The following is a 279,670-nucleotide window of genomic DNA, read 5'->3' on the forward strand; positions in this document are numbered from 1 at the left end:
TTCTTATTTATAAAGTAAAATTGAAACGCTGTTATTGTCAAAGCCATTTACCTATTTTCTATTCGTAACCTACATTTATTGATTTTTTTTATTAGCAATAACGAATATGATATTTTATGTCTATTATTGTTTGTGATTTTATGTTATAATACTATTTTTATTGTGGTTTATTTTAACTGCATAATTATAATAATATTTTGAACGAAAAATCGAAGACAGTGAAAAAGAATTAATGCTAATATTTATAAATATATTTTTTATTTGAAAGTTTTAATATTGTTTTTGACAATTATTATGCTACGTATATTATTTTTGAAAATAACCTAAGCAAATATTTGTGCATACATAACACACAATTATTTCATATGCTCATTCGTTAAGATGAAAATATGTTTAATGAATAAAACTTCAATTTTTAGTGAAGAACTGCTTAACTTTGGCTTAATAAAAAAAAAAAGTGTTTTCTTTGATCAGCACGTGCACATTATGCAGGCTTTATTTAAATAAATTATTATTTCATATGCTTATTCGTTAAGATAAGTTCCGATAAATAATAGTTAAGAACTGCTTAACTTTGGCTTAAGCAAAAAGATTGGTTTTCTTTGTTGAGCAGCACATGCATATTATGCAGGCTTTATTTAAATAAAATTATTTCCAGGTGTTGCTCTCACTTCCGAAAATTTATTATAAATGCATCGAACGTTAACGTTTTGAGAATGTATTAAATGTATCTTTCTAATTACAGGTAGTGTTGAAACACAAGAATCGGATCTAACGTTTTGTAACATAACAGTAACCGGTTCATCCGGGTTTGTAACAAGTCCTAACTACCCACAACCACACCCAAATGACGTCACCTGCTCAACAAAAATCATCGTCCTTCCTGGACACCGAGTGCTCCTGGAATTTCAACATTTTATTCTGGAAAATCAAAGAAATTGTTTATATGATTTTGTGCAAATAAGTGATAATACAAATAACAGTAAAGTGTATTGTGGCAATTACACGGGGAAAGAAAAATTATTAACTTTCGTTTCGGAGACAAATTTTGTTGATATTAGATTCGTTTCAGACGAATGGGTGAATTTTAGTGGATTCAACGTTAGTTATTCATCACAAGAAGGTAAGTAGAATAATATCTTATTTTATTCCATTCTGCACCTAGATCAATCAAACAGCGTAATATGCCAATAAATACTCACTCAAATGCTATATTAATGGTTTCATTATTATTGTTTCTAATTGATTACTACACAGTAAACCCTCCACTTAATAGAGGCTTCCCCTGAATAGTTGTGTCGAAACAAATATTAGTTGATATTTTGGTTAATTTTAGTTACCTACAAGTGTGACGACCCTGAATGGATTCCAATACAGGGGAAATGTGTAAAAATTGTGGACACTCCTCAATTAGACTGGGAAGCAGCCGCGCTGGCGTGCTATAACATTGGACATAAGGGTACCCTAGCATCTATTGAAAACCGGGAACTACAGGAATTCCTCCAAGACAAACTTGCACAAGACACACAACTAACAACAACTACGCACTATTGGTTATCTGGTACGGATCGTGAAAATGAAGGTGTATGGAAATGGAAACTAGGGGACCATTCCACTGACGTAACATACACAAGTAGGTATACTTATTGTAAATACAAGTTCTTGTCACTAACGGCTAAAATCGATGGACCAATTCACAGCTAAAATCATTGTAAACAAACTTTTCTTTGTAGGCCTATACGCTCAGTTACCCGAACCCCCTCATTACTGATCACTATGAGCATCAAACACAACCTCTTTGCTCCTAAAGCTTATATAATAATTACTTATTAGACTCCTTTCTTAGTCGTTCAAGATATTCTGTTTATTCACTAATTTATTCTTCTTTTTATTTAATATTATAATATCAATGTTAAAACATACACACATCTTGCTTCAATAAAACACTCCGGTTGGTAACGTGGCAATATATATGCATATTATATTTAGTTAACTGTCCTAAATGAAAACATACGTATTGTGAGATTTCTATAGGTAATTAGTAAGTGATCAATAAGCAAAGAATATACAGTATATCAGATATTTTAAAATCCAAGGATACATTGCTGAAAAACGATCATTTTTAGGGTATTAATGGATCTCAATATGGAAACACATGAAATAAGCAAAAAGATCAAACCAATAAAGTAAAATAGCCAGAAAAAAAGTGTCGAGCTTTTCGGATAACACTAATCCTTCGTCAAGGCAAATGAGAGCCAATAAGAAGGCAGACGGAAGCTGCCTGAATGGATTATATAGAATAAAACTAAAATAGTGGCTAGAGAGAATAATAAAAAGACAATACTTGGATATTAACAATTTATATTTTGATGTATATTCTTTGATACAAGGCCAGTCTTTATTATACGAATGATGCTGACAATATAGATGTGCACATAGATCATTTTACTGAACATCGGTTATGGAAATTAGTAACAAATTTCATTGAATGATAAACTACTCAGTCCATTGATTTCCACATATACGAGCATCGTAAAGATACTAAATTATTGTTGGGCTTTGTATGATCAGTATGAAATAAGTAGTACCAAGGCAATCTAACGACAGAATTTTGAGCTCTGGAGATAATTGGTTTATCTGTGGCTGCGACACGATCAGTTCCACGCACGATCGTGCGCCGCGGAGAATGTGCATACAGTACCGTTGTTATTTGTCGCAGCCAGACATAAGATCAAAGGACTGTTACGAGTTCCTATCTTAGTATCTTGGCAAGGCGAGCTCAGTGTCCTGTTGTTCACGATGTTTGTGGTATATTATAAATAGTAAATTATTCCCCATAAAGTTTAGTATATTTCATTTATCTATCGACTGCCGACATTCTATCCCTCAAATGCACTTTGCATCGTTATAGAGCTTTCGATTTTCGACGACCGAGGACCTATAGTAAGTACACAATTAAATACGTCATTTCAATTCACTCTGCTTTTGTTATGATGTTGGGACGTGTTTGCCCGTTGCCCATCATGTGTTGGTACATTTCGGCCCATGCAATGGCATACCCCACAATGCATAGAATAGGTTGTTTTTTGTTTGTTTTATTTTTCACTCAGCAAATGTGGAAATTGCTTGCAAAATTCCAGATCAAAAAAAGCTCTATCCCATTAGAAACATTTCATCTACAAATTATTTTTGCTTCTCCAGCCTTGTAATATCATTAATTTGTTAATGGCATGTCTTACCCATACTCCTTCACACACATCAAGCATAATACCGACATTTGCGGTCCATAATAAAACATAATGCTTCCCACGATACAATTATTGAATATGCATGTGGTATTAGTATCTACAGTAAAGTGGTTTCATTTAAAATCACCACCCGCGTTATTTACAGTGAAACCCAGTGGCTCATTACCGTATAGCATTACTTAAATGTATTGCTGCTTGGTACATAACCATTATTGGAGTACACTTGCACGCGCAATGCGTACCAAATGTATATATCGTTTTTACAACGCACTATGGTGCACTTTTAGGTTCAAGTACTACACAGGCGATACAATAGTACAATATCTAACAAATTCATCAATATTTTGATAGAAATATAAATTCCCAGCTGTTTTTAACGAAGTTATTGAAATTGAAAAGTGTCAATTGCGTCACAAGTGACGTAGGTGCTTATTTTAAAAACTAAATATTAAATCGTTTCTCAATAATATTTTGAAAATGTAAGACAAGAGTGAAAGAACGAATCGTTAATCTTCCTGCGGTATCACGTCACATGGAGTAGACGCGCACGCACAATCCGTGCAATTATGGATTGTCAAGAAATGACAAATTTGTCAATGGTCATGAGATTACGCGATATATGGCTATATATAGCAATATTATCACATAAAGAACGAATATAAAAAATCCACATTTGAGGCATTCAGTTGTTTTTTTGTGATTAAAAATGATCGACTTTTATGCCATCTCGATGTGGACACATGTCACGCGTTATTCTTCGTAGTCGTGTCGAAATATCTTAACATCACTTTCTTCGGTTAAAAGCCATAGTTTCTTCACATAAATTAAAAACATTTTCATATTTAGCTCTTTTAATGGATTATGATAATATTAATTAACCTTCGAGATTGTTCACTCTATTATTATCGGATTGGTTCCAAGGTTGTAATGATTTCAGTATCTATAACCAAGTAACTTTAGCAATCTAATTACAGTGTTTAAAATAGGCGCCTCAGCCTCCTATGATTTATATTATGGAATAACTATTTTTAAACATTCTTAAAAGGTTATATTAAATACAAGTTTGGGTTGAACATAATTATTACAGTCAATTTGGACAAACATTTTTTTTCCACGAAGCATGATGGACTTTTAGAATGATCTTGTTGATGGAGATGTTGTCAGACAAGAGGAAGAGGAGGGGAGACAAAAAGGTTACATTTTCCGCACTTATTGCGGCGCTGCACGAGCATTTCCACAGACGCCACTTTAAATGAAAAACTAGCTTTTTCTTCAATTGCGTTGTTTCAACAAGAAGGAGTTGAAGGACAGCGTGGGTTTCTCCAATGTCAGGGTTACTGATCGATAGCTCGTCTTTGTGTAGCTGACTTAATCGAGCGCCCCTAGATAACACTGTAATTATCTATAGAGGTCTAATGGAAAAGAATATAAATGTCTCTATTGTTGTTTTGTTTAGATTGGTTCCAGGGTTCTAGTGATTCACGTGCTCAACCTAGCAACGTCATCAATGAAGATTGTATGATAATGACAACTTCTTTAGTCAACAACAGCTTTGAATCATATTGGGCTGATGAGCTTTGTAGAGTGGAAGCCGGCTATATTTGTCAACAGAATGCTGCAGGTAGGATTTTATAACCACCTGATTCTAATGTGGTCTAGAGAAACTAAAGTGCGGGGGCTGTTTCAGCCGCAGTCTCATCTATAATCATTTTGTGTAGGCCTAACCTACTAATATGTGCTATCGTAACACGTACACGTCGAGTATGGTAACCAGTTTTCTCAAAACAAACTTAGCCGTGCAAACACGAGTTAACCTGTCCATCTTAAGTTATGGCTACAATGTCAGCAACATAATATAACGGCGTTGTTTTTTAAATGACGCAAATACACTTAAATTTAGAAATTAATAATCCATTAACGATACTATATTAATAATGGATAAGACTTAAGTATTTTAGTGTTACATAAAGCCAAGGAAATCCACAGTAATTTATTTAAGAAAAAACGAATTACTGGGAATAATCTATCTACCAGACGAAAAAGTAACAAATATATTCAGTACATTAGATTGATTAGAGTAATTATAAAATGTCTGTCTCCATATTATTTTAATGTCTATCTTTGGTTGCTTTTTGTGACGATTAAGCAAAGGAAAAATTAGTAATTTTCTCTATAGCAACTTATGATGAATGAATTAAAATTGTTATGAAGAGTGATTGTGATAATGTTGTGCTTGAGGAATGCAGATGATGTAAATGATTGATGAAAGAGAAAAACTTTTTTTCTCTGGATATCTGATCCTATTCAAGGCTCTTACTCGACTCTTCCATCGATGCTTTATAGAAATGAAAAGTTATTTTTGCTGGAATCATTCGTAGAAAATTCTATTTTTAGTGACAACCACGAACAATTTTTTTTTCAATTATTGACGAAGTCAATTACGTATGACTAACCTCATACTTTCCTCATTTGGTAGACGGACACCATGCATCTATTTACTCCAATCTATTTTATATAATATGATGGACATAACATATAGCTTGCTGACGCCGTTATAATGGATTGTCTTCGCAGCTTCGCGGCTACAATATCAATAATTCGTGTTCGCATAATGGCGATATTAATTTCAGTAATTCATCCATAATTGTGTGTTTGATCGATTTCTCAACAGAAGACAATTATAATTAGCTATGTTAGTTGTTGTTAAAAACAAACATAATTTATTGTCCAGAAACCGACCTAGTTTTCCCAGTTTTTGCTGAATTCCCTGATTTTATGTTGCCAAAAGAAACCAGTTCTGTATATTAAATATTATTAAAATATTAGAATCTTGAAGACTTTGTTTGATAAGCGAGAATTGTTTACTTTTAAATATGATAAGATAGAAAGTCATTTTAGTAATTAGTCGAAACTCAGTTTTATATCGGACATGGTACAATATGTTCACCCGATTCTGTATCTGTCATTAGACAGAGTGTAGCAGACTATTGCAAGTCTACTAGTTACAGTCAGACATGTATTTAGTATACTTGCCAACAGTCTGTTACACACTCTGTAATAGTGACAGCTTCAGAATCGGGTGAAATTTCGGCACGACGTCCACACAATTTTCCAAAATTGACGCACCATAAAAACTTAGCACCAATCCACAACTTGATTTTCGATATACTTTTAATGAAAAATAAAATATATATGTATGTTTTATTTTCAGAAATAGAGGAAAAATTATCGTATCCAACTGACATTTTTATAGAAGATGAATACGGAGTATTAACGAGTCCGGATTTTCCAGAAAACTATTTGAATAACATGAATATTACATGGATTTTTGTGACGGAACCTGGCAATCAAATCGTACTTTTATTTGATACATTTGATATTGAGAAGCAGTCGGAGTGTTTATACGATTATATTTTACTAAGTGACTCTGTTGAGAAAACAAAGCATTGTGGTAACAAGGCTGCAAATACTTATCGATACAATTCTAAAGACAATATTTTGAATATAACTTTTTATTCGGATTATTCCATTTCTTTAAGGGGGTTTTCACTTTCCTATCAAATTGTTCCCGTGTGTCAAGACACACTTTATACATCCGAAGACGGCTCATTTCGAAGTCCACAAACCTTTGGAAACTATCTCAACAATGTTGATTGCTGGGTAAATATTAGCGTACCTTTAGACAAACGCGTGGTGCTAGAATTTGATGCATTTGATTTAAATTTTGATACAAACTGTCAGAATGATTTTATAGAAATATTTTTATCTTCCGAATATTCTGATCGAATTTGTGGAAATAGGACTAGTGAACTGTGGAAATTAAATTATGTATCCTATGCAAATGACATGTTAATCAGATTTCGGACTGACCAATCGGAAACTTCTAAAGGATTCCGTGCAAGATATTCATCAGGTAAGTCTACAGTTAAAAGTCTCTGTAAGACAAAACTACTAAAATATAGTAAATAATAAGACAGTACAATCCTCTTGGGAAACACCTATTCAAAGGACATCTTATTTAGGGGACGCTTTCCCGTTAAACAAAATGGTCATAATATGCTTTGATAATACAACATCTATTTATATTTTAATTCGAAAATATCAGCAGTGATAGTTGATACTATACCAAACCTGTTCCATAAGTTACAGCTAGTAAATAGTATGTGCATAACAAATTTCTGTTTGGTACTTACTTTGGTTACAGATGAAAACAATCCTACTGTTCACATTCTTAAATTTATTTTATTTTTCTCAACAGTTAGTGTATCTGGCCAGGTAATTTATTATGCAGAGGTGGCACCGAATGTGACTAATATAACCAGCCTGGACTATCCAAACCCCTTTCCTTCTCTAACATTCCAAGAGACGTCGTTATTAGCACCAACTGGATTCCACGCTACTCTCAACTTTACGGAAATTGATTTCGGTAGAGGCGCAACAAGTACCAGTGGGTAAGTAAACCTGTCCATGTCTCTCCCAATGAATATAGCACTCGAACCTTTATTGAAGATTATAGGCCTACGGATTATCAGGTTTGGTTTTTTCCAAACAATTATTTTGAATGACGTAAAAGGCAATCTCTGTAAATGATACTAATTATATCACGCCTGGTAATTTATCCCCACCTTCACCACTAACATATAATAGAGGTACCGTAATAATTTGCCTTTACGATTAATATGTTTGGTTTACCAGTATGTAAATGTAAAGTTTTTGCTTTCATTTAACTTGTAAAGGTGTTCAACGGACGTTGTTTCAATCATTGACTTTGAACAATATGGCCAAGAGAGAGTTTTAGCAACTATATGCGATGGCCTTATTACAAATTTGAAAAACTTCAGTTTTACGTCAACGTATCATAAACTTGCAGTACGGGTATTATCCGGAAGTGTAAATGAACCACTCAATGCTGGTGTCAAAGCATCTTTCAGGATCATCAAATGTAAGTACTTTACTTTACTGTCATCTGTTTACTTATCAAAATATGGAAACAATCAATGTCGGATGCTGTTACATTGCGGAAGTCGGGGTTAAAGAATCACACAATTTCCCGGTGATTACTTTTTCTGCTTTGGACTCGGCACTTGCTTCTTTTATGGTTTTTTGTTTCTTTTTGTTTTGTTTTTTGTTTTTTTTGCTGAAAGGAATACATTTAGTGTTTCGTTTGCCTATACTTACGTGATACTTGATAGCTTGATCCTTTATTCCCGGGGAAGGGTCCTCAGTCTTCTTATGCCACTGATGATGCAGAGACAACTTCAGGCTTTAGTAAATTCCAATTTAACTGTTTGATATTTTCTGAGACTAATTCTACTCATGCATGACGTCACTAATGCTACATATTTAAAATCATTTACTTAAAGTTTTAATCTACTAATTTAAACAGAATAATGTTCCGGTAGGTAGGGTGCGGTGTTCAACAAAACCAGGATTGTAAAATATTATAAAATAATATGGGAAAAAAATGAATGGTAGAAACATTAAATGTTGTTTTGATGCCTATATAGAACTAGTCGAGATCTGCAAAGATTCAATACACTCTCATATATTAAAGATACATAATCATTAAGCATTGTTTAATTGGGTGATAGAGTTTATAGTATTGTAAATAGGCCAAGTATTAACAACAAAAATCGTATTACTAAGAAAAGGTTGATATTAATACTATACTGTACTAAGAAGTAATGCTACTGTACAACCAGTAATGAATGATTGTTTTCCTTAGCCAACGAAGTATGGGATCCAGGAATTTTGGACCCTATGGTCGTGAAAACAGCATGCGATGCAAGCCCATGCAAAAATGGAGCCGAATGTATTGTTGATAAATCCAGCTACGTTTGCATTTGCACTGAAGATTTTACAGGTAAATATAAATGATATATTACACCTTTCTCCAACAAGATCACTCAAAGAAGACTTCAAAATGTCATATTTATCAAGCCTATTTAATGAAAATAGAAACTGTTGGATTGTCGATACTTAAATTCAACCAATACCCACAGATTCTTAAATAATAGGTACTGTTTACTCACACAACCTGAGCCATGTACAAGAAAATGATAATGTTTAATATATACTTTTATTATAGGAATTCAATGCACAGAGCAGAAGATTTCCTACATCTTAACAGAGCCACTATGGTCCGGAACACTGGCAATTATTGGTCTACTGTTTTTAATGTTAATCGCATTTAGGTTGAAAAAACGATGCAACAGGATTTGCAACTGTGGCATAGAGAAAGAGGTGGAATCTCCATTCAAAAATTATGAAGGTGGAATATATTTACATTTTATATTATTCTAAAAACAAATATTAATGTGTAATGTAACTACTTTTGAATTTATTATTTTAAGAATAAAAAACAGTATAATTGCGATGGCGATAGTTACTCTTCGCTAACGTAATATATGCAATTTCGACGTGTTCCTATCGTTCATTGTGATTCAAGTGAATCTGTATAGCATAGGCCTATATTCCACTAGACGAATATTCGCGCGAATCGAACCATCCTGAATTGGTTTCATTAAGGTATGTGAAATAATAAATAATACGCATGCGCCCTAGTTTTCCAGGCTAAAAACAGACCATCGTGTTTGTAAAGTTAAATAATAACATGAAAATCTGCGATCGTTAATAATGTCGACCCAACGGAGATAGTTGTGATATATAATGTAGTTAATGATTTAATAATGTAAACTATTATTATTTATTTTGTTCTTATTTATCAATAGATAATGAACCGTCCGCTATATTTGCTAAATACGCCGCCGATAATGACCCAACAGCCGATGCCTTTAGTTCTTTAATACAAAGACTCAAAGCTGGTGCTACGGCCCAGGCAAAATCGGATTCGTCGGAAATCGTAAAGAAACCAGCATCACCACCTGTTACCACAGAATCAGCGCCTGTTACCAAAGTGCAACAACAAGTACCAAACGGCCTAGTACTACCTGTACCGAACGGGAAATTAATAGAAACCACCTCACAGAGACCAAACGGATCGGTTACAAGTAACGGAGGTGTAGTGGGTGGGCCATGGACAACGAAGACAAGTGGCTTATTGAAAGTTACGGCAGACATAAATATTCCATTCAGAGCTGCAACAAATAATTCAAGTAGGAAAGCAAAGATTAACCTGGCCACACTAAAGAAGAAACCCAGTTTCTCAAGTATTATTGTTAAAGATGAAATGTAAGTTACAGTGTTGATGTCTTTACAGAAACTTATGTCAACTTTTTTTGTTTACCCCTAAATACTAATTAATATACATGAGTCAAATATGACACCTATTAAATATAAACATTTGTGAAGTATTTAACCTGTTTAATAACAGTCCTCCCTCCTAGACTCCAGCATTATTGTTATCAATATAACGTGTATTAAGTGTAGGCCTACTCATTTGATTCTTGAATCTGATTGATTTTGATTTTCACAGGGACATTATACAAGAAGACGCTTTATAGGAGTGAAGAAGTAAGTGATCTCTGTAATTTCCTACCATATACCGTGAATCTGTGTGTTTCAACTGAAATAACTAAACAGGCAATTCGATGTCAGAAAGTGGAATGTAACTGATTCTGTTTAATGGTGTACACCAAGGAAGAGTTCACTCTTCCCTGGTGTGAACGGCATAAGACTTCAATAATGATTGAATATATCATCTTTATAAATAAAATGTGTTGACCAAAATACAGCCATTAGTATGCTGATTGTTACTGACATTCTCCGGGCTAACTGAATGATTCAGTCCGGCAGGTCTTACTTTAGGCCAACTGGTTATATCAAACTATTGACATGCATAGGCCTACAACTAGATTAATTTATGATTCAAACAGTGGCGCGCGTAACAGGCCATATGGCCTAAACAACCCGATGAAAATACAGCCACTAATTCAAAATAATGTCTAAATAAACGTGCATAACACATACATTTAGACCAAATAAGTCATATTTATGTATAACAGTGCAAGTTTAAACAAAAATAGATATTTCATAATCACGATAAATCATTATAAGAGATATGTTTATATGATTGAAAATTGTTTGTCAAAATAGAATTTTAAAATAAGATATGTTTATACTCAGCTCATTTAGGCATTAATATCCAAAATGACTTGGAGATAAAACCCACAAAAACTACAAATGTAATTTTACATACCTTGTGTAATAAGATATATTTTTGCTAAAAATGTATAAGCACTTTGTATTTTAATATTTTATAGAAATTTGGAATTTTATTTATCTGGTATTACAGTATATTGTTATTATCCCCTTGCTATTTTACCAATGCCCCTTTTATTGCCTGTGCGTGTGTACAGAGTTTTTGCTAGGCGGTGCGAAAGTTACTATTGTGTGTCAAATTGTGTACATTCTACTGTTCTCAATGTTTCTACTATATAATTGTTTTTGATTTTATTACAAATTGCAAGTGAAGTTCTGCAAACAGATTTCGAAAAAGTGTAGCTACAAAAATACATGTATATCTCCATATTTGGAAATACAAAACATTCTTCACACAATAATTAAATAATAATTGTAATAAATGATAAATATGAATAATGTTAAAATAAAGACTAATAAAATGTGTGTTGGAATTACGCTACGCATTGCATACATTAATAAATAGTTTGAGCATATACCTTAACTTTTAAATGCAAATGACAGTATTGTATACAATTTTACTGTTACATTTCAAAATCATATAATTTACTAAGATGAACATTATGTAATCACCCAATTATCCGATAAAGTACCTAGGCCTGTACGATTTTTAAAAATAACACCTAAACCTAACAGCTATAGGCCTACAGTAGGAACAATTAGACGATTAATTTACACCTTTCTCAATATTCATTTTCAAACCTGTTTTGATAAATTTGTAAATACAATTTTTATTTTAAGGGTTTCATTTCTGAGCGCCTTGCTTTTCATATGCAAATGTTAATATCTTTTGTAAAGATTCTATGCACTTTTCGTACAATGATTTAGCACTTTCAATAAAACCTCCATTAATGCATACAGTGTATTCTGTTTTCTGAAAATTATTTTCTTTATAAAATAAGTGCAAGAAAATCAAATCTAAAGCCCTGCCTACACTATCAAACTTATTTGACAAAAAAGCGCGATGTGCCCAAATTAATAGTAATATGCCCAAATATGGTAGTGATATGACATCATCATGCCCATCATTTTGTTTTCATAAAGTTTGATAGTGTAGACTGAGCTTTAGAAGCAAATAGATATTGCACGACGTTAAGTTTATTGATTTTGCCAAAGTGTGTTGGCGTATGTAGACCAGTTGACAAACTTCGGCAAACTGCAGGCAGAAAGTTTGCAGAAGTTAGACTGTGTACCTTCTTGACAAATGAATTAGTTTAGATTCAAGTCTTTGAAGTCATGTGATTCTGCAAGTTTACAAAATGGATGCATCACTCGAAATCATACACAGTGAGGTGACCTGTATTCAAATTGTTTTCACTGCCATTTATAGTAGTTGACTTTTGACCTGCAGTAGGCCTGCTGCTGAATTCGTGGTGTACCTTATTGTTGCAGATCTTCTTAACTGCATGTCTTACCTTACATTAAAAGACAAATTTTAATTAATTATAATCAAGGAAAACATAACCTTAATATGTTTCTTTAGGATGATATTTTTAACATTGGATCATTTTTACGGTAACAATAGTTATCCCGTCTGAAATAAAATGTTCCTACCTGAAGACGTCTACAATAAAAAGCTCGATAATCACCTCATTGCTATAGAAGCATTGTGATAGCCATATGAAGAATCCCTGCATGCTATTCAACATGACGAATATGTATTGTATTGTCTCTGAATCATCAAAGATGACAATAATGCCAAAAATCCAGGGAAGTCCAACGACCGGAGTAAGCTGCAATAAACCTCTTAAGGTGGTCCTGGTAATTAAACATTATTTGATTATTAAAAATAGTGTTAAGAATCTTTATTCGATTGGATGGAACCATTATGTGAGTAATCAACTCTTCCCTGGTTGAACTATGTCGTTGAACTTAAAATAATGTTTATCATTTGTACAGTTATTGTATTATAATATATACATTTTTTATCGACCTTGTTTGTAAAAAAAAGAATAAGGAAAGAGTGAGATATCTCAGTCCTCCCTGAATAATGTAATGATAAATTTTAAACTGAGCGAAATAGTTGGTAAAATGCAACATAACGACAGAGGGCGTGCTATTTTTATTTCGGCCCTATGTTAAAGATCCAGAGATAACTCGATATTTTAATAATCGACCATACCTTCAAAGTGACGGACGTTATTGTTTAAACAAACTAATATACAAAACTAACAGTGAGTGATATAGCTTTGTATGTATTTTGTAATAAGTAAAACGATAAACTAATATTTTACCTCAGACGTATCAGCCTGTTAGTTTCATCGTTGTTTTGATTCGGGAGTTTAGCCTTCTTGTAAATTAAAAAGCCAACTACAATCATTTGTACAAGAACGATCTACAAAGAAAATATTACTTAATTCAGTTCTGTTAACTTATATTGGTTTATGTTTGGTCAAAGGGGTGGGGGGGGGGGCGGGGGAGGTGGTGCGGGAGACAAGGACGTAATATCAAAGCAAGTGATTTAACCAATCACAAACGATTGATTTTTTGAATTGTCGTTTATTGGGCAAGTCGATTGAGTTGCATCTACATCCCTGCGTTGCGTCTCAACACTCGATCTAGTTAAAGCTTGATTTATTTTTTTTATTATTATTCTTGTTACCGTGTTAAAGTCCACCTTCTATAAAATGTATGTTATAGTACATTAAATACCTATATTGTAAACTATTTACCAGGATTGCAATGCAGACAAACGCCGTGAACGACCAAATTGCGCCCGATTCAATCTCTAACCAGCACCTGCAATGTTATAAAGCAATGCTGATATATTAAATACATTAAATCGTGTAAACTACAGCTTCGAGGTACTTATACAAGGACAATACAACATTTTATTACATTGTAATAATAATTATTATTAGATATAGGTTGGAGTCTTTGAACGACTTGATGCAAATATGCATCAAGAGATAGAGTTCTTTGAAAAAGTTTAAGATAGTGAAAACAAATGTGAGACGACTGAACTGGCTTTTATTTTTTTTTATTTGTGGAAGTTAATTTTTTGTTTTTATTATTGTTCTGATTTATGAAAGAAGGTCTTTGTTTTGCCCAAAAGGTCCAAAAGCAATAATAATAATTAGATATAGGCATTTGTAAATAAGCTGTTTGATGTACTATGCTGTTTATTCAACTTTGCAATTTAAAATACCCTTTTTTAAATTTACATTTTATTTTCCAGTAGTGTTTTCCTACACTTGAACCTTAAGTTTTAAGTTTTTATCCAAAACTTCTTGTTTTATGCGCAGTTAAGTTTTATAGACTGCAAACTACAGCACTTTTTAATTGATTTTTAAAATACCAGCAAAGTTGCTGTTGAAGTTGAGCTGAGCAAAATTTGAAAAATGATTTACTTATCCGACGCGTAGTGTTCTCTTGTCACACACGCAGTTATCAACACAACAAGACCGGGTATTATCCAGCCGATGTAACGACAGTAAACAAATCGCTTTTCATGATCCATAAATGAGTGATTAATCTTTATGTAGATATCTGTTGACATGATCAACATCCAGAAGAACACTACCGTTAGACTGTAGTGCAGACTTCCAGCAATGAATTCACATGCCAATCTACTACGGATCTTTAAAAAAGATACCAAGTTCACTGTTTGTTATATTATTTATTTATAGTTTATTAAGCTAGCAAAAAAATGTGATGTGCCCATATAATATGAACATGATGATGACATATCACTACCATATTTAAGCATATTACAACACTTTTTTGTCAGACTAGACAAAGCTTAGAACATTGTTTTTATCGTTATCTATATGTTTTCCAATAACCTTGTTGATGCGTTATGTACCACAACATTTTAAATATTAAAATGAAATCCCCGTGTGGATCTGGATCTGGATAAATACTGACGAAGGACCACATGGGTATATGCGCCAGGGGTGCGTCTTTCGGTGTGCAAACATCATACTTAACTGAATTTGTTTTATAATTTATTTTTTTTTTAATTTATTAATTTCACAAATTCACAAAACTGACCAAACAATTACGAAAAAACAAACAAACCAACATCCATACATCAATATACATAAATCGATTGCTTGTGTCTCGCATAATTAAAATAAAATCAACTGTTAACTATATATAACACCCCCTTTGACTGGGGAAAAATAGTCGGTCCTCTAAATTAAAAAGCAATTACTGTATATAATTTGCTACCATTCTAGATCAGTTAAATAACATTCAAACACTTTGAACTTAACTTAATTTTCGGAAAAGAAAGTATTACAGAACTTACATTCATTTGTAAGAAAGAAAAGAAGAAATTCACTATAAGTAAAGCAGTTACCAGGTGCCGTAAATAATGAAAGATAATATACTAATAATTATAGGCCTAATAATATAAAAATTAGAAAATTATTTCGTTTTGAAGTTTACTTTATAAGAAACTGAAATATTCCAAATCCTTTACCAAATATAGTAGTGATATACCAAAATGTGGTAGTGATATGACATCATCATGTCCATATATGGGCACATCACATTTTGTTGTCAAACTATAGTTGTAGTGTAGACAGCATTATAAACATTTTCGTTACAGTTGACACAACTTTTAAGATATCATTATATTTTATCAATAAACATACACATAACGGGTTTTATGTATCATTATAAGAAGGCAACACGGTGCAGTATAATGTCTAGCGACGAGAGAGCATGCAGTAGTCCATGTGGCGACGTTTTTCGTCAGAAGACACGATACTGTATGCTGTTTATTGTCACTATAGGTGTAGACATGATAACAAAGTGTATCGGGGCTGTTACTTTCTAAAACGTGCAAAACATCGTCACCTGTTATAGATGAAATAAAGCTTGGTTCCTATTAGTAGGCCTATAGGACGAAACGCAAGTATCTTGACGAATCACAAGAGATGTATTATAAACTATCACTTCTTGGTCAACTCGCTTGCGTTGCGCTTATGTGGTACTTGCGGTAGGTTCTAGTGGGAACTAAACTTACTTGATAATGGTTATTGTTATAATGGTTACGATCAGGAACAAACTGGATATTCCTAGTGCGAGGTTTGTAAGAACAGATAGAACTCGCTCCTCGTTGGTCTTCTAAATAACAAAATAAAAACAGAAATGTAATAATAGTATGACATTCTGAATGAGTGAATTTTGTGTTCAATTGATTTTTTTTTAATCGATTTCAAAAGTACAATTTTTGTATTCATTACACTGTCAATGAATATATCAATTTAAGTTGCCATGTTCTAAGTTTAGCTTGGTTCGCACAGGGACGCAACGGAAGGACGACGCAACACTCGTAATTGAACAATCACAAGAGACAGTTCGAACAATGCCTTGTGATTGGTCAAATCACTTACGTTGCGCTTACGTATTGCGTTGCGCCACGTCTCTATTGGAACTTGACAACACATGGCAGTGCTGTATTGGTATGTATTCTCACATAATTCGGCTTCATGAGTATCACAAATGACGTCAGATGATTGCATTTACAGGTCACGTCACTAATGGTGTGATCGTCGTTCTCATATAACGTTAAACAGCCTTCCGCTGACCATAACCTAAAATAGACCTCAAGTATTTATTTATAACGTGACAGTTTTCTACCACAACATAGTGTGTCTCCCTAAGCCAATAATGGTATAATCCTTTTTCTAATACTTACAGTATTACAAACTATGATAAAGTAGTGCGTACAGTAAGTTCATCATTTTCGTGTTTTTGAGACTATTTTGTTGATTTTATAGAAATAGTTTAGATATTTTAAACAAATAGTTTAGTTTAGGAAGTTGAATGGCAATGACAGATTTATAAGGTGATTATTTAAGAAATGCAGTTCAGCGCGGATGAATAAAATGAAGATAAAATTACGTGACGGGCTGCTGGTGGTGGGGCCGGGGGAAGGGGAGCAATGCCGGGATTACTGTACGTTCTTGTTAGAGCGACCAGGAGGAAAGAATTACAGGTGGTCAAGGTATGTAAATAATTAATGTATTGGTTTTGTATATCAGAAGGATGTTATGATTCTTAATTGTTAATATAAACTGTGGGCTAGGCCACAGTGTGTTTGAGATAATTGAACATGGCGCTTCGCCTTTGCAACACTTAAAATATAGGCCCGGCCCTAGGGCCTAGAGTACCTTCTTAGCAGGCCCAGGCTTAAGTCTGTTGCGAACCAGGCATAGGATTCCGTAGTTGTCGAATTACAGGTGGTCAATGTATTTCAAATGATTTTTTGTTAGAGTTTGTTGTTGTATATCAGAAGGATATTATGATTCTAATTAATTGTTAATGTAAAACTGTTGAGATAATTGAACATGATGGCGCTTCGCCTGTGCAACACTTACACACTTAGCAGGCCTAGGCCTAAGTCTGTTGCAAACCAGGCCTATGATTTCGTAGTAGTCGGGTTGTTTTACAGTAGGCCTATGTGTATGTTATTTAGAACACATATTACTGCATTGGAATAAATAGGTTATGACATATTTAATACTACTGTAACTTAGAAAAGTTAGAGCCAGCTGGATAACACCGGGAAGCATTAAGGTCAAAGTTCGCATACTATCAATATTTTTTTTATTTAACATTAACAGTGATTTTTTTTTTTGATATTTGTTTTTAAAATGAGAAATGACTTACATAGTTTTCCATTTAGTATTTTCGGCTACATCGACCAATTTTGCAACAAGTTTGTATGGTCCGTCTATAAATTGATTATTATAATAACATAGCATACGGTACAATAATGGTTTTCTATTAGGCCTACCATTAATGCTTAATCATGTATTATACTGTGCATTTTATTATTTCTTTCTTTATTTATTTTTTATTTTCACTGTGATACTTAAAGACTGATATGTTATGGTTGTAATTCTATTATTTTAGGCCTACTGCACTTACTGACCTTTGACATTGTCTCTAGCGGTAGTAGAAAGGGTGACGACAGCTTTTTCAGAAGTAATACTAATAGAATTAAAATCCGGTGTTTCAGATTCGTGATAAACTGAAATAAACAATAGGTTGGCGCTTATTTTTTCCCCATCTCAACACAAAAATGTTAAATGATACCTTTTTATAGACAGAGAATTACTGAAATTTGCATCATTATTATTACAGTATTAGAACCATACCAACGTTTCTAAAGGCAATCCATATTTTATAGTACATTACCTGACACAATCTCTTCAAATAACGGGGTGGTGGTGGTGGTGGTGGTGGTGATGTTGTTGTTGTTGTTGTCGTCACTTGAGGTTTCTGTATTGCTGCGATTTGGTAGTGTTGCAGTACTGAGACAACCACAAAATAAGCAAAACAGCTTTTTACAACTACTGTAGTGGTGCCCATTACCTGACACAGTCCCTTCAAATGACGGGATGGTGATGTTGTTGTCGTCACTTGATGTTTCTGTATTGCTGATGTTAGGGAGGATTCGATTTGCTAGTGTTGCAGTAATGTTCTGTTCGTCTGAAATCATTAAGTCAGATTCAGGAAATAATATATGGTTGCATATATACGAAAGTATACTATGTTGGCTATCAATATCACTGTCATCATTGACAAATATACACCCGCACCAGATCAGTCAATTTCCCCAACTCTTCTCCCCACCCAGGTGGTTTTCAAATGTGATCTTCTCATGGGTTCAATTCTGTTTAATAAGTAGTGTTAAGTAATGTCCATTAAATTTATAACATACTGTATTAAAATTGAGAAGAAATGAAACAGGGACAACCACAAAATAAGCAAAACAGCTTTTTACAACTACTCTAGTGGTGCCCATTACCTGACACAGTCCCTTCAAATGACGGGATGGTGATGTTGTTGTCGTCACTTGATGTTTCTGTATTGCTGATGTTAGGGAGGATTCGATTTGCTAGTGTTGCAGTACTGTTCTGTTCGTCTGAAATCATTAAGTCAGATTCAGGCAATTATATATGGTCGCATATATACAAAGTATACTGTTATCTATGTATCTAATATCATTTATCATCTAACATTGACCCAGAGCGGGAAATTCACCAAACTCTCCTCCCCCATCCAAAGTGGTTCTAAAATGTAATTTAAAATCTTCCCACGGGTACAATTGTCATTGTGATACCCCATTACTCCTCCATAACTCCAACCCGCTGATAGTGGCTGATGTGGCGCAACAGACTGCTGGAGTCGGTCGATACGTGAGGCTTGGAGATTGAATTGTAAATGACAGAACAAAAGTCTACATTTGGTTGGAAAAAGGTGAACCTTGGAAGAATTATCAAGACATTTTCATTGCGCCAAGCATGAGTTTATTGCACTTTATAAGTTAAGTGAGCTATCTAAAATAATACCAAGATCACGATGTTGATGCACCTTATTAACAGGTTTGTCGTCGACGAAGTGTACATATAACATTTTATTTTACTAATTAACCATTATCCTTTGTAGACACAGACTTGAATTTCAAACGTCAATGTCAAATGGCCTACACATTATTTACACACACAAAAAAGGAAGAAAAACGTCATGTTTGTTCGTCTGTATAACAGCTGTGTAATTTTTAATTCTTTTCAAATTTGATGCTAATAATTACTTATATAGCATTATTATTACCGTATTATCATAACAATTCTAAAGGCAATTCATATTTTACATTAGGCCTACATTGATATTGATGTTTATTTTATTTCAAGCACGACACAATAAAGTAAATTTGTAACATAGTAAAACTGAGAAGAACAACCACAGAACAAAAACAACAAACTAAACAAGCAAAACAGCTTTTTACATTACCTGACAGAATCCCTTCAAATGACGGGGTGGTGGTGGTGGTGGTGATGTTGTCGTCACTTGATGTTTCTGTCTGTTTGTCTGAAATCATTAAGTCAGATTCAGGCAATAATATATGGTTGCATAGCCTATATACGAAACTATACTATGTTGGCTATCAATATCACTGTCATCATTGATAACAAAAACCTCGCACCAGAGCGGTCAATTCTTCCAACTCTTCTCCCCCATCCAGGCGGTTTTCATGGGTTCAATTCTGTTCATTTTGATACCCCATTAGGCTACTCCTTCATCATAACCCCAACCCGCTCCCTATAACTTATAACCTTCCTACATTATAGTAGCTGACCTATGTATGCTGATGTTGAACTGGCCTGTTACTGTACACGGTGTGTAGGCCTACTAGTTAGGAAAATATCCGATATATGACATCCTTACTCCCTTTCAGACACACTGTACACAGCCTGTACTGTACGTACTGTACGTCTACGATCCACATTGCAACTTACCACAAGGTTTCTCATGCGCTTCATGCCTACAATCGTGAAGACCGTCACATACATAGTAGTCTGAGATGCACTGTGTAATTACGAAGATGAGTGCCCACTTCAACACTTCAACCATTTTATACAGTAACTTCACAATTGTGAAAAGAATGAAACTCCAATACACAGTAAAAAGTTAGTAAGTAATTAGTATAACAAAGAATATGCATTGTTAAATGAAAATATGTTTGCATAGACAAATCCAAAGAAAATAAAATGCGACAAACCCATAGGATGGATTTATTAAACATAAAAGTATTATAATTGTTTGAAATAAATATGCATGTAGATGAAAAAAACAAAAACAACTATGTAAGAAAAAAATAAGCTTGTTAATGAAAATGTGTTATAGATAATATGTATAAAAAGAGGAAACTATGTAATCAATGTGATAATATGTAAACAAATGAACAAAACTCTTTAAAAAAGTGTATGTAAACAGATGATGAAACAAACATTGTTAATATAATAATATTTATAGTGTATAGTGTATAGTGAAAAATATATGTAAAGAGAACATTTGTATGGAAATAAAAGTGGGATGAACCCACATAAGATAAAAAAAAAACTCCAATACACAGTTTTCTTTTTATTGTTGTTACTAAACTATAATATGAATAGTAATACGCGATTACTATCTACGATCCCCGAAATATGAATTATTCTTATCATTAATATATATGTAAATAAACAGAGACTACTTTTGGTGATAGCTTTAAATGCGTGTGCCTGTTGTGGTGGATGTATGAGTGACAGCATAATATTAATACTGCACCATCACATAGAATAGTGAAGAAATAACCAAGAAAATCAATACATTCAAACTATCACGTACTCGTTGATAAGAAAGTATTTATTTAGTTAGTTAATTTTAGAAGCCGAAACAATCATCATTAAGTATTGGAAAAAAATATAGCTAAATTGCAAGCTCAAACAATTGTTCGCAACAACAAACAATAAAAGCCAATCTTCAAGACTCAATTATTATCCTAATAGCACTGAAAACCCCCATCATTTTATTCATTTTAATCTATGGGTTTCTTTCTAGAAAAAATAACATCAATTGATGACAACTCATTCATCATAGGTGTTTTCCTAGATCTGTCGAACGCTTTCGATACGATCGATCATAGAATACTAAAAATTTAATATTGACCTCGTATAATTAATATATTATGGGGTCAATTGACCTCGTGGACCCTTCCAGCTCCTAATGCCAGGTATACAATTCCATAGACTTACCCACAGTCAGATTGCTGAAAGCACCAGATCAACGATACACACTGGACGAAGATGATGAAGTAGGCCTTATGTAGGAATTACACTTATTGAAAAAGATAAGATTTTCCACGGCGAGATGTTTTCAATGTTAATGTGAAAAAGTTTAAACAGTAATTCTATTCGTCGTTCGTTGAGGAGAAATAAGTTCTTCCGTGCCGTGGTGTGCTCACCAGTACCAATAATGAAAACAATAATCTATTGCTGACACAAAATAACAAACCTATACAAACGTTTAATGAGAAACTTAAAATATCAATCCAAAGATTGATATTGTCATATGGGCGGTGCGCAGTACAACAACTGCACAGAATGTCTACGAATGCTCGAAATCAATAGGCCTAAGACTATCGAAATAACAAATAAATAAATATAAAATAATAAGGTAAAGCAGAGTATCTATCACAGATGAATACAGTAATCAACTGAATAATGGGTAAGCAGTCCAGAAGGTGATAATTCTTTTCGTACATAAGTTGGGACCCCTCATGAAACGTCACAAAATAAACATGAATATTCATTAGTCATATCCATAAGGTGTGACGTAAGAATTGAGTTAACTACAATTCGCTAATGAAAACTCTTTCCGTCGAGACGTCTGTGTAGTCTAGTGCATTAGACTATGGACTTTACATGTCGATGTATGTATGGTATCCCATGAGCAACTTCTTTATGCTTTATAGTGAGAGACAAGATTATTCAGAGGGTTATGTTTAGTTAAAGAAGTAGTTTGGCTGTCTTTCACAAAAGGGGGTCCCTAACTTACGTACGAAAAATAAAATCGCGTCCAGGAGAGGGCTACACTAGTGTTGGTACAAGCTAGTGGACAACGTCGTCATTTATCAGAAAACAATAGAAATGTATTTTACTGGGTTTTTTACCACATTGATAATCTTAATTAACTAATTATATTCTATATATTTTTTAAATAGAAATCATTCGGAGATCTGTAGAAATGGCAAATAGTTATAGAGCAGATAAATCTTATTTAATTATCTGCTGCCCTCTGTAACTAGCCTATTTGACATTTCCACTGATTTCTATCTTTCAACACAGTTTGTAAGTTTTTGAACTCTACTTACTCAAAGCCAAAAGCTGATCATTTTTTTTACCGGCAATGTCATTTCTTTAGGCAATTATAAGCTGTAATCGTTTTTTTTTTTAAACATAGAATTGTATCTATTATATTGTTGTATTGATCATTTTTAAAATTATTGTTTCAGTCTGCTGCCCTCTAGAATTGTTAGTATCGGATCCCACTATATTTAAATGTATATACATAGTTAACAAATACTACTTATTATACAAAAATGTAATGATCAGAATGTGGTTTTAAGTTGAAATATGATACATGATTACGTAATGTAGGCTATACGCTGTCGGTGGGGTGTGTTCCCATCGTTCATTGCTCTACCGTAGGATTGGTATGCTATGCTCAGTTGTAACATGGAGTAAAGATGGTTGTAACTAGCGCCATCACAATTCAACTTATCAAATTATACTGTCATTTACAGAAAGCAGTGCAAGTTATTAAAGACAATTCTCAAGAGGATGTGTGAACAACGGTAAGTAATAGTTTACAGTTATTGCAGACATCACTACATTGCAGAACAGTAATGAAAGTCTTTGCAAGTGTTGAAATGAAATAAATGAATTTATGATGCTGCAGTAATATAATATTGCAACCAATTACAAACAAGCCTTCAATTAGTATAGTGAGTTGTAGTTTGGTGATAAGTGGCTCGTGATCATGGGTTCAAATCCCGTCAGATGGCAGGATATTTTTATCAAAAAAACACTACCTCCAATAGATTTATGTTAATTAATGTAAGAGCATCTTGCGTTTATATGTGCCTGTGGACAGTGGGTGAATTCGCTTATGGCTATATCCATGGAAATATGCATGAAATACATTAACAACTAGAGAGTACTCCGAGAGATACAAACCTCCGCCTACTGTAAAATTCCCCTACATAAAATATCCCCGGAAAATATATATATTTTAAAAAAAAATGTTTATTAGTTCTAAGTGTAAATAGGCTAACTGCACACTACAAAGTTGTGGATGAGAGTTTGGTTTAATGGTTATGCATCCAGCCTCTCACACTTGAGATCGCTGGTTCAAGTCCCACTGAGGTTTTTTTTTTTATTATTATTTTTTTATTTTTTTTTTTTTTTGTGGACCTTGATCTTTGATCCTGACCCTTCAAAATTTAACCACAATTATATGATGAGTTTTGAATTGATCATTGTGGCTAAGTTTGGTGAGAATCGGATAAAAACGGTGGTCTCTGGGCAGTAAAATAGTTTTTTGTTAGTTGACCTATGACCCTTTCCCCTCAAATTCGAACTCGTCCGAGCTTTTGGGGCATAGATCATAACCTCCTTGGCGGAGGTAATAAAAGCCCAAGTGTTCTAATGGTCTATTTTAGTGTCTCTTATATTTAGGATCTCTAATGCGTTGTAATTATTATTCCCTAACTACCACCAGCGGGGATTTTGATGTGTGCCAACATTGTTTTCTTTTTACAAAAGGCGAAAGTGGCCCGGTCTAACCCAGGCAGTTGTTTGATTGCCTTGGTCTAACCTAGGCTGAGTAGTGGACTGCACATCAATATTCATTTTCTTCACTCATTTCAGTAGTAATTACGATTGCCGTTAGGTTAGGCCTGCCTACCTTTTGTTTTGACTGGGAATCGTTAGATAGAGAAATCAATCGTATATCAATTCAAGAATTCTGCAGACAAATTGTATGCGGAGGAATGCAGTGATCATTAAAAAAACAATCACTGAGCCTAATCAATCTAATGAAAAAAAAAACAATAAAAACGAAAGCCTACGAGGCAATATTTAACCAGCAGAGAAGGATTAATAAACATGGTGTTCGTTTGCCAATATGAAATAATTATCAAATTAGTTTTAAACTCATCTGCGTAGCATAAAATAGAAAAAGGTAGGCCTACAGTATAATTATTTAAACTCTTCGGCAGTAGTCAGCATTTTTATGTGAACCGTTTAGTGACTGATAACCTCCATGACTCGGGTAGGCTACTTCTTCATATTAGGCCTGAGGAAACCGTTCGTAACAGCACTACCCCTATCAGTCTTAGCTTCCGTTCAGATACCTTTGGTACACACTGATATTAACTACTGGTATATTAGGCCTCCGCTACTTCAAATTAACAAATAAAAAAATATTATTTTGTTGATAATGCGCGGTGAAATTTAAACCTGATAGGCCTAATGAAAAATAAACATTTGAATTATACCAATATTATGTGGAGTTGTGGTTTGGTGGTTATGATGCTTGACTACCACTCCAAAGGTCCTGGGTTCAAGTCCCGTCATATGCAGGATTTCTTTGGACAAAATTACAACTCTCTTCCCAAAGACTTGTAATAAGACTTTGTTTATGCAGAGCATCTTGTGTATATGTTTGTCTTGTGAACCTATGAGGGTCCCTAATGATCAGCAATGGATGGATCACCCTCATTAAATATGGTAAACAAAAAAAATGTATTAGTATTATTATTGATAATATTGTAAATATTTGTTTTAGATAAAATTCTTGATATTGCTGTTTATTATGGCCTAATTGTAACAGTATCTATAATGTGTATATACAATTTTTATATTCTAAAGATAGTGTTTATAGAAAGTGCTTTTAACATCATTAATCACTAATTTTAATGCAGTTTTAGACACTTTACTTCAGTATCATAACAAACCAACTTCCTCACAAATGATTACGACGTCATGAAGTGGAAGAAATAAGATAGTAAAACACAACATAACATATAACAGATTTCAATTGAAACATTTAATGATAATGACATTTCGATTACAATTGTTTTCATTAAAAATAGTACACTTACAAAACTAAAATGCCGATAACAATAATGTAAACTCCATACTGCTTCGTCAAGCAAGCACCGGCAACCGCTTATCTGAACATTGAAAACTGAAATTATTTCTATATCATTAAAACTAATATAAATATTAATTTTGTGTCATCGTGTATTGTGCACTGTTTCATTATAAAAATAGGCTTAAAAATAACGTTTTTGTTTTTACAATGTTTAGCATACTAGATGATTTTTAAAAATTAATATAATATGAATACAGTACAAAATGTTACATGAAAACAGTAAATAGTATGCGCAACTAACTTTACTTTAATTTATTTTGATATTGTTCAAATAAAAACAAGCTTAGTAATTGTTTTCAGGTATTACGAAAATACATCGTCAGTGATATAAAAAAATAAATATGTTGGGTTACATAATATTCAAGACCATGTATACACACGTTTAATACAACAACTTTATATTATAATAATAATTTGTGTTAATTTTAACAATTCATCTGCAAAGCTTTCCATCTTTATTCACAGTTCCTTGTTATCCCATAATAATTTCCACGATGGTTTATAATATCTTCTATACAGACCCCGATAACGTCATTGCTGCTAGTGATGGTGGTTCTAACACTTTGAAAGTACAGGCAGAAGGACTGTCTAAATTGACGTCTTCTTCTTGTACCTTCGATCGGGAATCTAAAAGTTTATATTGACCTTTAAGTTCATCCAATGTGGAGCATCCTAAACTGTTTCGCCTAGGCCTGGGATAAAATGTTTCCACCGCGAGCAATGGTTTCGATTCCATTGAAACTGGTGAGGAGTTGCTTCGTACGCGATATTGAAACTCGGAGAACGTTCCCTGTGGTTGATCCGCGCTGCTCTTTCGCCGTTGTCGGTTAAGATTTGGTGATAGACTAGCAGCTCTAACAGTCGCTTGTATGTCTTCTTCACTGAAAAGTCCCTCTTTGATTGGTTCTAGAATAGCCGGACACGATCCTCTTCGGAGTCGTACATTTGAAGGTCGTGAAAGGAAGTTCTTACTTGTAGTCGGTGTTGGTGGTCTATTGATGTCATCTGCAAAAAGTAAAGGTTTCCACAACTTTGTTTCTATTGGAGATTCTTGAATACTGGTAAGAGACGGAGCACTTTTACGTCGGATTCGTGTCGTGGCTCCAACATCTAAATTTAAAAACACTTTCTGTTGGTTTGTGGGATTGTTAGATACCGATTGTTCGATCTCACCGGATTCAGGAACTTCTGAAACATTAACGCTGATTTGGTTCGTAGAAATAATTACGTTCGCGCTATTATAATCCATTGTGGCAGAAACCGATGTATTTAATATATTTTCCAGATACACTCTTAAATAATAATGCTTGCAGATTAGGTTGGCATTTTCAGCCTGACCGCATCAACTCCCAATAATAGATATTCAGAAAGTCATTTCAACTGACAATTAGAAAAGAAATGTTATACGATCTACAATAATATACAGAATACATGAAAATGATACACGCCCAGAGAGTTGATCTTACTATTAATGTCAATTATAACAAAATCGTATAAAATTGACTTTGATATTGAACAAAGTTCATACAAGCGAAGCGAAGACGTGTATATATATAACAGAACTCCAGCGTGATCACTCTTATTCTGCCGTTACAATATCAAACAGGTTGTAACGGTAATAAATATAATATCGGCCGGTTCGTAACAATTTATGCATATATAAAAAGAGTAATTCCGTAAATTGCTAGCCAAATTATTTTCCTCATCAGTGTTACTGGCTAGTTGTCTTTAGTAAAGCACATTTATGTGAGAAAGGTGAATCTGTGTAAATCCAATAATAGGTAACAGGATATAAAAATACAGACACTGAACCATTCCTTGATTCTTGTAACGCATATCATCAGCAACTGTCAAAGGTAGTAGGATCAACCTGAAATAAATAACAGTGAAACTAAATAGTAGTGTGCTGTTACAGTAGTACGACAGGTGTTGTTAAGTCGATACAGTTATCACATGCATAATTATTCAGCATCATATTATCGAAGGCTAATACCGTAGGTTATATATGTAATAATATTATCCAATCGGGTTTGAACTATACCATGAAAGCCACAGTGGTCTAATGGTTAGGGCATCTGCATATTAAGCAGGTTCGAATCTCGGTTGAGATTTCCTCATCTTATCAGTTTCAAATTAATTAATTAAATTTCAGTATATCACCGGGCGGTTTAGAATTAATTTCTATGCCTATTATATTTAATAATATAATATTATACAGAAACAATTATGTTATCTCATCAATTTATTCATATATACTCCCAAGATGGAAAGGAGAAACTATTAAATTTAGGCCTAAAAAAATGTTTTTCTATATAATTCTATAATAAAACATTAGCAATAACATTTCAATTTGAGAAAAAAGATAGGATTTAACATATTCAATAGGCAGAAATTGAAAACGTAGAGTAAAACCTAATCAGTTATTCATGCTCAGTAAAGATTAAAAACAAATTTGTGACTATTATATATTTTGTATTGTTCAAATATCATGTTTTGCACTAATCACAAGTGACGTTATCAAGTAGCAATTTCGAAATAAGACATTGTTGGTAGAAGACACTAATGTACAGTCAATGCAAGACCGTGAAAAGACTACAGATCTTCGGGAATATGTCTCAGATTGGAATTACAGTAAACAATATTGTTTAGATGTATGTAAACGATAAGCATAAAAGATTGTTCGCCAAAAACTAAACTTGTGTGTTCCATTTGACCTTGAGGTACTGTATATGGTATGTTCAAATCTTGAATGTGGCATCATCTTTAGCGCGAATACACAACATTCACTGCACTACTTTATATTTATACAGTACATGTGTGTACATTCAGACACCTTAGATGACTTGCGATGGCCAGTCAGACTCTATCTAGTGACAGCTGCAGAACCGGCTGATTATAGGCTACATATTATGTTTTTTAAATGTTTTTTTTTTTTACAAACTTGTAAATCGCTTTACATGGTTAATTGTGCTATTAAATATTATATAACTCTCAATAGCGTATTACTGTGAAACAAGGACATATTAAATATAACAGATCATTGATCTGCTGCTTGAAAGCTGCTTATAATTACCACTGATTCGTACCTAATCGTGTGAGGTAAACATTCTTTCTTAAATTAATTGATCTAACGAGATTTTCGCTTTGGTCGGTGAATACCCAAGAGATAGTATGATGATTATTCTGAGCGTATTGCATTCATTATAACTAGAATAAAAAGATATTAATATCAATTGCAACGGGCTTTGCAAACATGGAGATGGTGCTATGCTATAAATTATTCGACAATATTGTTTGGATAACGAGTAACATCCATCGAAACATGCATAATAAATTAGATAAGCACTGAGAAGAAAGGTGTGCTCATCGCAAACACGGAGTAGCCATGTCGTGTACGACCTTTTACAAGATGCAGGCCTCTTGTACTCAGTCGAATTTACATTTTATACGTGTAACTATGAGTAAGATGTGAGACATAATATACAGTAGGCCTACTTAAATTGTAATAATTTTCAAATGCTTAAATTTACTATTAAATGAATAAATGCAGGAAATGAAAAGATAGGTGTCTGGATGTGTTTAGAGAAGGTAAATATGTTTGTATGAATTGGGAAGATCGATAACCGAAACATACCTATACGGGCTTGCATGGCAATGACGTAGATTTTAACCTGTAAAATGAATATTTATGACTGAGATTATCGTAATGCTAATCATAATTATTTATCCATATCGCACGTGAATCCCATTCATCATTGTAGCGAGAAAAAAAATCGCTCTGAATTTAAATTATATATTCTCCCTAACTAATCTATTAAATTGCAAAGATGAAAAGCTTTTGCTGTTTTTTTTTGACAAAATGATTTTATTATTTTCATTGATTAAGCTGATGAACGATAACGGTATATTTTTCCATAAGAACGCGCTTATAATTTGACCTGATAATACTGTAAATTATCAACCCTACTTTAGTTATTAGTGCTCTAGTAATACCGTGCCCAACGCCATGGCCAACGCCGTATCAATGGAGCCACTTATATCTACCGGGATTAGATTAATTATAATTTAATTGTTTTGTTTTGTGAAATAATGACTATGTTTTGCACTATCTGCTGTATATCATATTTCAAATTGTCCCCTTCTAGGCAATTCCTGTTCTACTTTTTAACGTAGCAAGATAATCGACATAAATTAAATCTCCTCAAGATACTCCGAAGGAATCCATAAGTTGTTCTTATCACATTTTAATTTCCCACTCTTGTAAGGGGCATGATAACCAACATAAAAGCAAACTTATTATTATTTTTAATATTTTATATATACGTAATTTTTACTTTCTATGAACCAGAGATCCCGAAATAAAAGATTGAATGAATTAATTAATTGAATGAATTATTTTAAATGGTATTTACACACAATAACAACAATGAAATTATTACTGTCTGTCCACGTCATCACAATTGTAATATGATTAAAATGATAGATAGATATGATTAAATATTAGTTGAAAATTGTATGATGGTGAATTCAAATACCTATCTAGACATAGGGAAGTTACATGTATAGAGAAGGTGCGGTACGGTAGTGAACACAAATACGAATTTCTTATCATTATTCATCTTCTAGAACTGTATAGATACGTATGTTTTGATGCAAACTGATGTTACGTAAAAACATTTTGACAATGATCTCATCAACTTATCATGAGTAATACCTAATGTTATTTAGTAGGTCGTTCAATGGTCTTTATTGTCTTTAAATCACTCTGTAACTTACAATAAAACAATATTCACCTGCTCGGTTTTCCATAAAAAAAATATATATATATTTCTCCTTGTGCTTAATGATCTTATTTGCTCTTGTTTTCTCAAATTCCTTTCTTTAACTATTCGAAAAAATTCTATGCTTCATTTCCTCCTCTCAACACATGACCAATCATCCCTTCCTTTGTCGTTCAATCATATTTAATAAACTGTTTTCTTTTTTTCTCTGAAACTTCCTCATTTATCCTTCCTCCTTCCTTATTTATGATAGATATGTTTTTAATGTTGCGATTGACGTTCAACGCTATAATCACATAAAGTTATATTTAGTATTCTAGATGACGTCAGTAACAAAGAATGATAAATGTCAGATGCCGATAGGAATATAATGATATTATTAAACGAACGTTTGACTTCTATAATTAGTATATAACGACATTACTGTATTAATAATAATCCTGGCGAAATTACACCTATTTGTTTATTAAACATAGCTACTAAGAGTTATAATTGGTAAAAATACCAATTAAAACAGAAAACTGGTATGTTGGTCTATCTCTATGGCCTTTTTGACAACATGGAAAGAAAGAATCTGAAGATCTCACTCTATTTCTCTATATGACACAAAAATGACTGTATCTGATGAATGACTTCTGATAGATCATCAGAACAAAAGATTCTATTCCACTGTTTCTGATGAATGACTTTTGACAGATCATCAGAACAGGACATTCTATTTCATTTCTGATGAATGACTTTTGACAGATCATCAGAACAGGACATTCTATTTCACTGTATCTGATGAATGACTTCTGACAGGTCATCAGAACATTCTATTCCACTGTTGCTGACAAATGACTTCTGGTAGATCATCAAAACAGAACATTCTATTCCACTGTTGGTAAAGAATGATTTCAGACAGATCATCAGAACAGAACATTCTATTCCACTGTTGCTGACAAATGACTTCTGGCAGATCATCAAAACAGAACATTCTATTCCACTGTTGCTGACAAATGACTCCTGGCAGATCATCAGAACAGTCTATTCCACTGTTGCTGACATGCTGATATCTATCAGATCATCAGAAAAGAACATCCTTTTCCACTTGACAAATGACTTCTGACAGATACAGACTTTAGGACAGATCATTCTATTATTCTAAATGTTGTTGACAAATGACTATTTACGAGAGATGCACACTTCAGGACATGTAAGCAATTGTCGTTTTGTTAGAGCCTTTAGCATTACCGAAAATCATAGATTAGTCAGAATATCCATGTCAAATGACCAAATTGAAGATGTCTGGAAGGCAGCATAGAGTTAGTGGGAGGTTAATAACTAGAGCAACATGATTTGTATAAACTGTAGCTTATTAGGCGTAATACAAGCTGGATTCTCACGATGGTAACACTGCGCAGTTTTTGCCAAATAACAGGAATGGAAAATCTTACACAAAATTGAACGGAACAAGCTTAAGCTGTAGAATGCCAGATATTACTTTGGGGATGCTTTTTTTACAGGATAGTTTAGTCAGTTGTCTGTAAATTGGGAGGTCTTCGCATCGCCGTCTTTTTGAAAAATCTCAGACAATTTTCTTTATCATTATGGTTGTCTATTTAAACGTATCGATTAAATTTTATCGACTGCTTATTATACACATTCTGCGCATGCGCACAGTAGTTGTCCGATCCAGTCCGACAGTCAAATATTAAAATGTGCAAATAATTTATATTGGCTATTTATATTCTTAGTGTATGTTGTAATTGCATGAGTGTCTTCCTTAACCTTGGATTGTGCCGGCTGTCATTGAAAACACACACGCAATGATTCTATTTAAAGATTAGTTTTTTCTTATGATTCTTTTATCTACAGTAATACTACTACTTATCGATTTGCCCTTAGGTACACGATGAATATGCCAACACAACAACAAGGTAATTTATCTTCAGTCGGATCCAATTATAAATTATTTATCAAGCAATCTATTTATTTAATTGAATCGTTTATAAGGCCTATTTTATGTAAATAATATATCCCATTTTTTGGATTATCATTGGGGGTCTAAATTGTAATATTGTTGTAGAGATAGAAAATCTCATAAATGAAACATTTTTTTGGAGCACAATATTTTAAAAGCGGTGCATTTTAGTACAATATGCAGACTTTTCCAGAAATCAAAATGATCGTAGCGAAGGAAACTTTTATCATACGTTTTTATTACCGATTAAGCCTATAAAATGAAACAAATTTTATAGCAGCCATTAGAAATTACATCTTCAAATTGGTTGGCGTACGGAATCGTTTGTGCTTAATAATCGTGATGAAACGTGTTTTTGTTGAGAAATTCAGTTATTAAAGGCTTTCGGAAATTTAGTGTAATCTTGCTTCGAAATTGTATATACATTATATTTTCCATTAACCATATTATCTATGTCTCTTTGATATATATTTTTTTGTTATTGTAAATATATTGAGAAAAATGTGACACGGTTTATGTACGTTCGGCTACTGTTTTATCTCAAGGGAATGTTAATGTTGCAACACGTTGATGTTATTATTCGCTCTGGGACAAATATAAATGACAGTAGCATTTATGAAACGAAGTCTATATAATTATCCGCTATAATCTACGTGATACTAACACATTACTAAAACATTTTTGTGCCTATCGTAAATTTAAAAAAAGCTTTCTATACAAATAGGGCGGTTACATTTTCAAATAAAAGGAAAGAGTAATACGGAGAAATTATTTTTAAAATCTAATTCTTCTATGATTTCTGTAATCAAGGAAACGAAACAAATAATGTATCCGATGACCGTTTGAGATATAGTTACAAGCGCGTCCTATCAAAATCCTATTAAATAGAAACATTTTAATTTCGATCGAATACCGTATCCTTTATACTGTCGTTCTAAGAGACAAATGGGACTATCGTATAATACCGAATAAATGTTATCAAATTATCTACCTATAGCGGATGAGTAACCCAAACGCTTGCACCAACTGTTTTTTTTTTTTTGCATTGTGTCCGTCTATCTCCGTTAACCCTTTTAGAACCTGAATAAACTGTCTCCTTGATAGGGATGTCCCCTGAATATGGAAGTCTCCCACAGAAGTGCAGGGGTGCGGTGGGGTTAAGGATCTAACTGTATCCCAATGATAGTGGCTGTATCGGGCGCAGCTTTTCACACAGTCAACCGGAGTACACACTGTCACGTGATTGATAGTCCGTGAACCTTTTTTTACATCATAATCCTAAATTAGTATCGATTTTCATTTAAATTTACGTAATATTTTGTTTCAGTCCATGCCATTAAACGCAGTCAATTCCGCTACAGACTGATATGTCTGAACTTGCTTGAACTTGAAAACGATTTTGACAATAGGAGGGGAATTGAGTGCCGTATTAAATATTTAATATCATATTACCTTAAGCTTGTTTCCGACTGGCGACGCAACGTAACGCAACGCAACGACATATTGACGTAAAAAACTTTATTGCGTAATCACAAGTGGGAACCGACGACGCGCAGTGCTGCAATCATCGCATGTTTGATTTCAAGCAGTAGGGGGAAATACAATTATTGAAAGGGCGTTTTCTTACGTTGCGTCTAGGTTGCGTTACGTTGCGTCGCTAGTGGGAACCAAGCTTTATAGTCCTACTATCATACTATTATTATAGTATTTTCCATTATTTAACAAAACGGCATCGTGTGAATCTAGTTTTAATCAAGGACCATCTCAGTACATTTTTTATTGCTTTATCTTACGTCTTCCATATTATAATGCTTGGGTTTTCATAAACGATTTAAAGGCTTTGAATTGACAGCGACTAAAGTGGCGTTTACATTGACATATCCGTATTCTAAATGTTGTGGATTAAACTCAACACTACATACGATCATTGCAAGATTGTTATCGGATTTTCATCAATACCATGGCTAATCGGCTACGTTTCCTCCGATTTGATATTTTATATTACGGTTAACTGAAATGAAAAAGTTAAAATATATTGCTTTAAATCCGGGACATTAAGATGGATACAGAATCTCAATTTAATGAATACTAAAGTGGTACTAGAGAGAATCGTAAAGTTTTCTTCTTGCTATGAATGATGGATGTAATATGTATGTATTAGCGCGAAGATTGTGTTACATTTAATGCCAACTATTCGATCAGTGTTTTTTCATCAATTTCGGAGACAGAAGCTCACATTTAACAAAAACATTGGGTATTACATTTTAAAGATCAGATTTAAGACAATTACTGTACTACGGTGTATTTTAGACAGTACGGTATATTAGTGGACTGTGAAATAACGTTTGCGTTTACCACTTTTCTGTTTTATGAATGAACGAATGAATATACAGATGACTGCAACAATCTATTGCTGTGAAGCCTTTGGGCACAACCGTGCATTATCGTATGATGACGTCATGTGTTAACATTATTTGAATGGGAAAAAAACCTCATTCGTTTTATTCATATAAATCACAATTGTGTTATGTTTGAGTAAATAATCCATATCAACAGTGTACTGAGATACAATGACCCTTTGAAACCTCATTCAACTTACGGTATTAAAACAAACCGAGAGTGAGGAATATTATATTTTAAACATTGTAATATTTATATTATTAATGATTTGCCGCTAGCAAAATGCTAAGAAGCGACGGTGCGTCTTTAAAAATATGCTGATTACTTTTTAGAATTCAATTAGCGATAAATCCAACAAACGAGAAAGGGTTTAAATTCATAGGATTAATTATTAGTAGGTAAGGTTTGTATTTATACAAGCGTACGCACAAAAAAAACGAGAAATAATATTGATTCAGATAACGCAGTTGTTAAGCCTGCTTGATATTATTTTGTACATTGTACAGTGATCTTATATATTATAATAAAGACAGTTCTACCTTCACTTATTCGCATTATGCAAGACTCGGTTCATATTGTAGTAGTACAATAAATCATAATATTAAAACGATAACATGTAAACGCCTATTCTTACTTAACTTTACTCATAACGTCACCACTTGCCTTATCAACATATCATGATCAGCATCTCTTTATAACGACACGGGTAATTATGACCAAAATATTCCGTAGCGTTTTAAATTCATTCTCTACTGTATCTATCTATAGGTAATTACTGTATGATGCATGTATCATATTTGATGCTTGTATTATGTTAAGGTTAGGTACTTTACTTAATGGTCTATGATACAGGTGCCACATGTAATACAAAGTGACACGGTATCACAGAATGTGTCTTGATACACAAATGATACAGTAGGTAAATTTACAAATAACCGACTACTATTTATTTGCGACATGATTATGCACACAACGCGTACCATAGACTTTTTGAATTTAAACAATGATTATGTGTGTAGATCTAGTAATATACAACAGTATTTTCAATGGTTATTTTCCAATAAAATTCATACTTAGGCCTAAATATAAAACACTGAATCAAATATCTATCCAAATGATCATTTTTATTTGTTTATATCCTTTTTTATGTAAAAATAAAGATCTGGCCTATCGTATACAAATTTATTTAATGTGGAGTAAATATAAAACCTTTGGAAATTCCTCCAATATTGAACCAATTAAATTATTTCGAATCACTTAATTATCAAAAACATTGCAAAACACGTGGATATTTGAATTGATAGTAAAGTAGTCGTTATGTTCATTCATTGAAAACTAGGCCTATATATCTAAAAATAAAAATGTATAGCTTACATTCATTCTTGTATACTCCATCAGCAACAGTATTCGTAATTCGACGGCGATCAAAAGCATTTGTTTACTTCGAAGCCAAAGTGGTATTAAAGGCGGCAGGCAAAGTACAATTCAATTGTCTGCTCTTTGAAGGTTTGTTTATATTCTATCAATTGTTCTTCACTTCGCAACCTTTATGCCAGCAATTCTCTTCTGACGATTCTGGTTAGTAGCATGATAATTGTGAAATCGCGACAGCAACGTGAAAAAAAGCTCTACGGCGCATGCGTGTACGAATTGATTAAAGGAAGCTGATTCGAATCCTACTCTATTGTGAGCATATTAACTCTGTCGCGGAATCCTTTAATCTAAATTAAATCGGACAAAAATAGCAAGCATGATAATTAATTTAAAAGCTTCTCGACGAAATCGTTGCCCAATGTTTTTAGCTAAATCATTCATGTAACGTGACATAGAAATGAATCCAGCCAAGCATTATAGTGGTTGTACACTGGTTAGCGTTACCAACGGCATATAATATGTTCGCCCAGTATTATTATTATTCACTAATAATAATAATTATACGTAAATTATGTTACAGTCCAAACCAGGGAATTACTTTTGTAATTGTAAATTTAACTCTTCTCTGATTTAACTTCATTTTTTTCAGAATATATCTACGTTCTCATGTATTTTGTTATCCATTAATGCATGGCTGTATACTACCTCCGTGTATTAATGTTATTAATCCAAGACTTTGGATATAGCAACACTACTTTTCCATATTAGGAAGAATTAATTACTTTTTTAACTTGGTAGGCCTCAATCAATTTCTGTCTTTTATTCCTGATTTTATTTACAAATAAATATAAAATAAATATTCGGTTACTTTATTTTGAAAGACCTGTGACGTAAAACACCCATTATGGTTCGAAGTTAATTCCAAACGGTGTGGGTAAAAAAAAAAATCTTGCGCAGGCGTAAAAAACATTTCGAAAGAACGTTCGTGTATCGGGTGCAATAATTACAGAATTAATTAGCGTCCAAATCAATTATTCGGTGTGTAATACAACCAAATCATCATCGGTTAGATTTCCAAATTCTCTCAAAATTACGAATGGCCCCCAGTGAAAATGGCACTTTATATAAATGGGCCATTAAGATGCATTCGGTCTTAGTAATTCATCCGGGTATAAGTTTGTTGGTTACCGTAGCAAATATAGCGAATTGTCCATGAAGCCAACTTAAAAGCTAAATTACTGAGCCTGACTATGTCTCAATATGAGGCTTATGTGGCTGCGCTGTTTTTTCATGAACGAATCTTGAACTCAGGGATATTATATCGGAAATGAGATTTAAAAAACGAATTTCTCTCATGGATACTAGTGCATTAAACAACTAATCATCTTATCAATTTTCATCAAAAACCAGAATGAAAAATTCTATTAAGACTGATTTATTTGTAAAATGCTTTCCAAGAAAATGTTACCAACAAAAATAGAAGTTGTTTAGCTTGGTTTCCGCTGAGACGTAACACAATGACGTAGACGTAACGCAAGTGAGTTGACCAATAACCAATGACGATAATTTATCGCTTGTGATTGGCCAAATTACTTGAGCTTACGTCCCAGTCTTGTGACCAAGGGGTACCACCAAACTTGAACAATTCATTAAAGTTAATAAAAAAAAAACAGATAAACTTTTTCATCAAAACCAGAATGAAAAATTCTATTAAGATTGATTTATTTATAGATATTGTAAAATGCTTTCCCAGAAAATGTGTGCAAAAGGAGAAGCTTTTCGACAGAAGAGGCACAGTACGGTTTATGGTTTTAAAATGTATGTACTTCCATTATATTCTATGTTGAAATGAATAAAAGCCGCTGGCTGAGATTTGCACAAAGTACCGCATACTTCATTATACGCCCACAAGTGAGGAGATAATAACTGATTTATGAACCTTTCCTCATAAATATCAAATTATTAATCTGCAACTCTTCGTGAATAAAGAATTATTTAGAATTCCTTTTAAGTAGATAATACGCTCGCTTCGCTCGCGTACCATCTAAGTCGTGCCCACAGATGGTTCTCGAATACACAGTAATTTCAGCGTAACAAAACTGGCGATTTCAAATGTACGTATCGCAGGACTATAATACATTGTCGTTTACAGAAACGAATAAATAGACCCTTACTTCCGAAAGAGAAACTTGTCACAAAATAAAACAAACCCAATTTGTGTTTTGTATGTAACATTATGGTTGAGGGATGGGGATTGAGGATGGATACAAAGAGGAACAATGTTTTAATATATTCTTTATCCACTCAGTAACGAAATATTTGTTCATGTTTTATAGGCCTATAAGTAATATACCACTAAATACAGTAAAACATTTGCGATTTAATACTTAATTGTTAAAACTGTCACTGTCTAGTCGGTTGAAATAGTAAAGTACATGTAACGATACACCACTAGGACGTTTATATTTTTTGTAATTATTAATTAATACAAACGTACGTTGAGAAGCAACTGTCAGTAATAAAGTTTATTTGTATATTATGTGTTTATATACACTCACAGTAAGAAATTTGCGATTCAAATGGCGACCAAAAATGGTTAATACGTATTTATAGTATTGTCAAAGTATTACAAAACTATCCCCCAAGGACCCATAAATTTACCTTGTCCCTTGAATAGTGGTTTCCCAACGGTTGCATAAGCTGTCCAACATGGCGTTCTCAGTGTATTTCGGTTTTAATATAATTATGTGGTTGTCTAGGTTGTGCATGTTTATGTTAACTTGTGTATAGAATCTTAAATCATAGCATTTGTTGTTGTGGCAATGGGCAGATGCACAAGTGTTATTCATAACACGCACTTCACTGTAATATATTACTCCTTTCAATACGAACATACGATGCGGCGTTACTATTTCGATAAATGGAACAACATTACAATGTACACACGTTGAACTCTTCTCCATTTAATTCCTATATATCGATATGTTTGACTTTACATTATAAAAAAGTAATTTAATTTGTCTATCCAAAGTGCACTTGACAGACCTTCAATATTTTTTTAATAACGTCCTACTGTCCGATCCTACTCAAAATAAATGATCCAATTTATTAGAGGTCTATTGTTAAACTTATTCAGAGTGCCTCTGTAAGTTAATCAATGTATTGATACAAGTTATTAACCATCATGGTCAAATAATACTTTGAGTAATACCAGATTAGTAAGAAGCATCATACTTAAGTTTGTTTCCCACTACTTGGACGCAGCGCAACGACGTAGGCGCTGAGGCTAAAGCTTGGTTCCCACTAGCGACGCAATCTACGCAACATAAGCAAATGCCCTTCTAATAATTGTGTTTGCCCCCGCCTGCGTGAAATCAAACCTGCGATGTTTGCAGGGTTAGGGTTATGGTTAAGGTTAGTAGTCACTTGTGATTACGAAATACAACACTTTGCGTCGATACTGCGTTGGGACCTAGTGGGAATTAACCACGCTTTAGCCGTACGTGAGTTGACCAGTCACAAGCGCCAGGTCGATAGATCCACGCGTCGTGATTGGCCAAATTGCTTGCGTTGCGCTTACGCCCTTCGTTGCGTTCAAGTGGTATCTAAGGTTAAAGAAGACATTAAGTCTTAGTTTGAAGTGAAATAATTATTCTAAATTCAAAGACCGATAATTAATTATTTGTTGCTATACCATGGCAACAAACAAAATTGCTTTCGCGCAATAATAACGAAATAAAGGTTAATTAAAAAGATTCATCAGGTACGTGTGTCATATTAATGATTCATTATTCCCATCATTTGCTGTTCACATAATGCGAATATGGGAGAACAACTGCAAAATAATGAGCAAAATAATTATACAAACTGTCTGTATCTATGCTATAATCTGTACGGTAATATCGCGTGTCATCATACACGTGGGTGGTGCGTCTGTTGTTTGTTACGCGTATGGACTAATTTCATTCAGTTGCGTAATATTTATTCAACCAAGAAGAAAAAAGCATAATAGTACATGAATAAATATTTTAAAAAAATGTTTACCATTTTGAACATAACATGTTTTTTCCATGAGGTGGCACATGTGACACTTTATTACAGAATGTCTTCAACAAGTTTCTACGTTGCGTCCTAGTAGGAACCAAGCTTTATTTTGTCTTGGGACATTTTTAATTCTCGTGGAACTATAATGAGACCGGAAAATATATATTTCGGTCAACCACTGTGTTGAAATTGTTCCCTTTAGCTTGGTTCCCACTAGGACGCAACGCAGCGACGTATCGACGCAAAGTGCCGTATTGCGTAATCACAAGTGGGAACCGACGACGCAACAATGCTGCTGCTGGTTTGATTTCATGCAGGCGGGGGCAAACGCAATGATTAAAAGGGCTTTTTCTTACGTTGCGTAGATTGCGTTAAGTTGCGTCGCTAGTGGGAACCAAGCATTAAGCTTGGTTCCCACTAAGACGGAACGCAAGCGTGGTGACCAATGACAAGCGACAGTTCGAAAAATTAATCGCTTGTGATTAGTCCACTCACTTACGTTGCGTTACGTTCTTGTGTTGCATCTCTAGTGCTTACAGTTTTTGAACTATCATTAACATATAATATTAAGGCCAACAATTTTACGGTTAAAAACATTAATATGTCTGTTAATTGCAAACAAAAGTGATCGTTCGATAGTTTTCTATAAATCCGTTAATGTCAATTGTTATTCTATAGATTATCAGCCCTCCGTTATAACAAAAAAAAAGTATTATCAGTATTAAAAAGTGTGTCGTGTAGATAATTTAGATCTATCGACATTTTCACCATCATTGAGATACTAGACACGGGTTTGGCATCACAAGTTGAATCACCACTTTACCTACAAATGTTAATGCGCAATTAATAACCGTATCAACCAAAACATCAGATGTAACGTCAATAACCGGACCAAAGACTTGATTGGCAGTTAATGATTCCTACGCTTAGCAAATCCATTAGTAGGCATAATAATAATATTCACAGAAACAATGCATTGGCTTGCCGAATTTATTCGCGCGAATCGAAAGTGTGACGTGATCAATTGCACAACCAATCAGAACTAAGTAAAGCGATGTTGATTGACACAATATACGCCGCCTAGTGGAAAACAGGCTTTGTTGAACTACGAATTCGCGCGAAAAATTCCGTGTGATCTAATTGGCGCTTTTCTAGTATCGCAAAATGTTGTGATGTTTTCAATATCGTCAATTGCTCTAAAACACGGATCGTGTTTTTTTTAAAGTATACATTTTCTTTTATAGTGAGTACTGAAAGCATAGCTTGCAAATAAATGATCATTATTGTATAATATATTAATTCTATCAATACATGCGTTAATCACAAAACATTGCTCGTATTCCTATGTGTCCATGCTATCAAACTAGTTGACACAAAAGTGTGCTCAAATATGGTAGTGATATGACATCATCATGTCTATATATGGGCACATCGCATTTTCTTGTCACATAAAGTTTGATAGTGTAGACAGAGCTGCCTTAGAATAATCAAATACTGTATTTTTCCGATTACAGAGACAACCGTATGTAAAAAATAATAATAAACACCATATTTTTTTAGTTGTACAAATTGTTTAATTGAATATCAAATCATAAATGACGATTGTTAAAAACATCATAAAACACATTAAATTGAAATGATATTTATATTGAAATAATAATATTGCACATGACACTTTACCAAACTACGTTAAACTATGACTACTTTTCTATTCCATAAATAATAGGTGTTAAAACCCTAAGTTGGGCCTTGTCTGCTGCAGATAAAAACGTATTAATATTTTGTTTATTATAGAAAGATCTACTATGTTACCTGATAATTACAATAATGTATATAGCGCCCTCTATTTGGGCAACAAAGTTTTTATTAAAAGAAATTAAACTTGTGTTAAATAAGGTGATTGTTTTTTCGTATTTTTCAGTAAAAGATATTTTATTTATCATCACTCTACCATCCACTAAAATATGTGTGATGTTTCTCTAAATTTTCAATGGGTTTTTAAACCAATTTAATTTATTATTTCACCATCAAAATCCCTAAACTCCAAAATGAGTTTTGGAACTTCTGTTAGGAGTAGTTTTTGGCAACTGAAGTATCTGGTTTTAACATGGTTCACAGATAGAATTTTAATTGTTAAAAGCAACTAATATACACTAAATATGACTAAAATAAATACATGTATTATCACCATTGTAAAGCTATGTCTACATTATCAAACTAGTTTGACAAAAAAATGTGATGTGCCTAAAAAAGTAGTGATATGCCGAAATATGGTAGTACTATGGCATCATCATGTCCATATATAGGCAAATCACATTTCTTTGTCAAATTAAGTGTGATAGTGTAGACAGAGCTTTAGGTAATTCAATATTGCATAATATTTTGTGTATGCATACAGTATACATACAGTATACATACAGTAACTAGCAGTTGCCAAATTGACACAACTTCCTCAAGGCATCTTTTGATTCCTTAACACCTTTGCCGGCTGCAAATTCCAGCAACTGCTTTGCTTCTCTGTTAAATAAATAGATTATTATATCACTGTAGTCTATACTATCATTCTTTAAAAAAATGTGATGTGCCCATATATAGACATGATGATGTAATACCACTACTATATTCAATTCAATTCATTTATTTTCCAGAAGACATATAATACAATAAAAAATACAAACACTAAAAAAAAAAAGAAAACAAAAACTGACACCAGTCTGGCGGATTGTAGAAAAGTGACGAAGTGTGAGTACTCTCCTTCTGGTGCAGACAAAAACAACAAGTTAACAGCAAAAGACATTAAATGAGGCAGGGAAAAACTTAGAGGAACCAAAAAAGGCACAAATCAGTCACTTCAATTGGGATGGGCATATCACTACCATATTTGGGCACATCACACTTTTTTTGACAAGAGCGATTTTGAAATTGTAAATATCGGCGTTTACTTATGTACATGAATTAATTGTTGTAACTGTCTGAACACGAAATGAACACGTGAATGAACACGTAAAAGAGAATTGTTGCTAGGCTACTTACTCTTTATCTTTGATGTCTGTTGAGTAACCTTGCAGATGGGCGACAGCAAGGTTGTGAGCAGCATGCGGGTGGTCACGATCCGCAGCATACCTAAAATATACAATATGTACATACCATGATACAGATCACATACATTAGAGCATCACTCCTGCTCATTTTATTTCAAGTAACATTTATTTATAAATAAAAACATTAACATTTGACAAAAATAAAGAATTAAAATAAATAATAAATATACTTCTTCTTCAAAAAATAAGTATATCAAATTTTTTTTTAAATGCTAAAAAGAAGAGGCTAGGGCCCTCATCTAGTCTACTCTAGGTTCTTACAGATGGCAATATTGGTAATTTTGGCATATCATCATATGTATACCTGAGTTGGAATCAACAAATCTGACAAAAATCAAATGAATATTAACAATTTAATACAGACAATAAATAGACTAAGAATTTTAATATATTATATTCTCTAGTATTGCATTGTTTTGTTTTCAAAATTTAGTAAGTTGGTGGGGGGTGGGGGGTAGTCATGATTAGGACACTGCCACAAAAAATGGGGATCAAACTCCTCCAATCAACCCTCCCCCCTCCCCCACAACCATACTATGGGATTGGCACCTCTCCTCCTACATTTTTAAAATGCATTATTGAATTGATGGAAGTTGTACTAAGTACCTAAACCATCTCATGGCCTGGCCGTGATCCTTATCAATTCCGATGCCATCCAAGTAGCGTTGTCCAACCAGATGCATAGCATGGGTGTGGCCGATGTGAGCATAGGCGTGGTTCACATGAAACCTCAGGTTCTCAAAATGATAGTAGGAGTAGTAGACGAACAGGACTAAACCCACAATAACACACATCTGTGAAAATTATATTTTAATTGGTCATTTTGTTATCTTTATTAATAAATTAAAGCTGTATTGTACCTCCCCCCCCCCCCCCCCATTTTTTTTTTGGCTGAATGTGCCATTTTAATGTCACAAAATAGTTATTCACTTTGACCAAAAATTGGATTGAAAAAAAATATATTTAACTGTAATTATAGCAAAAAATAGTCAAATTGGCTGCCAGCCAATGGGTTTTTGGTTGAATTTAAACATTTATTTTGTCATTTTATAAGTGAAAACATTTTTTTTTTCTATGAAAGTGATTCACTTTATTAAAGCTATATATACATATGCTGTATCTAATAATACACTTTTCATTGGCTGATCCATAGGTGGGGAGGGGAATCCCATTATAACCTGAATTTGATTTATCTTTTAAAATTATCAATTTCTTTCAACACTTTTTCAATTAAATGTTATTTTACATCTGATTGATATCTGGCTTAATTTGTTTAATTTCTTGTTTTTCCTGTGTATTAAAGTATACTAATAAAAAATATGCACTGGGCCTGTACTGTAAAAATATTTTTTAACAAAATACTACATCATTTATTTCAATATACCAGCAACTCATGAATATTAATTAAAACTCATGCATATTTATAAACTATTGCTTCTTATTTATTATCGTTGCAATAAATATAACAAAAGGTGCACATAATTTTATTATAGACACACAACACACAAAAGAAACAGCGCTTTTGTGTATTGTTATTGATTGACGTAGCTCCAGCTTCTTGACATTATTAATATTAACATATGAAAAGTTCGTTTTAATGAATAATGGAAGACTAAGTCACCAGTCACAACGTAATTTTCTTTTAAGATTATATGTATATATTTTAATTCAATCAAGAAGTCCAAAATTGGACATTTTAACTGGACTGGTTTTATATTAATTTTCTAGTCAAAAATCATCACGTCCGTTGACCTCGCGCGTAATGAGCGCATACAAAATACATTAAATTAACCAACCTCAATAAAACGGACCAACAGTGTGTCTGGTTTCTTTTTTCTGGCCAGAAAAACTTTTCCTCCATACGGTAAACTTGGGTCATCAAAGTCAGAATCACCTTCATCGTCGGTCCAATGCATTTTGTCTTCTTTTTGTCCAGTACTTGTTGAAGAACGGTGCCGAAGAAGCGTCTCTGTTTCTCCACTTGTCGCCATATTGTTTACCGTTGCGTTTGCGATCGATTTCACAGACGCAGCTAATACGTATGGAACGCTCTGGCTGCCTGCTGTGTGTCGGCTTATATTGTACAGTATAGTATATTCAGTATAAATACTGTACAGTGCCATCGACGTAATATTTAAACATAATTGTTCCCAAAAACATGAAGAATGAAGTATAATAAAATCAGAATAGGCCATTTTGTAGTTTGAACAAAGTTAATCACTTCCGTAGCAAAAAAAAACCCCGAAACTGATGTTTTCACTTTTTTTATTTTATACCTCCATTTCACTACCATCCCATTTAATATTTTTTGCTTTAAATTAGAGTTTTAACACCTATATTGCCATCGATTGTGTGAATAAATAAATAAACATAATAATAGCATACCTAGTTTTACCAGGAAAGAGTGAAATTTCACTCTTCTGTTTTACCATGGACATCCAAACTGTTTTTTAATGAAACCCCCTTTGACTGGTGGTACACCATAGACGTTCTTTAATCGATCGACGTCGTGTCGTCTGCTGATCGATTTTCGATTTCTACATTATAATTTAGAGGGCGCTTCATAAAGTAATGGAAAAATATCGTCACTCAAGCTCTCTCCACCACCAAGATGGCGTTGAACCTACGTGTCGTGTTGGCAATATATATGCTATTTATTTCATTATTTTTAGGCGTACATTCCAAAAATGATAACAATTTCAATATCCGTGATGTAATGAAAGACACGGTATCACGGCAGAAAAGAGAGCTTCCCGCTCAACAACCGGGAGGACAAAATGGTTTGCCTCCTCAGGCTCAGCAACAATTTGGTGGAGGCAACAGAGGAATGCCTCAGATGCAATATGACCAGCAGCAACCAGGGCTTGGGCCTGCTGGCTACCCTCAACAGCCACAGGCTGGATTAGCAAAGTTTCAAAAGGCCCGTGGTGGTATGGCACAGAACGAGTTAGCTCAGCAACAATTGAATGGGAATGTCGGAGTACCTGGTGCAAAGAAATTTGCCAAGAAATTACCAAAAATAGGAAGCAAACAGTTTCGCATTGCAGACCACCCACTCTGTGTCGAAGATGTTCAACTGTTGTGCGGAAAGCACTCAAAAGGAAGCAATTTTGCTGTTCTAGACTGCCTACAAAATGACCGTGTTGTAAGTAAAATCTGTGAATACTTGAGCATTGCTAACTAACTAGCTAGGCTAGGCCTACTATCTATAATCTAGCCTAGCTAGAGAGGCCTATTCCCTAACCCCTATATTATTAATATTACTGTGGAGATTGATAAAAAAGGAAGAATAATATAGCTATATAAAATCTTATGTATAACATGAGGTTTTTTTTAAAACTAAAAACACTGTTTGCCTATTTTTTTTAGCATGTACAACAACCTGTTAGTGTTTGCCACATCATCGTTTTTTTGGTCCAAAGACCCCATTATATAAAGAATAAAAGAATTTAAATGCCAGATTAAATGAACCATGACCAGACTATGATGTTTGTATAAAGTAAGCACCACCCAAATAGCCCAATCGCTGACAAGTGGCTTTGGTGAAGTATTTTAGTACTTTGTGCATTTAATTGATTCGCACAATGTACCTTTTCACTCATGGTTATGACTTTATCCTATACATATAATATAATCTGTTAATAAAGGAGAAAAACACTACATTATGTTGCCTGGCATTGTTACCTGGTACCTGGTTTTATTTCCTTTATTAGGGTGTTATTTCCGGGTGAATTGGTTCACAAGATAGCCCCTTTACCAGGGGGATTACCATCTGATTAATTTACTATTGGTAATTAATTACCATAAAATAAAATACCATAAAATAAAAATTAAATAAAATTGATGTATTAAGTTTTGTTTGTTTTTTTTCTCTTTTTAGGATGATTCACAAATTTCAGAAGGATGTAGCAATGTGAGTGTTCATATGGTTTTGCCAAATTGACTGTGAAATGCCCACTTCCTAGAAAACTAAAAATAAAATGATAAGCTTAGTAATAGATTATTAATAATAATAAAAACATTTATAATCCACCAATATATCCAATCAATGATGGCCCAGTAAATACATGTATAAAACCATTATAAGAAGTAAAACGACTTTTGAAAGCAAGTAAAAATACCATAAAGGTCTACGACATTTAAAACTAGTGATAATAATACAGTATACAGATGGTGGACCAACTAGACATAATTGATTTTTCAATAATACAGTAACTCACAAATGTAATATTATCCAATATGTTTATACTTTAAATTATGTGCTTTATTAATTCTGAATCGAAACATACATGCATATTTATTAATTACACTGTAGGGCCTATATACTACCTATCACTGTATTTTAACAACTTTAATTTATCATCTAAAAGCCTGGAGAAAAATTTACTAATTAAACAAACCGGGTTCACACATTACGTGGAAGATGAATGTACAGTCCATAATTTCTATTAAATCATATTAGCATAATGTGTTGAGAATTATAATTCTTAATATAATAATAACAACAGTGGATAACCATGTTATTCATTCAATAATTTGTCATTTTACTGTAACTGTACTCTACTACAATATACCTATGGTTGAGTGAAATTTGTAATGTTCTAATTGGGAGTGAAAACAAGCATTGTTAAATACAGTTAGCATGTTTTCTCAACTACTGTTTCATATGTTGAATACATTTTATGGCTGAATTATCCATAATTGTTCCTAGATTTATTATAAGAATAGTTTCATGAATGGGCGGTGAGAGAGGGGAATGTGTCAAGAATTCCCAGCACAATTATTAATGTTTACTGTATTAAACACTTAACTTATCCCAAGCTCAACGGAGGAAATTTGGATTACCGTAGGGCTGATCCTCTATAGACCGAAGGCAGCCACAGTGCAGAGCCTACTATGAACCACCGAGACTGATGGTTCTGTACAATGGGGTAACCCAGGCTCTACTGGATTCTTTAAAATGCATGGAACCTGCCATCCTTATCCAAGTTTAATATAATCTCTATTGTATAATAATAATCTAATAATGTAGTATTATTATTACACTGTAGTGACTACGTTATTGATAATATTTAACTGTACATGGATTGATTGTTATAATGTACATTTACTACAGTTTCTGTGGCACTACAAGTACAATTTGACTATGGATGTTAGGTTTGAGTCGGCCGCAACAGAAGTTTGCAAAGATGCTTTAACTAAGGTAACTATAGTAAAACTCCTTGTTTGGGATACCCTATTAAGGTCACAGAGGACAATTTCTTGTGAAACGAGCAAGGGAAAATATATGTTTTAACACTTCAACCAACCCCTATTAAGGAGACACATTGTTTGGATCTGAAGCGGTCTCTTTGTAATATTATTATTTTTTCATTTATCCAGTATGGCGTCCTATCTGCCTTTGCTCACATCCTGATAATTATAACTTGTTTTTTTTTTGTGTGTGTTGGTCCTTCCACAGTATGATGCGTTTATCTTTATTTATTTACATTTATTTGTTTTAGTTTAAAGACTGCAACACTCTTCCACAAGGCAAAGGTCTAGTGTTACCGTGTCTTTTTGAACACCTGGAAAATGTAACAGCACCACAGTGTCTTCAGTACCTTAAACGAATGATGGCAATAACATTCAGTGATTTCAATTTAATTCACGGTTTCTACGAAAGCTGTAAAGATGACATCACTACCAACAATTGTGGAGATGTGTCTCATCCAGTACTTGACAAATCTGCTGTAAGTTGAATTGATTTTTTAATTAAGGGAAATTTAGATATTTTTTTTACCAGGATGTAATGTAAGACTTGTGTTAAATAAAATTTCATAAATAATAAATAACCTTCATCTTTATTGAGGACAATGGTTAGGCCGGCTTTAAATACTTAATACCATCACCTACGTAGCAAAAAGCTATACAAAACAACCTTATTGAGCTACACATTTCTAAAATTGTGTATCAAAAAATACAATACAAAACTATGTTTCTCGACTCAAAAATCAGTTTTATTAGCAATATTGCTGAACAAAATTTTAAAATGAAATTTTTCTCTGTTACCTAGAGGAAAACTTTCACTGTAGCCACTCCCAACAGGAAACGAAATGATATTTTTATGCAATACTTATTTATTTGTTTTTCCTTTTTTAAATTCATATTTTGTTTACTTTTTTGTTTATTTAATTATTTCTACTGTGGCTAGAATTCTCCAAGTTTGTAGTGGAACAAATTTAAGTTCTAGCTATAATCGAAGATACCTAATTCATCTGAATATACGCCCAACAGTGAATTGTTTGGAATAGTTTTTAAGGAGGCCTTTATTCAAGGAAGTTTTTTTTTTGGTGTAATATGGTAACATGTAAGGTATCCTCAAATAAATTTATTCCAAAAGATGTTAAAAGAGGGTGAGGAGTGGGCACATTTATTCAAAGCGGGGCGTTTATTTGAATAAATACAGTAACTATTATTTGACATAGTTACCATGTAGCTTTGTGGAAATTATGACCTTTGTGCTTGTATTATTATGTTGTTTGAATAGATATTTACTGGATGAATAAATCATAATTATTATAATTTACAGTAATTCTTACAAAGGTGGATCTCAGTGTGCTGTATATATTTTACATATAAGTACAGGAAATAGCAAAATTGTAGGCCTAATGGAAAAAGCATGCGTTAACTATAAATAATGATCAATGCTAAAACCTTAAAGCTCAGGTACAGGCCTGAATTTTAAATATAATATTTGGTTAATTGTACATAAATCAAATATTTGTAACAGAAATCAAGACGAAATAACATGAATTTCCCTTAATATGACCAAATACAAAATTTGGCAAAATTCTTCCATAAAAACCAGGAAGACTTTTTTTCAGTAGTTAGGTTAGGTTTAGTTAGTTAGCTAATGTAATAACATGTCTGGTGACTCCCTAGAAGGTGAAAAAAGATGGTGGATATACAGTGGATAATTTTTGCTATAGCATGAAAATAAAAATCTGAAGTTGAATAAAAATACCAGAAATGTAAAATTCAAGTTATATTACCTATATTTAGTCATCTGATAACATTTTTTACCACACCGTTTATTTTTCATAGCTTTTTAAAATGCCTCTCTATTTACAAAATTTGTGTACAAAAGAATAGAGATTTTACTGTGTAATTTTAACTATCCCCCCACTGATAAGAAAGTGCTTATTTTCAACAAGCTCGTGTAACTGTAACACAATTAAAATCCCAAAAATTATGAGACATAGGGGAAACTATAGATCGATAATTATTGGAATGTATGATCAATAGAAATTTTTTGCCCGCACCTGGTCTTTAAAATAATTATTACTGTGATATCCCCTATAATACAGTATAAAATAGAATATCCCTTGTATGTAATTCTACAACAGTTTATAGTATATATGAGTATATATTTCCCTATGTAAATCTAAACAAGGTGTGGTAAATCTAGGTACACAAATGTAAAAAGATTGTCAATACATTAAAAAAGAAACGTGTGCTCAAACCAAATATAACATCATTCAAAGGAAATGGCAATGTCTGCACCCATAGTAGACTGGTACCAGGGCGAGGAGGTCAAATAGAGGTCGTGTCCTTGTTTTATTTCCTTTCATTTCAACTGTAAAAAAATTTTCCTGATTTTTCTCAATTTCTGTTGTCAGTATACATACTGTATACTATTATAAGTTTGTTGCTTGCTTACCACGTTCAGCAGTTAATGCATCATGGGTGCTGATTCCATTACACGGGACCCTTACACTACAGTACACTTATACTCTGTCTACACTAGATCAAACTTAATGTGACAAAAAATGTTATATGCCCATATATGGACATGATGTTGTCATATCACTACTATATTTGGACATATCACTACTATATTTGGGTACAGTATATCGCCACCACATTTGTGCACATCACATTTTTTTGTCCAACTGGTTTGATGTGTAAACATGCTTTCAGATAGGTGCTACTAACAATATGTATTGCAGAAGCATACACGCCTTACAGATGTAATCTAATAACAGTATCAGTATTTCTTTTGATGATGGGATTTATAGCAAGTCTGATATTTTCATATTAGAAACGAAACTGATTTAAAATAACCGGTTAAATTGCGTTTAATCATTGCTTTTTGGAACACTCATTGCCGTGCAATTTTAGCCATAAGATTAACAGATTCGTTAGACCTTGTTGGAATTAAATACACATGGCTCACATTTGTTACTTTTTTTAATGACCACTTGTGTGTATATTTTAGTTCATTAATAATGAGAAATGCATTCTGTTTATATCATATTGTGAATATAAAATAACATTTTGATGATATTTAAAATACTAGCAGGTGCGCTTGCTTCTGTTATTGTGTTAGTGTAACTGTATTATTAAGCATAATTTATAGAACCCCACCCTGCTATTCTAACGGTTTGCTTAGATTAACGACACATGTGAAAACATTATGTGGTAACGATTATAAATGAGAAAATCATAAAAAAACCAATGTGGCATAATAATGGCCTTGTGACGCTACTTCAAGAAAATGACTAATTTTAGAATTACTATTGTTAGAATAGTCTGCTGTTATTAGACTATAAAGTATGGAATTCATGAATGTTCTTCATGTGTTTGTGGGTTAATGCACCTGAAGTACAGTAGCATAGATTCTGTGCTTTACAAAGCTGATTGGATTACAGTGAAACCCTCTATTAAGACACATTTGGGACCCAAAAAATGTGTGAATTAAAGGTTGGCCATGATGATAAAACATTATACACTGTACTGTGCTTCCCTTCGTTCATTTTACGAGAAAGTGACCCCTTAATAAAGGTTTGAATGAATACTGTATGCTTTAGTGTACTGCCAAAACCAAATACAAAGAGAATCAAATGTAAGATAAGATAAGAAAATATTTATCATAAAATATGTTGGAAATTCATTTCACAGCGTACATACAAAAATATATAAACATTAACAATAAGGCATGACTAGTAGATTATACCATTTTCATTCAATTTCATCTTATTGCACACTGATTGTTTTATCACTATGGCCAACCTTCTTTATGTTTAAGTTTACATGCACTGTATGCCTTAAGGAAGGCAACATTTTGTTGAACAGATTTAGAAATATTAATCATAAATCATAAAATGTAAATAACTGGTTACAGTACTGTAGTTTTAATGTGCATTTTTAGTCGCGTGCAAGCGACTCTACAGCTCACTATGTCGGTTGGTCGGTTGGTAAACACTAACTTGAGCATGTGACTGCAGCCATGTATATGGCCTTGTTTGATAACATTTCGATTTAAACATTTATTTATCAATGTATAATTAATATTACAGTAGTGTTCTGTTAGCAAACAATTTTGTTTTGATAATAGGTTTTTATGTTATTCATAATTTACTGTATTTAAATATGTGGAAAAATATTGTTATATTCTCAGAAACGTCCACCTGCGCACACACAGGGAGCTGTCATCAAGTGCTTAGAAACCCACTCTAGCGCGCTACACGATACATGTAAAAAGCAAGTCTTACGAGTTGCGGAACTTGCGGCAAATGACTACCACCTAGATCGACCTTTGTACTTTGCTTGTCGCGACGATCGTGATCGATTTTGTGATGATGTAAATGCAGGGCAAGGAAAAGTCTACAAGTGTCTCATGAAACATAAATTTGAAAAGGAAATGAAGGAAGAGGTAATAAGGATTTTAATAAGTTATTATAATACGTTATTTTCAGTTTTTAATTGATTGTCTAACAAAGAAATCTGTTTACAGTACTACTATTACAGTAAAAATGAAACTGTTTAAAGATGTTTCATTGTTTGGTTCATAAGTAACGAATAAATAATATCTAAAACTATCTATTCAGTTTTTGTCAAATTTATCAATAGTATTTAGGTTTAAGGGGAATATGTTTCATGGTTTTCACAAGCGCCTTGAGCACTTTAGTGGATATGTGCGCTGTATAAATGTTATTATTATTATTATTAAAACAATAAAAAAAATGTATTTATTATTTAATAATAATAATATAATAATAATTTAATAACATCAATCAATCTTTCTTTTTTTGTCAGTGTCGAACTGAGTTAACTAAAAAACAAAAGTTAACAGCACAGGATTATAGAGTAAATGTGAATTTGCAAAGAAAGTGTAAGCCAGAAATCAAGAAATTTCAATGCGATGCCAGGAATTCAAAAGATCATAACATCAAACTATCAGTCATCCTACTGTGTCTAGAACTGAACATTAAGCAAGGTTAGTACAGTTTATAGTTAATGATTATTAAATAGTATACAAATAATGAATTTTTTTTTTTCTACAGAAGTGATTAACTTTATTAAAACTACAAAATAACCTATTCAAAGTCTGATTTAATTAATCTTCATTTTTCATGTTTTGGGGACAACACATCTTTAAATTTTAATATCAATATGATTTTTCCAAATATCATTATACTGTACCAATATTGATAAAACTACACAAAACCTAAAAAAAAACAATTTTAAATTGAAACGAACAACTTAAAGTAGCTTATTTCTTTCTGACTGGCTACTGAGTTCTTAGCTCCAGGCTAAATTTAAAGCACAGTGCTATGTCTAGATGTGTAGTATACAACTACTTTAACTACCCAAGTAGTTAGAATTGTATAAAACGTTTAGCATTATACTTATGATTTACTTATTTGTTAAAACAACAGGTAAGAAGGTTAGTGGAGAGTGTCAAGGAGAGATGTTTGACCAGCGCAAACAGCTCATGGAAGACTACATGATCAACCCACGAATCATTTTAGCCTGCCGGGATAACATCGACAATCAATGCAAAGGACTCCAAAGAGAGGGCAAGACACTACACTGCCTCATGAAATTGGCCAAGGAAAATAAACTGAAGAATGGTAGATGTAAAGCAGCTGTAAGTTATATTTTGGATTTAGTAGAACACCTATTAAGGGACAAAGTGTCAGGCTCTTAATAGGAGTGTCCCTTGAATACGGGTTTAGCAATATTGTTGTTATATTTTGGATTTAGTAAAACCCCTATTAAGGAATCGACAAAGTGTCCTCCTAATAATGGTATCCTTGAATACAGGTTTAACAATAGTGTCATTCATTTCACAGAAAAGTGTCCACTGAGTAGGTGTGTCTCCTGAGTAGGTGTGTCCCCTGAATAGGCGTTTCCCCTGAATAGGCATGTCCCCTGAATAGGCGTGTCCCCCGAATAGGCGCGTCCCCTTAATAGGCATGTCCCAAAGGAGAGGGTCTACAGAGTAGTAGTACCATAGTTTTATTCTGTTCATTCAAATTAAAAAGTATGTATTTATCTACTATAATTCCTGTTTCTTCTACTTGAAGGCACTCTTGGTGTTACATAATTTGTTATCTTTTTCCTCTTTGGTGTACAGTTAGTATGCTTTTCCTGATATTTCAATTCATTTTTATTATTCTGATTTACAAAGACAAAACTAGCCTACAATCATGCTCGTTCGGAGGAATCGAATGGTGAAAAAACATCACTTTTAACAGAAAAAATTTAATAAAAAATTATTAGGGCTATAGTAGTAAAGTAATATGAACGTTGAACTGAAAACACATTTTTTGAATTATTGATTTTTTTTGACAGCACATATCATTTTCTAATAATTTATCTCTATAAAAAAAATTATAACTATATCAAACAATAGCTTTGAATGTGCTCTGTTTAAATAAAGACCTAACATATTCAGTCTCATGAGTACATTGTTCACTACCTGATATTGACAATGGAAATTATAATTTTATTCAGCTTAAGGAACTGGTTAAAGAGACTGACGCTGGGCAAGATGTAAGGATAGACAGTGCTTTACAGAAGGCTTGCAGACCAGTTGAAGAGAGCCTGTGTAAAGGTGTATCTAAGGGAAATGCTCAGTAGGTTTCATCCATTCAATTTGCCAATACAGTAGAACCCCAAGGCCCAACAAACACTTCCCTTAACAGCAGTGTGCACAGTGGCCCCTTGATCAGAAACCCTAAATGGCCCTGCAACACTGGAGGCTTTAGATGTTTTCAGCATTTTTCGATGTATTTTAAAGCCTTTTGTTTCCTATGGGCTCTGCTCAAGGGACCCTATAAGCACCGGGCCCTGGGTTTAGCCAGTGAGCCATTACGCCATTGGGTGTGTACTGAACACAGTTCGGCCATATTGTTAAAACATATATTTCTCCTTGTTAGTTTCATAGAAAAGTGTCCTCTGAATAGGTATGTCTCCTTAAATTGGGGTTTCCCAAAAGAGAGATTGTATTGTACTATAAAAACCATAAAGCTCTGTCTACACTATCAAATTTTATGTGATTATGTGACAAGAAATTGTGATGTGCCCATATATAGACATGATGATGTCATGTCACTACCATATTTAAAAATATCACTACCATATTTGGGCACATCACACTTTTGCTGTCAAACTAGTTTGATAGTGTAGACAGAGCTTAATGTACATACACTATGAATGGATGACTGGTTAAGAGCAGGAAAACAAAATCCCAGACCGTGATGATTTTTATTCAGAAACATCACCTAATACAGATTTATTTGTAATGTGTAATTGTATTTCTTCACAGAGTATTAGCATGTTTAATGGATAATCTTAATGCTCCAGAGATGACGAAAGACTGCGAGACACGTCTGTTGACATTGCAGTATTTCATCACTAGGGATTTTAGGTAATTATTGTTCATTGTTAGCATGGAGTAAAGTTAATTTTGTTGTGTTATATTCTTGGTGCTGTATCTATAATTTGCTCTGTATCATAGGCAAATTCTGCAATACAGTGCCACATGTGTATCACACATTATGCCTCTTATTACGCACAACGGTCAAATAGGTTTTGAATACTAGTCGATTCTCAGTAGGCCTACTGTATCTATTATGTTTACACTATCGTGAGGCAAATTCTGCAAAATGTGATGCCTGTTTTGCAACCTTAGCATAATACAGGTGCCACATGTGATACTATGGAACAATATATTACACAATTTTCCTATAATACACTGGACAGATGCATGCCATATGTGGCGATACAGTACTGGGAATAGAGTGTGGTATGTTGCAACCGACGAATTGAGTAAAGCTCTGTCTACAGAGGCTATCAAACTTTATGCGTCATGGATGATGATGATGATGTCATATCACTACCATATTTGGGCATATCAAAAGCATATTTGGGCACATCATTTTGTCAAATAGTTTGATAGTGTAGACAGAGCTTTATAAGGCAAGTAAAGTTGAGTCAAATATAAAGCAGCATATTCACAAGGTAATAGACTGGCATAAAGTGAACCAAGCCAAACTAGACTCAATTCATACCGAGGAAAAAGAAAGTACAGTAGCCAAAAGATTGTTCATATATATCTCCATTATTAATTTTTTTAAATGTTATTGCCATTGTTTACATGTAGGCTAGACCCACAGCTTTATAAAGCATGCCAACAAAATGCCAAAGAATACTGCGACATTAGAGATTGGGGAGAACAAACTGAAGAAGAAGAAGATAATGACGAGGATGATGGTTTAGTGTTTAGTTGTTTACATGATATGCTCCATCCCAATGAATTTGCTGACGGAACTGTAAGTGCAACAATTGAAAACACTCAGAAACTGAGTGAAGTACTTGGCAAAATATAGCCACAAGGAGCGCATGTTGATATTTCAGCCCATGTTAAAAGAATACACATTTTAAGTTAATAAGGAATCAGTTTTTTTAAATTTCAATCGGCATGGTCTGTAATTTTATACCTATTTACACCGAAAAATTCAGAATAACTTCAAAATTGTGGGCGTTATCGTGCTAACAAATAAAGCAACTTGGGCTGGCCTTTTACATTTGGTTTTCCATCAATTCTGGTATTCCGACTATGTTTCTTGAATGATTAAACCAACACAGGCTTTCCACTCTGAGGACATAAGAAAAGTAAAGAAAACACCCCTACTGTATGTTTGTCTTTGTACTACCACCAGTGGGCATGTGAAACTCAGTGAGGGAAAAACTGAGTCTATTTCATGCCTAGCTTACTTGAAAAAAACAGCATAAGCCACCTCCTGTAAGAGAACACAACTCAAAAGTAGCACAATAAAGCCCTGATTTATACTATACATTGTTTATTGTTAGCAAAATTGTTTCTTTTTTGTAGCTGTCCAGTGAGTGTAAAGTTCAGATGCACCGGGCTCTTCGGCAGCGAGCCATTAGTGTTCATTTGAATCCTAACATTGAAAGAGAATGTAGAAGAGATCTTGGACAATACTGTGCTGATAAACATGAAAAAGGAGAGGTAAGATTTTACTTAAATTTATATTATCCCCCAAAAACATGAAGAATTAAGATTAATAAAATCAGACTTTTAATAGACCATTTTGCAGTTTTAATAAAACTTCCGTAGAGAAAAAAAAAACCCCAAAAATATATTTTTACTTCTAAAATGACAAAATAAATGGTTTCAATTCAACCAAAAATCCATTGGCTGGCAGCCAATCTGACTATTTCTTGCTTTAAATTACATTTTTTTAGGTAAATAATTATTTTTTTCTATCCAGTTTTTGGTCAAAGTGGATAACTATTATGTGATATTAAAATGGCATATTCAACAACAAAATTATTTTTTTCAATACATCTTTAATATTTAACAATAATATTTTGTTCAGGTTACATGCATTTCCTATCCAAACAAGATGAAAGTAAAACTGTTATATATTATTGTTTTGTGTCATAATAGGAGATGGCTTGTCTCCAAGATAACCTTGACAATCTAGAAGAATCCTGTAAAGATCTTGTCGGAAGGTTCACTGGCGAGGAATCTGAAGATATTAAAATGAACAAAATACTTATGAAGGCTTGTTCACCAATGCTGGCCAAGTTTTGTAAGGTGAGTTTTTAAGCTGCATTTTGATAAGGACAGATAAAACAAAAGTATTTTGCTATCACTCATATCGATTCAAAATTGATGCATTCTGTCGCGTATTGGCAACGGAATGACGTGTATGAATTACTGTCTTGTCTTTAATATTATACAAATTGCCATCTTAATTTTATCTCAAATGCAAATGTTTATATTTTTCAATATTATTAACTACAATTTATTTGATAATGGTTGATCTCAATAAGGCTCTATCTTCAGTATCAAACTTTATGTGACAACAAAAAGTGATGTGCCCAAATATGATAATAATACAACATCATCGTTTCCATATATGAGCACATCACATTTTGTTTTCACATAAAGTTTGGTAGTGTAGACAGAGCTTAATAGAAAAGATGAAACTTTTCACTATTCAGTTCAATAACTGAGGCCCTTGCTAGAAGCTCCAATTATTCTAGCGACAACCCCTTGTGAGCAAACATTTATTTTCAACACAATCTGAAGTTGGTTAATGCTTAAAACCATTTCTTAAAACTTGTCTTTGTTCTTATACTGCTGTGATAGTAACAAAACATTTATTTTATCTGGCCAAAAATAATCATCGTACACAATTATGACTCACCATACCACAATATATCCTTCAATACAGCCTTAATCCAGTCATTGATTTTAATTCCTGTGATAATTTTCTTGATCACCTTTTTTACATATACTTCTAATATGTACTATTCTATTTAGTTTTTAATTTCTTTTATTTTGGAAAGGTTTATATCCATAACAAATGTACCTATAACTGAACTATATATTTCCATCTCGATAAGATAAATACATTTCTCAAAATCTATAACTTTTAAACTATATCTGGTTTATAAAAACCATCAAAGCAAATAATTAACTCCTTGATGTTATTGTTTGATGAGGTCATAAGGAGTCATGTGGTATTGTGACATCATCATCATGTACTCTGTATTGTCTATTGTAGAATATCTACACTGTATGATCTAATTTCTTCTGAATTTTTGCACAGTTTTGTAACATCACTAATTGTTTTTAATACATGTGGTAGATTTTTTTTCTAATTGTATCTTGTGCTATAGTTTTTCTTGTACATGGCATTTATTTTTATTTCATACGCATCCAACAGCGAGCACAAACTCCCCAATTACAGGATGGATAAACTATTTATAATTTATCAAAATTATATATCTTAAATTCATACTCATTATAACTAAAATTGATAGTTTTGTTTTTATTAAAAGTGTATGAAATCAAGTTTTATTATTGAAACCATTTTTTTAAAGAACAAAGCTGTTTCAAACACATTAGGTACAGTAATACTGCACAACAATTGTGAATTTACATATTCATTCATCACTGTCGAATACATGTTCATTGAAGTGTGAAATATGTTAAGTAATACTTTCGTTTGTAGTTACAATTCTACTGTTGCTTTTAGTGTATAGAAGCAAGCACACATTTGAACAGTAAATTAGTAGTTAGTGTAGTGGTGTATCCAGGATTCTGAAAAGAAAAAGGAGGAGGGTGCGCCTAGTGCTTAAATATGGTGAAGTGCTGTACTTAACCAAATGTCCTATATAATTTCAAAATTTAGTTTGGGCCAGGCTAGGTCCCCGTAGGATCTGCCTATCATGGTATATGAATTATTCTATAGCAATTGCAACATATAACATTCTGGTATTCTTTTCTGCAATTGTTTCTATTTTCTTATTAGCTAAGGTTTAGCAATTTTCGAACGCTTAACAACTCTATTCTGTGATCTCACGTTATTTATTCACTCTCCTATTCACCTGCTATACTTATTCAGATTTAAAGTAGGACAATCCTTGCTATATAATAATGTATTGCACCACTGCAGTGAGTCTATTGTCTAAATATCCCAACTTGGCACATGTTGTAACACACAGGCATTTCTAGTACTTGTTAATGCCATTATTTTTCACTAAATGAACTGACCAACCTATAGGCATAAAATAACCACAGGCTTTCCTCGACCACAGTTCTGATGGTAAAACCAGTATCCTTGGATACAAAGAGTCCGGTTCGATTCACTCTTATTCTCCTAATTTACTAATAAGTACAGTAACACATTATTTTGGTGATTGATAAATAATTAGTTGGTGAATTATTGTTTCTAACCACATTCTGTTTGTGAACAACATTTAAAATCAAATCCTCAAAATCCAAATACGTTATTTTTATGTACAGGACCAAAAGCCTGCTTCCAAGTATAGGGTGAGTTTAAAATAATTCAAAATAAACCATTTTTTATTTTTATTTATATAAGTGACACAATAGATAATTTAATTGGTCACTTTATAATTATAGTTTTACATTTCTCTTATATTCACTGATAATTTATTATAGTTATATTATAACTATTTTCAGTACCAGCATGGTAAATTAATTGAATACTGTATTAGCTAATCTCTTTTAAATAGCTAATTAAACAGTTAATAATAATTCATAAATATATAATTGCTGACAATAGCAATTTAAATTGTGAATTAAGATTGCTGAAATAGTTTGATTGATTTATATTTTAGAAATAATTAGTAAAATAAGTTTTTCTCATGATTGTAACTATGGCCGTGTTCCCGCAGCCAAAAATTAGGCTATAATTAACCGATAAAGCTCCTGTGGAAACCGGGTTTAACCGATTACGCTCGAGAACAATTAACAGATAACTGTCTCATTCAAATCAGATAATTATCAAATAAATGCGATAATTTGTGATTGGACACTTGATTGTTTGGTAATGTGTGATCATGCGCACTTTATTTTTGTATTAATTATCTGATTGGTTAAAAAATTAACCGATAATTTTGTTATGGCTGCGGAAACATGGCCTAATATGATTTAAAATTGGCGTACGTACGAGGTATTGTCGATATCTGATGTAATTACGAAATGCAGTTTCATCAAGCGAACACCGAGTGGTTGTATTAGGTGTAGGAATCAGACACACATCAAATTAATCACAACACATGTTATACTCACAATTGTTGTTACAAAATTAATGTTTTTATTTTGAGTTTTGTATTACAAAGTAAGTTTAGTGCATGTTGCAGTTATGAATTTTAATTTGATAGTATCATCTAATTCTAATGTTTGTCCTGTAAACTATTTATTTTCTTAACAATCTAGTATGCTTTCTTGAATTTAAATTAATTTTAAAAAATGAATCCAGGAACTGGCATCTTATTTAATTGTTTTCCTTTTTGCTTTAAATCAATACTTGGAAAGCTGCTTACTGCATGAGTTTTTAAGCAATTACCAAACATTGTTTTTTTTTCACCATACACTTCCAAAATGTGCATTCACATTGATGTTAATTCGTTTCGAAACTTTTAAAAATAAATTTTCATACTACAATACTAAAAAATTATTTAAATTTACATTCAATAATAACAGGAAGCTTGTTTTAAGCTCTGTCTACACTATCAATTTAGTTTGACAAAAAAGGTTGATGTGCCCAAATATGGTAGTGATTTGCCACATATGGTAGTGATATGACATCATTATGTCCATATATGGGCACATTGCATTTTTTTGTCACATAAGGTTTGATAGTGTAAACAGAGCTTTAGAACGCTAACATCATTTTATTTTTTATTAGCTGCTAATTGCCTACTTGGTTTTCTTACAAACTGTGCACCTGTCTCCAATAATATGTTGCTGGAATTTTAAATAAATAAATAAATAAAACGGCTTATAAAACTTTATTTCTTATCGTTATTTGCTTTAGATTATTTTCTATCTAAAGCACTGTCTACATTATCAAACTTTATGTGACAAAAAAGTGTGATGTGTCCATATAGTATATCGACGCGATCAACTACCATATTTGAGCATATCACTACCATATTTTTTTTAAACTAGCTTAAAGTTTAAGTGCTTAAAGCACTGTCTACACTATCAAACTTTTTTTATGTGACAAAAAAAATGTGATGTGCCTATATATGGACACGATGATGTCATATCGCTACCTTATTTGAATATATCACTACCATATTTGGGCACAAAAACTAGTGTAGTGTAGACAGAGCTTAATTTTTGTTTTTTTAGGAGCATTTGAAACAACAGCTAAGTGAAGGAGTGTTGATGGATTGTCTAATTCAACATAAAAATGACAATGAGATGGATGAGAAATGTGCTGCCGGTGTTGAACACTTTCAACTGGTAAGATAAACTTAACCTATGACCCCTCAGACAGAATCATACAATGAGGCCTGACAAAAGTCTTGACTTGCCGGTGCTGTCTGAGTTAAATCCCAACAAGACGCGGCCTGACTTGTCGGTGCTGTCTGAGTTGAATCCCGACAAGATGCGGCCTGACTTGTCGGTGCTGTCTGAGTTGAATCCCGACAAGATGCGGCCTGACTTGTCGGTGCTGTCTGAGTTGAATCCCGACAAGATGCGGCCTGACTTGTCGGTGCTGTCTGAGTTGAATCCCGACAAGACGCGGCCTGACTTGTTGGTGCTGTCTGAGTTGAATCCCGACAAGATGCGGCCTGACTTGTCGGTGCTGTCTGAGTTGAATCCCGACAAGATGCGGCCTGACTTGTCGGTGCTGTCTGAGTTGAATCCCGACAAGATGCGGCCTGACTTGTCGGTGCTGTCTGAGTTGAATCCCGACAAGATGCGACCTGACTTGTCGGTGCTGTCTGAGTTGAATCCCGACAAGACACGCCCTGACGAGTCGTTTTGCGATGGCGTCGGCCGTAGTTTTTAGGTCGTCGAGAGAACATTACACATGTTTAATTTTCTCCAGACAAGTCGTGGCTTCGTCGTACGACTCTGTCTGAGTTGGTCTTTAGAAGACGACCCATAGAACTTTGTTGTTTTTTCTCTGCGTTTTTCAAAATAAAGTTGGAATTTCCCAAAAAAAATAAATTGATATAGAATTTTTTCTGTTACTTTAAAAAGACAACCTAGTTATTGTCTTTATTATCTACTAGTATTTGAATTTTGTTTCTTTATTTCAGCTTGAATTGAAAGACTACAAATTTAGCTTCAAATTCAAAGAAGCTTGCCGTTCTGATGTTTCTAGCAACTGTTTCAATGTTAAAGAAAAGTAAGTACGCTATAATGCTCAGTTCACAAATACATTGTGCCCAAAATCATACAATGGAGTGAACATTTAAATATGAATGCTTTGAATACAAAACTTTCACTCTGAATTTACAATTTGAATTCCTTTTAATTTTTTCTATTTCAGTCAGTCATAATTGATTTTTACGAACCAAATAAACGCAAAGAATTGAATAGCGCCCTCATACTGTACTATAGGCTTATCAAAGCACCCATGTGGAAATTCAGGTCCTAATTGTCAACATAATGATTTTAATATTGATTTTAATATTGTATTACTTTTCACGTACTAAAAGTTTTAATTTAAATTTATGATAGGGCTGCTGTGATATCCTGTTTAAGTCAAATAGTCAGAGACGATACTCTAACCGAAAAAAAACATAGAGTTAGCGATGGGTGTAGAAAACAATTGAAATTTGAGGAACTTCAAAAGGTATTTTATTAATTATTCATTAAATATAATTTATTTTTATTGCAATTTTTACAAAGCTTCAGATATCATATTTTATCTATATGTAGCACTCTATAAACTGTTAAATTCTAGGTACTATATTTACACTATATACAGAGAGTGATTAAGTTGTAGCTATCAGTTCAAGTTATTTTTTAAAAAACTTAGTGTTTACAGCCCAGGTATAGTATACATTAGTTAAGTATGGTCAACCACATGAGACAAGAAGGGGTTAACCCCGGTATAGTAGTACATCACAGCCACTGGTCTGTGAGACCAGTCTTTGACTGAAGAGATCACCCAGTATACAAAAAAAAAGTATCAATTCCAGGAAAGTGAGTGATCTGCTATATATATATATACTTTTTAAATTTATGTTACGTTATAAACTCTATATTTTTAGTGCTGAAATAAATATATTGAATTGTATAGTATGATATATGTGTGTAAACTCTGGCATTTGTAAATCATGTTTATGTTGCTATTTTCTCCTACTTGTTAGTCTGAAAACATCAAACTAGATCCTGAACTGAACAAAGCTTGTACTCCTGATATTAAGGCTCACTGTTCCGGAATTAAAGAAGGCAACGCTCGTGTTATAGAATGTTTACGAGATCATCAGAACAAGCTCAGTAATCAGTGTCACATGAAGATCTTTAACAAGCAAAAGAAAGAGTCCCTCAACCCAGAGTTTGATCATACCTTTATGCACGTATGCAAACGCATGATCAAGGTTAGTTTGCTTTAGCTTTGTAGATCCACTATATTAAAACCTGGTTGTATTTAAAAAAAATTTTTTTACCATATTTAATGAGGGTGATCCATCTAGCAATTGCTGATCATTAGGGACCCTCAGAGGTTCACAAGACAAACATACACACAAGATGCTCTACATACATCTTATTACAAGTCTTTGGGAGTAGAGTTGTAATTTTGTCCTTAGAAAAAATCCTGACATGTGACGGGACTTGAACCCAGGACCCTTGGAGTGGTAGCCAAGCATCATAACCACCAAGCCACAACTCCACTCCTTCTTGCAATTTGATTGGTTAATTACGCATCACATGTCATTTGAAATTAGCCGTACCTAATAAAAAATATATATATATCTAATGGTGATAATTAACGCGCTCTAATGCAAGTTCAGATTTCTGTAAACATTTTGAGAATTGTTGTCATTCTACATTGTTGGCTGATGCATTCTGAAAACAACTTGTTTGCGCCGTCTATAGCTGTCCTACTCCGCGTCTAAATTGGAGCACTGCCTTTTTTAATAACCTAGCTTCCCGGCCTAGCATTCAATGATTTACAATGGTGTCGTTAATTTTTCAATATTCTCAGCATCCAAATATTTACCTTATTTGATCAATCCAAATAATTAGAGTATTAAATAATCTTTGCTTTTTCAGCAATTTTGCCAGGGTTCATCACCACAAGAAATATTCAAGTGTCTAAAACAACGGAAAAATGACCCAGCTATGGATGTAAAGTAAGGACCATCAATTTCTTTCAACAAATATATTTACATCAGGGGCGGATCCAGGAGATTTTGGGAGATTTTCCACACCTGATGACCAAACAGTGTCATGTTAGTTCATTGTGCGTTTGTGGAGATATTGGGACGCGTGTGCTTGCTACCAACCTCGACACAGGTTTGATGTTTAATGGTCCAGGCACCAACCAACGACACATTGATTGACCTGACCTAGTCATCGCAAATTGAAAACTCCCTAATGATAATAAAAATAATAATAGTTAATTCTTATATTGCGCATATAAGCAAGCTCTCAAAGCGCTGCACATTATTAGCTCGGTCATTTTTTTAAAAGAAAGGAGATTAGGTCTTTGCTTCATTTAACATTTGATTTTCCTGACACAAATTGCTTGTATTTCTTTTCATAGGTGTAAAGAAGTATTGACAAAGAGACAGATCTCTAAAATGCAAGATTACAGATTAAATCCAATGTTGGCCAAGGCATGTTCCAGGGACATCCCCAAGTTTTGTAAAGATATTGTGGAATCCGAGAAACCAACTGAAATGGAAGGCAAAGTTATTGAATGCTTGAAAGTCCAGCACACTCACAAAGTAAATCAATACAGTGTTTAAACTATTATTTATTTAGGTGAAATTACCAAGATTATTCAATAGAAACAATTTTTTTTTAAAGTATAATCAACTTTTCTTGTGATTGTTTAACAACAAATTTTCACAACAGATAGTTCACACATATTACATTTTGCATAGCAAAGCCCTTTTTTCTAAATTAAAATAGCATAAAATAATGTTTTCTATGCTGGTGTATACCAGTTAAACCGACAAGTATCAATATAAATTTGTGACTGTGAGACATAATTTGGAAATGATGGTTGCCAGAATGGTATGAGGTTAGGGTTTTTTAGTAAATGTTCAGCGTACAAAGTACCAATAGAACGTTGGGGTATGCCTCTCTAAAATAAATTTTATATTTTGCAGAAATTGACCAGAAGTTGTAATGAACGAATGACAGCCATCATGAAGGATGCAGCTCTTGACTTCCGAATGGATCCTCTTCTGGCTAAAGTTTGCCAGGAAACTGCCAAGAAACTCTGTATTGAGGAGTTTGACGATCCAGGCAGTGGACGCATTGAGGAATGTCTTAAGACTAAATTACAGCATAACAAAATCATAGATATGAAATGTAAAATGGTATGTCAAACTATGTACAATAAAATACATATAAATAAATTTTAAAAATAAACAAATTTTAAAAGAATGCAAACTTTACAAAATGTTTTCACCCTTAAAATGATAGTCCGGATCCCCCTTTTAATTGCCTTCTCTTGTCATCCGCAGGCCAATTCAGTTTCCAACTCTTCTTCAATTGTTCTAGCATTCCTACATTCCCCCCACAACCTTCTCCTGTTTTCAGTTTCTAGCTTGTAAATATTTATATATATTTTTTCTGTAGCAAGTGGTTCGTTTATTGACAGAGGCACATGCAGACATTCAAGTTGATCCTTTACTGCATAAATCCTGTGCTTTGGATATCAAACACTATTGTGTAGATATACCACAGGGCGAGGGACGACGTAAGTAAAAACACTCCCAATTTATGGAAAAAATTCGCCATAAGACATTCTCAACTTTACTTTAATTTCCTTTCTAGATGATGTGTTTACCAATGTTGTTACATTTCTTGGATAATAAAGAATAATAATAAATAATAATAGATAACAGTCTCTCCCCCTCCCTCTCACTCTTTACAGCTAAAATAAAATTATGAACTCCTTTTTATATGGTATTATATATTAGTTCCTGGATATGCCCTGTACCTTCTTGAATAAATTAACTGAAAAATTGTCTTCTTCACATAACATTTTTAGATCTTTGACAAAAAAAGTGTACAAAAATATGGTAGCGATATTCCCAAATATGGTAGTGATATGACATCATCATGTCCATAATTATATGGGCACGTCACATTTTTTTGTCGCATAAAGTTAGTAGTGTTGACAGAGCTTTAAAACAGAAAATATAATTTTGAAGGTAATATACCTGTTTTTAATTTTTTTTTTTTCATTAGATATGTCATGTTTGTTAGAAGCTTTAGAAGACAGTACAGTGCGGTTACGGCAAGAATGCAGACGAATGCTGTTAGAGAGGAAAGAGATGTGGGAATATGCAGCTGAAGTACGTTTGTTTTAATTTAATAAAAATTAGCAATTTATTGGTACTGTTCTATAGATTAGTGGTGAATATTCTTTCTTCTCTCACACCTGCTCTGGTCCAGTTGAAGTTTGTGTCAGATTTCATGTACAGCATTAGCGATTTTCACGATATGTCGCGCGGATACATGCATTTGGGTAAATTGGGGCAAGCCTCATTGTGACAATGAAACATTGAGGCGCGATTTTATCTGCCAGAACCAGAGATTGACCCTAGCGCAATGCACTAAATTATAATCCTGACTCCAACACAGACAATACAGTGGCATATTTTGAATCCTCCACAGAAATTATATTTAGTTTAAGAGAATTAAGATAATTTCCAAGGATTTTAAATTTTGTATTGAAAAGTATGAATAAAATGACAAAAATTGCCAAACTGAATCAAATACATGCGCACAATAAATTAGCACAAAGCCATAGGTCTTAAGTCTTAGGTCGTCAAATTTATGGTGGTTTGAATACAGTTAGGAAAAAAATGGCAAAATCAGAACTGTGGTCATGTTACAAGAGTTGTCTAAACAATATAGATTATCTGATAAAACTCCTAGAAATTAGAAAGCCTTTTGCCATTTTTCTTCTGACTGAATACAGCCTTTAATATTTTAAGTTCATCTGGGGAATTAAAAAGTGTTCTATGTTTAGAGGAGTGATATATTGCTGAATCCCATTATTATTATTATTATACCATATTTATTTTTTTCAGAATGCTCCGCCTGAAACAGTGCAAGAGCTTATGATGTCTATACATTCATCTCCATCAAGAAATTATTTTTTCTCTGTATTTATAATATTTTTCGGTTGCCTGTTTATGTTTGGCATGTTTTGCGGCCGAGTGACGAAACATGTAAGAGCAGAAGTTAAAAACAAATGATAAATTTTATTAATAATAGTTTACTGTGTATGTAACTTTTAGGAATTAGAATTTACATTTTTATTAGAATTTTAAAATTCCAACTTATCCAAAAATAATCAGCTTCCTATTTTCTCAAAAAATGGACATATTTACACACAGTAAGGAGAATGTAAATCTTTACCAAAAGTTTTAGTTCGTATATAAATATACAGGACACCCTCCCAATACGGGACTACCCTTCCAATACGGGACACCCTCCCAGTATGGGACACCCTCCCAATATGGGACACCCTCCCAATACGGGATAACACTGGGCTTGCTTAATATATCTTGTTTTTCAGAAATGTTGGTACTTCGATTGTGTTTTTAGTGGTAAAAAAAATATACAACCTTTTGGACTTCCATAGAGTCTGGTTCTGGTTTTTGGGAAATTTTCGATATTGGGAGATTTGAGTGTAATACTATAGTTTAATCAGTTAATGTAATTTGTACCAACTGCAATCTTCATGATCGTTTTATTTTTATAAACTTTGTAAAAATTATGATGGAGTATAAGATAAGGGATTTGCTGTGTGGTTAAGTATCCCCAGATACACTCAATCACGTAAAAAACGCATTGTAACTTTTAGTAACAACATTTTTCGCATAATTTAAGCGCTAAATTGGAGATACTTTTTTTTTTCTTTTTACTCTAGTACTAAAAAAATATTAAAAATCTAATACAAAATATTTTTTAAATGTATTGTAAAAGTATTTTGCCCATAGTGACGTATTAATATCTGGTTACAGATAGTGTCAGCATTTGATGGAGCATAGGCAGACCCACCTGCAATGCAAAGGAAGAGATCAGGTTAAATTCAGAACTTTGTTTGTCACTGAAGAGATTATGTGAAACTCTACTACTTTCTTCTATTTATGTAACCAATGTTTTACAAATTATTAATTATATAATGATGATTATGATTAAGAGATTAGCTTATAATTGAAGCTGATATGTAGGATTGTCTGAATGGAAATTGTAATAAGTATATTTGCACATGGCTGGTTTATTAAGATTTATGTTGTAGCGGGTATGACATTCCTAAGTATGTTTATGAATTGTAGAGAAATCAACAATGCATATAAACCCATTTTGAAAGTTTAAAAACCTCAAATAAAAAAGCTTATTTAAATGATTGTATCAGGACTCTGTAAATAGGTATTTATGTATGAATAATCGTATGTTTACACAGAAATGCAAATTGTACCATATCCGCTTGAGCAAAATAAATACAGTACCTCTTTCATACATACAGAACATAATTATGTTGGTAGAAATAGACACTATTTTTGGCAATCGTTCACCACAATGTTGCTTATAGTTATCCTTGGCAATTTGCCTAAATATACATATATAAAAAATGTATAATGTACTGCATCATCACTCTAGTACTAGGAATTGTTTTGCACTATTGTTCTCCCAGCCTATGGCTTCAGATACGCTTAATCAATGTTTAGGTATCAGAGCCCCTGCTTTCGACACCCCTAATCACAGGGACACTTTCCCATGAAACAAACAAGGGGTAATATATGTTTTAACACTAAGGGTAATCCATATTAAAGGGAGTCTGCTTTGTTAGTCATGAAGGTGTCCCCTTAATATGTCTCCCCTTAATAGGTGTCCCCTTAATAATAGGTGTCCCCTTAATAATAGGTGTCCCCTTAAGCGTGGTTCCCACTAGCAACGCAAGGGCGTAACGCAACGCAAGTGAATTGACCAATCACAAGCGATGGCTTATTCGCTTGTGATTGCTAACTGTCTATAACTTCGCTTGTCATTGGTTAAAACGCTTGCGTTGCGTTTACGTCCTTGCGTTACGTTCTAGTGGGAACCAAGCTTAAATAATAGGTGTCCCCTTAATAGGTGTCCCCTTAATAGGTGTTCTTCTCAAAAGAGAGGTTCTACTGTATTTAATTTATCAAGATGGATAAGTGGACGTGAACGATAAATCAAATGATAATACACAGTGTACACATCTGGATTTTAATACCATAACCTGTGTTTTGTACAAATTAATTTTACTGTAGTTTTTAAATTGCTGGATATATGGTTGTTTGGTTTTTGATATTGTGCTTTAAATTGGATGCAAAATAAATAATTTTAGTTTAATTTTAGAACTGGGAACCAAGGTGATTTAGTATGCAGGTTTTTAGTTTATAGTATTTTGCTTATGTTAACTTTTTATTTTTTTTTATTTGTCAATTTGAATGATTTTGTATTGTTATATTCAACTCATATACATGTAAGTAATGTAGCTTTTTTTCTCCAAATTATTTTACTGTAGTTACTGCAGTAACTATAATTTTTAACATTAAAATTATTTTAGCCAGCTTTTTTGGGCTAATCATACACACGATGCAATCACTGCCTCGTAAACCTCTACATTAAACTAAAATCATTGCTGTTTAAAATTGCCGCAGTAGAGTGTTGGCATTACTAACAATGCTATGGAACAAGATGAGTCACAAATAATATATATATATATGTTAATTGTTATACATATCAATAATTTTTAATGTTTTAATCATGGTTATTAGACTATTTAGTTTTTGCAAAGTGGATCCACAATCTTCTACTTGGTAAATTAATTATGAGGCCATAGTACCTATGTTGCAATATTCACCATTCACGCTTAAGCTAATTGAAACGTCCTTAAAAGTGAATATCTATTTACTTAAGTTAAATACTTAGACAACATTTCACTTAAGTTTGATTGGTGAATATGGCAACAGGATTGTCTCTGAACCATATATAAATTTGCTGACTTGTGGGCTGAAGAAAGTTTTTAGTGGCATCCTGGGTAGACCGCCTAACTTGCTACAATTTCAACAAAGATTGAAAAGGCTCCTTAGGTTGGCCTACCTTGCTAACTTTTTATCTCAACAAGGATTAACCTGTGTAGTTGGACTATCTTTTTATTAAACATATTTAATCATTTTATTTTGTTAAGTGTTTAGTTGGGACTATGTATGTTTGGACATATGTTCAAAGTAAAAAAAAAGATGTATTTTTCTACAGCTGAAATTCAGTATGAAATGAATTTGCTTTGAATGTGTTATTTATTGTATTCTGTATTGTGCACTGTACTACATGTGTATGCATTGTGTATGTTTAATAGGATAAAGCATTGGTGTTTTTTTTTAGTATAGTCAAAATTACAGTTTGCAGAATGAATTATATTTCTGAGTACAGTACACCCCATATTAAAGCTTGGTTCCCACTGACGCAATACAAGGACATGGGCTGCAACGCAATCGAATTGACCAATCAAAAGTGATTGGTCATTTGCATTGAGGCTTGCGTCCTTGAATAGGTGTGTTAGTCCTACTGTATAATTCCCATACCATTGACTGTGGTATGGTCTCTCACTGTCTAAATAATAATAATATTTAATAGTAAAGGGTTGTCTAAAAGTTGGATAAAAATTACTTTTCTGGATGGAATAGATATGATAGAAACTATTTTATAATTCTAAAATATCTGAATTTGTTGAAATAATTTAAATTAAAAGTAATCTGTTACAGATTATAATTCCCAAAATGTAATATATTGAATAATTTACCAATACAAGTACACTATAGCTATTGTTTATGTAATTTATATTTTTTTAGTATGGTCCTACTCTGAAATCATCAATGATGTATAATAGACTCAACTAATGTAGTTTCAAATTATTAACACAATGGTCTCTACTGTATTTGTAATTAATTACTTTTAAATAATAAAAACTAATACTTTTCTCACAATAATTGAAAAAGATTAAAAACTTGCATTTATGATTCAATATTATTTACTCTCATTTTGTATATCTAAAATGTGAGCTTTATATTAAAGTTTGTTTTTAATTAAAACTATTTTCAAGAAGGAATACTATAAGTGAAATGTGTTTTATTGACTCTGTAGCCTATGCATTGTTTTTCCAAATATAACCAATTTCTCAGTGAAATTTTATGGTGTGAAATAATTGACGTCAATATTATGCTTATAAACCCGTTTTAAAAGTTAGATCATCACCTAAAATTTACATTTTTTTATTTAAATTCTAATTTATGAATAATTAATTCAAATACTACTGGAAAGTGGGTGTGGTGGTGGTGGTGGTAGGCGTGGCCTGGCATATGGCACGCGTAATTGATGATGCGCCCTCAATATTGTGGTGCTTTTTCAACACACATTATTTCAAAGCGTGGCACGTGGTATATCATTTGTAAACATATCGGAGACAGCAGGCGAGAGGGATAAACGAAATTTCAAGGTAAGAGAAAGGGAGCAGCAATGGCCGATATGAAGGAATCTAACGGTGCAGAAGTGATACCAATGAAAGAAAGGGTAGCAAATGAAGATGATAGAAGTTCAAACCCAGATGCGGTGGTTCTCCGTCGTCAAGTCGGTTTACTTGAATGTGTTACCATCGTTGTTGGAGTGATCATAGGCTCCGGTATCTTTATCTCGCCGAAGGGCATCCTTGAAAACACCGGGACGGTCGGTGCATCTCTTCTGGTATGGCTGGGTTGTGGTATAATGTCTAGCCTAGGAGCTCTCTGCTATGCTGAGTTGGGTACCACATTCCCAAAATCTGGAGGCGATTATGTGTACATCTTGGAAGCATTCGGACCTTTGGTGGCATTTCTTCGAATTTGGACTTCTCTTTTGGCTATCAAGACGGGTACAATGGCAGTTTTAGCAATAGCATTTGCACAATACTGTGTTGCTGCTTTTTATCCAATATGTGAACCCCCACAGTCGGCTGTCAAACTACTAGCTGCGGCGGTTCTGTGTAAGTTATATTTTAGTTGTTTTAAATATTTTTGTAAAATCACTAAATGTTTGTAGATGAACTAATTTAAATTTGTATATCTCTTTAAAAAATAGAGAAAGTGCATAATTGTTATTTCCAGATCGGATTGTCGAAATAAGTACTTTAAACTTAATCACTACATCATAGACTAAACTATCAATGTCATGTTACTTTAATAATAAGTATTTCACAATCTATAATACTACTGTAGTTTTGTATATAATCTGTTGACTGAATAAGGAAAGATTAAAATACAATGGGTATGTAATTTAAATGTTTATTATTGTGTGATATTTTGAAATATAATCGGTTTGTTGAAACTATCAGGTCCTATCATTTGTAAGGTATGTATTGTACATTGCCATTTACAAAAATGAAATATATATGCAAACTCTGAAATAAAACAAACGATTGGCAAGCAAGGAAACTATCTTGATATTCTGCAGATTTGGTCGACTGATCTCTAAATAAACTAAATTAAAATGCAGAAAATAAAAAAAACTTTTTATATTTTAAAAGGTAATTAATAACTGTTTAAATACCACTATACTTTACTTTATACAATGTTCTTTTTCTTTTATAGTAAATATATTATTTTACTTAGAAGGGAATTTGTGTTTACTGTATATACAGTATGATATATATATATACTGTGTATACTATACATATACCCAGATGTAAACGTGACAATCCCTAGTAAACATTTTCACTGTTCAGTGCCTGTACTGGCAAGCAATATTTTTAAAATATGTGTATAATAGAATTAGTTTAGAAGTTTACTCTTCCCTCGTTTAAGTTTCATTTATTATTAATATTAATATGTTGTACTGCAGTCAACACAGAATCACTTAAATTTGTTTAGTCACCTAAATAAATACGCACCATAGCTGAATGAGTTAGCTACTACTACAAAAACAATGGCTAATCTTTTCTTTTAAAATATCAACATTATCAGATTCTTGTTTCTCTAGCAGGTGTTTTCATTTTAATTTTCACATGATTCTGAATGATGCAAGGTTGATCTTTTCCATGCTTTTTGTAGTAGCTCACACAGTGGACAGTCATAAGCCACTTTTAAAGTAAACTACAAATTACAAAGATGTGTCTTGCAACACCTGGACTATGCTCACATTTGCTGTATCATTTAAATATTATGTGAAGAGTTTTATTGATGTCTACTGCAGTGTTATGCTAATAGTAATTATCAAAAACAAACCAGCTGTCATTGTCAATGGGGTTTTGTGCTTAATCATGATATAAAGTCTCTTAATTATTTTAAACAAAACTAAGGGTATCGCAAGCAATTATCAGTCATATTATAATTAGCGTCGTAACTGAAAAGTGTGGAAAGATTTGCCTAACTAAAGCTTTCGTTTCAAACTGAAGTGTCATCGATTTAGATAAGCATCTGGTATGCAGGAGTAAATTTGATTGGTTGGAGGTCAAAATGATACATGACTTTAGTATCGTATTCGTAAGCGGCGTTCACTAATCTTATACCTTGAGCTGTCGTAACAAACAAAAGATCAGTGTCGTATGAGGTGGCTTCCACTAATCTTTTCCTCGTTCAGACCTATGGAGTTGTACGCCACGTACAATACGAAAGCATAACTCCGTAGGTCTGAACAGGCCCTAAAGTACTGTACCTTTAATAGATAGTTTTCATTAAATTTTGTTTAAAACAGAGTTACTGTACTCTCTGTAAATGCTTAACCACACACACTAATTTTTTTTATGCTAAATGAATTATTGAATTTGTATTAACTGAATAGATGTGACATTTTTGTGTTAATTATACAATATTTTAAAAATATTTTATAACACAGTTCACAGAAATAAAATAACTCTACACTGTGTGTAAGACCATGTCGCATCTAAAAATAAGTCAAACGTTTTTCTTAAGCTCTGTGTACACTATCAAACTAAAACTAGGTTGACAAAAAAAAGTGTGCTGTACCCAAATGTGGTAGTGTTGTGCCCAAATATGGTAGTGATATGGTGTCATCATGTCCATATTTGGGCACATCACATTTTTTTGTCACATAAAGTTTGATAGTGTAGACAGAGCTTTAATTTCCACAAGGTGGTCAGTCAGTCAATATGTATTTTGTGACAGCTGAAACTGTGTAGCCAGTATTTAGCATTGATATAGATTTTACATTTCCTTAATTGAGTTTCTGTTGCCCAAAATAGCTTAGCTAATTAGATTGATTAATGTTAATCAGTTATTTCATGTTGACAATAGATAAAAACTTGCCTTATTGTGATTGTAACAATGCATTTAAATTATTTAATATTAAATACTTCCATATCCAGGCCTTTGCTTGGTTGACATTTAACCCAACTTAACCTATAGCCATATGGCCAAAATCAACCAAAAGTGAAATAATTGTCAACTTTCATCTGTTATCATTCTGTTGTAAAACTCAGTTCACTCAACATAGAACACAAACCCCAGTCGTTCAACTTTTAAAAAATGAAGATTAATTTTAAAAAAGAATATAGGCCATTTCACAGTTTTAATTAAGTTATCACTTTCGTAGAAAAAAAAAAAATGTTTTCACTTATAAAATAAAAGGACAAATTAAATGGTTCAATTCAACCAAAAACTCATTGACTTCCTTTCAGTAAATCAATTTTTCGCTTTAAATTTTGTTTACAGTTTTTTGCAAGTAAATTACTTTTTTTAATCCAATTTTTAGTCAATCAAAGTGAATTTACTATTATGTGACATTAAAATGGCATATTCAACAAAAACAATTATTTATTTTCAGGGGGTCATCAATATCCACGGTAGAGAATGCTTTTCTCACATACATTTTTCACAAACAGATTTAAAAATCAAAGAAAAAATTAGAGTAGAAAATGTTCCTAAAATTGCATTACTCTGGCTTTAATTAATACTATACTGCATGAGTTAAGAATAATAAGAGGATGTACAGTACAGTAAATGCCTACAGAGCTGTAATAGATTTTACTTTTGTTTAAATTAAAACATTATTAATATTTATAGGATGCAGAACATACTGTACTGGGTGAATAATTTACCAATAATCTACCTAACCGAAAATGTGTTGATTGTTAAAATGTGGTATCAGTTTTAACCATAATATGCAAAATGACCTCGGTAATGAAATTAGGTCAACAGTAATTTTTGTTAAATGTGATGCAAGTTCATTATGTCCGACTTGAGACTTTAAGATTAAGTACAAATTATAAACTATTCATTATTAAGAATTTTATTGTATTTTTTAATTTCTTTTTTAAGTAAATTTTGCTTTTTTTATTTCCACTTTTGTCATTCATTTCACTTTTTGGTGAAAACATTGTTTTTTTAACTCTGTTTTTTTGTTTTGGTAATATTTATTTACACTTCCCTTATGATAAATAAATAAAATCCTGGCAAGGAGCCGTAGAATGCAAATTAATCCTTGGTATTTCCTACATTATTTAATGGCAAATACAGTAGTAATACAATATTTCAATTTTCACAACATTACCAACTAAGTCTACCAAGTTGTCTACCGTATTGACTATCCTGGCAAGAAGAACATATCAATCTTTTGACATCTTTTTCTGGTCAAGATTGTCAATCAAATTTAAAGTGGGATTTATGTGATTGCAGTAGAGGATTTAAAATAATTCAAGTGGATTAACTTAATCCATCTCTTAATCCTTAACTACTATTATTATACCTGATTTAATCATGGAGGTATAAAAAATCCATGATTTAATAAAAGCTCTGAGTGGCTTGTGAAGTATACTTAAATAGTCAAATGGTTTAATGTTTAATATGACACTAGTTTTAAATAATTAGTATATATTATGTCATCAGTAACATAAGATCTTATTTCCTGGAAACATGTCTGTTATTGTATTGTAAAAAAATGATAGTATTTGCTATGAGATATGAAAGGTCAAACAAAGTTCAATGCTCTTTTTAATAGTGTACTATGTATACAGGACAGGTTTTTGCATTGCTCCTTTAGGCTGCACAAAAGTTAGAATTCATTTATGATTTATGCTATGTCCAAGTATGAGCTAAAATGTAGGGAGCAAGTGTGGTCTATCTGTACAAAGTGTCTGGTCATCTTTGGTCATCATTTGAGATGCACAGGTGTTTAATTATGGATGTATTGGGGCCCCCCCCCCCCCCCACCCAAAAAATAAACATGGAAAATGAAGATTAATTTAAAATCAGACTTTGAATAGGTTATTTTTATAATTCCATAGAAAAAAACATTTGACTATTTTTTGCTTTCAGTTAGAGTTTTTTCAGGTAAAATCCATGTTGTTTTTTTTTTCGATCTAATTTTTGGTAATTATTATATGACATTAAATTTGCATTTAGAATTATTTTTCAGGGGGACAATACATCTTTAATTTAATCAATTAATCAATTCAACAAACATTTATTTATTTATTTTATCAAATGCCATACAATTAATACAAAGCATAAAATGAGGACCAACCTAGAAGTAAAACTTGTCTCAGTTTGTCAAACAAATCATGCATACATCTAATACTAATAGATTGATGTTTGACATAATAAGATATGGTTTAATAAAGTTGAGTGTACTACTAGTACAGTAGCAGTAATAAGTGGCAATAAAGACATTTCCCATGCTCTGGGCAACGTTTAGTTTTTAGTATGTCTTTGAAATGATTGAATAGCGTTAATGAATTTAATATACTGTAATTTCCTTATTTTTAAAGTACCATAATTGAATGTTCATAAACAATATTTTTTTTTATTCTTTTCAGTCACGATTGATTAAAAAGATCCATAACCAACTGTTTTATGTCAGATTGTGAATCTTGCTTATGTTAATAAAGAGCTTGTGTAGGCAATAATTTCCATGTGTTTTCAATCCGTTCTTAAATTAAAGTTAATATAATTATTGCCTGAGTACTGTATGTAAACTTTTACCTACCATAGACTTTCAGGGGTTTGTAATGTGTATAGGAAAGTGCAGTAAACACGAGTGACTTGGTTGGTCAAGTCACGAAGGGATAAGTGTATTCAAACATGATTGTACTCCTCCACAAGTACCATATTTGCTGGTAGCCATTGACTGTAATGTAATAAGGATAGTAGGGGATGAAAGTTAGATATGAAATGGATTGGTTAAGCCCAATTTATACAGAAGAGCGGTAACGGTAAGCAGAAAACTGTGTAGCTTGTTCAACATATGAATCTGTATCTATCCTGAGCGGAACCATCTGTCCACTCCGTGTAAACAGTGATAAGGAATAACATACAACTGTAGATTCTATATTTTTATTACCGTTACTGTTGTGCTATCTGTGTAAATTGGCCTTTATATGTACTGTAGGCTAACTATAGTCTTAAGTTTAAACCTCTAAAACAGGACCAGCCATACAAATATGTAAATTTTGTAATAAATTTGAAATGCAGTTGTGTATTAATGTTTACTTAAATTGCAATTGGAGTCAGTACTATGATTGTTGTTACTTAGTGGATTTCTAAAAATTATGTCTAGTCACTTTTATTTATTTAATTAAAATGTGCATGTCATGATTTTGTAGTATTTTGAGATTAATAAATTAAAACTGATTCATTATGGTAAGTTACTTTTTAATGTTATTTTCATACAGGAGAGGTTCTGCTGTATAATAAATTTTCAAAAAGTTGAACCCCTATTATTAAGCTCTGTCTACAATATCAAACTAGTTTGACAAAAAAGTGTGATGTGCCCAAATATGGTGGTGATATGACCAAATTTGACAGATTTTTATATATATTTATTACACTTGCACTGATGGCGGGCTAGTGTTGCCCGAAAGCTCTGCTAACTTTTCTGGCTGTTTTACTTTTATCATTTTGAAAGCTTTTCGCTTTTTTTTTTTTTTTGTATCTCCATTGAGATCCAGCCACAGCATTGTCATTTTTTCAGTAATTTGCCTTTGGATTTATATATATTTATTGAAATGCTATATTTTATCTTTATGTGCTGGTAAGAGGATTCACAGGCACTTGTCATAGGGATTTAGTTCCCTTTTGTGTTTCCTGCCACTTACTTTGTAGTTTGTTATTTGTCTTTGTTGTTGATTGGCAATAAAGAATAAGAATAAGAAATATGGTAGTGATATGACATCATCCTGTTGATATTATGGATAGTGTAGACAGGGCTTTAGGTGTGTGGATAGTGTAGACAGGGCTTTAGGTGTGTGGCATGTCCCTTAAATTAAGAGTTCCCACTCAACAACAGTATGTTTACTTTGTGCACGAACCATTATTGTATTGACCACCTGATTGCAATTTATAGATTTCTTTAAGCTCTAATTTTCTCTGCTTCGTCCAAATGATCTTATTTCTTGTTATATCAGTTTAATTAAACACTATTGCATGAGTGATTTTATATCACCTTTTATATTCTATATTTACTCAGTCTATTTCATTTCATGGATCCATGGTTCTTGTCGCACCTGCAGAATATTACAGAACGATTTTATTATTACAGTACATAGTGATATGGAGATTTTGTGTTAAATTGTATACTGCACATGCAACATTTTTTTAAGTTTTCAATTTTATTCTGTGACTCTTTTTTTTCAACCACAGTCAGTATTGTTTATTAGTATTTATATTTCAGTATATTTATTGTAGTTAAGATTTTTGTTTGTGAACTTTTTGTTTTTATGCACAGCCTTGCAGAAAAACAACTTCTAGTTGAGCCAAGTTTTCGTGTTTAAATAGAGCATATTATATATATTATAGTAAAGCACTTTTTAAATTTTTTTTCAAATTTGATAATGTAATTAAAAAAGTAAGAAATTATAATTTGAAAAATAATATTTTAACTGTCCTGAAATTCAAAGATTTGTTAAAATTAAAATTATAATCACTCAATTCTTTAAGCAACACGACAGATTTTATACAGAATATATTACCATATCATTTGTTGACACACTTAATTGCATTGCTACAGCTCTTATTCAAATAAAGATAAGATTCTTACAATCGACAGCACAAATAGAACAAATTACTATTACTGTAGCCTGTCACAAATGTGTGCATAATAGATGGGCGCTATCTCAATTATAGCTACCCTCAATGTAATCATCAACAATTATTTTTGTAACTACTTCCTCTTTATGCATTATATAAATATATTTAAGTAAAATGATGTATCAACTCATGTCAGACAAATATTGCCACAGTATACAGTAATAATTTTTAATTTTTTTTTTGTTTAATCTTTTAACTTTGTAAATTAGCAAGTATCCGTATCCGTCATTTTATGTTAATTGTGTTTAATATGGATGCACCACTTACTGTGTGTGCCACCGATGTAAAGGTGCAATTTCCAAATAAATTGATTGATTGATTGTCTGTACCACATTTTATGCTGTTGTATACAATAATTATTATAGTCCCTCTGTTTATAAAGTTACACCATCGTCAATATATTTTTTTACAAAACAATTTCCTACAATTTTTCTATGTATTTTTCTATATAATTTGTTGCATTTTTGGAACCATTTTTTTTTTTATGGGGGCTTGGTAAAGCAGTACATCACAATATGACAATTCTTTGTGTTACTTTCTTTTCTACTATGTAGTAGAAAAATAGAAAATAAATAATAAAATAATTCTTAATTAACAACATTTTAGTACTGTTTTATAATGCTATGATTTATAATTTCTTTTTTAGGTGGTGTCTTCTACTTGAATTGTGTAAGTGTAACATGGACAACTCGCGTTCAGACTGTGTTAACATTTGTTAAGACAATTGGTCTTGTCATTATCATCATTACTGGATTCGTACTACTTTTTCAAGGTAATTTTATTGTACATTAATTTATTAAAGAACTTCAACTTTGTACAATTCTCAAAACAGACTTTATGTACTCGTAAAGAAAGAAAAAATTCTAATATTATCAATAAAAAATATATTATACTGTATCATTAAACAATTGAATGAAGTAGTCATCTTCTCTCAATTACTTATTCCAATTGCTGGCTCTCTGTGGACTTGATCATTATTTTGACTCTGGCTAATAACTAAATTCCAAGAGGAATATCTTGTCTAATAACCTACTTTTAAAATAATTTTCAGCATTTTGAGTAACACTATCAATACAGTTTTGAATTTAGTACTGTAGAAACAGCCCCAAATATTAGATAATTTATGTATAAAGTTAATTTTATTGCTTGATTTTATTTTGAATATATTCTTTTTCAAGAAACCTGAATTTATTATATAAAAATCAATATTTCCATTGAAGAGAACAATTTGTCACATTTAACATATTTACATATTTATTTTGATTACATTTTCAGTTGATTAATTCTACACCTGCTTTTAATTACAAAGTCTTAGTTTTAATGAATCTTCACTTTATTGTTGTTACGTCTTTTGTTGCGATTATCAAATGAATACAAGAATAAATAATAATGTCATTATTCTGGAGTGATGTGCTTCAAGTATTTTCAATTAAAATTGTTTAATAAACTGTGCAGGTCATAAAATATCTTTTAGATATAATTTTCCTTTATAAATACTTCAATACATTTAGAATACCTCCTTTAAGACATCGCTATTCTGAGCAATATCTGTATGTTTTAGCAAAGACACTCACCCTATTCAGATCACATACCGATTGAAGACAGACACTTCCCGTAAAAACAATTGAAGGGCAATATCTGTTTTAGCACTGTTTTTAGCACCCTATTCAGGCGATACCCCTATTGGGGATACATTATAAAACAAATGGACATAAAAAATTAAGGTGCATGATCAACCTTTTTGACCGCTATACCCAAAGGAAATTAAATTGATGCACAGTCAACTGTGCCGATAGAAAATAGTAATTTCCGCTATGGTCGACCACCTTATAGAAACTTATGTGCCCGATTGACCATGCTGATAGCCTCATCCCTTGAATGGTCAACTTATATTAAACTAGATAATCGGGAGAAAAGGACACCATTCTACTAGCCCATACAGGTATTTCCTGGGTAATGCTAAATCAATCCATGATATGATAGAACGAAAATGATATCATCATGTGTGAAGTAGTTATGATACAGCCCTTGGGATAGGATATACACCTTGACAGTTTACATGTGTCAAAGTTAAGTGTTTTTCAGTTGATTCAATCACAGATATACCGGACAGACGTCTACTACTAGATATCTATATGACGTCATAATGATATTGAAGACGACAACAATCGTGCAAATTACTCTTTAAGGCATATTATATTGATTTGTACACACACCTTTTAGCATTGTGTTATAATGTATTGCAATATTGATATTTTTCAATTACGAGAAGATAAATGCATTGTGATGCCGAATTTTATGTGACAAATTCATGAAAGAACCTTAAAAAACGAATGTTTTGTGGTAGATTAAATACATTATATGTTGCTACAGAAAGGTAGTATGAAATGTACCTGGTGAACTGCCATGTAAGCCGCAAAACTCCATTTTTATTGAAAAATTTGAAATATTGTCTTGAAAAGCCTATATTCATAATGTTCTGTTTTATATTTTAGGCAAAACCACTCATTTAAAAGATGCCTTTACTGGAGCTGAAAATACAGATGTCACAAAAATTCCACTGGCTTTTTATGCAGGCTTATTTGCATATTCAGGATGGTATGTAAATTATTTTTTGAAGGTGTTAAATAACTATAGTATATTATGTGCTCTAACAGTCTGCCAGGCAATTAGTGAGTTTACATTCTTTAACATATTAAATTACTGTATAACATTTTATTATAGTGTGTATTAGTTTTCGAATTAATAAAATGTATGAATCTTCACAGGCAGTATGTTTCACAAATTACAGAAGAAATTGTTAACCCTTCAAGGTAAGGTTGGTTACATACAACTAGTTATAGCTGGATACATACAACTGGTTACATACAACTAGTTACAACTGGTTACATACAACTAGTTACAACTGGTTACATACAACTAGTTACAACTGGTTACATACAACTAGTTACAACTGGTTACATACAACTAGTTACAACTGGTTACATACAACTAGTTACAACTGGTTATATACCTACTTTGATATTTGGGGCATGGTTTGAAGGGCCCCTGTAAATGTTTGGAAATAAAGTGGTTGTTTTTTCTAGACTAAATGCAAGACTAACCCGGCCAATTTGTTTGAGCCATACATTCCTGACATTTGTCGCAAATAGTCTAGGACCTGGGTCAGATTTGTATGCATTTAATTTAGGAGAGAATTTCTCAACTGTTATAGGATAATTTGACCCCAACGAACAACATGGAATGTGTGCCAAATTTGCTATCCGGGACGAACATGCCCAAAATCGGGGTCAAAGGTTAAAAATGTGTGGTTCTTATATCTCGACAACCATTTGTCGTACAGATTTGTTTTTGGTGTCAAATTGTTCGGAATATACATATTTATATTCGGTCTAACACAACCTTTAGCGAAAAAATGACCGGAAATGCTTTTACTGACCTTTGACCCAAAAATGACCAAAAAACACATTTTCAGGTTAAATTATTCTTTAAAATGCCAATGGACAAACTGTATGGTATCCAATGAAAGCATACACAATATGCTACCCATTGCTACCCGAATTGTATTGAAAATTTTTAATTATGAAGCTAATTGTATGGAAAATGTGCATATTTTGATTAATTTTATACAAAAAATGAATATTTGGTAGCGTAATTGTTATGTTTATTTATATAATATTAAATAATTTAAGTGTTTGGAAAAACGATTTGGTATCAAATGAAAGCCCATAAAATATTCTATCCATTGCTACCCAACTTGTATTCAAAATCTGTAATTATGATACTAATTTTGTTAAAAATGTGCATATTTTATCACTTTTTTACTAAAATGAGTATATTAAATAGTGTAAATTTATTTTGGTTTATTTATAATATTAAATAATTCAAGTGTTCTTTTGGTGTCAAAATGTTCAGAATATACATATTTATATTCGGTCTAACACAACTTTTAGCGAAAAAATGACCGGAAATGCTTTTACTGACCTTTGACCCAAAAATGACCAAAAAACACATTTTTGGGTTAAATTATTCTTTAAAATGCCAATGGACAAACTGTATGGTATCAAATGAAAGCATACACAATATGCTACCCATTGCTACCCAAGTTGTATTGACAATTTTTTAATTATGAAGCTAATTGTATGGAAAATGTGCATATTTTGATTATTTTTATACAAAAAATGTTTGGTAGCGTAATTGTTATGTTTATTTATATAATATTAAATAATTTAAATGTTTGGAAAATGTAACATATTGGACAAAGTAACATCCAATATGAATAATATTTTTAGTTAAAATTAATGTCATAGGACCTGTGTCAGATTTGTATGCATTTAATTTAGGAGAGAATATCTCAACTGTTATAGGATAATTTGATTTACCCTCAGCCTAAATATAAAAACACATAATTAATATCTAAAAGTTATAAAACAGTAAAAATGGGTTCAAAATGCTTGGTAAATTAACCAAGATCTTCACTTGAATTATTTAAACCAAAATAAATTTACACTATTTAATATACTCATTTTTGTAAAAAATAATAAAATAATAAAAATAATATAAAAATAAATTTAAAAAAATAAAATAAAATAAACAAAATTAGCATCATAATTACAGATTTTTAATACAAGTTGGGTAGCAATGGATAGAATATTTTATGGGCTTTCATTTAATACCAAATAGTTTTTCCAAACACTTAAATTATTTAATATTATATAAATAAACATAACAATTACGCCACCAAATATTCATTTTTTGTATAAAAATAATCAAAATATGCATATTTTCCATACAATTAGCTTCATAATTAAAAATGTTCAATACAAGTTGGATAGCAATAGGTAGCATATTGTGTATGCTTTAATTTGATACCATACAGTTTGTCCATTGGCATTTTAAAGAATAATTTACCCGAAAATGTGTTTTTTGGTCATTTTTGGGTCAAAGGTCAGTAAAATCATTTTCGGTCGTTTTTTCGCTAAAAGTTGTGTTAGACCGAATATAAATATGTATATTCTGAACAATTTGACAACAAAAGAACACTTGAATTATTTAATATTATAAATAAACCAAAATAAATTTACACTATTTAATATACTCATTTTAGTAAAAAAATAATAAAATATGCACATTTTAAACAAAATTAGCATCATAATTACAGATTTTTAATACAAGTTGGGTAGCAATGGATAGAATACTTTATGGGCTTTCATTTGATACCAAATAGTTTTTCCAAACACTTAAATTATTTAATATTATATAAATAAACATAATAATTACGCTACCAAATATTCATTTTTTGTATAAAAATAATCAAAATATGCACATTTTCCATACAATTAGCTTCATAATTAAACATTTTCAATACAAGTTGGATAGCAATAGGTAGCATATTGTGTATGCTTTCATTTGATACCATACAGTTTGTCCATTGGCATTTTAAAGAATAATTTAACCCAAAAATGTGTTTTTTGGTCATTTTTGGGTCAAAGGTCAGTAAAAGCATTTCCGGTCATTTTTTCGCTAAAGGTTGTGTTAGTACGAATATAAATATGTATATTCTGAACAATGTGACACCAAAAGCAAATCTGTACGACAAGTGGTTGTCGAGATATAAGAACCACACATTTTTAACCTTTGACCCTGATTTTGGGCATGTTCGTCCCGGATAGCGAATTTGGCACACATTCCATGTTGTTCGTTGGGGTCAAATTATCCTATAACAGTTGAGATATTCTCTCCTAAATCAAATGCATACAAATCTGACCCAGGTCCTAGACTAAAAGTATAAATTAGTGACCGCCTGTATAATTCTCTGCATAATAATTTTTTTTTTAAATTGTCCATTTTTTATGAGGCTTCTCGCAAATAATGATTAATATTCTTTCTATTTTCAATAGAAATCTTCCTCTGGGTATCATGATTTCAATGGGCTTGGTAACTGTGATTTACCTGGCAACCAATGTGGCATATTTTGCTCAATTGTCTCCACAAGAACTTCTAAACTCCAATGCAGTAGCTGTCGTAAGTGAAAGGGGGAAAAGTAATTTCAAATAAATTTGTTGAAATACCGTAGTGTTCTGTAGTGTTGTCTATGCAAATTAAATACTTATCAACTTAAGCTTTGTCTACACTATCAAAATTGTGACAAAAAAATGTAATGTGCCCATACAGTATATGGACATGTTGATGTCATATCACTACCATATTTGGGCATATCACTACCATATTTGGGCATATCACTACCATATTTGGGCACATCACACTTTTTTTGACAAACTAGTTTGATAGTATATTGTTTGAAGGTTTGCATGGTGAAATCAAATGTTGATATAAAGTTTGTGGTACACCACGTATGTTAGTTCTGAAAAGAACTGTTGAGTTTCTCTCTAGTTTGATAGTGTAGACAGAGCTTTTAGAGAGTACCAGACAGAGATTATGTTTTTTGGGTCTACTGGCCTCCAGAATAGTGGTGTTGTCTGAACAATAATTAGTTTTATAGGTAAAAATTTAACAATAATTTTTGCATTTAGACTGCTTGGGTTGGAGGCCTTGGTATAATAACTCGCTGCCCATTTACTACTTGATAGAGAAAATGATAAACCACTTGAAATATAAACTTATATTCTTATTGTTAAGAATTATTACAAAAATAAACAAATACAGTAAGTAATAATATTTATTGCTTTCCAAGAACAGTACAATTTATACACCATAAGTATGAATGAAAATACATCGAATAATACAAACATTAAACTTGAGAAATTAAACATGGAAAGCAGAGGATAACCCTTTTCTCCCAAAGGCTTGTTTCCAAAGGAGTCCCCAACAAACACATTGATACAATGAAAATACAAAAATATAGATCTATTATTATTTATCTTATATAACAAATTGATTTTAGTAACAAATTCAACTTATACTAACTTCTGGCAATTATCATTTAAAAAATATATACTATTATTTACAAAAATGCAGTCATTGGTAAGGTATGTAGTTCACCAAAAGTAAATTTGAGAATGAATGTCTCAAATTTTGTTTGTTGTTGATGCAATTTCACAGTCATTTGGTCAAGACTTGTATGGCAAGATGCTGTGGATCGTACCAGTGTTTGTTTCTCTCTCTTGTGCAGGCTCTTTGAACGGATCTTTGTTGAGTGACTCAAGGTAAGCTTTTACAAACTAAATATATTTCAAAGTTGTTTTGTTCTTTTTTCTCCCCAGTCATTTGCATCAGATCTGTATGGGGTAATGCTGTGGATAGTACCGGTTTTTGTGTCGCTTTCTTGTGCAGGCTCCCTCAATGGGTGCCTGTTGAGCGACTCAAGGTACCGTATAATTGCCGTCCATGTCTTTTTTACAAATTTAATTCCCGTAATAATGTCACTTTCCGCATGGTTCTAATCATAATTTTAAAAATTCTGTTTCAGATGCATGATTACAGAAATGTTTTAGGTTACAATAAACCATATTATATGTCCTATTTAGCATTTGAAGTCACATGACACAAAATTAACCAATCAAATGGCAAGGATACACTGACGCAACCCAACTCAAACATTTGACAACAAATAAAAAAAAATATTTCTCTTCCCTTTTTGGATAATTACAAATTATTTTTTTTTTAATTTTAACATTTAAAAAAAATGTTTCAAGACTGCATGATTTATGATTAGAACCATGACATTTCGCAATGTAAGTTTTTTACATTTTATCCTTCCTTTTGCACCATTTAAAATGCAATCCCTCGCTTTTATCTTTCTTACTTTCTATTTCTTCATTTTTTCTGAATGCAGCCCATTCTCTTTCAGTTTATTTAGACATATAGTAGGTTTTGAAACAGTTTTGCAAAATGTCGGTGTTACCTATTCTTTTAAATTTGCTCACAAATATATTCAATTTAGCATGGCAATTTATTTCAATATACTGTATATCTATTTATACAATGCAAACAATAATTACTATATTAGATGCATAGATAGAAGCCATAAGACCAAAATGTATAATGGAGACATATTAGTACAAAACTTCATGCCTGTTTTGTTTAGTTTATTCTACTTTTTTTGCACCTTTTTTGCTTCTTTTCCCTTAAATTATGTTTGTTTCCCTTCATTTTCTTTTTTTTTTCTCTTTTTTTCTTCCTCAATCATTTTTACCATTTTTCTTAATTTGTCTTTCTCATCTACAGCATATTATCATTTTGTAATTTATATCATATTCTGAATTGCTCAGACTCTATTCTTTGCTTCAGTATGCTGTGTAGTATGTCTACATTATTTCTATTTAACATTTAACTATCTTAATAAACATGATGGTGCATTGTCCACAAAAATATGAAATGTAACGATGATTAAAATCTTGAATATGGAAAAGTTATTCACTTTTCCAAAATTTTTTTTAATAATGATTCTGCTTATAAAAAAAGACAAAACAAAAAGTTAAATTTAATCAAAAACCTATTGACTTCCAGACAATGGGCTTTCAGTATATTATTATTTTTCTTTAAATTATGGTTTTCATCAGGTAAGTAATTTTGTTTTTCGATGCAATTTTTGGTGAAAGTGAATTGAACTATTATGTGACATTACAATGACCTATTCAGGTGTTAAGAGGACAGTATATCTGCTGTACCATTTTGTAATATACCCCCCTCAATGTATAAATTAATACAATTCTATATAACATTCGAAGGGTCACAGACAGAAATTTAATAGTTGTTATAAACCATGACTAGGAACAATCCCCATGGAATGAACGACATTTAATATGCCGTAATTGATTATCCATTGATCCATGGACAAAAGTGTAAAATAAACTTTGCTCTGGCAATATATTTAAAAAGTATAATGTAATATAATGCGTTTTTACGAGCGTAATAAATTTGTTTGAAATTGGTGCTGTCAATTTGTTTGAAATTGGTGCTGTCAATTTGTTTGAAATTGGTGCTGTCAATTTGTTTGAAATTGGTGCTGTCAATTTGTTTGAAATTGGTGCTGTCAATTTGTTTGAAATTGGTGCTGTCAATTTGTTTAAAATGCAAAAAGATCAAATCCTTGGGGTGGTGGAGGTTTTGTATACATTTTTAGAAGGTTGAGTTGAGATTCTAGTGAATTGATTTTCATTTTAATCATGAGAAGTGGAAACTGTTTCTTAAAAGAAATTATAATTTGTCGTAGAAAGAGATTTGGAAGAATGAATAGTTTAGCATTAATACGATAATGTTAACTAATCATATCTCAATGTATGAGGTATCTACCTTTTTGTAATAAAACTTTTACTGATGTAGCCACGAGAAAGTGGTCAGTTTTTGCAAGAAAAAGAAACAATCTCTGTTCAAGCCACTGGCTCGTCAAAGGCCTTTCTGAAAAAGTGGTCAGGTTGAAATCTTACCAACCATACTGGTTGCTACGACCTGACTGACTGAAAAGAAGAAGTTGCGAACATTATTGTAGATAGTAGAGATGTATATTTTTTTTTACCTTTAACCTTTGTCTCCAGGGGTGTTTTTGCCGCTGCCAGGGAAGGACACTTCCCAACAGTCATTGCTATGATCGATGTCAAGAGAAGGACGCCAACACCAGCCATCTTGTGTATGGTAATGTTCACATTTTATTTTTTTCACAGCTCTGTAGCAGTAGCTTCTTTTTCCATATGAATTTTGGTGGAAAAACCTTTCCTCTCTATACCTAGCCAGACTTTAGACCTTATAAAATAAAACAATACAAATATCAAAATTGCAATAAAAAAATAAAGTAGATGTCCAGTAAGTTGATGGCAGAGGTCATGAACCTTTCACCCCTACAGACAGAAGTTAAATTTACCTGTTCAGTTTCAGACACATTTTATATTTATTTGCCATATTTTTCTATAAATGTATAAATTTACATCCCAAAGGGAAGCACCCCCTCTCTCAAGAAACTTAATGGACCATGATAACACCTGTCATAGTAATATTTTGTGTAGATACATTAATTTATGGAATTTGTTCCGTCTCCTATTTCTTTCATAGACACAATAACTTCAAAATAAATTTCTATAAATACAAGAGTTGACAGAACTTGAATTTAATAACATTTCAGAAGTCATAACATGTGTGTCTTTATAGCTATATTAAAATGTTTTATGTACTATGGTCAATTTAGTATATGTTCTGACCAATAATGGTATAAACTCATTGACTGCAAAACCATTAAAGAGTGTACAGCTCTAGAGAGCACATTGTGCATATTCAGTGACCCTTGTAAATTCTGTTAAAGGCTTCTTGCGATAACTTAAAAATTTATAATGCATTTCGATTATGTTTGATTGTGTGTTTGTTTTGTCATTTTAATGAGGTTTGATACACTAGTACAATCATATCCTAAATGGTACTGTTACACTACTTTTTATAGAGATATTATAGTTCACTATAACATCTTTATATAACACCTAAATAAATTCCTGTCATTTGATTGGACGAATGTGGGTCACATGGCGTGCAATAGTACGCACTATTAAACGATCGTTTAATAGTACAGTACTTTTTTCCGTGTACGAAAAAAAAATCTTTTCGCATTTGGAAAATATTTTGTTTTATACTATTGCTTTTGAAATTGTCTACTATGGCCGATCATAAAATAAATGTTTGAATTTTTCATCGTTTAGCTTCCAATCTGTTTGCTGATGTTGATGGGTGACAGTGTGTACAGTCTCATCAACTATTTGTCTTTTACTGGCTTCCTGTTTATTGGAATCACTGTAGCTGTTATTCCATATTGGAGATGGAAATTCCCAGAACTTGAACGTCCTTTTTCGGTATGTAAAATCTCATTAATAGGTGGATCCAAGAGCCCCATTTTTAGACCTTCCTATGACCGCCTGAAACCACCTCTCTTCTTGCATCCGTCACTGTTGCATTCCCATTTGACGCATAGTTAACAACAAGATGATAAAATCAGACTTTCAATAGGCCATTTTGTAGTTTTATCAAAGTTAATCACTTCCGTAGAAAAAAAAAATGAAAAAAATGTTTCACTTATAAAATGACAAAATAAACGGTTAAATTCATCCAAAGCCAAAGTGGATAACTATTATGCAACATTAAAATGGCATATTCAACAACAAACAATTTTTTTTCAGGAGGACAATATATTTTTAATAATTACCCCTATGCATAAATGTGTATAAATTGATTCTAATCCTACTGTGTATATATATATTTATATATAAATTAGGACAACTGCATATCAAGTTGTTCGAGTCTCGGTTGGGGCGACTTTTTCTCATTCTCACAGATTTCCTCATCTTTATCGTTTCAAATTGATTAATTAAATTTTAGTATATCACCGGGTGGTTTAGAATTAATGTTCTTTGCCTGATGTGTTTATATATTTCCTGTGATATCAATATGTTGATTATATAAATATATGTTAAAAATCTATTATAATATGACAATGAAAGTGGGACGAGCCCATAAATGACAAATTAAAGCTCTGCTGTTTTCCCTGTGTGATTCGGTAAATATTTATTTTTAAAAAGTCTTTAAACAACAATAGAACTTAAACGTGCTTTAAATAGATTTTATGATTTTTTACTGTATGTTATTATTTGTATAACACCTGTAACACACAGTATTAAGTAGGGACGTATAACAATGAAAGTGGAATGAGCCCATGAAATACAAATAAAATCTCTTCTCCTCGAGTGATTCGGTAAACACCTGGAGGTTATACTGAAAGAAGGTTGACATTTTCCAGCAAAGCTGCTTATTATACAATGACCTTGGGTCACATTCAAAGATTCCTGGCTAACAATGCATAGGTGTACTCTTTTGTTATGCATAACTTATAGTCAACAGTATCTGATTTAAAAGAAGTAAATGTTTTGAAAGGTGAATATAGAAGGTGAATCTTGAATAGAAGATTTTGCCACAGTTTTGATTCAACATTTATTAAAAACAACAATAGAGAAGATACCCTAAATAGACAGAAATTTCTTTTTAACTTTTCTTACTTTTATTTCTTTCTAATATAATTATAAAAGAACAAAAACTTAACTGAACTAAAGAATATCTTCATAATTTTAAAATAAGATCAGTTTATAATCTTTTCTTATGTTAATATAAAATTTCGATTAATATACTTCGGTCATCCTCAGGAGAGAGAAACATAAAGTAAATTCAGCAGTTCTTTTAAGAACCTGTAAGTGGTGTGCTGCAAACATTATATGTTGATTTTGCCGTGCACAATTTCAAACAATATATTACTTTTTTCTTAAAAACATAAAATGACTTGCAGAATATGGGTCATCACCATCTTCTGAAGACTAAGGTGGAACAAAAAGTACAAAATAAGTTACATGAGCCAAAAATGAAGGTTTATTCCTCAAAGCATCCAGTGATATCCTAACGTTCTCTTGTTAGGTACCAATGATAGTACCGATTTCTTTTCTGCTTTGCTGTGTTTTTGTTGTCGGCGTGTCGCTCTACTCCGCCCCTGTGGAATGCTGTATAGGGCTTGTTATCACCTTAGCTGGTATCCCAGTTTACTTTCTGTTTATCTATTGGGAGAACAAGCCACAATGGTTTATTGATTACATGAGTAAGTACTAAACTTTTTTCTTAATGTAGACTCGGTCTAACCAAGGTAATCTAACAACAGGACACTGAGCTCACCTTGCCAAGATAGGAACTCGTAACAATATTCGATCTTATGTCTGGCTGCGACAAATATCAACAGTACAGTACATATTCTTCGTGGAATACAGTGTCTGTATTAAAGGGCGTGGAACTGATCGTTTTACAACCACAGATCTCCAGAGTTCTGCATCCTGTTAGATTTCCTTCGTCTAACCCTGCGTTTACCGAAAAGCAATCAGAATAAGTAGTACAGTACAGTCAATTATTCCCAATACCAAGCACGATGAAAGCGAGCTATCCCAAAATCAGCTTTTCGTGAGGTCCAAAAAGGTCCAAAATTCTTTTTTACCCATTAAAAACACATTTTGGATACCAGAATGTCTCTTAGGCCAGCTCAAGAGTGTCCAGTATTGGAAGAGTCCGAGTCGATATGTACTGTTTGCTGTGGTAACTTGATTTAGTAGTCTCTCAGCACCTGGTTGGCATAATCTTGAAAACAAGTAGAAAATAAAAGATATTAAGTGTACTGTTAAAACCAACGAATGAAACTTATTTGTGTAATTTTGTAAAATGTATTTACACTCATATTAATGTGTATTCCTCTATATTCCTTTCTAACTTATTGATGTGAAGATTTTTCTTCTTCAGATTATTTAAAATAACAATATAACTTCTTTTTTTTCAGGAACATTTACAATCAACTTCCAAAAAACATTCATGGTTGTCTACCAAGAAAAGAAAACTTATTAACAATTAGCAAACGATTTTGAATAGAATAGAATTGACTGACATATATATTGAATCAAGTGTGTCCTATAAATACTGTAGTGTAGTGTGCATCTATTTTAAGATATTGTTTGCATGTACCTTTATTATAAGTTTATATTTTTGCCTATTTAAAAACCATTTTATTCTATACTTATAATATTATTAAAGCCTTGCATTATTATTTTATTCTAGTGACGTCAGACGCGTTATATTACCCTTTCAGGCAATAATGTTTTCGATTTCTTGGATAGGTAGTCATGTGATGCCATTTCGACCAATCACGTTCTCGTATTTACACATATACGCTATTTAATATAGCAGTTTTATTTTTATAAACATGCTTTAAATATATTTTATGATATTTTACTGTATGTTATATTTATTTGTATAACACTTACAGTAAGTAGATCCTTTTCATTTGATTGGAAGATTAGACCCATGTGACATCAAGAGTCCATTTTTCATGAACTTATGTGCGTTCATTCTTGTTATATGAAATACACTTATGTTATATAAAACAAATAACGAATATTTTTTATATTCGTGCAATGAAACAAATATGTTCACCTTTTGTGTACCATTGCACACATAAACCTTAATTATGTGTACAGTACTGTATACTATTTATTTATGTATTTTACAATTTAAACATAGATTTTTGTTCGTCAAATCTGAGCAAAATATGAATATTTCATAAATAAAATAAAATGGTACCACCTTTACAATTTAGAGTCATACTACATATTAGAATTATTTTAATTTAATTTTTTTGTATAATTATTTTAACGTTTAAAAAAAGGAATGTCATGCATGACTGGGTGTAAACTAATTATCTATGTCTGCTGTGGCAGGAATTGATAATTGATAATCGATACAGGTTAGCCTTGTTTAATGAGTCACCTTCATTAAAAAAAGTTTAATAAATTTAAAAAAATGTCTAAATAGAAAGGTAAAATTGAAACTTGAAGGTACAAAATTAAAAAGAAAAAAGTGAAAATAATTTTTCTCTAAAATAAATAAAAAATTAATGTGTCATCGGAAAATGTCGAAGCCTCTTTTGGGGTTTTGTTGGGTCCCAAATTTGTCCCCATAATAGCGCTCTCTATACTATTATTTGTCATAATTGTATAGATAATACAGTAGGCATACAGTACTTAAATCAGGGAGTTGTAAAATAATAATTATTATTATATTATTATTATTTTACAACTCCCTGCTTAAATCAGGGACACTTATATATTTCTGCCCACAGTTACTAATGCGTCAATAGTTCAATTGAAGATGGAAAGAGACATAAATAAATGATTACTGTATGTAATCAGATTTTACTTAACATTAATATGTCAGTGTTATAGATCAGCAATAGCAAAATTACAACATGTGTTTATATAATAATTAACTTTCCGTGCTCATTTATTCTTTCATTTAAAAAAAACGGCCATAATTACCGCCACTAGCGACGCAAGAAAATGCCCTTCCGATAATTGTTTGCCAAGCTAGGTGAAAACAAGCCTTTTCCAGTTTAATTTGCCTTTGAATTGATATTTACACACATGAAATAATAATCAGTATGCTATATTAAAAATGTAAATGATAACATTGTGTTAACGTATGATGTGCATATTATATTGCGGCTTTGTAGAACCCTGTCTGGCTTTGTGTTTGCGCGGACGAGTTCAATCTAGTTAATGTTTAATCAATGTCACAATTACAATTGATTGTAAATGATTTACATCATTTTGTAGTGTACATCGAGACTTTGCCGAGTGAATTGATTGTTTTTGTATGAATACTCCAGAATCCTTATTTTGGGACACCCCTATTCAGTGGACACACCGAAACTTGTTCCTTTTGGAGTTTTTTTAATGAGACCGTGACGTCATTTTGCAAATTTTGTCAATGGAATTGGCCGAAGCACTCAAATTTAATTCGCGGTAAGTTTACGATTTTTAGTTGCTGTTCGCTCGAATATAATAATAATAATAATAATAATAATGATAGGATTGTAATTGTAGTTTTGCGTCAGGGAGTTGATGTTTTGCCCTACTCTGACGTAATTTGTACTTCATACTAAGTACATTTGAGAATACTCATATAGTGTATATTATATTGGGAATAAGTGTGTTATTATTATGTGATATCACTTTGAATCGTGGAATATATAAAATGCGCTTCGTATTCACGTGTCCATTTACGTGGCGCCATTACGCGTTTATCATCCATCCAGCTCAAGTAGGCCTATAGATAAAACATAATGAGTACGCAGGCGCAAACACCAAACAATAGACACAAGCAAATAGTGGTTTCGCTCTTCATGTATGGAAAGCAATTAAAGCAAGAATCTCGGAAGCGGTGATTGGAAGTACAATATAGCACTACTAACGTAAGTTGGGCACAAATGTTTTAATTTCCTCATTGGAGGCCCTAGAATGTTAGATTATAAAAACCGATTTGAGAGCTTGCTATGCGCTATATAAGAATGAACTATTATTATAATACCCATATTCTTGCGTAAAACGCAGTTTAATATCTTCGGCCCATGGAGGAATAACAATTTAGATTGTAGAAATGTAGATGCCTACAATGGTGAATGAGTATTTTATGTAAAAGTAGTGTAATTAGGCCTCCAATTAGAAGGCCAGCTCGCCGTCTCCTTAGCATTATATCTTACAGTATTTAAATCTAGGCCTATGATAAAACATTTTATTTTCCCAGTATGATGAATTACAGTAGTGGTTTGTGGACAAAGAGACTTTTTTCGGTCACGCTTGGAATTTCAGTCATATCTGTAATATATTTATGGTAAGGAGAATTGTTTAATGGCTTATACAAAACATTCTCTTATGTGTGTATGCTTTCGTACACAAAGGGAGGAATAGAGCTATTATTCCATTTAGTAGGCCTATTATGTAGGATTAGTACGGTACAGTGTTAAACCGATACACCACAACGAGTACATTTTGATGAAAGCAGTTTTTTATTCTCACGATATATGCTATAAGCACGAACGACAAAATATGGAAAAAGAGTTCGACTGTCATGGACCTGCCAAACGACAGATGACAAGATCTACAAGAGCATTTGTCAACATCGTCATTTGATTTTAGACTGTTAAAAGTATTTTTTTCATCCAAAATAAATGATTATCCTATTATAGTTGTTCTAGGGTGAACACTTTCTAATTACGAAAACATTGATAAAATATATTTATCTATATCGTTCGTTCGGTATCGTCCTTGTACAAACAGGCCTTCGCACATTATTAGTTAGAAGCCAGTGACGAATTCAATTTCAGTTTGAATTGATTTTAATCAATCGTTTATAATAATTTTAGGTTGAAGATAACAATTTATTCCTACAATAATATGCGTATTCAACATGGCGTGTATTCACTTGAAACAGACAGCCTAGGCGTATTGGTAAAAAATAGGCCTACCAACTTGAGCAGCAATTTACGGACAAGAAATGCAACTATTCGAACGCACGTCAAACTAGAGCACAGGCCTACTGCAGCAGGGTCCATGTGGATGAGCAATGAAAGTAATCGAGACGTGTCATCTATATTCAGGAATCCATGGAAACAAAATGTATCTAATTTAGAGAAAATGAGGTACGTATACGTCAAATCGATTATTACATCTGATTTACTTGTGATCAGAATATTTTAAAGAGACATTTAAAGCGACATCGAATGAGATCGGCTCGAATTGTTACAACAATTTTGATTCGATTAATGTAAGAGGTGATGATATCCCCCAAGAGTCGCCATGGCAAACTTTCGACGAGAGAATATATCTAGGCCTATCCCTATAGCTTGCATAAATTTGTTGCGCCAACGAATACCCTCTTATTAGTATCTCTTCCTTCAATGTTTCTGAACGCTAAAATATAGCATAACCTACAAACTGAAAATAAATATTCTCCAACAACAATTGTTTCATTCAAAGCTTTTGATACCATTTCTTTTCTTCACAATACATTAATTGTTTCGTCGTTCGTGAACAACCAACCGATTTGTTTTTTTTTTTAGATCCTACTACTAGAAATTGTACATACAGAAATGTTTCTGAACCGGAGAAATGTTAAGAAGTCTCAAAAATTCAAGTACATGATACCCGGTGGAAGCCTCACTACAGATCTGCAATTCTACAAATTGATGCAGCAAGTATGTTTCTATGTATAGGCGCGCCTATTCTTGACTTGAACAGCGAGTCTGTCGCAAAATGTCCGTACGCTGGCGAGAAATCTACCAAAGTTAATTAGGCCTACTTTATAATAGTCAATGATCAAATGTATGTATGTTTTAAAAGGAGTTTGGTATGCCTCATGTTAGATAATTGAAAAGTTTGAAATGAAGCACAAAAAAATCTGTAACCCGCTTGCATTATACGATATAAATTGTTTTAATGTAAATGCAAACCAAAAAACGTATCTTTTCAGTATTCTCCCGAACAAACTGTATACAAAAGATGTTCCATTGTGGGTAATGGAGGAATATTGAACGGTAGTAAGTGTGGCAATGAAATAGATAAGGCTGACTTTGTCATAAGGTAAGGCTGATTGTATTTGATTGATTCATACTACATACATACTACGCCCAAGCAAGGACACGCGCTCTTGGCAAGTCATTTGACCAATCACAGCTATTCCATCGCCATTGCAATACGGTCTCATATCATAAGCTTGGTTCCCACTAGCGACGCAATCTACGCAACGTAAATGCCCTTCCAATCATTGTGTTTTCCCCCGGGTGCTTAATATCAAACCTACGATGTTTGCAGCACTATTCCGTCGTCGGTTCCCACTTGTGATTTCACACTTTACGTCGACGCGATACGTCGCTGCGTTGCGTTCTAGTGGGAACGCTTTAGGACGCAACGCAAGGACGTAGACGTAACGCAAGGACGTAAGCTTGGTTCCCACTTAAAATGAATCTGAATTTCCATTTATCAGTCGGTCACGCTTTATGATCTCATGTAGTATGTGAGCGTTTTTTATATAATTTAATTTCTCTTTAGATGCAACGCACCACCAATTATTGGTCAGTTTATAGAAGACGCGGGTGTTAAAAGTAATATAACAACGCTTAACCCTTCAATTGTTATTAAAAGGTGGGTATTTTTAAAATAGAGTAGAATAAAAATATTTGGCACACATGGCGTGTCATACTAACATTAAAAACGAAAAAAAATGCAATAACTCACTAGCTATTCTACATTAAATGATACTACTGTATATACATTATAAAAATAACAGGTTGAGCCTTATTTAGAAAGAGAAAGAGAAACAACGATCTCCGTTTCTCGGATTGATTATCCGTGACACAATCAAGTCATGTGATTGATATTCACATGTGACCGAATGCTTTGTGTATTAATTTAATTACTGTCTGTCATGCGTAATAATAATATTTCCAATGAATAACAATAGTTTATAGGTTTACCAGTTTTTTTTACGATTTTAATATTTGTACAAAATCACCCTTTCAACAATTACCATTTGTACATTGTAAATGTGCATACTGTTATTTTTCGTGAGTAATAGTTAATTAAATTTAAAATAAGAACTGCAGTAACAATATAGCATTGAGGTTTCAAAACGTGTGAAATACAATTATTTGATATATTATTATTTGTGCGATGTCATTGTCAAATTGCCGAGTTGCTTCAAGAATTTTGAAATAGAAACTGGTTGGGTATCCAGGACTTTTTGTTTTTTTCACGTACAGATATATATACACAATTTACAATTAATAATAATAATAACTGGTACTTGATATAGCGCATTATGCTGAAAGCCTCAATGCGCTTTACAAAGACAGAAAATTTAGAAAAATTACAAATTACAATATTTATATAGTATACTAAAGTGAGTGCTAGTCAGTTCGGTAACCATTTAAATGTACGGTACATATACATGCCAGACAACATTCAACAAATGTACATAAAAAAACAACATGGGTGGTGGGGCACTCCCGTGTGGGGAACAGGTGGAATTCCCCTCTACCGTAATAGTGACGCACAAAGCGCTACCACCAATCAAAGTGACCACCACTGGTGATGTATAAAAGGACAAAAACCAGGATGAGCCCCGTTTGCACCCCGGGGCACTATACAGATCATGAGTTCCCCTTGATCCGCCATAATTATGATCCACTATATTTTTTCCTAGATTTGGTAGTTTACGAACTGGAAGTCAGCAATCAAAATTTATAAATAAAATGAAGGAGTACAACAATTACATTTGGTTTCCAAGTTTTTCGTCTGGTCGAGGAATCTACAACTTGGCCATTAAAGTGAACAATTTACTAAATGGTAAATTGAAATCCGTAAAGTTTGTACATGGAAATCCGAACCATTTTCATGAGATAAGAAGCTATTGGTTGAAAAAAGGCCTGAAGAATATGCTATCATCAGGTTAGTATAGTCTGTTTGCAAAATATTTAGTAATAATTATAATAATACTGTATAAATAATATAATTGTAATAAAACCGTTCTTCCCCTAAAGCATGGTTTCCACTAGCAACGTAACGTAACGCGACGTATTGACGCAAAGTGCTGTATTGCGTAATCACAAGTAGGAACCGACGACGCAACAGTGCTGGTAATGATTTCACGCAGGCGGAGGCAAACACAGTTATTGGAAGGGCATTTTCTTACGTTGCGTAGAAACTGTTAACTGCTAATTTCATGTAGCTTTATTTAAATGTATTCAATGTAGTGTATTATTCAATTTTGTGGTTAGTAAGTGTATCCTTGTTTCATTTTATTTCATTGTAATTGTTTTATTATCTGCTTTAGATAGTAATTAAGGTATTTTTACATTTGTTTTTGTTGGTGTTTTCTTTTGAGCACGGTCTTACTTACTTTCAGTTGAGTTAAGTGTCCGTGAATAAATAAAGCTTTACGTAGAGACTGTGTGCATGACTGTTACGTAATACGGAGCTTAATAATAATAATAATATAACAATTTATATAGCGCACATATCCACTAACTTTGCGTTGCGCGTGGGTAGTGAGAACCACGCTTAATAGTCAACCTCACACTCTTAACATAACATATTATACAGTAACCCTTAAAATATTCCCCTAGAGTACTAATTTATTAACGCTGAATGATTTGTTTTTAGGAATTTACGTAACGACGTCTTCAGTCTTATTTTGTGACGAGATTCATCTGTATGGATTTTGGCCGTTCTCAACTGACATACACAATCGTCCGGCGGCCTATCATTACTATGAAGATATGAATAGAACTACATATCATGCGTTTAACCAGGAGTTTGATGAACTCCTAAATTTACATGTTAATGGTGTTTTACAACTTCATGTCAATGATTGCTAAAGCTTGGTTCCTATTTGTACGACGTCACGGCGCAACGCGCAAGTACGGTTGACCAATCACAGGCGTCAGTTTAGATTATCCGTCGCGTCGTGATTGGTGAAACTGCTGACGATTAGTTCCCTGAAATTGATCAAATTGTGGTAATTTTTATGTGTTGTTTTAGTTGATTTCTGTAAAATCAATTGTTTTGAATGCAATGCTTCTTCCTTGTTTAGTTTTGAGACTTATGAAAAATATGGTCATCTACTTTTAGACCAGCACCAGTGATAAACTATTTAAAATTAATAAGTAGTTATCTCAATACTTACTTTTAAAATAATGTTGATGTTAAAAATGTGTGTAGTTGATCGGTTTCTTGTAGATGCTTTATTGTAGAATGTAATTTTTTTTGTTTATTTCTGTGCACTGTTCTGGGTTGACCAACTAGCATAGGTGTTTGGTCTTTCCTTGCTTTACTTTTAGATTCAAACGAATTCCCCCAGTGTTGTTAACAGGCTTTATTGATGATCCAATACAATTCCATGTAGGCCTAATATGACACTACTACCGTAAATCTTCTAATAGTAACCCACACTCTAATAGTAGCCTCTCTCCCCCTCTAATAGTAACCCACCTTATAAGTCAATCTATAATAATAACCCACTACTCTAATAGTAACCCATGAGGGTTACTATTAGAGTCACAAAGACTTCTGACCCCCAACTTTTCCGGTCAGCAACTTATAGCAAAATAATAAAACAGTACGAATAAACAAAACTCAAAAACACTCAATCTTCTCTCCCCCCCCCCCCCCCCCCTCCCTTCCCGGGCATCAACATGCATTATTTCCTCATTTTCAAAATACGGCTGCATCGTGACTCTAATAGTAACCCCCATGGGTTACTATTAGAGTAGTGGGTTATTATTATAGGACTTATAATGTGGGTTACTATTAGAAGGGGGTTATTAAACAACCTTTGCACCATTGGAATTAAGAGAACCAAGCTTAGAGAACGCACAAAGTATGGATGACGTATTTTTTTAAAACAATAATCAAAACCAATATTTATAAGGATCCATGATTTATGGGTATATTTTAAAGTTTAGCAGTACATTGTAAAGTTTAAATTTAGTAGTATTAGTGGCCCCTCAAGGCCTCGGAAAACATCAACAGGCAATTTTTAAACATAATTTAATATTTATATTTTACTGTATTTTTTAGCCTATTGTATTAATATCTGTATTATTTTTAAATAAAAGTACGAATTTTTACGTCGAAAATCAAGTCTGTTTCTAAAAACTCGAGCAGAAATGATCATGTGATTTGTATCATCGAAAATTAGTGGATAGGCTTTCTTTTGAACCACTTTTTTTCGATTGTTTTGATTAAGGCAAAAGTTCGTTTGTGTCTGTTCTGTGTTCTGTTTGGGGCCACATTGAAACTAGTAGCCTAGGCGGCCTAAAGTAACTAACTGAAGATATGGGGTGTGCCCCACCCGCCTGACAAAATATTGAAAAAAGGGTTTGGGGTTTTTTTAATATGCCATTAGGCCTATTTCAATTTTTGTTTTTTGTTTTATTAATCTTCATTTTCCATTGGGGGACATCTTTAATTGTTGTAACAATCCATATTTTCAGGTTCCTTCAAAAAATTGTGAAAACGTAACAGCAGCCAATGCAAAACCAGAAAATGTTGGCGCTTTTTTTAACTACACGTGCTGTCTACTATTTTCTCGCGCCATATTATTTAAAAAGTTTGTTTACGTTTATATTGATAGAGGGCGCACTAAAAATCAGCAGTTTGTGGAACATAATTTGGTGGCAAGACACGAAGTAAGTTGTTGGTATTTTGGCTATGCCTACTAACTATTTAGCTAGGTACTAGGCTAGCCTACTACTATATTTAGCTAGGTACTAGGGCCTACTAAAGTATTAGTTAGGCCTAGGCTAGTATTGGTGAAGTCAAGTGCGCATCTTTATTAAAATTGAATGTTAAAGACAATAATTACAAACACTTACAATACAAATATATTATCATTTATATGTCATTTAATAAAAGTAAAATAATTCTTACATTCTTTGTCAGCATGTTTAATCCTAGCTAGCTAGTATATAGTAGTATAGTAGGCCTAGCTACTAGGCTAGTTAGTCGAGTTATATAGACCTGGCTAGGCCTAGATAGCCTATACTGTACATGTGGTGCTATAAACATTTGTTTCAATTGACAATTTTACATAAGATTGCTGCTGAAGGATCTTACGAGAGGCAGTAGATTGATTGATAATGATAACTATTTCACAGAAAATATTTATTAAGCATCATCACTGAACTAAAACTTTACTTTTATTTATGAAATAGGCTAGGCCTGGACATAGGGCCTAGACATTTTTAGTTCCTTATTACCTACCATTGTACAGTACAGACTGAACATAAATCTCATGTTCGAATGTCTTCCCACCCACTAAACTAATAACAATTTTAGGCTAAAATTGGAGAGAAAGGACTTTGATACATGCAATCAAAGTATAATCCTACCCCTAGTTGTCACCAAATGTCATCCAGCCCCCAGAGACTGTACCACAAATACAGTATAAGTACACATACTTTAAAAACGTGCCGGTGCCAAGTAATTCATAAGATCATTAGGACAGGAAGATTTAGTACGGTGGTGTACATGCAAATGTTCATGTTTAATTACCGTTTGATCAATAGAGGTAGAAGGTCCCTGTTGGGGTGTTTTTATTTGATTGGTTTTATTTGGCTGGTGGCCCGTACTATCGGTTTGACTTGTTGATTGGTATTGAGGACGGTGAACATGGTGCTGACTACTAGATGATGCTGGAGGATGGTGCCTAGGGTGTTGGTCTGATCTTGTAGGCTGGTTGTCATTCCTCTTTGATGTATCCATTGATGATAGTGGTTGTTGATAATCGTAAATTGATGACGGAGGAGCATACGAATGATTTCTAATGTGTTCATAGTTTGTGGAAATCATTGATGCCGTTTGTAACCCAGTCGGCTGAGGCTTTGACGTTGATGCCTGGCTGGATCTTTTTGTTTCTGCACTTGGTCGGAAGATATTATTGATTGCCTGTAGAAATTGTATCTGTCTGGCGTGATTTCTTTCTTCTTGAGCCTGTAATCTTTTCTCTTCTCTTTCTTCTCTCAATTCTTCCCAGTGCATCCTCTCTCTTTCCATCTCCCTCAAATGCTCAAAAAATCTGGTTTCAAACTCCCTGTTCACTTGCCGCATAGCGTTTGCAAAGCTGTTTATCAAGGAATTGTATTTTGGTTTCTTTGAATAGCCTGTAAATTTATATAAATTAAACACATCAGGCAAAGAAGATTAATTCTAAACATCCCGGTGATATACTGAAATTTAATTAATTAAATTAATTAATTTAAAACGATAGAGATGAGGAAATCTGTGAGAATGAGAAAAAGTCGCCCCAACCGAGACTCGAACTCGGACCGTCTGCTTGATATGCAGTTGCCCTAACCATTAGACCACTGGGGCTTTCATGGTATTGTTCAAACTCGATTGGATAGCGACTCTTTAACATTCTCGGCGTGGTACGGCGGACCAGCAGTAGTCCTCAGTTGTACGCACGTGCAACAGAGATCAAATTGATACGCCCTCATCTTTCAGTATTTTTATTCACGAGGTGGGATATATATATGAATTCTCTAACAATATGTACGAGAGATAATTCTGTATTACATGGTAAAACTGATCAGACAAGTAATTAAGTAGGTCTATTTTTGTCGGTGAGCACGGGGCATTTTCAAACCATGAAATAAGAGCTCGTATTGGAAGAGCCAACCACTATACAGTGCCTGTATGTTGAGTTAGTATTTTTAACTTGACTTCTACGGCAGGTTGAAAACTTTTTTATTTGCCATGCCCCTAGACCATACCATTTTTGTTTATCGATATCAGGTTGTTGAATAGTTCATTAGGAGGATTTTGATTTTGGATGACCGATGCCAAAAGTATGTCATGATAATTCATTGTGCACATGCAAGGATATTGGAACAGGTTTCCTCGTTACCTACGACTGATGACACATTGATTGACATGACCTAGCTAGGTCATCGCAAATTGAAAACTACATAATATATTAAATGTAAGTATTGTACTATGCATTGTGTTAATATCCTACATTTTACAATTACGAATAGAAATTAATAACTAATATTTATAATAAGGCTTACCTATAGAATCGGCATAACGTTTTCGTTTCATGTTATTTTTCGCACTTCCTAAAATTTTAAAAATTGCACAAATATTAATTTATAACATTTACAGAATATTTTTTATTATAAATTCTATTTTCCTAGGAACCTTAAGAATAACAAACCTCTTGTCTTTTTTTATGTTAGTCCACTAGTCGATATTTCGATTTTTGTCCGAGTTTACAAGCTCAAGAATGTATGAAACGCCATATGTGACAAAATATTTATCTTTTTGCTAATATTAAGTCAAAACTCTGTCTGGAACCCAGACTATATACAGCTTATTATTGCTTCTTATGAATATGTTTACAATTAGATCTCATTCTTTGGAATTATTGAATATTTACTTTGAGCAGCTGTGTCCACTGTTTCCTCAGTTTGTTGGTTAGTTGAAAGTTCTGAAAACATAACTGTATTAAAATAAAAAGCAAAGTATAAATATCAAGAAGGTATAAGAAAATAACGAGGGAAAATCAGAATAACAACGGAATACATATTGGGAAGTCATAAAATTATTGTATTTGAAGATGAAATGAATAAAAGAGAAAAAAAATAAAATATCAAGAAGGTATCTCATTAGCTTTACTGCTAAACACTTTACTACTTACTTTGAGCTGAAAATTCACTTTCTTCTGTTTGACTAACATCTACAATGACATAATATTAATGACAAATTTATTTAAAAAATATTTAACAGTAAAACACTCCACCATTCAGTAGTTTAAAATCAAATCAAGTATTGAGTTCAGTTTTAAGCAAAGGTTTGGAAAATTGAATATCTGGAAACAGCATAAAAGCACAACCAAACCATAGAGGGTGCTACAGGTATTTATATTATTTTTTATGAATACAACCAAACATAGAGGGTGCTATTTTAAACATTTAATTTGTACACAATAAAAACATTTTTAGTTTTTTTTACCATACGAATACGAATACGAATAGAACTTTATTGCAATCAAACGAAAGATTGAAGTTTAACAAAAGCGTTTCACTCAGAAAAATAAAATGCAATATACAAATATAAAAGACATTCAGAAATGTAGAACATACAATCAAAAAATTAAAACAAAATTACAATTAAAAATAACTTATTATAAAAACAATAAATATAAAATTCAAATTGTTAATGACATAGGCCTGCAGGATAAAAATTTAAAAGTATTAAAAATGTTTACAAATTTAAAAAATGTTAAAAACTTCAAAAATTTTCAATAATATTTACACACAAAGGTACGGAAGGTCGCGGAAACATAACACAAAATGTTTACCATTTTTGGAATAATCCGTGATTAATAATAAACGTTTTTGAACGGTTAGTTTTAACTCTAGGGATACAGAACTCACGGAGTCTTCTAAGATTATAAGCAGCAGAAGGAGCCTCCGGTAACAAATGATTCAATCTGTGACTGGGGTCTTTGATTTTAACAAAAAAATCCTTGCACAGTCGAACACGGCGGTCTTCTAAGGTAGAAAAACCAAGGAAGCTGCGGGCATCGGAATAAGTAGCATGCGGAAAAATACATTTAAAGGCCCTTCTCTGAATTTGTTCAAGTTGTTGATTCTGTTGCTTCGTAATATTTGATCCCCAAACTGGGGCCGCATATTCTAATATTGGTCTAATGATACTAGTATAAAATTGGACAAGTGCGGGGGCATCCAGGCCTGCCCTCCGCACCTGTTTGAGAAAGTACATTCTAGAATTACATTTACTAATCATTTGATCAATATGAGGTTGCCATGACAAATTATGAGAAATAATTACACCAAGAAGTTTAAATTCGTCAACACGTTCCAGATTACAATCTCCAACATGGAGTGGCTCAAAAGCAGTCTTTGACCTTTTACAACTAATTCTCATCTCTTTCGTTTTCTTAATATTAAGGTACATATTGTTATCCTTAGCCCACTGGACAGTTTCGTCAAGAGTGGTTTGGAGTACAGTTGCCCCATCGTTGCCGACGCGTTCATGGATGGAGGTGTCGTCCATGTATTTCATGCACGGCACCCCATCCAGAAGATCGTCGACAAAGATGATAAACAACATGGGCCCCAACCAGGATCCTTGGGGGATACCACCCTTAACGACTGTCCAAGGGGACAATTCATCGCCTAGTTTAACACGTTGTTTTCTATCACATAGAAAAGCATAGATCCAAGAGATTAGATGGTCTTCGACCCCTAAATTATACAACTTATCAATTAATATATTATGGTCAATTAAATCATAAGCCTTTTTGAAATCAAGCAATAATAATCTCATTTCATCTCCTTGGTCAGTAGCATTAAAGCATTCGGTTAACAAAAGTATAAGAGCGTCAGTGGTAGACACACCCTTAGAGCAACCAAATTGATTCAACTTGATTTTATCTTTAATTTGGACCCAAATCATTTCCCCTACGATCCCTTCAATAACTTTCATGGTGGTGGAAGTCAGCGAAATAGGACGCAAGTCATTCTCAAGAACCTTAGGTGGGTTAACCTTTGGAATGGGGATTATATCGGCTGACTTCCAAAGCATGGGGAGAACCCCTTCCCTTAAACTGGAGTTAACTATTGCACTTATTGGCTTGGAAAGGACATTGGCAAAATCACGTAGTACCCACGGAGGGATTCCGTCCGGGCCTGGGGCTTTATTACATTTCACAAGTTTAAGCTTAGACTCAATTGTCTCTGGCGTGATAATTAAATGGGGTGGTACTACAGTGTTACAATCATTGGTTTTTGGTTCAAGAGGTTTGAACTCAGAAGTCAGGGACTGGAAAAAACCACTAATTTTCGTGGTAAGATCGTATACGTTCCCGTTACATAATTCATTAGCCATAGTTTCAAAGTACTTAGTACCCTTTCCGAGATTAAGAAATTGTTTAATACCCCTCCACCAAGATTTAGAATCGGACGAGAATAACTGGGCAATACTATTACGATAAAAATCACCTCTCAAAGATTTAGCCATTCGGTTAGATAAGTTTCTAAGTTTCTTATATTCGGCAGACATGGGGTCAATTGCAAAAGCTGCTTGCCGTCTAGAAACGATACCTTTAAACGCATTATTAACCCATGGCTTATCTTTAAGAAGTCTTTTAATCGTTACTTGGGGGAAGTGTAAATTTAAGAGTTCAGAAATGTTCTTATGATACAGTTCAAACTGGTTACAGCATCCATCCATTCGATATAGATCTTGCCATCTAATGTTATTAATGTCGCGTTCGAAGTTTTCCTTGGCACCCGGTTTACAGCTACGTTTTGTATGGTAAGCGAAGACGTTAGGCGATTTAAATGTTCCTACGATTGGGGTGCATACGATGACGTTGTGATCAGACAGTCCTAAAGGTGATTCTTTAGTAGGTGCATTAAAAACATCGCTCATATTAGTATATATTAAATCAAGTGATGCGCGATCTCTAGTTGAAACTTTAACGATCTGTTTTAAGGGATACTTAACAATAAGGTTGTCTCTCATTCGGTTGAAGTCTCCTGTGACGATTATTCCTGATTCCGGATGTTTACTACAAATATAATCTAAACTCTGTGTAATGTGAGACGCCATTTCCCAATCATTATTTACAGAACTCTCCGGGTGATAGATAAGGCCGTAGGAGATGTTCGAATATTGTCGCGGCAAACGTTTTGGCCGGGTTGTTATCCACACACTTTCCAGTGATTCGTTATTAAGTTCAGACCAAACTCGATAAGATAGGTCTTCACGAACATACATGATGATACCTCCACCGCTGCGATTTTGCCTATCACGTCGCACCATCGAGTATCCCTCTAACTCTATCAACTTGTCAGGAAACGCGGGATTTAAGTGAGTCTCAGTAATTGCAATCACGACAGGTTTAGATTTCCTAACGCGTGTAGCCAGTTCATCCATTTTATTATTTAGAGATCGAGCATTTGTCATAAATAAAGAGGGAAGAGTCCATTTCCCATTAGAGAGTTCAACTAGATTATCTTGCTTAATCGTTCTACATTGACTTTTCGACGATCGGTGTTCCCCGTTTCTAGTTCTACGTGGTGTAATTCTAACCTTTATTTCTCTCTGTTTTCTTTTTCCGGCACGACATCCGCGGGGCTTGGTTGATGCTATTCCAAGCTCATTGATTCTCATAAAAACATCTTTGGTGGGAACTGCTAAGTTCAGTTGTCCAATTCTATAAAACTCGCTTCTAGTGAGACACATGTTGATAAACGCTATGTCGACTCAAAATTCCGTACCACAAATAATATCAATCAACGGAAAAAGACTGCATAAAAGAAGTATACAGGAATTACTGCTTCTTTTTCTTTTTAAAGTAAACAAAATATATACACACCTTCTTTAATTTCCACATCTTTTGATGAGCCAGCACCGTCATCTATTGATAAACAAATTTAAAATGATTGATATTTTTATATATGTAGCTGATAAAAGTCTTACTAAAAATTACTACTGCGCCAACAAAATTGAAAATAAAAGATCCTAGAGAAAATTCCCTGTTGTCTAGGGGCGTGGATTTGATGAAATGTATTCAGACTCACGGCGTAGGCTGTCTGCTGCTATAATAAAGGGCAACTTGTCCCCTTTGGCTACTTAAAAAGGCTACTTAAGCTCACCAACCTGGCTGGTCCTCACGTAGCCTTTTCAGGTAGCCTTTCTAGGTGGTTTAGTAATTACACGAAATCCATTTCTGTTTATACAACACGTCAACGTAGAACCATGTTGATTCAGCGTGTTGTATAAACAGGCCCTTGGACAAAACAGCAGTACTGCGTATTGTGTAGGATTTTAAAATTGGTAATTAAAGTGAAATTAATTAAGGAATTTTGCTGGTTTTTTGTTTTTTTTTATGCAAATTTACCTTGATCTGGCTCGTCATCCAATGAAAAATTAAGTTCTGGAAATGAAACATCTAAAAAAGATCAGAAAGCAAAAATTAATACTGTAATTTTTGTTTTATTATTTCTTACTTATTTTGTGTGATTTTCGCACTCTCCTTTAGGGAGTTATATTCAAGAGAACGGAAGCATTAGGAGACAGTTACCATGCAGTAGCTTATAGTTTACTGCGGCTGAAAAAATGGATATTTGGAACTTGGATTGGGCATGCGCACACCCCAAAGCACGTCTGGGAAAAGAGAGTCTATGAAAACATTTGCTGATAAATATTGAGATGCATGTAGACAGTAGTTATCGTGAGATGAGCGGCATTTTTTGTAAGAAATATTTCTTGTTATAATTGAAATTTATTTGATTAGCAGATTTAAATTACCTATAATAATAAAAACATTTACAAATTCCTTAAACACATATTGTTTCTAAAAAGGTGAAGACTGGAAAATACTCATTTAAAATTATTCCCTATATACTTATAGGTTTTTATGAAATAAAATGTAAGAGTACAGTACTTATAGTTATATATCATGTTTAATTTAATGTTTATTTTATATATTTTATCTGTTCATCTCTATTTATCTTCCTTTGAGAAGTGTCAAATTTCTTTTATTCTTATTAATTTTAACTCCTTTTTAATGGTATGCAAGAGACCTGTAACTTGATTATGATGATGACAAAACCATAAGGAAGAAAGGAGGCTAATCCTTAAGTGACCTTGAGATTCCTGCTTGTGCACTGAAGGTTATGTAATGGCTTTTTGTTTATTATCCCTTGTTATCCAATTACTGATCTCCGGTGTTGTAAAAATGAATTGTTTTGAATACCCAGAGTTGTACAAATATTATAGAAAACAAGTTTTTTAACAAGGTACAGCATTTACTTTGAAATTATAGTGGATTTTATGACTTATCAAGTTAAATTCCTTTTTCCTGTGAGAGGTTTACCATTTACCCATAAAATGAATGTCACAACCGCATTATTACTTGCCCACGTTATGATAAATACATACCACTACATTCTGAAACAGCATCAGTTTCTGTAAAATTACTGCTACCCAATCCAGCTACTGCTGACGAGACTTCAGAATTGGTTGCTGCTGCTGGTGGTGCTACTTTTTTCTTCCTTTCACGCTCTTTACAGAATACAGCATCCATTTTGTTAAAATACAGCCAATGCATTGGCCCGGATCCCGTCTTTTTGTGCTCCTCTTTGATCATATGATACTGTTTACGTAAACTTTTACATTTGTTTATCACTTGTCTAACTTGAAAATGGTAGCCCAATTGTTTCAGTCGGTTTTGAATGGTGGCGTATGTAGATGCATTTCTTCTTGTGCCGTCAAATCCATCCTGGATTTCTGAATCTCCCCATATGCTAATCAATGCAAATGTTGCATCTTCATGCCAGACACTGCAGTTCATTGTAATTTTGAATTTCTGTTCAAGTAAAAGAAAACAAAGAATTTAGCTTCTGACATCAAACCATGAGTGCCACCATGCTTGTGTGTGACATGAGGTCAGCTTGTGATGTTTATTGATATCCTGTTGAGGTCAACTAACTGATAAGTCTGTGATTGGTTACTCAAGCTTCATAGAACCATTGAAGCATGGATTTAGCAGTTGTACTCTATTTATAGTACATACTTGCTTGTTGTTTGAATAGCAGTACAGAGATAGCATGCAGACAGCCACAGTAGTTCAGTTCAACACATGGCTTAGAGAATTATATTACTCTAGACAACACTGCCTGTATTAGTGCTTTCTCTGTGAGTGTGCCACAGTCTATGTAGAATAGTTACTAAATACACACAATGAATGAAGAAGAATTTGGCCAACTCATGACTATTGTCTCTGCTTACTTATTTGATACAAGCAATGACATAGTTAGGAACCGGTTATCTCGTACCCGTGGTAGGAGACCAACACCACTTGGTGATATTGGGAAAGTCGTATTCCTACAGCATATGAAGAAAAAGGAAAAGCTTGTGGTGGATGGCTACCTTCGGTTGTGCACCATTCCAATACCTAAACGGGTGGTTATACCACGAAGCGATGAGTGGTGGGTTAACGTTCTTGAAAATTTCACCGACGAAGATTGGCTGAAACACTTTCGTATGAGACGACAAACATTTGAACATCTTTGTGAAACATTAACGAGGTTGATTCAACGGCAAAACAATCCATTTGGGCGCAACCTGCCTGTCGATAAATGTGTCGCAATCGCTCTGTCAAGATTAGCGACGGGTGAAAACTTACGAGTGCTTTCAAAACTTTTCGGGGTTGCACGGTCTACAGCTTGTAAGAACGTCAATTCAGTTTGCAATGGAATTGTGAATATGTTACGAGAAGAGTATATAACTTGGCCAGAAGGAGACCGTCTTGTAGAGACGATAAGAGGCTTCAGAGAGAATTATGGGATTGTGCAATGTGCCGGTGCTGTAGATGCGAGCCATGTACCCATCGCAACGCCTTATGATCATCCTGATGATTATGAAAATCAAAATCGGTGGCACTCAATTGTATTACAAGCAGTAGCTGACGACAAATTAAGGTAATAATATGTCCATTTGCATTGTGAGAATTCGGGTTTTTTAAGAGAAACATACATATATTTGTTATTATATTTTTCATTGCAGATTCACAAACGTTGACGTAGGATGGCCAGGGAACATAGAAAAAGATGCGGTTCTGAAAAATTCAAGGTTGTACAAAAACGGAGCTAATGAAGAGCTGTTCCCAAAGGTAATCTCTATAATTACTCTGTTTTTATAAAATGTTCTCTTGAGCGGTGCAATAAGAAATGTTCATACAATCAGGCAGGTTAGTCCACTATAACATAGGGCTGTTCAAATGATTTTCTTCATTTCATCTCAGGAAGAACATGGGCTAACTATAGTTCTTGTATTTCTTCTTTATACAGTACTGGGTGACCACTTAGTACAATCAATGACAATGGGTTGTATACAACAATTAAAAAACCAATACACATATTAAAATAAAAGAAGCAACACACCTATATTATCTACTGTACTGCCAACATTCCAAATCTCTGGGGAAGAATGACCGATCTAGTTTAACCATGGATAAATGAGAAAGAAACTTACTTGCAAGAATACTGTGCTTGTTTAATCGAGCTGGAAAGACCAAAATATGAATACATTAGCATACATCACTTAAAATGATGGCGCTATATTATAACCAAAAAACACAGCATCCTCAATAGAGAGCTTTTGATTTTGCAATGACTTATGACATCATTTGGAGGTGCTAATCTCATAGAGTTTGGTTTGCCAATTTTTGTCAAGTCATGAATAGTTTAAAAGGTTGAGTTTTCAAAGTAGCATTAAAGATGTAATTTCCACCAAAATCATAAAAAAATTAAAATTGATAAAATCAGACATTAATAGTTATTCACTTCCATAGAAAAAAGTTCACTTATAAAAATACAAAACAGTTTAACCAAAAAAACATTGACTTCCAGTCAATTTGACTGTTTGCGATAATTTTTTTCAGGTAAAAATAATTCATTTTCAGGGGGACAATACATCTTTAACATCTTGTTCTCAGTTTTATGTGATTTTATACTTTTTATTACTGTTTGTGCGACATTGTTTTAGACAATTTTAAATGTGTGTACTTTCAGCCAAAGTTTCAAGCCATTAATGAGTTTGACAATAAAGTTTATTGAATTGAATTTAATTTAAAAATAAGGGATTGCTGAAGTATAATTTACATACAGTATACAGTGGGTCTTAGGTCATTGGAAATCAAAAGGTACCTATTTAGTTGATTTTACAACTCGCAATGTAACCATGGCTCTCTGTAAAATCTGCAGGTGACTGAAGAATTAAATGGCACAGATATACCACCAGTGACGTTGATAGCAGATTCTGGTTACCCACTTACAAACTGGATGATCACCCCATTTCCAGATACTAATACAGATAAGCAGCAAGAATTCAATGATAAACTCTCTAAAGCAAACACGGTAAAAAGGTCGTTGAAAATGCTACGAGGAAGGTGGCACGTACTAGCAAAACGTAATGAAAATGCTCTGCGTAACGTCGGCCAAATGGTCATCGCTTGCTGTGTGCTTCATAACTTCTGTATCGCTAAGGGTGAACCGTATAGAGACGAATGGGATATGGAAGAATCTTTTGAGCAACCTACGTGTGAGAATTTTACACAACTAGAGAACAAAGGCGGTGAAGAAATTCGAGCACAATATTTTATATAAAACAGTCAGCATTTCTTTTATATATTTGGGAGAATAATAAAATTGGCAATGCTATATTTATCACATAAAAATGTACTTTTACAGTACTCTATGTCAAAACATTTTTTTGCTTTTATTTTTTTGTACAGATAATTTAAAAAAACAAAAAATGTATATGTGATTCTGCGCATGGCAAATTATGTATAAGTAAGCATTTGTGTAAAAAAGGGGGTCAAAATTTACCATGCGCAGACCACATTTTAATATAGTTAAAACAAAACAGATTATACAATAGCCTTGTCGCGTGTTGTTGTACCTCAGCGAAGGTTGCCAGGATGCCGTAAATTTTATTACCCGATTTTCACGAGAATGGTGTTATTTAAAAAAATAACCAATTTTCGATCTTTTTATTTTTAGATAAAACTGGTTACTATAGAACACTTGACATGCGCAGAACCCATTATTCGACTCTACGCATGTTTATTATGCTATCGTAACCATTTATGTCAAAAAATAAAAGGGTCGAAAATTGGCCATTTTTTGAAAATTTCCCTGTACTATAGTACAGGGATTTTTTCCAAAAATGGCCAATTTTCGACCTTTTTATTTTTCGATAAAATTGGTTACTATAGCACACTTGACATGCGCAGAACCCATTATTCGACTCTGCGCATGTTTATTATGCTATAGTAACCATTTATGACAAATAATAAAAGGGTCGAAAAATTGTACAGGGAAATTTTCTACAAATGGCCAATTTTCGACCTTTTTATTTTTCGATATAATTGATTACTATAGCATTATTGACATGCGCAGTACATATTATTCGACTCTGCGCATGTTTATTATGATATAGTAACCATTTATGACAAATAATGAAAGGGTCGAAAAATGGCAATTTTTCGAAAATTTCCCTGTACTATTATAATAGTACAGGGATTTTTTCCAAAAATGGCCAATTTTCGACCTTTTTATTTTTCGATAAAACTGGTTACTATAGCACAATTGACATGCGCAGAACCCATTATTCGACTCTGCGCATGTTTATTATGCTATAGTAACCATTTATGACAAAAAATAAAAGGGTCGAAAATTGGCCATTTTTCGAAAATTTCCCTGTACTATAGTACAGGAATTTTTTCCAAAAATGGCCAATTTTCGACCTTTTTATTTTTCGATAAAACTGGTTACTATAGCACAATTGACATGCTCAGAACCCATTATTCGACTCTGCGCATGTTTATTATGCTATAGTAACCATTTATGTCAAAAAATAAAAGGGTCGAAAATTGGCCATTTTTCGAAAATTTCCCTGTACTATAGTACAGGGATTTTTTCTAAAAATGGCCAATTTTCGACCTTTTTATTTTTCGATCAAACTGGTTACTATAGCACAATTGACATGCGCAGAACCCATTATTCGACTCTGCCCATGTTTATTATGCTATGGTAACCATTTATGACAAATAATAAAAGGGTCGAAAAATGGCAATTTTTCGAAAATTTCCTTGTACTATAGTACAGGGATTTTTTCCAAAAATGGCCAATTTTCGACCTTTTTATTTTTCGATAAAACTGGTTACTATAGCACAATTGACATGCGCAGAACCCATTATTCGACTCTGCGCATGTTTATTATGCTATAGTAACCATTTATGACAAAAAATAAAAGGGTCGAAAATTGGCCATTTTTCGAAAATTTCCCTGTACTATAGTACAGGGATTTTTTCCAAATATGGCCAATTTTCGACCTTTTTATTTTTCGATAAAACTGGTTACTATAGCACAATTGACATGCGCAGAACCCATTATTCGACTCTGCGCATGTTGATTATGCTATAGTAACCATTTATGACAAAAAATAAAAGGGTCGAAAAATGGCAATTTTTCGAAAATTTCCCTGTACTATAGTACAGGGATTTTTTCCAAAAATGGCCAATTTTCGACCTTTTTATTTTTCGATAAAACTGGTTACTATAGCACAATTGACATGCGCAGAACCCATTATTCGACTCTGCGCATGTTTATTATGCTATAGTAACCATTTATGTCAAAAAATAAAAGGGTCGAAAATTGGCCATTTTTCGAAAATTTCCCTGTACTATAGTACAGGGATTTTTTCCAACAATGGCCAATTTTCGACCTTTTTATTTTTCGATAAAACTGGTTACTATAGCACAATTGACATGCGCAGAACCCATTATTCGACTCTGCGCATGTTTATTATGCTATAGTAACCATTTATGACAAAAAATAAAAGGGTCGAAAAATGGCAATTTTTCGAAAATTTCCCTGTACTATAGTACAGGGATTTTTTCCAAAAATTGCCAATTTTCGACCTTTTTATTTTTCGATAAAACTGGTTACTATAGCACAATTGACATGCGCAGAACCCATTATTCGACTCTGCGCATGTTTATTATGCTATAGTAACCATTTATGTCAAAAAATAAAAGGGTCGAAAATTGGCCATTTTTCGAAAATTTCCCTGTACTATAGTACAGGGATTTTTTCCAAAAATGGCCAATTTTCGACCTTTTTATTTTTCGATAAAACTGGTTACTATAGCACAATTGACATGCGCAGAACCCATTATTCGACTCTGCGCATGTTTATTATGCTATAGTAACCATTTATGACAAAAAACAAAAGGGTCGAAAAATGGCAATTTTTCGAAAATTTCCCTGTACTATAGTACAGGGATTTTTTCCAACAATGGCCAATTTTCGACCTTTTTATTTTTCGATAAAACTGGTTACTATAGCACAATTGACATGCGCAGAACCCATTATTCGACTCTGCGCATGTTTATTATGCTATAATAACCATTTATGTCAAAAAATAGAAGGGTCGAAAATTGGCCATTTTTCGAAAAAAATCCCTGTACTATAGTACAGGGATTTTTTCCAAAAATGGCCAATTTTCGACCTTTTTATTTTTCGATAAAACTGGTTACTATAGCACAATTGACATGCGCAGAACCCATTATCCGACTCTGCGCATGTTTATTATGCTATAGTAACCATTTATGTCAAAAAATAGAAGGGTCGAAAAATGGCAATTTTTCGACAATTTCCCTGTACTATAGTACAGGGATTTTTTCCAAAAATGACCAATTTTCGACCTTTTTATTTTTCGATAAAACTGGTTACTATAGCACAATTGACATGCGCAGAACCCATTATCCGACTCTGCGCATGCTTATTATGCTATAGTAACCATTTATGTCAAAAAATAGAAGGGTCGAAAAATGGCAATTTTTCGATAATTTCCCTGTACTATAGTACAGGGATTTTTTCCAAATATGGCCAATTTTCGACCTTTTTATTTTTCGATAAAACTGGTTACTATAGCACAATTGACATGCGCAGAACCCATTATTCGACTCTGCGCATGTTTATTATGCTATAGTAACCATTTATGTCAAAAAATAGAAGGGTCGAAAATTGGCCATTTTTCGACCTTTTTATTTTTCGATAAAACTGGTTACTATAGCACAATTGACGTGCGCAGAACCCATTATTCGACTCTGCGCATGTTTATTATGCTATAGTAACCATTTATGACAAAAAATAAAAGGGTCGAAAATTGGCCATTTTTCGAAAATTTCCCTGTACCATAGTACAGGGATTTTTTCCAAAAATTGCCAATTTTCGACCTTTTTATTTTTCGATAAAACTGGTTACTATAGCACAATATACATGCGCAGAACCCATTATCCGACTCTGCGCATGTTTATTATGATATAGTAACCATTTATGACAAAAAATAAAAGGGTCGAAAAATGGCAATTTTTCGAAAATTTCCCTGTACTATAGTACAGGGATTTTTTCCAAAAATGGCCAATTTTCGACCTTTTTATTTTTCGATAAAACTGGTTACTATAGCACAATTGACATGCGCAGAACCCATTATTCGACTCTGCGCATGTTTATTATGCTATAGTAACCATTTATGACAAAAAATAAAAGGGTCGAAAATTGGCCATTTTTCGAAAATTTCCCTATACTATAGTACAGGGATTTTTTCAAAAAATGGCCAATTTTCGACCTTTTTATTTTTCGATAAAACTGGTTACTATAGCACAATTGACATGCGCAGAACCCATTATTCGACTCTGCGCATGTTTATTATGCTATAGTAACCATTTATGACAAAAAATAAAAGGGTCGAAAATTGGCCATTTTTCGAAAATTTCCCTGTACTATAGTACAGGGATTTTATCCAAAAATGGCCAATTTCGACCTTTTTATTTTTCGATAAAACTGGTTACTATAGCACAATTGACATGCGCAGAACCCATTATTCGACTCTGCGCATGTTTATTATGCTATAGTAACCATTTATGACAAAAAATAAAAGGGTCGAAAATTGGCCATTTTTCGAAAATTTCCCTGTACTATAGTAGAGGGATTTATCAAAAAATGGCAAAATTTCGACCTTTTTATTTTTCGATAAAACTGGTTACGATAGCACAATTGACATGCGCAGAACCCATTATTCGACTCTGCGCATGTTTATTATGCTAAAGTAACCATTTATGTCAAAAAATAGAAGGGTCGAAAATTGGCCATTTTTCGAAAATTTCCCTTTACTATTATAGTACAGGGATATTTTCGAAAAATGGCCAATTTTCGACCTTTTTATTTTTCGATAAAACTGGTTACAATAGCACAATTGACATGCGCAGAACCCATTATTCCACTCTGCGCATGTTTATTATGATATAGTAACCATTTATGACAAAAAATAAAAGGGTCGAAAAATGGCCATTTTTCGAAAATTTCCCTGTACTATTAGTAGAGGGATTTATCAAAAAATGGCAAAATTTCGACCTTTTTATTTCTCGATAAAACTGGTTACGATAGCACAATTGACATGCGCAGAACCCTTTATTCGACTCTGCGCATGTTTATTATGATATAGTAACCATTTATGACAAAAAATAAAAGGGTCGAAAAATGGCCATTTTTCGAAAATTTCCCTGTACTATAGTAGAGGGATTTATCAAAAAATGGCAAAATTTCGACCTTTTTATTTCTCGATAAAACTGGTTACGATAGCACAATTGACATGCGCAGAACCCATTATTCGACTCTGCGCATGTTTATTATGCTAAAGTAACCATTTATGTCAAAAAATAGAAGGGTCGAAAATTGGCCATTTTTCGAAAATTTCCCTTTACTATTATAGTACAGGGATATTTTCCAAAAATGGCCAATTTTCGACCTTTTTATTTTTCGATAAAACTGGTTACAATAGCACAATTGACATGCGCAGAACCCATTATTCGACTCTGCGCATGTTTATTATGCTATAGTAACCATTTATGTCAAAAAATAAAAGGGTCGAAAATTGGCCATTTTTCGAAAATTTCCCTGTACATAGTACAGGGATTTTTTCAAATAACCAAATTTCAACCTTTTTATTTTTCGATATAATTGATTACTATAGCATTATTGACATGCGCAGTACATATTATTCGACTCTGCGCATGTTTATTATGATATAGTAACCATTTATGACAAATAATAAAAGGGTCGAAAAATGGCAATTTTTCGATAATTTCCCTTTTTTTTCAAATATGGCCAATTTTCGACCTTTTTATTTTTCGATAAAACTGGTTACTATAGCACACTTAACATGCGCAGAACCCATTATTCAACTCTGCGCATGTTTATTATGCTATAGTAACCATTTATGTCAAAAAATAAAAGGGTCGAAAAATGGCAATTTTTCGAAAAATTTCCCTGCTCATTTTATTAAAAAGTAAAAGGGTAGAAATTTGACCATTTTCAAAAATTTCCCATTTTGACATAACTTCGACTGTATTTTAAACATCAAATAAAACAAGTTCTAGAAATAATATGTAATAATTTAGCTGATATCAGCCTTTCATTGATAAAGTATATATTTGTATCAAAAATATTGGCACTCATTTCATATAATAGTTTAGCACCAAATATATCTATAGCTTAAATTGCACATAAAAAATATATAAAAAGTTTTGTCTGTATTAAAATAATCATATATAAAAAAATAAAGTAGTATTAAAAAGTTGTTTAACATCTTGAGGGTTACGTATCCATCGTTCTGGTACGGTGTCACATGGGTGGCAACCATTCACCGAGAAGTCAAATACAATTATTGCACAATTAGCCTTTTGTCGTTAAGCTTCTGCTAGAAACTAGTATCTCCAAGTCTTGACGACAACGAATGATTTGAGTTGTAATGAGTTGTTCCGGTAAGGCTGCCAAGATCTAAAGCTGGCACTACTGGACGTGATTTAGTCGGTAACTGTCTGTAGTACTTGCTTTGGGTCATTTGACCGTATAAAAATGGATCCACATTGTTCTGATATCCTGGGTTATTATACCCATTATTCCATGAATAGCTAAAGTTTTGTTGGTTTTGCCATACATTTGCATAGCTGGCCGAGTCAAATGAGTTTGCTAGGCCACTCGAGTTCTCCAACGGTATTTCATGCAGGGACTCGGCTGTGTCCGAGTCATAGTCTGCCGCTGGACCTACGGGTGTTATGCTAATGTTGCTGGCATGAAGTGGCCTGGAGATTGTCATTGGAAAATGAGTAGAATGTACAGCAGAATTTTTTCTTGTCACTGGGAAATCAAATATTAATACAAAATATGATGACAGTGCAAAGTTTTAAAAGACAGCACATAGTTAAAAAATATACCATTATGTGAATACTGACAAGTTTTAAATTTAATTTTAGTGATTCCCTTACCTGGTACATGTAATGGTATTTGCCTGTGCATTGCATTTGCTGGAAACCTCTGCACAATATGCTGTTCTAAGTACGTTTCTGGAAGACTTTGGGATAAGCCTACTGGCGAAATATAATGCTGCTCCACTGAAAACTGTGGTTGCGGTGGTAACAACTGAGGTTGCAATGGTAAAAATTGTGCGGATGGATATAAGATATCTGAATCGTTATCTGTCTGCACTCTGTTTTTTGGGGGGAATTTTCTCTGAAATTATTATAATAATAATTGTTACCTTAGTAAAGTAAAATTTGTAATAACATTTTCAGATTGTAAACATAATTTTGTATGAAAAAGAAATATATATTACATAAATGCACTACTGGAAATGTGTAATGTATTAAAAAATGTTTACAGTACTAACCTTTTTTTTCCTGTTGCGTTTAGACATAGATTTGTCACTTGTCACACTACGTTTGCTGTTTGATGTTGCACTGCTCGTTGAGTTGCCATTAGTCACACTATTCTTGTAGTCTGATGTTTCACTGTCAATTAATTTGTCATTTTTGCCATTTGATGTTGCCCTGTTTTTGTCGCTTTGTTTTCTTAGTTTAGTTGCTTCATTATTATTGTTATGTATTATTACTTCACATTTGTTGGGAGGAAGAAGATCAGGATGTTCCATTAAATCATTTTCTGAGTTGTTTTCAAAATTATTTTTTTTATTCCTAAAAAAAAAAAAAAACAAATGTACTGAAAAATAAAATGCCACCAGAACAAGATAGGACACTAGTGTAAGTTTAGCACTAAATTTCACCATTTTTAGGCCCTCAAGCCCTTATTTCAAAATCACTATTATATACACATGCTTGCCAACAAATGTAGAGTGGCGAACACAACTGAGACATGCAACGACAATTAGCGTTTCAGATGATGATTATAAATGTTGCAGTTATTGCCATTATGATTACAATAATTACACAGAAAAAAACAATGAACTACCTATTATAAAGTACAACGAAACATATAGCAAAGTATTTTTGAAGATGATTTCAGATGTTGACAGTAGGTAAACCAAATGAGATTTTGGTACTACAGAATCTAAACAAAAAGAGCAATGTAAGTAACATAACAATGATAAACAAAATCTACTCATGCAAGTACTATAAAGCCAATCAAAATTTGGACGAGGGGTTATGGTTATACCCTATTTCACATCGCCTAGTTAAATGCTAGAGTTTACACACACCGGGGCGCACACCATACAAAATGTCAGTGTTGATGCTCTGGTGTTGATGCTCTGGTGTTGATGCTCTGGTGTTGATGCTCTGGTGTTGACGCTCTGGTGTTGACGCTCTGGTGTTGACGCTCTGGTGTTGACGCTCTGGTGTTGGCGCTCTGGTGTTGACGCTCTGGTGTTGATGCTTTGGTGTTGATGCTCTTGTGTTGATGCTCTGGTGTTGATGTTCTTGTGTTGATGCTCTTGTGTTGACGCTCTTGTGTTGATGCTCTGGTGTGTGTAAACTCCAGAGTTTGTTCGGCACCATGAGAGGGATATTTGATGACAAACTAAATTTCGGTATATAATGAGCTAAAGCCAGAACTGTCCAAACTACGCTGCTTATTTTACCAATATTTGTTTTCTATTCAATTTATTACGTACATGCATGAGTATAACATTAGAAAATGAATTACATATGCAAACAGTTCTTACAAAACTAAACTACAATAGTTCTAGATAGTACAGTATGTGTGAGAAGAATATTATTAAACAAAAATTTGTTTAAATAAAGAACATCAAGATGAGATGATGCATTTAATCCATAGAATTTTTTTGAAATCCTATCACACTAAATCTAATACTCACTTTGATTTCGTTTCCATTTCGAGTTCTTCTTCATCATCATTAACTGGTGAAACTTTATTTTTCTGTAAAACATTAAAATAACATTTTGACAATTATACACCTGATGATTTTTACAGGGAAATAATGTTCTTATCTGAAATGGTCTGTTGGCTCTAGTCAAGTTTGTATCGTTGGTCTATCTTGTAAAGTTAGCCTTAATCAGTGCAGTATCCGCCCAATTGCAAAAGTGTATTTATGTTAACAATGTTAATACTATAAATAAGTATTATTTTGCACATTTTTTTGTACATATTTCTGGTTTTTTTTCTTCTTCTTTTTGTCATTTTATGTATATTTTTCCTCTATAAATTTAGGAATAATTATGAATAAATCTAATTGAATATAACTTTACTTTTTGTTTTTTTTTCTTTGGACTTTCTTCTTCTTCTTGCACTGATTGACCCTGTGACTCTATGTCCATTTGTTTCTTCAACTTAAGCTCACGCTTAAGTATAATGTATTCATAGGTACTTAGCTTTCTGGAAACTAACAAACGATAATAGAAATTATAAATATAAGCCAGTATATAAATATGTAAATATAAAACACAATATTCTATTTAGTAAGGCAGAAGAAGGTCCAGTACAGGACTTACTGTACAATGCATTGAACAAACAATGGGGTTTTTTTTTTAAGGAAAGTGGTAAAAAGTTGTACATTTTTTACCATAGAATATATAAAAGAATATTTTAGGCAATAAACTAATTTTATTAATGAAAATTATAACAATTATGTTCATAAATTGAGTACCTGGTTTGATTTTCATAATTTATAACCAAATCTTAATTTATATTGATGTTGATGCCAATTTAAAAAATGCCAATGAAAAAAAAGAATCTATATCTATAAAAGTATGTATATAGTTTTAAAGTTAATAAATAATAATGTATTTTTTAAACTTACTGAGGTAGATGTGAAAGCCCAACAGATGGCCTAACAGACAAACAGTAAGTAGTAATAATGCAACCATGATGCATATGAGTACAAAAAATGCAGTTCCAGTAACGGAATGTCCAAACATTTCAAACCCATCATGGTAATTAGGAGTAACAGTGGAAGACATTGCGATGCTATCGTCATCTGAAGAAAGTAAAAAATAAAACAAATTGTATTATACTGTACTTCAATTAATTTATATCAATAAATAACAATTAAGGGGGCTATAACTTTGAATATTTAAAAACTTCACTAGTAAATATTAAGTAATTTATTATTTAATGTAAGTGGTTTGCGGTCATGGTAAGGGATCAGAATAATGTGCGAGGCATGGGTTCAATAATGATTATGTTGTAAAGTAAGATGTTTTATTTGACATTGCCTCGTCTTTCGGATAGGAGGCTGTTGGTTCCCTGCACATACAGTGCACCTTTGATGATGAAATTGATTAATTTACCTAGAGCATCTGGGTGAAGTAGTTTTGGATTAACCCAGTATGCCACACCAACGTAGAGGCAGACACATAATACAATGAAACAGGTCACCAAGGCAGATGCCAGACACATGATAAATAGCCTAGAATTTAGAAAGTAAGTAATAAACATTCATTAAACACTAATTAATTTTATACCATTTATCTGCAGTACAGTATGACCAAAGATGCTATGGGTATAGTCAACACCCATGGCACACCATAAAGGGTTTAATGATTGCTCAAATCGATGGAATTAAATCAGAGTTGGTGTAAAAAACAAGATTCATGTTAAAATAAAACAAGGGTAACTTAATAAAGATTAGACACCATGAGATTAAAGAATAATTGGAAGGAACCATTATTAAATACCCACAAACCAACATTGAGTAATGTATATGGAAATTGGAAGGAACCATTATTAAATACCCACAAACCAACATTGAGTAATGTATATGGAAATTGGAAGGAACCATTATTAAATACCCACAAACCAACATTGAGTAATGTATATGGAAACTGGAAGGAACAATTATTAAATACCCACAAACCAACATTGAGTAATGTATATGGAAACTGGAAGGAACAATTATTAAATACCCACAAACCAACACTGAGTAATGTATACAGAAATTGGAAGGAACCATTATTAAATACCCACAAACCAACATTGAGTAATGTATACAGAATTTTGAAGGAACCATTATTAAATACCCACAAACTAACAGTGAGTAATGTATACGGAAACTGGAAGGAACCATTATTAAATACCCACAAACATTCATTACAATCAGGGTCAAACTTCCTACCTGTAGTTTCGTTCACCCACACAGTTGTTGAGCCACTTGCAATGATGATCAAAGTCAGACACACACTTGTTACAAACAGAACAGTGTTTTGATTTAGTACCTCTATAAAAAATGTTACACACAAAAGTCATAAGTTACTTACAGTCAATATTTATAGATTCACTCTACTATGAATATATATATATATATTATAAATATATTGATGAAGGGCTAGTGTTGCCCGAAAGCTCTGCTAACTTTTCTGGTTGTTTACTTTATCGTTTTGATTTAGCTTTTCGCTTTTTTTATTTGTATCTCCATTGAGATCCAGCCACTGATACCTACAGCATTGTCATTTTTTTCAGTAATTTGCCTTTGGATTTATATATTATAAATAATAAACAAAATATTTTTTTGAGGCTAGGACTAAGTGGAGTAGATAGTCATGAGAACTAGGTCAGGATTGAACCAGAGACTTTAGGATTGGAAGTTAAGCAGTGAACATGAAAGCTTAATTTGATGTTCTATCTTTTGCATTACAATTTGCGAAATTTTGGGCCCCCTTTGGATCCGTCCCTGATATGGCCTGAAGAATGAGCAGATGGCCCATACGGTTTTTCTTCCTCCTACGTAAATTGTTAATCTATACTTACACAGGGACTTCGCAGAGATAACAGCGGCAATTCTCAATGACGTGTCTGTGTTCACTCCTGTCAAATGTTTTGACATGTTTCGTTTTCTTTTTACGTACATTTGGATCAGCTGGGTCAAGTACTACACACACGATGTGTATTACTATATGGAAGCTTATGATAACTCCAGGAATCTAATTCAGTCTTAGTCAAGGCAGAATAAATTTACATATATTATAAGTAAAAAAGAAAAGGTTCAGTTACAGCATATTTAAATTATTAAAAATAAAATGAACACCAGAAAATAGTAACAGAAGAACAGCCATACATACACAGTAACATTTAAAAAAATATATTATAAAATAAAAAAAGAACTATAACTTTAAAAAAAATGAATTAAAAATTAATTTAAAACAAATTTGTAAAAAAACCAACATTTATAATATAAAAACTACTGTATTTTATTTGATGGTGTTTCTAGGCCAACAAATAATAATTTTCGAAGGATACAATATGTCCAGCAGGTTGCCAGTGATATGGAAGAACAGGTACAACGATAAAGTGATAAACGACATTGAAAAATATTAGAAAGAACCAGGCAACAAATTGCAGTGGATGCAGAGGCAGACTCAAGCCATTAACTCGTGGCTTTGACCTGTAAGCAGCCTTCTTCTTTGCTGCTGCATCGGTTGCACTACCAGATTCCTTGCTTTCCTCAGTGTTCTTCTTCTTACAATTCATATTTGTCTGAAATAAATCAAAACTATTTATTAATGTGTACAGTATTGGAGGTTGATGACTTAAATAACAAAAGTATGGCCCTACCTAGGGGCCTAGGCCTATGTCTAGACTACACAGACAGTAGAGGAGTAGGCCTGGCCATACATAGCCTACATTACATAGCTAGGCAAAACTAATAATATTAATAATAATAATATTAAAAATCAAAATAATATAGTTATATAATTACAGTATTATGCCTGAAAGTGATCTGAAACGGTTCCTGAACTAGGCCTAGCCAGGCTAGGTAATGGCCCTAAGTATCAGAGCTGCCTACTATGCTCTAGGCCTACCTAGTGTAGGCCTAGCCCTCAAATTTGGGGTACATGCTGCATGCAGTTTGGCTGTGGATGGCAAGTTAGCCCCTCTCCTCTCTGTCCTGACTGTCCTTTTCTTAGTACCGAAAAGAAGTCTAAAATTCAGTAGAAGGAATTCACTTTAAAACAAAAACATCACAGATTTATACTTACATGAGTTGTAAAAACATTATGTTATAAATAGATGAATAATTAAAAGGTATATTGATACTGTATAGAGTTGAATTGTTTGTTTTGATAACATGCACACCCAACAAAAACTATCCTATAAATGATATGTGATGCCCGAGTGGTTTTCTTTTTATTTATTTATGTTTCGCTCCTAGGTGATAAAGATATACGCGCGCGTGTTGAGATTACAAAATAGTTCCTGTGAATTCATATAATTTCCTATTTTAATAATACAAAGTAATAGAATTTATTTGAAGAAACACACCTAATTTATTTGTTTTCAACACGTACACCAAAATTAAAGAGGAATGTTTAACAAATGTTGGTAGTTTTGCGGAGTTATGCGTAGTAAGAAAAGGTGTAATTAGGTTGGTTGTCATAGAATGTCTCCCTCAATGTTACGCGCTAAACATTTATCGTTGGTGGCGTGGTCTGACCAGGAAGCAAAACAATAACAAACCGGTTTTCTCGTATCTTATTTTTTCCCAGATTATTTGTTTTACAGTACTTAATATTTTTGCCGGTAGTATACACTCCAGGTACTAATTATGGCTTCTAGGAAAGTTCACATATTAGAAGATAGTGAAGTACCTTCTGCTGTTTGCAGTTTTATTGCAGAACTTAGTAGAAACGCTGTGCAGGAGAAGGGGAGATTTTGTATTGGAGTGTCAGGGGGTAGTGCTGCAAAAATCTTCTGTAATGGTCTTTCAACTATCGGTGACTTGCAGTGGGACAAATGGCATATATACTTCTGTGACGAACGAGTTGTAGACTTTGACAATGCAGATAGCACATACAAATTCTATAAGGTATTGCGTTAACACATTTTTCAAATAAATTACTTATTTTTATACTAATTTACTTGCACATGTCATTATGTTAATAATTGTTGTTTACATGCAATGCCCAGATCTTAAATGTCCTTACACCTAACATGTAATGCATTCGTGGCCTTCCTCAACTCTCAAAATTTCACTTAAATACAGCTACAATCGGTTAAAATTAGACGTCCTTTTTTTTTTTTTTAGGAAAATCTCCTTGGCAAGGTCAGTTTGCCAGAGTCGCAACTGTATGCAATCGACCCATCTCTACCTTTAGAAGATGTAGCAAAAGATTATGCCAAGAAAATCGATGCTATACAAAAAGGTGAATCCGGACTACCAGTCTTTGATTTGCTTATATTGGGAATGGGACCAGATGGCCACACATGCTCACTGTTCCCAGGTCACAAACTTCTGGATGTAAGTAAAGTTTTTCATCATACGACAGGTTTTCAGTAATACATCAATATATTGTTCAGGAATGAAATGTTATGTAATTTCTATTTCATTTTTTCAGGAAACAAGTTTGACTGTGGCACCAATCAGTGATTCTCCTAAACCACCACCTTGCAGAGTAACTTTAACATTCCCAGTCATTAACGTAGCAAAGAGCGCCCTCTTCATTTCAATGGGTGCCAGCAAAGCGGAGATGTTGGCGGTATGTATTTAATTAAAAATTTGAATTATTATCGCGGGAAACACGAAGCAGTAATTTTACTGTATTAATTATTTCAAACATACTTCTTTAAATAAATTAATCTGTTTTATATTTATTATAGAGAGTATTGGAGGGAAATGAAAGCGAGCCCTTACCAGCGGCCAGGGTACAACTCACAAATGGACTTGTTCATTGGTTTCTAGACAAAGCTGCTGCAACACAGTTAAAGGCAAAATATTAGATACCAAAATAATATAAAAAGCGAACAAAATGGTATTATTTAAAACTCATACAATTTTATATCATAACGATATTAATGGTGGAAAGTTAATATAACTTTGTTTTGAAATAATTTTGAAAAAAAAAAAACACAGAAAAAACTTTATTATTCGTTTTTTAATTTATTTTATTCGCTGATTTTAGTAAATGAAATCTATCAAAGTCTAAATGATTGCAACTGTGCTATGGCTCTATTGAATGTTGTAAAATTATTAAGAATAATATTTAGATAGATAATATTACAACAAGAGTACGTATAATATGAATTATATTTCTAAATTCACAAATGTATGATATAAATTGATATCAAGTTAATTTTTTTACAAATTTACAGGCATATTTCTATTCCTCATAATTGATAAATTACAAAGATTATTGGTACCATAATGCTTCAATAATATAAAGTTTAAACTAAACATTTTTTTATTGCATAAATTTACAATAAGTTTGGTTGATTAAATTGGTTTGGTTTACATTGGTCCTATATCAAGATTATTTTTTAATAATTCATTTTCAAGCAACTAATTTTAAGGCGATATAACCAGGGACTAACTATACATAATAAATGGAAAAGAAGCCATAAAAGATAATTATCATCTATAATAAATCATATTTAATAGTCCCTAAATGAAGCGTTAAAATATCTACTAAGAATAATATATTTTAAAAATATTTTTTTTTATACCGAATTTAGCTACATGATTTATTGCGAATACTGGGGGATTTTTTTTAGCCTAAATCAGCGTTCCACAACCTTTTTTTACCGCGACCCCAATGATCCTATTTTGGGAATTCTCGCAACCCAACATTGCATATTTGAGCTTACAACCCCTATGGTGGGGCCTGTGGCAAAACGAATTGTTAAATGACACCCCTAGATGGCTGGAAATGGTACTCTGGCACGTAAAAATCATGATAAATGGCACCTCTAGTTGGCCGGAAATGACACTAGTTGTAGATTCTACAAAACTGAGAACATTTCACATATAGATTACTGTAGTGTATAATTGATAAAAAGTTTCAGTATCGGAAACAATGACCCAAACATTGGGTCGCGACCCATAGGTTGCGGAACGTCGGCCTAAATGATCACTTGCTTGATTATGTTATTAATATTATGCCTGTCTGATACTACTAAATACCCCCTACCATTAATAATTAACGTAATAATGATGTTTTTTTTTTCTTAGTCAACCTTTATCTTGCTCTGACACAGTCGAGGTGCGTCTACATACTCAAGTCCAAATATGTAGATGAGGCCAAAGGTCAAAGTAGTAGCTATCAACCAGAAGAGAAAGTATGAGATTGCCAAAAAGGTCTCAGCTACAAAAAAAATAAATTAGTACATTACAATATCACATTTCGTAACGATACACCCTGATAACAGAGCTATTTAAAGCTGTCTTGCGGTCTAGACCGGTTTGCGATGATGTTATGTTAATTTATACGTGCATGTGTTATGAGTTTGGTAATTTTTGTTAGATTGGCGCTAATTGTCAGATAAAATTTCATCGATTCCATATTAAATATTACGTATATTCAAAAATCATGTTTAGCAGAATGTCTGCAATAAGACAGAATCAAACATACCTGGAGGCATAAGAACACTTATCAGCGTCATACTGAATGCAATGACACATATAAGGGGTAGCTACAAAAAAAAAACCATATCATTACTCTAGCAAGATAATACATTACAATTTATATTTTTACTGTGTATAAAATACAAGTAAGTATTTTCCTCAAAACCAATTATATATAAAATACATATAAATCACAAAAGTGATAAAACTATTTCTGCCTGTTTTAATGGCAGATTTAAAACCTTGACATTAAATACATACACAGTCAACTCTCCTAATACCCTCTGAAAACAGGAAACTCTCCCAAAAGCAGACTTTTTTTGTTCACTTTTACAATTAAAAACACATTCTGAATACCAGACTTTCCAGAAAACCAGAGATATATTAGGCCAGCCCAATAGTGTCCGGTAATAGAATAAATATACAATTTTAGCAGCACTTACCAGAAGATACTTGACATCCCTCTGTTGTTCTAAGGGTGATGGAAATGTGATTCCCTCATTATCTTCTACAATATAGTTACCAAGAAACAGATCTATTGCATCCTATAATAAACAACAACGATGAAAACACTCAGAAACTGAGTGAAGTACTTGGCAAAATATATCAGGGAAAACTATATTATGAGAGAGAGGGCTCACTAATTGATATTTCAGTCCATGTTAAGAGAATACAGAGGGCGTGCTATATAATATCTTATATGGAAAATGCATGCAAGTTATATTTTAATATAATAACCTTTCGTGACATAACCAATTTTTCTGAAAATCTGTAAGTATATATCTATTAACACTCAAACATTCAGGACGATAACTCAAAAATTGTGGACGCTATTGTGCTAAAAAAACAAAGCAAGTACTATACTTAGCAAAATCCTATTTTTCCAAGTAATAAGTGAATTAGTTTAAAAATTAAACATTATACAATTTTAAAGTGCTACAGTGTGTGTGTAACACACAGTAATAGTATGTATCAAGTAATTAAGCTTTATTAGAATGTTGAATATACAAACCTGCCTAGTTCCGTCGGAGAAGTTATTTTTATAATACCGAATAGCAGAGTTGAAACCATCTTTGAGGAGGCCAAACTTTGTCCTTTTACCAGTACGTGTGAAGTCTGTCTTAAGGGCACCAGTACCTGCATACTGTTTGGAGCATTCATCCGCATTGTCAGCCCAAACTATTAATAAAAAAGAACACTATTTGTTATTCTTGCAACCAACCAACAGAGCAATGTACAAATTACGGGTTGATAATAAAATATACATTAAAAAACACAAAGATAAAATTTATATAATAATATCATTCAAAATACATGTAAGTTGCGAAAGGCTACAGTTATTATAATAGTTAACATATAATTAAGTAGAATACCCAGCTTGCTTTTTCATACTTGACCACATTTAATAATTAGACAACCAAATACAGTAGAACATGCTATCTAGGGGACACCTTTAGGACCCAACAAAGTATTCCCTTAGATGAGGCCAAAGGTCAAAGTAGTAGCTATCAACCAGAAGAGAAAGTATGAGGTTATATCTATACAATACAACAAAGTATTCCCTTAATAGGGGTGAGCCGTAGTGGTAAAACATATATTGCCCTTTATTTGATTCCCTGGAAAGTTTCTCCAATAAAGGTTTTCCTTTGAATGTTTTAATTTTTATTGTATAGCTAATATTCAAATACAGTATACCTTAGTTTTACGTACTCTGATCTTACGTTTCCTAGATTTTATGTACGTATAAAATGCCCGATGAAGTTTTTAGTAATGTAATACATCGCACAACCTGCATACTTTCTAGTAGGCTAGGCCTAGCTAGATATGAGGCCTAGCTTAGTTAGTTAGTGACTGCTGCATGCTTTAAGTAAGTTTATTATACGTATAAACATATACATATTTCAAGCTAAAGAAACATGTTTACTTACCATTATTAAATGTACTATCAAACTGATGTTCTTCTATTCTCTCACCCGGTTTCAATATTCCAAAAAACTAAACAGAATTCATTAAATAGCAGTTATTTTCAAAACCAGACAAGAGTGTGTTCACATGCACTACATTACTCACATCCGAGTTAAAACTGATGCAAGTGCTCTGTACACATGTGTGTCGCAGTGGAACCGTAATATGTAGCTATAATATCAGCAAGGGTTCGAGTTCACTTGCTCCTAGTTCTGGTGGTAGAACAGGTCTTCTCAGATAAGGACTATAAACCGTAATTCCAGTGTATGCAAAATGCTGGTGTGAAGAATCCAGTACATCTTACATCAAGACTAGTAGGGGGTACTCCAGTGTACTAGTTCACACAGCCAGTCACACACAGCCACTACTTAAAGTAGGCCTTCTAATAGGCCTCCTAGTTCATTAATAATCAATATGTTGATTGGGGAGCTTACAACGACGAAGACAAACAATTAGCTCAACATTGTTATGTATTGTGTGTATATAACAATATTGACAAACCTGCATCTGTTCATATAGAGAGCGCCTAGCTAGCAGACTCTGTACCACGTTAGTCCTGTCCAGACAGTCAATACAATTGGTCCTAAATACACCAATTTGATGTTTTAACAATTCATTGCTTGATGACACCATGAAATAACTATAATAAAAACCAAATTTGAAATTAAATTACAAACATAAAATAATCTTGTAAACAAGCTTTTACTCTCACAGATTTTATGCTTTAATTAATTTCTAGTATTCTAATGGTTTAGAATTTCTTCTATGTCTGTTTTATAAAATAATACTATGCATTAGAAGATGGACTACATAAATTCAGTGGTGACCAATTGGTCTTCAAAAGGCACAAAATTTAACATTGCATTTATTATTCATATTTTATATCAATTCAATTTTATTTCCACAATACACAATAACATACAGGATAATAAATACAATGAAGTAATCATGTAGGGGGAGGGTCATATAAGTCAGAAAGACTTTAAGTTTGACCCACCCCAAGATATAACATTAAATACGAATAGTATTGTATAGTATATGAAATTATTGAAAATAAAGTGTTTGTTTATTAAATTTTGTAATTCTTTTTTATAAAACTTGCCCAAACTGTTCTTGTTCTTTCGCCAGCTTTTCAGTCAAGATGGACAGACGGTGCCACTGCATCTTACGACATTCATGATGGAAATCAAATGACTCATACCTGTCAATCACATTAAACCCTTCATTAGCATAATACACATTTGATATATAATAATGATTATAATATTCTGGATTTATATAGCGCCTAATGTTGTGAAATCTCTAAGCGCTGAACATTATTACCGTAGTAATTTTTTGGATCAAACACGTATGGAAACATACTTCCATAATGCAGCTAGTAATCAGCGCAAAGTTGTGTCTGGGTGGAGAGAGGCAAATGTAAGTAAAGTATCTTGCCTAAGGATACAAGCAAAGCAGCAAGAGTTGGGTTCGAACCTCGATCTCAGGATCAGTAGTCGAACGTCTAACACACTGTGCCACACAACCTTATATGCCCTTGTTAGCAAACGTAAGAAAAAGCCTTTAGTGCTTTTATGTAAGTGTAATTACCTAATCTGCTCATTTTTAGAATCATACACGGTCTTTGCAAATCTGTCCTCCAGTAATTTCTCAGCACCTTTATGGTCAATCTGTAAAAATGTTTTAAACACTTAAATAAATTTCTTTTGGCAAGGTATAGTATTTATCATAACATACGCCAGAGGCATATTATTTTTTTTTACTTACCAAATTAATAAGCACATGCATACCGTAGCTGACAACCAAGCTGTCAATATGACGATGAAACGCATCCAGCTGCAATGTTAAAGTTCAAATAAGTATTACATTTTTTGCTTTTTTCTATCTTTCAACTTACTCCCAATACTGTATAAGACACCACTTGAATGATTCACAGGTCCCAACTTGGAAAAATTAACAATCAGGTAACTTTATAAAAACATGGCCACCCCATAGAGGGTGCTATAATTTGCCCAATACATCCAAACATAAAGGGAACTATTTATAAACATGTTTGGCTTCAACATCTATAGTAAACAATGGGTATGCAAGGCACTTTTCAATATATGCAGTTTTGTATTTTTCTTAATTTAACCATTTATTTTGTCATTTTAAAAGTGGAAACTTTTTTTTATTTTTCTACGGAAGTGTTTAACTTTTTTATAATTAATCTTAATTTTTCATGTTTTTGGGGGACAATACATCTTTAATGGTGGAAAATATGTCAGTGAAAACATACAAACATATGGTTTATATTATTGTGTGATTTTTTATACAGTAACACTTACATGGTTTTGGCTTTTGCTGATTTGTGGCGTCGGCTTGTATTTGATGTTTGGACGTTGAGTCCAGAAAAGTGGGATTGAACCACGTGTCTATGGGTAAACAAAACGTTTACATTTAAAAGATTAAATCTTTACTTACTAAATTTTAACAATGTAGATCTCTCCAGTATTTCTCCTGAACTACTTAGCATATATAGCATAAGAAATAAAACAAATTTAACCTAATGTAAAATTATATAAATAGTCTTCACAAACTTACCTGAACAAATGAGGCCAGGTTACCACTATGCTGTATTATTTGCTCCGTCTCAACAAAATTCGCTGCATGGCCTTGGTCATCCAGACCACGCATGTAAAATCGTGTTCCAGCTCGAAAACAACTTCTGCGTGACACCAATATATGCTCAAAGCGTTTGCTGTTGATCAGACCAACTTTTACACTTACAACTGAAGGTTTTGTCAAGTATCAACAATTTTTAAAAATAAAACTGCAATTCAAAATTTTAATTTGAGTGCTCATTTAAAAAATTATGTTGTTATTATTATATGTGTGTGTTGCGAATCGCACTACACCTCAAGGGTATTTTATGAGTGTGTTAGATGAGTGATCGTGCTCCAACACCTCAAAATACAAGGCCTGTAATGGATTTAAAACATTTAATATAAATACAAATTTAAAAATGTTATATTAAAATCAATAAAGGATACAGCCACACATCACTGGCAGGATAAATCGTGAAACCTGAAAAATAAAAAATAATAATTTTACATAATTAATTATTATGTAATCACTAAAATTGTCACATCTATTCTACACACTTGATTTCATCATTGAATGAGTCAAATCGTCCACTTACCTCAGGTTGTGCACTCAACTCACGAAGTAGATGACAGTTCCAAACAAATCTCTGATCAGCCTAGATGACAATAGTAAAATAAAACTAAATCAATATTCTAGGAGCTTGTTCTGCCTTAATCATTTTTGACAATTCATTTTCTTTGTTTTATTTGTTCACGTTTCCACACAATATGAAACTATGGTTTAAGATGTAAATAATCTAATAGTCAACTCTCCCATTACTCTGAAAACCAGAAACTCTCCCAAAACCAGACTTTTCTTGAGGTCCAAAAGACCCCAAATTTCTTTTTACTATTATAAACACATTCTGAATACCTGACTTTCGGGAAAATCAGACAGGCATGCGGTATTAGTTGACTATAGTAATAGAACTTACTCGTTCGTGGAGAGCCATTTGTGAGAATTCTGGACTAGTGTTGTACAGCCTTTGCAGTGTATGGGTCAGGTCATAGGTCGTCGAGAAGTAGTAACAATTCATATCTAACACTTGCTGGATCATGCCCTCATACACTCTATTGTGTCGTTGCTATGATTAGAAAAAGATGATTATGAATTAACTTTAAAAAATCCACTTTATTACCAATAAAAAAAATTCAGGGGACAACCATATTAAGGGACAAAGGGATGTACAGTATATGTTTTAAACTATTCATGGGAATATATGGAGACAATTGTTGGGCCCTGCAGGTGTCCCCCTCTTAAAGGGTCTTTCACACCTGTTCCGACGTCGACAAATCGAACGCCAATGTTTCATTTTCATGATGCTCCACGCAGCTATGCGCATATCGGACCAGAACTGTGCCGGAACGGGTGTGAAAGATACTTTTGTGGTATTGAATTAATTGTTAATTAATTACCTGAATTTCTGATAAATGTAGAAGCGTCTTTCTATATGGAATTATCTCAGTACTAGTAATCTTCCAAATAGTTTCTCCTTTAATCTCTCCAACTTTTCTTTTCTTTGTTATAATTACAAGATAATGACCTAAATATCAATGATATAAAATTAACAGGAATTATGGTAATAATAATATAATAACTAATATAATAGATAGAACAAATAACAGAAAAACTTTCCAGTGTGAAAGAGGCTTAAGTCAAGACATTCAAAACATATTTTATGGATCATCACATCATACTGTACAATAGAATCCCTAATTAAGGGGACATTTTCGGAATCCAAGAGGAATGTACCCTGAATAATTATATGGATTCTTGTAGTGATAATATTGCCTCCTTTTTGTTTCATGTGAAAGTGTCCCTTTATTATAGGAGTGCCTCCTGAATATAGGGATTCTTGTAGTGTTAATAACATAATATTGCCTCCTTTTTGTTTCATGTGAAAGTGTCCCTTTAATATAGGAGTGCCTCCTGAATATAGGGATTCTTGTAGTGTTAATAACAAAATATTGCCTCCATTTTGTTTCATGTGAAAGTGTCCCTTTAATATAGGAGTGCCTCCTGAATATAGGGATTCTTGTAGTGTTAATAACATAATATTGCCTCCATTTTGTTTCATGTGAAAGTGTCCCTTTAATATAGGAGTGCCTCCTGAATATAGGGATTCTTGTAGTGTTAATAACATAATATTGCCTCCATTTTGTTTCATGGAATAGTGTCTCTTTAATATAGGAGTCAGTGTCTACGATAGCTCATTTAATTGATAAAGATTTACCGGCAAGCAGATTGATTGTGCCTATTACACCACATATTGGCTGAACTGCAGTTACTGTTGGTATTTGAATTCCACTGGCTACAAAACAAAGTTATTTTCAATATTTAAATGCAAATAAGGCAGATAAACATACATAATCAGGGAATAGTCAAGATGGGTTTCATGACAAAATAAAGAAAAATCTTTAAATAAATAAATAATTCATCATTATAACATAAAGAAATAAATTATTGTAAATAAAATATATATGACTAAATTAATTTAATTTAGGCAAATTGCCAAGGATTCACTATCCTTCTTAAAGGTGGTATAACATACACAAGATGCTCTACATAAACAAAGTCTTATTACAAGTCTTTGGGAGTGGAGTTGTAAATTGTCATCGTCATTGGTAGCCAAGCATCATAACCACCAACTCCACTCCTGTAACTTAATGAAAATCTTCTTTTCTGAAATATATTAAAGAATAGTCGGTACTTTTGACAAATTATCTGGCAACTATGTCGCTAGAATTGAGAAGATACTTACATTCTAGAACAATTTCTTGACTTAGTCGGTCAATAACCAACACTTCTTTTGTTCCTTGGTCTCTGGCCTCAATGTAAAACTTGTCTTCACCAATATGTCTGAAAAGTTAAAAAATACAAGACTGACACAAATCATCGTTAATAATTTGTTGACGTGGGATCAGCTGACCAATTGTTCTTCGGTCAAGTAAATGAATTATAGTAGGCCTATGTACTAACTAGGCCTACTTACTTTAGTACTACTAGGCCTAGACCTCTACTTATTCTAAATGTTTATATATATTTTTAAAAATCAAATATTAGGGGCCTATATAAAATTATATTATCTTATTATTTTTTTTGTGTATATGTTCTTACTCTTGACAAAGTTTAGGGAAGTATAAATGCATCTAATAATTATAATTAGCCTGAATAAAAAGCCTAGCCTAGGCCTATATCATAATTTTGTTTTGTATCATACAATTATAAAGTACGAGTTGACCAGCAGAGACCTCGATATACTGCCAGTCGGGCTATAATAAATGCCTGGTTGGACTGGTACTGGGGCCTAGCTAGGATGTTATGTTAGTTAGTGTAGAACAAGGTCCGATAGACCTAGCATTTGTTTGCATACAGAAGTACTGACTTACAGAACTAAATTCTCGTGGACAGCCATGTCCAGATATATCAGCTGGTGACCGAATGTTTATACTTCTTTCTTATAATCACTTCAAAATAAAAAGTAAACTTTGGTATCATCCGAACCACACCGATAATCGATCATTTTTCTTCCACAGTACACACACACACACATCATTCGATTCGATCTCATGTCATGCACCAACGACGATGATGGCGCTGCAGTGGTTTGTATTTATGTTTTGCATATTCAGCCAGTTCGTAGTAGAATGTATCTTCTGTACTATTTGTAGAAAAAAACAATTGATCTGCTCTCTCTATTTCATACAGCAGAAATCATGGACATTCTGACTGGAGGTTGATAGTTGTAATTAAGCGCTATTGTTTTTTTCCGGTCAATCGTTTCCATGAAACGTGCGAAACACATGATATCCTCACACAGCAACAAATAGACCTCTATTCACCAAGGTATTTACAAGAAAATAAGCAAAATTTCTATACCGAGGCAATGACTATTCCCCGTAGTAACATACTCTTTATCGAGAACCTCCCGATAAAAAAATATTCGATCTGTTCTAGAGATTTCATATAACAGAAATCATGGTCTTTTTGACCAGTCATACAAGCCGCTTTACTTACTACTTAGTGACCAACTTTTTTTTTAGAAACAGTTAGTTTAGTGCTAAACCCCTCAAACAAAGAATGACCTTTACTAATTATTATAACAATAACAGGAAATTAAACAATAGGAATTATGAAATATACCCTGGGGATATGACATTCCTTTCGGGTCTGGAGTACTCCGGGCCTGTGTATGACACTCGCTCTGCTCTGAAGAAGTGCTAACCCTTACTCACTCGCTGACCAAACTTTTTTTTAAAACAACCATTGATATATAAACGTATAGTATAAGTGGTTTTTTTTTCTTGTTTTTATTGTAACACATTCAAATAACAATGAGATACTGTACTTATAATGTTACATTGTGAGCTATATAATAATTAATATAGAGTATCATCCGTGCTCGCCGACAAGATTTTTGTAATTTTTTACTATGATTAATTAATTTCTTAGCTATTATTACAGTATAAACATCAACACCTGAATAAATTCTTGACAATATAAAAATGCATTATATTATAACAAATTAAGATAAAATATGTTTTTTAAACTTAAATTTAAAAAGGAATTAATATTGGAATGTTTGGAATCTCGATTTCATCAATAATAATCCACAAAAAAAATTCGGAAAACAGTGTGTTTACTTTATTTAATATAAACGTCATCATAGTTTAGTATAAAAAAGGTTGTCATATCTACTGTACTTTAAGACAATTTGGTAATAAATTACTTATAAATAAAATGTACTATGTTACAACACAATTGGTGTTCAATTCAATGTTGTACGGTACTCAGTCCAATCTTTTTTATATTATTTCTCTTGTTTTGGTTCTATCTGCTAATTCATGTTGTTCCAAAGTTTTTATTCGGATACATTGAACAACTTTCCTTAATTCCAAGCATGTTGGCAATGTGATAACTTATGATACAATAAGCTATTTTTTTGTATAAAAACTTAAAGTACATGCTTAGCCAGTTCTGGTATCTCCTGCTGTACACATCCTCCAGCCGTTGGAAGGAATGGCCACTGACGAGAAAAGGGAAATAACAATGACTTTCCAGTCTTACAGCAATCGGAGCATGCAAGAAGAACAGTTAATAGAGAGAGAATCGCATCTCGTACAGATTTTCTGAATCAGTCAAAGAAACAAACAAAAGGCGAGGCAATAAACAATCCCTGTGCATATTCAGTTCGTAGTAGAATGTATCTTCTGTACTCTTTGTCAAGAATAGAGAAAAACAATTTATCTGCTCTCAGGCTATTTCATACAGCAGAAATCATGGACATTCTGACTGGAGGTTGATAGTTGTAATTAAAGCGCTATTAATTGTTTTTTTCCGGTCAATCGTTTCCGTGACACGTGCGAAACACATTTTAGATATCCTCACACAGCAACAAATAGACTCTTAATTAACCAAGGTATTTACAAGAAAATAAGCAAACTGTCTATACCGAGGCAATGAATATTCCCCGTTCATGTAGTAACATACTCTTTATCGATAAGCTCCCAATACAAAATATTCAATTTGTTCTTCTAGAGATTTCATACAACAGAAATCATGGTATTTTTGACTGTCACACCTAAGTTATTTTTTGTATAAAAACTTAAAATGCATGCCTAGCCAGTTCTGGTATCTCCTGTCGTACAGTTCCTCCAGCTGATGAAGGAGGACATACTCGTCACCTGCAGGAATACCGAAACGTTCTTCTTCGTAGTCGTTAATTAATTCAAATCCGGCTTCTTTGGCAACTTGGTAAAATATCTCCGTACTACCTCCTCTTATGTTGTCTCCGAAAATCAAGTAAGCGTGTCGAGGTGCATTACGCAGTATATTTGACAGCTTTTCCTGCATATTTGGCACTCCCGTAACAGCGCTTATAAACTTAAACATCAGTATAACATTCGCTTCAGCAACACATGATTCGACCTCTTCGGTTGCAGGTTCGTTTAAGTCTTGTCGAATGTAATCGAGATGGATCCGATCTTTAGGTTCCAGTTGCATTTTAATGGCATCCCAGGCTTGTCGCCATCCATCAAATCTATCAATCACTTTAGCGTTGATAATCAATTTTCGGTCTATGTTCCGGTTTTGTAGGATCCGTTGCAAGTACATATAAAACCCAAGTACATCTGTTCCCGGACCTCCTCCGATGGAGCAAACATTTAATTTTAAATCTCCTTCTTCGCCATCGCTATGCCAAAATAAAGGTTCTGACAGTCTATCAAGTCCATATCCAACAGAATGACACAGTGCTGAGAAGTATTGGAACATATATGCCGCTTGGTATCTGATATCGTTAAAATCAACTGACCGGCTCGTTGCCAAAGCATAGGAATCGGTGTAAGATTCAGACAAGGCTACTATTCTACGAATGATTTCGTATTTGCTTAATTCACGCTTATTTTGATTTTCAAACTTTCTGATCAAAAATAAATGAGCTTCACCAGCAATTTGTAACACTGACTTCTCCATCTTGTACTACAGTATTGTTCAATAATAAAAAAATTGAATTACGCGCTGTGTTATATAGGGCGTGAAACGACGAGAAGTGCCAAATATCATTAGCCAATCAAAACAACGTAAATTACCGACGATCAGGCAGTATCACATAATTGGCCAATCAAAACATTGATACGACATTCGGATCTTCCTGGTTTATTCTATTTTGCATATGGGGGTTTTTTAATTAACTGTAATATTTTATCTAATCAGTCAAGGAAAATTACACATTAATAAAATACTGCATTACAATAAAAGTAATTATTATACAGTTAAAACTACTCTCTAGACATAATACATTTTATTTCTTTTGGAAAATTGCTTTGTTTTGACTGTTAGGACACCGGCAAGTTTTACAATAGGACATGACGTCACACGTATTGTTCACGACGATAACTTGCTTGCTTGGCGGCAGGACACAGACAAGTTCGGACAAGTAAAGTATGGAGATGAGATGACGTCACAAGTATTGTTCACGATAACTTGCTTGGCGGCATGGACACAGCAGACAAGTTTGAACAATAGACGGAAATTGCTTTGTTTGGCGGGGCAAGTTTTTAGAAAATAGGAGATGACGTCACACGTATTGTTTATGATGAATTTAACCATAATTTTCACCTTGACCAAGGAGGTGCTTTGCACCAAAAACTGAATAAAAAAAAAATTATTTACCAGAAAAAACTGTATTTTAAAGCACAAAAATAGTCAAATTGGCTGCCAGCCAATGGTTTTTGGTTGAATTTAACCGTTTATTTTGTCATCATAAAAACATTTTTTCTGGGTTTTTTTTTTTCTACGGAAGTGATTAACTTTATTGTTTATTTTTCATGTTGTTGGGGGACAATACATCTTTAATCAGAATTTGTTTTGCTTCAGAATAAAAGTTTCCATCAGAGTTTGTTTTCTTAGTTCTAGGTTCTTTAATTGAAATTCCAAATTTTCCATTATTTATAGTTTCATTCATTTATTAACAGTATTTGAGGAAAACTGTCATTGTATTAAATAACTATTCAGCAGTTTTTACCAACAAAATTAATTGCATAAACAATTAAATATCAAAATTAAACATGACGTTAGCATTTAATGACAGCTTGTAGGTGTGAACGCAGTAACACGACAGAGATCACAAAAAGCAATATTTTAATCATCATTAACTTTATTAACCATCAATTTACACGCGTGGAACTGTGGAATTCAGATACATAATATGTTTCATTCAAAAGATACTGCATAAATCAAAATAAAGTAGTTTAATGTCCTACCTATAAATACAAACTACAAACCATGGTGAAGTGAAATATATATGACAGATTTTTACAAATGTATGTTTTCATAGATTTTCATTAGACATCATACCAGTACTTTGCACTCTATCCTTGCGGCACAGTCAACCATAAGCAATTTATTATTTTTCATGTAAAGTGCAAATATACGCAAATAAAAAACAACTAGAAGAATGATGTACCGTTAACCATGCCAAACAGAAGCAAGGACCTACAGAACAGCTTATACGGCACATTAACTATATGCATGGTCAACCATGCTGATAGCAAATACTATATTCATTTAATACACTGATAGCCTTATCTCTACCCTGTGCAAACTTAAAACTATGAGGTAAACACAATTTTCTCTAACTTCATTACTTATTAAATCAATAGCTATTTATAATGTATAGTATAATAGTTTCCATCCTAAATAATCTGTGTTCAAATAAGCACCAACTGTTTATTCAACAAGCAATGCATAGTATCTGTAATTCTTCTTTTTTAATTGAGTAGAAGAACATGTTGTTTAACAGCATTGGTCTCCTCCCTTATAATTGCTGTTAAGCTGTAATTTGCATCTTTACACTGCGATTTTCATCATCTTTACATTTGCCATCATTTTGACTGTTCGATCACAAGTTTTGGTGCTGTATATAGTTCACTAATGACAACCTGCAAAAAAATGGTTTAAAAAATAAAAAAATGAGTTTTTTTTTCTTATTTATGAGGACAGCCCACTTTTATTGCACATGATAAACAATGGATATTTAAATGATATTACACAGTCTGAGGTCAATAGATTATAGAAAATATGTTATGTTATGATATTGTGTTTAAATCTAAATATGATAAAACAATTAAGTATACAGAGAAAATTTATATTACACTTACAGAGCTTAAAACGGTTTTTATTCAGTATTAAAAATTGAGATTCGGTATAATAATGTTAAAATGATATATTGCATATAAGATTGTGATTTATTTAAATATTGTGATAAAATGTAATAGTTTTATTCTGAACATAAATATTACCTTCAAGATTCACATAAATGATATGATTAAATAACAATTGGAAATTTATTTTTCATTGAGATCATACTAAAATAATATATCATAACTGATTTATAGTGATCAGTCTACCATCAATTTACCTGACGTTTTATCATTTTTAGATTTTCATTTCCTTTCCATAGTAACTGTTTTATCTTGACAGGATCGGCCTCATCCTTGTTTTCTTGGAATGCACTTCTTATCCGCCTGATAGCGTAAGTTCTGTAAAATGAAAGAAAGCAAAGTAAATGATAACAATTTTTTATAGTACAATTAACTGTTTATAACAACAACAATTAATAACAATTAACTAATAATAATATTTAATTAATTCAGGCCTGAATGAATTAATTAAACCTTAACTTATTTAATTCCTTCTTTATTTGATGATAAATTTAAATTAGGACCTAGATTTGCATTTTAGATTAGCTCAGCCTAATTAGGCAGGACTCCCTAGCCTACTAATTAGTTGATAGTATAGGACCCGAATGCCTCGTCTGTCTTGTCTAGGTCTAGTGGTAGAAGTATAGTCAAGCTAGAGTGAGCATCCTCCTCAGCCCTCTATCTAGTCTAGTTTGGGAATGGAATGGGGAGCAACCTGGCTGGCCTAGGCACTACTACTAGCCTAGCCGATTTATAACCTGAATAAATTAATATAATGTTTTTATTTAAATGTGTTAGTTAGGCCTACATCATAAATATTTCAAATTACTAACCTGTAATTGTAACTGCTAAATTTCTTTGATTCCCTTAGAAGATGTTTGTATAAAGTTAACACCGATATTCGTGTTGTTGACATGATGATGTTTCTGCATTCTCACACGTGATGAAATATACAACGTAACTTCCTATAAAGAATGTCATGAAATTCGATATTTTTTTCACAATGTTTACAATAGGCGCAATATAAATTATTTAAATGTAAAAGTAAATCTATACTGTTGTAGTTTCTAACTTAACAATACTGTATTGAACAACGAAATATTTAAATATTGTACAGCACACAGTGACCAATATTAATAATAATTTCTAGTGGCTTAGGTAGTCTAAAATGGCAGTGCCCACGTGCCTGGTTCAGTAGTCATTTAATAACACCATTCTCGTTCAGCTGGCTGTAAAGACTTTGTGAAAGTAAAATATGAATGGGAAAAAAAATCTGTCATGTCAGGCCTAGTAGTAGTTTAAATTGCCTAAGCTTACCGTTAAATACTTACTTAGATTAGTTATTTGTTAGGCCTAGGCCTTAATCAATTAAAAGGCCTAGCCTAGGCTAGGCTAGAGTAGAGGCCTAGGCCTATCTATACACTACTGTACTGACACTTTTTCTTTTTCTAGGCCTGTGACAATGATCCAAGCAAGTGGGTAGTAGGTGCTGTACTGCTGAGTGGTCCATGACCTACTATGCTAAATTAAATGCTATTTTAAATTTGAATACCATTTTAATTTATTAAAAAAACAAATAATAATATATTTGCATTTCTATTTACAGAAGATGACTTCATTATGCAGAATGCCTTGTAACGTCTTTACTTTATTTGTGAAGGAACAATCAAAGTACTTTAAAACCAATATAAGAAGGTGTAGTAAACTTTCAACCAATGAAAACGCTTCAACAGTAACAATACAAGGGCAGGTTTTCCAGCGTGATGACATGACAACACTTACACCTAAAATAATTGAAAAAGTTGGCCGCAATCTTCACAACCAAACGAACCATCCATTATACTTGATCAAACAGCAAATTATTAATTTCTTCTATAACAGGTTTAGGCATCTTGGAAGTCCATTGTTTTCAGTTTATGACAACATAAGTCCCATAGTAACAGTTGATGCAAACTTTGACAGTGTTCTTACACCAAAAGATCATGTGAGCAGAAAAAAGGGTGATAATTATTACATTAACAAGGACTATATGCTACGAGCACATACATCAGCTCACCAATCAGAGTTGGTCAAGTCGGGATTGGATGCTTTTCTTCTTGCTGGTGATGTTTACCGTAGAGATCACATTGATGCAAGTCACTATCCAGTGTTCCACCAGATGGAAGGTGTTCGCTTATATTCCAAAAACCAGGTGATGGTATTGTTAATAAATATATATGGTGGAGTTGTTGTTGTCATGAGAAAAAATCCTGACATCTAACATCTACATTGGATTTCAACCAATGACTTACAGATCAGAAGCTGAGCACTTTAACCAACAAGCTACAAGCACTCCTAATGTAATCTACTTGTATAAATAATTAAAATTAAGGCTGAAGAACTTAAAGCTTGTTTATCTTCTTTTTTTTAGCTGTTTGGTGATAATTCCAATAATACACTTATGTTTGAAGATGGTCAGAGAACCGCAGAGAAACAGCAGTTTCATACTTTACAAGCAGCAAAAACATTAGAATTTGAACTTAAAACTACATTAGAAGGATGTGTTCAAGAATTATTTGGGACAGGTACAATCGACATATTGTATGTTAACACTGAATATACTGTATTTAAAAAACTAAATAAAGCTAAAAAAAATTACAAAAAGTCACTACAGTACTAGTACTAGAATTTTATGTACATACAACAAAGATCAAATATGATTTCATATTAGCAGAAGAAAACATTTAACTATGTACTTACAACTATATTATATATATGTAAATTGTTATTTTTTTAGATATTGAGACAAATTGGATAGATGCAGAGTTCCCATTTACGCATCCATCATGGGAGTTGGAAATTAAATTCCAGGGAGAATGGTTGGAAGTTCTTGGCAGTGGAATTATGGAACAAGAGATTATTAGTTCTGGTGAGGTCATATTATCGACCTATATACTATACTGGCTATCCACCAGAACCTCTATTAAGGGGACACCTTCAAGACTAAAAAGTTATGCCCATATATGGACATGATGATTTCATATCACTACCATATTTGGGCACATCACTACCATATTTGGGCACATCACACTTTTTTGTCAAACTAGTTTGACAGTGTAGACAGAACTTGATACTGGTCCCAAAGGAAAGTTCTGTATTTAGTATTAAGTACCTTTAATTTCTTTACAGCTATTAATGGTCAGAAGATAGGCTATGCATTTGGACTTGGTCTGGAAAGATTAGCAATGATTTTATTTGAAATACCGCACATTAAACTTTTTTGGACCGACGATAAACGCTTTCATAATCAGTTTATGGTTGAAGACACAACTAGCGTTAAGTTTCAGGTAATTTGTCCATATGTTTGAATATGTATAGCTGTATTAACAATTTCAAAATTGAGTACAGTAAAACCCATATTAAGCGGATGCATTCAGTACCCGAAAAATAGGGGTGTCCTACTTTATACATTTGCCCAGGTTCTAGACAGCGAGTCTAGCATTTGCCAATTGCCTAAGGTTCTTACATTAGGGCCAATTTACAGATGAGCAGTAATGGTAAAAAATATAGAATCTACGTTATTCCTTATGACCATTTACACACAAGGCGGAGCAGGCGGGCCGCTTCCGCTCAGGATAAATACAGATTCTATGTGGGACAACCTATGCCGTTTTCCGCTGTGTAAATTGGCCTTTTTTACAAATTTTTGTAAACTTAAAAATACTCTTGGAGGAACATAAAGTGTACCATATACGTAAAATTTAATTACCTCATTTGAATTTCAGCCCTACAGCAAGTACCCACTGCTCATAATGGATATTTCATACTGGTGTCCACCTGGCTATGAGGTCAATGATTTTCACGACTTGGTTAGGAACATCGGCGGTGATCTTGTAGAGGAGGTGGCATTGATTGATGAGTTTGTTCACCCAAAGACAAAGATTGTTAGTCACTGTAATAGGATCACATACAGAAGTATGGAGAGAACACTAACAAAAGACGAAGCAAGTCATATTCATTGGAAAATTGCCTCCGAGGCTGAAAAAATACTCAACATTGAAGTAAGGAAAATATAAATGTGGATATGGATGATAAGTGCTGTAGTTAAAAGAGAACTATTGGAAATGTATGAGTTGATATGGTACAGTATTTCAAGAATCAAGAATTTAGCAAATAAATTACTATAAAAAAAAAACCTTTGAAAAAAAGCGTTTGGTTTGGTATATTTTTTTATATCGTTTAATTTAAACTTTTTGTAACAATTGTTAGAAAGCAGTGGTGTAACACAGGGGCAAAGGCCTCTGGTTTAGCACTCCTAAGGGGCCCTCCAACGCTGGGTAGTTGCAATGGGGCTGCTCATGTTCTGGGGCCCCCTAAGCTCTGGAACCCTGGGCTTAGCCAGTGAGCGCTCACACAGCCTTTACGCCACTGTTAGAAAGCAAATATAAAGTTCAGTGATGGAGATGAATAAATTTATGTTCAGAGTGCATAGCCTTGAATTAATAAATAAAACAAATGATGAACTTATTGGTATTTAATTTACTTTACACAATTATGATTTTATATTATAGATCAGTTGGACGGTTAATGTATTACAAAAATCTCTGTATGATAAAAAACATCAATACATTGTCTTACTACAATTAAATATGTTTCATGAAAATACACACAAAATAAATTATATGCACATAAATAAATCTAATTCATAGTTTAGAAACATTAGGACGGATACTATTTTTAAAGCTAATTTTTTAAAGCACTGACTAAACAGTATATTTCTAGTCTGTATATAAACAAAAACTATTTATAGGCGATATTTACAATTTTGGTTTTATACAATGTATTAAATAAATAAATGAACCAAAAACACATTTGTACAATATTAAAATGGAATGAATAAACAATGAATATTAACATTATTTGGTTAAAACAGTAAGTGCCAATGAGTGTTAGTGCTTGCTACCTGAATCAAAGATGTTCACACTTTGTAGCACTGAATCTTGTAAAAACTGTATGGTGGTACTTATCGCACGGTTGACAATGTCTGGTAGAATAGTTGCACAATACATTTGTTTACACTGTACTTGGTGGTCCTCCATACTTATCACTTTGTATGGTTGACCATGTCTGGTAGATTAGTTACACAATACTTTTTCACACTTTGTAGTCGGTGGTCCTCCATACCTGGCGCTTTGTACGGTTGACTATGTCTGGTAGAATAGTTGCACAATACCTTTTTTCACACTGATCTTTGTGGTTCTCCATAGTCTACTTATCGCTTGGCACTGTTGACCATGTCTGGTAGATTAGTTGCACCATACTTTTTCACATTCTGATCTTTGTGGTCCTCTATAGCCTACTTATCGCTTGGCACTGTTGACCATGTCTGGTAGATTAGTTGCACCATACTTTTTCACATTCTGATCTTTGTGGTCCTCTATAGCCTACTTATCGCTTGGCACTGTTGACCATGTCTGGTAGATTAGTTGCACCATACTTTTTCACATTCTGATCTTTGTGGTCCTCTATAGCCTACTTATCGCTTGGCACTGTTGACCATGTCTGGTAGATTAGTTTCAAAATACTTTTTCACATTCTGTACTTTGTGGTCCTCTATAGCCTACTTATTGCTTTGCAAGGTTGACCATGTCTGGTAGAATAGTTGTTCGATATTTTTTTTCCAAAGATTTCATGTACTCCAGGTGCTGTCCAACTTTAAATCCCACAATGCTCTCTTCCTAAATATTACAAAAAATACAGTATATACTTTAATAAAATAATGACTTAAATACAACCAAACTCAAACAAAAATACACACCAAAAAATATGAAAAAAATATTTTTGGTGCAGTATAGTAATGGTCTATTACAGGTGTGATAATACAATTCCCATCAGATTTGCATACCTTAAGGAACACCTGTAAATTCTGCTGTTGTCTATATTGTAAGATTCGTGGCTGCAAGAAGCGTAGAATGGCAACGCACACATACACTTGATAGTCAACACCGAGCAACAAGCACACTAGAGTATAGTGACAAATCTGCGGCCAGTCAAGATAGTTCCAGAACGATTGAGTTAACCAATGCTGACAAATCTGAAAATATTAATATAATTTATTATATAAACATTTTAAATTACCATATTATATGTAATGATAAACATATTGCAATAAAATTTAATAAATTCATCTCCTTCCAAAGATATATTGGAATGAAATTGTTTTTGTTATGTGAAGGAAAAGTGAAAAAACACCGGCTTGACTTCATCGTTGTGAACGGCCGTTGTCAGCAATAACATCGCTGACATTATCAGCAATAACATCGCTGACATTACCTTGAGAAAGTGTGTTGACAACGCACGCAACGTTAGGAGAGTTTTAACGTTTTTTTCACTTTTTCTTCCAATAACAGGAAAAATTTCATTCAAAAAGATTCGGTTTTGGGAAAGTTGACCTAATTCACCAAAAAAACAGCAAACAAACCTGTGAGGGTGTGTAACCAGACATCTTAAAGGCAGAGTATGTATGAGATACTTCCTGTTGCAAGATCAGCTCCACATTGTGACCAGTACATGAAAACACTGGATGTATACTACTTACAGCCTGCTCCAGTGGCAAGTGCACCTGTAAATGAATACATTCAAATAATGCTTAGATTCTTTCATAGAGGGGTGAAGGAAGCCCTCTACATCGCGGCTCTTAAAACGGACTTGAACAAAGACCTTGGTTGCATCACATCACTCAATTACACAGTAAACCGTCTGACAGCTTAGTTACTAAGTTAGTGCTGATAAAGAATCCTCGGATGAGGTTCGAAAATATCACAGATACGTGAAATTGTTTGCTTGTGTGATTCAGTTTAAGTCATCTTATAAGAATGCTTAAAAATGATATCTAAATATAGAAACGTAAAATAACCTTTTGCACATATTATTTTAAGCCGTCAGATGTGGACAGTTGATTTTAAACATGCAGGCATGGATCTTTTGTAGGAAAAAACAACCTTTGAACAATACCGCATACAGTAAAATGAATTATTAAACTCACTACAAACTGTCTCTATATAGAAACGCGAGTTACAACCCTAGCACTAGGTCATGTTTGAACCCTGGTACTAGGTCAGGATTGACCCTGGTACTAGGTCAAGATTGAACCATGGTACTAGGTCAGTATTAATGAACCCTGGTACTAGGTCAGGATTGAACCCTGGTACTAGGTCAAGATTGAACCCTGGCACTAGGTCAGGATTGAACCCTGGTACTAGGTCAAGATTGAACTCTGGACCTTGGGATTGGAAGGCAAGCTTTACTGTACTTACTGAAGCGTAGAGTCTAGGAATCCAAAGGAAACCAGATGCTGCCACTGTTGAGAAGTGATAGAGAAAGTTCCATGTCTTGTCCTTGTTACCCATCATCATAAGGAACACTGACGACGCGAACCAATCATAGCCAACGTAGTCACGCTGTAAGAATCCTGATCAGATATCATTCAGGAAAAATGATATTTATTTAAACTTACCCTACACAAGTTACCAGTTTTGAAATATGAATATTTGGAGGCTTTATAAACGCATTGCCAGCTCATAGAGGGTGCTATAATTTTTACAAAATGCATCCAGACATAGAGGGTTAGGGTTAGGGTTAGTTTCTGATCTAATAGTAAGCAAGGGGTATTTTAGGCACTTCCTAAGAATGGCATATATGATGTGCATTGTGGAAAATGTGTTGCCAATACATTTTTCACCTTTACTTAACCAAAATGGAGCCTAAATGGTATATTTATGTACTAATGGGATGGTTTTTTTAATATCCAAAAACAGTACAGTACATTAAGCATATTATTTTTCAAAACTTGCTTCTTATTTTCTAAAATGTTGCTTTGTACAAAGGATACGTAATTCAGAATCCAGTGTTCGTTGCTGCATTCTAAGGTACTGACGACACTTCTTCAAAAGTGTTGAAAGATTCTCTAAAGCGACGTCATGATTGGACAACAGACGAAGATACATGCCATATCTAAAAGAAACACAAGCAGGACAGATTATTAAAAAACAAATACTGACAAACCAGCTTCTCTTGAACTGATAAGTATTCCAGTATTGGGAGAGTTTCTGGTTTTCAGAGAGTCTGGTGTTGGGAGAGTTTCTGGTTTTCAGAGAGCCCGGTATTGGGAGAGTTGACTGTAATTTGGAAAAACTTGAAATACCTAATGGCATGCTTGACTCCTTTATTCTGCAAAGACGTCAGACTCTGAGTCTTAAGGGTAGCATCATTGATAGTGAATGCTTTAATGGTGAAGAGCTTGTCATCTCCAGTTGTGATCATGGCTGCCATGACAGAATCAAGCAATTCTGGAATCACTGATAAAAAAAAAGTTTGTGTTATGCATCAGTGATTTAGTCATTCTGTTTATTTTATTCAACAGGAAACTAAATATGTATAAAAAGGCTTTCTTTGATTAATAAATACATTTTTCGCAAGACTTACCTCTAGGTGTGATTTGGTCAGGCTTAGTGATCATGACATTGTAAAACGCCTGCCGACATTTGCTTAGCCATTCAGAATTTAGGCTGGAAGGACGCAGACCACTTAGTAGCTTGCTTAACTCATTTTCTACAAAAATTAAAAAAGGACACTGAACATCTAATTGAACAAGTTTAAGTGATAATTTGACAGTTAGAGAGTTACGCTCATAACGAATCATTGATTTCATACATTGTGATGGTGCTCTTACCCTGTTTGATTGCTGATGGTCTTGAACTAAATGTGGTATAGTCTTTTGGGACAGGAAACGTTGAAAATAACGGCCAAGGGTATGGACGTTGGGAGTCTATATCCAGTGTCTTGGGAGGCAGCCTTCGCTCTGAAGGCCCACCAATTGTATAAGACCTCACCAGTATCTGGTTCCTCTCCACAGATAACATATCAATGATAATATCCCTGAAAGATAGTCAATAATTACAATGATATTACCTATTAAGGGTGCATCTTGGGAATTGTCCCCCTTAAAAGGAATGTCCATTGAATGTCCCTAGGGGGTGTCCCTTGACAGGCATGTTTCTACTGTATAATATTTACACAAGCAATCTTAAATGATCAAAATGCATATACTTTAGGGCAATTAAACAGTGTACAGTGAACTTATTCAATGTTATACGAGGTACTGTAATCCATGGATCAAAGCCATTGACTTGGTTTTGGAGGTAGCATGAATTATTATGAAACGAAAATGTATAGCTGTCTATACTATCAAACTAGTTTGCGAAAAAAGTGTGATGTACCCATATTATGGTAGTGATATGCCCAAATATGGTAGTGATGTGACTTAAACATGTCCATATATGGGCACATCACATTTTTTTGTCACAAAGTTTGATAGTGTAGACTTTACCCGTTTTCAGATTTGTTTTCTTGCTGTGCCTTAAGTAATGAACTCCATATAGAATACTGTGAATCGAGTAATAAAAGCGTGTCCAATGAACATACCATTATACTTAATAACCTGAAGAAAAAACAAAATGGTAAAGTTTATATGTATAATAGGGGAAAAAATATAAGGAGAAGCTTACACCAGTTGTGTTAAAATCAAATAAGAAACCTAATACAGTCAACTCTCCTAATACCGGACTCTTTGAAAACCGGAAACTTCCTTCTTGAAGTTCAAACAGTCCCAAATTCTTTTTTACCATTAAAAACACATTCCGAATACCAGACTTTCGGGAAAAGCAGACATATTTGGCCAGCCCAATGTGTCCGGTATTGGGAGAGTTGACTGTATACATATTATACCTTAATCCAAATGTGTGGGACTGTTCAACGTTAAAAAGTGAATGATTCTTGGTTTCCGAGTCAACTAATATTAATCGCTCAATAATATCCTGCAAGAGAAAGAATACTTTTAAAGACACTATACCTTTTTTGGGAAAAATAATGCATATATATATAACTAAAAAACATTAAATCAGGTAATTTCTTGTCTTAAATGTGCGTTCTAATGTTAATTATGATATAAAAGAGAAAACCTATGCACTACCGAAGTAGCTCGCATTGAATGTTCACTCGTAGACGTCTCTAGGCCTAGCTTAGTTAGCTCTAGTTTTGTAGGCCTAGCTGGTAAAGAGCGGTAACGTACAAACATCGTACGCTAGCTATAGGCCTAGTCTGACGTCTCGTTACTGAATTAACTGTCTTTCTTTTTTGGCATAATTTTGATAATTTATTTGCTCACCACAATTGTGTCTGGCATTTCCCTGAATGAGTAAGTCTGACGTTGTCTTAGCGGTTGATCAGCGATCACTTCATAGACAGCCGGAAAAGCAGAAAGGACATTTACAAGACTTGTAAAACTCTACAACAAAACATGATTTTGCTTTTTAATGTTATTGTTAAAGACTTGTTTGGTACGTTAAATTTTAATTCTTTTTTATAGAAAAAAATTGATATTTCACATACCTTAAAAGCTGTTCTATCAATCGGATCAACGGGTGTGGGAGAAGGACGCAGAACCGGCTTATCGTCCCGTCCACATTCTAACACTGTCCATAATTCATTAACAATACGTTTAATAAACCCAGAGCTCTTTAGTGCTACCATCCCAGGTGCAGTAGCAGCAACTTGTGTCACCATCGTGCCATAACCAAATTTCTCAGTCTTGCTCACCTGTAAATGAAGAAGGTATGGTAAGCTCTCTCTTTCTACACTAAAAAAACGTTATGTGACAAAACAAATGTGATGTGCCTATACAGGTATATGAACAAGATGATATCATATCACTACCATATTTGGGCATATCACTACCCTATTTGGGCATATCACTACCCTATTTGGGCATATCACTACCATATTTGAGCATATCACTTCACTGCCCTATTTGGGATCATCACATAGATTTTTAGAAAAATATATGTTTATTTGATATACTTACCTGGAGTTTCTTTTCATATCTAGTATACATATACGTAACACACTCATTCATTGCTCCTGTCTGTTGTAAGAACAACAAACCCTGAAATAAACAACAACAAATTTAATTGATAATGTTTTTTAGAGATTATAGCTGTGTTTTTGTATTTTCAAACTTGGTACATACAGTATAACTTCTCCCTTGGGAAAACCCTATTTAAGGGACGCCCTTATAAGTGCAAACTTTTCGGTGAAACAAAACAGCTACCACCTATTCAGAAGATAAACCTATTAAGGGAAGACTTTGTTGGGTTGGGGGTTATACTTTACTTACTTTAGGTGTGCCTGCAAAATTTAGCAGATTATCAATTAATGTATTTTCCCAAGCTACAGCATCTTCAGAGGTGGGGCTTACAACAGTACCGCCATCGGCTCCAAAGGTAGGCGTCTTTTCTTCGACCTCACGGACAACCTGTACAAAAATACATTCCTATTTTAGCAATATTCTACATAAAAGATTATGAGTTTGAGGTTGGAGGTATAAAGGCAACACAAATGATATTATATAACACCTAAATAAATTCCTGTCATTTGTGGGTCACATGGCATGCAATAGTATGGCTTTGCCTTGTTGAAATGTAACCTCTCATCATTCACCTCATGCCATTATTTGTACCATTACACTTATGAACATTCATTATTTGTATATTATTGTATGTTTGTTTGTACCTCTTTCCAAGCATCCGCAACAATTGTGTGAAGTTTATACGGATGAAGTGCAAGCCTGCCCTCACATGTGTTATACAACTGCCGACAGAGGTAAAGGTAAGCTCCAGCAACTGTACGACTTGGCCCAACACCGAACGTGTTTGAGAAGGTTCCGTTGAGTGCTCTGCACGAAAACTCTGCAATTATATGTACTGCAGCAGACCTATTAAAGCAAGATGAACAGGAGCATAACAAATATAAATAAGGTTATCATAAATTGATATCAAACTAGCAATTTTCTGATCTATGTTATCAGAAGATATCATTGTGCATTTAGGGCACAACAATATTTGCATTTTAATATATAATGCACAAAGAAGACCAATAGACTATGTCAGTAGTACATTTGCTTTAGCTGCATGTATTCATTCAATAAATGAATTTGTTATTTATTTATACTGGGCAACCTCTCCCAGAGGGCCCAGTTATGATCAGTGGCTGTGTGTGTACTAGTACACCAGGGTAACCCCCCACTCGTCTTGAAAGATTCTAGGTCACTGGACCTACAGTTTATAGTTCTTATCCAAGAAGAAATTCCTTATCTACTGCAAACTAAAGTGGAATAATACCGATTTTCTTTGAATTTCTCGCCATTTTCTCCATATAGCAGAATGTGTCTTCCTGCTTCCCATGATGCAATAGCAGACAAGATATCAGCGATGTGCAGAAGTGTTGCCTCTTGCGGAAGCTCGTCATTAGGGTCATCCTAGAAAAATAACAAAATATCTTTTCTTTATTTAAAATATTTAAAATGATTGTATTAACTTTTGTACCTAAGTTAAATTTTGAACGTTACTTACATCTAGCCATTCAAGTACAGGCGTAATCAAGTGACCAATAAACACGTCCGTACAAAAACAGGTTTGACACGCCTGCTTCGATGAGCAAAGCATTTTGAATGTGTTGGTCACCAATACAGCAGGATTCAGCTTGTCTATAAAACAATAAACATTAACAAATCAATAAAACTTCTTTTTCAATACAAATGAATGAATGACTTAATTTTTTATTAATTTTTTTCATTAATTTATTCCTGGTAACACTCACTGATAGTTTTTGTTGTAGATGATTTAGTTTGAGCTGTATCTGCCAGTAATGTTACTAGGGAAACCATTAGATCTTGTATGCTCACTGAAAAAAAAGAAGGCACAAAATAATGCATAATTCTCTTGTGTGTCTACACTATCATACTAGTTTGACAAAAAAGGTGTGATGTGACCAAGTATGGTAGTGATATACCCAAATATGGTAGTGATATGACATTATCATTCCCATATATGGGCACATCACATTTTTTTGTTGTCACATAACGTTTGATAGTGTAGACAAAGCTTAAGAACTCAAATACGACATAAATAGAACATAATACAAGGAATCGATAACAGAAAACCAAATGTTTACCTACCTAGGCCCTCTTTGGAGTTAATTGGGAACAATTTTCGGCCTCCTGCATACATTAAAATACGACCAATCAGAGACAACGAGTGTACAAAATGAACGAATCGCAAGTCTTTCTCAAAGTACATTGGAGAATGCATATCACCTAAAGTAGAACAAACAGACGTAAACAAAGTTTAAAAAATAGTATTGATGATGGCACATTAAAAATAATAATATGAATGTAGTGGAGTAAAAGCCTTTATAACATGGGTTCAAGGACGTAACCAATCAGACTTGCTGAAATGAGTCATGTGTGCGCTCTTTATTTTTTCACTATCATGCACTGGAGTAAAAAAGCATAAAAGCACTGCGTGTAAATCTTATGGCAGAATACTAATCGTGCTAGGCGAGTAGGAACCAGTTGTCTACACTGCAACCCCATTGAAAACAAATACACACCACTTTAATTCTGGTACAATGCTGTTTTGCTAGGCTTAGGCGGTGATTTGGTCTTCGGTATTCACAATATTGTAAATACCCTCGATCACTAACATCATTATAATTATTTGTAAACTAATTCATTAAATAATTTAATGGAAGAGTACCTTACCTATCTTTTGTTTATCAAATGATTCAGTCAAACTACTAACAGAATCAAGTTGAGTGTCAGATTTTGCAATGAACTCCATACATTGACGCAATGCATTCTCAACCTGCAAATTTAAATTCAAAATCACTTAAAGCTCTGTCTACACTATCAAACTTTGAGACAAAAAAATGTGATGATGTGTCCATATATGGACACGATGACATCATATCACTACAATATTTGAAGTGTAGACAGATCTTTAGACCAAACCAATCAATGAAATTATTTTAATTGCCATAAAAAATGTAATTTTAGTTAAATAAAGGTTCTTACCAGTCCCAAATTGGCTGTTAATGCCTTGAGAACAAAAGTTCTGCTGTAATGACCATGCTGCCAATGGAATAAAAAAACATTGTAATTTTAATGATCAACAATATCATACAACACATTAACATTGAACCACACCAACCTCTCTCAAGCGTTTGTTCCAATTAATGTACCAATAGGTGTGCAGGCACAAAGAGGTATCTTCATAAATTTGATAAAAAAAGTCACTGAAAATGTAGATGATGTCGAAGTCATATTGGGTTGTGGGGACCACAACATTTCTAAAATTAGACTCTCAGCTGTCACTATTTAGTCAAGTCATCACGTTGTGTTATTCATTATTCAAAATTATTAATTTTTATTATTGTTATAATTAATGGTATTATCCCAATTTTGAAAGTAGTAGTGTCATATTTACCATCCATTTTTTAAACCACCTAGCCTTTGGATCCAGCAAAGCAATGCAGTGAATAGGGCAAACAATCTCCATTGAGCTCAGCAGGCTGGACGAGTTGATGCCTATTAGTTTTACAGTCTTCTCTAAAACATCTTCAACAAAACTAAAGAAAAATCACGTTGGTTAACGTACTATTTAGTAATTTTATAAATTTGATACACAACCAACAGCAAAAAAGCAGGATGGATAAACGTTGTTAAGTTTGAGGCTTTGGCAATGAAGTGGGAACAATCGTGAGTTACAGTTGAACACTGCACCATAGGATTGGTAGACAAACATTATAAGCTATAGTTCCTCATTTATTACACCAAAAGTAGAATACAGCTCTGTCTAAAATAACGTTTAGTTGACAATAAGGCAAATGCCACAGACACTATTATTAAGCTCTGTCTACACTATCAAACTGTATGTGACAAAAGTGCAAAAATGTGCCCATATATGGACATGATGATGTCATATCACTACCATATTTAAGCATTTGAACCCTATTTAATGAGGGTGATTCATCCAGCAATTGCTGATCATTTGGGACCAAACAAATACACCCAATAAGGTGCATGAACCCTTGACCCTCACATTAAAAGTCTGATGCTCTACCAACTGAGCTAACCGGGCTTCATAAGAGCATATCACTACCATATATGGGCACATCACACTTTTTTAGTCACATAAAGTTTGATAGTGTAGACAGAGCTTAATACATTAAAATACTTTAATAAAATAAAATTTAATTTACCTTTCTGGAAATCTAACCCAGTAGGAAGACACTTCTATTTGAAATTCATTTAATAATCGAAACTATTTTTTTTTTCAAGAAAAAGAAAACACAATAATCATAATTGCCATGACGAATGTAAGTGAATATTCTATCATGTTTATCTAAAAAGCAACTATAAAGCTCTGTCTACACTATCAAACTAGTTTGACCCAAAACGTGTGATGTGCCCAAATATGGTAGTGATATGATATCCATGGGCACGTCACATTTTTTTGTCACATAAAGTTTGATAGTGTAAACAGAGCTTAACATACCTTACGAAGAAGTCGTTTGTTGCTAAGGTTACCAAGATCCAATCCGTCTTTCAAATACATAGTTTTACTCTTTCTTGCTGTAAACTCAGTACAGAGGTAATCAACTGAAAATTTGTAACATTTAAAACATTTTAGCGAGAAGGATTTTATAATTATTTATTTCATACGCATCCAACAGCGAGCAAAACCTCACCAATTACAGGATGGATAAATTATTTTATAATTTATCGTGCTTATGAACTAAGTCTCATTTGAAGCTTAGGGAGTGGAGTTGAAAGATTTGCAAATTATAACCCCGGCACTAGGTCAGGATTGAACCCTGGACCTTGGGATTGGAAGGCAAGCATGTTATTGTTAACCACCAAGCTACAGCTCCACTATGTTAAAAATATAATTAAAGATACTATGAAAATTACCAGAATAAATAAATGTATTCCTTTTAAAAATAGTCAGGGTATATCGTCATTGAAGGGACGCTTTGATGGGGCCCAAAGGTGTACCCCTGATAGGGGATCTACTGTCAAGAAATCCACCATATACTTACCTAAACTGGTATACACCTCTTTGCTGATTGTATGAGATTTTGCAGAAAACATCTTAGCATGGAACAGAAGAGATTTCTCCTAAAATGAGAACATTAAAATGATATCAAAACAATGTTAAAAAAAATTTAGTACCATATTTAATTTTGCTGTCTAGGATTAAAATTTATATTAACTAACCTCCAAATATTGATCTGGATCAGCGAGGGCGCTGGTCAGTCCGGCTCGTAAATGTTCCCATTGGTCACACGCCATAACATCTGATGGCGGAATCTGACAAAGCTTGGTCATAGCATCTTGTCTTGTCTAATTAAAATTATCATTAACATTGATTATATACTGGATATACAATAAACAAAATAATGATTCTAAAATATAGAATATTGAGAGAGGGTTCCCGTAAATTGTACTTGACATACATTAACCTTGTTTGTATACTGAATATACAATAGACCCACTGCAATCATGCAATACATTGTTAAATTGTTCAATAAGGCAGTGATTACTGTATAGCAGAAGAAAACTGGTCTTGATGTTATGCTCTGTCTACACTATCAAACTTTATGTGACAAAAAATTGTGATGTGCCCATATATTGACATGATGATTTCATCACTACCATATTTAAGCATATGACTACCATATTTGGGCACATCACACTTTTTTGTCACATAAAGTTTGATAGTGTAGACAGAGCTTAAAGATTGTTAATCCATTAGTACACATTTTTGTTTGTGCATTATAGTAGGAGACTTACTTTCAAAGATTTTAAAGGCTCAAGATTTTCAGAGATGGCGATAAAGTGCTCCTGATTCATGAACATAAAACCTTGGTTGAAAGAAGAATCAAACGAGGAAGAGCTTCCTTCACTGAATTCAAAGCTAAATCTCTTAGGACTCTCTCTCCTCGTATACTGAGTTGCTTTCATAAGATGCTCACTGTGATCCTCGTCAAAAGTTTGCAACAAACGTGCTACCGAGTTGGTCGTGAGTTGTTTCATATTTTGCATCATGTCAGAATAGCTGAAAGCAAAATTGAAAAAAAATAATATTAATAAGCAATTCATTGTATTTATATGCAAGTTTTATTAACTAGACATTGTTTTTGTATATTTTCTGTTGTTATATTGTGGAAATAAATATAAATTTAATTGATATCACATGCTGTCAAGCATGGTTTACCTGGGACACATCATCACAGAAGATGGTCAATGTGAGAAGGAAGTGCGCAGACGGATTGAAATTGCTCGCGCGGCTTTTGAAGGTTTAAAAGATGTGCTTACTACCAGAAACATAAAAGTAAGCACAAGAAGAAAGTTAGCACAATGTATGGTCCATGTCATTATATGCAGCAGAAACGTGGACTTTAAACACAAATATTATAAACCGGATTCAAGCATTTGAAATGTCGGGTATACAGGCGCATAATGAAGATCACATGGAAAGATAGAATTAGTAATGCAGAGGTGTTGAGAAGAGTGGGAGCTAATAGATGTCTCGTTTATACCATCAAGAAAAGAAAGCTAGAATTTTTTGGTCATATCATAAGGAAGGAAAGTCTTCAAAGGGAACTACTAGATGGTAAAATAGACGAAAAAAGAGGCAGCGGTAGGCCACGTTTTACATGGAAAACCAACATAAAGGAATGGACAAAAATGAGCTATGAGAAGTGTGTGAGAAAGGCGCAGCTGAGGAAAGAATGGAAATTCATGACAGCCAATCTGCTTCGAGCTGAGGACACCGACAGGTGACAGTTTCTAATGTTATTTATAAAATATACACTTCTTTGTAACAACATTAACAAATATTTTTTGACACAACATGTCACCCATACTTACGTTTGAGCATTGACTACATGTTCTGTGACAGCCCTAACGAGGTCCTCCTCTGAGCCTTTAGTGTGCATCTTGTGCCTTTCTTTTTCCATCTGATCTTCAATCAACGGGCCTAACACTTCATCCAAACGTTGGCGAATGTACTTTACATATTCATACCTATATACATAAATTATTTGTTATTGCCATAAAACAATAAGATATACAAAAATGGCAATAAAAGGTTAAAAATATATTTTAGTCTGGTATAATCAACGTCTATTACAATAAACTCTTTCTGTATTGTAATGTATATTCTTGTCTATCTATATTTATTTGCACATGGTAGATTTAAAAAAGGGAAGGTTTTAAAAAATATGTACAGTATGTCTTTTACATGTGACATATTAAAGATATGTTTAAAAAATATTAATGCAGATCATATCAAACAATAATTTATACCACAAATGAAATGAATGTGGGACAAGCCCAAATCAAACCACAAAAAATAAATGTTATTTTGTTCTAACAGTTCTAACCTATGAAAATTTTCATCTGTTGCCTCAAGATGTAGAATTAGCTCCTCGGCAGCTTCCAACGAGTCAGCCGATTGTATAGCGGGTTCTATTTTGGTGATTAACTGCCGAATACTAGGTAACAAGTCAACATCTTCACAGTTGGCCATTGTATTGTATTACTGTCGCTGTGAAAAGTATAAATTAAACATTCATTAGAAAAATAGAAAATATTGAGAGCTGTTTATATGTTCAATTGTGGCGATTTAATGCTTTATTATATAATCTTCTGGAACAATTCTGTTTTATTATCTTACTTTTCTATAATAAACAATTATAGATAGGCCTAGCCTCTAGGCCTTTTCTATTCGATACATTCTACTGTTTTATGTATTATTAAATCATTATTGAAGAAAACAAGGCCTAGGCCTACCCTCTCCAATTTCTAGCTAGGTAGGGTAGGCCTAGTAGTATCTAGCCTATGCCTTCTCTTCTGCCTCCTTCTCATAATCTATAGCAGCTAAGCCTAACAAGTACCTAATACAATATTTTACAAGGCCAGATGGATGAGTAGCAGTCAGACACAAAAGCTGCTACATATTAAATAACATTATTATTATTACAAATGAAATCTTAAAGGAAACCAAAGCTAATCATCATGCAGAAAGAAAAAAAGAGAGTTGTCAACACAACACACAAACAACTCTTGCATGCTCCATTAATTTTAATAGGAGGAGGCCCTCAATCGACAACAAGTCGGTTTTTCCCGCGAAAAAAACCCGGGGTGGCTTGGCATCGAAAAATCCATCCATGCCATGCCATCCCGGGTTTTTAAGAAATGAATTCATTAAGTGTTTATCAAAATGAACAAATTTTAACAAACCAGACGTTTGAATTGCTGTACGTTTATCTAAGACAATATCTAGAATAATAGTTAATACGTAGTAATGAAATATTAATTCTACCTAGCTAGGCCTAGACTAGTTTAGCTAGGCCTAGCCTAGCTAGTTAGTTAGGCCTCTAGCTACTACTATAAGCCAGTAACCACACAGTTAGTGCACCCTGCAGAGCCTGCTACATAATATATTGATAGGCCTACACATATAGGAATGTATTTTGTGTCAAATTAATTTCTTTGCATTGTTTTCTATCAATATTGACTATGAGAATGTTTATAATTATAATTTTGTATTGGGGTGCTGTCAAATAAGCGTATTTCAAAATATAAAAGGGTGCATGAATTTGATTTTCTGACTTTCTATATCATACCCAGGTATTCAGAATTAAGAAATAATAATTGTCTTCCAAAATTAAAGAAGATTTCGAAAACAAGAAAAGCAAAACGTGATCATGCATTCAAAGCTGGACCTCCGTCAACGTCTGAAGCATCCACGTGCAGTGAAAGGTTCTCGGCATCTGGTCTGCAACAAGTTGCTACAAGAAAAGCAAAACATGATCATGCATTTAAAGATGGACCTCCGTCAACGTCGGAAACATCCACGTGCGGTGAAATGTTCTCATCTGGTATGCAGCAAGTTGCTACAAGAAAAGCAAAACGTGATCATGCATTTAAAGATGGACCTCAGTCAACGTCGGAAACATCCATGTGCGGTGAAATGTTCTCATCTGGTATGCAGCAAGTTGCTACAAGAAAAGGACGACTTGTAAAAGATCATGCATTTGACCTTAGACCTCCGTCAGCAACCAAGTGCGGCGAAATGTTCCCATCTAGACCTAGTCCTCTGCATGATATTACCTCTTCAGATTATGGAGTAGCTAAAAACAAACTTACTCCATGGTCAGACAGTTCAACATTCCAAAGTGATACATCAAATGCATATGATGGTTCTATTTCTGAAAGTAGTACAGGTCAACCTGTTGATAGTGAATATCAAGATTTGGGATCACCAAGTGTAAACGGGTCTTTATTAGATACTTTGGAAGTGTCAATCATTGGATATTCAGGTCTTGAATACGACAGTGTAGGGGATTTGTTTATGATGCATAAACCAAGAAGGCATCGATGGTAAGGGACTACCTTTTATTAAAGACCCCTTCCCTGCAATTTTGGACGTTTTTTAGAAAATAATACATATACTGTATATTACTTTAAAAACATTAAACCATGTCATTCCTTGTCTTAAATGTACGTTTTATGGTAAATTATGATAAAAAGTGAGAAACAATGCACTACCTAAGTAGCTCGCGGCGATCGACCTCTCGTGGACGGTCTTAGGCCTAGCCTAGCTAGGCTTAGTTTTGTAGGCCTAGCTGGTAAACATCGGTAACGTACGAACATCGTACGCTAGCTATATACCTAGCCTGACGTTGTATAGTTGCTGCATTAATTGTCTTTCTATTTTTGCCAGACTCCGTTTATACAAATTGGGGAAAACCCGGTATTTTCGCTGAAAAGTTAGGAGTCTTCCATTTGTTTTGGCCTCACGATCGATCGAAAAGTGGGCGAATTACAGGTGAAAAACAAAAATATCAATCCGCGCGCAATGCATTTTGGGATTTATAGCGGGCCGCTATAATTATTAGAATCGACTTATTTTTCACATTTTTAACCGTTTAAAGACGAAAAAAGTTATCGCAATAGGACCATATAGTATTATTTTTACATTAAATATAGTTTGTGATCTTAAATTAGATCTAAAAAACGTAGGGAAGGGGGCTTTAAGCTCTGTCTACACTATAAAACTTTATGCGAGAACAAAAGGTGATGTGCCCATATATGGACATGATGATGTCATATCACTCATCACATATTTACTAGTGTAGACAAAGCTTTATACACTATTGATCAAACTTGAAGTATTAATTGGGTTGTCTTAAGCTCTGTTTACACAGGGAAGAGTTAAATTCCCTGGTTTACACTATCAAACTAGTTTGACAAAAAGTTGTGATGTGCTCAAATATGGTAGTGATGTGACATCATCGTTTTCAATATTATATGATATGGGCACCTCACATTTTTTTGTTGCATAAAGTTTGATAGTGTAGACAGCTCTATTACTTTTGATATTCAAATATCAAAATTCTGACATTGAGATAATTTACGTAAATTAAATAAATGAATATTATTACAATTGCTTTACTTAATTTAATTATAATTATTATTTTTTCAGTCAGTTGAAATCTAAAAAACTAAACTTGAAAAGGTTATGGGCAATAGCGAAATATGTTAAACAATCTCGTAAACCGTCTAAATCAAACATTTTTCTGAAAAGGTAAGGCGACACTGTATACTGTTGCGTATACTAATAAATTATAATTAATTTGTAATTTAAAATTGTTACCACAAAAAATGTACAAATTATCATATAAATAATAATAAATGATATTTTAACTTTTATTTTTTTAGAAACTTGTGTAAAAGAGAATTTTCAGCATATATGAATTCAATGAAAAACAGAGAATTTTCAGCATATTTTAATTCAATGAAAAACAGTTTTAAAAAGGTGAATAAATCATCCAACAAAAAAGGAAAACATACAAGTAACAAAAAGAAAGCAGATTATAAAGACATCGGTCATAAAAAAATAAAGTTGGATATGGAGATGACGGAAGGTGATTATGAAAGTGAAGATGGTATTGATATTGTGAAAATATGGAGAAAGAAAGAGCCACCAGAGAAGGGACAAAAATGGATGGGAAAAGCAACTGAAAAAAGGAATTATTCAAATAAAGACAAGACTAACAGATCTGCTAAAAACAAGAGCAATACAGTTTCAAAGAAATCAGGAAGTGGTTATGAAAGTGAAGATGGTATTGATATTGTAAAAATATGGAGAAAGAACGAGCCACCAGAAAAGGGACAGAGTGATGGACAAAAATGGATGGGAAAAGCAACTGAAAAAAGGAAATATTCAAATAAAGACAAGACTAACAGATCTGCTAAAAACAAGAGCAATAAAGTTTCAAAGAAATCAGGAAGTGGTTATGAAAGTGAAGATGGTATTGATATTGTAAAAATATGGAGAAAGAAAGAGCCACCAGAGAAGGGACAGAGTGATGGACAAAAATGGATGGGAAAAGCAACTGAAAAAAGGAAATATTCAAATAAAGACAAGACTGACAGATCTGCTAAAAACAAGAGCAAAAAAGTTTTAACGAAATCAAGAAGTTTATCTGTCTCCCAAGAAAAGGTTTCCCAAAAATTTCCCGTAAAATCAACAGCTGTTGATGACATCACTGTTGGAACCACGCTTGCGCCAAAGTCGGTTGCCGTTTGTCTGCCAAGGAAAAAAGTTGCTAAATCGGAAAAAGCTTTGGAAGATAATGGTGTTAGTGGTTTATTTAAACCACTTTTTTCGAATCATAATAATAATAATCTGGGAAAACATTATGGTGCGGTGTGGAAAGAAATTGTTAGCGAAGATTCGGAGTAAATGGTGCGGTGTGGAAAGAAGTGAAGATACGGAATAAATATTATATGTAAAGCTGGGTTTTATTTTGGTATTTATATAATAAACTAACTTATATTCATATTGTCCCTCCTATATGAATGTACTCATTTCACTGCTAACAAAAAGATACTAATAAATATAAATGTTTACAATGTTACAACAATACTACTTTTGTGTATCATAGACCATATGTGATAGTGTTTCTAAAGCAACGATTTGGATGATACACATGCCTTGTGCCTTTTTCCCCTGCTCAGTGCTCCTGTAAACTCTGGGCCCTTGTGTTTAGCCAGTGAGTGCTCATAGACGTTACGCCACTTTACATTGCATCATGATTGGTCAAATCACTTGCAGTGAGCTTTGCGTCCAGTGGTAACCAAGCTTAGCCACACAAAAATTCATGCAAGAAGGTGCAATGCCACTTATTCTTCTCATGCAGTTGGTTTTAATGGCAGGTGTGGGTGCCTTATTATTTCTGAAAACGAAACCTTTGAATGCGCTACTCTGCTCATTTCAATCATTTACACATTTCGGTTGTGTTTCGAACACGTTTTCTGGAGAATTTTCTTCGCAAATGAAGATGTTGGATATTCTCAACTCTGCATTGTTAATGAACTTACAGTATGCAACTAGTATTTTTTTGCGACAAGAACCTTTAAATAATATGCAACAATCAACATATAATTTAATGTCTGTTTTATATACATAATGAAAAAATGCAGCTATCTTTTTAAGGCACATGTATAATATATGTAAAAATGTATTTTTAAATGGGCTCTCTTTAAGAAAATATAATATTAAATAAATTTGATTCAATTTTCAATACATGATTACCATAATAGCAATGCATAACAATGGAAGACTAAATGGTGCAGCAAAGTAAAATCTTATAAAGAGATGTTCATTAAGCTCTGTCTACACTATCAAAGTAGTTTGACAAAAAAGTCTGATGTGCCCAAATATGGTAGTGATATGAAATTACCATGTCCATATATGAGCACATCACAGTTTTTGTGACATAAAGTTTGATAATGTAGACTGAGCTTTAGGCATAAAATAAGTATTGAAATTGTGTGAAAAGCTGTCCATTGCAGTATTTCATTGTATGTACATTTTGCACCAGGAAAATGTTGAGATTTTAGGCATTACTGTATTTGTGCTATCAAATACAGATTTAGGCTAATTCTATCAAACCTCTTCATTGTAAAGGAGAAAACGGCATTGGAAGGAGTGCTTTAGAAGTCACATGTTCTGTCATAAACTTCTCAACTGCTGCACCTGAAATAATGTAGATTTATAAAATAAGTTTTTTGTTAAAGATAACACACATCCAAAAGTGAGTAACCAATTACAGAATGTATAAACTATTTTAGAATTTATCATGTTTATTTCATTTGAGGCTTAGGGATTGGCGCTGAAAGAGTCACAGCAAAAGTCAGGATTGACCCCTGGACCTTGGGATTGGAAGGCACAACCAAGCTAACAGCTCCACTACAACTTTATTAAAAGTTGTTTAAATACAGTAAGCACCAAGAAAATGATTCTAGACTGACATAAATCTACATTATATATCAATAAGCCCACTTAGGGGGTGGGATTATACTCCAATTGCATTAGCTGTATCTAAATTTGGGATTATACTTGTATAACAATGTGTTCAACTACCTGTTTCTCTGACCTCTGGTAAACTTTCAATTTCAGCTTTCTGTGCAATGCGGTGATCAAGACTTTCAAAATTCCACAATTGATAAACTAGAAGAAAAAAACATTGGTACAACAGAATAAATGAATCTCATATACAGTACATCAAGTTGTTTAACAATCATTTAGAAAATATGTATCTCCAGCCAGTGACCAGCATACTACATTGTTTGAAATCTAACAAAAAGGAAATATTTTTTATATTACCTTTTTTACATTTTTAATGTAATTTTTGTTATGTATTTTTCATTTCCATATGTCCTTCTTATGATCCTTGTTCACTTTCACATCTCCGATTTCTCTTGCAATGGACCCAATTGGAAATTAATTGACTTGTTGATTTTATAGGTCGTCCTTGCATCCATTCACTTTGGTTTTATTCAATTGTTTGTATTTTTTCTTTGTTATGTATTATAAATGTATTGTTGAATGGATGCTAAATGAATAAATAAATAAAAAAATCTTACATGAAGAAGATTTTCCAAAGTCTCCCATCCAAGCGCCCATGAGTTTACCATAGTTGCGTTTTTCATGAGCAGCTGCTTGGGTCAATACTGACCTCTGCATCACATCACCCCATACATGAGGTCCCACTGGTTTCATTATCATCTCCTTTAACTCATAAATACCTAAAATATATTGTTCAATAATGTATCAGTATACAAATAATGAATGTTTATGAGTGTAATGGTACAAATAATAGCAGAGGTGAACTAAGGTTATATTTCAACGAGGCGAACCAAAAAACAAAATAGGTGGCGCTGTTGTATTTCAAAAGCAATAGTATAACAAAAAATGTCCAAACCCGAAAAGATTTTTTTTCGTACCCAAAAAAGCGTACTATGTGACCCACAATCATCCACTCAAATGATTTATCAAATTTATTTAGGTACTATAATAGTATTTATCTGCATCCATATTCTTAACAAGCAAGCGATATGTGGAGATTCAGTACAGAAAATTGTGTCATTTGCTGGTCTGTTGTTTTGCTGGTTATATGTGAATAAGTTACCGTACCCGCTTCCTTGCGTGGTTGCGATTCTATGGAAGACCAGGGCATCTGTTTCATAGTTGAATTATCTTGGTATGCCAACATTTTTGTCATCTTTGAAGCATAACTATCCAACCAGTTTTGATCGGAAGCTAAATTAGCTCGAACTTTCTTACGATGAGTGAAATTATCTGAAATTGATAAATGTATATAAAAACAGCAAAGAAATCTGTAAGCAGACATATAAAAATTAACCACCAAGGTGCGGAACTAACAAGATTGCTATAATACAGTAGAACCTTAATAATGGGGATAGCTTCTAGACACAACAACAAAAAATCGTCCCCTTGATAGGATTCCCGGATTAGGGGTTGGCCGTATTAATGTTCATTTCACAGGAAGTGTCCCTTTAACAGAGGTGTCCCTTTAATAGGGGTGTCTCCTGATTAGGAAGGTTTCCACTATAGTATATAGGCCTACTTAATTTTGGTATAAAAAAAATGTATCTACACCCTACAAAATGCCTTTCCTGAACATTATTATGACAAAATGATGTCGTACCATATTCCCAGATGTGGACTGCTTGATTTAGAGCACCCAGATCAGCCAGCCAATACCCAATCAGTTTAGAATGAGCAATTCGTAGATGCATCATCTCTTTAGTCAGGCTAACATATTCTGGGAATGCACCCGGCAATACAGCATAGGTTCTTAGCTCATAGCATTTATCAAGTGCAACGGTTGATGCAGAGAAGCTTCTGCTCATTCGCGACAGATGATTGGCCATTGCTATATTCCGCAAAACCTATGAATAAACAAGACAAATTTAAAAGTGAAAATAATGAACACAACAAATAAATTAAAATGTTAACGCAGCATTCAATTATATTTTACATACATTGTATTGACTTGTATTGTATAAGAAAAATCGTAAAATGTTTGAGTGAGGCTGGGTCTAGTAGGGCCTAGCCCTATCTATCTTAAAATAACATGTGATGTGAAAGACAGCATAAATACTGTTACTGTATATTTATAATTCACACTATTCTAGGCCTAGCTACGTCTAGTACTAACAAGTTAACAACGCTTTGATATGGACCAGATCGTCCGCGTGAGTGGGTCTTGATCGTCCGTTTCTCGTGTTACTATTCTAATAAAATACTTCTACTACTACTAGGCCTAGGCTAGGTAGGCCTAGACTGAGTAGCCTAGACTAGATAAGATATAGTCTGGGCTCCAGACGGAGTTTTGTAAAAATATAAATATTTTTGCACATATGGCGTTTCATACGTGTATTACTTGAGTTTGGTTTCAGACAAAAATCGCGGTCGAAATAAAAACAAATAAATTAAAAAAAAGACAATAAATACAGACTTGGGGCAAGTCTAGATAAGATAGAGCTAACACTAACAGCTAGCCTCTATCTAGGAATCTAGACTGGCTAGGCTAGGCCTAGCTAGCATGGAGTCTTATTCTTTACTCCATGGATGGGCTTAGGCCCAACATTAGTATTTTTGTAGCACAATTAACGTCAAAACATAACATTAACAAATGAACAGAAAATGACTTACATATCTAGAAAGCATTATGTTCTTTTTACTTGTGAGATTGAAGCTTTTTTGCAGGAAACGTGTGTGGTGTTAAAGATCAAAACGGATTGTCATCAAGGTCAATGTTCAAACATTTTCCCAGGTACGTAAAAAACAAAGGATATTGAAAATACCAAAAAAAATGACCGCTCTCGCTGCACACGAGGTACTAAAACTCTGCATCTAGCAATAATAGTCTGTTTTTTTGACAGTTTTTTATTTTATTACAATATAGAAAAGAACAAAATCTGATCAAATACAATAAATAAAAACAAACAAATATTTATATTGAAAACACTTTTTATATTTCAATTATTGAATATAATCCACAAAATATTAATTTTAATAAATACAAAGAGTGCATTGCTTATAAAATACATTAATTACAGATAATTATTATTATTCATTTTTTATTCTTAATTTTCACAATTAAATCATACTTATATCTGGAAGGAAATTCCTCATTTGTTTATGATTTCCATTTATTTCCAACTCTTTGTCGTTTACAGTTTGAATCTTCTAAAAATGTTGATATTAAATAAATATTTACATTAATAAAGATATAAAATATTCTATGATGGTCAAATATAAAGTTAACATCAAGATTGTAGATGCTCTGTGATGTCTTTCAGATTCGGTATGTATCCTAAATACTGCAGGATGCCAAGGTATGAAAGTAAAAACCAGTTCTGTACTTGATTTAACCTATGAATAAACAAAACAAACCTGGATTAAAAATCTTAGCATACCAAGAATAGGAATGTATTACTATTAGGCCTACATAGTACAAATACAGTTGTTGACTCTGCTCTTCATACAGAGATATCAAGTAACTTTCAAAGTAATTTACATCCAAAATTATCCACACTATACCAGTTTTACAAAGAAAGTGTGATGTGCCCAAATATGGTAGTGATATGCTTAAATATGGTAGTGATATGACATTAATATTATGTCCATATATGGGCACATCAAATATAGTTTGATAGTTTGATAGTGTAGACAGAGCTTAAGACATGGTTGTTGATACTATACCTCTTTCATATTGCCTAGCAAACTAGAGTTTACACACACAAGGGCGTATGGTGTGCACCCCAGTGCGCATCCCAGTGTACGTGAGTTTTTCTCAACGATGTGAAAAGGGCACAAGACGTAATAAAATAATAACAACTTTTAATAATAAAATAATAATAAATTTACCGTAATTGGAAATCAAACCGGAGTCTGCCATACAATGAGAGAGCATAATTAACAACATGGTTACGTCCCTTCTGTATCGCAACACCTGAGGCAGCGCTAGAATGAAAAAATAGGTTAAGCATATGCAAGGCAAAACGTGTAAGAAATTAAAAAATGCTTTATAAAAGTTATATCGCATAGACAAAACCTTCAAACTGATGACAATTTATCTTTTATTATTTTCTCCTAAAAATAAACATTTTGTAGGTGTTTTTCTGTGCTTAATCTATAGTATCTCTCATTCATACCGATAGTCATTGAAATTTATAAAAAGTATGATGATAAATAAATGATATGAAAACAATTTATAAACTTCAACTAGATTGACAAAAAATGTGTGTGTGCTCAAATATGGTAGTGATATGTTCAAATATGGTAGTGATATGTTCAAATATGGTAGTGATATGACATCATCATGTCCATATATGGGCACATCACATTTTTTGTCACATAAAGTTTGATAGTGTAGACAGGGCTTTACCATTTAGCCATGAGTGTATAGCGATCAACAGGCATTCCCAGCTCCTTGTTTATGGACCTTATTGTGTTTACATTTCTGCAAAATATAAATATAACTGTTCTACACAAAGTACATTTTTTTTTTCAGTTGCATCCAACAGCAAGTAATTCACCAATTACAGGATGGATAAGCTATATTATAATTTATCATGCTTAAAACCAAGTCTCATTTGAGGCTTAGGGAGTGAAATTGAAAGAGTTGTGAGTGCCAACCATGGCACTAGGTCAGGATTGAACCCTGGACCTTGGGATTGGAAGGCAAGCATGTTAATCACCAAGCTACAGCTCCACTCCGTTAACCAGCTAGACAAGGGGTAGATTTCAATATTAAAATAATATAAGTGTATTTGAGTGTTTTCACTCATAAGCCAGAATTCTCAAGAATTGTGTGATTAAAGATACAATAGACAAATTATAATCTAAATGAAATAGAAAAAAAAGGACAAATAAAGCTATTTCCCATTCAGGAGAGACGTCTTAATATTTTACCTAAAAACAAGTAACATAGCCTTCGGTACTTCTTTTAAAACTTGCATGATGGAATCAAATTCTTGGCTCACACTTGTCTGCATATCTTTCATTGCCTTTTCATCTAAGGTTGCACTTATATGCATTCCCGGCCTAGCATGCATATTGATTGGACGTTGAGTAAGAGCTATGGCAAACGTCATATAATCTAAACAAATACAGGTCAAGGTAAAGACAGGTTTAAAAAAAGAGTACAGTATAATTAAAAAGCTTATATAAAAATCAATCAGTCACGTCTATTGGTCCAAAATCCACAAATATCCTAAATTCTATTCAAATGAGGTAACTTATAAACTTTACATCAACCCCTCTCTCCCCTCCTCAATAAGTTCTATCCATACAGTTAACGAAAACTAATAATTTATGATTTTTCTAGATATGGAATAGTATATAGTATGGGTGTGGGTCACATTCGACATCAGTGAATATACGCGACTAAAAGTATAATTCTAAACTAACCTTTGACCCCTAAATCTTTAGCATATTTTTCCATTCCAACAGTATCCTTGAGAACAATTGCTTTCCAGAAATTACATAATGATATACGATCCCTTAAAAACAAACAAAACAGAACATTATCAATGAGCTATTCTATTTAATAGTCTTACCCTCTCTCACATTAAATTAGCCATTCTATTCAATAGTCTTACCCTTCTTCACATTAAATGAGCTATTCTATTTAATAGTCTTACCCTTTCTCACATTAAATTAGCCATTCTATTCAATAGTCTTACCCTTCTTCACATTAAATGAGCCATTCTATTTAATAGTCTTACCCTTTCTCACATTAAATTAGCCATTCTATTTAATATTCTTACCCTCTCTCACATTAAATGAGCTATTCTATTTAATATTCTTACCCTTTCTCACATTAAATGAGCCATTCTATTTAATAATCTTACCCATCATTAAGTTTTTCATAGAGACCATGATCCAACACTACTAACTCTGCCTTACCAGACTGATTCTTTCGCACAAAAACTAAGGATAATAGAAGCATTCAATAACAGTTTAAAGGTGTTGTTTTATTTAGGATTCAATTGTGAATTAGTGCCAGGGTTCAATGGTGACCTAGGGTCACAGTTGTAACTAATCCACTCCCTAAGCCTCAACTGAGACTTGGTTTAAAAGCATGATATAGTTTTGTCATTTCCTGTAACGTGAATAAGAAATATAAAAAAAATTGACTAGTGTAATCTTACCATTCCCAGGATGAGGATCAGCATGTAAGAATCCAGTGTGAAAAATTTGCTTTGAAAACAACCAAATTAATTTTGTATCAATCTGAAATATAGATAATGTTTATTTTAAAATGTGATATATATATTAAACATATTCAAAATTAACATTAAAATCATAATTTGAAAACACTGATAAACCAGCACTATGATTAAATGATTAAATACCGGACTTTATCTCAAACGGTCCAATATTTTTTTTCATTAAAAACACAGTGTTTCTGGAACACTAGACATAAAAAGTTTGGGAGAATTGACTGTGCTACTGAAAAACTTTACTGTATAAACATGCAGTGGTGCAACGGCTATGAGTTTTCACTGGCTAAACCCAGGGGCCCTAGAGCATGAGCAGCCCAATGAAACTACCCAGCGTTGGAGGGTCCCTTAGGAGTGCTAAACCAGGGGCCTTTGGCCTGTGCATTATGCCACTCTTAAAAATAAACTTTATCACTTACGTCTGCTTCCGTTAAGCCCATTTTCTTTATCGCTTCAACATCATTAACTTTACAGCCGTCAATGTATTCTGCAGTCAGCACACGTTTACTTGATAATTTCCAGAAGATCTTTGGAACATAGGCATACGGAAGTTCACGCAAATCATACGCACATTTCTCGCTGTTCAGTCCTTCATTTTCAAAATCTAATTCTTCAGCTAATGTGGATTTCATATCCTATAAAAAAAAAACTATAGCGTCATTAATAACACATTCTTTTCCAGTAAGGTAACTCATTTTGAATTCTCAATGAATAATTTTAACTGTTGCGAATGACAATGTCAATTAGTTTTACATTCATCTGAATGATGGATGAAACTAAGATTCAGGATTCTTTAAGGAACCTTGATTGGTGCTATCATTGATCAAGGGCTTCTCCCTTCCAGTGTCCACCTTGACCAGAGGAAAGGCATGGGCCAATACGTCTGAGGCCGATACTAGATGCAGAGGCTGTCTACAATGCTGATTTCAAATTCCTAATGGGACCTCAGCTCCATATATTCCCAGATGGTCTTCAATCCAAGCCCTAACTAGGCCCAACGTTGCTTAACTTTGGTTATCGGATGAGTGTTTCAACGTGGTGAATAAGTAATTAAACAATATACCTTTAACACCCATCTAAAGTTAAACGATGGATGCATCCAACCAATCAAATCCAAGAGTATCTCCAATGTCCTTATGTCGCCTTTGTATCTATCACGTAAATCAATGTACTGTACCTAAACATTAAAATGCTCCAATATCAATTTTTAAAATTCAAATTCATTAAAGTTCCAGTTTGACAATTTGGGAACACTCACAAAAATAGAGTTAGCAAAGACCTGAATAATTGTTTCTTTATTGTGTGGCATTTATGCTGGAAAATGGGAGTTGTAGTTTGTTGGTCAAGATCCATAGCTAAAGCTCTGTCTACACTATCAAACTAGTCTGACAAAAAAAAGTGTGATGTGCTCAATATGGTAGTGATATGCTCAAATATGATATGACATCATCATGTCCATATATAGGCACATCACATTTTTTTGTCACATAAAGTTTGATAGGGTAGACAGAGCTTAAGTGATTCAAGGTGCTGGGTTCAAATGTTCAAAATGTTTTCTCACAATTTCAAAAAAGCTCTACTCCAAAAGACTTTGTGTAGAGCATCTTGTTCATCTTGTGCCACCTTATAACTATCCTTGGCAATATGTCTACAAATATGATTATCAAAAATTATTAATTAACCCACCTTGACAGCAACTTTTTTTCCGTCGTGAGTAACAGCTCGGTACACCTGGGCTAAACTTGCAGCTGCAATGCATTCACAGTCAAGCTCTGCAAACATTTCATCAGGACTTATGCCAAAATCTTCATTAAATAACTGGTAAATCTGAATTACAGAATTAGAGAGAGAGAGATTTTTATATCTATTACCTCCACCATGACAACAATTTTCACCACCTTAGATAACAAACCTTAGACTAGGAACAATTCATTTCGGAAGTACATGTGTGCCTTTCTTTAGTTATATCTTAGTGCTCATAAACCTCAGGTCATATATCATCATACGAAAACTTTAAAAAAAAATGCATACTACATATATAAAACTGCAATTTCTTTCTGGCTGTTTTACTTTATCGTTTTGACTTCATTTTTTGCTTATTTTATTTGTATCTCCATTGAGATCCAGCCACTGATACCCACAACATTGTCATTTCTTCAGTGCTTTTTTTTTTTAATCACCATTGAGATCCAGCCACTGATACACACAGCATTTTCGTTTTTCAGTATTTGCCGTGATTGTGATTTATATATCATTGTGAATAAAATATTATTAACCTCATTTGATTTCCTTGTTAAAGCCATGTCCTCAAGGTCATGTAATCTTTTCGTATATTCTTCAGGAAGTATATGGTTCATCGCAGCCAAACCCTGGCCTAGCTTAATATACAGGCCACCGTTAGCAATTGCACAATCAACAATTCTATCTGCTGCTCTCGTATGACATTCCTTGATTTTTAAATCGTACATCTCACTGTTCTCAGATAGACCTCTAAATGTCCACCAATAATCAAGTGAAATTGTGATACCAACAGATAATGATCTAAAAAGAAAACAAAGTTAAAGCATGGGTAAAATATAACAAAACAGTTCCGACAATGAAGCTATCTCTATGGCTGGTCTGTGAACAAAAAAGTGTTTAAAAAAACACGCAACAGCATACTTTTGTTATTGGCCATATGTTTATAAAATTTGTTAGCACCATGCGTAGTGCAGTGGCTGGTAAGGAGTACAACCGTCAACATCAGGGCGGTAGCCACCAGTACAGTTGGTAAGGTTTAACCTGACCGCTTTTTCACATAGGACTTTAATAATAATAATAATAATAAACAATATTTATATAGCGCCTAATGGATCACTGACCCCTCTAGGTGCTTTACATTAGACCCTAACTAATGGTAATAAACTATCCCCCGCCGGACACCATTCCGGTATTTCTTAGTCGAGGTTTCGGGGATGGAAACAATCAATAATGTGAAAGAATGTAACTATGCTTAACTAAGGTAAAACTATCCCCGCCGGACACAATCCCGGTATTTCTGAGTCAAGGTTAGGGGCCAGAATTAAGAATAGAGAGTAAATGAAGCATGCACTAACTTAAACTAGGGTTAAACTATCCCCCGCCGGACACCATCGCGGTATTTCTGAGTCAAGGTTTCGGGGAAGGAATGAATGAATAAGTTAATTAATACCAGATGAGAACAGATGGGCTTTCAGTCGTGATTTAAAAATACTGACTGAAGGAGCAAGTCTCATAAAGTGTGGAAGTTTGTTCCATAATGAAGGTGCTATTGCTGCAAAAGACCTTCTACCATAAGCAGTGGATGATTTTGGTAATGTTAGAAGACATTGATCACCAGACCTTAAAGAGTGCGACTCTGTATTCAGATATGAGCTCGCGAATATAATCATGGGCAAGTACATGTAACGCTTTGTAAGTGATCAGCGAGATTTTAAACATTATTCTCTTACACACTGGAGATTGTTCCCTTTTCTTGCAAAAACCGCACCACCTTATTTCTGGTGGCTGCAACACTGAACATGGCAACATATATATTGCCATGTTGACGGCCATATCCAATGATGATGTCAAGCAGGAGATATGTTTATACTTTGATTAACTTTTACTCATTATATACAGTTGTTGTTGTTGATTCTGCTTACCTAATAAATCGACCTACACCTTCTAACATCAATCTTTGCTTTCTTCTTTGGACATCACTGAGTGTCAGAAATGTTACACCGCCAGCTGACAATGGCAAACTGATCAACAGGAACAACCTTAGGGTTTTCCTTGATTTTATAGAGGGAGAATTTGGCTGTGAACTGTTAAAAAGTCGAAAACTGCTTCTTATCCGAAGAGGAGACGACGTGGGTAATCTTGAAGTGTTTAATATTTGAATCGATTTACTTGAAATTAGAAGACAGTTTTGTAATCTTTGTAACATGGCGTCTTCACTTGATCTCCGATTCTGAAAAAAAGATTATTTTGCTTACATAATTAATAATATTATCAAAAACTAAAACAAACAGAATACATTTTCTTATACCTTTAAATTAGGCCTACATACAATTCACATTGTTATTATTAATTGGATGGACATCGACATCCCTGACTACCTTTTTCTATCCTGTTGGCTTTGATGGCTTTTGGTAGGCACAGGTATAAGTTATATTAGCCTAGCCGGCTTAGCTAACCTTCCCAACCCAGCAGGTGGTAGGCCGGCCTAAACAACCAACCACTTCTATACACACCAAGGCTTAATACTAGCTAGTATAGCCTAGCTAGCTTCGTCGTCGTCGTATTACGGCCTAGCCTATAGCTTTATCTATGTATACAGTAGTTAATTTTGGACCTCTGTCCTATTTTTATATTATATTCAAATAACCATTAAATAATATAAAACTATTTTATATTTACCGATTGTTACTCGTTTTTAGAAAACATCAACAACTTTAGAGGTCCCGGTTATACTACTCACTTGTGTGGTGGGTGACACACATGTGTGTTTTCGAAAACAGCCCTCATACTAATATTCAAACAGAGATCGGTGGTGGGTGGTTTGTATATTTTAGAAAAATGGACGTACCCGTATCAGCTAGGCCTAGATCTTATGTAAATGAAGAGTCTCAAGGAGGGTCTTATTTAGTAAATTGTATTTTAAACCTGGAGAAAATAGAAGAGAATATATACAGGTTAGAATAGGCCTATAATAGTATTAAATAATGCCTACAAAAGTTTATGCCTAGCCTATCTGTGCCCTAGACTAGCCTAGGCCAACTCACTCTGGCTGTGTGGCTAGGCAACGCTGGTAGACCGATCGCACTGTCCTCGATCCGGTCGTAAACTACCAGGAGTTGTGCCTAGAAGTTTGGACACCCCCGGCCATAATGGCGGCGGTCCATTGGCAGTGACAGTGACTGGGACAATAATATTAATAAGCCACACATTCATTATTTTTTATTATAATACTATGTTTACTACTAGACTGTGTACTAGGCCTAGGCCTAGTACTGATACTAATAATAATATTTTGACACCTTTTTTCTTTTCAAAAATGTGTTAAACAGAGCACATCATAGTTGGAAATCAAGTAATCTTCAACGTGTTTATGGAGGGCAAGTGGTGGGGCAAGCACAGGTTGCCGCTGGTAATACAGTCAACAGTAATCTATCTGTTCATTCCTTACACTGTTACTTTTTGCGAGCAGGTAATGCAAATTGTTAATACTACAGTATTAATATTACTCTCTGTTCTTACCTTGTAAGTGAATCAGGAGGCAAGTGAGTTAATACTCGTGTTGACTGCCTCCTCTCTTGGATGTGTTAAATGTGTTTGTCATATGATTGTTTGAAATTATTTATACAGTAGTAGAACTGTCTAATGTAGTGCATTCCATATTTGTCTATGATTCTTGTGTAGGGTGCCGGTGCCTAGATATTTTGGCACGTTGTGTGCCTACTACAAAGATCATATTCCCTGCAATAGGAATCTATTTAATTTCAGCTCAGCTGTCATTTATACAATTTTTTTAAATTATTTTTGCAGGTCATCGTAATAAACCAATTGTTTACAAAGTAGAGAATCTACGAGATGGACAGAGCTATGCAACTAGACTTGTTCAAGCTGTGCAGAATGGAAAGTCTATCTTTACCATGATTATATCATTCCATCGTCAAGAGGTATCTCATTTTCAACACCAATGCCAGATGCCAGATGTTCCGCTACCTTCAAATCTGCTCTCAGATGAGCAACTTCTGCACAAACTAGAGGCGTATGTTTGCGATTACTTGAATACACTAAAATACACTATATATACAGTACTGTCTACAGATTGGATACTATATATAGGCTACTGTTATATACATAGTATGTTGTTTTGTGGAGTACTCTTCAGTTCGAAACTGTGAATTTTCGTTGTGAATACTATTAGCATTTTGCAAAGCATGTTCGTTGAATTTGTGCATTTTTTGTGTTCTTATTCAGTGTACCATGTCCCATGTTCTGCGGTACATATCATTTCAAAACCTGACGAGATCTATTAAGATCGAAAGACTGCTGTCTGAAAATTGGATATGTATATATATTTATAAACACATCAGGCAAAGAACATTAATTCTAAACCGCTCGGTGATATACTGAAATTTAATTAATTAATTTGAAACGATAAAGATGAGGAATGTAAACACGCAAATTGAATTATGCTAAATAGCAATATTTGGTTAGTGTAAAAGTTCAATTTTGAACATGAATTAACAAATAATGCTTCACTACAATTGAATGAATTTATTATTTATTAAATAAATTTGTCTTTATTTTTTTATAATCTAGTACTCCGGGTGTACCGCAGGCAATCAAGGATAGAGCACGGTCTCATTTTGAAAATGCAATAACTATGGAATTTCGACGTGTTGATCCAGTCTCGCTCGTTAAACCAACAGACAAAACATCAAAAATCGTGTTATGGGTACGAGCTGTAGGTAACATTGGTAAGAATAACAATTTTAAGGATATAAAAGCTCCTTAGCCTCTGTACTGTATCTCTGCATATGGCATTCCAGTATCATCTGTATGTTGTTAAGATTAGGATTATGATACATGCACATACATCACAATATAATATAGGACAAAATATATAATACTATTTAGTACAATGCAACCATGAAACTAAACACTACTATTTTTAAAAAGAGTTCTCTCGAAGTAAAATACAGAATTATTGTGCAATTCTCTATGAATTATGTGTTTTTGATAGAAAGTCCATGTTGAAGTTCATCAAATACACTGTATATTCTAATTCATGCCAAAGGTGCACTTTTGGAGAAATTAGTAATGTTTGTATTATTTTCATCATCATATCCTTTTCTTTGTAGGTGATGATATGAATATGCACAGGTGTGTAGCAGCCTACATGTCCGACAACTACCTAGCAACGACATGCGTATATGCTAGCAGTATCAAGGTTAAACTGGGAATGTTAACCTCCTTGGATCACACCATTTGGTTCCATGCTCCATTCCGTGCGGATGACTGGTTATTATTCGACTTTGATAGTCACTGGTCAGGTAATATACAAATAATGAATGTTTATGAGTGGAATGGTGCAAATAATGCCATGAGGTGAATTATGAAAGGTTATATTTCCATGAGGTGAAGAAATATTTACTAAAAATTGGATATACCGTAGAACTCCTGCTTTTGGACACTTTTTCATTAAACAAAAAGGGGCAATATATATTTTAATATTATGACCACTATGTTTGGTCCCAAAGGTGTCCCCTTAATAGGGGTTCAGAATATAACAAATACAGGATATATACTTGATGTATATTGTATTTTAAATGTGATTGACAATAGTGAAACAACATTTAATTTAATTAGTATATATGTATATAACTGTATAATAATGTTATATTGCATGATAGTGCATATAACCTACTTACATTAGGTTATATGCACTATCATGCAATATAACCTTATTGATTATTCTATTCAGAAATAAATGACTTTTATACATAGTAATATGTTCTATTTTACAAATGAAGGTAATGGCAGAGGAATGGCTACTGGGAAAATATGGACAGAGGATGGCAGGCTAGTGATGACAGTGTCACAAGAAGTAGTGCTACGTCATAAACTATGAAAGAGTGGTGAAAAAACAACACAAGTGATTATTATTTTAAGATGTATTGTCCACCTGAAAAAAATAATTATTATTATATTATTTAACCAATAAATTATAATTTAAGGGGAAAAAATAGTCAACCAGAAGCTTGTTATCTGGAAGACAATGGGATTCTCGTTAAATATCTATATATTTATTTATAATAATTTGAAACAATAAAGATGAGGAAATCTGTGAGAATGAGAAAAAGTCACCCCAACCGAGACTCGAACTCGGACCGCCTGCTTGACATGCAGATGTCCTAACCATTAGACCACTGGGGCTTTAATGGTATTGTTCAAACTCGACTGGATAGTGACTCTTTAACATTCTCGGCGTGGTACGGCGGAACAGCACTAGTCCTCAGTTGTACGCACGCACACCAGAGATCAAATTGATACGCCCTCATCTTTTAGTATTTTTATTCACGAGGCGGGATCTCCGAAGAGATGCTTCGGAGAAGGCAATGAACATTAATTCTAAACATATATATACTGAAATTTAATTAATTAATTTTTATATTTATTTTTCATATTTTGGGAGACAATACATCTTTTCTATTAAATAGTTAAATTATAGATTATATATATATATTGTGTAATGAAACCATACAAATATTTTGATAATGTGATTAATTTAATTTGATACATCTTGATAGAAATGTTTATTATCAATTACTTTGCTTGGATTATCAAACTAGTTTGACAAAAAAAGTGTGATGTGCCCAAATATGGTAGTGTTATAACCATAAATGGGTACGTCACATTTGTCAAATAAAGTTTGATAGTGTAGACAGAGCTTAATATCTACTACCTCACACTTACTTAAGTTTATATTTACATTTTTAAACAAGCAAAATAGAAATGTTGTAATTAAAAATAATACTTAAAATAAATTATTAAATTATTAGTCTGTACTACATGTGTAGATCAAACAATACAGTTAGGGGGGAAATGGCAAAATCAGCACTCTGGTTGTCAAAACAATATAGATTATTATTTGATCAAACTCCTAGAAAGTAGGAAGCCTTTTGCCATTTTTCCCATGACTGAATAGGCATGTTCACTAACGTTGGTCTAGTGTACATCACTCACCCATTTAATAAACACCGCCACATGATTAAATAAATTCTACTGCATTTTAAACATTGTGTAACAGCGTCATGTTTTCTTCATCTTTTCAAAACTGATAACCTGGTCAACATTGCTTTCTGCTATGTTTCGCATCTGTTGGTCTAGTCCTTTTGAAGACTTTAAATCCTAAGAAAATCAGAATATTAAATTAAACAACCCATTGCAATCATTTTTCTACTGTACTTTGTGTGTGTTGAAAAATTAACAAATTTACATAAAATCACAGCTCAAAAAAGTGATTCACTGTGGATGCAAGAACTCAACAAAATGGCTGCTGCAATGGGCCAATCACATACACCAGTTTAAGGTCATGTCACGTACACAATCACGCACAACCACAAGAACTTATATTTATACTTAAATAATTTCATTGTTTTATAAAAAAAATGTGCTGTATTTCAAAAATGATATATTCTTCATAATATTTGAGGTTATTATTTTTTTTTAACAGACACACAGCAGCCATTTTAAGGAGTTCCTGGATGCGTAAATTTTTTCCCTAAAGACTTTCTCTGAAAAAAAAAAGATAGCCGAACTACTTCCTAAATATAACTAAACCTAACCCTCTAAATAATCTCTCTCACTATAAAGTAAAAAGAAGTTGGTCATGGGATTCGAACCCCATACATCCAACATGCAAAGCCCATAGTTTAATCCGTTTGACTACACAGACGGCTCGACAGAAAGCGTATTAAAAAGTTAATTCAGAGGGCGAACGCAGAGCAGATGAAACATGATGCATATTCATAATAATGCTCCCTAAAATGGGACGCCCTCTCTCGAATTTTCAGAGAAAGTCTTTGGGAAAAATATTTTCGCTCAGCATCACTAGCCTAGTTAGCCCTCTAGTAGGTAAATAGTATCTCTATGATCTAAACAGATTTACCTGTACAAAGCTTTTGGTCAATGTAGTTAACCCTCTAGTAGGTAAATAGTATCTCTATGATCTAAACAGATTTACCTGTACAAAGCTTTTGGTCAATGTAGTTAACCCTCTAGTAGGTAAATAGTATCTCTATGATCTAAACAGATTTACCTGTACAAAGCTTTTGGTCAATGTAGTTAACCCTCTAGTAGGTAAATAGTATCTCTATGATCTAAACAGATTTACCTGTACAAAGCTTTTGGTCAATGTAGTTAACCCTCTAGTAGGTAAATAGTATCTCTATGATCTAAACAGATTTACCTGTACAAAGCTTTTGGTCAATGTAGTTAACCCTCTAGTAGGTAAATAGTATCTCTATGATCTAAACAGATTTACCTGTACAAAGCTTTTGGTCAATGTAGTTAACCCTCTAGTAGGTAAATACTATCTCTATGATCTAAACAGATTTACCTGTACAAAGCTTTTGGTCAATGTAGTTAACCCTCTAGTAGGTAAATACTATCTCTATGATCTAAACAGATTTACCTGTACAAAGCTTTTGGTCAATGTAGTTAACCCTCTAGTATGTAAATAGTATCTCTATGATCTAAACAGATTTACCTGTACAAAGCTTTTGGTCAATGTAGGTAACTCTCTAGTAGGTAAATAGTATCTCTATGATCTAAACAGATTTACCTGTACAAAGCTTTTGGTCAATGTAGTTAACCCTCTAGTAGGTAAATAGTATCTCTATGATCTAAACAGATTTACCTGTACAAAGCTTTTGGTCAATGTAGTTAACCCTCTAGTAGGTAAATAGTATCTCTATGATCTAAACAGATTTACCTGTACAAAGCTTTTGGTCAATGTAGTTAACCCTCTAGTAGGTAAATAGTATCTCTATGATCTAAACAGATTTACCTGTACAAAGCTTTTGGTCAATGTAGTTAACCCTCTAGTAGGTAAATACTATCTCTATGATCTAAACAGATTTACCTGTACAAAGCTTTTGGTCAATGTAGTTAACCCTCTAGTATGTAAATAGTATCTCTATGATCTAAACAGATTTACCTGTACAAAGCTTTTGGTCAATGTAGTTAACCCTCTAGTAGGTAAATAGTATCTATGATTTAAACAGATTTACCTGTACAAAGCTTTTGGTCAATGTAGTTAACCCTCTAGTAGGTAAATAGTATCTATGATCTAAACAGATTTACCTGTACAAAGCTTTTGGTCAATGAAAACAGCCGTTGTGCACATCCTGGATAGCACACATCATTCTTTGCAATTCCTTTAGACTTTAATGTATCGTCAACAATATATTTCAGTTTCTATAAATAGAATAAACATTTTGACCAATACTGTATAAATATGCAAATGACCTTGTGTTTGCACAGTCATGTGATGCAACTGTTAAACCTTATCTACACTATCAAACTTTATGTGACAAAAAAGTGTGATATGCCTGAATATGGTAGGGATATGCCCAAATATGGTAGTGATATGACATCATCATGTCCTTCAACATCACATTTTATGTCACATAAAGTTTGGTAGTGTAGACAGAGCATTATACAAACTGTGATGGTATTTTAGGAAATTGATTTTTTTTTTTCAATCTTTCTATAATACTTGGCATTAACAAGCAAAAACATTACAATATAAAATTATTTACCAATGGGAAATAATTATTTTAAAATTATATTATAATTATATTATTAATTATTATTATTAAATAATATTTTAAAACAACTTACTCTTTTATGTCTTTCTGATCGTGACTGGCCTTTTTTAACTTGAGCAGTCTTCTCAGATTGTTGACTTTTCTTTTCTACTGTAGCCACCGCTTGTGAAGGTGCGATCACTTCCTCTGTTTTCGCAACACTTGTGTTCCCTGCTAAAGATGGCCCTTTGCATGCCTTGGAGACTCTTGGACTTCTTGAAGGCCTGTAAATGGGTAAAGTATTTTTATAAAGGGTTAATATACAGATAGATAAAATCATGTGATTTTGGTGGCTGTAAATGATTTAATATCTATTGTAAATTCATAAAACTACCACACCGTTTGCTACTTGTCTCTAGTTTCACGCTTGCCCTTCTCTTTGCACTCCTTGGCGACTGGTATTTTCTGTGACTTTTACTTTTTGACACCGGTGTTCTTGCAAGGCGTTTTCTAGGCGACCGTCTTACAGGGTTTATAGCCATTGTGGCTGGTGAATCTACCTGCTCAATCGTACATGTTGATGCGGTCTCGTTGCGAATTATTCTACACTCAAGTTTCTGATATTTTTCATCATAATATACAGCATTTCTTGAATCTAAGCAGTAGCTAAATCATTGTAATATCAATAATATATATTAATAAAAACATAATACATTCTTCAATGTTGCATTGTAGTACACTATATCAAAACCATATACCCTATTGGCTGGACCTGAATGTCTGTGGCCATATTCACTAATCAAACTTAAGTGAAATACTTCAGTTAAGTTTGATTAGTGAATATGGCCACAATTTCACTTAGGAGAATTAATTAAGACCAAATGTGATTGATAAATACTGTATAGCCACTGGTTTTGAAAAGTAAAAATGAAGTTGGAATCAACCAAATTCTGTTTTAGAGAGAATTTCCTATAAGACTGTAAAGTGTATTTTTTTTGTGTTTATAATTCAAAAAAGTTTTTTCAGTTTTAAAAAGATGTCAAGTCAAATTATTATATTTTACATCAAAAGGAACGTACTTAATTCCATAGTAGTTGTACTTGAGAGCCTCATTAAACGGTGCATTGCTAACATCTTCAAGTCCCTGTGTTCCTGACATAGAAATGGACGGGCATCTGCCAGAACCGTTAACGACTGCAATTGGAGAAAGCTCCTCTGCTAATGCCGTACCATCTCTACCAAAATGTTTTATAAACTCTTTTGCATCTAGTGTGATTTCTAGAAAACAAAAAGATAAGGCCTTACTTTGAATGAATGAATGAATGAATCATTTAAAGGGAAAAAAAAGAATATATATAAAGACTATAAGACAAGGATAATACAGTAAGGACAAAATGACATACAATTCTGTAGTAAGTAAAACAGGGTTTTTGACAGTATGGCTGGAATCCTACAAAATTGCTGCTTATAAATTATTAGAAAGGGAGGTGGGGTGCTAAAAATGTATTGAGGTCCCCCAGCCACCTCCCCACGACATGCGCCTTTAGCGTGCTAAAAAGTTCTGTACTTACTGCTATCAACTGGTGGTGCAGAAATACCAGCTAGCGACCTGTCCGAGGATTTGAACCGCTTCATTTTACGAATGTAAGATTCCTTGCTCTGCAGGGCTTGTCGCTCAACCCAGCATGATGGACTCAAATCTAATTCTGAAACAAAAAGGTGGGAAAAATGATGCTTATGATGACGGTAAATTATTCAAGGTTTAGAATGAAAAACAAAATAAAAGGGTACACAGTAAGTCAATATCAAAAAATAATCAGACAATATAATAAAATATAAATTCATTGTTTAAAAGTCTTTCTGGACATAGAAAATACTGTATTCATTAATAGTCATTAAGCCAATATACCATTCAGTATATTCAGTTGTGAACTACTTAAACTACATCATAGCCATAATACAGCCTTCTTGTGCTCCAGCATTTCCTATACAATTTATTTATTGAGTTGACACAGAGTTTGTTTACTCATTATGCAACAAACACAATTTGAGGGTTCATAGTTGCATTATGTACAGTGCTTTAAGGTATATAGTAATACTACAATTTAAAAACCAACTGACCTGTAGTAACCCCTTCATCTTGGTTTAGAGTGTTACTTGTTGACTGAATCTCTTGAACTATTGCACGATTAAAATACTGTGTTCTCACAGAATTCAAAAACCATTTCATCTCTTCATCCGTAATTGTAGGTTGTTGATTCCGATTCTTCTGGTCTTCTGAAATATAAACATGTGCAAAGAAAGACATTTACTCAAAACTGTATTCATAACATCCTTAAGTTTAGACTTGGTTTATTTAGGGATTAGGTTGATATCTAGGGGTTAGGTTGATATCTAGGAGTTAGGTTGATATCTAGGGGTCAGGTTGATATCTAGGGGTCAGGTTGATATCTAGGGGTCAGGTTGATATCTAGGGGTCAGGTTGCTATCTAGGGGTCAGGTTGATATCTAGGTGTCAGGTTGATATCTAGGTGTCAGGTTGATATCTAGGGGTCAGATTGATATCTAGGGGTCAGGTTGATATCTAGGGATTAGGTTGATATCTAGGGATCAGGTTGATATTTAGGGATTAGGTTGATATCTAGGGATCAGGTTGATATCTAGGGATCAGGTTGATATCTAGGGGTCATGTGATATCTAGGTGTCAGGTGATATTTTGGGGTTATATTTGGTTTTTATAATCATGCAATTTTTTTTGCACCGTAATCCTATAAATAATTACCTGACCATCTCTGTAGAATGTCCAGCTGTATTTTGGGAACGTTATCCTCACTGTTGACAACTTTCTCAGCATCCAACTCTGCAATTTTCTCTATTGCCTGTTCATCTTCATTCACTTCTAAAGTTAAACATAAAAGTACAAATTTTCAAAACAAAATTTGGAAGATGGTCAGGGGAGAGAAGTCTGTATATTGGTATAAAGCTCTGTCTACGCTATCAAACTTTAATGTGAAAAAAAATGTGATGTGCCCATATGGACATGATGATATCATATCACTACCATATTTGGGAATATCAATACCATATTTGGGCACATCACACTTTTTTTGTAAAATGAGTTTGATAGTGTAAATAGAGCTTAATAGATTTATGGTTAATATTGAGGCAATATGGTATTGTATACAAGGGTGTGTGGCGCAGTGTGTTGGACATTGGAATAATGATCTTGAGATCATAGGTATGAATCCAACTCTCAATGCTTGTATCTTTAGGCAAGACACTTTACTCACGCTTGCCTCTTTCCAGCCAGGTGCACAAATGGGTACCTGGTACAGTCAACAGACACAACTTTGCACTGATTACTAGCTGCATTATGGGAGTATGTTTCCATTCGTGTTGGATATTAAAAATAACGAGGGTAATAATTTGTACAGTGCTTAGAGGTTTCACAACATTAGGCACTTTATAAATCCAGGATAATTATTTTCATTATTATTGGTGTTGAAAAAAGTTTGTTTTTTACAATACCAATAATAATAATATAAAAAATCTGTATGTAAATATTCTTTTTTTAAATTGTTAAAAAGTTTGAATAAATATAATAATTCTGTACATAATTAAAACCTTGTTCACACATACCCGATTGATATTGGTTAGCCAAATTGGCTAGATCAACCATAACATGTCCATTGAAGTCAGAAGGAGATAACAGCACAAATGCATTACAACCATCGTCTCCATCATTACACAGTAACAAGTTGATACTAAACCATGAACCTCTTAAGTCAACTTCGGGAACTGAAAATTTAAGGTAAATTAAATTCTTTTAAGCTCTGTCTACACTATCAAACTAGTTTGACAAAAACTTTTAGAAATAATGTGTATCTACCTTTAAAATCCATAGGGTTAGCTGAAATCTGACGTTTCCATTTGATGGTAGACCTACATTCTGGTGGAGACAACATTGCCTTTGATAATTTCTGGCATTCTAATGTTACTATCATTGCTATATTTTCATCCTCAGTTATGGACTCAAGAAAACAGCGAGACACATCCACCCAACAGCTATTCGCCATAACTGATCTGGAGGTGTGTTAGTTAAGAACAAATTTAAGTTTATTTCTTGATTAACTTTATATAATCAATCCACCAAGGGCCAAGACAATACAATAGCAGCCTTCCTTTGGCACAACCCTATTAAGAAGGGGCAACGCAACGAGAGGAAAAACTGCATATGTTTTTAACACTACCCCCAACTGCCTATTCGGGGACAACCCTACTAAGGCTCTGTTTACACTATCAAACTCTATGTGAAAAAAATGTGATGTGCCCATGGACATGATGATGTTATATCACTACCAAATGTAGGCACTTTTTTTATAGTGTAGACTGAGCTTTAGGGTCCTGAAGGTGTCCCCTTAATAGAGGTTCTAATGTAATACAAATATAATCTTTAAACACATAGAATAGAAGGATACAGCTTGTAATGTTGAGGTGTGATATAAGCTAGAGGAACATCATCCTTATTTATAACTTGTACAACTGACATGTACTGACGTTTATGTATCAACAAATTGTCATCATCATCGTAATCTTCAGTTGTCGTTCCAAGATCAACCAATGAGAAACCAGGTAGTACACAGTTGATTAGATTCTGAAAAAAAAAACAAAGTTGAAGCTTGGCGTCATATCACTACCATATTGGGGCATATCACTACCATTGGGGAACATCACACTTTTTTTGTCAAACTAGTTTGATAGTGTAGACAGAGCCTTGACAGGTTTGCGGTACACCATGCTGTACTGCCTCCTTGGTCTTAAAATCCAAATCTTGCCATACTACAGTACTAAATACCTTTAACCATGTTAGATCGCCAGATCACCGAAGTTAAACTATGTTGGGCCCGGTTAGAACTTGGATGGGAGACCATACTGGGAATATCGGGTGCTGTATATGTAGCTGGGGTCCCATTAGGCATTTGAAATCAGCACTGCTGACTCTAATGGCAGCCTCAGGCGTATTGGCTTATGTCTCTCATCTGGTCAAGATGGGCACTGCCGGACGAAAGAAGCCCTTGGTTAATGATAGGACCAGCCAATGGTGCTTTAAACAGTCCTGGCGTAGTTTCATCCATCATTCAGATGAATTTAAAACTAAGTGACATAGCAATAATCAAAATTTCATTACACAACAGATATTTAAATAATTATTGAACTTGATAGATATTCAATTGTTACATTATCAAACTTTATGTGATGTGCCCATAAATGGACATGATGATGTCATAGCACTACCATATATGGGCACATCACATGTTTTTTGCCAAACTAGTTTGATAGTGTAGACACTGAGAGATTAACACAAAAAAGTGAGGCATACCTTTCTATCAGTTAAAGACATCTGTCCATGCCATACTGATCTTCTCTGCAAGACATCCTCTACATTGTTAGATACCTCAATATCTAGATAGTCTATCCAAGACTGTACTGAAGACATATCATCATCCTTTGGTAAAACGTAAACAATCTGCGCATTATGCCAGCATTGTAGTCGTTTAAGAGCACCGAACATGAGTAGGTTTGAACAAAGTGCTAACTTACGATCCTTATGAAATGTCCAGACAACTTGAACCTGATAACCTTAATAATTATAGTAAAAAAATAATATGAAAACTATTTATTTTCAGTAATGTAATCCACAATTAAATATTTATTGCACTTACTTTTGTTTATAACAGGTTTGTAAATTATATGTAGTCTGTTCAGTTATTTACCCAGGTCACTGGGATTCATGGGGGAAAAGTTTGGTGGTAGGCCTAATAATAATGTAATACTATTGACCATTTAGTCTGCTGATATTAATGATGACAAATATTTACCAGCGTGAGGTAGTTTATTTGCCAAGTTGTGTAAATGGTCAGCTACAAGAGAATCATCACATGACCTGTACAAAAAAGGAGAAAAAATATAGTATATAAATTTAATCTTCTTTAACAAAAGTAGCCCAGATCACTGACAGCACTGCTTTCTATTGTGGCCCTCTACTAATACTCTCTAAGTTGTGCTAAATTCAGACACAAGACATTGCTAAATTCCACTTATTTAATATACTTATTCATGTCGCACGCAGCTAAATTTACTGACCGTTCAGAACTTGTCTGATTGCATGCTAAAAGACTCTTCCATTCTTGATTGTTGCTGACCCATGTCCAACTGGCATTTATATTATCAGCCTCTGATATCGTCCTACCACATGTACAAACACATGCTACGAAACAAGCTTGTCCATTGTAGCCGACGACTTCATCATAATTTCCATCTGTATTTATTATTAGAAATAAATTAAAATAAAAGTTTTGAATAATTATAGGATAGTTTCAAACAATTAAATCCAAGAGTGACAATGACATACAGTATTCTATTACTTGCCTTCTAAACTTCTCCCTATCTAGGCTAGGCCGTTTACTTCAGCCATATATGCCACATGTCACGGCCGCAACATCCCCCTCAGGATGCAGTAGGCCTAGTTAGTGTAGCAAGTAAGGCCAGTAAATTGATATGTATGTAGGGCCTAGCTAGAACCGACGGAAATTTTACATGTTATACAGATTTAGCAATACTTATACATACCATTATTTGGTAGCAAATCTACAAATAAAATATATTTATTAAATTTGTTCATATTTCTCGTCTCAAAGGGTCATCTTTTGCTGTCTATTTTGTTGGCCTCTCTCCTCAAAAATAATCAAAACAAAATTACCGCTTCGCTTCGTTTCCCACATGTGAGGGCGCAATACATTTCCTGAACTTTTTTTAGTGATTGGGCCGGGTTTGTAGCGATAACTGTGTAATAGCCATGGACTGGTACATTATGTTATACATTTTATAAACATATTAAAAAACCAACTGCATCAAAACCTAATCACTCCAGTTGTACTTTATTCTATATAATAATGCATTTAAAAATCATAAATGTTAGAAAAAAATTGATAACATGTGTACAACTAGGTGTAAATTTATTCTAAACGATCAAATATTTTCATTTAATTTCAATAAAGAAACATTTACTTTACAGTAAACAGAAGATTTCAATAATATGCTTTAATCTAAAAGTACAACCCACTAGCTTAACAGTTTTAAAAACTTTCAAAAATGTGTCCAGTCAAACCAGACTCTCCGAGATTCTAAATTCATATGCCTATACATAAAATGCATTCAAAATACTGGACATCCACATTGAGCATCAGTCCGATGAACGGAGGAAACGGCAGGCTACATCTTCAATCAATTGGAGAGCCGACTTGTCAATTTTTATGTTCCCATTTTTCATTATACTGATGATATTAACATTTTTGCATTATTTATGACAAATATTTGGTAGGTTAAAAACACTATTGACTACATACCTAGTGTGCATATCATTTTCTAACACCACTGCTGCACATGAAAGTATCCAATACATTCAATCACTTGTAAATTATATTTGGAATGCACTTAATAACCGAGTTTGTATATTTTTAAAATCATAAATAAAACTTTTACAATTTCACAATTTTAATCAGATACAGTAGAAGGCCTTTTTGTGACATCCCAATTCAGGGGACATCCCAATTCAGGGGAAATCCCAATTCAGGGGACATCCCAATTCAGGGGAAATCCCAATTCAGGGGAAATCCCAATTCAGGGGAATTCCCAATTCAGAGGACATCCAAATTCAGGGGACAGCCCTATTAAAGCGACACTTTCGCGTGGAACAAACAGGAGGCAACATATGTTTGACCACTATGGCCAATGCCTATTGAGGGGACAGTTTGTTTGAACCTGAAGATGTCCCCTTAATAGGGTTTCTACTGTAGTGAAAATGCTACCATTTTAATGTGGCAGTAACAATTACTAAAAAAAACTCTACAAAATTGATATCTATACATAAAATACAAAAGACTGAATTACAATACCAATGATGATTTTCTTATTAAACATGACAAAATAATAATTTAAAATTCCACATTGCATTGAAGCGAAAAACCCAAAATATGTTACAAGTCAGCAATGCACACAAAATGACATCAAGTCACATAAATACATTATTAAAAGTATGAAGGTCATGAGAAATGAAATTATATACATAAATAGAACAGAAATAAACACTACACAACGAATTTAGCACTATATGGAAGCTCTCAAGCAAAATAATGAATGCTATCAACTGAAAGTGTTGGACTATTTACAAATACATTTTGTTTCCACCCAATTCTGTACTGTATCTCCACATATGGTATAATACACCCAGTACCATAGCCAAACTCTGTAACACAGTGTCACATATGATGTCTGTATTTAAATTAACGCCAGGCTTATGATACAAGCATCACATGTGATAGATATGCGACACTGTATCACAGAATTTGCCTATGATACTGGCAAAATTATAGATACAGTATGTAGAATTGGCTATTATTTCTAACAATTATAAACAAGAACCACACAAAGTGATTTTAGCATATCTTAACAGGTGGACAGCGGACAATGGACAACCAGCTCACTAGAAATCAACTAAAATCAATTGAATCAACTTTAATGGTGTTATGGAATTTGCATATTTATACCAATACACTTTTATAATAGTTTATAATACCGAATCATTATGTTAAAATTTGTATTGTACATACAATCGTGTTGCTGAAGAAATCCATTTACTGCTCTTCAACAAAAAGATAAATGGTGTTATCCCCATCTTCTTCAATCTCTTCTTCTATTGGTTGTTCAATAACTTCAGTGACCTCTTGCATGTCAACATTAGCTGGTGTCTGTTGTTCCTCTGTGAGTTGTTGTGGTGGTTGCTCCTGTTCCTGTAGTGTGCTCGTCTCGACAGGAGGTACAGCTTCAACTTCTTCTACCTCTTGTACCACTGCCTGCTCAGAGCTCGTCTGTGGCAAGTTTTCTTCGACTTGTTGTTTCTGAGCAGTTTCATCTATTTCCATCACAATTTGCATAGCACCTTGTTCTTGTGCGTCAACTTGAGCCTGGTCAGTGCTTTGAGCCTGTTCAGTGCCTTGTGCTTGTTCAGCTACTTGAGCCTGTTCTGGTGTAGCAATGGAACTGCTTTCACCCTGTTGAATCTGTTGTTGGATCTGTTGCAATTGTTCGTTCGTAATTTGTGTAGCTTCAGCTCCCCCTTCAACAACAGTAGATGTTTCGCCTTCGATCGATGTCAACTGCCCATCAACTACATGCAGTGTCTGCTCAACCTGTTGCATTGTACCATCAGGACCTTGAGTCACAGTCAGAATTGTCACTGGCACACCACCTTCAACATTCATTCCTTCAGTCTCTTGAAGAACTCTGCCAATAGCATTCTCGACAACTTCTGAAGGAATACTCTGTCCATCTCCTCCCTCTTCAGCGCCAACAGCTCCCATAATTATCATCTTCTGTCTTCGCGAGACCCGCTTTGATGGAGAATCGTCTTCCGACTCAGATCTCTTGCGCTTCAAGTCGGGGAACTCCAAAATGTGACCATGCTTAATCCTAGCATGATTGATACAGGTCTGACGGTGTTTGAAGGTCTCGTCGCAATCGGTACATTGGTATGGTTTTTCTCCTGTGTGAACCCTCATGTGTATCATCAGATGGCGTTTCTGGGGAGCCATATAACCGCACTCACCACACTTGAATATTTTCTCACCACGATGCATCTTAATGTGTTGAGTATAGCTGTATCTATCGGTGAATCCATTCTCACAGAATTTGCAAATCAATGCCTCTCCTTGGGTGTGCATCTTCTTGATGTGGGTCTTCATGTCGGCAACACGTCCAAAGCTGGTCTCACAAAATTCGCACTTGTGCTGCGGCCGGTTTCCCGTATGCTTCCACATGTGCTCTTTCAAGCTGCTCTTTTGTGAAAAGGACTGGTCGCACTCACCACATCGGAATGGCTTCTCTCCAGTATGGATACGCATGTGACGTTTCAACTTGTAGTTATCGGTACTTGCATAGTCGCACAAAGTACATTTGTACGGCTTCTCACCGGTATGGGAGCGCATGTGTCTCTTGATCTTACTCGCTTCCACACTAATATAATCGCATAGTGGACACTTGTGGGGTTTTTCGTGAGTGTGTATGTACTTCATATGGCGGCCTAACTCGCCAGATGTTCCGAAAGCCTTATCACACATCTGACATTTGTACGGCTTGGTTCCGGTGTGAGTGTTGATGTGGTTTCTCAGAAGTGTTGAGGTTCTGAAGATACGGCCGCACATGTTGCACTCGTGAACCTTTGGTTGACGTGGGCTGGTAGGTGACTTCTTCACACGATTGAAAACCTGATCAATAAGACGGCCATCATCAAATTTCGGAACAACAAACTTTTTGCCTTTCTTCGGTGTGTCGCCCTTGTCTGACTTGCTTGCGGTAGTGACCGGAGCGTCATCATCTTCACCAGCGTAGAAGTCATAAACGGAGTGGTCTTGACCTTTGCCCTCTTCGGCGTCTACCTCACGCACAATAACAATCTGCTAAAAGAAATCGTGACACAATTACATTTCCAAATTCAATAAATTATTAGTAGGTGTTTTGCAGGGACAGATCAAGGATTTTTTTAATGCGGGAGCGTTAACCTATAATATAATAGCCGAAAATAGTTGTCAAAAGGGGGGGGGGGGGAGAGAGAGCATGTGCCTCTAAAGATCTGTCTACACTATCAAACCTTATGTTACAAAAACATGTGATGTGCCCATCACATGATGTCACTACCATATCACTACCATATTTGGGCACATCACACCTTTTTTGTTAAACTAGTTTGATAGTGTAGACAGAGCTTAATGCAACCCTGTGTCCAGGAAAGTTTTGCGCTAATCTACGTTAACCATTTGAATACAAAAATTACTTAAACAGATATGTCTGTTGAGCACAATGGTTACTCAATATGCCAATTCAAATGGAATAGACCAAATGTGCGATATCCTACCTGTGTCTGCACTTCCTCTGTTCCATCAGCAGACGGAGCATCAACCACATGGACAACCTCTCCAGACTTGCCAGCAACTTCAGTTGCCTGCGACACTTCTAGCTCAGTGTAAGTAGACTGAGCCTGGCCCTCAGTCACTGCTACTGGTGTTTCTCCGTCTAGGGTCTGAATGATGGTATAAACCTGGCCAGATTGGTCGGTAGCCTGGATGGTGGTCGTTTGATCCTAGATTGAAGCAAAGTAGATTTTGTTGTTTAAAATAACGTTTAGTTGACAATAAGGCAAATTCAAATGTGATGTGCCCATATATGGACGTGATGATGTCATATCATTACCATATTTGAGCATATCACTACCATATTTGGGTACATCACACTTTTTTTGTCAAACTAGTAGTAACAGACTGGTAGTGAGAAAATTCATATCTAAATTTATATATATCCCATGCGTTATCCTTGAGGTCACATTTGCTAATTTCTTTACATCCTGATTGGTCAGTAAACTCTCTCTTTGGCTTTTATATGAATAAATTCATTCATCAGAAAATCAATGAAAATAGTATGTACAATTTTTTAAAATATGAAATAGGGTCTCAGGTAACCAAGAGGGATTGTATGTTTTATAATACGGTATTAAATATTAAATATATTGTTGGTGGGAATTTTATTGCTAGCGGGGCAATATCGAATCACAGTAGGACCAAACATATATTGTATTAAGGTGACATACCTGTGTAGATTGGGAGACAGGCACAAGGTGTGGTAGGTTGGTTGTTTGGTAGACAACATTACCTCCAACCACGTTCACTGGATCTGAGAACGCTAGAGGGCCTACTCCTTGAGCACCACTAACATTACCATCATTCTGCATGGCAACCATTAAAACCTGTTGCTGCGTAGACTCCTGGTCACCTTCTTGAGTTACCATAACCACCTGTTGTCCTTGCCCACTCTGCAGGCTCTGTAGTGCCTCTGTAACAATATAAGTTTGATATCATTAAACATAATAAATAGCATTTATTCTGGACTACCTGCAGTCTTAAGGACGATTGAAGCATATTAATTGAAACGTCAAGAAACTAAACTAAATTTTCAGAACTGCATATGTAATGTATTGCAAACTATAGCATTATAACATTAAATATGGTAATCAAATATTAACTTCTACTTTTGTATAAACCATATTTATTTGTCCAGTAGGCCTAATTTAAAAAAAGGGAGGGAGGCAAACTCAAGTTGTATTTCTAAAGTTTTAACTATCCTGTTATGCCACCCACCCTAACCAGCCTGTAGCTCATTATAAAGCCTTCCACTCATCCTAATTTCAGCCCGAAAGAAAATCCACCTAAACTCACCAGCAGTACTAAGCGACACACTCTGCCCAGCCTCCTCAATCCCTTGTATAAATGCCTGGCCCATACTCTCTGCCATAGTCTGTACATTGGCAACGGTTTCAGTGGTGGTGTGACCATCAATAGTTGTAGTGATTGGAGCCGAGAGGTTTGCTGAAGCGTTGGCTAGTAGCTGCAATGTCTGAGTTATGTCCATATCAACATGATCATGGGTAACTGTATGGGTGTTACCTTGTACCACTGAAACAGAATGATAGTAAATGTAAAGGTGTATTTATTATGGTCCTCAAGCTTAACTGGAAACTGGGGAAATTCGGGTTAAGTCACCACAGCAGCCAGCAGTGCAGCGCCTACCAAATCAGCTTCCCTTGTTCTATTCAAATAGTGTACCAATTTCAACATGCACTATATGTACACAAGACCAACAGCTTTACATCACATCCAAAGGACGAGGCAATGAAAGTAAAGCATCTTGCCTAAGGATACAATCAGTATGATACAGATAGGCTCGAACCCATGCTTATGACATGCTAGTCTGATATTATCATTACACCATCACTCTTCGGTATACTGTATACAGCATCCGGTGCAATGTTCCCAGACGATCTCCCATCCAGAACACAACTACTATATTGTACAAACTACAAAGGACTGTAGGCTGTATGTCATTGTAGAATAGGGAGCTTTAGTTTTGCGACGATCGGCAGCCTACAGCATACATTGATTTTTCATCCTCTAGACGTATCTAGAAATCACTAAACTTCCTGACATGCACACAATGAATTAAAATGACCTCTTGTTCGTAGGTCATCGCAAATTGAATGCTTTCTACTGTGGCAGGACAACAGCAGTTGAAATAGATTTTCAAATCTTACCATTAACAGATGTTATAGCTTGTGCTGGCTCAATCTCTTGCACAGGTATAGCAACAGTTTCTATCTGTTCAGGTACATCTGCTTCTGTCACCTGCTCTGCAACCTGTACTGTAACTTGTACATCGCTCTGCTCAACAACCTCTGTGATCTCTTGATTCTGTATTTGTTCTGTAGTCACCTGTTCTGTGGTTACCTCTTCAGCTGTGTCAACCTCCTGTTGCACAGAGGGTACAATATCACTGGCCACAGCTACTTGGGTTTCTACAGGTTTTTTTACCTAAAAAACGGAAGCAAATTGTAGTTTTGAAGAATTACACATGTTTCGTTATTAAAACTATTTATTGGTCATCACATTTTTTATAATAAGCGATACACACTACAGTACGAGCGAGTGGCCAAGCGGTTAAACACAAATGATTTGTCAGGTTGCTGAAAAATACAAATATTTTTTTTTATATTTGTTAAATTTTAGGGGCTAAAGCCTGTTTAGGCCCCGCCTAAATCCGCGCCTGATAAACAAAATTCTTGAAAAGTTAAAATAGTGTTTCAGTAGGTTTAACTAATGTTTACCTGTTCTGCTACCTGTGTCGTTGATGAAAGCTCCTGATTGAAGTTTTGCAAATATGTCTCTAAGACGTTCATTGAAGCTGGGTCAACAGTAGTTGAACTCTCGGCTGTTACAGCTGTTGCGTCTCCACCACCTTCCATGATAGAAGCTACAGAGGATACAAGATATACATTTAATATAAACTTCAAATCAGAATTTCTGATTTTCAGAGAGAGGCTGGTACGGGTGGAGTCAAACTGTAAACTACAAAAGATTTAGTCACTCATTTTTAATTAACCATTGGATTGGATATTATACTATTAAGGCGGAGACCAATATATGGCATGGTTTTTGTCAACCACCTGCATGTAAAATCGGCCCTGTATAAAAGTAAAAGTACACCTTTGTTTTTTTAAATGCCAATTCAATATTTCATTTTCTGCTGTTTATTTCACATTACTAAACGTTTTTGACGTCTATATAGCACTAAAATTGAAGTTTATTGTTAAAATGCAATTAGAAACTTTCAGTGCTTAGAATTTAGGATGACCCATTAATTATCACTAAAATGGTCATGGTACTAGAATATAAGTGGCAGGCTAGTAGTAGGGGATATCCAGTAGTAGTACAGTAGGATTAATTTCTTAAAAAGTCTACTAGCCTCTTTAATCTCAATTGTTTGGGTCTATTTTTATGTAAAATGACTGCATTATAAAAAAAAAGGGAGGGATATTGAATGCATTAACATAATTTTAATTCATGGTACTTTTTAAAAGTTATAATCACTGGCAGATCCAACAGGTTTCCTACACAATATAGCGAGATTCCCTCGTTAATTCGAAGTGTGTATTTTTCTTATTTTGAGCTTCAAAAAGCTAAGCCCGGTGTAAACCAGGAGAGGGAGGCAAACAAAGAACAGGCGGGAAGCACGCCTCCAATTTACCTAGCCTACGCTATCATCACACCAAAATTCTATTGGGGGCGCGAAATAAAACACCGCCACCAAGTCCTAAATTATAAAAATACACATTTAAAACTTACATAGAACCTTTAAGTGGTGTCTTGTGAGCAAATATGGGTCCTATTTGAGCCAAGTTAATGCATACATTAATAGAAAATGACCAAAACGTTTAGCATACTCTACTTTTTACCTGTATATCTAATTATGCCTCCGAACAATTTTCCCGTCCATGTAGGGGGCGGGCTATGTAAAATTCCCTTGTTTTTCTATAAAGAACAAATAAAAAATACTTACTAGCTCAGCTATGATGGAGAATAGAAGCTATTTGTTTAAAAACACGGTGGATTGAATCAATATCTGGACTATATATGGATACAATCCAGTGTAAAATGTATGGTTTACACGCCCTGGAAATAGCTTTTTAGCGCCTACAATATGGCGTACCCTATTACGCATGCGTCAATTCTTATGCTAAATAGGTGGTCTTTTGTCCTGTCGCGTTAAAGGCATTTTTCTTTATTCGACATTGTTCTGCCTATAGCAGATGACGCCCAAGTCTGGATAATTTTCCTAAGTACTTCTTAAAAATTAATATCCACTGACTGAATAATTTCAGATAAATAAAATACAAGTGTAACTCTAAATTGACAGAATACATCTTGAGAATTTAATTTTTAGTCTACAATGAATGTGTATTGTATTTTATTACATAGTATGCGACCCTTCTTTTAAAAAGTGATTATACTGTAATAACAAAGAAAATAAACATTATATGCACATTTTCAGTCTAATCTAAATTAATTACCGACTTCACTAATAATAATATTCAAGTATCCTTTTGAGTCTTACATTTAATTTTGTTTAAATAATTTAAATGTTTGTTTCATCGAAAATAAATTAAAGTATATATTTTTTAGTTGTCAACGATTACGGATAGGTTCAAGCTCTATGTTAATTTGTGTTTTTTTTTTTTCTGTAATCATTTTTCGGTTATTGTATTATCATAATACACTTTTTATGTGTTTGTACATATGGCTTAAGTTTTCTTGTATATTAATTTTTGCTACATAATTTTCTTTATTTTTGTTTTAATTGTTCTTAATCTTATTAATTAAGGGTCTACTATTTCAAGAGCCTTGCCTATCTTCGGCCAAAATAACGCCAAGCGCACGGTAGCCTACTGTTAAGAAAAAAAAAACTAAATAATATTATAAAAATATACAGTAAAATCGGGTCCTATCATGGAGGAATTACTGTACCCGTCATTTTCCTATCAACTTCAATGTTATGACGTATAAGGTATTGTGTTTGCTGCCCTCTAAAATATCACAGAGGACGAGCTATATTTTGCAGTCGTTTTTGATGAGTATGATGTATCAGTTATATGCCGTCCTCGTCCATTCTGCAAAAAATATCTCGGGCCTAAATTACAACATTAGCTCTTGCTTTGATATATACATTTATAAGTATTAATAATAAGTATTAATAAGTATTTTTTAAAGCATTAAATTAATTTTAAATTGCACTGAAACAAAATACATTTTACTGCACTAAATATTTTAATCCTGATAATATTAAAATTCTATATCACGCAATATTGACGTGATCCTTATTCTTTGCTCCATGCTATGATCAAGGCAAACTGACCAATTAAGCATCTTTTAATATCTTTATTAATCTATCTAATAATCTTAATATCTAATTGTGATATTCTATATCACATTTTTCATGTATTTTTTATTTATGTGTAACCGCCGAGTAGAAAGTCAATTAGGGCAATTACAATCCAGATAGGACCTACATTTAATATGTTGGTGGGTGCGTAGCTAGAGCCTACTAAACAATATCAAAACAATTATTAAGTAGGCCTACTTAGTTCTAAAATTACTAGTTCATTTTTCCTTGATGTGCAGATTTAATCCATTGCAAATTGGGCTACAAGTGTATTCTATAATTCAATTAAACGCATTATTCAAATGTAATCCACGGAGCATTATTAATCTCTCAAGGCCTAAACTTCGATATGCATTTAGTATTTCACAAATATAGGTTTAATTGTTATGTAACTTACACGTGGAATGTATCTTATTTTTACTTGAAGGCCGTATGAGTAACAGAAATAAACGATTATGATATCTTATTTTGAGGAAGCGCATTCCACCACCTGTGGTCAAAGACGGCGTGACGGGCGGAATGAAAATGACCCCCAACGTTTCTTATTAGTGGCGGGGTTAAGTTACACCCATGGGCGTATAATACCTTTACACACACCCATGTCCACAATTGCGATTTTGTCATTAAATGCAAGGTAGATACTGGTGACACAAAACATTATTATTAAATTAAAGCATGTTTGACGCGCCATGGGATCGCTCATAGGACGGACAATATAAACAATTACTGTATAATGGTAAATAATGTAAAAATAATTTAACTCTAACATTGCATTCCCGTTTGTATTATACTTCACGTATGTCGCCATCATAAGTCGTATTATGTGAATATATTCTAACAAAATAATACAAACATGGTACGGTGATCCAGGGAAGAGTGAAATTACACACTCTTCTGCAGGAACAATCATAAACTGCATCGATATATTATACACATTTTATTTGATAATTCTCGAAATGTACCATTAAAAAATGTCTTAAATCTTGAATCTATATTTCGAAGAAGTATGAATATTGAATTTTGGCGTCGTTGGACGTGAACTTTCGCGATACCGTTGGTACAGTAACAAGTTGGTTACAGCATGGAGGTAAACAAATTTTACCTCCATGGCTACAGTTGAGCGAATCAATAACAATCAAAACACAATAATAAAAATTCGATAGATAATGTGACAGTAATAATAATATTTGGGAGTTATTATTATGTTTAGGTCTATTAATCATATTTGTTTTGTAGCAAAACTGACTCAAATCAAACGATTAATAAACATTATATGTTCACTGAGCCCAGATTCTTTCCCGGTGGCCGAAAACCATAATATTGTTTTAGCATCCGTTCACACTAGCACATTTCAGATAAATAACAAGGAAATGTAACTAAATTTACATAGAATTAGTAATTATAACAAATAACCGTTAATAAAAATCAATGAATAATTATTCTTTATGATGTTAAACGAAATAATTGTATGTATCATATTTCACCAAATTATTTCTGGCTTTATAGGGCCCGTTCAGACTACAAGTTAACGTACGGTACCCGCTAATTCTTCCTGTAACTTTTGTGGGTTGGTAACCAACCAGGACCACCACCGGAGCCATGTAGAGGACCTATGTAATTTGCAAAAAAAAGTGTAGGCCTAGTACTGTACAGATATATAAGTGCAACCTTGATATATGCAGGTTTTTAAATTGTTGAACTCTTACAATATTATTTTAATGTGTACTTTTTTTGTAAATAAAAGCGGAAAATTAAGCGGTTCTATTAATAGGTGGATTATTCGCTTGACTGAGTTTTGTTTGCTGAATTCGTTGACTGTTTTAATTTTTTTTGTTGGGCGCTTCTTCATCCTGAATAAAATTAGGTCTTTTTTGTGATCAATCAAAGGTTAGGTCATCAACCAAGAAATTCTACTACAGGGTAATAACCTGGGCGGGGAAATGAGAGGAATATAATTTTTCGAGATTTTAATTCGGCTAGGCTGGGGTAACGAGTGATGATAGCCTTGTCCGATATCACTTGTCAGTCTATGGGGAGCCGACGGTGTGGTAGCGTTTCATAATTAGTATGTTAAATGAAATAAGAAATACATATGTAATAAATATCATCCACGAATGATGTGTATGGTTATTCGAGGGCATAGGCCTGTTTTAGGTAAGGATATGAATGAGACGCCTGCTGTCTCAAGGGCAATTTCATAAATACCTATTTATTTCATTTCGATAAAAAGAACATTTGTCTTTTTCAACAAGTGAATGTTACGGGTGAGTGCGTCTTAATTAACATGACATACTTTAAGCATTAGCATTTAGTAATATAATTACTGCGTTATAATGTTGTAATTGATTTAGTATGTTAGATAACAGCAACCAAATATTTGGGGGAAAAAATAATAATTCAGCACCTAATATAACGTATACCGGCAATTTTTAAATCTTTATAAGCTTGGTACATTGTGTTACCGGTTGTAAAGCAATTGTTAAAATCTCTACAAGAGAAGATTCTTTTGCAAACGAAAAACAAAGGCCTATAATTACCTTTATACACGCTATATTATTACCGGTTTTGAGAAGCATATTTAACGGGTTTAAATCGCATAACTACTCACAGGATCTCGCATTGAAAGTGATCAGGTCCTCCAATATTCCGAAAAGCAATAGTGCTACGACGAGCTGTTCGGATCACCAGGAGCATGATCAAGACACCATAAACTTAAACTGAAAATTCTTAAACTATTATAATGCTCATTCACACTTGTGTTTCGTTTCACGGAACGGAAGACGGCGCCGTGTGAATGCACTCTTATACCAGCTACGAAGATCCATGCTCCTACCCTCAATTATATAGTGTGACGTAGTATACAGCAAGTTTAATACATGGAATTTACTTGGTCGACTTCTCGATATGGAGTAGTTGGAAGAAATACAGTATACCGTGCGCCAGGTTATCAATTACTGATATTATGGGATGATAGGACTCTGGAAAACTTGTCATATCATACGGAAAAATAGAAATATCACTATCACAAAAAAAAATAGACTCATGTATCATCATTATAGAGCGAGAATCTGTTATCACAACTGTAACACTCAAAAACTACACAATGGACAAAGCAGTATAAAGAGTAAACAAAGCCCAATTATGTGTTGTTAACATATCTTTTATTAATGAAACAGAGATTTTGTTGAAACAAAAAGAAAACGACCACTCTTCCATTACAACGTGTATTTAAAGTTGTATCAATGGAATAGTCTTTAAACAAAATTAGTTTTCCAACAACAATTAATCAACTAAAGAATTTAAATACACAACTACATAAACACGCATTTATCTAGAAATTGTCTGGCATTTGCAACAACTAAGGTAAACAAGCTGATACATTGACATCCGGGTGCTGCCAGAGTGGCAAAATGTTTACATACAAAAATATTTCTCCATTGACCAACATCTTTCTCTTTTACATAATAATACATCTCTCAACGAACATACATTTATGTGATAATACTGACAATAATATATTTCTGGTTTTCTGATTTTTTTTTCAGACAACCACCCCACGAAATAAATGGAACCATCTTACAAGCACCCTCTGGTTATATTACACTTTGGTTCAACGGGTTGCATCCATTTTAACTCAAGGTGGAAATAATAAAATTAGGAGCACCACAAAAATAAATATCGAAATAAAGATTAACAACGAATATGAAAGCTCTGGGAAATTAAATAGGTAGAATTCTCTGTAAACGTCACCAAGAAAGACGGTTTGATGAAAATTCAAGATGAATATAAAAATATGTCGACTGAAAGACAATCGTACTAAATTATGGAAATTAAACATTTGATTAAGTATAATATTAAGCTTGGTTTCCACTACGACGAAAGCGATTTGACCAATCACAAGCGATGGACCATCCGAACCGTCGCTTGTGATTGGTCAAAACTCGCGTTCCGTCCTAGTGGGAACTAAGCTTTAGGATTTTCTTAAGTTGTTCCATTTACAATACCAGTTATAATACTTAAGTAACTCTGTCAATTTTCACTCTTTGGTTTGTAACGAAATAATCTTTTAACACATGATAAATAATTGATAAATGAAGTACAGTTAATTTGACGACCGTGGCACCATCCTTGTAATAATATGTGCCAAAATGCCTTTGCACATTTTCAAATATATTTTACAGATATTCCACGTACACATAAGTAGTGGTGTATTTACATCATTTAAATAGGTTATACATTGGAAGGAGTTACATATACATAAGTAGTTATGTCCTAACTTTTGAAATCTCGAAAGCAACCGTCAACATAGAAACTCTTATTATCGTGAACACATCTATTACTTATGGTTAAATCATTGTGTTGTCCAAAACATGTAATCTTCCATTAGAAATAAGGTAAATGTTGAACACAATGTTCTATTATTATGTTAACTTTATTATTCGAAGACCGGCTTCGTTTTAACATTGTATTTTTTAAGCAACTGGCCTCTTTTGTAATCTTAACAAACAAGGTATAAGTTTATGATATGCTCAAACATTAATACTAGTGTTTCTAGGTTCAATTTATCATATAAAGCCTCTTTTGCATCTGATTTTAATTAATCAGTGCAACAAATAAATAATCAAAAAATAATGAATCTGTAGTGTAACCATAGACATTATGTACAGTTAGCATTTTAATGAATACAAAAATAACTACCGATGACGTAATGATATAGTCACGCATGAATACATTTTGGGAACTCGGACAAAAGCTAAACTACACGCATTAAGTTTTATATTCTTATTGTGTGCCTACAAATATAATCTGTAGTGTAAATAAGATATTGTGTAAATACAAATATGTAGAAATAACGAGCAGAGACATTTATGGAAGTCGCAGTGGCGCTTTGCAGCGAATTAATGCGGTTTTATACCTGCGAGTTATGACTAACAGATGCATGTTTATGACGGGTGTTAAAAGCAAAATGAATTCAGAATCTAAATGATGAACCCCATTCAAGATGATAATAACTTTGAAAACGTTATGGTTTATGTTTTGAAGAAGTTGATATTAAATTCAATTAATGGCCGCGTTTCCTCGATAGTCACGGCTGTCTTTGATTGTGCCGACTTTTATGAGTTTGGTGGTACGTATACGGAAGGTGGCCTGCACTTTTATTGGCTGCGTGTCGGGTAATCACTATCGGAAGGGGATTACAAATCAACGCCAATCAAAACTTGATATGATAAACAGACAAAATATTATCTGCTTGTTTTTAAAAATTAACTCTACATCAATAAAAATTCGATTTGACAAGTATTCAACATTGAGCATAAACATTTACGTCATCTTTCAAAATGTTACAACTTTACATTTTCTTACAAAAGTATAATGCAATTCTTCTACAACGTTCTGTAATTCGGTGGTTAATTTACTTAATTATATAATAACTAGTAGCAGTAGCATGGAATATATGGATGTAAGACATGACTAGCGAATTTTGGAATTGCGTTGAAGCTCGAATCTACCACAATAAGTAACTACGGCTACAACAAACAAGATATTACGCAGCGCCATCTATCGCTACAATGTACAATACTTTGTGTGAGACCATAATAATAATCACGACATAGGTTATCCCTGAGCAGATCTTTTTAGCATAATAAAACAAATTAATTGGCTAGTAGTGTATTTACAAAAAATAATCTAAACTAAATATAAAAACATAAATTCAAAATAAAACCTTTAATAAAAAGGTTGATGTTATACAATGTAGAGTTACACATTAATAATGTTAACCCTGTATGTAATATGAACTGTTAATTTCATACAGTTATCTACTAGTAGTACAGTAATATGCTGCAGTACTAAATTAAATGTTGACGTCAGATGTTTATAAAAACATCTTGACCCTAAACTCGGCAAATACATTTCTGGATGGATTTACATAAACTAACAAAAAAAATCAATCAAACTTAAGTAAACAAAGTCGTGTTTTACAACTTCCTGAGCTGGTCACTTTATGGCTCAATCTCACTAAATTATATTATCAATAATAAAAGTGTAAAAAATATCTTATAAATTATATGGAATTACCATAAAAAACAAAACAGTGAAATAAAAAATGTGCTTTCGTAAAAAAAATTGCATAGTTAAAATATCAAGGGTAAACAAACTTAAATAAACTATGTTTGTGAATATAGGAAAAGCGTATTGCTTATACTTTGGTTGTGGATAATATTCCTAAAGTGCTCACTAAATTTTTATTTTTTGGTATAAACTATATAAATTGGAGAATAGGAAGTTATATAATGGTACATTTATAACACGGAAGTTTCATTTAAATCATGTTTTCCATCATAAATGATTCCCATTAAAACTCCTTACAAACAAATATCGAAAAACAACAAGGTGTTACAAATTAATGGTCAGCTCTCTTGTACTATTAATTAGTTAATAAATAAATTTATACATTAGCAAACCTAGGTTCATTGGAAGCACTTAATAAATAAGCAATAATAATAATCTTAGAGCACCAACAGCAAGATGGATAAATTCAACCTCAAAGAATAACAACACTATTTGTCAATACATATAATAAACTCTTTTTAGGAACTGATATTAAGAAGCATTGGTTGATAACATTTGTGGTTGCAATTTTGTGTCTGGTTTTCTGATGACTGCAGTGTGAAGAGGTGGAATGTAAGCCTGGTTTTGAAGACGTTGGATGTCGGCTTCCGATTTCACCACTCCTGAATGTGTAGGAGGTATATAGGCCTGAGTGCTGCTGTTTTGAATGACTGATATTTCGTTGGGTTTAGGCCCACTAACTCCATTCATGAAGGGCGGGTACTGGAAGAAGGCACCGTCATAAGCCGGTTGGAAGCTCATTAGATCACTACGAAAAACTTCTCCTTCTTTTGGGCTCATGATCATAGGATGGTCGAGAGAAAGACGTCTACCTCTACGCGACGTGCTACCGTTCCACATATGCGTCCCCATGTGCACCTTAAGATTGCCTTTAGTTGTGAATGCACGGCCACATATGTGACATTTGAATGGCTTTTCTCCTGTGTGTGTCCGGATGTGTATTTGAAGAGCACTGTCTGATTGGAACTGCTTTCCACATGTATTACAAGCATGTTTGTAAGCTGGACGCTTTGCTGGGCTTTCACTGCTACTGCCATTGCTAAGAGTTCGCTTTCCAGAAAGATCTTGACCAAGAGGCTGAGAAACAGATGTGGATTGATCAATCGGCTGGTGGTCGTCGATACTGTGGTTGTCATCTGGAGAGGGAGAAGGTGATCGTGTTCTTGGTTGTTGAAAGCTTTGGTTGTTTTGAAGAACTAATTGCTGTTGGGCCTGTAGCACTTTCTGAGCTTGGAAAGCATGTTGTGCGTGTAAAGCTTGCTGGGCTTGTAGTGCCTGGATGGGGCCTGGAATCATGACTGGATCATTCATTCTTATTAACTCATTAGGCATCATCACAGAATCTCCATATAATGGCTGATGTTGAGAATGAAATATTTGTGAAGGGAGGTCTCTTATCTTGTGAGTGAGCATGTGTTGCTTCAAATTTCCTCTTGTGGAAAATCCTTTTTCACATATGCCACACCTGAAAGGTCTCTCATTTGTATGGCTCCTTATGTGGATGTTCAAAGCACTGGAACAAGCAAATATTTTTCCGCAGACACTGCAGGTTGTGTTAGCACCAGATGCTCGTCTTCCAGGTCCAGCTAAACATATGTCTGCGATTTGCTTTTCAGTAAACCCAGAACCAACAGAGGCAGATTGACTACCAGGAGATGATGGTGTACTAGAGGCAGCTTCACTTTCTGCAGGTGTCTCATGAAAGTGTGGCCTAGGTGTTAGATCAAGAGCTCCATTGCAGTCAGTCTTACTCTCGTCAATTTGAAGAGGCTCAGAACTTAAGTCATCCTGTACTGGAGGAGTTGGAGGAGACATATCTTTATCTTCCATTTGTTCTTCCTCAAATTCTTGGTTCATTTCATGTTCATTGCTTTCCCATTTGTCGTCATCTTCATTGTCAATGCCATTTTCATTACATTCTGGATAGTCTATCATTCTATTATTTCGAGCCGAAGGCTCACTAGCTGGTCGCTCAGTATCCATGGCTTCAGACACCATTTCTGAACAATGTTCTGGGTTGGACTGTACTTCTGTAATCATTCCTTCATCTGGAAAATCATCTTCTTTAGAATGACACAATGATAAATCCTGAGGTATGTCAGCAGCTTCTGGATGGTTCTGCATGTGCTGTTGCAGGATGGTTGCATTACCAAAACTTTTCCCACACACAGAACATTCATGAAAAAGATCAGAAGGTGGCTTTGCTCTGTGCACAGCGTAGTGAGTCTTCAGATTTCCTTTGGTTGTAAATGCTCTGCTGCAGATGTTGCATTTGTACGGTCTTTCACCAGTATGAATGCGGTAGTGCATTTGAAGGGCACTTTTGCAGCTCAACACACGATGGCATATCACACACTGGTTAGGATCTGTTATCTTTTGCTCAATGTTTTCAACAAGTTGTTGTAACTTTGATGTTTCTGATGCACGTACATTTTGTTCTGCCAGGCTGGAAAGAGGTAAAGTTCCCATTTGCATGTACAATGGGGCAAATGGCGAGTTCAATGGCATAGCAGCACTCAATGGCATTTGCATATAGGGCACCATAGATGTTGGAGGCATTCCATTGGTGTATGCCATTTTCTCTAAATCGTCTGGAGATGGAGCACTCTGATCCGACAGGATTGATGGGGTTGCTGTATCCGATTCATGATCATATTTATTACCATTTGGATCTTCATTAATTTCAGTAGGCTTGGTAAGTGGTATTTCATCTGGTTGTGTATCTGTTTCACACTGGCTCAATCCAGGACTTAATGATTGATCTTGAGGGCTACTGGATTCCATTGGTACTGTAGGAAGCTTGTCGGTTTCTTCTGTGATAGACTCATTTTCTGGTCCGTGGTAAGAAGCTTGTTCATTTTCATGTGATGGTGGCGGAGAAGGAGGATAAGGAGTACAATCCATCTCTGCATCTGGATACCGTACTTTGTGTCTCTGAAAGTGAACTTTCAAATTACCTTTAGTTGTAAAGCGATTTCCACAGATGTTGCACTTGAATGGTCGCTCTCCAGTGTGTGAGCGAACATGGATTTGGAGTGCACTGTCACTGCCAAAAACTTTGTGACACCAATGGCATTTGTGTCGAAAGAACGGATCATCGCTTGAGAACTTGTGGTCGAAGACAGACACATTCGGTGGCTTCCTCTTTCCATGCATTAACATACTGGCAGCGTAAAGAGGTGATTGCGGAATGCCACCAGTTGGCATGGCTGCTTGTGCTTGTAAAATCTCAAATGGAGGTCTTTGAGGAAGTGCAAAAGATGTCGGTGGGACAATGGTAGCATGTGGTCCTGGCAAACGTGGAGGATGCGGTGTTTCAAAGTTTGGTGGATGGGGCACAATACTTGGTAAACTATTTGGTGGTGAAAGCATATGAAGAGGTATCTGCGGTGGATGAGATCCTGCCGCAAATGTTTGAACTGATCGAGTCAACTCCTGCGTAGTTATTGGTACAGAATTGCTTAATTTCTGTTGGTTTGCAACTAAAGTTTGTATTTGTTGTTGAATTTGTTGAATAAGTTGCAACTGTTGGACATGTTGCTGCTGCAATGCATAAAGTTGTTCTTGGATAGCATTTACATCAGACTCTCTTGGTAAAACGATCGCATTTGCTGGCACGTATTGTGCAACAGCAACATTTGTGTTCTCAAGATTCGTCAGAGAAACATTTGAATGTGGTATAACTTTCTCTTTGTCGGTGTCAGATTTGTCCATTGTTTCATCAATTGATGTGGTTGTGGATGCACTTCCTTCTTCCATTTCCGTGGTTGTATTCACATCAGGGTCAACTAGCATTACAACTTGTTTCTTCCCACAGGTTTTAATATGGTGTTCTAATTCTGGTCCATCTGCAAATTCTCCTTGGCATTTTCCACAAACTTCAAGTTGGCCAGATGAAAATATACTTGGATCATTAATTTTTCCTGTAAAAAGAATGAAAAATAGAAATCATAAATGATTTGATTTATAAAATAATATTATTTCTTCATTACAATAACAACATTATAAAATTCTTTTTAAAAATAATGATATTTGATTTCTAAACTACAAAACAATACAAACAGAGAAAAAAAATATTAACAGTTCACTGCTCTCATTCAAACTGAGTAAATAATCTCATAACAAAATCTCTTTAATATCTCTCATTATTATACTCTAAAATGATTTTAATATTCTATATTCTCACTTAAAACAAGTCCTTCATTGATTTTTAAAGCCATGAAAGTATATTAAAAGATGCGGGCTGAAAATGAAAACATCGTCTGGAATTGAAATTGCGCTAAATGAAATAGACATAAAATCATATCACCAACGTGAAATGAAGTGTGACCAGAATACAGAACTATATCATGAACATGACCAATGTCCAATCAAGTGGAAAAATTGCTATGCAATTTATGACAGCACACATCTCATAAATCAGAACTAATAAAGGAGGCAAACAATTTCTATGCTGTCATGAGTTGCTAGTTTAGTAATTACTCCACATGGAATTTGAGAGAGATCTGCTTTGTTTATATGATATTCTTATGACCTTTTACCAAGTTTCCATTCTACTCAATCACTTTGTAGTCATTTCATTTACCCGCCATTAATCTATTATGCTTCAATAAAAAGATGAAAGATCGTTGTAAATCTTTTCTCTTTCAAAATTTGTTATTATTAACATCTCGAATAATTTAATTACGGTAACTGTGATGAGCTTTTTATGGTACTGTATATTAGTGTACTTACATATCGATCTATAATTTGATTTCTTTATTACAAAATACATTACCGAAATATATGTTATTGTACAGTATAAATTTTATTTAACTCTCTCTTGGGCTTGTCAAATTGTCCGTAAATCTGATGGAAACTTATTCAGTAAATGATGACATGGCCGACATCATTATCCAATAGGGTTTCTCAACTTGAATTTTCATTTATAAATACACCCCTCTCTTCAGAGAGAGATGGCTATTCTCAATTTATCCGGGTAAGAAGGGCATGAAATGAATTTTAGTATTACAGTGAAAGCTGATATAGTAGTACCTAATTATTGTATCTATAAATAAATATGTTATGATTGTGAATGACAAAGGAAGTCAATTAAACTGAAGCTAAAGATTCAGGCTTTTGTTCAATAATTTTGACCATGTAACTCTGATAATCCTGATAATAATACAATGGAATCTGTCAATCAATTTTAATCCAATTTTAATAAAGGAACTTAATATTATGTAATAATTACCTGCAAGGCGAAATGTCACCAGGCACTGACACATAATGAAACTAAAATTACTAATTTCAAATTTAGCTTTTAAAATAAATATTTCTAGGGAAAAGTTATAGTTATTAATTTCTCGCCAAGACCTCTTACTCTTAGTTTGAATCTACATTTAAATTAAAAAGCATATTTCTAAAAAAAAATAAATTATCAATTTTGTACTTTAAAGTAGTTATTTACAAAACTGAATTTGAAGAAACAGTACATGATAAATCTAAATCTGATGTTGTAGTGTATATAAATTACATATAAATGCAACGACAAGTGTTTCAACCGTCAGTTAATTTAGCATGTAAAGAAAAAATTACATTAGTTCCTCACATTATTATTGCAAACTTAATCTAAAAATAATTTGAATTCAACTAATTTAATTACATTGCTATGAGACAGTGACTAGTAATTATTCTTGTTTTGTTCTTATTTGGTCATAGTAATTAGGGTTTGCTTTGTACATTTGTAAGTGGTGACTAGCGGCTTAATATTAAGCTGTATTTTATCGAACTAATTCAAAAGGGTTGGATCGTAACAATTGTTCAGCCTTATTATGCAAAATATAGGTGATTGCTGTTCAAATCCTCATGTATTCATATTGTAAAACATGTATAGAAATTTGGACATGTAATTTCTAAAGACGGCCTGGAAGATTTCATGGGAACAATTAACTGACCAATAGAACAAAGGCTTCTTTAAGCTGCTAGGAATTATAAATAACATCTTTATTCAATACAAGCCCAACAAAGAATCTCCTATAACTTGCCTCTTTAAGTACTGCATTATCAATTTGTTGTACCCCATAAAAACCTGACCTATCGCTAATTTTGCATGTTCAAATTTAAAAATATAAACTGATAAATAAAATACTATACTAATATTAAGTTAAATCTTAATCTTTAATTATTAGAATAGAACTACTGATTCCATTTATAGAAATATTATATAATACAGTATCTTTATTTTTCTACCTCATAATTATGTATATTAATTAACACTAACTACTGTTATAAAATATTACATACATTAAAATAATACATAGGGCATAGAACCAGTTAATTTGATAGTTTTTTATTTAACGATGAGAGTTGAGTTCTTATCAAATGAATTGTCAGGTGCAGTGTATTTAATATCAACTGTAGGCGGGTTAAACCTATTAATAGTACTTTTTATGATTTCCTACCCTAAAGGTCTCTCATTTGCTAAAGATTCTCCCATCAGAATGTCGTTTAAATTTATCAGGCATAAAACTTTCGACTACTACAACACAATGCAATATTTGACATACTACTACTACATCAAATGTTTGCACATTTAAGCTTATTTATTAATTTCATAAATGAAACTTTTAGTATTCAATATTTAGTTCTTAACTTAAATATAAGAATCATTTAAATCATTTTATTTGTTTAATAATTTTCAAATACATTTTTGTGTGAGTGAGGTGCATGCACAGCTCAGAAAGCTGTAATCTTGATGACCTTAAAATTATAGTTTATACCCATATTATAGTACTGTATGTGAATACAAATTTACATTAATTGAGCTATGAAATAGCAATTTTTTTTAAAAACTTGTTGGAATACGAAATATCGGCTGGCTTATTCTAAAGTTCACTCAACATAGTCCCATTTACATAAAATATACAGGAGCTTTAAGAATTTTCATAGCATCAAAATAAACATGAATTTATTTATGAGATAATACAAAATCAGTGAGCAACTTCCAAGAGGCACCATACAGGCTACCGAGCGGCACCTCAACCTCCAATGGACATTTTAAATCGTTTAAATTACTATTTTTTGAAAATAAGTATATGCTTTAAAAGCCTTTAGAGTACTAGTCATATTGTTATTAGAAATTTATGGCAACAAAAATGTGGGATAATCCTAATATAAAATTTTAAAAAGAAGAATTATCTCTATTTAATCATAAAACTAGTTTTTTATGATGATCCAGGGTTCTGTAGCTTAGAACAGAAAGGTATAAAGCTTTTAATAATGAATGCAAGGAAGGCCACCACAAAAAAAAAATGAAGGACATTCAGAGGAATTCAATTGAAATAATATCTAAGGATTAAAACAGGGCATTTTTTAGTTTACAAAAACACCTACCAATTTTTTTTTATAACAATTTAATCTATGAAAAGCATATTGCCTTTTAGTTGTGACTTATTTGCTCCACTGACCAGCCTTGTGTGTACACAAAGAAATTACTGATGCTAGCGGCAAAATTCAGAAATATTACAATAGAAATATACTGGACAAAATATTGACAAGGAGATGGGCATTTATAAAAGAATAGGTGTTGACCTTTCTGTTGATGAATAGAATTTTTATGCTATTATATTTGTTTTGGTATGCAGTATACCTGACTCGGAATGAAGGTCATTATTTGTACTGGACTAAATTTGGCCAAATAAAAAAAATTAAAAAGTTTCACGTCACTCCCTTATCAACTTTTGTTGCCGTATCACTCTTACTATCTCTTCTTTTTATTATTATCAACAAATTGGTTGTATTTAGTTACAAATATGAAAGTGATTAGCTACCATATTTACATTTTACATGGTCAAGTGTTCTGAGGTCTGTAAACAGCAACTGGACTTTTAAAATATGATTTTCATGTTGGTACATCACAATAGCTAATTATAGTAAAACCCTCATTAAAAAAAATGGCCTTCATTTGCTTTTAAAATTTTAGAAATTGGTGAGATGTGTGATATACATTATTAAACACATTCAATGTTTAATCAAGTTGAAATGAAGAATCATAGTCAGAACAAACTGTTTATTAAGTTTATTAATAAAAACAAAATCGGGTTTCATTTGATACCGAAAGTTCGTTTCTGGTAATTAAACAAAAGATTACATGATGTGGAGCATGTCTGTGTCTGCTGGGTTGTTTAGATTCTGCTCAAAGGCCCCAAATAATTGACCCTACAGCTAAGTTATCAGATACAGTAATATGATTTACACTGCTTTTTATGTTATTCAGAGCTATAGGACAGTGCAACAACCAGAACACAAAGAAATTATGCATTTAATACCAACAGTAAGAGGAGTCGGCTATCAAATTAGTCTCTTCATTTAGAATTCATGCAAATAGTAATTTGAGATAATTGTTAGACCACAAATGTCATTATTCCTTAATAATTAAACGCTATTCTCATATATGGCTAATCACATTTTCATTAAAACAGATATTGACATTATTACGGCATAAATCAGAACCCCACCAAAACAAAAGTAAAAAAAAAAAGGTGTTGCAAAAGACTTTTCCAGTTTTACACAAAACAAATACAAAACAATATTTCAACATTAAATTTAATTTTCAAATTTCTTTTGCTAATGAAATCAGTTTCTGTTATTATTGCAATAGTAAAAATTTATCTCAATTTTTATTTTATAATTAATTTTCCAGACAATCAAACTATTTCAAAGATGCGCATAGGTTTGACATCTTCAGTCCAAGTCTATACACCACACCGATATCTGTTTTTTATTATTTTAAACTTTTTTCTCAACCAGGTATGTAGGACTAAACCAATCACTTAGCCAAGTGTTTGATTTCAGAAAACATCTAAAACTTTCATTTAATAATGCTCAACAAAAGTAAAATGTAAATTCATGTTTTTGTGATGCTTCAGTGATTAACAAAGACCTGAGTTACAGACATGTAATTCAATAACAAAGCACATTGCATTTGCCTGGTAATTCAGGCAGAAAGTTTATATTAGCTTTGGATCTTTTTTCACCTATGAAAAACTTAAGGAGGGCAAATTATGAAATTGATACAGTTGCCAGGAAATTGGTAGTTTTATATTAGCTATTCAATCAACAGAATCACTACACAAGAGGCCCAGTTCAGGGTCTAATTTTGAATTAAATCTCTTTATGACTTATTCTAATTCTTCTTGCTCATAAGTTCCCAAGGGGTATTAACTATATGTCTTGGCCTACTAAAATTGGTAACAAGCTTTGGAAAGTTCATTGTCCCTGTAAAAATAAAATGGAAATCAATAAAAGAATTGTTTTCTATTGTAAAGCATATTCCCCCCTAGGGTATGTAAAATAATAATTGATTGTATGACTTGATAAAATAACTAAATAAATATTTTTTAGAATATTCTGTAGATGGATGTATTTAATTTACTTTACAATAGGGAAAATATAAAAAGCTTTTATACAAAAAAACGGTTTAAAATCTGTATATTATATTTCCTTATAATGTACCTTTTTCATTTTTGACGTTAAACCTTTTTCTTACAAATTTTCAGTTGTTTATACTACAGTATTTAGTTTATATATTTTTAAAGTTTTAATTAAAATGTTTTTCTTTTTATCTTTTAATTACCATGGTAATTTCAGACGTCTCAGGTGCATTTTTTAAATAATTGAAATAATTTTTTATACATTTGTATGTTTCAATGCGTCTTGAAAAATTTGCGTTTCTTTTGACTTTTTGATGCAGTATTAACTATTTTTTTTATTAAAAAAAATCATTTTAGATTGAAAATAAATAAATTTTGTTTAATTCATGAGTAGTACCAGTGCTGAGCTGCACAAAATGATATGAAAAAAATGAATACATTAAACAACAAGAAAATATACAACAATAATTTTATGTGATAATTTTTTTGTCTTCTGTGTCAAGATTTACAAATAATCTTAATAGCTGTAAGGGACAGGAAATATAAGAATGGTAATTTGATATTCAAGATACATCATTGTATTGGCTTAATAGCATAAGAGGTATTTTTTGCCGTCTTAAGCACATTTGCTAGAGTTAACAACAGCGGTAAACTTATTAAGAGATTAGAGAATGGTGATTTGCTATATCAAGTCCCTCAATTATGCAGATCATCAATCAATGTAGACCTGCAGAGGATATTCATAAGCATAAACAGAAATACTAAATCACAGTATCTTGTTGGAATGTGTCATACGACTTAACTGCCTCATTTTCATATTTTCTAATCATTTATAATTTACTAACAGCATCATTATAACGCGGATAACCTAACTCGCCACGGTGACGAGTTCAAATCTAGTTATTAATTCAACTTGCACAAAGGTTAATGCGTTTTCTAGACTAAATGCGACTGAATAAAAATTATCAATTTTAAAACAAAAAAAAATGTTTAAAACACGAATTTTTTAAAACATCTAAATTCAACAGTCTATACACAAGATGACTCTTCTAAAAGTGGACTCCCTGAAAACGAGAACTTTTCCAAAACGAAAATGTCTTAATTCTTTTTTTTTAATAATTAAAAACGCATTTGGAATTCAAGAATTGTTGACGAACATACTAATTCGGCCAGATATTGAGCGAGTTAACTGTATTTCGGAGTATGTAATATTTTTGATTAAATTTTATATGTAAATTAAAATTTAATTTTTATCTGAAAATGAAAAATCTACTTTGAAACGTTTGTTAGAGACATTAACGGCAGAACATGATTTACACATTTTGTATTGTAAAATAAATTTCGACAACATGATTCAACATAATTTATCATTTTTCTTGTTCCTAAGCTGCTGAGCATGTGCGGAATACAAACAACCAATCAGACAACAGATCTTTCTCGACTGATGAAGACAGTGTCACAGTTTGAACCATTGAATCAATATTTTCATCTAATTACTCATATTAAAACACAAAAAGAAAACTAACACCAATTGCATACTCACGTAAATAATTAAAATATTTTTCTTAAGAAGTAAAGGTATAACAAGGGGCTGATAAGTTAATTTAATACTTTAGACTGATAAAAGTTTAATTTGTTTTTTATGTAGCGCCACCAGATATTATAAGAATGATACTATTACTATTAATAAACGTAGTAGAATACGAGGCAAAGGTTATTAAAATTTGTTTATGTTATTAGAACTTTGTTTTCTTTACCACACAACAATGTATATTAACATTTTGAATAGAGTTTAAGAAAAAAAAAATATATATATAAAATTCCGTCATAGTAGCAAACTAGCTATACAATGTACTGCAGCTGAACCCCTCCTTTGGGACTTCCCCTATTCAGGGGAAACCTCTATTGAGGAGACACCCTTATTCATGGGACACTATCCTGTGAAATGAACAAGGCTTGGGCAATATTAAATATGTATGGCCAAATCCGACGGGGATAATCTAAGTCTTGAATGTGTCTTCTTCATGTATGTTGCAGATATTTAACATACAATACTACTGTACGGCTGTATGAACTACATTCGGTATAAAGGAATTTTTGTTTACATACATGCTTTTTTAAAGGATGCTAAATGAAAAGTATTTAATAACTTTAAAAAAACAAAAAATCTATGATTCATATGAATCTAAATATTTGTATTTCAGTTAAAATAAATTCAGTTTTATATCTATAATTATGACTGACAACATTATTGGGTTATCATAATGAAACATAAATAAACCAGCAAAATGTATAACTATTTATGTTTCTTTATAGAAATTCTAAGACAAACACATCAAATTCAATCTACATTCTCTTAATGTCAATGAAGAGAACTTTCATTTTAAATCAATATATTTTGCTTGTTTTGTGAGAAATTTTGTATACATTATTTCAACTTTTGCTTTAGTTGGTCAATAACATCAATAATGTACATGAAAACAAAACAAAAAATTTAAAAAAAAGAATACTGTAAATAAAAAAGAAAATTAAGAATTGTAAATGTTGTTAAATTATGATTACATTTGACAATCAGTAAGTTTGGTTTCCACTTGGATACAACATGTATGCCCACCAAAAGCAATTTGACCAATCACCACACGATGGATCATCTGAACTGTCGATTGTGATTGGTCAACTACCTTGCGTTACGCTTATGTTTTTACGTTGCATCCAATTGGAAACCAATCTTTACAAGCATTAAATCCTACCTACCTGTATTTACAACTTTTCAATTTTAATTAAACAATAAAATTTTTAATCCCTCTAATGAAAATATTTTACTACTGACAATCAACAAAAAGAGAAACTTAATTTAAAGACTAGAACTTTCATATTTTATTGGGGAGGTCTTAACTGTAAAAATGTTAAATTTATTAGCAGATGCGTTAAAAATTTATGCCCAAAAATCGTTAAAACAGAATTATGTGTTAGTAATGGCAATGAACTTAAGTAACCCCATATAAAGAAAACCAGTTATTGTCATAGGTCATAACCCTTTGTTTGTAACCCACAATGATTGGAGCTTTACATGTCACTCTACATGTTAAACCACTAGGTCCACATCCATCATAAGTGCTGTTCATTAGCAAAGTTTTTTTGTTGAATGGAATGTGTAATATAAATACTAATTTGAACTGCACCAACAAATTTGAGTTACGAGTAAGTTTCACATGATTAACAGTTCTGTACAGTTTTGACCACACAGGATGAGGTGATGCAAAAGATAGTATTGGTAGTAAAATATTGCATGATATAAATCAGTACAGTATATAATATGCCCTCTAAATTTTCACTTATTGTTCTCTCCAACTTTAAACATTAGACAGGAGAGGAAAAAAAAGAATATGATCAGATTGAAATTGATAACCGGCAAAAGAAGTCATAATTAAAATTTATGATTTCGGATTTCTGCTAACGATGCAATTTTGTCAATTTGGCGATCAAATCTAAACGACTTATGGCATGTAAAAGGATAAAGATATTACTTTATACTCTTGAAAATGGGCAGTATAAATTTCAGCTAAGATGTATCTGCAGTCTAAATGCTGAAAACAGACTTTTATGGGAATAATGTTCTTAGTAAAATATGAGAGGACATTATGATAGTGCATTTCACTATAACAATTATTTAGATATTGAAACCAAACAACATTATTATCAAAGCGAAAGTTACTATAACTCACATCCATTAAATTTACTTTATTGTAAAACTAATCTTTTTAAAATTATTTTTACATTCATTACAATTTATTTAATTCATTTTTTACAACATCTACAGCTTAAAAAATAATTTCAATTTCTTGTGTAAATTACAAAATTTAAAATTTTTGGAAATGAGTGATTTAGATCAATATCATGAATCATGATAAATTAGGTTTTTAAAAAATTATTAAAATATATTTCTTTATCAAAAAACATGCACAATAATTTGATATAAATTGTATAATAAGATAATAATTAAAACAATAACTATTTTAATATGATATAATGTGCAAAATGGCAACATGATACTTAGTCATGCAATACGTACTTTTTGTAAAATATTACTTAATTTTTTACAACAATAAAATTGCTCTATAAAAGTCTCTCTCAAATTCTATTTAATTTATTGCCTCTCATAATAATTTTTATTTCTATTAAGACTAAATTTATTGTAGTTAGTGCATGACTATAACTGAATAAAAAATTCATTTATTATAACTTCAATCAAACCAAACTAGATTTTATTGTTTTATCTTAATTTTATTATAAACTTAGATTTAAGTTAAGCATTCAATTATGAAAACTCACAAATATTTATCAATTCTTTAATATTTGATATACAATAAATTTAAATGACTGTTCAATTTTCTTTATATACTTATATTCCAATATAAAATAATAAAATATGAAAGATTACTTTTCGTTATCCGTAATAAAAATGTAATATCGTACACAAAGTACAATGAAATTAAAGAATTACGTTAACTTAAATCTTCTACATTATCCACTATCTACAGAAGATTTAATTTCTCATAATCTGTTATTTCATTTTTTGCCAGATTACTGAATAAATTGTCATTTTTAAGCTGCAAATTAGTTGAATGTACAAGTTATGGTAAATTATAGGTAAAAAAAATATTCTGAGCTTTTAAAGAATCATTTAAACATTAACCCTATCAAATACATGACATACAGAGGACCAGTTTCTAATAAAAATTGGAATCATTATAAATATTGATAATATTTAAATTAGTGATATTAACAATGATTTAGTATTATGATTATTATAATGTAATATGATATTAAATAGATTTCCAGAAAAAGTAAAGTTTGCACTGATAGTCATCATAATGGTTGGCCTCATGCAGTTACTAATTATCTACCCAGCGTGAACAACCATTATTGTTATTCAACTTGTTAACTTTACAAATTATTATTCAGAGGCATGTTTTATAAAATATAATTAGAACTTTTGGGAGACTCGAAGGGGACACTTTCTATAAAACAAATAAGGGCATAAAAAAAGCAACCTCTATCCAGGGGACATATTTTAGGTGTTCTACTGTATGACATAAAAAACAATTTAATCATTTTTCGTTTTCATCTTTAAAATCTGTTCCCATTAAAAAAGTTGCTGCTATGCAACATAGCAAAGCTCTTCCAACAATTGTAATTCCCCTCCCTCTGCAAAAAAAAATAACACTGTTGTTGTTGACGTAAGAGCAGATCGAGAAGACGGACCCAACGATAGTTAAATATGTGCAGTTAAAGCGTCTGCACCTCAAACCTGTTTTCATTGCAATTACTTATTACTGTAATTATGTTTGATAAATTATACCAGGACAACATACGCAGCGCCTACTTCAATAGCACTCGTACGGTATGTTCATATAGCATAGTGAGGTTACTTAATATGTTTCCATTACTCAAAATAAGTATGTACTTTTATGTCAAAATTCAATGTATGAATAGAAAGATTTCATAATCTAACTCATTTGTTGTCCAAATCTATATGTTGTACAATCTAACAAGCGAAACAAACTACTTTATTGATTTTAAAAATCTTGGATTCTAACAATGGAGTCTCCAATGGCGACTTGATCAATTTTTCATTATACAACATAAACCTTAAACAATTTCACAAAAAAATTCTTTGACATCAGCTTTTGTTTATTCAACCTTAGATTGAAACGGAGGCATTATAAGGGTCTTTGTAAACTTCTGACGACGACATATTTTCTACAATTAATGCCTATTCTATTTTCTTCTCAGTCTGTAGATGAATAAACAAGCCGTTCTTTTGGAGCCAAAGGAAAAATAATATTTCTTAACGCTCACAAAAGCTTTCAAAAGAAGGGTATAAATTGAATGCCTGTGGCATAATCAACAGTTAAAGTACCAAGTACAGAGTTCATATTTGCAATTAAAATGGCTTCAAAATAATTTAACATGAGAAATAGTATCAACAATTTGGGGAAAGCTATCTATCTAATTAGTTTAAATAAATAATAACTTTGTTGAAACAATTTTTTTATTTTCTTATTTTTTTTTTTTTTAAGGTTAAAAGACAAATAAGAGTGTACAGCTCTGAAACATGAGAAACTGAACAACAGATGAACAATTCGGAGACGATTAGTTTAAATAAGTAAAGAATTGCTTTATTTTCATCAGTATATGGAGATGATTAGTTTTTAAATAAATAAGAATTTTGTTAACAATTTCTGTTTTCGTATTTTTTAAGGTTTAAAGACATATATAGGTGTATAGCTTCAAAGCATGAGAAACTAAACAACAGATGAAAAATTTGGAGACAATTACAGTAGGTTAAATAAGTAAGAATTCTGTTGAACAATTTCTGTATTTTCATATTTTTTAACGGATTTAAAGATATTATTAGGGTATATGACACATATTCATCATCATGATTTCAGTGCTAACAAATACAGGGATAATAAAGTGCCTATAATTACTAGAGTATAGCATTTATTGGCGCAATTAAACTACTTATGAGTAGATTTACACGCAAGATAAATTTGGATCAACTTATTTTATTTTATTCATTTTAGACTAGTATGCGATTCAATCGGTAAAACTACACACAGCGGAACTGAGTATGTTAAATTTTCAATTAAAATGAATGGACAGTAAAAATATAGTGACATTTATGACGAAATACAGCACAATTAATCATAGAGCATTTAGTAATATTAACAAGATATACATAATTCAAGGCCTGTATTCGTACATCGTACAAGTTTTTATCCTTTTGTGGCAGATTTAATTATTCTTACTAAATGAGGTTTAAAAAATATGTACTTTTAAGACAGTACTTTGTCTTTTCATGATGTAAGTCTTAGCAAACAAATGCTAGTATAAGGTAAACAGTAGCTTATTAAATATGGCCTTGGTTGAGTAATTGGTTGTTCACAGAGAACTACTATTCATAAGTAAGAAAAAAAACAGATTGGGCAAATAAAGAACTCGGCATACTAAATTGTATACAATATGTTAAAATGGTCTTTTTCATGGCTAGTCTTACACCCAATAGCAGACAACGGTCAAGTAATGTTAGAATGTTAATTATTATATTTATATACTAAAATCACAACAAAATTTAATGCAGAAAATATTTTTTCAAATAACGTCAGTCGGTATTCAGTAAATATCTTTAACTTAAATTTGTTCTTAACGAAGGAAAAAGTTAATTGTATGGGAAATTATGAATTAGGAAAGGAAGTTTCTTCATCTTTTTGTTAACAATATATTACACTCAAAAAGCAATTATTATGGCACCCACACAACTCTAAATACAGAAATCAATATAACAGGTACACACAATACATGTATTATGTAGGCTAGGCTCATAAACACTGGCTTCTTATTGAAGCCACAATACCAATTATTAACAAATAGTATTGTATGGTCATCTGCATTATTAAGTTATGAAGAGGCATACATATTATAAAGTGCAATCTGTGTACGTTGACATAACCAACGTAAAGCAAATATTGTGTATAAATATGTATAAAATATAAAGGCGAGTTCAAAATAGAAAAATCAGACAATAGATATACAGTAGCTACTGTACTATAGGGTTATGCTATTTCCTCATTTTAAGAACCTTTACATATACTGTATGGGAATTTTTGACCCCAACTCCAATTCAGGAGACAACCGTATTTAAGGGGACACTACGCTTAGTTAATTTACCCACTAAGTTGGCTTAGCAAACTTTGGTAGTAGTAGTTATCAACTTACCTGGGTAAATTACTAACCCTGTACGCACCCTTTGTTTAGATCCTGAATGTGTCCCCATAATAGATGTTCTACTATAAAATAAACTAAATATACTAAGTATGTAAAAAAGCCAAAATCTGGTTTCACTAGAAATGAATTATAAACAATTTGTAAATTCCAAATTTTAGTGTACTGCTTTAATGAAAACAACATTTTTTATAAGAGACAGTTTGTTAATATTTTAGTAGCACATGTGCGTCTTTCTAACCTTCTGAGGCCAAAGTAGGCCATAAAAATATTGTTGGCTGATTTAGCACTACTTGTAATATAAACAGTATCTTTTATAACTAGATTTAACTAGCAGTTATTCTGGGTTGAATATTTTTTTTTCATTTCAAAAAGGTACAAACATGGCATTATAAAGTATAAAAGTTAAATTCAGTGATGTACAGTAAACTTAAATTAGTAGACTGTTTATAAAATTACCTTTTTCTGTGTAACAACAATTTTAAGTGGCGCTAAATAAAAATATTGTTAGTTTCACATCCAGGTTTTAATTTTTTGTCGAGGGGCTCTACTTAAAATAACTATTGATACCAATATGAGGATGATGTTTAAAAGTCAGGTTACCATTTACACACCTTGGAATGCTCCTTGACCATGCAATGGTTGTTAAATTGAGAGATTCTTTTCTTTTAATTTTTTTTAATGAATAACCATTGAAACAAAATAAAAATAGCAAATAGTAAAAGTTATGCAGTTCTAAAATTTGATGAAGGAGAAATGAAATCTAACAACTTTTCTATTTAGTGTAAAATATATACTTTAATATAGGTTTATTATGTTCATGCAAGGGCGATACAGTAGACCTATTGAAGTTATATTAATAGTTGAATTTGTATACACTCATCCCCGGTATTGTTTCTACTTCTTTTCTATGTAGTTGTTATGTAATGCAGTAAAAGAATAAGATTACTGGGTGTCTACTTTGAGTTGTGAGATTATCAAATTCACAGATAATGATTTTAGCATTCTAACAATAGAGTTAGCCTTTGTAAATAACAATGCAGTAGATATTGTTTGACGAATAATGAGAGAAGCAATTGAATAGGATTTAGTCCCTGGTACCATTGGCATTTATTACCTTGTACAGTCATGCTGGAATTACTTTACAATTAATTATTCGAGGAGACAATAATGTGATAAGATGATGCATATTCATTAGACTGATCAATATATATCCTTTTGTTTGAAAACAATTCTGAAAACTCTTCTAAGAAAAACTGAAAAGTCTATGTTTAAAATAATATGGTATTAAATGAGCCTAAAAAAACTAAAACATACATGTTAAAAATGCTCAAAAATTTCAGACTTGTCGGGTCCAGGATGGATAGGTGGGGGGTTGGTTGGCTGCCTAAAAATAGCCTAATTGTAATTTGTTTTTTTAAGGAGATTGGGGTGGAGGGATATATGCTGCATTTTCCTCTCTTGGATCTGGCTATGAGAAAATGAGATACTATGTTAAAAATGCTTGATTCATTTAACATTATGAGAACAAATTACAACAAAATGATTTTTGGGAATAAAGAAAAAATGCTAAATTTACAAAGATTTTTAAAAGTACTTTTTAAAGGTGTGTGTACTTTATTAGTCATAGTGCGTTATTATTATAATTTAAGTTAAGCTAATAAAAAGCAAACAAAATATAGTATACAAATTATGAAAAGCCTTACAATAAGAAAATGTATGAAAAGAGTTCCATAGAACAAGCTTCCTAGATGTATGTACATTAACAATAGCCATTTTAAAAGGTTATTAGGGGTCCAAATCATAAATGTGTAAATAATATATATTTTGAATAACAATTTTTTCTTGGCAAGTAAATAATTTTTATGATACTTCCTTGAGAAAATAACTAAATCTTTACAACAGAAAGGTGTTTAATATTTGGTAATAATGTGCTTTAAAAATGTTATACAATCTAGTTGTAAAGTGGACTGAAAACTATCTTTAAATTATTAAAAATTAAAAAGGATGGGTAACAATTTTAAATGGTCTGCGATGACCTCAGTAAAATGAATGTTTACAAGTGATACTATTTCCCACCAAGAGATATTTTATTAATATTAATAAAAAACAAAACAAAAATTAATTTCTTCATAACTCGTTCCTTAGTATGTTTATATTATATTACATTACTTTATCATCTAAATATGTATCGGAGTGTTAGACATCAGTAAATACAAATTAATGTAAACTTAAGTTTTAAAAAGATTTCTAGCATACAGTAATTCTCTTCTGCAAACATAGGCTACAGCAAGGCCTGACACAGCCACTCTTTGCCTCCATATAATTCTTTTGCTTACAAAAAATGTAGTAAACACTATATAATTGCTAAAATATATACAAAATATACCAAGTAAGGTAGGCCTATACTGTTTTATTTTTAGTTCGTTGACAACACTACAACAATTACTAAGGAATTCATTTCACTGCACACAGACAACAACATTGATTGGTTGAGTTGACAGTATGCTAAAATGTTCCACCGAGAGGCCTACGATGTCTAAGATGAGGCAAATAGGCCTACAATTAAAAACTGGACAGAATCTTAACATATAAAAACAATGTTACGTTATTAGTTACTGAAAAAAATTGTACGGTGGTTTAACATAAAAACGCCATGGAAATACCACTCATGTCTAAGTAAGAGACTTAGCTAAAGTAAACATATTTACGGTACAAATGTACATAATTAGTTAGTACTTAGATACGTAAATATATTAAAACTATATGGCAAGCAAATACGACAACGTTTTCACAGAATATTAATTTCAAAAGAAAAAGAAAATCCGTTAAAAAATGCAGTACGATATCTTGGTCCTCGCGTGTAGATAAAATTAAAAAACATGTACACAAACCCAACAACAACTACAATACCAGTAATGAACTGTCAGGCATTGCCCCTTGGCTCACGGTAAATCCATTTCGCTAGACACTCGTTTGTTCTCACACTCACACACTTACTGCTCGCTCTCGCCTTTTCTACTCAACCTACCGTTTTCTAACGTCTCAGTTGGTGGCCTATCAGTCCCGATATGTTGGGGTTTGGCCTGCTTTCGGCGTGACATCTTCGCGTCGTGGGCAGGCTAAGTTGGAATGATTTCAAATTCGCCCAGTTTTGCAAAAATTACGGATATTGAAACACCTGTCAATGCGCATGTACAATTTATGATATCAATAATGCATGCATCTACCAGAGACCTGCCGATTGGCCTATTCGCTAATTACCAATGAAAAAGTTGCATTTCCATTGAAGGACGTTACGTCACAGCTTTTTACAATTAACAAAAAAGTGATTAAGAAATGTCTCAGTTTTCGACATGTCACACCACGGTCACACCCATCATCTTTTAATAATTCTTGAAAAGAACAGAGAACAACAAGCAACGAATTTAACTTAAGTAATTAGACAATGGCCTCAAAATCACCCCATTGTATCATCCCTGTTATCGCCCTCATTATTTAAAATATATGCATACATGAATAAATTAAATTTCGTATTCTATATCTCTAGGAATACAGTTTGCTATATATAAAAAAAATAATGATCTAAAATATTTTGTATTGATGTACATAACTTTATCATAAAAACAAAAAACGAACATATAACTTATATAATATCCGCTATTTTCCAAATTAGGTTTCAAAAGTATAGGGTAGATCTATACGTTTAATTAATCGAATGCGATTTAAAACGAAAATAGTAAGAAATGGTTGGATATTTTTTTTAAATACCAATAATGAATGTACTGTTGTTGTTATTTTCCATTGACAAAAAAAGAAAGAGAAAACTTTGGAATGTAATTTACATATGGACAGATTTTTCCGCGGCTCGCGTCATTCTGTTTTGACGATTATGTAATAAGGATTTTCTCTCACAATAGAATTCACAGATGAGACTACTTATAGAATAGGAATACCGCTGTGAAGAAGTTAAATACAAAATTCCATTACTGATAGGTTGGAAAATTGATCCCGGGAAGATGATTTCACCATTAGATACCTTACAATAGTGTACCCTTGTAATTTCGCTACGACCACGGCGATTGTATTACACTTGATGAATTATTTGTTAAACTTTATTTCTCCATGGTTAAACCATAAACCAGGTCAATTGAGGCAAAAGGAAAACATACATTTCTATATCGCGTATACTTTTGGCGCTAAGTTCGGTAATTAATTGTCGGGTGTCTTTTAAGCAGTGTAATCAAATACCCATTCTCATCTCTTTTGAAACACATGATAAAGACGTAAAAGCAAAAACAAAACAATTGTATTCTGTGTTTTAACACCAGTTGGAGAACAATTAAGTAATTTCAAAGAATGTTTCTTTTATTGTGTGTCTTCGAAATGCTTTAGTTTTTAATATGATGATTTTACATGAAATCAAGCTAAACTATCGATTCATCAATATTTATTTATGAATTAGAAGAGAAAATATTTTCAGCATTAATTATTATTTAATTTGATTGCCAATCATTTCAGCTAACGTCAATTTGTCCGGCTGATATAATATTATTTGAACAATACAATAATAAAAAGGCCGTTGATGACGTCAAATATAATAATTTAATTTACTTTATTGATTTAGATTGACATCGGGTTTATGGAGAATAATTCAAGATTGTATATAATAAACTAAAGAGTAAATCATGTATGTTATAAACATATTATTATGCAGACATAATAAAACAAAACCAACTGTCATAATGATTAAATCTGGTCATGCATGCTAAGTGTTTTCTTAATTATAAATAACATTCTCAGACATTAATTAACATTTATAAATATTAATTAACATTAATAATTAGCATAATTAATTAAGATAATATTCATGTGGAATCTCATATTTTAGATTTTGAAAGAAATATTCCAAGCGTTTTGGTCAATTATGGAAATTCTTCGTTATTAAATGTATTATTTATTTTTTTTAATGAGGTTATGTCTTTGTGTGTTTTAAGCGGCTTTTCAAATACATACCACAGGATGAACGAAATATTTGAGGAAAAATAAAGGAAGGTGTAAGCATAATTTTGATCCTCTTTTTACAATCAGTAAATGATTAATTAAGTTTTAATTTGTTTGTAGTTGTTAGGCCTATATTTCAACTTTCCTCGGATCGGAGGGAGACTTTATTTGTAATTGGATGTAGGCCAATCTGATAGCCTTAAAAAATAAATAAAACAATTCAATCAGTCAGCAAATAAAAATGTTCGTTTTTTTTTATAGCCGCTACAATCAAACTTGCTAATGACTTAATTATTGGTTTTCTCTTTACTCCTATTTTCTAAAATAAAATAATGAAGAGAAAATATTAAAACTTTGCAATATTTGGAAAGACTTTTATCAATTCAATTTCTTTATTTCAGCAAACGTACTACTACTAATAACAGAAAAAGAAGAAAGAAAATTTGCAACCTCTGAACTTAAATATATAGGATACCTCTCCAAGTATACCTAATAAAGTAGGTCTAATGAATACCAAAAACCAACATAACGTGTTACATAGTAGAAACATGATATACTACTATTACAGAGTATAGAAGGTGTGATGTAACCATACATTATAAGTAACAAGTTTGAGAACGAGGGCAGAGAAAGTTCAGCAACCTTTCGAATTAGCAACAAATTGTAGCTGTCATTTTGTTTTAAAGCTAAACCGGTAGTTGGCTGTGTCTCATCAGCACACACGCCGTACACGTAATGCTAACAATAGCCACACATTTATACTGTAAATAGTATTAAAAGACAAAACGTATACCGCATTTTCAATGACCACTGTTAAAATTAGATTTAGTGATATTTTCACCTCAAATTTATTATTGCAAATACATCGTTGGGTTATGTAAAAATTGGAATGTTTGAATGGGAAAATTGGTATACGATTCCGAACATTGACACCAGGACTGAAATCCTTTAATCATTTTTGTTCTCTAACTTTTATTTTACTTACTCTGGACGCACCTTTATTATTTCCACTGTTTCAAAGGTGTAGTTTCCAAATAAATTATTATTATTATTATTATGTAAATGAGGATTATTATAAAATTAAGATTTTACAGAATAACATCATAAAGACTCAATGTACCATGTGTTTATGTTGTGGTGCCGTTCCATCTTGTGTCCATGAGCAATACCCAATTTGTAAAATAAAATTTCATACTGAAACCAAACAACCAATATTAGCATCTGAACACGGATAAACGTTACTATTTAATTATACCATTTAATCAATATTAGAAGCTGGAACGTACGTAACTATATCAATTAAAGTATTATTAATAATACTTACAACGTCTGATTGTTCTTAATAAAAGGTTGCTACAATGTCATATCATATTATTACATTCACTGAGTTCGTAGCATGGTTATTATAGTTTCGTTAAACTACACATTTTAATAACAAACTCACTTAATTAATTCATGTAATAAGAAAATTATTATTACGGAATATTATTAGTTTTATTGTGGTCGAGAGCTGGAGCGAAGTTATGTCAATTCGAGTGAGTTCAGAACAAGGCCGTCGCTAGCTCATCTATTTTGCGCAATTGTCGAACAAAAGAGACGTGTTCATGAGCGGGATTTATTATTTTATTCATCATCATATTTCAGGCGTTAGTCATTGTAATCGACATTATGTCGCGATACTATACATCCCACCACGAGACAGTGTCTTCTTCGGAAATAAACAGGTTGTCGGAACCTAGAGGTCAATGACCAACGAATCCACGAGCGTTTTAATATGACGTAATTTACAACGAGGAACCAACATTTGCACTTTGACAATTTCATGATCAAAATGCGTTCATGGATATTCGTATGTTGCTTTGAAACTCTTGCTGAACGAATCGAAATAAACGTGTACCCCCGCGTGTACCGACAACCTATAAGCAGGTTTTAAATAATTGTTTGATTACTTATCAACGAAAATCAGTTTTCTTGAATGTAAGGTCTTTCATCCTCGCACTAGATGTAAATTAGATATGCTATCCATTGCGCAGACTATAGTTGAGTGAGTAGACTCGGCATGGATTTTACGCCTTTCTAGGCAAAGATAATGAATCGCTTCTTAAACGAGTAGACTACACAAATACGGTGTCTAACCATGGTCTAACGAATTTACTTTGAATTATGTTTCCGCTTCGATGGTAATTAATCGTTTTTAATTTCCAAAAAGGTACAATGTCATAATAATGTAGCGTACATTTGTGAAAGTAAACGATAATGCATTCTGATAGGCCCTTAATGTTAGAAGTCATGTTTTAACCAGCCTACCGCATATTAATTACTAACTGGCCGCATTCCGTGCAACGGTCACGCATTTCAAAGTAATATTTGATGTTATAAAGTCACATTGCAAAAATAATGATTTATCGTTAGGCCTCTTGAAAATCATATTTAAAATGCAAATAGGCTTGTCTGCTGTATAGGCTATTATAACGCTAACTGAAGATCTTTACAAATTTAAAGTTTTTAGGTTTAAATCAACATTTTTAATCAGATCGGAAAGTTTCTTTAATTACTGTGGATGTAAGTTTTAGTTTTATTATCAAATGAATAAGGCAGGCTATCTAATGAATAATCCATAACTAATGAATAATTTAAAATTAAATTGTTTCATACGTTTTATTAAAATTAGGCTAAAGGTATCAGCGCAAGTTTGAAGTGATGTATAAGAGTTTTTTGACGATTTTTTTTAAAAGCGTTGTAAAAGTGTATAAAAAGTATTTTTGGAAAGAAAACATAACGCTTTAGGCAGTGAGGTGTGAAAGTACTTATACCAGCGTATAACTTTCAAACAAAATGTTACAGAAAGTTCACAAAAAGACCCGGATGACGAAACGAATTAATAAACTTCCAATAGCTGCTGCAGTCACGTGGAAATTACGAATGTGGTTGAACATAAAGAATATAGTTTAAATTTTATTTTATTTATTCATAAGAATCACCTTTATATCGGTGGCACACATTTATCAGTTAATGGTGGATCCATTTTACAGACAAAAATTGCAAATAATTAGCCACCAACTATAGAATACATAACATCAAAACAAAATGTAAACTAATTAATTACACTGTGTATGGAGATACATAATACTTAAACTGTACAATATTCATAAACACAAAAACAAACATTTAGAACAACATTTACTAACATAAAAATGGAAAACAAACACGATTCTATGTTAAAATAAGATTCAATATATTTATTGGTCCATTTAAAATGGAAATTAAATTTGCTTTATTTATTTAGTTTCCGTCACATTCAACAACGGGAATCCCGACACTAATAGAATGGATTAAAAATATTTAAAACAATATAAAATATTGGAAATAATAACACAACCTTCAAACAATATCACATATCTTGACATAATTAAGACACTACACTACAAAGAAATAATACTAAAAAAAGCAAGTAAAGCGCGTTGAATGATGGCATTCTTTTCTCTTTTTTACCTCTTCTTGATTTTGTATTATATTACTGTTTCTTGTTGTTTATTATTCTTGTATTATTTTTCTTACCATTATTGAATAAATTAATGTTATATTGAAATTGAATATAACCTACTTAATAATAATAAATATTGAATAAAAGTACTTCTCGATGACGTAACTGGACAAGTTGTTCTAAAATTGAACCAGGTGTTATAAAATACCAGGATACGTGTACATAAATGATATTAACAGTGCAGCAGGAATAACATAAACATGTGTGAACCTGTTGTATCAATTGACAAGCCCATCGGCAAACTCAGTTAAATTGCAGAACCTTTCAAGGCTAACACCAATTTACACCTCCGTTGATTTTAGGGGATTGAGCCAGAAGTTACTCATTTTTTAAAAACCAAATCTGATGTTTTATTTATATGCAATCATTATTTTTCGTTTTTATAAATATGATTTTTTAGTATCACCCATCATGTATGGCAAGCCAAGTCTGCCAAAAGTACCCATGGTTTATAAAAGTAGAATATCTATCTTAGGTTTTAGTTTAGTAACATGTTCGTATTTCTAATTTAAATGAATATATTAAAGAAAAGGAATTAAATGTTAATTCAAGATGTAGGGGAGGGAGGGGCTAAAAGTCACAGGGGTAAGTTGTCACTTTGCTTTTTCAACCCTTTAACGAAATGGAAAGTTCCAGTTAGTGACCTGATTTGTGACCCCTTGCTGTGCACTTCACACATACCAAAGACAAAGACAAAACTATTTCTAGATTCTATGTACTAAAAACACCTCATTTTTTGGCCTATAGATCAACTTTTTGTATTTCGACTAAAAACGGTATGTATGCTTATCATTGTGGTTTACAAAGGAGAAATTTATGTTATAATGTAGTTAAATATCAGTGCTAAACAATGTACAAGCATGGTCGCTTGATTACCACGGATTTCGTGTAACAAGTGGGTTTTATATAAAAGATGGTAGTGGGGCAAGTTGTCACAACCTGTGACAACTTGCCCCTAAACATTTTATTTTATTGTTTTTGTGTTTTATATATCCCAGTCCTATTATACGACCTAAGAAAGGTTCCCTAGTCATATACACTCTCTTACAGACTACTACTTTACTATTTTAGGCTAGCTAGGCCTCAATTTACTGTCATATAAATAAATAAATAAACTGCTAGATAGGCCTATTCTTGCTTTGTAGGCCTTAATCATTTTGTTTTTCAGTTTGTTATAGGGACCCCTAGCAATCGAGAAAACACAATGTTGATATTATTTTATCTATTTTATTCAGATGGTACGCAATTATAAGCGTAAAACCGACAGGGGTACCTTCAACAAAGACGCAATGGAGGCAGCTGTAAAAGCCACCGAGAATGGTGTAAGTCTACGAAAGGCAGCAGAACTAAATAATGTGAATTACCGTACACTCTTGCGGTACAAAACAAAGTTCAAGAAAAACAACAACAGTCTGGATGACATCAAGTTGGGTTATAGTCAACCACGTTTGGTTCTCAATGCTGACCTCGAACAAAATATAGTTGAGTATGCTAAAAAAGCAGCAGCTATTTTTTATGGCATTACCATACAAGTTCTTTGCCAATTGGCCTATTCTTTGGCAGTTGCAAATGATGCCCCAAATATTCCTCAGAGCTGGAAAAAGAATGAAAAAGCTGGAATTGACTGGGCGCAGGCTTTTTTGAAAAGGAATCCCAGCATTTCAATCAGGAAACCAGAGGCCACATCAATCCAACGTATGATAAATTTCAATCCCCATAATGTTTCAATGTTTTTTGACAATCTTGAAAACATCTTGAACAGGCCAGTGGGATTCCAAGGAGATCAGATCTGGAATGTTGATGAAACCGGTGTAACAACTGTACAAAAACCTTGCAAGGTTTTGGCTACAAAAGGTGTAAAACAGGTGGCATCTGCTGTTTCCCAAGAAAGAGGAACTCTAGTCACATTATGCTGTGCTGTCAATGCTATTGGGAATAGCATCCCCCCTTTTTTTGTTTTTCCACGCAAGAAAACGCAAGATCATTGGCTTTTAACAGCACCACCGGGAAGTGAAGCATCAGGCTCACCGACTGCTTCTGGATGGATGACCGAAGAGGTTTTTCTTAAATACCTAACTCATTTCATTAAGTTCACAAAGCCGACGCCAGAAAGACCAGTTTTGCTCATCCTTGACAACCACTCATCTCATATTTCGATTGAAGCGATCAATCTTGCAAAAGCTAATAATATCGTGATGCTTAGTTTCCCTCCTCACTGTTCGCATGAGTTACAGCCTCTTGATAAATCAGTATATGGTCCTCTCAAGATATACATCAACCAAGCTAGTGATAACTGGATGCGTGATCCCCAAAATGCTGGAAAGTCAATGTCGATTCACATTATCCCAAAGCTTGTCTCGTATGCCTTTCCAAAGGCAATGACACCAGAAAACATAACAGCTGGCTTTAAATCTACTGGAATTTTCCCTTTTGATAAAAACATTTTTCCACCAGAAAAATTTATCTCCTGCTATACAACTGACCGCCCATTAGTTGTCGTTGACGATGACAACTTGGATGCTGAAGAGCCAACCACATCAGCGGCAACTCAATCAGAGCCAACCACATCAGAGGCAACTCAATCAGAGCCAACCACATCAGAGGCAACTCAATCAGAGCCAACAGAGGATAGAGCCAACATAGTTCAACCAACTCCTTCCGACATCCCAAGCACAAGTAAATCCCCAGTTAATGCAGAGGATGTACGTCCTTTTGGAGTCAGGGAACCAAAAAAATCTACAACCACCCAAAGAAAAAAAGGGAAATCTCAGATTTTTACAGACACTCCTGTCAAAGAGCAACTTGAAAAAGAAAAACAGAAAAAAAAACCAAAAAGCAGAAAAAGAATTTTAGATGAATCTGAACCAAAGAAGAAGAACAAACCGAGCTCAAAAGTGCACGAGAAAGAAAGCAATTGGCTGTGTTTATATTGCAAAGAAGACTATTCCGCGTCAGTTTCTGGAGAAATCTGGATTATGTGCTCTGTCTGCGAGGAATGGGCTCATGAAGATTGTGCTGGAATTAACGAATCGGATGCAGACTTTACATGTGAACTATGTTGCTAGATAGATTTTTTTTTTTGACATTGTACATAAATATATTGCGGACTCTTTTACTTACAACAGGATTATAAATAGACCTATATACAACATACTTATTAATATTGTTATCATCTAAACTCACTAAATTATGTCTGGTAAACACACTTTCAATAAATAAATGAGTTTTAAGCAGATATTCCATACATATTGTCTTATTTTTAACGATGTGACAAAGTGCCCCACGGCATGTGACAACTTGCCCCATGTACGGGGCAAATTGTCACATCTGACACATTGGGGAGAAAGTGCTCCCCTGGGTCACGGTCAAGAGTATTTTCACAATCAATGGTCCCCTTATATAGACCATACCCTAGGCTATGTTGGGAGGTATAAACTAAGTTAATTTAGCTTTAAAACCTAATATCCAGAGGGGATTATAATGAATTTGTGACTTTTAGCCCCTATCTCCCCTACACACTATAACTGTAGCTAATAAATATTATTCAGATGCTGAGGCAGGTAAAGTAAAAATGATTCTTTGAAATAGGCTATAGTTCCCAGGCCTCTTGAGTCTTACACTGAAATAAACGAAAAAGTAAAAAAAAAAAAAATGTAAAAAAATCCGGGTCTATACCAACAGTTGTTAAAAAAAACCAGACAAATGATGTAATTTATTATGTACTTTATGTGGGTACATCTTCTTGCATCAAGTAAACAAAAAACAAAAAAAAACCTACAACTTAACTAAAAAAATATTATTAATAACAGCAAACCCTAGTTATGGGTAGGAGTGATTAAAAGGATTCCTGCTGTTTTGACCCGGCTCCTGATCGACAACACACCTTCCGGTTCTATTTATGAACTCAATGAATAAAAATAATAATAGCTCATACAACATTTTAACCATAAACCTAACCTTGTATCTACTAGGTTAACATTAGTATTCTGAGGAACTTGACATAAAAATACGACGTGCCGCTACATAACGTTTCACACCACATAATCGGAAGTAATCAATTTCTGTAACCATCAGAGCGCAACTTGTTCACAAAACACCAAGCAAAATATGCGTTATGACACGAGATTTATTTTCTTTGTCATAAGAACAAATAAAGCATTTGTTTTTGTAGTCATAACACTGCAGATTCAGCATTAAACTACTTATTTTTCTTGAGATGGCAGTACTCTTGTCAATTAATAATCTTCTTTGACTCTTCTTGGCCTCTAACAATTATGGTAAGAGAACGTTTAGTCTGCTACACATATTCAAAGCACTTTTGAAATCATAGGTCTACTTTACAAAAATAATCAAAAACAACTCCCTGGATAAGAATCACCAATATTGCTAGATATAATATAGTATATTATATATAGGGCTATCTGTAGTTGATACAGCATACACAATACGGCATTATAGTAGGCCTAGAATTGTATAAGCCTATGTTTTTAATATGCGCGTGCAGAAACTGGTCGACTGTTTTACTCGTTGGATTCACAGCGCAACCGTCTAATTGGAAAACACTTACCCTTTGATTTTATATTATTAGCCTGTTTTTATTTTGATTATCCAACACGAAATTACAAAATAAATGTCTTACCTCATCAGCAGAGGTGTTTATTCTCCTAGCTTGCTAACTTGCTAACCCTAGCACATTTCAAACTCCCCGTGTGCGTACCGTATATATTCTCCAGGGTTTCGAACCCCGGACCCGAACCATCAAACCGTGCCGCCTGCTACGAACGTAAACGGAAAGTAAAGGTAAAACTCGGAAAAAATAAATCTGTGAGCCTGCGAACTGGTTATTCAGTCGTAGAAGCCTCAGCACATTTAGTTAGAATGCAAGCTAGGATTTAATCAATTGATTTGAATCAATAAAGACGGACGCAATAAAGCAAATGCTCGGGTGTTTACGGGTAGGCCTAACATGATTAAAAATCACATGCATGTGAAAAAGACGTAATAACAAAAGATAATATAGCCTTATATACTCCGTGGGTTTATCAATGTGGGAGATACCAGATGTGGGGGATACCACCTAGGAAGTGAATCTTCAGCGACAGTATCCTAATTGGGCCTATATTTCATAATACAAAGTTTCTTTTAATATACTATATATACTAATTTTTTGTAGTAGGCTTTCTTTGATTTTTAAATAATATGGTCACGCCCAATGGCCCGAATAAGTAGGCTTTCCCGCGAGAAAGATCAACTCAAAATTGCAAGTGAACTATTGTAACCCTAGCATTATCCTGATAATCCTGGGAGGCATATTAGCTCTCATTGGATGCATATTATTAAGTTTCAGTTGCTTGTTTCCGGCCATTCACGTAATACACCAACTGCATATAATATTGTTATCTATATCATTAACAATATACAAAAATACTTAAGTCGCTACTTGTGATTGCGCGTAGCCGTATGAATAGTCAAGTGGATAATGGGATGTCGAGTGTAAAACAAGTCGCTTCAAACACTGGTGCATACACGCCGGATGAGACAAACTTCGCACCTTAAAAACTACAACATTGATTTTTGTTCATAACGCAATTTATAAACATAACAGACAGTAAAACGATTACATATCAAATAAACTGGTGTACATTATCCGAAACGTGGAAAAGTTAATGAAGCAAAATCGATAATCAAATACCATCATGCAACATTCTTGTAGATAGACCAACATCGACGAAGTGTTAGGAAGTTAAGAACATGAGGTGTTAATAATATACAGGTAATAGGAATCAAGAAGATGACTATTTAAAATTGCACAAAGTGTCTATTTACACGGCAAGGAATAGCAAGCAATCATGACCAAAGAAGTACATTGACACATATCATATCATACGAAACAGACATTACACTCTATTTGCATACTAGGCCTCATCATACATCATACTCATGTTTGTTCATAACTAAACATATATGTCAAATTGTTGCATTTAACTGCTTGATCCTGCTTTGTGCTTGATATCTTGTCAATGTAATTCACAAATAAAATGGTTTAAATTTTAATAAACAGTACAGTAATACATTATTAAATTTCTGTGCAAGGTGGCCCCAGGTACGGTACATGGCGGCGGAGAACAGCATTTAGACACGCTTCCACAAGTCGCATGTATCACACGCGATGAACGATGTGTGGGGTGCGGCCGGCCTGGGGCGTGCGCCTAATTTTTAAAGAAAATAATTCAGAGACTGGAGATCGCTGAGAAAGAATAATCTACGCATGCGTCAGATGTACTGCGATGACGTCGATCACATTTTAAAAATGAATTTGGGGCACTGGTCAATACAAAATATAATTTAATTGTTAAACGAATTGAGTAATAAGTAAAAGGCCTACGAGAATAACATTCCCAATGTCGAAAGTAACTCATGCCGATATGCTAATTTGTCTTTTCTTTAATAATTAGTAGTGCCATGGGGATTTCCCTCCTGGTGGGAGTTGCTACAGGTTCCGAATACTGTATAGAGATTTCAACTCATGTAATGATTATGACACCCCTTAGGCTCAGGAAAGACAGTGCACATACTTTGGCACCCATGGGTGCGTTCACACACGTACAGCGTTTCTACCATTTTTGATACGATCGCCTGCCTTACACACCGTACGTGTGTGAATATACCTATAACATAAAGTTGTGAAACGTAACATACAACAGTAGAACTATCATCAACACGCACATCGTAAGAAAATCATAGACCAACATCCTGCACTGACCACACCCACACTTATATACACATTTATTTAACAATATATATATTATACATTTAAGTCTAATCTTAATATTATCAGACCACTTGGGTTTATAGAAATAGATTTTAACAATATCATGATGACGTAATTAACTACTAAATCACAGACCACACCCAGCACTGACCACACCCACACTTATATATAGGCTACATTTATTTAACAATATATATATTATAAATTTAAGTCTAATCTTAATATATATATATCAGATCACTTGGGTTTATAGAAATAGATTTTAACAATATCATGATGACGTAAATAACTACCATCTTGTCTGTTGTTTTAATGTGGATGCACTACGAGATGACAATGTGTGTAACTGATGATAAAAACAAAAAGCGTATGCCCAATAAATAAATAAATAAACAACGGAGTTATTTGATAAACAAAAATGCAATATTTGCGTTAGAATGAACCGCACCTATTATACGCTCATTAAAATCACGTCGCGTTAAGCGGAATTTTTGATCATTACAAACGAGATATAATAATTCATCCGTTGCATTTCATGTCGCAAAAGGCTTTACAGAAGAAATGTCCTTTCTTACTTGACATGTTTCAACAAAATCAATGCGTCTTATAACACCATCAATTGCAAGATATCTCTCAAATTTCATTTCGACTGACAATGTCGAATTCAATGTTTCACGGTTGCACGGTACCCGAAGATAAATATCGTTTTTAACGACATCTCTTGAAATCTCGAATTATGTTTTAATGATTGGACTAATATGTTTTCTGGGTGATGATTTAAAAACAATTCTTAAAGACAACACCAAGATATAGGCCTACACTGCACACGCCATTTCGCGTAACTAAGAGGTACAAAGATCTATTGAGCTTGGTTCCACCGGAGTTACGCAAGCGCAACGCAAGTGAGTTGACCAATGGCAAGCGATAGTTTGGATGTTTCTTTGCGTTCGTAAATTGGACAATACGGTTGCGTTTACGTAGGCGCAACGCAATTGAATTGAGAAATCGATAGTTTATGATCCATCGCATCGGATTGGTCAAATAACTTACGATATACGCTTATACGGTAGGTCCTTGGGTTGCGTCCTAGTGGAAAGTTGTATGTGTGCGAATTAATACGAACATCTGATTACAGAAATTAAATTAAATCACTGAATTATTACATATACTAATTTCACGTTTAATCACAACTAATCATCCCCCTTTAGTAATTGCATTTATTTTTCAGGGATCATTTACTTTATGAATTCTAATAAAAGGTAAATAAAGTAGGGCTTGTGAAATAACGAAGAAATAAAAAAGGGACAACATTTGTTATAAATGTCTTCATGAGATTAATAACGATACATCAAAAGCATAAAAAATGCCACTATCCATCACGGTACAAAGCATTAGAAATGGACACGTGACTATAATAAGCCAACAATTTTTGAAATCTTTATAACTACACATAATTAGCGAATTTGAGTATGACAAGTACGTTGTGTCTATTATAGTATTATGTCCGTCGGTTGGCTAAGGCGAAGTTCTTGACATGTAAACGCATATAATTCTGGTAATTTTCAAGACGAACGAGGATGTACGCTGCTTGAAACGCATGGATCGTGATTTATGAAATTAATTTTACTTTCAAATGCACCTGTCGAAATGGCCTAGTTCCATTAGCGCTGTGTCAATCCACCAATTGAGGCGCGCGCTTCTCCGTCAAGTATACATTTTCATTATGTCGATATGGAATTTTATGACAAACAATGTCCGAGCTATAAGCGCGTTCAGTACTTACTATGATGGATTATTATTGTCAAAAGAATGAAATGTGATCGACGACCAGCGACTCATGTAATATACACATCGTATTTTTCCACTAGGTTGTTACAAAGCGTCTAGGGACTGAGACAGTCACACCTAGCAGTTATGATCATCCGGCCATGAAATGGGGGAATTTAACACATTGTCCTCTTTAGTCAATATACTTCATGCGTTAAATTATTTTGTCAATATTTAGGATAATAATATAGTTATAAAAGGTATATTATATTTTAATATTTAATTGATGGGATTAAAAGATATCAAAATGTAATTTAGTTCCTTTACGGACTTTAAACGTGTTATCTGTCCGTCAGAGAGCAACAAGTTGTTGGACTTTCATGTTTTAAAATAAATAATGTCTGTGACATATCAATAAAAAAACGCGGTAATGTTCAATGGCACACGTCATCATCATACAGTATACGTCATCATTAGCAATCATCATTAGGCTTACCAAACGAACGCGCGTCAATGAAAAATAAATCTTTAAAAAAAAAACTCCATCAAGAGGTCATATCGGAGCTAAATACTTTCCTTTTAAATTGCTCATGATGTTGGCTGGCAATGGCCCCATCTACGAGAGAATTGAAGCGCTCCATACCAACGTTTCCAACTTCTGACCAATCAGAGGAAGGCTGTAGATTTCACTGTAATAACATAACAAGACATGTTATTTTTTAATCGACACGTTCAATTCAAATCGTCATTCTGGAAAATTAAAAGTTAATATAAAAGATTCTTTCTCTATCATCCTATATACCTATATTGTCAATACTGTTTGTAAATGGTTTAGTAAAAATTTGTAATTAGGCCTAATTATTCTAGGCCTACGTTATTCAATTTTTGAATGAATAAAGTCATAATTCATACGTATCGTACCTATTTGTCAGACGTGTATTAAGGCTGATGGGGTTGCACATTTTTTATAGTACTTAGGCCTCAATCGAGTATCCTTTATGCTCGGTCGAGGAGAAATATGAAATAAATTGTCTTAAATCTAACAATTGTATGGCTGTGGGAATAAAACGTATTTAAAAAACATAATTTTAACAAAATTAAACAAAGTTAAAACAGTTTAAAGATGTATTGTACCCCCAAAAAACATGAAAAATGAAGATTAATTAAATCAGACTTTGAATATGTTATTTTGTAGTTTTAACAAAGTTAATCACTTATAAATTGACAAAATAAATAATTAAATTCAACCAAAAACCCACTGGCTGGCAGTCAATTTGGCCATTTTTGTTGTCAAAGTAGATAACTATTATGTTACATTAAAATGGCATATTCAACGAAAATTTGGTTAAGAGTTATTACAAAAAATACAAAAACCCCAAACACGTGGGTAATAATAATTGCATGCTCATTGGTAATGAAACAATGCATCTACGCCTAATCTGTTCAAAGGTCTACATAATTTAGCGACGGCCACGCCTTGGTATTGGAGCTACACAAAACAGTGCGTTAATCGGTAGTTATCGGTATTTAAATTACACAAAATAGGTGGGAAAATTTAATTTGACGACACAATCAGTTTCTTTATTGTATCTTGATGCCTGTGTATCGTATCATGATGAGTACTACTTATAGCTTACTGTATCTCATTTGTTACGCCCTACGATCCTCTAGGTCATAGGACAACTAGGCCTAGAACTTCAGACGCAGCTAGTGAAAATGAAAGTTTTTATAAAAGAAGACAAACTCCCTTTAATATATTTAAACAAATTGTAGACCTAGAGGAATTACAATTTATAAATATCAGACTCTGATATATCAACTTTTTTTTCAGATTTAATGCAATCCTTTCCTCTTTTTAAAGAGAAAAGAATTGCATTAAATCTTTAAAAACATCAAATCAAAAACGTTGCAATTTTACCACTAGTGCTTCTGGTTCTTAATTGTTTATTTATTCCAAGCGAAGTACAATATTTAGAGCTAAAAAGCAATAACAAATCCATTAAAACTGATTCCGACCGTTAGTAAACTAAAGAGTAATTTTGATATAAGAAATGTTATTTTTAGGTAAATTATCGCTAATTATTCAAATGTAAAAAAAAAAAGATAAACAATTTTGAACATCGATATTATAGATACGTTTCTTCGTTATTTCATATTGCAGGCATTCATTCATATGGCGTATCAAAATGACAGCAAAATATAGTAGGGCCCTATTGAGAATGTTTTGAAATTTATAATGTGAAAATTATCCGCCATCTTGGATCCAATATGGCGGCTAAAATACTATTCTTACTTTTTCCAACTTAGACTGCGCATGCACGTTTGTTATGTTGTTTTGCCATTACACGCATGGGGTATCAAGCTTCTGGTAGGTCGCGCCCCTTCAGCTTGGTGTGATATAAACGCACTGTTAAATGGTACTTGTTTCTTGTATTAGTTTAATCACCAGTATTACATCAGAAAATTAATACTATAGAATAAAAGAGTATAGTAAGGAGAAAACTTTTTGTAGTTAAATTCAAATTTCATCGTTTTAATTTATAATCATTTTATTGGTGGTAATTGTAATGTTCTTTTTCCCCAACGGAGACAAAAGTCTACGTGTAACAGATTTTATCGGCCAAACTGTCATTAAATATTGTAAATTTCTCCGGATTGATGAATCTGCCTTCATCTTCACTTGTTTTATTTGAGTTATGCTATTTGAATTCGGACCAAATGTAGGCCATTAACAGGCTATATGACGCCATTACATTCAAAGAACATTTTTACGAAACATTGTATTGTTTTAGTATATAGTAATCCAATTGAATCGATTCGATGGAATCTAGACCCTGGTAGAGAAACACGTACAGGTGTAGCGACAGGTTCGGGTGACAGTGGACATATAATGGAAAGTTGATACATTATTCGTATTTCTTATTTATTTTTGTTTTGACCATTCGTTACTTTACACCACATCGAGTGCCTCTTTCCCCGTGACTCCGTCACCATTAAATTCGGTAAAAAATATAGGGTGAACAGTTTCGTCATAAAAATGTCCGAAACGCGACATGCTTTTTTTGAAACGCGTCATGCTGTTTTTGAAACGCGTCATGCTGTTTTTGAACCACGTAGAATTAGTTAAACTTGTTTTACAAAAATGTAAAACTTAATAAAATTAAATTGTTATAAGACGTACAATTTAATTAATATTAACATTCTCTATTTGCATTTTATCGCAGTTATTATTATCTATGTGCGTGTGCTGTATTCGTTGAGACGTGGAGAGACTTCATTTTTTGTTGAGCAGTAATTAAATCCGTATATCGGCACCAAGGTGGCATTGATGGAAGATTAAAAACAACACAGATATTATGTCTCTTCCTCTTGTAAATTTTGAATTAGCTGTGCTTGTGAATAGGTTTGCATCATTAAAACACATCATCTGCTATTAATAATGAATGCGTATCCGTTCATATATACAATTACAACATTTAGTTAGTAATTCTAGAAATATCAGCAACTGAGAGTACGGTATTACTTGAACAATAAAGCAGACAATTTACTGTAGGCCTTAATTTTTCAAGACATAAAAAAAAACCAGTTTACGTTACTCGGATGTTATTGGCAATTTAAATAAGAATTATATTGATATTCAGGTTATAAAAATGAAATTATATTTTCTTCTTTTCTCTATTGTTTTTATAATTTACAGTAGAACTCCTATTGAGGGGACACCTCCAGGACTCAACAAAATAATAGAGCCAAAGATTGGCCGAAAAAATCGGTAAGTTCCCTTAATAGGGTCGTTGCACGGGAAAGTGTCCCCCTAATAGAGGTGTACTCTGAATATGTACCCTTAAATAGGGGTATCCCCAAAGACTGATGGGAAGACTATTGGAAATAAATATTTTTCATGATATATAAATACAGTAGTACCTTTTTTTCGTAGTCTTAATTCTTTTCAAAAAAATCATCTCTCACTCAGTAGCCTACTCTAGATACACAATTGAAAACATACATATTATAAGCGAATGTTCATGTAGGACTAGGCTAAATGAATAAAATAATTGACAAGGTTAAAATCTGAATGAATGCAATTAAATTGTTATTATAAGTTGAACTGAATGTGGTAAATCTTCCTCAATAAGGCCTAGACATCCAGGTTTAGCTGCTGCTGCTGTATCTGTATTGTAACTAACGAACATTGAACTTTCATCGTTTGATCCACATTATGACTAAAATCGGAAATACCTACATTTTCGAATAACTAGACCAATAATTGTGTTTTAAATATAATTTAATTCATAGAATTTACTGTATAAACCGAATATTTATAATTCATTCACTGCCAAAACGAAATTGAGACAGACAAGCACATGCTTCTGAAATGTAAAAGTATCCAAAAAGTATGGACAAAATTTAACAACATGATTATAAAATGCTATACACTTGAAGAAACCGTACATGATTGGCTAGACATTGTTATTGGAACAAAAAGTGAAAATGTCAATGAATTATTATCATTGTTTACTTTTTGTATTTATAAAACAAATTTTATTAAATCATTAGAAAAGCATTCAAAAATGAGATCAAAAGTCGTCTGGAACTTGTTCCGATTTGAGCTAAAAAATCTTATACAGAATCAATATGCTTGTAACATAAACAAGGCAAAAAAGAAATGGGGTAACGTAAAAAGAAAATTATTAACTTGTATTTCTTAAAATTACATGTATTAATTTTTAATTGTTTCATTATTATTTTAATTTTTATTTATATATATATATATTTAAAACTTTATTTTAATGACATTTTATACAACTTCTATATATAACTACAATGTGTAATATGAAGAATGAAATAAAAGTGGGTTGCCCCCACGAAAGAGAAAAAAAAAATAATTCATTCAATGTTTTCCATCTTTATTTGTTATTTTAAGCAGGACAATACGTTGATTGTTAAAAGCGCTATATAAACCAAATAAGATCCTAAAATGTTTCGCTTGTGCTTGGTCAAATTACGTGGTTACGCGCGTACGCGATTGTGTTGATTTCCAGTAAGAACCAATTATAAATAATTTGCGATATTTAGTTATGGCGACCTCAGAACAAAGCATCTTATCTTGTCTCCGTAAACATTAATTTAATCTCTAAATTAATTTACATAAATATTTATGTTATAAATGGAATATAAACAATTTATTGATAAGGTATTACTGATGTGAAGTACATTTTTATTAGATTTCAACAACAATAGTTAAAAATGTGTATATTACGTTGCTGCGTGTTTATGGTCAATTTATGGGAGCATCTGGTCATTAATGAAATGACGATGATGAATTAACATTAATAATTGAAATATTTCACGTTATTATGATGACCGAATATTTAGTGTGCGTAAATGGGAAAGGGTTATTGATTTTAGAGTTCATAAAGGACAAGCTAATTAAATCTAAACAAAATAAAAAACATCAAAGTTAACACCACGATATAATGAAAACCATGAGAGCAACTACAAATAAACAACTCAAGCTTCGCGGTAATTAAAATCAGAAAAGGTTTCGGATCCGACCCACTTCTAAAAAGAACCATTGTATTACATTGGCTTATTAATAAATATATAATAGTATACAAATAATTAATGTTTATGAGTGTAATGGTACAAATAATGGCATGAGGTGAATGATGAAAGGTTATATTTCAACGGGTGGCGCGATTTTTTTTTCATCCGCGAAACGTTTTTTCAAAAATGTTTAAAAAGTACTATTAAACGATCGTTTAATAGTGCGTACTATTGCACGCCATACCCACAATCGTCCAATCAAATGATAGGAATTTATTTAGGTGTTATGTATTATAAATTATTATTCGTTTATCATTTACTGTAAATAGGCCTATGTTTAATATTTGTTTAAAGGCATAAACTACAGTGGATATGCCGGATATGTAATCTAATGTAATATAATAAATGTAATGTAATAATATACTATTGTATAAAAGCAATTATTTGAAATTACATCATACAGAGAGCCTCTCCCTTTGGATACCTCTATTATGGGGACATATGGGAAATAGGTTTTAACATTAGGGCCAATCACTATTTAGAGGGGACCCTGGGGATACCGTACTCATATTAAGGGGATACATTATTGGATGCTGAAGGTGTCCCCTTCTGGAGGTTTTACTATAAATTACTTATTTACTATTATTATGATTAAATTATTTTGTAAGAATATAATGCATCAAAAGGCAAAAAAAAGTAATTGGTTGAAGTGAAAGAATCAGATTTTAACAGATGCTCTGCTTTATATCAATACTAATAATAATGATGTTATATTTACAGAAATTTGCGCTATTCGCTATATCTGTCTAATGATAATCAAATATTTCATAAGACCAAACTCTTACCGGCTTAATGCACCTCCCATTTATAATACCATTTATGAGTATTATCTATCAAGAATTTCCACAAAGGACGTTAAATCTAACCGACAACGTTGGAAGGAATTTATGTGCACTGCTAAACACAGCCATGGGCTAAATAGCTTTATTTAATGTATTCTAACACAAATATGCTATGAGTATGAAAATTGCAATATTGGAATATCATCAAAGGATGTATTTATATAATTGATGAGAACGGAACCTAATATTCAGCAATATACAGCCTAGGGCAATATACTGCCTATCAGTGCATTTAAAGATATGACCAAGAATAAAGAAATATTGATGTTTTATGAATATCCTCTAATGGAATATACATGAGTTCTCAATAAGTAACACTTTATGATATCTGCAAATGGAATTACAATTAGATACAAAACACATGTTATGAAGCCATTCATTTTCAGATCATAATGTGAAAGAAAAAAATTCACATCATCACTTATTATGATGTATTCAATTCAATAACTAAAGACTGTTTGTTTAATGGTAAGCTTTTAAAGTCTATCTCTGATACTGATATTTAAACAACTCTTGGTTATTTTTTATTTTTATTTTTTAAATCTATAACAAGACAATTACACTTAAATCTGATTAAAGAAGACCCAATTAAAAAAATTGAATAATAAATTAAAACATAAGTTAATTTCCATTATAAAATAACCTCTAATAAAGAGACAACTTTGGACCATAAAGTGTCCCTAGAGGTTAGCGGTAGTGTTTACAATGTATATTTCCACTCATTTGTTTCAAGAGAAAGTGTCTCTTTAATAGTGTCCTGTGGATAGTAGGGCTTTTAAGAAATGTGTTATTTGTATATTATCATTTTATTGTCACCATAATGTTTTAAGAAAACCAAATTTTAATGATATTCCTATTATATTTTTATCTAATATTTATTAATGACCCTAAAAAAATAAACCCAGAAAATTTACAATATACTCCTAAAGCCAATCCACCGTGGTACATTGTGCTATAGCAGTTGTGCCACAATATTTAAACAAAATTTAGATTATTGTTACAATTATCTAATATTTATTAAAATAAACACAGACAATTTTACCAATAACGATTCTAAATGTCATTATCTACATTAATACACTTTTAGTCACCCATAGTGACACAATTGTACTATAGTAAATAATGGGTGATAATATAGTATTATATTATGACATACATTATATAAAGTATGTATTAGTTAAACACCTGGTGTTTATGAGGATGCATAAAAGGTGATGTCATTCATCCGCAATCATAATAAAAATTCATAAAGTATAACCGTAACATGCCTAGTTTACGCCAAAAGGAGCATTAAACTCCATTATTAAACAACAACAATCCATCTATATTTAATAATATTGCTAATTGTTTCTAAAATAGAATATTAGAGATTAGTGTAAATCTATTCTGTAGAAAATAAAGCTTTTATGGGATATAACTAAATGAAGAAGTTGAAAAGAAATGGTTGTTTAATATGCAAATGTTACCAACAAGATGGTATGGAGTGCTAGGTAAAATCAATCAACAACTCCGTCCACAACAATAGATTTCCTGTTATTTCAGACATATATCATAGAAAAATTAATCTCGCATAAAATATGATACAAAACCCATTCAATCATTCTGACTATAACAGAAATAATCTCATCTACAACCGAACTCATAAATCAGTTTCTTCAAGCTTGTCTCCAGATTTTTGTAAAAACATATATTTTCATCTTTTTTTCTTTACATTCAACATGATGTATAGCCACTCATTTCTATTATATAGCCAATTTTTTTAATCGAATAAATTTACAAAATTTTGCTTAGACATGACCGATTATGATTAAAAGATTGCATATTAATATTATGATTGTTTGAAAGAAAAAAATGTGCAAAAACAAAATTAAAATTGTAATAAATCACATTCATTGTGATATTAAATCATAATTCTAAAGAGCTTTCTAATGTTATTGTGTAGATGTTTATTAATTTTGTTTTTGAATTGGGACATTCATTACACTGAATGCAACATTAAATAATTTTAGATACAAAAGAAAGTAAAAATCCGACCTACATTTTTTTCTCCAGCATTCAACATTTACAAGTTTAATTCATTAGTTAGGTTAATCTGATCAGCGAATAATTCTGCAAACACAAAAGCAAAATGTAGATTATGTATAAGCTTTACAGTATATTATTCAGTTTGTCAATTCTTTGTACGTCGCAGAAGAAAATCTCAACACAAAACTGTATTTTAAATTAGATTGATCTTATTTCTTTAGAACATCTTGAATTTTATAACTTATGTAATATAGCATTATAAAAGTTAACCAAGTACAGTAAAAAATTAACCATGTACAATCCAGAGTTAATAAAGTGCAGTTAAAAGTTTAGCCAAGTACAGTTCAGAGTAAACTAAGTAAATCCAGAGTTAACCAAGTACAATCCCGAGTTAACCAAGTACAATCCAGAGTTAACCAAGTACAGTCAAGAATTAATCAAGTAAAGTAAAGTGTTAAGCAAGTAGACCTACAGTCCAGAGTTAACCAAGTACAATCCCGAGTTAACCAAGTACAATCCAGAGTTAACCAAGTACAGTCAAGAATTAATCAAGTAAAGTAAAGTGTTAAGCAAGTAGACCTACAGTCCAGAGTTAACCAAGTAAGTCCATGAGAGTTAGCCAAGTTTAAAGTTAACCAAGTACAGTCCATTAATCAAGTACAGTTGAGTCCAGGGTTAACCAATAAGTCCAGAGTTAAGGGTCTTCACACCTGTTCCGGCACGGTTCCGGTCCGGCGCAGGCAAATCCAATCTAACGTCAATGTTTCGTTTTCACGCGGCTACGCGCATATCGATTGGCGCATAGTCACGTGGAGCGTTGTGAAAGATTCGCCGGACCGTAACCGTTCCGGAAGAGGTGTGAAAGACCCTTTATCAAGTAAGTCCATGAGAGTTAACCAAGTTTAGAGTTAACCAAGTACAGTCCAGAATTAATCAAGTACAGTCCAGAGTTAACCAAGTAATTCCATGAGAGTTAACCAAGTTTAGAGATAACCAAGTACAGTCCAGATTAATCAAGTACAGTCCAGAGTTAACCAACATACTAGAATCTTGTGTCAGTACTATCTGGTTTTATTAGGGGGTGGAATTATATTCAAGTGTATGTATACTTAATTTGACCAAATAAGAAAAGTTTTAACTTAAAATTGGAAGAAGAGAAGAGAAGGATATTTAATTAAACAAATTATTGTAATTAGGCCATTGCAACATTAGGTCTTTGGATAGAATAGCATTTGTTAAGCTCTCAAAGAAGAAGTAATAAATTACTTCAATAATTATGTTGCAATGTTATATAAATATTTATATATATAAGTATGATTTATCTATGTATATTCTACAAAAATGCAGATGTGAGAATATTTGACATGTTTACATACGCGGTCATTATTGATGGCGATGCAATGGTGATTATTATAATAAAAACATATCTATATAATTTAGCAGGAAGGCCATGATAGTACTAAAATTTAAGAACAGAATCTGTTTGAGTAATTAAAATGTCTAGGTAAAAGGGAATTCATTAATCAAAGATAAAGATAATAATGTGTATTTGAGTGTATCTGCTAGCTGATTGATGCTTTAATAGAGACAATGTGTTGTAAATATAAGTCATTCATTTTACCATCTTCAATTTTAGTTTCAAGTGTTGGCACAATTTAGTCAATCCAGCAAAAGCTCTACATTTTGTTTTTTTTGTACTATCTGCAAAATAAAAATATACATTTGAGATCAGTATGTTAGTTTCATCATCATTATAACAAGTTGCACACCAGAAACATGGTATGAGAGATGTGGTTGGTCAGATGTTTTACCGTAATCAGACTTAAATTGTACATTATACAATGTAGTAGTAGTACATTGAGAACACTAAAAAAACTCTCAGCTGAGACTCAAATTCACAACCTCCAGATCACTAGCCTGGCGTTCATACCTCTTGACCACCAAGCTTGCGCTGATGGCTAGGGTTTTATTCAAGCTCAAGGAAGCAGCGGGTACTGCACCAACAGGATGACAATTTTATAATAAATAATGCGCAGTGGTTATAAAATTATCACCCAGAGGTGGTAATGTTTTTGGGAAAATTGCAAATTAAAAAGAGTATTTTCATGCTATTGGTACCACTGCAAATGAAATTTTGTAGACAACATTAAGGAACGTTTTTAATGAATTTTTGTTGATTGTTTGAACAACTTTCTGTAAAATTTCTGATAATTTTCAATAGCTGTGCAATCACTGGTGACTTGATGGTTAGCATTTACAAACTACAGTACTGATTTTACAAGCTAAACTACTCCCTCTACAGACTTCATGATAAAGTTCTATTGTATGAATCACTCAGAATATTAGACAAGCTAGACTATTAGACAAATCAATATACAATATTACCAGGCCTACAGTCAACTCTCCCAATACCAGACTCAGTCTCTGAAAACCAGAAACTCTCCCAAAACCAGACTTTTCTCGAGGTCCCAAAGGGTCCCAAATTGTTACCATTAAAAACACATTCTGAATATCATACTTCCCAGAAAACCAGAGATTAATTATTACTTATTAGGCCAGCCCAATTGTGTCCAGTATTGGGAGAGTTGACTGTATAGGCATATTATTGGCATAAGTAATATGTAGGGCTCAATTGAAATTAATATCATATTAATAAATAAATGTAGACAGAAATAGCTATTGACAATACTGAAATAAAATTTGTCTAAACAGGTAGGACAAAAATCTACAAGAACTCAAACCTCAATTCTAAATACACGCTACACCTCCACAAAGGCAATAAACCAAATTTACATATTACAGTTATATAAATATACAGGATTTCATATAGGCTCATACACAAAAGAAAATAGGAGACTCCATGTAATATATTGATACTATATGTAAACGATATATTATTGTGTGACAATTTTTATATTTATTTCACCTTTTTTGTCCTGACACATCTTCAATAAAAATCAATTTAAAAAGAATGGGTAATAAATAGATATGTAAATCCTCTATTTAAACTCCTTTAAGATGGACAGCTTTGTCTCATTCACATGGATGTACCCAAATCTTTAATTGTTATCCCTGTTTATTAATGACACATCTAACATGTATCATTTATTAATTCTCTGTATATTATTCTGGATGAATGATGAATCTTGTCTCTTCCTCTCTTCATCATTTTTTTTTCTTTTTTAGAATCTGACAGGACAAAGTTTTGCTAATTATTTAAAAGAGTTTATAATTTTTTTTATTCACAAAATTATTTATAAAGAAGAATATTAGGTTCAATTCAACACCTCATTTCAAAATGTTTAGCCCTCCACCCGCCTCCCACCCGCTTATTTAAAACTGCTGGATCCACAACTTATATATTTAAAAAACCAAGTAAATAAGGTCATATCAATTACTCCAATTCATGTAATTTTATGAACCTATTATTCCTTATAATTTCTGTTTAAAAGGTGTCTAGAAATTAAACATTCGCTGCCTATTCAAATTAGCTTTATAAGAAATGCAGACTAGCTGTTGCAGAATGTTTGACCCAATTACACATACTTCATTTAAATTAACAATTATTGTAAGAAAGGTTAAGCAAATAAGGGGAGCATAGCCCCAGATACAATGCACCCTAACCCCTATGTCATTATGATTTATCTGCCTACAATATCTATCTTCATTGTACTGGCATTTTGTTTGCTAGCCTACAGATATTTCGCTTGCCTTACTTTAACCAAATCTGTGATATGGATATAAGAGGTTATGTAAAAAATAATTCCATATAGAAAGACATTAAAGATGTATTGTCCTCATGAGAAAAAATTGGCTGAATTTAACTATTTATTTAGTCATTTTAAAAGTGAAAATATTTTCATTTTATTTCCTATGGAAGTAATTTTATTAAGTCTGATTCAATTAATATTCATTTTTCATGTTTTTGGGGGACAATGCATCTTTAATATTAGATTAAATATAAAACCAGTGATTATATCTAAATAACTAATCAATTCAACGATTTCTTTTTTATTTGAAGTTTTATAGGATACAATCCCACAATTATTAGTTTTATTAACAAATACATGGGTGGTACTATGCATTGTGTATAAAATTCCAAGTAAACGTCCATAAATTCTGTCACCCAAAAAACACACACATAGCTTACAATGGCACTAAATTATACACCACATAATATGGTAATCAGTAATCGGATTTATCAAACCATAACGAATAATAGCAGAACACCCCACCACACCATAACGTTGGTTTGAATCAATAATTTTGTGGAAATTATGAAGCAAACTAGCTTATCATTAGATCAAGATAAAACAAACTAGCTTGATCAGTTTTTACTTAAGCACTATTTAACTATCTTGACTTAAGCACAAAGTTGATAGAAGTAAAAAGAAAAGCCATTTTTTAGTTGGGAGACAACTTGTATTAGGCATTGAACTAAGACACTGGGCACTAAACAACAATCATGTTTCTCCTACCTACATTCCCAGTACAATGTTGTATCCTGTTTGTATCTGCCACTAGATTGGTGACAAAATGAAACTATTGACCAATCACTAGACAGCTTCTATAAGCCTTGGGAAACCTTTCCTGCATGTAATTTTTGTTTACCAATCATTACAAGAAAAATGATTGGGGACAAAATGAAGCTATTAACCAATCACCTGGCAGCTTCTATAAGCCTTGGGAAATCTTTTTTTTTTTAGTTTACCAATCATTCCAAAGAAAAACAGTATAAGTTTATGAATTACCATAATGCTTGTTAAATTTTCACATGTTTACTCAATCTGTGTCGATATATACGTTAACAATCGGACATTAGCCTAATGCATTGAGGTCATATATCCACAGATCTAAGGAGTCTTCCGACTCAATTGATATAAAATCCATATAAAACTTAATTTGTGATATGTGTAAAATCTTTGTTCACCTGTAATATGATGTCTTAGTATTTTACAACACATTTCGTCTTACTTTAAGGTTTACTGTAAAAATGAATCTAAGTATGTGTGTATTAGATATTTTATACCTCTTCAATTGTATCATTTAAGATGTGTTACAACTTTAGGCATGCATTTGACTTTACTTTATTCCACGTTTAGTGGGTTAAGAGTATGTAGTGGGCGAGAGATTACAGGTTCATCAGGTACACAGTATCGTAGCCATATCATGAGATTTAATAATACTTTTTTGAAGTTTTGTGCAAAAGATAATGAGTGACGTTAAGCCTATTTTCCATTAGCAACTATATTCGTGCGGATTGAAAAATCCAGAGTTCTGATTGGTTGCACAATTTGTCACGCCACAAATAGTAGATAAAAATAGGAATGCGCATTAGTCAACACTTTGGACGAGCGCCACCTAATTAGTGAAGTCATGATGACGTGTCTGCGACCTGATTAGTAGTAATTATGGCCAAGAATTACAGAACGCAACATTCAGTTATAGCAAGGAAAGCGGTCCGGCAACAAAAAATTGCCATTCTGACATTGTCAAGTGGCTAGAGGTGAATTAAACGTTGAAAAACCCCGAACGACGCCATTGTCGTGATGCCGTTCAGATGGAGATAGAGTAACAAATTTTGTGTTAGTGCTATTATAATTATAGCTAATATAAATGAAGGAATTAGTTTCTAATTAATTCCTACATGTTAATTATCAACTTTAATTTGTACAAATTTTAATGTCACATTACCCAGTATTCACCTGTGAATACACAGTAGTAATAACATTACTCAACAAAAATTCTGAATGAACAAACTCAATTATGAATCACTAATTAAGATAGAAAATCAAATTTGAATCAATGAAGAACAGATGTTATAATTCAAAGAAGATCCAGTTGTCTATGCAAATTGATTAATCTAATTATTATGAATCTGTGAATTGTAAATGATTTTTAGTTTTGTTTTAAATCGAGCATTCACTAAGATTAACAATCAACTACATTAAAAAAGAAAGATAAAACAAAACATTTGCAAAGTTTATACAAAAATGTTCTCTAGCAATATGACATCTAATGGTTGGTTAGTGCTAAAAATAGCAAGAACCTGGTGCGATATCATGGAATGTACCTTATTCTTAACGCCATCCGTGGTGATATGCCGGTACAATGTACTTAGAGCATAAAGAGTACAGGATACCTTGCAAACGTTGTGAGTGGATGTGATGGAGTGACATCGATTCTAGAGGGTACATTATTGAAGACACTAGAGGACGAGCAAGTGGAGCGACATCAAGAAGTGGAGAATAAAAACCTCTAAAATGGAAGCAAAGTGTAAAAAAAATTCTAGAAGGTAGAATTGAATTCAAGACACTAGAGCAGAAGTGAGTGGCATGACAACAAGAGATGAGAGAATAATAAGTAGAGAAAAATAAATAATAAAAATTCTGACATGGAAGGCTACAGGAGTACCACAAGAAACATCTTCAATGTAGGTGGAGAGATAGGGTGGTTAAAATGTTTTAAAAGTTGAAAATGTTAATTTTTGATAAAAATATATTAGTTTTATTAAATAATTTGTCAGACATCTGGTTTTAAATCTTTATAATATCCATTCTGATTTTATTTAAATTGTTTTATTGTACAATAATCATGAAGTGCATTCATGTTTTTCTACAAGTTTTAACTAAGTCATATTATTATAGAGTATTATATTACTATTACTATAATAATTTTAAATATTAGTAATTTCTTTATTTTATCTTTGGCATTTGGCTGCCAATTAGTCAGAAACATGAAATAAAACATTGTATGCCTTCTATAAACCTATTGCTAAATCAAAACTGCTAGATCAAACGTTTATGAGCAGTCGGGGAATATTTTCTTAAATGAAAAAAATATTTTTACTACCCCAGCATACAAGTAAAAAACTAATTGAATATAACATCTCTCATGGCTCTCACAAAGTTCATTCATCTATAGCTTAAAAACCAAGCCAGAACAAATCAATAAAAAAAATTAACTACCAACAGAACCCCTAAATAATAAGCTCCAAATATCATAATAAAAGTGCAAAATGCTTATTTTTATTAGCCTACTTAAGCAAGCACAATGTAAACAATATATTTCAATGGTAAAGTGTCTGTTAGACATAGGCCCATTAAGAATAAGTTATCCGAGGATGTGGTAATAATCATGTGTAAAGTCTGCAAAATCAACCATAATGGAATTTTTTTTTTCATTTATCCATTCAAAGGAAATATGTTATGAATTACCATCATAAACTACTAAAGGATTTAGGGTTGCCAAAGGCTATCCAATCATTTTTCATTTTTAGAGGTTTTGTCTTGTGTGTAGGCTGTCTTTTATTTACCACACAGTGATCTGTTCTCCTTGGTATTCAACAAGCATCTTTGATCATAAAGTACAAATTCCCATATGATGAAGTACACAGCATAAAGGACTATGATATAATAAATAAGAAATATCTAAATGCTTTGCTGCAGGCAGTTTCCGTAATATCTCTATATCAAAGTGCAACACTCATACAATATCTTCTAATGAAAAATGCAAACAACACTATATATCTAAGTGCAATGATGAAGGTAAATATAACAATGAAAATGAATACAATAAAATAAAAAGTTCATAAATAATCAAGGATAATCTAAAAAAATGAACACAAAATTACAATTTGCATACATATTTCAATATATACAAGTGTGATGGAAATATGCAAATATAGAAATATATGCAAATGTGGTGTAATATGAAAATGTGGCAGTAATATGTAAATACAGTGGTGGTGATATGCAAATGTGGCAGTAATATTTAAATGTGTTGGTGATATGCAAATGTGGTGGTGATATGCAAATGTGGTGGTGATATGCAAATGTGGCAGTAATATTCAAATGTGTTGGTGATATGCAAATATGGTGGTGATATGCAAATGTGGCAGTAATATTCAAATGTGGTGGTGATATGCAAATGTAGCAGTAATTATTCAAATGTGGTAGTGATATGCAAATGTGGTAGTGATATGCCTATACAGGTTTTAAGTTTGATGAAATAGCTATGTTCATATAAAGACAAATTAAATATATTGTGTTAAAGACGACGAAGAACATTGTGGTCAGCCACTGACACTAAAACATAAAGATTAATATCATTTAAGTGTGGCTCATGTAATAGCCAGCAACCCATACATCATACACCTATCTTTACTAATGTAAGAAATAAAATCCTAGAGTCATGACAACGCTAAATCCTACTTGAAAAGTAGCATTTTAATGAATGGGTTGAAGATGTCATAAATGAAAATGTGACTGTCCATAAAATCAAAACGTCCAAGTGAAAGGAAATTGCGATGTATAACGACGCAGTAATGGCCGGCTAATTCATATCACATGGTTATTACATGTGTATCATTTAAACAGCTAAAAAATACATACACGCAGAAAAAAATTCTCATTAAGGATTTTTATCACGAGTAAGGAGAACGGTTACATATTTGGCGTGAAATATCAAAAGCCTATAGACATAGATTTATGGACAATTTAATGCTATTTCATTTACCAACATGACAGAACAGAGTGAAATTTCTGATTCATAAAAGGGAATTTATAAAAATTTATATTTCCCAATTGCCCCGAGAGCATGTCAAATAAAAGCTGTCAGATTATTAATCAACATTAACTAGTTATTGCTAGAAAATCTTTGATGGAATTATTATACGAGGTCCATGATAAGATTTCAATTATGACAAACATAAATGGATTAAGTTATAAAAATGAATGCTCTTAAATTAAAATATATAGTTTATTACTAAAATCTGTATTCCTCAGGGGAACAACGAGTGCTATATTTCAAAGCATGTTGAATAATCTTAGCAGCCTAATTATTTCTAGCTAACAAAAAAGTCAATTTTTGCATTTTAAAAAATGAGTGAACACAATACAACTACATGTTAGTCACATTTCATTTAAGTAAGTATCATTTATTGTAACAATAAACACATTTTCACATTGTATGAGGTGAACCAATAATACATTTATTTATATACAATATTTAAATATTCAATATATTTTAATAATCAATATGTACAGTAATTTATCATTATTTTGTTATCACAGGGAAAAAATTCTTTTTAACAAATAAACACATTTTCACATTCTATCGTGTATTGAACCCATAATCTTAATTTTTTATACAATATTTAAATAATTCAATATATATTTATTAACCAATATGTACAGTAATAATATATCTTTATTTTGTAACAGGGGAAAAATGTGTTTTTCCACAAGGCCATATCATAGAAAAACAAAATCATATACAGTTAGAAATTTATATAATTAAGAAATAATTAAGAATAATTAGTATATAAATATCGTTCTAGTACATTTAAAATGTTATAAATAAAAACGATACAGGAAAGGTTTATTGTGTAAATATTTAGGCCTAACAAATAATATAAGCATGCAGATCCAAGGGAGACCCAGCAGCCCTTACCCCCCAAATTTAAACAAGATTGCACTTCATTTTACCATTTTTAGGTCTATTTCGAATCCTGAATCTGGCACTGTTATCCAATTTATGTAATTGTTGAACAATTCAAGTAATGTTAAATGTACAATGTTTCTAGCAAAGGACCAACTAGGATACAGTTTTTATTCAAGTATCCCACAATAAATCCTAAAGCTCTGTCTACACCACCAAACTAGTTAGACAAAAAAAGTGTGATGTGGCCAAATATGGTAGTGATATTCCCAAATATGGTAGTGATATGACATCATCATGTCCATATATGGGCACATTACATTTTTTGTCACATAAAGTTTGATAGTGTAGACAGATCCTGAGAACAATGTTTAAAAAAAATACTTGGGTATTACAGAAAATAGCCAACAAATTTATCTATATTCAGAACATGTTTTCAATTTGATGCATTCGCTAAAACATGTTTCCTAGATTTATAATCTTTTTAAAATAAATCTCTTTAGTGAATTAATATATTCAAAAAATAACCTAAAACTAACCCGAACAAAACATAAGATTTAACGAAGCAGCGACGGTTCGCTGTTTACAGTTGGAATTGAGTAAATGGTCAATGAACAGTTCACGTATCTATAGAGATCAATAATTGCTATTCAAGTCAATGTTTATACATACATTTGATGAATTACTTTCATGCAATTTTTGCCACTTAAATTCCTATGCTGACGAATATTCACAACCTATGTCATTTATAGATTCTATACACACGATCTGACATCATATATTAAGTCATAAATGCCAACATAATAAATATTTTTTAGTTTATCTAAAAATTTAAATAGATAAAAAAAATTTGAAATTTTAATTGTGAACAAATCATGCATAGATTTTTTCTTAACCGTTATATTATAAATAATGAATGTCTATGAGTTGAATGGGGGAGAATATTTTCATGGTTGAAATATTGACTGATCTATTCAATGAGGTGGCATGTTGAATAGGACACTTCAGCAAAGATATTCTCCCTATTCTACGAATGCAAAGCACACATTTTTTGTTTTATAACACACCTAACTTTTATTCAAACTGAATCTGGTGTTACCATTTTTAATCATTTGTTGAAGGTTAAGCCATGCAAAAAAGCGGCGCTTCTGTTTTAGCCGCAGAATAGGGTAGTTATAGATATCATTCACTATAGGTTCTTCGATGGAACATTATTATACCAGCTTACAGCATCAAACAAAGTTGTCAATATTATTCAGTTCTATATTAGGGAAAAGTTTTGCAAAAAGTCGTACCTAAATTGTATAAGTCCCACTCTCTAGAGTGGGACTTTGGCATGTAACCTATATAGATCACTAGAATGGCATTTAAAAAAGTAATTTCTGGTATACTGTATTATCAACAGATGTGATTGATATAATTAAAAGAAGAATCTACAATTGATTCAGTCATTAGAGTTAATAATACAAATATAAGAATGATATTCTACAAATCTTCATCTGAGAATCATGTAGTTTAAAATCAGTACATCTAGAAAAAACAAATACAGATGAATATGTACTGACACGTAAACATAAAGGATGTTTCCTTAGAGGTATCTGAAGAAGAATCGAATGAACTTAATACTACAACAATTTATATAGACATAAGATCAACTGTCAGTTTCTTAATGGAATGTGAAAAATATGGAATGATAATAAGCAGCAGTACGCTATATCATAATTTACGTATGAAGACGTAAACTCGCTCGTTTATCATACACAAATTTGATCAATTATATTAAAGACGCAGGCGAAAAATATAATTTGTGCCATGATTTCATCCAGCCACTTAGGTGCGATTCTTTGAGCATTTATGATATTCAAATTGTGAAATTCAGACGGTTATTAAAATATTTGTTTTAGCTGCAAGCGTATAGCTCATCAATGATGTATAAAAGGAGGCTATTTGGCTGTGTGATGAGTTTATGCATATTACAGGATTGAATTGACCGTATCGTTTTACATGACGTTAATAGCTTATGACAGATACACTGCGCTAGAAAACAACGAACGCGTGAACACAACCACCTCATGAAAAATATGAAACCTATCTAGTAACAAAATCGTATGAATTCACAAGTATTTTGTAATAGTGAAATCTGTGGGGCATGACAACCTTTTAATAGCTCATGATATCTTTTAACTTACATAATTAGAATTGTTTTCCCGTGATCAAACAAAATACAAAAAAATGACAGGTATTAGTTTAAGAAGTTTATTGCATTTAGATCAACTTTATCCCACGAGAGAAAACTGAATAATCAAAAGCGTATGCTGATGAATAATCAGATTATACAAACAATGTTAATTTGAAAACTCAGATTTCTGATTTTTGTATTAACTTATTATAGAAATCTATTATTAACATTAGTCAACCAGAAAATTAAAAAAGAATAAATAAGAAGTCACTGTTTTCCCCTTTTTCTTACCTTTTTCCTTTTATTTTCCTTTAGACACTCGAAAAAATACTGGGTACCGGATATGCCTCTATATATAGTTCAACCATGTTCAATAGTATGGTACTACTATGGTACAACAAAATTTAACTTTTTTTTCCAGAGCTCAAAAGAGCTAATTAGAGGTACAGTATATTATATATGAACATATACTTATATCTTTCAATTATTTGTCTTACTTTGTGTTAAAATGTGTGGGGTAAACAAATAAAACAAACAAACAAAACAGCATGTTTTAATGGGCATGGTGTAGGTCTCACCCAAAAACAACTTTTCACAGAATCCAAATGTACTTTGGTGTAATTTTGTAAAGTTAGATAAAACGTTTGATGCCTTGACTGCCTGAAGAAAAAAAACAAAAAAGTTACAGAAAAAACCCAACACTTTCGGGAATTTCCCTGGGTTTCCCCCTGCATAGGGGTTCACTTTAGTGTTAACGTTTCATGAGAAAGTGACCCCCCTTGATGATGTCCCCCGGTATGGGATGTCCCCTCCTTGATAGTGTTCCCCTTGATAATGTCCCCCGGTATGGGCCGTTCCTTGACAAGGGGTCTCACAAAGGAATGATTCTACTATTACCTCATAATCATAAGAATTATCAATATTATTAAAGTTATAAATCTAAAGGCACATAGTTTTAAAATAGCATACATTTTAACATTTAGAAATTCCTATTATATTTTGCTACTTAAGTAAATATAAAGTGCAAATTCAACTGTTAGATCTGCTTAAATGTAAGCATCTATAATTTACAATGAAAAAAAAAATTTTGGGTTGATGTCATTTAAGAACCGTGAATGCTATTTGTGTATTTTATAACGAAACATGATTTTTAAATTGTTGTAGGTAAAAAAACGTAAGCGCTATATACACTTTGATCAATTCTGACATGCTGTATTAAATTACCTGCAAACATTACCACGTTGCCTGTAAAATATTACCTTCATTTTTCTATTGAAATAGCTCTGCCCATGGGCACATCACATTTCGATATTGACTATATACTAGGTGTCTTTCTATGGTCATTTAAAGCAACAGAATATAGGCCACGAAGGTATTTCTGTTTGACAAGAATTGAGACGAAAATCTATCAGATTTAGCATTCTTCGTAAGCACCACCCGAAGCCAAATCATAACTCATTTTCATCAAATGAAACAAGAAAAAGGCAAGAAAAATCCGTACCCATCAATCAAATATTTCTCACTTGCTCTACACAGAATATGTTACTGGTATATCGTCATCTTCTCTCGTTATTTATTTTCCAACACCAATATTCAGCCCATTAAACATTAGAAGGCACTATTTATGTCAAAACCTAACACATATTAAGTAGTAGCATGAGGAAAAACTAATTTAATTTTATTTTCTTGCACACAACAATTTAAACAAACTCTCAACAATGTAATTCAGTGCCAGCTCCGTTCACCAACAAAAGATGAAACATGTTTTATATACATTGTAAATACTAAAATGCAATTTGTTATCACACCTTTCGTTTGATATGAAATGACAACAACAAAAATATTGGAAAAATTGTCTGTATTATGATTGATTAGACATGAAAAACTGCCAGATGATATTTATATACAAGTTCTGTCCGTTGGCAGTTGTGTACAAGCACACGTGCACCGAGACGCAGTTAAAACACCTGCAAAAGAATACATCTTTAACCAGGTATCAACTATTATAAATTCTGCATTATTTTATTATTATTACAGTGTAAAGGAAATATATCAATTTTGTCATTTTTTCTCCTTGTTTATATATCATTGCAATTTGTTTTTATCGTATGGACTATAAATCAGTGATGTAGAAAATTTATAGCAACGTTTTAACTTGTTATTATTGCTGTAAAAAAATTAACATATAGAATAAATTGTAGGCATGTTGTAATTTTAATTTATCAATTTTTTTAATTACCACATATCACCGAATACATGGCCGTAAGTTAGTTCCACATTTACAACTTTTTCGCACACTCCAGGCAGGAACCAGCCTACGCCTCTGGAGTATAATATCATGGAAATTTAGACTAAATTCATTTGGTAAATCATGGAAGTATATAATACATAAATTCATTGTTAATGAAATTCAATTATAATCCCGCCCCCAAATTCCATACAAGACCTCTCAGACTATAATCTATCACGGAAATGCTTTTTTTACATTGATGAATTTAATACAATATTTATTTCATATCTATGTTACAATTGTAAGTCTGATTGAATGCCTTATGGCTTCAGATCGCTTGGGAAATTCATGCATCATCGCCTTTAGTATCGCAAAAGGCCAGACATATCTCTGACACAATTTACTTCTCTCACATGGACGAGACCGTAACGTTTTCATTTTCTTGCTTTACTGATTGACTTAATAAACAAGATAAGTGGTAGATGACCATCCCGCGCCAAGGCAGCAGAAATAAACAAATTTAATAATCTACTGGCAACAAAAGATCAGTTCAGTTCAATAACATTTATTGCTCTCAATATCTAGTCTTTCGATAATTTTTGGTACTGGGATATTGTACAGGTGATTGCGCCAATGTAGGATTCGCATACTCCACGGAAAACGAGAAAAAAAAACTCAAACGACATTTATGCTGTTATAATTGCCAAACAATACAATGTCAATACACTACACTACAAAATGTATCTATATAAATTTAAATGAAAAATCAGGTTAATATTTCAACATATTTTTATTAACAGATTGCTCTCAATTTCTAGTCTTTCAATCATTTTTGGTACTGGGATATATTGTACAGGTGATTGCGCCAATGTAGGATCCGCATACTCCACGGAGTACCAACTGTATTTTGTACCATAATGTGGTATATTGTACCATAACGTGGTACATTATACAGTTGCACAAAAGTTTAAATACTCGATCTATCCAAATAATCAACCTAACCCCTAATTAACCTAACCCTTAAAAAATTAAACTAACCCCTAAATAATTTGCATAATACTGAAATAATCTTTTCAAATCATCAAAAAATCGTGGGCAACAAAATCGGCCATAAACGATGGATACCTGTCTTTTGGTTGACTTGACTAGATATGGTGGAAAAAAACAGTAAAAACAATTTGAATCAACATTTTGTTTTTAAAGTTGTTAGTCAGTGATGCATTTAATACAAATCCATCAATATGTACATCATGCAGTTGATTTGCCTTTATCTTTACAATTCTTATTTCCTAAAATTACTAGCAATTATTCCCTCTTTTATCAACATATAAAATACACTGTTTGCAATGAATAACAGCATTTAGTAGTACTACTGTACCAAACTGAGAAAATAAAAACAGCAAAATCTATTAATACAGTTAAGGCCCGTTTCTATGAAAAATCCCAAAACACCAGCTTTGGTACTTTGTTAAACAAAGATCAGCCTATTACTCCAAATAAAAACAGTTTCTCATTTGGTAATCATTCGAACTTGTATTGTGTATAATGACATTGTTATGAAAAAAGTCAACTGGTGTGCGCCATTCAGCAGAGATTGCCTGAACACATTGACTGAAAGGAACATAGCGGCCTAAGCTCTGTCTACACTATCAAACTAGTTTGACAAAAAAAGTGTGATGTGACCAAATATGGTAGTGATATGACATAATCATGTCCTTATATGGACACATCATATCTTTTTGCCATATAAAGTTTGATAGTGTAGACAGCGCTTTACTTTGTGGTCATATTCTGACTGAGACCACCAAATATTTTAGAGATAGCTACATTAAATAGAGACAAGTCCATCTTTCAACTAATGGAAATATTCTCTATTCCGCTCATTAAACATTCATTATTTGTAGATTTTAAACTGTATGCTATTACATTAAAGGGCAAATTACTGCTAAAGTATCAATTTTATTTACATACAATACATACATTGAAACTGAAAGGAGTTGAATGTAACTTTTCAAAATGATCAATCCACCTATATAAAAACAGAACAATTAAAAGTTCTATTAACATCAAACTTCAGGTGTTAATTTGAAAGTGACATGAATCTGTGATTGCGATACATTTCTTCAGCGACACAATGATATTTACACTCGATTAATATTGATTGCAGTCAAATCAGGCGATTCTAGATATGTCATGAAGAAATTTCAATGACCCGTCACAAACAGGCGCCACAAATAATAGTACATTTGTCAACTTTATGGAACACAATAACAGTTATGAGTAAAATCAAACAATAACATAATGTAACATAATGTGACAATGCGTGGCACTAGTTTTAAACGGTTATTCAATCTTAAGTCTCATTTACACTAGGACGATAAAGATCGACGATAGATAAACATATGTTTTTCTTGACATAAAACAATAGAAATCTAAAAAGTTTTTATTCTAGAACTGTAGAATAACCACTTATGCTGCCTTTTATGAAAATAATATTTTCAATTAATGACGTCATGATTAGTAAGAGTAATAAATAAATAATTATTTTATTGTTCATAGTGATCATGACTGGTTTAAAGACAGCATAAATGGTTATCTTTAGCTCTAGGATGAAAACTTTTCAAATTTTGTTTTCATTTTTGTAAGAAAAATGTATGTTTATCTATTTATCGTGGACCGTTATCATTCTAGTGTGGAGCAGCTTTTAGACTTGCAATGACTTGTTAATGACACATGCAAGATGTCAGATCCCATACAACAGTATTCCTTCAGGTTTGGCAGTCGAAAGAACAATCGGAATTAATCGGAACTCATTCTGCCCAGTACTTTTTGGATTGTGTTTCTTTCCACAAAAGTAAAGTGCTCTGTCTACACTATCAAACTACTGTAGTTTGACAAAAAAAGTGTGGTATGCCCAAATAGGGTAGTGATATTCCTAAATATGGTAGTGATATGATGACATCATCATGTCCATATGGGCACATCACATTTTTGTCACATAAAGTTTGATTGTGTAGACAGAGCTTAAGAATTAATGTTTTTTGTAGGAGCAACAAATATTCTAAAATAGCACACCGGATTAATTAGTTAATATTAATTAAAAACAAAAAATACAAGAATCGACATCTAAATTAAAGAATGTGCAGTTTCTTTGCTGATTGAATTTAATTAATTAATTTAATTAACCATAATTAAATGCAATGTATGTGCTTGTAAACGCTTTTAATAAATTAATATTTTCATGATTTACTGTAGCTTAAGAAAATATGCCAAATGTGTAATTTAAGATATGGTTTCAAAATTTCTCTTTGTTGAGTTTATTAATAACAAGAATTATGTACCATAGTTGAATCTTGTAAATAAAAAAAAGAATTGAAGTTACCAAATATATTCTCTTACTATTTTACATAAATCTACAATAAAGATGAATATATGCTTTCAACTCAAATCCTAGCCATATAGAATTTCATTATTTCTAATTTACTACAAAAATGATTGATACAGGATTATAATTTGTTTGACAAAATTTCAAACATTCGTCCATTTAAATATTTGTTTACTATCGCTGATTTGTTTAATGCTTTTACGAATCACAAACTCTCATTTTCATTCCTTTGTTGCGTAAAATTGCTTAGATTAAAACATTAATAAAGTATTCTTAAGAAAATTTGGTAGAATTCTGTGTGTCATTCATCCCGTTCTTGTTTAAAGCAATTAGAAGAAGTGGGAAAAAATAATAAGTAAAAGATTTAATTTCATATCGCGTTATGAATGTGATATTAGGTTACAAGGCGAAGATTAATAATTATTAATATAGACATATTCATATTACACATAACACTCTGCAGTTACTTGATATAACACTGATCAATTGGCTATAAATAAAATAATACATTCAATTAAATATTTTACAGTGTGTCTAAAGTATTATTGTAATTTTACGGTAATAAAAAACGTAAAAAAATGAAAGGGTTAAAGAAAAAAATCAAAGAAGAATATACAAAAATGAGAGCTTATAGCCAATAATTATGTCTAGATTTAAATACAGTTATACTACTATTAAGTACTACTAGTATTTTTTTATTTTTATAATAAATTGGCTGAAATAAAATGTATTTTCAATCCAATATTTCACAGTGACTTTTAAACTATTATTTAAACTTTTACTTGAATAAAATACAAAATATCAAAGGGTCTTAGAAGAATATGTCAATATACAAAAATGGAAGCCTCTAACCAACTGTTATGTTTAGCTGTAAATAAATTTGTCTATTACGGTATTTCTAAAATTTAGTAGCAGAATAAAAAATCTTTTGTTTAAAGTGCCACGGGAAAACAATGTTGCAATCAGTTATATTTGCAAATAAAAAAAAAAAATTACTTTAAAAGTACAAATAATAACATTGTAAAGTACAGATTTCACATTTAATGTAACGTGAGATTAATTTTCTTTTGTTTAAAAATAATTTTTGAAAGAGACATTGCACTTCTTGACTACGACAGTTCAAGCAATCATTGCAATTTGATGAAGGTCTCCATTATATATTTATAATCAAATTTAACTACTTGGATGGAGAAAATTAATTTCCTTCCCATTAATGTCAATTGTTTTAATAGCCAATGTAATTACTTTATCCTATCATCTCGTTTGTTTATTCAAACAATTTTTTGAAGATTAAATAAATATTCCATTCATTCAGACATTTGTAATTATATTCTACCGATATTTGCATTGTAATATGGGGATATTGAACTGTTTTAACAACTCAATGGTTTTAATAAACCAGCGTGTTATCAGTATTTCCCTAATCTTGTTATAATAATCAAGTATTTTAAATTAATTTCAATGTAGAATTTTAGTACTGAGACCAATTAGTATATTTTTGTTAATTAAGAAAATCTTTTAATATATTCTGAGGGACGATCAAGATTTAATTAAACTCATTATGAATTTGCAATCTACTTTACATTGTTGATTGATATAATATATTGATTACATAATAAGAATCTTAGCAGCCAACATTGACAATATTTAATGTTTTAAATAATCTATTATAATACTAGAATCAGAAATTTATTACTGTATCTCCTCCAAAACTCACGAAAGATACATCCGCCGTTCAATCTGATCACCAAAATTATTATAAAATACGTTTAATTTTCAAAGCTATACCATAAAAATAAAAAATATTTTGGTGGTTATGAAGAAATAAACTTTCGATTTACTGTACATTCTTGCAATGCATTCATTCACCCTTCTTAGAACTGATTGAGGGCGCCATGATGAGGTAATTTATTGTTCATGAACCATTCAGAACCATTCATAAAATAACAGATCATGAAATAAATGTGATATTAATGGCCCACAATTAGTGCTACGCACTAGAAAATTTACACCTAAAAATGAAGGGAACATAGTATATTTTTCATCAAGGTACTGTATAGTGTATTGTTGTTTATTAATGCAATATTATTTATTTTCTTAAAATAGAAAAAACACATAAAAATGATAATTTTGTCAATGTCTCCAAATTAAACTATAGTGTATTTTTCTTAAAGGAGTAGTGTATTCATATTCATCCTCTTCTAAACATTCTCCATATTTCATACATTACACTTTTCACGGATTTGTTTCCATTTTTTCTGTTTTTCCATAAGTTGTGACAATATCATCCTTTGCTTTATCACCCACGAACAAAACGATTCAATTGTAAGTACTTTAAAAAAATATTTATTAATAAAAAAAATTACCTTTATAAACAATGTTCTGTGAGCGAGAACTGACCTTTGACATCATGCCATTTTGGACATTATTAAAGTGAACCTGAAAGATAAATAATACAGCTTGTCTAAGTTTGCACGATTTTTGTTTGTTAATGTTATAAAGTCCATAAATCATAGGCCTGAAAAAATAAACGAGAGAAAGAAATTCCAGCAACTGTGATAATAAACAGAATTCAAATTGCAGTATGCTAGTTATTTTTGTCATATTTCAACTAAAATAATAATAAAACTGTGTAGGCCTAATATAGCAATAACAAATAAAATAATAATCATAACAGTATATAACAAAGAAAAAAAATAACTGTGATAGTAATAAAAAATGAAATAATGATGGAACTGAAAATATGTCATTGTTCTAGGGGAGGGGAGGAGGAAGGGACTGGAGGTTGCAGGGAGACAGCTAACCTTCAATGTCTATACACCAGTTACTTTTAAGCTTTTAACCTGGCCTACTTACAACATAGCAACAATCACTTTTGATTATAAAAAAATTAGTTTAATACTGATAGTAATGTTATAAATTCAATGATAGGCTATTTAATATTTATTCTTAATATGATCGTTATAACAATATTATTAAAATTAAATGCAGAAACTTATGAGATATCTGAAAATATAACAGAGGTGGCAAAGGATTTGGATACAACGACAAGGTAACACTTTTAAGACAAGCGGTGCTATTTTGGTGATTATTATGTCGTTTTCCATAATAAATAATACATTATTAATGTACACCTATTGGTTTTTCTCTGAAAGCAGATCTCACTATAGTAAACCCATACAGTAGTATTTTAGGTACAAAAAAAACCCCAAAAAACAAAACAAGTACTGTACTACTTTTACACAATGTTGTAATATTTGACAATATAATTATCAGATCCTACCAATATAGGTAATTACAACAACAGTATTTTGTTAATGGTTATGGATAAATTTTCCAAGGTTGGAGCAGAAATCTTAATTCCTCATATTTTATTATGCCAATGAAATATTTAAGCCTATAATCAATCTGAGATATATATCTCTACAGTAACCTGTTTGATGTGTGAATTGCTCTCATCACAATTTCATTTATGAGCAGAAAATTATTGGTCTGTAATAGAAATTTCTTTTTTAAAATTGCTGATTTTTATTATTTTTTTTTACATTTGTTGGTGGAATGTGCAATCCACGTTTTTCTGCTGAATATGAATCTACCTCTCTTATTAATATCTGAACTCGCTCAAGCTCTGTCTACACTATCAAACTAGTTTGACAAAGAAGTATGATGTGCCCAAATATGGTAGTGATGTGCCCAAATATGGTAGTGATATTCTCAAATATGGTAGTGATATGACATTGTCATATCCATATATCGGCACATCACATTGTTTTGTCACATAAAGTTTTAAAGTGTAAACAGCACTTAACAGAAAGTTTAAAAACAATACAATTCAATAACCCTCCAACACACAATGGTGCACAATCCCCTACAAGATCCTCATTCTTTCAGCAAATTCAAGACTCGTATGCACAGTGATTTTTACAGAATACAAAATCCATCAAGCATATCCAAAAACGAACAAATGGAGGAACTCGTGTACGGAAAAAAATTTAGCGAGCCATGGAAAGCAACCCATTTTATAAGTCTGGATCTCAAAGCCTATGCCACATGCGCATAATTTTCCACAAAAAAAGTAATGTTCCGCTATGTACAATATAGGTTACCAGTTGGTAAAATTTACAATGAAAAGTTTATCATAATTTAATATGCGCAAAATGTCTAATCTCCTGTTATCATTTAAGTTTGTATTTTAACTGACAGATTATGAAAGTCGGATATAATTTACGATGGCACCACTCTGACATCCTTCTAATGTTTACTTTGATGTTGCCACTAAAACTTCATTAGTCAAATTATTTTCACATGTGTCAGAATCATAAATTTCATCTGTTTTGTCATCAAAAGTGATTTTTTTTTACTTTAAAAGGGGCCATCTCCACACTAGGGACATATCAAGTTGCACATTTGTAAATAGTACAGGGTCAACCTCTTTTTAAAGTTTTGGATTTTAACATATTCGACCCTGCTGTCAAAAAATATGATTATATTGTTTTATTATACCCATTTTGTTAGTTCTTTTTTTACATTCCATCTATTTGGAAAGATTTGTGAACTTTTAGAATATGGATACAATTATACTAATAAAAATCAATATGGTAACAAATGTATTGTCATAGTACCTTGTAAACTATAAGGATTAATAAATCTTTAATTTTTTATACAGTAAAATTTATTAAAATTCTTTTTACTTTTATTTTTCATTAAAACATTTAAAGAATTAAAGTGCTACAGCAATAAAAACATTCAGTATAAAAAAAAAATACAAATTAAGTGTAAACCTGAGCTAATAGTAATTTGTCCCTCATCCAAATATCCAGGATGTGAATTTTTTTATTTGGCCTTATTAAAATTATTAGTATTACGCCATCTGCACTATTCATCCTATGACTTTCCAAAACTATTATTTGGTAATAAAACTTGTTTATTTCGTAAATTGCAGTGGTATAAACACTCATTAATTCATAAATGATTTAATGAAGAGGAAGATATGATGTCAATATGATTTGTAAATAAACTTGGGAGGTTTCCTCTAGTACGCAATAACAGACAACAGTAACAGACAGCCACAACAAATGCACTTTTCTTTACGGGAAAAGGTCAATAACCTCACATAACCACACAAAGCATCCACAATCCAATGGGTATAGCACCACCTATAGTTTCAATTGGAACAATTTTACAGCACTTAAATCAACCCTATAATACTCTTTAAAATAACTAGTACGATTTCATATTTATGCCAGTTTTTATATGGTTTTATTGAGAACGTTTGATCGAAGGTTTATGTTGTCAAAACACAGTGAGAATTGAATAAAGTACAGTTCAGCTAGGAAGCAGGATGTCTACCCGAGCCATTGCATATTAAATCATAAATAACGAGCAAGGTCAATGAACTATAATAGTTATGAATATTATTTCATTTTATTTTTTAAATTATATTAGTAGATAATAAGCATATGAATTATAACATACGCATGCGAAAATCAGCCATAAAGTTACTTTAAATCAAATCAAATATGAACCAGGCATTAATAGCTGGAATTTACTAGGTACACCAAATATTAATTTTTTATAAAGATTTACATTGAAATTATTAAATCAGCTGGATCAAAAGGTTTATTGATTGCAATAAAAAAAAATTGGTAGTACTGTACCTAACATTAAAAGTAATCTGGTGGGTAAGTATATTCTAGCTAATAAAGTTAACCTCACATTAAAATTAATAAAATATTATATATGTAAACTTCATACCACTAATTCAAACCTTTTAAGTCATTTATTACAAATTTTGAAAATCAAACCTTCTAATTTGTTTTTTAAATACATTTACTTGACAATTACAGGATGGGAAAGCCATGCTTCAAAAACCAAGTTGGTAGTGGTGCTGTATTGGAACTTTTGACAGGAATTGAACCAAGGGCGCTAGATAGAAATGGCAAGCAAGGAACATCATCACAATGCCACTGATGCATTTAGAGATAATATTTATTAACATCTAAAAAAAATACTAAAGACTCAAAAACAGTAAATACAGTATATAAAATATTTCTTGTCACCGATTTCATGAAGAGTAGGCCCGCCTAACAAATTGTTATATGCTCACACTATTTGTGGTGTTCCCAGACAGCAAGGCTAGGTGAACATGGTAAAAATTTATTTTAGTGTATCATTGCCTTGAAAATAATCTAATATAGACAATGAAAAACAATTGTCGAAAGAAGCAAAATGCTTCAAATATTTTATAATCATAAACTTGGTATTAGGAGTTCAAGGGTACATGTTTCCACTAGAATAAAGCAAACAGCTTGTTTTAATTCAAAATTGTAAAAAAAATTAAAATGAAGAGTTGATATAATTTAACCTTTTGCTAGTTTTAAAAGACAGGTCACTTGTAAATGTCTGTGACCTCGAAATATGGTGTTTTAATAATGGAAAATACAGTAGCCTTTAGTCTTCCACAATCAATCAACACTAGCTGCTATGATTCTCTTTACAACATGCCCAGCAGGAAAATGATGACGACTTAATCTACTGGACCTTCAACAGAACACCCAAATTACAAGGGTCATTCCACCTAAATATTAATAAGTGGTCAAGCCGACCCAAAAGTACTATATTGAGGGTCATTAAAACTACCCAATAATATGCTAATATGATAAACAAGGAACCCGATAACAGATGTTTATGATTGTCGGTGGTTAATATAGTTTGTCAACAGTTTTGTGAAGTATACCTACATATCTATTTGACAAATATAGATAAGACTTTCAGCTTTGGCTCTTCCTGAGGTTCAACACCTATTTGCATGAAATACCGTCGTTGAATGAAATTAAACACAAAAATATATTATTAGATATTATGTGCTGTAAAATGGGAAATTTACACAATTTTCAAAAACAGAACTGCCAAACTGGAATTCAGTAAATATGGCCTTCAGTAAACTTTGATTCAGTAAAACTGGAAACAATTAAATCTATATTAATTGGGATGGAGGTACTTGTTAGAACACATCTCCACACTCATCAGGTATATCTTTACTTTTAACATATTATTATTAATATTAGTGTTACAGAATTGAAAGACTAAATACCTAAATTTTAACCTCTTTTAAAGGGACACTTTTGAGACCTAACCTTGTGTCCCCTTAATGGAGTGTCCCCTTAATAGGAATATAATGTTAAAAATAAATACTAATTGTTCGATTGACAATTCACAGGAAAATGTCCCCTTCATAGGGTGTCCCCTGAATAGAGCCATCCCAAATGAGGGTGGTCTACAGTAATTAGAAATGAGATACGGTCTACTACTATGTAGTCAACATAAACAAAATAATTTTACAAATTTGGGAGTGTTTTGAGTGTTGATTATCAGTAGTATACCATTAATGGTGTAGGAATTGCTATAAATCAGAAGATAGACAATTAAATATCACCCGTCTTCATTGGCTGTAATAGATGCGTATCTTTACAAGCACGTTGTTTATAAACATAGATGTTTCACAAGATGTACACAAAAAGACACTTATAAACAGAAATTGTATATGCAGAAGATAAAAAAGTATAATTCAATGCAGTGCTTGTGAGTTAATTAAGTGATAAGCTTGCTTCTATTAATCATCTTACCTTAAATATTAAATAACAAGACCTTGTAATTAAACCCACATGTCTTTTATTAAAACTTGTATCATACCTTTTTTCATGGCCTATGAGTAAGGTAGGCCTACTTTATATACTGTAGCACCCTCTATATATGTTTAAATATTACAGCTTCCTCCTTCCCCCAGCTCCATCACTCCCCATCATCCTACTATTTACAGATTTAACATAGAGATGGTTGATAATGTGATGGAACAACTGTGCATTTGATGTGTTAAGTTAAGGTGTATAGAAATGAATGTAAATAAGGTTCAAAGTCGATGGCGTAGATTGCCTGTCTTCATTTTCGATACTAAAGTAAAGAACTTCTGATTCTGACAGCATGGGGAAATGTTTTCGTTGAACCAAATTCACAAGAAACGTAACAGTAGGTCCATTGAGTTGACAGTATGCTACAGAAACAAATACATTTTAAAATAAACACAAACAAAAAAAACCAAAAATATTACATTTTAAAGCAAACACTGCCTCTACCGTATAAAAAAATAACCATAAGTTGTAAAATTGATGATTTTTTACCCAAAATACAATTGTATTTGCTAATTATTTAACTTTACTTTTCCTTCATAACTGGTCATGAAAATAGAGGGCAGTACAGCATTTTTGTTTCATTGCCCAATTTGTCAAAGGCTCATGTGGGAGTTTATAGCAACAGGATTAAGCACCTGGCAACAACTAGGTTGAAAACTTAACAGAGGTGCTGGCAACAAGTGGTTGACACTGAACAACAGAGAAAATTGATGTTTCTGCCAACCATGGTGATGGTGGAAACCAGAAATAAGCAAACTTTCTACTGCCAACCATGGTAAAGAACCTAGTGATGGAAACCAGAAATAAGCAAACTTTCTCCTGCCAAGCATGGTGAAGAACCTGTAGTGATGGAAACAGGAAATAAGCAAACTTTCTCCTGCCAAGCATGGTGAAGAACCTGTGGTGATGGAAACCAGAAATAAGCAAACTTTCTCCTGCCAACCATGGTGAAGAACCTGTAGTGATGGAAACCAGAAATAAGCAAACTTTCTCCTGCCAAGCATGGTGAAGAACCTATAGTAATGGAAACCAGAAATAAGCAAACTTTCTTCTGCCAAGCATGGTGAAGAACCTGTAGTGATGGAAACCAGAAATAAGCAAACTTTCTTCTGCCAATCATGGTGAAGAACCTGTAGTGATGGAAACCAAGTACAAAGCAAACTTATGCTCTTGCAACCCATATTGCAACCAAACTGATGGCAACCAGGATGGAGCAGTAAAGGAAATTGCAAAAAATAATCATATATATTTTTTTGTTAGCTTTATACGATATATCATAAATAAAACATGTGACGTTACCAGTATTAAGCCCACGGTCGTAACGATACAGACATTTACAGAATAGAGGATCTACATTTTCCCCTTAAAAGGGGGCAGGGCCTGGGGCCAATAATTAATAATTTCAAATGCTGACTATATGAATACTATATACTGTAAATAGGTTATTCATTCCATACCTCAAATTAGCACATGATGGATAAGAAATAATAGGTCATACCAAATAATAAATGATATGGATATAGGTCAGCAGGTTATCAACAAATTATGTTATTGATAATGCTAGCTTAGAAACTAGTTAATATGGACATCATTTTCTGGAAAATTATTCAGACTCAAAAATGTCAAATTCATACTTTTATCTGGTGCGCTGACTGGATCACTTTCTCACATCTTGTGAATTTTGGATGTGGCAGTTATTGGTGCAGCATCAGAAGATTGTTTGGCAATGCAGTACTAGAAAACAAATTGAACAACATTGTGTTATCAAAATGGATTGCTAAAAGAATTTAAAAGTATTAAAATCAAGTGACATGCATATAACAATTTAAACTCATTTATTTATGTATTTAATTATTTATGCATTTTCCTTTATATCACTTATTTCTCTTGTTAACATATAATTCATTATTTTTTTTATAGTTTCAGCATATTGTAACAACTGAACTTTCAGGAAAAACAGAGAACTAACACGGTTTTTCCCTATTCTATACCACATTAAGATGTAGTTATAATTGTCATCAGATTTCATAATTGTGCCATGTATTATTCACTCGCATATTATATGCTTACATCCAGTTCTCTAGGCTTAAATTAATTGTATAAGATTTCAACCATTAAAGAATTGGTTGGCTACAAAAATTAACGAGATTTAGTTTTATGTTTGAAAAAAATCTTCATACAAGATCAATACTGATAGCCAACATCCTGACGACATTTCCCCAGAGGGAAAATATGGTTATTGGATATCAATTTTGATCACATGTGATTAATTTCAACTAAACATTCGACGAGACATAAAATACATGACAATAAAATGATTTATGGCCTTTAAACGAGCAAGAAATATGATATTTCAACATAAAGTAAATTAATAAGCATTTTATAACAAAATCTCTCATGTGTGAAATTGCGTATGTATTAATATGCGATAAAATCACTATTAGTAATAGTAGTTGTGATAGACACGGATTGTAAAAAATTCATCACTCGAATCATTGGCTTTCATTGAAATAGGGATAAAATAATAGCAGCATAGAATGCCCATTTAATAATCTTGTCAAACGAGCTCGTCATCTCCTATCAATCACTTTTCAATTATCTGTCATCAACAATGTTAATGTTAATTACAGAGTCTGAACATTTTTACAGCGAAAATAATATACAAGAATACGAAACAGACATTTTGGTAAGATTAAAGAATTATTATAACTAACTTATAAACTAAATTTGTATATACTATTCTACTTGATTAGGGTGATAATTGAATATATCTATTTGTAAGAAATAGGGATGTATTAAATTGTGCATTAAATTCTGGCATTCCATCTTGTCTCGAACACACCTTAGCTCGTAAATCACGCACACTTTCCACGCAATTGATACTGTGCAGAACGAGAAACATATCCGGCGGAAAAGTAAAATTGTGAACCGACTCTGATGGATGTTCATGACTTTTAAGTACGGGATGGATATCTACATATACATTCGCATGATGGTAGTCATCAGAGACATTTAGCTCGAAACAAAGAATCGCTTGATAGTAGACGTGACTATGGCTTGCTTTTGAAGATTACTAAGAACATTCACAGAAATCACTAGCAATAAATGATAATAAATATTGACAGTTTTTGATGGCATTAATTAATATGAGGTATGATTCAAATCTGTGTTGTCGGCTGCTCAAGAGTTTTACATATAAAGCTTAGTAATTCATTTATTCCACATTCTTCTGGTCAGGCAATGTTGACGACAGAAAGCTTGCAAATTAAAACTAGTAACTAGTTCATAGCATGCAGGATCATTTTAGAGATTTTTTTCAATAAAGTGATCCTGTAATCTTGACATGAAATGACTTTAAAAGGACTTAAAACTGATTTATTCTACTCAATAAAGAACTTTTGGACAACAGAAAATAACCAGGTGATCTGTATATGCACGCTTACCATTACAGTTGTTGCAAATTACTAAAAACTATTCTGACAGATTAAGATATGATTAAGAAATGTTGCTTTAAGTTCTTTTAAAAATGTTTAAATTCAGACAAGGGTTTTAATTATTTGATTATGTAAAACAAAAACAACAGATATAACTTAATTGGATTCGGCATAGATCAGGTGAAGTACAGACTAATAATAGAAAAACATGTTTATGCATTTTCAGGACAAAAAGAAAAATGCATTAGTATTCACAAGATTAAGCAGGAACTTGGACACAGATTTAGTGTCAGTCACTTTTCAAATTTGTTTTT

General features: G+C 32.9%; 23 protein-coding genes and 1 non-coding gene across 40 annotated transcripts in view; 9 read left to right on the top strand and 15 right to left on the bottom strand.

Annotated features, from left to right (window-relative positions):
* Positions 1-12,264, top strand: part of LOC144851005 (cubilin-like) — a 17,567-nt gene extending 5,303 nt beyond the window's left edge. The window contains exons 7-16 of the mRNA XM_078708529.1: positions 746-1,123; positions 1,337-1,633; positions 4,705-4,869; positions 6,460-7,161; positions 7,507-7,699; positions 7,985-8,190; positions 8,974-9,111; positions 9,337-9,519; positions 9,980-10,439; positions 10,684-12,264. Of these exons, the coding sequence (XP_078564655.1) occupies positions 746-1,123; positions 1,337-1,633; positions 4,705-4,869; positions 6,460-7,161; positions 7,507-7,699; positions 7,985-8,190; positions 8,974-9,111; positions 9,337-9,519; positions 9,980-10,439; positions 10,684-10,711 (2,750 nt within the window). The 3' untranslated portion in view covers positions 10,712-12,264. The remainder of the gene's footprint in view (positions 1-745; positions 1,124-1,336; positions 1,634-4,704; positions 4,870-6,459; positions 7,162-7,506; positions 7,700-7,984; positions 8,191-8,973; positions 9,112-9,336; positions 9,520-9,979; positions 10,440-10,683) is intronic.
* Positions 12,265-12,676: 412 nt separating this feature from the next.
* On the bottom strand, positions 12,677-16,964 carry LOC144851006 (adhesion G-protein coupled receptor D1-like). The gene is made up of 7 exons (XM_078708530.1): positions 16,837-16,964; positions 16,384-16,484; positions 14,759-14,988; positions 14,081-14,147; positions 13,643-13,743; positions 12,998-13,166; positions 12,677-12,823 (listed from the first exon to the last, which is right to left on the bottom strand). Exons 3-7 carry the CDS (start codon positions 14,914-14,916, stop codon positions 12,677-12,679), a joined length of 642 nt encoding a protein of 213 aa, XP_078564656.1. The 5' UTR covers positions 14,917-14,988; positions 16,384-16,484; positions 16,837-16,964.
* Positions 16,965-19,499: 2,535 nt separating this feature from the next.
* LOC144849924 (uncharacterized) lies at positions 19,500-36,612 on the bottom strand. Of its 2 annotated transcripts, XR_013614015.1 has the most exons (3): positions 36,429-36,612; positions 25,897-27,780; positions 19,500-19,509 (listed from the first exon to the last, which is right to left on the bottom strand). XR_013614015.1 is itself a non-coding variant. In XM_078707051.1 (2 exons), exon 2 carries the CDS (start codon positions 27,157-27,159, stop codon positions 26,422-26,424), a length of 738 nt encoding a protein of 245 aa, XP_078563177.1. In that variant the 5' UTR covers positions 27,160-27,780; positions 36,429-36,612; the 3' UTR covers positions 25,888-26,421. The 2 variants fall into 2 exon arrangements, 1 of the variants encoding a protein (XP_078563177.1); XM_078707051.1 differs by lacking the exon at positions 19,500-19,509 and having other exon boundaries at positions 25,888-27,780.
* Positions 36,613-42,065: 5,453 nt separating this feature from the next.
* On the bottom strand, positions 42,066-45,667 carry LOC144850026 (uncharacterized). The gene is made up of 4 exons (XM_078707190.1): positions 45,370-45,667; positions 44,180-44,367; positions 43,506-43,595; positions 42,066-42,989 (listed from the first exon to the last, which is right to left on the bottom strand). The coding sequence occupies exons 1-4, from the start codon at positions 45,562-45,564 to the stop codon at positions 42,896-42,898; spliced, it is 567 nt and encodes a 188-aa protein (XP_078563316.1). The 5' UTR covers positions 45,565-45,667; the 3' UTR covers positions 42,066-42,895.
* A 517-nt stretch (positions 45,668-46,184) lies between these two features.
* LOC144850344 (Golgi apparatus protein 1-like) lies at positions 46,185-72,495 on the top strand. Of its 2 annotated transcripts, XM_078707606.1 has the most exons (23): positions 46,185-46,718; positions 47,454-47,486; positions 48,690-48,776; positions 49,078-49,305; positions 53,016-53,270; positions 53,654-53,834; positions 54,277-54,488; positions 55,358-55,479; positions 56,172-56,273; positions 57,009-57,177; positions 57,741-57,878; positions 58,320-58,469; positions 60,690-60,716; positions 62,550-62,663; positions 63,470-63,558; positions 63,894-64,008; positions 64,529-64,759; positions 65,436-65,515; positions 65,929-66,112; positions 66,500-66,712; positions 66,975-67,095; positions 67,590-67,696; positions 68,438-72,495. In XM_078707606.1, the coding sequence occupies exons 1-23, from the start codon at positions 46,185-46,187 to the stop codon at positions 68,603-68,605; spliced, it is 3,660 nt and encodes a 1,219-aa protein (XP_078563732.1). In that variant the 3' UTR covers positions 68,606-72,495. The 2 variants fall into 2 exon arrangements, with proteins under 2 accessions (XP_078563732.1, XP_078563734.1); XM_078707608.1 differs by lacking the exon at positions 60,690-60,716.
* Positions 72,496-72,815: 320 nt separating this feature from the next.
* On the top strand, positions 72,816-95,438 carry LOC144849702 (cystine/glutamate transporter-like). 2 transcript variants are annotated; one of them, XM_078706710.1, is made up of 10 exons: positions 72,816-73,404; positions 81,105-81,230; positions 82,954-83,056; positions 83,227-83,271; positions 86,359-86,482; positions 87,521-87,624; positions 89,956-90,052; positions 91,102-91,251; positions 92,858-93,035; positions 93,759-95,438. In XM_078706710.1, the coding sequence occupies exons 1-10, from the start codon at positions 72,903-72,905 to the stop codon at positions 93,821-93,823; spliced, it is 1,494 nt and encodes a 497-aa protein (XP_078562836.1). In that variant the 5' UTR covers positions 72,816-72,902; the 3' UTR covers positions 93,824-95,438. The 2 variants fall into 2 exon arrangements, with proteins under 2 accessions (XP_078562836.1, XP_078562838.1); XM_078706712.1 differs by lacking the exon at positions 87,521-87,624 and adding an exon at positions 87,682-87,785.
* A 910-nt stretch (positions 95,439-96,348) lies between these two features.
* LOC144850250 (alpha-N-acetylneuraminide alpha-2,8-sialyltransferase-like) lies at positions 96,349-101,416 on the top strand. Its single transcript, XM_078707489.1, has 7 exons — positions 96,349-96,643; positions 97,176-97,451; positions 97,872-98,006; positions 98,282-98,391; positions 98,860-98,952; positions 100,013-100,257; positions 100,972-101,416. The coding sequence occupies exons 3-7, from the start codon at positions 97,902-97,904 to the stop codon at positions 101,184-101,186; spliced, it is 768 nt and encodes a 255-aa protein (XP_078563615.1). The 5' UTR covers positions 96,349-96,643; positions 97,176-97,451; positions 97,872-97,901; the 3' UTR covers positions 101,187-101,416.
* Positions 101,417-103,075: 1,659 nt separating this feature from the next.
* LOC144850097 (uncharacterized) lies at positions 103,076-111,789 on the bottom strand. Its single transcript, XM_078707291.1, has 7 exons — positions 111,289-111,789; positions 110,246-110,296; positions 109,721-109,762; positions 106,010-106,048; positions 105,749-105,811; positions 105,381-105,428; positions 103,076-104,471 (listed from the first exon to the last, which is right to left on the bottom strand). The coding sequence occupies exons 1-7, from the start codon at positions 111,698-111,700 to the stop codon at positions 103,771-103,773; spliced, it is 1,356 nt and encodes a 451-aa protein (XP_078563417.1). The 5' UTR covers positions 111,701-111,789; the 3' UTR covers positions 103,076-103,770.
* Positions 111,790-111,805: 16 nt separating this feature from the next.
* On the top strand, positions 111,806-114,586 carry LOC144850098 (uncharacterized). Its single transcript, XM_078707292.1, has 3 exons — positions 111,806-112,829; positions 112,915-113,020; positions 114,114-114,586. Exons 1-3 carry the CDS (start codon positions 112,090-112,092, stop codon positions 114,513-114,515), a joined length of 1,248 nt encoding a protein of 415 aa, XP_078563418.1. The 5' UTR covers positions 111,806-112,089; the 3' UTR covers positions 114,516-114,586.
* Positions 114,587-120,360: 5,774 nt separating this feature from the next.
* LOC144849607 (uncharacterized) lies at positions 120,361-127,315 on the bottom strand. Its single transcript, XM_078706572.1, has 11 exons — positions 127,204-127,315; positions 126,464-126,700; positions 125,975-126,147; positions 125,343-125,444; positions 124,519-124,637; positions 124,029-124,205; positions 123,478-123,611; positions 123,087-123,148; positions 121,644-121,947; positions 121,243-121,486; positions 120,361-121,114 (listed from the first exon to the last, which is right to left on the bottom strand). The coding sequence occupies exons 2-11, from the start codon at positions 126,692-126,694 to the stop codon at positions 120,675-120,677; spliced, it is 1,986 nt and encodes a 661-aa protein (XP_078562698.1). The 5' UTR covers positions 126,695-126,700; positions 127,204-127,315; the 3' UTR covers positions 120,361-120,674.
* A 334-nt stretch (positions 127,316-127,649) lies between these two features.
* LOC144850347 (6-phosphogluconolactonase-like) lies at positions 127,650-129,119 on the top strand. Its single transcript, XM_078707611.1, has 4 exons — positions 127,650-128,030; positions 128,250-128,462; positions 128,560-128,700; positions 128,822-129,119. Exons 1-4 carry the CDS (start codon positions 127,770-127,772, stop codon positions 128,939-128,941), a joined length of 735 nt encoding a protein of 244 aa, XP_078563737.1. The 5' UTR covers positions 127,650-127,769; the 3' UTR covers positions 128,942-129,119.
* Positions 129,120-129,686: 567 nt separating this feature from the next.
* On the bottom strand, positions 129,687-138,681 carry LOC144850345 (phosphatidylinositol-3-phosphatase SAC1-like). The gene is made up of 18 exons (XM_078707609.1): positions 138,542-138,681; positions 137,914-138,011; positions 137,386-137,463; positions 136,568-136,695; positions 136,087-136,236; positions 135,709-135,768; positions 135,560-135,593; positions 135,111-135,298; positions 134,855-134,941; positions 134,295-134,363; positions 134,118-134,197; positions 133,630-133,728; positions 133,029-133,167; positions 132,491-132,557; positions 131,575-131,741; positions 131,006-131,107; positions 130,570-130,630; positions 129,687-130,302 (listed from the first exon to the last, which is right to left on the bottom strand). Exons 1-18 carry the CDS (start codon positions 138,565-138,567, stop codon positions 130,166-130,168), a joined length of 1,770 nt encoding a protein of 589 aa, XP_078563735.1. The 5' UTR covers positions 138,568-138,681; the 3' UTR covers positions 129,687-130,165.
* Positions 138,682-140,654: 1,973 nt separating this feature from the next.
* On the bottom strand, positions 140,655-141,626 carry LOC144851007 (uncharacterized). The gene has a single exon (XM_078708531.1). It carries the CDS (start codon positions 141,624-141,626, stop codon positions 140,739-140,741), a length of 888 nt encoding a protein of 295 aa, XP_078564657.1. The 3' UTR covers positions 140,655-140,738.
* A 1,180-nt stretch (positions 141,627-142,806) lies between these two features.
* Positions 142,807-144,828, bottom strand: LOC144850748 (LYR motif-containing protein 4-like). Its single transcript, XM_078708158.1, has 3 exons — positions 144,688-144,828; positions 144,073-144,193; positions 142,807-143,593 (listed from the first exon to the last, which is right to left on the bottom strand). The coding sequence occupies exons 1-3, from the start codon at positions 144,768-144,770 to the stop codon at positions 143,537-143,539; spliced, it is 261 nt and encodes an 86-aa protein (XP_078564284.1). The 5' UTR covers positions 144,771-144,828; the 3' UTR covers positions 142,807-143,536.
* Positions 144,615-148,440, top strand: LOC144850747 (phenylalanine--tRNA ligase, mitochondrial-like). Of its 3 annotated transcripts, none has more exons than XM_078708155.1 (6): positions 144,615-144,647; positions 145,461-146,045; positions 146,265-146,418; positions 146,631-146,762; positions 147,023-147,180; positions 147,619-148,440. In XM_078708155.1, exons 1-6 carry the CDS (start codon positions 144,630-144,632, stop codon positions 147,907-147,909), a joined length of 1,338 nt encoding a protein of 445 aa, XP_078564281.1. In that variant the 5' UTR covers positions 144,615-144,629; the 3' UTR covers positions 147,910-148,440. The 3 variants fall into 3 exon arrangements, with proteins under 3 accessions (XP_078564281.1, XP_078564283.1, XP_078564282.1); XM_078708157.1 differs by lacking the exon at positions 144,615-144,647 and adding an exon at positions 144,726-144,811; XM_078708156.1 differs by lacking the exon at positions 144,615-144,647 and adding an exon at positions 145,010-145,102.
* LOC144850746 (protein broad-minded-like) lies at positions 148,353-162,847 on the bottom strand. 2 transcript variants are annotated; one of them, XM_078708154.1, is made up of 31 exons: positions 162,778-162,847; positions 162,179-162,342; positions 161,664-161,819; positions 160,584-160,848; positions 160,008-160,133; positions 159,830-159,908; positions 159,286-159,389; positions 158,990-159,051; positions 158,215-158,356; positions 157,803-157,859; positions 157,491-157,593; positions 156,906-157,043; positions 156,548-156,631; positions 156,301-156,434; positions 156,070-156,206; positions 155,462-155,663; positions 155,067-155,204; positions 154,755-154,835; positions 154,283-154,489; positions 154,059-154,178; positions 153,620-153,708; positions 153,222-153,332; positions 152,565-152,770; positions 152,318-152,443; positions 152,037-152,190; positions 151,725-151,846; positions 151,150-151,304; positions 150,315-150,455; positions 149,739-149,927; positions 149,419-149,571; positions 148,353-149,066 (listed from the first exon to the last, which is right to left on the bottom strand). In XM_078708154.1, the coding sequence occupies exons 2-30, from the start codon at positions 162,322-162,324 to the stop codon at positions 149,458-149,460; spliced, it is 3,888 nt and encodes a 1,295-aa protein (XP_078564280.1). In that variant the 5' UTR covers positions 162,325-162,342; positions 162,778-162,847; the 3' UTR covers positions 148,353-149,066; positions 149,419-149,457. The 2 variants fall into 2 exon arrangements, with proteins under 2 accessions (XP_078564280.1, XP_078564279.1); XM_078708153.1 differs by having other exon boundaries at positions 148,353-149,571.
* An 85-nt stretch (positions 162,848-162,932) lies between these two features.
* Positions 162,933-167,191, top strand: LOC144850909 (uncharacterized). The gene is made up of 4 exons (XM_078708420.1): positions 162,933-163,054; positions 163,428-164,180; positions 165,286-165,387; positions 165,522-167,191. The coding sequence occupies exons 1-4, from the start codon at positions 162,993-162,995 to the stop codon at positions 166,546-166,548; spliced, it is 1,944 nt and encodes a 647-aa protein (XP_078564546.1). The 5' UTR covers positions 162,933-162,992; the 3' UTR covers positions 166,549-167,191.
* Positions 167,192-167,231: 40 nt separating this feature from the next.
* On the bottom strand, positions 167,232-170,947 carry LOC144850924 (protein NipSnap homolog 3A-like). 2 transcript variants are annotated; one of them, XM_078708442.1, is made up of 6 exons: positions 170,830-170,947; positions 169,820-170,063; positions 169,285-169,449; positions 168,735-168,896; positions 168,232-168,318; positions 167,232-167,844 (listed from the first exon to the last, which is right to left on the bottom strand). In XM_078708442.1, the coding sequence occupies exons 1-6, from the start codon at positions 170,842-170,844 to the stop codon at positions 167,765-167,767; spliced, it is 753 nt and encodes a 250-aa protein (XP_078564568.1). In that variant the 5' UTR covers positions 170,845-170,947; the 3' UTR covers positions 167,232-167,764. The 2 variants fall into 2 exon arrangements, with proteins under 2 accessions (XP_078564568.1, XP_078564569.1); XM_078708443.1 differs by lacking the exon at positions 170,830-170,947 and adding an exon at positions 170,333-170,453.
* A 188-nt stretch (positions 170,948-171,135) lies between these two features.
* Positions 171,136-179,681, bottom strand: LOC144850911 (putative aarF domain-containing protein kinase 5). 3 transcript variants are annotated; one of them, XM_078708423.1, is made up of 13 exons: positions 179,667-179,681; positions 178,070-178,377; positions 176,684-176,948; positions 176,094-176,234; positions 175,471-175,584; positions 174,827-175,042; positions 174,336-174,417; positions 174,036-174,114; positions 173,593-173,684; positions 173,095-173,281; positions 172,568-172,642; positions 172,048-172,143; positions 171,136-171,552 (listed from the first exon to the last, which is right to left on the bottom strand). In XM_078708423.1, exons 2-13 carry the CDS (start codon positions 178,351-178,353, stop codon positions 171,447-171,449), a joined length of 1,737 nt encoding a protein of 578 aa, XP_078564549.1. In that variant the 5' UTR covers positions 178,354-178,377; positions 179,667-179,681; the 3' UTR covers positions 171,136-171,446. The 3 variants fall into 3 exon arrangements, with proteins under 3 accessions (XP_078564549.1, XP_078564548.1, XP_078564550.1); XM_078708422.1 differs by lacking the exon at positions 179,667-179,681 and adding an exon at positions 178,827-179,039; XM_078708424.1 differs by lacking the exon at positions 179,667-179,681 and adding an exon at positions 178,526-178,542.
* On the top strand, positions 178,866-182,255 carry LOC144850923 (acyl-coenzyme A thioesterase 8-like). Of its 2 annotated transcripts, none has more exons than XM_078708441.1 (6): positions 178,866-178,963; positions 179,477-179,616; positions 179,955-180,180; positions 180,738-180,895; positions 181,280-181,471; positions 181,952-182,255. In XM_078708441.1, the coding sequence occupies exons 1-6, from the start codon at positions 178,908-178,910 to the stop codon at positions 182,047-182,049; spliced, it is 870 nt and encodes a 289-aa protein (XP_078564567.1). In that variant the 5' UTR covers positions 178,866-178,907; the 3' UTR covers positions 182,050-182,255. The 2 variants fall into 2 exon arrangements, with proteins under 2 accessions (XP_078564567.1, XP_078564566.1); XM_078708440.1 differs by lacking the exon at positions 178,866-178,963 and adding an exon at positions 178,970-179,101.
* Positions 182,256-182,282: 27 nt separating this feature from the next.
* Trnad-guc (transfer RNA aspartic acid (anticodon GUC)) lies at positions 182,283-182,354 on the bottom strand. Its single transcript has one exon. It is a non-coding gene; the product is annotated as a tRNA-Asp (tRNA).
* LOC144850908 (mdm2-binding protein-like) lies at positions 182,347-192,499 on the bottom strand. The gene is made up of 15 exons (XM_078708419.1): positions 192,362-192,499; positions 191,876-192,050; positions 191,611-191,675; positions 191,112-191,371; positions 190,210-190,385; positions 189,621-189,814; positions 189,371-189,529; positions 188,514-188,630; positions 187,853-188,008; positions 187,303-187,437; positions 186,811-187,009; positions 186,131-186,397; positions 185,826-186,015; positions 185,286-185,399; positions 182,347-183,329 (listed from the first exon to the last, which is right to left on the bottom strand). Exons 1-15 carry the CDS (start codon positions 192,411-192,413, stop codon positions 183,231-183,233), a joined length of 2,358 nt encoding a protein of 785 aa, XP_078564545.1. The 5' UTR covers positions 192,414-192,499; the 3' UTR covers positions 182,347-183,230.
* A 151-nt stretch (positions 192,500-192,650) lies between these two features.
* LOC144850903 (uncharacterized) lies at positions 192,651-200,868 on the bottom strand. Of its 6 annotated transcripts, none has more exons than XM_078708414.1 (7): positions 200,729-200,868; positions 199,509-199,642; positions 198,927-199,203; positions 198,055-198,291; positions 197,430-197,671; positions 196,701-196,925; positions 192,651-196,245 (listed from the first exon to the last, which is right to left on the bottom strand). In XM_078708414.1, exons 2-7 carry the CDS (start codon positions 199,632-199,634, stop codon positions 194,425-194,427), a joined length of 2,928 nt encoding a protein of 975 aa, XP_078564540.1. In that variant the 5' UTR covers positions 199,635-199,642; positions 200,729-200,868; the 3' UTR covers positions 192,651-194,424. The 6 variants fall into 6 exon arrangements, with proteins under 6 accessions (XP_078564540.1, XP_078564539.1, XP_078564535.1 ...); XM_078708413.1 differs by having other exon boundaries at positions 192,651-196,242; positions 199,497-199,642; XM_078708409.1 differs by having other exon boundaries at positions 199,497-199,642.
* Positions 200,869-205,247: 4,379 nt separating this feature from the next.
* On the bottom strand, positions 205,248-228,749 carry LOC144850901 (sal-like protein 1). Of its 2 annotated transcripts, none has more exons than XM_078708406.1 (2): positions 228,473-228,749; positions 205,248-212,163 (listed from the first exon to the last, which is right to left on the bottom strand). In XM_078708406.1, the coding sequence occupies exons 1-2, from the start codon at positions 228,543-228,545 to the stop codon at positions 208,712-208,714; spliced, it is 3,525 nt and encodes a 1,174-aa protein (XP_078564532.1). In that variant the 5' UTR covers positions 228,546-228,749; the 3' UTR covers positions 205,248-208,711. The 2 variants fall into 2 exon arrangements, with proteins under 2 accessions (XP_078564532.1, XP_078564533.1); XM_078708407.1 differs by having other exon boundaries at positions 228,336-228,556.
* Between the last annotated feature and the right edge of the window lie 50,921 nt (positions 228,750-279,670).

The sequence above is a fragment of the Antedon bifida genome, chromosome 8 (assembly GCF_963402885.1).
Source record: "Antedon bifida chromosome 8, ecAntBifi1.1, whole genome shotgun sequence".
In the NCBI taxonomy this organism is placed as follows: domain Eukaryota; kingdom Metazoa; phylum Echinodermata; class Crinoidea; order Comatulida; family Antedonidae; genus Antedon; species Antedon bifida.

What these genes read in the sequence shown, in the direction of transcription:
- LOC144851007 (XM_078708531.1), bottom strand. Translation starts at nt 141,626, where the DNA reads ATGGAGAAGTCAGTGTTACAAATTGCTGGTGAAGCTCATTTATTTTTG.
- LOC144850924 (XM_078708442.1), bottom strand. An exon ending in GCAACCACGCAAGGAAGCGG is followed by an intron (nt 168,897 to 169,284) that starts GTACGGTAACTT and finishes AATATATTTTAG; the next exon opens with GTATTTATGAGTTAAAGGAG. An exon ending in CTTTGGAAAATCTTCTTCAT is followed by an intron (nt 168,319 to 168,734) that starts GTAAGATTTTTT and finishes TTTTTCTTCTAG; the next exon opens with TTTATCAATTGTGGAATTTT.
- LOC144849924 (XM_078707051.1), bottom strand. Translation starts at nt 27,159, where the DNA reads ATGGATTATAATAGCGCGAACGTAATTATTTCTACGAACCAAATCAGC.
- LOC144850748 (XM_078708158.1), bottom strand. Translation starts at nt 144,770, where the DNA reads ATGTCAACAACACGAATATCGGTGTTAACTTTATACAAACATCTTCTA. An exon ending in TTTAGCAGTTACAATTACAG is followed by an intron (nt 144,194 to 144,687) that starts GTTAGTAATTTG and finishes TTCATTTTACAG; the next exon opens with AACTTACGCTATCAGGCGGA. An exon ending in TAAAAATGATAAAACGTCAG is followed by an intron (nt 143,594 to 144,072) that starts GTAAATTGATGG and finishes ATTTTTTTGCAG; the next exon opens with GTTGTCATTAGTGAACTATA.
- LOC144850098 (XM_078707292.1), top strand. Translation starts at nt 112,090, where the DNA reads ATGAATGAAGAAGAATTTGGCCAACTCATGACTATTGTCTCTGCTTAC. An exon ending in GTAGCTGACGACAAATTAAG is followed by an intron (nt 112,830 to 112,914) that starts GTAATAATATGT and finishes TTTTCATTGCAG; the next exon opens with ATTCACAAACGTTGACGTAG. An exon ending in ATGAAGAGCTGTTCCCAAAG is followed by an intron (nt 113,021 to 114,113) that starts GTAATCTCTATA and finishes TAAAATCTGCAG; the next exon opens with GTGACTGAAGAATTAAATGG.
- LOC144850747 (XM_078708155.1), top strand. An exon ending in GCTTATATTCCAAAAACCAG is followed by an intron (nt 146,046 to 146,264) that starts GTGATGGTATTG and finishes TCTTTTTTTTAG; the next exon opens with CTGTTTGGTGATAATTCCAA. An exon ending in CAACTAGCGTTAAGTTTCAG is followed by an intron (nt 147,181 to 147,618) that starts GTAATTTGTCCA and finishes TTTGAATTTCAG; the next exon opens with CCCTACAGCAAGTACCCACT.
- LOC144850746 (XM_078708154.1), bottom strand. Translation starts at nt 162,324, where the DNA reads ATGGCCAACTGTGAAGATGTTGACTTGTTACCTAGTATTCGGCAGTTA. An exon ending in ACAAACGACTTCTTCGTAAG is followed by an intron (nt 159,052 to 159,285) that starts GTATGTTAAGCT and finishes AAAAAAAAATAG; the next exon opens with TTTCGATTATTAAATGAATT. An exon ending in TTCCTAGACTCTACGCTTCA is followed by an intron (nt 150,456 to 151,149) that starts GTAAGTACAGTA and finishes ATTCATTTACAG; the next exon opens with GTGCACTTGCCACTGGAGCA.
- LOC144850097 (XM_078707291.1), bottom strand. Translation starts at nt 111,700, where the DNA reads ATGAACTGCAGTGTCTGGCATGAAGATGCAACATTTGCATTGATTAGC. An exon ending in TGCTGTTTCAGAATGTAGTG is followed by an intron (nt 110,297 to 111,288) that starts GTATGTATTTAT and finishes GATCTTTTTTAG; the next exon opens with ATGTTTCATTTCCAGAACTT. An exon ending in GGATGACGAGCCAGATCAAG is followed by an intron (nt 109,763 to 110,245) that starts GTAAATTTGCAT and finishes GTTTATCAATAG; the next exon opens with ATGACGGTGCTGGCTCATCA.
- LOC144850908 (XM_078708419.1), bottom strand. Translation starts at nt 192,413, where the DNA reads ATGAACAAATTTAATAAATATATTTTATTTGTAGATTTGCTACCAAAT. An exon ending in AGATGAAGGGGTTACTACAG is followed by an intron (nt 187,438 to 187,852) that starts GTCAGTTGGTTT and finishes TTTTTGTTTCAG; the next exon opens with AATTAGATTTGAGTCCATCA. An exon ending in TACAACTACTATGGAATTAA is followed by an intron (nt 186,398 to 186,810) that starts GTACGTTCCTTT and finishes ACAATGATTTAG; the next exon opens with CTACTGCTTAGATTCAAGAA.
- LOC144850901 (XM_078708406.1), bottom strand. Translation starts at nt 228,545, where the DNA reads ATGTCACGCCGAAAGCAGGCCAAACCCCAACATATCGGGACTGATAGG. An exon ending in AACTGAGACGTTAGAAAACG is followed by an intron (nt 212,164 to 228,472) that starts GTAGGTTGAGTA and finishes TTCTTTTTACAG; the next exon opens with GAAAAATTAATGATCCAAGT.
- LOC144850911 (XM_078708423.1), bottom strand. Translation starts at nt 178,353, where the DNA reads ATGTTACAAAGATTACAAAACTGTCTTCTAATTTCAAGTAAATCGATT. An exon ending in TATGAAAAACTTAATGATGG is followed by an intron (nt 173,685 to 174,035) that starts GTAAGATTATTA and finishes TTTGTTTTTAAG; the next exon opens with GGATCGTATATCATTATGTA. An exon ending in TAAAGATTTAGGGGTCAAAG is followed by an intron (nt 173,282 to 173,592) that starts GTTAGTTTAGAA and finishes GTATTTGTTTAG; the next exon opens with ATTATATGACGTTTGCCATA.
- LOC144850347 (XM_078707611.1), top strand. Translation starts at nt 127,770, where the DNA reads ATGGCTTCTAGGAAAGTTCACATATTAGAAGATAGTGAAGTACCTTCT. An exon ending in GCACATACAAATTCTATAAG is followed by an intron (nt 128,031 to 128,249) that starts GTATTGCGTTAA and finishes TTTTTTTTTTAG; the next exon opens with GAAAATCTCCTTGGCAAGGT. An exon ending in GCAAAGCGGAGATGTTGGCG is followed by an intron (nt 128,701 to 128,821) that starts GTATGTATTTAA and finishes TATTTATTATAG; the next exon opens with AGAGTATTGGAGGGAAATGA.
- LOC144850909 (XM_078708420.1), top strand. Translation starts at nt 162,993, where the DNA reads ATGAATTCATTAAGTGTTTATCAAAATGAACAAATTTTAACAAACCAG. An exon ending in AAACCAAGAAGGCATCGATG is followed by an intron (nt 164,181 to 165,285) that starts GTAAGGGACTAC and finishes TTATTTTTTCAG; the next exon opens with TCAGTTGAAATCTAAAAAAC. An exon ending in TCAAACATTTTTCTGAAAAG is followed by an intron (nt 165,388 to 165,521) that starts GTAAGGCGACAC and finishes TTATTTTTTTAG; the next exon opens with AAACTTGTGTAAAAGAGAAT.
- LOC144851006 (XM_078708530.1), bottom strand. Translation starts at nt 14,916, where the DNA reads ATGTTGATCATGTCAACAGATATCTACATAAAGATTAATCACTCATTT. An exon ending in AACAGGCTGATACGTCTGAG is followed by an intron (nt 13,167 to 13,642) that starts GTAAAATATTAG and finishes TTTAATTACCAG; the next exon opens with GACCACCTTAAGAGGTTTAT. An exon ending in AATGCTTCTATAGCAATGAG is followed by an intron (nt 12,824 to 12,997) that starts GTGATTATCGAG and finishes TTTTAATGTAAG; the next exon opens with GTAAGACATGCAGTTAAGAA.
- LOC144850345 (XM_078707609.1), bottom strand. Translation starts at nt 138,567, where the DNA reads ATGGCTGTCCACGAGAATTTAGTTCT. An exon ending in TCAGCAAAAGCCAAAACCAT is followed by an intron (nt 134,364 to 134,854) that starts GTAAGTGTTACT and finishes TTAACATTGCAG; the next exon opens with CTGGATGCGTTTCATCGTCA. An exon ending in TGATAGTACATTTAATAATG is followed by an intron (nt 131,742 to 132,490) that starts GTAAGTAAACAT and finishes TTTTATTAATAG; the next exon opens with TTTGGGCTGACAATGCGGAT.
- LOC144850026 (XM_078707190.1), bottom strand. Translation starts at nt 45,564, where the DNA reads ATGGCGACAAGTGGAGAAACAGAGACGCTTCTTCGGCACCGTTCTTCA. An exon ending in TGTTGGTCCGTTTTATTGAG is followed by an intron (nt 44,368 to 45,369) that starts GTTGGTTAATTT and finishes TAATTTTCACAG; the next exon opens with ATGTGTGTTATTGTGGGTTT. An exon ending in ACAGACATCAAAGATAAAGA is followed by an intron (nt 42,990 to 43,505) that starts GTAAGTAGCCTA and finishes TTTATTTAACAG; the next exon opens with AGAAGCAAAGCAGTTGCTGG.
- LOC144850250 (XM_078707489.1), top strand. Translation starts at nt 97,902, where the DNA reads ATGTTTCTGAACCGGAGAAATGTTAAGAAGTCTCAAAAATTCAAGTAC. An exon ending in AAGGCTGACTTTGTCATAAG is followed by an intron (nt 98,392 to 98,859) that starts GTAAGGCTGATT and finishes ATTTCTCTTTAG; the next exon opens with ATGCAACGCACCACCAATTA. An exon ending in CCTTCAATTGTTATTAAAAG is followed by an intron (nt 98,953 to 100,012) that starts GTGGGTATTTTT and finishes ATTTTTTCCTAG; the next exon opens with ATTTGGTAGTTTACGAACTG.
- LOC144850903 (XM_078708409.1), bottom strand. Translation starts at nt 199,634, where the DNA reads ATGGAAGGTGGTGGAGACGCAACAGCTGTAACAGCCGAGAGTTCAACT. An exon ending in CTGTCTCCCAATCTACACAG is followed by an intron (nt 196,926 to 197,429) that starts GTATGTCACCTT and finishes GCTTCAATCTAG; the next exon opens with GATCAAACGACCACCATCCA. An exon ending in CAGAGGAAGTGCAGACACAG is followed by an intron (nt 196,246 to 196,700) that starts GTAGGATATCGC and finishes GATTTCTTTTAG; the next exon opens with CAGATTGTTATTGTGCGTGA.
- LOC144849607 (XM_078706572.1), bottom strand. Translation starts at nt 126,694, where the DNA reads ATGAATTGTAAGAAGAAGAACACTGAGGAAAGCAAGGAATCTGGTAGT. An exon ending in GGCAACCTGCTGGACATATT is followed by an intron (nt 126,148 to 126,463) that starts GTATCCTTCGAA and finishes AGACTGAATTAG; the next exon opens with ATTCCTGGAGTTATCATAAG. An exon ending in GAAATGGAAACGAAATCAAA is followed by an intron (nt 121,948 to 123,086) that starts GTGAGTATTAGA and finishes TTTTTTTTTTAG; the next exon opens with GAATAAAAAAAATAATTTTG.
- LOC144850923 (XM_078708440.1), top strand. Translation starts at nt 178,986, where the DNA reads ATGGACGTACCCGTATCAGCTAGGCCTAGATCTTATGTAAATGAAGAG. An exon ending in CTGTTACTTTTTGCGAGCAG is followed by an intron (nt 179,617 to 179,954) that starts GTAATGCAAATT and finishes TTATTTTTGCAG; the next exon opens with GTCATCGTAATAAACCAATT. An exon ending in CTTCTGCACAAACTAGAGGC is followed by an intron (nt 180,181 to 180,737) that starts GTATGTTTGCGA and finishes TTTATAATCTAG; the next exon opens with TACTCCGGGTGTACCGCAGG.
- LOC144849702 (XM_078706710.1), top strand. Translation starts at nt 72,903, where the DNA reads ATGGCCGATATGAAGGAATCTAACGGTGCAGAAGTGATACCAATGAAA. An exon ending in ATTCGTACTACTTTTTCAAG is followed by an intron (nt 81,231 to 82,953) that starts GTAATTTTATTG and finishes TTTATATTTTAG; the next exon opens with GCAAAACCACTCATTTAAAA. An exon ending in TCTTTGTTGAGTGACTCAAG is followed by an intron (nt 87,625 to 89,955) that starts GTAAGCTTTTAC and finishes CTTTGTCTCCAG; the next exon opens with GGGTGTTTTTGCCGCTGCCA.
- LOC144850344 (XM_078707606.1), top strand. Translation starts at nt 46,185, where the DNA reads ATGGCGTTGAACCTACGTGTCGTGTTGGCAATATATATGCTATTTATT. An exon ending in TGTTTCAATGTTAAAGAAAA is followed by an intron (nt 63,559 to 63,893) that starts GTAAGTACGCTA and finishes AATTTATGATAG; the next exon opens with GGCTGCTGTGATATCCTGTT. An exon ending in TGTGGGAATATGCAGCTGAA is followed by an intron (nt 67,697 to 68,437) that starts GTACGTTTGTTT and finishes TATTTTTTTCAG; the next exon opens with AATGCTCCGCCTGAAACAGT.